Source organism: Podarcis tiliguerta (assembly GCF_965153285.1).
Source record: "Podarcis tiliguerta genome assembly, chromosome: 1".
Classification (NCBI taxonomy): Eukaryota; Metazoa; Chordata; class Lepidosauria; order Squamata; family Lacertidae; genus Podarcis; species Podarcis tiliguerta.
The window spans coordinates 23,250,573-23,538,930 of record NC_139534.1 but is presented as its reverse complement, the minus strand read 5'-3'; the positions used below and the strand labels follow the sequence as shown (position 1 = coordinate 23,538,930).

At 43.2% G+C, this 288,358-nt stretch overlaps 4 protein-coding genes and 3 long non-coding RNA genes across 27 annotated transcripts in view; 3 read left to right on the top strand and 4 right to left on the bottom strand.

Annotated features, from left to right (window-relative positions):
* IFT70B (intraflagellar transport 70B) overlaps nt 1–15 on the top strand; it is a 2,510-nt gene extending 2,495 nt beyond the window's left edge. The window contains exon 1 of the mRNA XM_083408955.1: nt 1–15. This exon is cut by the window's left edge and continues 2,495 nt beyond it. The gene's annotated coding sequence lies outside the window, so the exon portion shown is untranslated.
* Nucleotides 16–49,807: 49,792 nt separating this feature from the next.
* Nucleotides 49,808–118,100, bottom strand: AGPS (alkylglycerone phosphate synthase). 4 transcript variants are annotated; one of them, XM_083409258.1, is made up of 20 exons: nt 118,039–118,100; nt 86,935–87,024; nt 84,551–84,641; nt 82,312–82,432; nt 82,131–82,205; nt 79,346–79,417; nt 78,958–79,037; nt 77,737–77,817; nt 74,171–74,296; nt 73,776–73,884; nt 70,779–70,906; nt 69,488–69,539; nt 67,495–67,571; nt 66,113–66,225; nt 62,878–62,947; nt 61,882–61,943; nt 60,116–60,205; nt 58,776–58,875; nt 58,089–58,146; nt 49,808–52,004 (listed from the first exon to the last, which is right to left on the bottom strand). In XM_083409258.1, the coding sequence occupies exons 1-20, from the start codon at nt 118,083–118,085 to the stop codon at nt 51,883–51,885; spliced, it is 1,764 nt and encodes a 587-aa protein (XP_083265384.1). In that variant the 5' UTR covers nt 118,086–118,100; the 3' UTR covers nt 49,808–51,882. The 4 variants fall into 4 exon arrangements, 3 of the variants coding, with proteins under 3 accessions (XP_083265384.1, XP_083265383.1, XP_083265385.1); XM_083409257.1 differs by lacking the exon at nt 118,039–118,100 and adding an exon at nt 100,113–100,505; XM_083409259.1 differs by lacking the exon at nt 118,039–118,100 and adding an exon at nt 99,712–100,077.
* LOC310665021 lies at nt 56,339–57,815 on the bottom strand. The gene is made up of 2 exons (XR_014505147.1): nt 57,681–57,815; nt 56,339–57,629 (listed from the first exon to the last, which is right to left on the bottom strand). It is a non-coding gene; the product is annotated as an uncharacterized lncRNA (long non-coding RNA).
* A 20,011-nt stretch (nt 118,101–138,111) lies between the features above and the next one.
* Nucleotides 138,112–163,449, top strand: NFE2L2 (NFE2 like bZIP transcription factor 2). The gene is made up of 5 exons (XM_083409412.1): nt 138,112–138,547; nt 156,830–157,099; nt 157,672–157,764; nt 158,967–159,164; nt 161,566–163,449. The coding sequence occupies exons 1-5, from the start codon at nt 138,527–138,529 to the stop codon at nt 162,760–162,762; spliced, it is 1,779 nt and encodes a 592-aa protein (XP_083265538.1). The 5' UTR covers nt 138,112–138,526; the 3' UTR covers nt 162,763–163,449.
* On the bottom strand, nt 159,174–160,672 carry LOC310665037. Of its 2 annotated transcripts, XR_014505155.1 has the most exons (4): nt 160,490–160,672; nt 159,761–160,396; nt 159,484–159,549; nt 159,174–159,277 (listed from the first exon to the last, which is right to left on the bottom strand). It is a non-coding gene; the product is annotated as an uncharacterized lncRNA (long non-coding RNA). The 2 variants fall into 2 exon arrangements; XR_014505154.1 differs by having other exon boundaries at nt 159,484–160,396.
* A 1,548-nt stretch (nt 163,450–164,997) lies between the features above and the next one.
* On the bottom strand, nt 164,998–183,766 carry HNRNPA3 (heterogeneous nuclear ribonucleoprotein A3). 17 transcript variants are annotated; one of them, XM_083412389.1, is made up of 16 exons: nt 183,258–183,766; nt 179,430–179,529; nt 175,340–175,462; nt 175,024–175,170; nt 174,657–174,867; nt 173,330–173,419; nt 173,156–173,248; nt 172,977–173,060; nt 171,414–171,551; nt 169,906–170,031; nt 169,747–169,821; nt 166,906–169,660; nt 166,757–166,821; nt 165,946–166,009; nt 165,412–165,483; nt 164,998–165,139 (listed from the first exon to the last, which is right to left on the bottom strand). In XM_083412389.1, exons 2-11 carry the CDS (start codon nt 179,490–179,492, stop codon nt 169,766–169,768), a joined length of 1,131 nt encoding a protein of 376 aa, XP_083268515.1. In that variant the 5' UTR covers nt 179,493–179,529; nt 183,258–183,766; the 3' UTR covers nt 164,998–165,139; nt 165,412–165,483; nt 165,946–166,009; nt 166,757–166,821; nt 166,906–169,660; nt 169,747–169,765. The 17 variants fall into 17 exon arrangements, with proteins under 17 accessions (XP_083268515.1, XP_083268512.1, XP_083268513.1 ...); XM_083412386.1 differs by having other exon boundaries at nt 166,656–169,660; XM_083412387.1 differs by having other exon boundaries at nt 166,757–169,660.
* Nucleotides 183,767–183,861: 95 nt separating this feature from the next.
* Nucleotides 183,862–187,161, top strand: LOC310665147. Its single transcript, XR_014505200.1, has 2 exons — nt 183,862–183,993; nt 186,792–187,161. It is a non-coding gene; the product is annotated as an uncharacterized lncRNA (long non-coding RNA).
* The last annotated feature ends 101,197 nt before the right edge of the window (nt 187,162–288,358 follow it).

Genomic DNA, 288,358 nt, shown 5'->3' with positions numbered 1-288,358 from the left:
GTTGTGCTATCCAAATGTTGTCTTATTACTTTGGAATGAACAAGGGATGAGTTGGTAAGACCTATGTTCGCATATTTTATCCAACAGACCAAATAGTTTGGTGGCCAGTTTTCTTCAGGGAAATAAATGACAAAGGTAAAGATTTATTATACATATTATGTTTCTTCCTCGCCATTTGTTGTCATGAGACCTTATGAATCCCAGTACAGAAAGCTAGAATGCAGCAACACAAGAGCCTCCTTTATCTAGAAACTTTACAAGGGGGACCAATTCTTGGAACAAGCAGTCTGTGTGAAAGGGACCCTAGGTAACTGGTTATGTGGTGGAGAAGATGGAACCTGGGGGTTTCATGCTATAGTTTGCTGTGCTGGGAAACTGTTGTGGCCTCTGCAGGCTGGGCCCTAGTTGCTGATGCCTTGCCTATGCAGTTGTCTCTCTACCCAGGCTGACCTGATGATGCTACTTGTTTGTTATTGATGGCTTCTGCAGTGCAGTGTGTGTTGTCCAGTGCCTTAGCTTTCCTCACTTGCCTCTTAGAAACAGCCACCTAGTGGTACAATGTCACTACTGCTAACCACCCTTTTTCAGACAGGGAGTTTCAAGCAGGTGTGGAAGACCTTTGGCCTTCCAGATGTTGCATCAACCCCAGTAACTATGGCCAGGGATGATGGCAGTTGTAAGTTCAGCAACATCTGTAGAACCAAAGCACAGAATGACCAAATATTCCCCACATGTGAGTTTAAAGCCTTAGCTATGTTTTTGTCTCGGGATCTGTGTATAATTTAGGCCATGGTCATTGGCAGGGTGTTGGGATATTGAAATGGCATGGTGTGGGAGCAGTGTTGTTGCATGAAAACTCCTATTGTGATCCCCAGTTTTGAAGTGGATAAATTGCATGCTTGTGCATTTATGAGAGGCCTCAGGTATGCAGCAGAGGATATCCTATTTCCTCACCATGCCATTTTGGCACTGGCCCCTGGTTAATACAAGAAAAGGCCTCAAATTCATAAATGTGATGCACCACTGAACAATGGCAGGTTCTGGCAGAGAAGTGAACATGTGGGTATTTAAGTGTGGCAAATCCCTATGGTATACTAGAAAGACCCAATGGTGTATTAAAAATACATTTCAGTGAAGAGTTATTTGCTATATAACCAGAGTAGTGCAGATGGAAAATATGTCTTTAAAAAAGAAACCAAACTAGCAAGTAAATCCCTGGAGATTTGCATGGAACCCAGATTCATCATATTAAGAGTTGTATCCAATGTTTGTCATACTCAGAGTAGACTCGGAAATTAATGGACATGACTAACTGGCCCATTAATTTCAATAGGCCTATTCTGAGTTGAATTTAGTTGGCTACAACCTTCAGACTCTCCTTCCATGAGCATTAAACTGTTTATTATTTGTTAGTTTATTTAATTAATATCTACATCACCCTTGTACCTAAAGGAGCCCATGGCGGCAAACAACAAATAGCAAAACCATACAATTATTGTTCTGTAGTGAATTTCACTGGTGTCCAGTGACAGAATACAATGTATACCACCTTTCAGAAGTCAAAAGAGTAAAGTAACATTGCCTCTCTGCTAAAATTTACATGCAGGTAGAAAAAATACATATAAAAACACACACACAGAGAGCGTCAATGTAGAAGACCTGCTTTAAATTTACTGTGATTGGAGGTTTTTTTAATGCACATGCACTTGGGGCACATTTTAGAAATCTAATGATACAGAGGTTTGAAATCATAAAATATTTGAAGCAAAACCTCTCTGGGTTCTGGTACTGTACCAGCAGAGGCATGGAAGCAGATATAGCATGCCATCTCCTACATTGCTCCCTGCAACTTTGAACAGAAGCTGATGTATGGACAGGGCTAGCAAAGCAAGGATGTGAAGTAACTGCACTGTCAATCACACCCAAGGGATCACTTTCCCTCAAACGTTATTGGGAGTGATGGCATGATGATGACGCTCCCATTTTGCTGCTAGTAAAGTATGGAATGGCCTTCTGTAGCTCATGCCACGATGACTTAGGAGCAACAGCCGCTGAGCTCTATCTATATGGGTGAAAACCACTGACCCCATTGCCACACTGGAAAACATCCCCCAGGATGACTCCATAATCATGCAGAGAGAGTCAGCCCTTTGTTGATGTCAGTCATATGGTGGCATGGAGCATTATCAGCTACAACTGCTTGGGAAGTGTGCTAATTCTGGGCTCATCACATGATGGCAGCCTAGCAAGACTGGTGGTGATTCACGTGATTAGAGCCAACATGCGGTACTGGTTGCTGCCACCCTATATTAAATTGCTTCCCACAATTGCTTGCACTTCAGGAAGGGTCTACGATTTCAAACCTCGTTCACCTTCATGGAGCAGAGCAGCAAGCAGTAGAGCATGTTTCTAATTTACAGGGAGAATTGTACTATATATTGTTCGGTATAAACAGTGTGACCTTTACAAAAAGTTTTTAAAAGTCACCCCACATTATAGAGAACGGAGTAAAGGCTGTGGGCAACAATAGCAGGGCTTTGTTTAATATTCACCGTGCATTTTCTGTAAAAGTCAGTGGACATTTAAAACCAGATCCCCATGCATATTTGCGCGAGTTCAAATGTTGAGTGCCCTCTAAGCAATGCAAAGGAGGATGAAGAGTTCTTTATGATTTTATTCATGGCTGACTACGTGGCAGTGTTTATGTGCTCTGCCCATTTTCACCTTCAGAATTGGCCTTTACGATTCCACGGCCAGCATCACCTCTTGGAATGTCAAGCTCCTGTCCGTTACTTTAACATAAGGATCAACAAAGCCACAAACATTATTGTAAGCTGTGAAGGGGAACAGCCATCTGTCGGTTATGCATTTTCACACCGTGCCTCCATTGTGCCCTCTGAACTCTACTGTATATTAAAAAGAGTGGATAGCTGAATTTCCCCCTTCCCCACCAATTGAAACTTGGTGAATGTGGCTTTGGGATGATCGCAGGTTAAGGACAAACAAAGGAAAGTACTTAAACTATGGAATTTGCTGGCACAAGAAGCAGTAGCTTAGATTGCTTTATAAATGGATTAGGCAGATTTATGGCAGATGTTCTATCAATAGAGATTAGCCACAATAGCTTAAGGGCCAGAGGTAGTTTGCCTCTGAATCCCAGAAGGGAGAGACAAACAAAGGTATCTGACTAGATACTATTAGACCTGGGCTCACCAACCTGGATTTTTGAGTGTGAGCTGTGAGTAGGGCTGGGCAATATATCAATATATCGGCGAAAATCGGTTTGAAGTTCATACCGTGATACCGGTTTCATAATTTCTGACCTGGCAATAAATATATCACAAATCATGATGGGGGAGGGGGTGTGCTATGCAAAAAATCACACTGCAAAGCCAGCCAATGCCTCTACATAGCTCCATCCTTATTTCGAACATCACAATATATCACTATATCACAATGTTTAGCTGGTGATATACCGTGATGTTGAAAACCAGATGTCGCCCACCCATTGTGGTCAGGGAGGTTAGAGGTATGGTGGACATCTGAAGAAGACCAGAAGGACACCTTTGACCCCATGTATTCCTTAGAATGAGCGGGTGGCGCTGTGGTCTAAACCACAGAGCCTAGGGCTTGCTGATCAGAAGGTCAGCGGTTTGAATCCCCCCGGCAGGGTGAGTTCCCGTTGTTTGGTCCCTGCTCCTGCCAACCTAGCAGTTCGAAAGCACGTCAAGGTGCATGAAGATAAATAGGTACTGCTCTGGCGGGAAGGTTTCTGTTCGCTGCTCTGGTTTGCCAGAAGCGGCTTAGTCATGCTGGCCACATGACCTGGAAGCTGTCTGCAGACGGCTCCCTCTGCCTATAGAGCAAGAGGAGTGTCACAACCCCAGAGTCATCCGCGACTGGACCTAACGGTCAGGGGTACCTTTATCTATTCCTTAGAATAGCATACCATTCTAGGTGGAGACAAGTGACTTGCTCAAGGCCACAGACTGAATACAAGACCGAGTTTGGCCGGGGGGGGGGGCAGGTTTACACTCTTCCATTTTTAATAATTTCCTGCTTCCAAAATCAATTTCCCTCCCAATTTCTGCCCCCCAGCCATGTACCTCATGCCCTTCTCTACCTGTCTCTGTTGCAGCACCACAAGCACACATATACATACATACACAGGCGAACTAATGCCAGTGTACTGGAAGAAGCAAAGATCACCAGTGTCAAAGCAATGATTCTTCAACATCAACTTTGTTGGACTGGTCATGTTGTGCGGATGCCCGATTATCGTCTTCCAAAGTAACTACTTTATTCCAAACTTTAAACTGGTAAGCATAATGCTGGTGGTCAACAAAAGAGGTTCAAAGACTCTCAAGGCAAATCTAAAGAAAGGTAGAATAAACACTGACAACTGGGAAACACCGGCCTGTGAGCACTCCAATCGGAGAACAGCTTTTACCAAAGGTGTCATGGGCTTTGAAGACGCTCAAACTAGGGACGAAAGGGAGAAATGCGGTAAGAGGAAGGCACTCTTGGCAAACCCTCACCATTATCAACTCCTTCCCAGAAACCTATATCCCCACTGTGGAAGGATATATGGATCTAGAATAGGGTTTCCTGCATTAGTTCAACTGACTGTAAGGCTGGTGCTTCTGTCCCATTTGCTAACATTCCTTTCATACTTTACAAGCCTGTTCCATTGCATCTTGACCACTACGCCGGCATGTTGTGGGTACCTGTCAGTCACACATGCCATTCCTCTCCCTCTACATTCCACATTTCTTCTACGCTTTACCTTTTGGGCATGACTTTCTGTGTGGAATACCAGCATGCTTTCTTGTCAGGCAAAAGAAAGGAAGGAAGGAAGGAAAGAAAGAAGGCACAAGCCTTGAAATAGGCAGGGAGATGCCGCCTCACAGCTGTGGCATGAACCTGCGAAAAAGGCGGGAAAATTGCCATGCAAACCTCCTGCAATTTTCAAGGTGGAGGGGGATAAAATAACACAGAAATGAGCGCTAAGCATGCGCTGTATTGCATTAGTTTCCCAGAAGAGGCTTTTTACATCGCGTGACAGCTCACAAATATTATGTGTCAAAACAACAGTTGGGGAAACATCCAGAAAACAGGATAAACTGCAGCGCGAATGCAGCCAGCGTACATTGGGTAAGAAGCTGTGAGTAACTATAATATCTGTTTTTATAGATGGGCCGGCTCCTTCAAAATACCAGAGGAGGGCATAATGTATCTTTTCAAGTGGAAGTGGATTACATATAAATAACTAATCACCAGGTAGCCTCTTCTGACATGGGAAACCAGTGACAATTATGCCAGACTTCAAGCTGCCCTTCTGAACAGGAATTGGGCCTATGAACAGAAATGGTGACAGGTGGTTTGTTTGTTTTTGCAATGTCACAGTGTGTGCAGGAAGATAAGACATCAAAGATCTGTCTTCCCTCTCCTCCTCCTCCTCTTTTGCTTCCTTTGTTATCTTTTCTCCCTTCAGTCATTTACAATCCTTCCCCACCCAGCTGAAGAAGTGACAGCAGGCAGGAGGAGTTACTGCCAAGATCAGATGTGGATAGGTTTTCTGATGGCGCAATGCCTCCTTTCTCAGCTGCCTTTGAAAACCTTGGAGCTGGAAGATATATTGGTTATATCCATGTGAGGGAGGGTCAGCCCTACGGGGTTGAATGTATCAAAAACAAGGAATGGCTCTGGCCAAAAGTAACAACTTCCCTCCTGTGAAATCTTTACACTTAAAAGTCTTTATAGTACCAGCATATATACGAAGCATGGTTTCATCCCCAGTTTACGAAAGTATACACAAAACAACACATTCTTTCCCTCTTCCTATTTCCCCATCACAGCAGATAGTGGCCTTAATAATAATAATAATTTCATTTCTATACCGCTTTGTGTTTTAAGCAAAAAATCTCAAAGCAGATTTTAAAGCATCAAATAAAACAGTCCAGAACAAAACATTACTGGAGAAAGTCAAATATAAAGTATACACAGGGCTTTTTTTCAACCGGAACTCAGTCCTGGCACCTCTCAGGTGGGCACCATTGCCATCCTAAGAGAATGAGGGAGGTGTTCATTGCAAGTTCTGGCACCTCTTTTTCTAGAAAAATGGTACACATTCAAAGCAACATAATTAACAGGAAACTAAAACGTTGCCTTAAAGATTTCAAAATGAAACATTACAACAGAAGTCAGCTACAGAGTGCACATTTAACGCAGCCAGGAGATTACCTTAAACATTTCAAAAGAAAATGTTACTCAAGAAAGTCAAATATAAAATGCTTATTTAAAACAGCACAATTAATGAGAGAAAGAGCTATTATCAGTGTTAAGTTGTGGGTGAACATATCAGATGACACAGCAATCTTCAGACAGCTCTTATTTATTCACAGGCCAGGCCAGAACAGAACTGAGCTGAAGTGTTCAGCCAGCCTGCTCATATAGATCTCAACTACAACGCAACAGTAACAACTTTCTGTAATTATCCAATCACTGAACGTCACTTTCAATTCCTTATTTGCATATGTGGACCTGAGTGAAAACTATCTACAGTATCCCCCTGCTGGCCCAGGGTGAGAACTTCAGTACATAACAATCAGGAGCATAGGCCATATCTGCTGCTGTTCCTGCCAGTCCTGCCAATGGTGGTTCATGGCGGACAGCAGCCGTAAAAGCTCAGGCTCAGGGACAGCCAATATGGTCTCCGGCCTCCTCAGCAACCCTAGCTTTTGAAGCTGGAGTCAGTCAGGACCCCGTCCTCCCATGCTTTCTCTCCATGTGCTCTGCTCATGTCATGCCCATCCTAGGGAAGCCTGACTAACCTGCTGCTGTATCAGTCACTTTCACGGCATGTCTCTCCACTCAGAGAGTTGCAAGCACATGATGTTATTCCAATAAATACAGCTACCTGTAAGAAATAGAGTGGAAGGACATGTTCTCAGGGAACCCTGAGTTCTCCACTTTTAAGCAGACCTTGGCCACGTGAAAACGCAGACATTAGAGTATGGATGGCACAATTAGTACATAGTCCTGTAGCTCCTAGCAGCTGGTTTTCTAGCAAAGCATTCCATTAATGGAAGTCTGCTCAACTGTTCAATTTCAAGTATCAGCAATAGAAACCTTACTACAGTCATTGCAAAACAGACAGAAGATAATAAGGAATAAACCAGAGGTGGGATTCCTTTGGGTGTAATCTGCCAGAGGCCATAGACCGACGGTGGATATGTCTCCCTGCCCTTCCCTTTATTTCGGCCCCCTCCCCTGCCATTTATTTATGTATTATATAACGATATGAATATATCACTTGACTGCAGTAAAACTTCTAAGCAGCTCACGAGAAATATTAAAACCATCCCTAAACACGGTTGAAAACAATTTAAAACAATTAAAGCTAACTGAAATTAATAGCAATATAAATTAAAACACTTCAACATCTATGTGTCTGGAACAGGCTTGCCTAAACAGAAACATTTTAAGCAAATTTTAAAAAGAGCGCAGCCCACCAACAGACAGGTGCCACCACACTGAATAGCCAATTTCTTACAAGTGCAGAAAGGGTATTATGTGGCACCTGTAAGAATGTCAATGTCCAGAAATCCATGGCCTACCTGGCGGCAAGACAGAGATCTTGGAGCATCCAAGCTGAGGTCAATCAACATAGGGAGTTGAGCAGACAAAGCCCATCAGCTCTGCTTCCCTGTTGGACTTTGCAGGCTGATTGCAGCACCTGGGCCTGATGAGGCAGGTGCCCTCACCTGCTCCAAGGGAGGAATCACACCCCTCCTCCCAGAGCTAGCGAGCCCCACCTGGCCAGCTAGGGAGTTGGGCTGTGGGCCTTTGTCTGCCTCAGCCTCCTGGAGCACCCTGCCTGCTTCTCCCTACGCCTCAGAGCCCACTGTGTTCGTGGAGACAGGGGCCCCTCCGGCTCTGGTGATGGGGCCTGCTGCTCTGGTTCCTGTGCACTGACTTCCATCCCCTCGTCATCCTCCATCACCCTGTGAGTACTTCCTACACCAACCTCTTCTTCCCCATCCCCAGCTTGCCCCGGTGTGTCCCAGTCCTGCACACCCTCACTGGGATCCTCTTCCTCCTCTCCATAGTCCTGCCACTTCCTGACAGTCAGTCCCACAGATCAAAGCAGTTGAGTGGGCACATACGGGAGACGGTGGCCCAACGAGAAAACTGGTCCCAAGTCATTAAGGGCTTTATATACCAATAGTAACTCCTCAAACCAGATGCAGATTTAGGACAGCACAACTGGTTCCACCACACTGGGCACCAAGCGTAGTGGGCACTGCGGGGTGTCACAACTATGACGTAGTGAATTGAGCAGGGGAGAGGTGGCAAGCGGCTGAATTTTGGCCTCACACAGGGTACTACAGAAATTTTAAAGGTCAAAGTTTGCCCCTGCTAGAACTAGGGGTAGAAAACCCCCGCTATAAATAAGTCAGAAATTAAATCGCTACCACACACACAAAACAAACGCTATGGAAAACTGCATAGAATTTTTTTTTTACTCTCCAGCGCCATCTGGTGTTGCATGTTTATAACACATTCAAAACACTGTTTTTTTTTTACTAATGTAGCCGAGTCGTAGGTCTGGTAACAAACTGGCAACCAGTGCAAATGTTTGAGGAGAGATCTTACATGCTACCAGGGCCTCACTCCTGTCAGCAACCACATTGCAGCATTCTGCACTGGCTGCAGTCTCTTGGTCAAGCGAAATCCAAACATGGAGTGTGCTGCTGTCGCCAGCGCCTGAGCTGTGGTTGATCCGAGTTTTCTCATTCCAGGAATGGCCAAAATTGTTATACCAGGCGCAGCTGGTGAAAAGCGTTTCTACCCACTGAGGCTACCTGCACCTCCGATGACAAAGATGGATTCAGAAGCAACCCAAACGGCGAACATGCTCCATCACGAAGAGGCCAACCCCAACCAGGGTAAGCAACTGATCCATTGATCAAACCCTGGAACCACTCGCTCACAGTGCCTCTGACTTAACTTGGGAGGAAGTTCTATTGAACTCAAATGAACATGCATAAGATTGTTCTGCAACTGCCGAGTGTAGAGGAATTCACAGCTAATCACAAAAGACTTGCAAGTATATCTTCTAGGAAGCGTTACACAGTTGTGGTCTTGTCCACACTCCCACTTGTCCTGTGCCTAGAAAGCATGTTGTCATTGGCAATTTGGTGTGTGTTGGCTGCAGCAAGGGCTGCTTTGGATTGGCTGCTCCTGCGTTAAGTGGGTTGGTGATTCGTTAGTCTGGCAAGTGCTGGCATGGATTGGCTGTCACTGTGGCAATTGCCGTTCGATATTCAACTGCTGTTGTTGAGTGGATAGATGCTTCTTGTGTTCAGCAACGTGAGTGAATGTGAGCGTTTTCCATTCGGGTTATTTATTTTCTGCACTCCCCCACCCAAAAAAACTTAACAAATCTTTGTAGCCCCCCCCCCCAAAAAAAGCTCAACAACTCTAGACCATCTCCCCCTATTTTCTTAAATTTGATTCCCCCCAAATAGGGGGCGTGTTATACACAAAAAATACGGTAATTTTTATTTTGTTCCAGAAGTATAAAATTATAACAGTACAACCATACACATCCATATTTTCAGATTCCTCCGAATCTCTGGACCTCCCAATTCCCCTCCATAGGTCCTATTTTAAAACTTTTTCTACTGCATCTTCTCCAATGATCTATATTTTATATAACTCCATTGTCTCCATAATACTTGCTACATTACAAGTGTTATTGCAATCCCGCTAATGTTTCCATCTGCTTACAGTGCTCTCCAAGATAAATTATAAATTTTTCCCATTCTTTGTTAAAGTGTTGGTCTTCTTGGTTCCTGAGCTTTCTGGTCAGTTTTGCCATTAGTCCAGCAGTTTAATAATCCAGAGAAAACTCAAATTGCTGGTTTATCCATTTAAGTGTGAAAGAGCAGTTTGAAGCCATGGAACAAGAGGTGTGTGGATGATGATGATGATGATGATGATGATGATGATTTATTGAATTTATATATTGCCCTATACCCAGAGGTCTCAGGTCGGTTCACAGAAAAAATCAACATAAAAACTACAATATATATAATTAAAATGAAAACAACAATCCAATCACACACACACACACACACACACACACACACCTTGTGTTTGTTTAAGCCTTGTTTTAAGCCAGGGGTCAGCAAACTTTTTCAGCAGGGGGCCAGTCCACTGTCCCTTAGACCTTGTGGGGGGCCGGATTATATTTTTTTTGGGGGGGGGGAATGAATTCCTATGCCCCACAAATAAAACACAGATGCATTTTAAATAAAAGCACACATTCTGCTCATGTAAAAACACCAGGCAGGCTCCACAAATAACCCAGAGATGCATTTTAAATAAAAGGACACATTCTACTCATGTAAAAACATGCTGATTCCCGAACTGTCCGTGGGCCAGATTTAGAAGGTGATTGGGCCGGATCTGGCCCCTGGGCCTTAGTTTGCCTACCCATGTGTGTGTGTTTAGAATACTCAGTCTGTATGCAAGCAGGCTGTTTGGCTGCCTACCATTCTCCTGTGTTGCTCTAGAGGATGCTAGTGAGCTGCACATTGGCTTGCAGAATCATGAGCCTTGCTATCCCACAGGAGGTCAGCATTCTCATAACATTAAAGCTGAATACCACAGCCTGCTGAACTCTCCCTGAGTAAAAGAGGGAAGGCAAAGTGAATGAAACAAAGCCACTGTACAGTACTCATTCACACAGAAGGCACAGAAACCGCATCATGTGTGACTAGGAGCAGAAAAGCCTTCTGACTTAGAAGCACCCGTCTGCTTCAGCCATGATTTTACATGCAAGGCCTAACTTCCCTGTCTGAGCTCAGTGTGGCTTCCTTGTTATAGACAGAGAAAGCTAAAGGCTCACAGAGGTCAGCAGTTGGTAATTCCTCATTCTAGGCCTCTAGAAGGCATTCCTGGGAATTAAAATTATTGCCTTGCTGAAACGTAGAGTTCAGTGCACTAGAGAGCATGGCTTTGCAGGCTGCTTAAAAGCTGTTTGTAACCTCTTGGCGGCTTTTATAGTAAAGAAGACGAAACAGCAGCACCAATCTTATGTGCTGAATGGATTCGTAGCTCTGGTTGAGTATACAGTCGTACCTTGGTGTTTGAACAGCTTAGTTCTCGAACATTTTGGCTCCCAAATGCCGCAAACCTGGAAGTGAGTTTTCCAGTTTGCGAACTATTTTTGGGAGCTAAACGTCCAACGGGGCTTCTGCGGCTTCCGATTGGCTGTAGGAGCTTCCTGCAGCCAATCAGAAGCCGCAATTTAGAAGTCGAATGGACTTCCAGAACGGATACCATTCGACTTCCAAGGCACGACTGTACTGTGGACCGCAAGCCTATGTAGGGGAGGGAAGCCCCACATAGGGTGCATTGCAGTAATCCTGTCTTGATGTCACCAGTGCCTCAACTACTGTGGTTAACCTCCTCTGGTCCAAGAATGGTCAAAGCTGTTGTATCAAGTGCAGCTGGTAGAAGGTGCTTTTAGCCATTTGAGGCTACTTGGCCTCTGTTGACAAAGCTGGATCCAGAAGCACCTTCAGATTGAATGCCTGCTCCTTTGGGGGAATGCAGGCAATTGAGCAGTTTTCTCAGCATACTTGGTATACCAAGAGGAAAGTCAACAGAGTTTTATGTGACTTAAGGCCTAGCGAATGTGTTTAAGATCGCAGTTAGCGTCCTTATATTAAAAAGGGGAATGCTCTTAACATCTAAACATTAGGAAGAACTTCCTGACAGTAAGAGCTGTTCGACAGTGGAATTTGCTGCCAAGGAGTGTGGTGGAGTCTCCTTCTTTGGAGGTCTTTAAGCAGAGGCTTGACAACCATATGTCAGGAGTGCTCTGATGGTGTTTCCTGCTTGGCAGGGGGTTGGACTCGATGGCCCTTGTGGTCTCTTCCAACTCTATGGTTCTATGATTCTATGATTCTATCTGAAAAACGGTAGACTTTCATTCTATGTAATTAACAAAAGAAAACTGCCTTTCAGATTGCAAATCCCCTTCCTTCCAAGATGACCAACGGCTCCAAACACATTTTAATAGCCTTAAAGAGTTATCTACTAGCACTAAAGTTAATGGGACAGTGGCACTGGCCACCAGTCTGGGATAAAAGCCTAATGTTGTCCTTTGTGGAATGAATGGGAGCTCAGTTTTATTGAAAGAGGAATCGTCTTGCTCTGGGCCAATGTTTTTCATTAGTTCTTTAAGACTGCAATATATACACTTTCCCGGATACAAGTTCAACTGAACTGGACTTCCCCCCCCTCAGTGGACTTGCACTGTAAAGTGGTTGGGGGCGGGTGGGGGCAGGGACTGCATTGCCTAAAAACACAGAGGCTAGGGCATTGTTTTAACATTTTACCGTATATACTCGAGTATAAGCCGACCCGAATATAAGCCGAGGCACTTAAATGTAGCACAAAATAATTGGGAAAACTTATTGACTCGAGTATAAGCCGGTTCACCACACCACAAACCTGGTGATGGCGGCAGCGGCAGAGGAAGAACAAGCAGCCCAAATGGGCTGTTTTTGGGCTGCTCGTCCCTCCAGCACTGCCTGCCTCACTCGAGTATAAGCTGAGGGGAGCTTTTTCAGCATAAAAAATGTTCCTCCTCCTCCTAGTTCCGCTTAGTGCCTCCTCCTAGTTCCGCCTAGTGCCCCCTCCTAGGTCCTCTCCTAGTTCCTCCTAGTTCCTCCTAGTGCCTCCTCCTGGTCCCTCCTAGTTCCTCCTCCTAGTTCCTCCTCCTCCTAGTTCTTCCTCCTCCTCCTAGTTCTTCCTCCTCCTCCTAGTTCTTCCTCCTAGTTCTTCCTCCTAGTTCCGCCTAGTGCCGCCTCCTAGTTCTAGTTCCTCCTCCTAGTTCCTCCTAGTTCCTCCTCCTCCTAGTTTTCCCTCCTCCTCCTAGTTCTCCTAGGAGGAGGAGGAGGAACTACGAGGAGGAGGAGGAGGAGGAGGAGGAACAACTAGGAGGAGGAGGAACTAGGAGGATGCACTAGGAGGAACTAGGGGGAACTAGGAGACCTAGGAGGAGGAACTAGGAGAAGGAGGAAATACTAGAATGAGGAGGAGGAGGAACAACTAGGAGGAGGAGGAGGAGGAGGAACAACTAGGAGGAGAAGGAGGAGAAGAAACTAGGAGGCGGAGGAGGAGGAACTACGAGGAGGAGGAGGAACAACTAGGAAGAGAAGGAGAAGGAGGAGGAGGAACTAGGAGGCGGAGGAGGAGGAACTAGGAGGAGGAGGAGGAGGAACTAGGGGGAACTAGGAGGAGGAACTAGGGGAACTAGGAGGAGCCGTAGGAGGAGGGGCATAACTTGTTTGCATTCAATACCCCAGGTCTGTTTTATTCCTGGAAGCTTCCAAGATCAGAGGGCAGGAAGTGGCCTTAAGTCGCCTTACACCTTAAGTCAAGGAGGTCCAACTTTTCCTACCAAGTATACTTTGGCATGGAACCCGTAAGCCACACACTGCCTTGTTGGTGGTGGTGGTGGGGAGGCTAAAATTTGACACACACCTCAGCCCTCGTGCTGCCTTACCAAAGCTGACTGAGGTGCCAGGCATTGGGAAGGGTCCTAGAGCTCTCCCACCTCCTTCCCACAGCTGGAAAAGTGCTAACTAGGCTTTGGGAAGGAGTCAGGATGACTAAGACCCTGTCAGAGCCCTCATGCTTCCTTCCCAAAGCCCAGGGGGTCTCCTTACCCAGCTTTGGGAAGGCAGTGTGAGGGCTGCCTGTGTGGAGGGGTGTCAAATGTTGTCGAGGGCCACCAAAAAAGGCCTTAGGGGCCACATACAGTCCTTGGTATGTATGTTGGACCACCCTGCCTTAAGTGCAATGGAGGATACGTGATTTTGTTGGCGTGGTATGTGGCCAATCAGTCATAGAGTTGGAAAAGCAGGTAAATCTTCTTGTGTTCTCCAGAGGTGCTGAATGTGATGTATCTTGGACTTTTTCATTTTCTCCACCTAGCTGTGAAATCACGATAAACAAGCATAATGGGCACACTACGTACTACTTCTAACAGAGGAGATGAGCTTTCACCTGATGAATGATAGTAGCATTTGGTACAGACTAGGGCTCATTGTTTTTGCCTACTTTTTTGGCCTAAGAACAGGGCAAACAAAATCTGCCGGAGATGTATAAAAGAACTTACATTCAAATCCCTTGAATGTGATCTTTCGGGATTTTGCAAGGAATCTGCCTGGGTATATAGGAAAAGAAGCTGTGGTTTTCATAGCAGACCAAGGTGAGCTTGGCTTATTGACAGGAATTTTGATTCCTTGCTCTCCAGCTGTTTCCTCCATCTCTTCACACAATGCAACCCCCAGGCTCCTGCAGAGGTTATATAAAACACGCTGCTTATTTTAATCACATCACAGAAATTCCTCGTTCTTCTTGCTAAGTTTTACATATTTTCTTCCCGCAAGCCTGCCAACTCTCACACTTAGCAAATAAATATATCTTCCACTGAACTCTCCTCCTTTTATTGAATTACTTTTCTTAGCAACTGGAGGTGCCGAAAGTATGTTTTGGACAAAACTGTTCTCCAAACTAGGAAATGGTGTCTTGACTTGATATATACCATAGATAAAAGAAAACAATAACATCCGTATATTCCTTCAAGCCTCTGCACTCAGGCTCTAGGCTCCCATTCAGTCATTGACTCATATTTCTTTTTTCAGTTTATGCTTTGGCAATCTACTGGCACTAATGTAAATGTCCTAAACTTTTGCAAGGGCTTGTGCGAGAGTGTAAAATATCTTTACCTGCATTGAGCCCCTTCACTGCAGACACACAGTTCACTGATCTGCTAAACACTCCAGCGATCATGGACTGTGTAAAAGAATCTTACACGCTTGTAAATGTCAAGAGAAGTTACTGGTATTTATAGAAAAGTAACTGTTTTACTGTCTCCAATTCCACAGAGCATATGCACTGTGTACCTCAGAGTTCAGCTTATTCTACTGAGTTTGAGGTATCTGAGGCCATAAATAGACTGAGGTGTCTTGTCCTTTCAGAGATGTCAGTGTCTCAGGAGTGGAAAAAGGGTAAATGGCTTTATGAAGAATGGGGGCAGGGGGTGGGTCGGGAAGAAGGCCGCAAACTGAGATTTCAGCCTCAAAGCCTTGTTCTCAGGCCACCGCTAGTCTCAAGTCCAGTTAGAAAGAAAACCAGGGACCTTCAAGTTCTCCACCAACAGTTAGCATCTGGACAGTAATTATTCCTAAATTTGCATTATAAATTCATATATTCTAATTTTATGACAGTCTGCATCCTCTTTTATGGCAATGCACAAGTAGATAGCCTAGGCCAGTTGATCCTCATCACATAATGGATCAAAAGTTATTCTTTTCCTTTATTCTTGATTATCTGGAGACTTTAGGCTTGTTCCTACATGCGTGTTCATTATTTTGTTTCTCATCAGCTTGTCACTCAACATAGGTGACTCACAAGCAAACATATGAACTGACTCTATTTAAAAGCATTGGCCACAGTCCAAGTTAACTTAAGGACACTTAAACCCACTGAACTGTAATGTCATCTGTGATGTTTCACCTCTGCTAGCTCATGTATGCTCGCAAGCCATTGCTTAATCAATGCGCATGTGTAAAAAGCAGCCGCCTAATTGGGGAAGGGAGTGTGGAATACTGACTTTCTTTGCATCATCTCACAATTTTGCTTGCCTCAGTTTAAGGATGATACAGCCACTTGACTGTACACGGAGGAACTTTATAGCCCAGTTGTAGAGCACCGCACCCTCCAACATTTCTCTGATGAAAATAGGGATGTCCATGGCTGCTGGATCAGACCAGAGGTCTATCCTAGCTCTGCATTTTGTTCTCATAGTGGACGATCAAATGCCTCTGGAAAGTCCATAAGCAGGATATAAGGACCTTGGCACACAACTGGTATTCAGAAGCATACTACGTCTGATACTGGAGACACTAGTACAGGAGAGCCTTCATGACTCATAGCCATAAATTTGTTTAAGCCCCTGTGCTTTGCTTGTAGAATGAACCATGTCCCCATCCAGTTAAAAAGGATCAGGCAGCATTGATGGGAAAGTTCCTTGTCCAGGACTGTGGATAATCGCTGCCAGTCAGAACAGGCAATGCTGGGTTACAGGACAAATAGTCTGACTTAGTACAGTGGTACCTCAGGTTAAGTACTTAATTCGTTCCGGAGGTCTGTACTTAATCTGAAACTGTTCTTAACCTGAAGCACCACTTTAGCTAATGGGGCCTCCTGCTGCTGCCGCTCTGCCAGAGCCCAATTTCTGTTCTTATCCTGAAGCAAAGTTCTGAACCTGAAGCACTATTTCTGGGTTAGCGGAGTCTGTAACCTGAAGCGTATGTAACCTGAGGTACCACTGTATAAGGCAGGCCCATAGTTCAGTGGTTGTGTATGGGATTGTACTATAAACATGTAAGCCAGGTCTGACGATACAATGCACCACTTGTAAATCAGAATCACCTAATTTAAAAGCATCCCGCTAGAGGCTTTTGCATTTTAATGCACCTTTTCCTTTGCAACTTGACCAGATTAATTATTTCCACCTTGCCACTTGGCAGTTGGGTCACATTTTCTTTCCACCGCCTTAATGAACTAATTCAATTTTCCCCCCTCTCTCTCTCCTTGTAATTAAGATTGTGAGTTACAGATCATAATTATACGCCGGCTTAGTGTCCGCGTCACTCTCTATTAAAGGCGATATATGCTACCGTCCTATTTCTCGTTTGAAAAGACATACCGCTCGTTTTTCATACAACAGGAGAAGAAACTACCATATTGCAAGCAGGGGGGAATTTAAAGGTGCCCTGACACGGGGAGCAGTGCAGTAGCTGCAACCTACAGAAAGGGAGCCTCAGCCAAGAGACACTGTCGGCTCTAGAGATAGCCAGCTACCCTGTACTGATGACATAAGCCTCATTCACAGGAAATTGGAAAAGGCGCCCTGAAATTCTAGCTGCTTGGAAAAGGGGCTACATAGACACCACCCTACAGTATAACACAGTAAACACTATAGACGTGCTGTAGAGAGTGTGCTCCTTCTTGTGAGGCCATTTTTATTCACATTTCATCTTCTAAAGTATTATTACAGCGGTACCTCGGGTTAAGTACTTAATTCATTCCGGAGGTCTGTTCTTAACCTGGAACTGTTCTTAACCTGAAGCACCACTTTAGCTAATGGGGCCTCCTGCTGCTGCCATGCCGCCGGAGCACGATTTCTGTTCTCATCCTGAAGCAAAGTTCTTAACCCGAGGTACTATTTCTGGGTTAGCGGAGTCTGCAGCCTGAAGCGTCCGTAACCTGAAGCATATGTAACCCGAGGTACCACTGTACAGGTGTTATTAAACCTCAAATCAGAAGTGGATGTACTGACTGTGTACAGCTGAGGAACTGGACTGATGCTGAACCTGAGACTAGTGAGACTTGCACCATGCAGGGAACTCCATGATTACATTTCTACTTGCTTTTGGAGTGGGGAGGTCAGGTACTCTGAGTTGTATCCAGCGAATGCCAACTCGGAGAAGACCATGTGAAATTAGTGGTTCTGGGTTAGCCATTTACTTCAATGGTTCTACACTGGGTATGACTAACATTGGCTAAAACCCTCTGTGTGGGTCCCAAAGGCTTCCTTCATGACCATGTATATCTTTTCTTTTGGCAAGGCACTCTGAGTAGACTGACTGCAGTGTCTGCTTTATTGGAAGGCATTGAAGGAAGTGATATGCTTAGAGTCTTCCTGACCCTTCAAGCATCAGGCAGGCAGCATCGTACAGTTTGATTTACTGAATGAAGACTGGGGGGGGGGAGGCACTTCAGGCTTCTGATATATCTGCTCCCTGATATATCCATTAGTTCCACTGGAGCCATTGTGGTTTCTGAAAGGGCAACACACATCTACGTTTTATTAAAGGGCAACACACACAAAATGGACACACTTCAAATCTGTCGAACTGCCATTATGAGCAGTCAGATAATATAGATCACGGTGAAAAGGTTTATAGTGATTGCAGCATGAAGTTGATCAAAGTTTCTGGGCAGATTACTTTTTTTTTTTTTTTTTAAAGAGAGGTATGGGGGAAGCCAGCCCCTTTCCACAGAGTTGCCATTTTTCAAAAAGTAAAACTAACACCCCCAAAGTTGTTGAGTGTGTTTTTTAAGGAAACCACCAAAATTGTTGAGCATACATATGGGTTTTCCCTGACATTTTGCCGATCTGGCAAAATCCCCCGCGATGCCATTTTTACACCCGAAAACAACCAGGACATGCCAGGAATTTTCCTAACGTATGGCAAGCCTAGCAAAACATTAGTGAAATCTATGAGACTCCCCAAAGACTCAAATATTGATATATACATAGCATATACACTGTTATGTACTGAGTTGAATAGAATCCAAAAGGCAGCAGTCTGATTGGTCCTAGAGCAATAAGATCCAGAATGGAGCAGTCTGGTTGGTCCACAGGAGCCACCCAATCCAGCTCCAGGTGGAAGGGAATCCGCACCCTGATTGGCCTACACGAGAATCCCAGAATTAGCCAATCACATGGGGCCCATTGTGTAAATAATGTATATGAGGCAGACATTCGGGGGGAACTTCCATTCCTCCTCACCACTATGAGCTGAATAAAGAGCATGAAATCCACTCTCGACTCTGAGTATATTTCATATACACAACCTAGAATCATAGAATTGCAGTGTTGGAAGGGACCCTGAGGATCATCTAGTCCAGCCCCCTGCAATGCAGGGATATGGTTATCTTCAGGGTACAAAATGGCTCAGGTGTATCTCAGGATAATCTCTGTGGAAATGTGGAGTAGTGTCTACTAACTGAATTAACCATTATGTTAAGCATGCTGCCAAGATCATCAAACCAGTCTTTGTGTGGAAAATGCTCTGGTAAACAACAATGGCGGGCTTGCGGAATTCAAAGATACAGACACAAGTATTAGTAACATAGGCTGCCCTCTTCCCTTTCCAAAACACTATTGTGCCTCATCTCAGGCTCATTTTTCTTAACCGCAAAAGCTTTAACATTACAAAAAAAAAAAAGCATTTCATAACAGTTTAGCTTCAGCAGGATTGTGAATAATAATAAAGCAACAAGTGAAACGTTATCAATTCTAATTCCATTTCTCAGTGGAAAGCTTCTAGTAACAGCTAATAACTAAAGTCAGACCAATCAACTCAGTGACAACATCGCTGAAATATGCAATGCAGCATACTTTCAGATTCCCCCCCCCCCGCCCCTTTTTTCTTAATGGAATCTACATGTTGCAATCCCCTCACTTCATGGTTGTAAAATTTTACAGCCCACTGTGCCTGTTGAGAATTCAGGTGTTTAACCATTGCAGTCTGCCTCAGCTGAAATCTAAAGTAACAGCTAATGCTATCCATGTGCTAAAATATATGAATATTTCAATCAGGCAAGCCAGTAACTTTTTCATAAATGCAGGCATACATAATGCACACAGTGCCTCACCGCTGCTATCAATGTCACGATGTAATTTTGGCGCGTGTGTTCCCTTGGTTCACATCACAACATCAGGCCCATCTGGATGAATGGACAGGGATGGAAATACATTAGCAACAAGAAGGAAAGAGCTCTTCTGTTTCTACAATGCATAAGAAAGAGGGTGGGGGAAAGAGCAAGAGCAGTGTTGGTGAAGAAAAGCATACAAGCATTATTGTGCAAGCTGCCAGGGAGGGGGGCTGCTACAGTATACTAAACTCATATGCCTTTTAAAAGGCTCTGGAGCTTTCGTACTCTGCCCAGCGACTAAAAGACGGAGACATTTTACAGCGTTTACACATAAATTACTTTCCAGTCCAATTTAAACCCACACATACCTCTTTAAAAGGCACGGACAGAATGGAAAGGGATAAGAGTATTTAAAGTATTCGCTTAAATAACACGTTTATTTATTTGCTTACTGCGCTGGGTTTTCCTGCAAAGCACATTTTTGAGAATGGAAGTAATAAGAAACATGGCTCTCTGACAACCTGACCCACTCTATACTGTTAAGCTGTGAAAGTGCGGGGGTAACGTTCCTGGTCTGTTCAGCGTCACACGAATTCAACCATGTTTCAAGTTTCTCTTGAATTTGGGACCAAAGGTATTGAAAGCAATGGGGATAAAATAGCTGGAACTGCGGGTAACTTGGTTCATACGCTTGGTGGGTCTGTGTGCTTTTTAACACCCAGCTGCGCTTGAATTGGCTCCGACACATGGCCACTCAGAAGTTCAATGGTCAGAAGTACTCCGAGGCAAGTGTGTATAGATTTGCAACCTTAAAGCACCAAAGTAGACTTGGGGGGTACATCAGCCTTAAACTGGCTGCTTAGATGTAACTGAGTGATGCCTCAGTAACACAGGGAAGCAAGTAATGTGTCCGACCATCACTCTTCTGTTACAAAGTTGACATACATTCAAATTCATACTCCTCCCCATCTTTGCAGCTTCATAAATACACAAACCTATTGTATTTCCATGTTTAGAACATAGCATTCTTCGTGGGTGACAAAATTGGAGTTCTGGAAAACACCATCACATGAGCCACTGTCCCCCCACTTCATTCCCCCCTATTTTTATTTATTTATTTTGACAATGCAATGATCATAAATAAATAAGAATAAAAATGTGCACCCCACCACAGAGACCATTCGATTGTAACTACCCAACCTCCCAAAATTTCAACACCTCTTGCGACGGTTTGACCCCTTTCCATTTTACCAGTACAAATTCTAGAAACACCTTCCATATCTCCTCAAAATCATTTCACCTGCTTATTCCCCGTCTTACCTTAATGACACATGTTAATTTATAATTAATAGCTATATCCCACACCTCTTTATACCATTCTTCCATTTTATATTCTGCTTGCTCCTTCCACTTCCTAGCTATCATAATTCATGCAGCTGTCAATCAATTTGTGAGCAAGTCCTTCATAGCCCGCAAACCTTCCACCCCATTGTAAATTGATAATAATGCTACCTCTGGACTTTCGGTCAGCTTTAACCCAGTGATTTCTGTGTTCCACCCTCCTTCAAATCCAGGAATTCCACCTTTGCTGATTGGTTGGTCCAAGGCGGGAAAACTTGCATTGTGTTGACTTGCTATTGGGTAGCCCCTCATAGTGAGTAACTGTAGTGCAGTGTCCAGGTGTTTGGGGATGCCAACCAGTGCCAAACTGGAAAAAGTCACTCCATGTCACTAATACTACTGAAATCTAGAAGAAACCTTAGACTGTGCACCCGCTCTTTCAGAGGAAGGGCAACCCCCGTCTAGAACAGCCCACCTTCCTATTTTCTGGATGTGGGAACCACCAATTCACAGTACCTCCATCTTCCCAGTACCAATGCAAAGAGGAGGATAAGTCTGTTTTCCAGTTGACTCAACACAGCAGTTTCATTTAGCCCCCTGCAGAAATCTGGCAGCATTGAGTTTTCTATACAAATGTACATGCATGCCTCTTGCCTGGACACCAAATGGAGTTGATGGCATTGTCCAAGTCTTAATGTGCCTCTTGTTTCCTTTAAACAGCCCAGAAATAAAGCTATCTGTTATCAACTATATTAAAAAAGCAATATGGATTCATAGATGAACTAAATATTACCAGGCACATGAGGTCAGGCATGCCTTACATCTGCTGCCACACTAGTTTAAAACATTTATGAAATGAAATGAGTGATGGAGAAGGGGAGGGGAGGTGAAGCAGACAGAGAACATTTGGCCTGTGTATTCAGAGCCAATAAGCGTTTCTGCATCTTGCCTGCTTCGTCCTCATTGCCGTATTCAGAAAGTGCTGTGGTGGCCAGAAGGTGTGATTCAATTTGTTTTTAAATTCAGTTTTGGCACCCTGTAAATGCTGTCATTGCTGTATGTTCCATAAAATATAAGCAACGAGTCGGCAGGCATGTGCAGAGGTTCCCCCCTGGGATCAGTAAATATGAGATTGACCCCCACTTCCCTTCCCCACACTCACGCATGTACTTCCCCTTCGAAGTGCATGTAATGTTTAGAGAAATTTCTGTGTATCTAGCTGTATAAACCTCTTAAAATTATTGCAGAAATATTAACATCTATGTAAGGGACGCAGGTGGCGCTGTAGGTTAAACCACAGAGCCTAGGACTTGCTGATCAGAAGGTCAGCGATTCGAATCCCCATGACGGGGTGAGCTCCCGTTGCTCGGTCCCTGCTCCTGCCAACCTAGCAGTTCGAAAGCAAGTCAAAGTGCAAGTAGATAAATAGGTACTGCTCTGGCGGGAAGGTAAACGGCGTTTCCGTGCGCTGCTCTGGTTCGCCAGAAGCGGCTTAGTCATGCTGGCCACATGACCCAGAAGCTGTCTGCGGACAAATGCCGGCTCCCTCGGCCTATAGAGCGAGATGAGCGCTGCAACCCCAGAGTCGGTCACAACTGGACCTAATGGTCAGGGGTCCCTTTACCTTATTAACATCTAAGAACCCTCACTTGTGGTGTGTATGTTTGTACGTGTATAATATGTGTATAATACAGTGGTACCTCAGGTTAAGAACTTAATTAGTTCCGGAGGTCCGTTCTTAACCTGAAACTGTTCTTAACCTGAGGTACCACTTTAGCTAATGGGGCCTCCCGCTGCCGCCGCGTGATTTCTGTTCTCATCCTGAAGCAAAGTTCTTAACCTGAGGTACTATTTCTGGGTTAGCGGAGTCTGTAACCTGAAGTGTCTGTAACCCGAGGTACCACTGTACAGGTGTTATTAAACCTCAAATCAGAAGTGGATGTACTGACTGTGTACAGGTGAGGAACTAGACTGATGCTGTACCTGAGACTAGTGGTCAGGGGAGACTGCATCTTGCCCTGAGCCTGATTTGCCCAAGAAGTCAGTTATCTTCTGCTCTGCTGTGCCTGTCCAGTGGCACAGAGCGGTGTGCCAGTTGGGAAGCCATAGATGTTGGTTTTGGTTGTTTATTTAGTAAAAATAAAATAAGAATTCCCTAGATGCCTCGATCCAGGTTTGGGGTAAATGTTGTCTTGGTGAGAGAAGCCCAAGAGAAATTTAAAATCACAAAACATACAGCAAAGTTAAGCATGGAAATATAGGCTGTTAGACTTTTAAAATACTCCTTTTTAAGTCACTCCTAAAGCTTCCCCTTTAGCATAGAAATAGACCATACACAGTTCGGCAAGTTAAAAATAGTTCATTTACAAACTGTTCAAAGGTTAGATTCATGTGCTTTTCCATACAGCAGCAAGAAAACACAAGCAGTAAAATGTAGCTTTCAACACATAGATGACTTGCTAAAACCACATGGTCTAGATTTAGAGCGATAAGCCTAGATGTCCTTTCCGGTCAGATTCACATGGTGGAAAAGAGGGAGAGCAAAGGCTTTGCTAACCCTTCCTCTCAAGGTGAGGAGGCACCACCTAATTAAATCTGGCAAAACAGCTTACTCTATTGTCTGAACAAACCCCTTCATGCATAAACTAGAGCTAAGAATGCTGGTTGTATGAGGCTGATTCATCCCACAACAGAAAGGAGAAGAAACACTCCTCCTCAGGTCAGAGGGTTGGGCTTTTAAAGATTCAGACTCTTCAGACAGGGAGGTGGATCACAGACATGGTCTCAGGCCATGTCTTCGTTGGGGCAACTTGCTTTCTTGGAGCTTTCCATGGTGCTTTCCTTGATCAGTAGACAGAACCTTTTTGACAGTCAGTCAATGAAGTAAGAGGTTCTCCAGTTGAGAGTTTGCTGAATGATGGAGAGCACAAACCAACCAGATCCGCTTACGACCAAGCTTGACCTCTACCCAATGCACAGTACCACCCTGACAGCCAGTGTTAACATTTGTAGAATCGCCTCCAATGGCCTGCAGGCTTTTATCAATGCCTTTCTCCTCCACGAAATCTACAAGATTAATAGCAATAACTTCAGCTGGTTTTTCCTCTCTTTGAGTCTTTCTCTGGAGTGAAGGAGTAGAGATAAACTCCCACCTGGCTCACTGTACACAGAATAATGCTGTTCTGTAATGATGCTGCGGAACTGCTGATCCGAATTATCTGCTTTCAGGCTAACTTTAGTTCTGTCTTCATTGCCATCAAAGAAGATGCAGTCCATTTCACCCTTCTAACAAAGCTCATCAAATTCCTGATCCAGGGATTTAATAACTTTTTATTGAGCCCTCTTGACTTCATTGTGATCAACTACAAATCTCTTGTCGTCTTCAGTGATCACGAAAGAATGCATAAAGGCGGCAGTGGTAAGGGCAGCTGTGGCATGCAGGCCAGCTCTGTATCTGTTGCTCTGCATAGCCATATTATGTATTTCTAGTTTGCTGTACTCTGTCTTTTTTTAATTGAAGTTGTACTTGGTTTTCCTAATGCCAATTCGTAACTTCTATCATTTCTGTCCTGGGCATCAGCTATTTGTTCTTCATTTTCATCAGCAGAGAAAACTATTCCATTTGAGGGTATTGAAGCATCCTGCTAACCTGGCGCGACGAACCACTAAGACCAATGGGAAAGACAGCTCTGGGTTCGTTCCCACTTTTCAAGCACTTTGGGGTAAATGTCCTTTGCAAGACTGACTGCTGGGTAGTTTCTGACATCCTTACCACTTTGTTCTCATAGCAATAGCCCACACCTCATAATGTCTCACAGAGCCGGGAATTCAGAAGGCAACAACTCTCTGCCAGTTCCAATTAGGTTGCTCATATGCGTGAATGTCTCCAGTCTTGTTGTCTGTTTAGAAGCCACTGTAAGTGAATTCCCACTGGTCAGGGTGGTAGTAGCAGTAGTAATTTTTAACACAAGGATGAAGATTCTTCAACCTGTGAAAGAAGCAAATGCAGCTACAGCACAACATTAGTGAACTCTGTGAGTGTGCGCGCAATTGTAATATACAATTTAATATGAAATATGTATAATATATAAATAAAAAATAATATTAATGTACTGCAGATACATGGCAATCATTTTTCATGATTTTTATGCAACTTTACAAATATCCACAAAACATTCACAAAAACATAATAATAAGACAAGTTTAAAATTATTGGAATTTCCACAAAGGTGTAAACAAGTCAATATTTTTTATGTAGTTACTTACCAAGCAAAACCTAATTATATTAGTTTAACCCAAATGTTTTTTGAATGCCTGAGTCATATTCCGACTTTTTAACAACCCTCATTTGGGGAATTTGAAAGCTGAAAAGTTCAACACGCTCTCTTGCCTCGTGGGGAACTGCTGCAAATGGGGCAGAGCAGGTGTGATGGTTGAGTCATTTGCCACTTCAGCACAATTTGAGACTTGCATTACAATGTCATAGGCAACTTTTCAAGGCATTTTGGGGCATACCTCCTGCATTTTTCAGTGAAGCTGCTTGGGACATCCCGGGCTTTGATGGAGCATGCCATCTTATTACCGTTTTAACATATGACCTAGCTTTGAGGCTTGGGTTAAGCAACCTGTTTGCCAAAGCTTAATCCTGCTGGGAAATAATTTCCCTAATTGTGATTTGAATTAATTCAACAAGGGTGGTTCCTGTGTGTGTGTGTGTGTGTGTGTGTGTGAAATATATATCACAGATATGGCCTCAATGGAACATGGGATAAAAAGTTATCACTGTGAGCTGGGATCCAAAAAAGCAACTTTAGGACCAAACTAGATGTTACATGCAGTTGTATCCTCTTATTCCTCTCTTCTGTTATAAGAATTTTAAAGTCTCAAATATAGAATAAATATTCATAAATGCACACATATCTAAATATATGAACCACGTGTCTGAAATAGTATGGGAGAGCAATCCTTAAACCATTTTGACTTTCCCAGTGACCTCAAATACTCCTCTGCAGTAAGGGAAGGCAAATGGGGAAAACCTTCCCATTGTCTTTTCGCTTACAAATCCTGTCTTAAGGGCGTATTTGTGTATTAGTAGGGTGAGCCTGTGACCTGGATTCAGGAACTAAAGTATTAACCATCACAAAAGAATGGCCAGACTGCCCAGGTAATGCAATCAGTGACCATTAACAGGTATCCTGGCAGACAGGATTTCTGCTGTAGACCACCTCCTTCTGTGATGCATGTATGATGGGTTTTTTTTGGGGGGGGGGTCTTGGACTACAGGGTGGGCAATTTCAAAAGCCTATATTAGGGTTTGCGCACCATTGTTCAGGCCTCTCCTCCCTCCTGCGTGTGGTGAGTGGGGACCCTGTGGCAACAGTTCCTTGAATAAAGGTCAGGCTTACTAGCCGCTTTGCTTCTCAATTTATTCTGATTGGCCTCTGTTTTCTACTACCAATAGGGAAACCACTTAAGGACTCTATACAGGCTCCATACCCCATAAGGGAAAGGGAGCAGTTTTTCTTATAACACTTCCTTTTAAATGAAAAGCAGCCACAGGAGGCTCAGAGTGGGCTAGGAGGAGTTGGGGTCAGGAAAGGCTTACACTAACTCTGGGGAGTTATCAAAAATATTGACGTACTCAAGACCACTATTATATTCTATTTTCTTTCTTCCTTCTTCTCTCCCTGCCTCTTTAAGAATTTGTATGAATCGTGTTCGGCACAGATTATTTTTTTGGGTCTCATTTTTTAGAGTGTTCAAACTACAGCTCTGGCAGTCAGGTAGAGCAAGCAACACCCTCTGGCACCAATAGATACTTCATCACAGTGCTTTGGGTGTTGATGGCAAATGGTATTCGGAATATTCTTTCTCATCCAAGTACCTCATTCTCTCCTCCACCTGCACCTGGGTTTCTCGGAAGCTGTTTTAAGCATGCACAGAAAGACAAGGCATGACTAAGACAAACTCATAATATGATATGAGCAACAGAGATTGCCTATGGTTGTTCCTTGTCAAGTATATTTGTGGTAGTAAATCTGGGCATGGCAAAACAAAGGAATGTGAAATGCCCCACAGAACCACATAGAAGAGGCACAAAGTGCACCCACCAAACCTTTATTCATCTAGTATTGACAAAATCCTCTTCTTTTAAACCTTGAGAATCCATATGACTTTATCTCAAATTCTTGCGTTCTTGTGCTTTCTCACTGCTACTGCTTTCTGAGGAAAAAGAAGCTTTCGGCAGTGCAAAGGCTGCATAATAATAGCCATGGAACTATTGCCTTGCTTGGTGTGACGGAGTGGTTGGTGACTTTAGTGTCGTCTTAAACACTGCACACCTCTCTGCTCATATCATCACCCCTGCCACCAATTCCCCAGTGACGCTGACAAGGGAAAATATAAGGGGCGAGATGAGTGAAACAGGCCTGTCTTGTCTTAAGCACTGTCTTACCAACTTCACGGGTGGCATGTCTGTTTCTTTTCTCTTTTGGTAAGGCGTAACACTAACTTTATGAACCATTTTTTTTTTAAGGAAAGCAAAACCCCTTTATTAAGGAGCTGAAAACCACAAACCACCGACCCTCATGTGAAATTCACAGAAAAGAAGGTTTTCAGGCTCTAAAAGGTCAGAAAGATGCAATGCAGAGAAGACGGCAGCCAACCCTTCTACTTTAGTTAGAAATCATTCATTGGATGCCTGCATGAGGCTATGATGTAAACTCAGTTGAACTGCCTCAGGGGCAGGCAAAAACAATGGGAGAAAACAGGTGAGAGAAGACAGGCCTGGCTTAGAATAACAAGCTCTATCTCCCTGCTGCTTATTTTGTTTTACTTACTTTTTTTAAAATCTCAGGCAACTCCTCTGCGCAGGCAGGAAGAGATTCACTTGGCTCCTAACTTTCTTTTCAACAACTCGACAGAATTTCTTCCATGGAAATGGAAGACTCTTCCATTTCTCCCTTCCCTCTACAACCACTTGTGTCCCCTTCAGCTCCTGGGGTTGAAGGACCCTTTGAAATAGTGATGTTGTTTATGAAAAGGAGGGAGAATGAGTAATTTACCTTCCAAGGCAATATGTTTCCCAGTGCCTCAAGGACAGGTAAAAATGGTTAAAAGAGAAACAACTTGAGCCTGTACCTACTTTCTTCTCATCCCTGCCACCTAGCTTTGCCCTAGGGGGTTTCTATTTGGGTAAATAGTTTCTCCTTGCACAGTATAATGGGATAGTGGTTGTTGCTGCCTCCCAACTGTGCCCTGCTTACCTGGTGTGGGCAGATAACTGAGCAACAAGTACTTATGGATGGCAACAAAAAGCTCTGTGTGGTTTTCTGGCACCAACACAAGTATGTGATGTGCAACAACAACAACCCACACCTCCATTATGTCGAAGCAACCAAACACAAGTGCCATGCCCCACAGGCAAGCTGCCTAGTGAAATCAGAGATGCAAAGAGCTTCTTCCAGTTCTTTTATTTAAATCAACAGAATACAAACAGAGAGAATTATGCTCTCTCAATTTCAAGACACTGCTCAGAGTGCCTGCTCCACACTCCCTGCTTGCGTTACGTCCTAGCTTCCCAACCCCTTCTTACTACCTATGGTGGCCGGCAATGGAATCTTTCTGTTTCTGTTTGGCTCTCTGCTCTAAGATAGGAAGGAATTGCCTGGTCCTCAGAGAAAGGAGGTTCTATCAGGCTTTCAAGTGATGTAGTGTCCACTGTCTGCTGTACTGTTTCTGCCACTTCAGAGTCCTGTCTCTGTTCAGGACCAGAGCCTTTGCTAGCTTGCTCCTGTTCCCAACTCTTTGCTGCTGCTTCTTCTGAGGAGTGTCCTCTTCACCACCATCACCATAACATCATCATCTTCCACCTGCCCAGAAGCCTCTTGAGATGGAGGTCTCCACCAGTCCTCCTGCTCATCAAGCCAGTCAGTCCCTGACAACAAGTGGCTCTAGCTCTGCTCATGCTCACTACAGTTCTAACATCTGCTACTGCTGCTAATTGCCAATTGGAAGGTTGGCGTTTCGAATCCCAGCTCCTGCCCACCCAGCAGTTCAAAAGCACGGCAGTGCAAGAAGATAAATAGGTACCACTGTAGCGGGAAATTAAACGCCATTTCTGTGCGCTCTGGTTTCCATCGTGGTGTTCCGTTGAGCCAGAAGTGGTTTAGTCATGCTGGCCACATTGACCCGGAAAGCTGTCTGTGGACAAACACCAGCTCCCTCGGTCTGAAAGCAATATGACCGCCGCATTCCATATTCACCTTTGACTGGACTTAACCATCCAGGGGTCCTTTACCCCCCCTTTTTTACCTTGTGTGCAGGCTACAAATATTTCCCGTGCCATGTGATAAGGGAAGTGCTGTCGTACGCTGAAACATGAGGAATTCTGCACGAAATGTAGGCATGCCTCATTTTATTGCGCTTTGCTTTATCACGCTTTGCAGACATTGCTCCTGGTGAGGATGTGGGCATAGCTGCAGGTAGCCCAGCTGCTTCCAGAGGAAGGAAGACCCAGCCCACCCTCTTCTGTCCATGGGAGTGGAGCTGGTTAGAGATGGAGCCAGGTTAAGACACCCGAGGACACCAAAACCTGCATTCCTGTACCCGTGAAAATCTACGAAAGCAAATATCTCACCTCTACGGGGAGGAAACCTTCCAGACACCCCAACTTTTACACGGGAAGACACCCGAGGACACCAAAACCTGCATTCCTGTACCCGTGAAAATCTACGAAAGCAAATATATATATATATATATATATGAGAGAGAGACATTGCAGACACCATTGGTGTAATGGTTCTAGGGATTGCTTGTGCGTAAGTTGCCTTTACTCATGGCTAGGTTGCATGGTTGAACCCTTTCTGACAGGACAGCCTCTATTCCGTGGCTGCCTCAGTCGCTGGCAGAATCTGTCAGTGGGCGTTTCTTAAACCGCTTCCAACATAAAAGCTGTTTGACGCCCAGTCTCCTCCCCCGTTGCCTGCGCGAAAGCTTTCTGCACAAGGTGGGTGTGGGCAACGGAGCACTTGTCCCCTCTCCGCTGGTCTCCTGCGAAGAGTCCTGGAGCCACCTCTCCGCTTCCTCTATCTCCTCCCCTTCTCCACTGGTGTTACGCTGATTACCTTCCCCAGCGGATGGGCTATCCCTCCTCCTACTGGGGCCCTCTCCTCCATCGTCTGGGAGCCTCCTCTCCGCCTCCCGCTCCGATGGCAGTTCCCTGACAATTGGATTCATTAATGAACCCAAAGAAGGTTCCTATGACTTTAACAGCTACAGAACTTCAGCAAGCACAGTGTCTCTCCTTACAGTGTATGGAGTGGCTGCAGAAATCCCACAGCTAAGCCTCCCCACAAAGAACAATAAATACTAGTGGATGCCTTGTCTAGTTTCAGTTCCAGATGACTAGGTTTACAAAGAGCAACCAAGGAGCTGGCCAGTGGCGGAGCTTCATGCTCCAGCACCGGGGGGCGGAGAGCAGGCAGGGGCAGGGTGGCAGCCGCAATGGCACCCTGCCGGGATTGCACTGCCGGGGGCGGTGTGCTCCCCTCGCACTCCTCTTCCTCCGCCAGTGCACGTCGCATCTTAAAAATGGCTGCCACAGACTCACTAAAGAGACACCAAACTCTCTCATAATGGATTGAGTATGAGTTTACCTCAGCAACCAGCCTCGCTGCAGAAATTGCAGCTGGAATAAAAACGAAGCAAATGGCCTAGCAGAACGCATGTGATAAATCTCCCATAAAATACAACTTTCTGGCGAACACCGACGAGCCTGTTCCCTGAACTGCAGGAAGCTTGTGGATTGCTATTCCAGATGAAACACTGTTTCACCCATCCGTTGTTTCTCAGGGGAATTTAGCAGACTGATGTCAGCCAAGGAGGTTTAGCATAAAAGGCCACATTGAAAGTGCTGAAAAGGAATTTTGGGTGTTACAGAATTGACATTTATAGGAGACATTCTTTCTGCTAAAGGTGTAAAACCACACAGAACAGGGGAAAAAATGTCTGCAAACATGATGCCACGTCCACAGTCAAAGAAGTCTGTTTGGAATTTTTTTTTGGGGGGGGGGGTGAATTATCTTGGAAAATTTATCCCTAATTTGTCCACAGCAGCAATTTGTCTTCGGCAGCTTCTGGAACAGAAAAATGAATGGTACAGGAATCAGAAACAGGTTGTTTCCCAGAATGCTTTGAAGCAGCACCTTGTAAGTCAGTCAGCGTTAAAGTTCTATTACCCAACTAGATGTGTCAGGATTTCAGCAGGTGCTTTATAGTGTGGTTTGGGTGTTGTGCTCTTTCGAAAATATTGATGTCCGGGTGCCAGCGGCTCACTGATGCTGAATCTAGATATGCACAGATTGAGAAAGGGCTAATTGCTATATTATTTTCTTGTGAAAGATTTACTCAATGTATTTATGGACAAACAGTGCCTGTGGAAACAGATCCTGAGCCTCTCATAGCTTTATTCTGCAATCCTTTGAATGACAGTGCTTTACAGGAGCAACAAACAATGCTCAAATGGCAGAAGTAGCATTTGGAGGCGACATAGACAGCAGGAAACATTTTGCTCGTTGTCGATGCACTTTCAAGAGCTGTTCCCCCACATTGCAGTGGGGGACCTTAGGGACAGAAATACAAGTTGGGAGTTGCAGCTGGGAAGTCCTGGGCAGATGGCCATCAAACTACTGCTTGGGGATATCCAGTGAGGGACAGTCAACCACCTTCTGAGCTTGTTTGTTCCACCTCCAGGCAGCTCTTGCCATCAGAGGGTTTTCCCTCCATGTTTCGTCAGAATCTCTACCACAAACGGGCTATGAGATTCTGTGCATCACTTTTTCACTGAGCCTAGCCCAGGGGTTTGCACTAGACTAGACCAAACTTCCCAGCATGTTGCTCAAGGGGTGGTATTGCCTATGCCAAATTACACCATGTGAACCAGGTTTCTACCCTCCAATCATGTGGTATATTCTTTATTTAGATTTTTAGCTGCCATAAGCTTTGCTGCTGTTATAAGGTTGACTAGTATTTCTTGATCGCTTTCCGAGATCGCATCCTTCAAATAACCGCGGTTAGAACTGAGTAGGGGATGTATGGAGTATCCTAACCTAACTGAGATGTTGGTCTATACCAAGTTCCAAAATGTTTGTATTTGAAGGCAGTTCCAGAAGACGTGTATATAGTCTGCTTTACTTAATCCCTATCTCCAACATTTGCCTGACTCCAGTCCATATATGACGTTAAATTTACGAGTTGTCAATACCATTGGCCTAAGTTCCTAAAGTAAGTCTCCTTTAAATCTGCTGAAATTATGTAGGTTGAGAAATTGTCCCCAATCCAGTCCCTTTGTTTCCTAGTCATTCTTTGACTCATTGCTGTTTGTCGTGTATGTATCCTCATTCTGTTAACACATCTCCTATATTCCATAGCTCCATAGCAGCAAAGTTGTTGACTATGATAATTATAACACAAAGCCAGTAATGGTCTTTTGCAGATCCAATATCTTGCTCTCTCCTTGCCTGCAGGTGCAGCTTTAGTACTTCAGAGATCTGTAGTGGACACCACTCCAGTGTGCTAACATTTTATGTATAGTGGCTGAGAGCCCAACTCTAAAATGAGATACCCAGCTGTCTGGAATCCTCACATGCCTAACTTTTTTTGACCCACTCTTTAAAGCTCTGTGTCCAAGCACTCTTTTGGGGGGGATGGGGGGGGGGACTCCAGAGCTTTCCTCGCAAAAACCTGCTCTTTTGAGCTGAAGCACAACAAACGGAAATTTGAGTTTTCCACAGGGTTGCTGTTTGCTCCAATTCAGCTTTAAAGAGCTGAACTGTTTTTGTGGGGAAAGCTCTGGAGGTGAAAAGGAAAAGGAAAGTGTTTGGACACAGAGCTTTTAGACTACGCTTGGAAAGCACAGAGGAAAGTTCAGGGTGGATACGCCCTAAGTTCTTCTTCACTTAAAATCAGGACTGTTTTTTGCACCTTAATCAAGGCTGCAAAATCACAGACATGCCCATTCAGATAAGTGGTTATTTGAGTCATATACATAGTACTCCCTTCCTGAAACTGATTGTCTCAGGCCTGCTTCTCCTTGCTTCAAGCAGACTTACGCATGAAGACGGACAGGAGAGAGAATGCATTGCATGGCTGCATAATACATATAAGTGAAAGTGTGTGTGTGTGTGTGTGTGTTGTGAGGTGAGGTGAGGTGTGAAGCAATACATTGACTTTCACATCACCTGTATTTGACAAGTGAGATCAAACAGACCCCTCAAGCCAATAATAATCCCTAATTTAGCATGCAAACTGCTTCCTGAGCAGCCTGGCAGCATGCCCTGCCGTATTTTCCTATGACCTAAATGCCTGTTGGGTAAGTGATGAATTTCCAAAACTACTTGGGTAGGGAGTGAGGTGGGGGGGGGGGCACGCTCACAACCTTGAGCAGTGCAACCGCAAAATCACAATTGCCAATACTGTGATAACTGTGACCTTTTGTTTGCCTCTTCCAGAGACCGATATCGTTGGCAAAATAGCCAGGAGAGCCATTTGCATGCCTGCACTAGTGGATCTGTTTATCAGTGGTCTATGCGCAGAGAGTACATTTAAAAGGGCTGCCCATGAGCGGCCACCATAGAGACTGCGACAGGACTATTTGATTAAACCTTTATCTTGCTATCCAGACAAATGTTGTCTTTTAAAAGCTGCTCACATCAATTAAAAAGAAAAAGAAAAGAAAGGCCCTGTCCTCAGACTTACATACTAAAAAGACAAGACACAGAGAGGCAGGGTTTGGTGAGGAGACAGTGGACAGTGTTAGAATAAAATCCTGATTTGTATGCCATTCGTCGCCTTTGAGTCAATTTGTGTAATTCTTCTCTCCATATCCGAATGAAAAGCAGCTGCCAACTCCCTTTCAACTTGCTCTAACTCGGAAAAGGTGTTTGTTGCAGAGTTAAAAGACTTATCTCAGGTTGTGACATATTCCATCTTTCAACATTCCTCTTCAAATTCCACAAGGCTCGGTGTAGTGTATTATGGACTATGTAATGTGCATGCTCCTCCCTAAAGTCTTTCAACATCCCTGTTAAGTTTTCATCCCTGTAAGCAGTCAAACGACACCAGTGCTGACAGTCTGCTTTGGGAGCAAAGCTGCGAGAAAGCTGCTTTCTAAAAGTGGAATAAATGGAAAAATGGAGTGAAAACACAGGCCTCCTGTAAGTACTGTACAGCCCCAGTCACAATCTTAATCTCCCATTTGCTCTGCATCTAGTGTGCTCCCATTGCTGGTTTGGGAAGTTGTGTATACACACACACACACATAGAGAGAGAGTGTGTTAGCCACAATCCATATTTATCCTGGATCTATCCTGCCATTTTTTAAAAAGGAAATACTACTGCATTTCAGATCCCCCGCAATACCAGCTTTGATCCAAATCGAGAAAAAGATTGGCCTAGCAGCCTTTGAAGCTGGTCATGTGTATGTAGCCTTAAAGGTAAAGGAAACCCTGCTTCCGGAGCCGAGCGCCGGCGGTGATGGCGGCTTCCCTTTGATCCTCGGAGGGAAGAGCTCCAGAGAAACTGGGGTCTCACCGCTTCGGCGACGCGGTGGACCCTTGAAACCGTAGGCGGAGGAAGCCTACGGCCGTGGGACTCGGTGGGTGCCATTTGCGCCCCCCCCAAACGTAAAAGGAGTCTGGTAAAGGCTCCTGAGCGGGGCGGGGGTGGCGAGGCACTGAGAGTCGATCGCTACTTCTCTGGAGTGACGTCGCGCAGCTGTTGCCGAGAGAGCGCCGGCTTTTTCCTGAGACAATTTGGATTACAAAAGAAAAGAAGTACCCGTGAGTAGGGGAAGTTAAAACTTCAAAGAAAAGCAAGATTTTGAATGTTGGATTAGAATTGGGACTTGAAGTAAAAGAGAGAAGTAATTTGAACCCGAAGCGGTAAGGTCTAAACAGGAAGCCAGCCTTCCGCTGTGTAAATAGTTTAAAGCAAAGACTCTGTGGACTAAAACCTTTAAAGACGTCTTTGAAAGGATAAAAAATCCGAAAATCTTAAGACAAGACCCCCTCTCCGGAAGCAGGAGAGGAGAGGGGAAAAGATAGGAAAGATATTTTTGCCTGCATGAAAGGTCTCTGTGATTGAGAAATATCGTCCTGAGCCGTCAAAGGACGTTAAAAGTCCCCCCCCCCACTGTTATTAGAAGGGGAGGGGGAAAATGGAGGGACATTCTGTCTGATCAAAGAGACTTATAAGACTAAGATATACTGCCTAGACGTTTGATTGTGAATAGATTTGGATTTGGCTAAAGGACAATAGAAAATCCCCCCCCAGGCAGCAGGGAAGCTGTCCGGACTGCCGTTTTGGTTTGCCAAAAGTGAAAGTGAAGTCTTAAAAGACTGTGAAAGACTGTGAAGCATTCAAAAGAATATTTAAGTGTTTGAAGGAGCCAGCCCACCAGGACAAGAGAATTCTACTTGAAACTTGGTATTGTGGACATTACTGTTTCGAATCGGTTGTGAAAAGAGAGAAGGTGATACATTGTATTTTTTTAATAGTAATATTTCCGAGGTCCCCCTGGTGGCTACTGAAATTACTGCAGGGATACAAAGTAAATAGAGGAAAATTCCACTCTCTTCCCTTGAACTGGTAAATAAGTTGCAGCTGCAGAGTAACCTTGAAACTGGTGGCTTATGGCAGAGGGAAAAGGAAAATTACAGCAATTTCAAGACAAAACAACAAGATCTGGTAAATCTTTTCACACGGGAAGGAGGGGATCCTTCCCTGAACCTACAGGAAGTGCCTCTGTTATACCCAAAGTAAAAGAAATGTCTGGGACAGAAGACCTTATTACTGCAGGATTTGCAAGGGTACAGGGATCCCTAGACAAACTGACACAAGAAGTGTCAGAAACTAAAAAACAAGTTGTGGAAGTAAAAAGTCAAGTTGAAGAAACAAACAAAGGGGTAACAGAGGCCTTCCAAAAGATAGAACAGAACTCTGCCAGTATAAAACAGAATACAGCCTCAATTAAGGAATTATTTGAGGCGTCGGTTGAGACAAGAAAAATTGCTGAGGAGGCAAGGGGGGTTGCAGCTGCTACAGAGGAGAAATTGCCACCGATGAGCAAGCAATTGGAGGAGTATAGAGCAAAATTTTCTATGCTGGAATTAAAAGATAAACAAACTAATCTGAGAATTAGAAACGTTCCAGAGATCGAGGAAGGAAGCCTGCGGGACCTTCTGACACAAGAATTTCAGAAATTTTGGACTTTGGAGCCTGAGAAGGAGGAATTTAAGATCCTGAGTGCCTTTCGTCTGGGAAGAACAAGCAAGAAGATCAAAATTAGAGACTGTTTGGTTACATTTAGAACCAAAGAAGAAAGAGACAAGATTTTGGGACTACATTTTCAAAAATCATTGATAATTAATCAATCCAAAGTCGAGATCTTCAAGGATATTCCAAAGCATCTTCTGGACCTTAGATCGAATTATAAAGATCTAGTTATTCAATTAAGAAAAAACAACATCATTTTCAGGTGGGAATTTCCGGAAGGACTCTCCTTCAGTATCAAGGGAAGAAAGACAAAAGTAAGATCAGTGGAAGACAAGAACGCCTTTTTAGAAGTTTATGGAGAGGACCTACAGAAAGGAACATTAAAAGTAGCAGATTCCTTGGAGTCATCAGAGGAGGGAGAGGAAGACAAGACAGGAGCAAGGCCGAAACGAAACAGAAAGAAGAGGACAACGCCGGACTTGACAGATAAAGACAAGACAGAGGGAGCATCTGGAGGAATATAACAGAATAAATTCATCATGTCTCTGCAACTTCTAAGCTGGAATTGTAATGGCCTCAACTCAGTTCGAAAGAGGAAATCGATATTCCATATTTTAAAGAAAGAACAATTGGACTTGATCTGCTTACAAGAAACACATGTGACCAGGCTCCATAGGAAAATTTTAATTAACAAAAGATTGGGTCAAGAATTTATCTCATCTGACAAAGTCAAAAAAAGAGGAGTAGTAATATATGCCAAAGAGAGCCTTACACCAAAATTTATGTTTAAGGATGAACATGGAAGATATTTGGCAATTGAAATACAGTACCATGGACAGAAGTATCTGATAGTAGGAGTGTATGCACCAAACGAGGGAAAATCCGAGTTTTTTAAGAAGCTGCATGAGACACTGAATGAATATTTGGAATACAGTGTGATTTTGATGGGAGATATGAATGGAGTTGTTTCAACAAATATGGACAAGGCGCAACGACAGGTGGTCACCAAGGATGGTAGACTACCGAAAACCTTTTTTGATTTGACTGATAACCTGGACTTGATTGACATCTGGAGAACCAAAAACCCGTTAGGAAGAGAGGGAACCTTCTATTCTGAAGCTAAAATGACTTGGACACGAATCGACCAAATATGGATCACCCGAGGACTGGCACCAAATATAAAAAAGGTGGAAATCTGCCCAAAAACTTGCTCCGACCATAATGCAGTAAAGATGGGAATGAACTTACTACCAACTGGTTCTTTCAGATGGAGAATGAACGACTCTCTCTTCAGGGATGAGGAAGTGAACAAAAAGGCCCAGAAAACTTTGAAAGACTATTTCGAGATAAATTTGAACACGACGGTGGAGAAAAGAATCGTATGGGATGCAAGTAAAGCTGTTATGAGAGGGTTCTTGATACAACAAAATACGCTTAAAAAGAGATTACAAAAGGAAAGAAGGGAAAAGATCTTGGAAAAGATCAATGAAGGAGAAAAGAGATTGAGATTAAAGCCAAATTCAAAGGAAACTCTAAGAGAGATTAAATTATATCAAGTGGAATATATGCAAATGGTAAATCAAGAGATTGAGTGGAAGATCAGACAAATGAGACAGAGAACTTTTGAATCTGCAAACAAGTGTGGGAAATTATTGGCTTGGCAAATTAAGAAGAGACAAAAGTTGAATACAATAACAAATCTAGAAGTGGAAGGAAAAACTATTCAGAACCCTACAGAAATAAGGACCGCTTTTCAAAAATATTTTAAACAGCTTTATTCTCAACAACCCCAGAAGGAAGTAGACATAGAGAAATTCTTGAAAGCGAATGGGCTACCGAAAATATCTCAAGAGAATAGATTGAAATTGAATTATAGCATAACAGACCAAGAGGTCGAGAGTGCCATTCAGAATATGCAACTGGGCAAGTCTCCAGGACCCGATGGACTGACTGCTAGATATTATAAAGCACTGAAAGACTGGCTAATTCAGCCATTGAAAGAAGTTTGTAACAAAATACTTCAGGGGGAGAAGGCACCAGATACGTGGAAAGAAGCTTTTGTTACACTTATACCAAAGGTAGAGACTCAGAAACACCAACTCAAAGACTACCGCCCAATATCATTACTTAATGTGGATTACAAAATTTTTGCAGATATTCTGGCTAGAAGATTCAAGAAGGTTTTAATAGAGGAGATTCATAAGGACCAAGCAGGCTTTCTCCCAGGAAGACATTTATCAGATAATGTAAGGAATATAATAGACATTCTGGAATTTTTACAAGAAAAAATAAATACTAAGGCGGTTCTAATATTTGTGGATGCGGAGAAGGCCTTCGATAATATTTCTTGGAGTTTTATGAAGAAAAATCTCCAAAGTATGGGGGTAGGTCAGGAATTTGAAAATGGTATAGGTGCAATCTATTCTGAACAAAAAGCTAAGTTAATTGTAAACAGTGTAATCACTGAGGAGTTCAGAATAGAGAAAGGTACGCGACAAGGTTGCCCAATTTCTCCTTTGCTGTTTATATCAGTCCTGGAGGTGTTGCTGAATATGATTAGAAAGGACCAATTGGTCAGAGGGATTCAGGTCGGAGCTAAACAATATAAATTAAGAGCATTTGCAGATGACCTAGTTCTGACATTACAGGAGCCAGAATCCAGTGTGAAAAGAGCCTTAGAACTGATCCAAGAGTTTGGTCGACTGGCAGGGTTTAAATTGAACAAAACAAAAACCAAAGTTTTGACAAAGAATCTAACAGAAATTGAGAAAGAAAGATTTCAGAATGAGACAGGATTGGCAGTAGTGAAAAAAGTGAAATATTTGGGTATTACTATGACTGCGAAAAATGGAAATTTATATAAAGACAATTATGAGAAAAGTTGGTCGGAGATAAAGAAAGATCTAGATATATGGTCTAATTTGAAACTCTCCTTAATGGGTCGTATTGCTGTGATAAAGATGAATGTATTGCCAAGAATGTTGTTTTTGTTTCAGACACTGCAAATTATAGATAAGATTGATTGTTTCAAGAGGTGGCAAAGAGATATATCCAGATTTGTCTGGCAGGGCAAAAAGCCAAGGATAAAATTTAAAATATTGACCGACGCAAAAGAAAGAGGGGGCTTTGCCCTGCCAGACCTGAAACTTTATTATGAGGCGGCAGCCTTTTGTTGGTTAAAAGAATGGCTACTTCTTGAAAACACTGACATGTTGGATCTAGAAGGATTTAACAATGTTTTTGGTTGGCATGCATATCTATGGTATGACAAGGTTAAAGTGCATAGAATGTTTAAAATCCACATTGTTAGGAATGCATTGTTTAAAGTTTGGATGAGGTATAAAGACTTGCTTGAAACCAAGACCCCAAGGTGGTTGTCCCCAATGGAAGCAAAAGCACTAAAAAAGCTCAATATGGAGGCAAACTGGCCAAAATATTGGGAGATTTTAGAACAAGATGGAGACAAATTGAAACTACAGAGTTTTGATAAATTAAAAAGTAAAGTCCGAGATTGGCTCCATTATCATCAAATAATGGAAGCATTTAAAATGGATAGAAAAATTGGCTTCCAGGTGGAAAAATCAAAATTGGAGACAGAATTGTTAGAACCCAAAACTAAGATTTTGTCAAGAATGTATAACTTGCTACTAAAATGGAATACACAGGATGAGGAAGTGAAATCAGTGATGATTAAATGGGCACAAGACTTGGGCCATAATATAATGTTTGCTGACTGGGAACGGTTATGGACCACCGGTATAAAATTTACGGCATCTAATGCCCTAAGAGAGAATGTAATGAAAATGATATATAGGTGGTACATGACACCAGTCAAGCTTGCGAAAATTTACCATTTGCCCGATAATAAGTGTTGGAAATGTAAAGAAGTTGAAGGCACATTCTTTCACCTTTGGTGGACGTGCCCTAAGATTAAGGCATTCTGGGAGATGATTTATAATGAGCTGAAAAAAGTGTTTAAATACACATTTTCGAAGAAGCCAGAAGCCTTTCTCCTGGGCATGGTTGGCCAACAGGTGCACAAGAAAGATAGGATTTTCTTTATGTATGCTACAGCAGCAGCAAGAATACTTATTGCACAGTATTGGAAGACAGAAGAATTACCCACTCTGGAAGAATGGCAGATGAAAGTCATCGACTACATGGAATCAGCAGAAATGACCGGCAGGATTAGAGACCAGGGAGAAGAGACGGTGAGGGAAGATTGGAGGAAATTTAAAGACTATTTACAGAAATACTGCAAGATAACGAACATTTGAAGATATCGGACTGAAGGTGACTGGTTTTTAGCAAGAAAGGTGAACAGAAAAAGATCTAAAATCTAGACTGAAGGAAATATAATTATGGGATATGGATTTAAGATGATGAGAAATTTAAATTATGATAGAGGGAAAGAATTTGCAGACAGAACATTTGATTTGGAATACAGAGTAGGGAGGTTGGGGGAAGTCGCAGAAACAAGTAAATGCAAGGTCATTATGAAGATAAAAAGGGTATTTTTTTTTAATTTTCTCTATTTTTATTGTTTATTACTGTTGTTTTTGTGTTTTATGTTTGTGTATTTTTTCTATGTTATGTGTTGTTTATGTTGTTCTTTATTGTTTATGTAAAACTTAATAAATATTTATAAAAAAAAAAAAGAAAAAAAAAAAAATAAAGGTAAAGGAAACCCTAACCATTAGGTCCAGTCACGGACGACTCTGGGGTTGCGACGCTCATCTTGCTTTACTGGCCGAGGGAGCCGGCGTACAGCTTCCGGGTCATGTGGCCAGCATGACTAAGCCGCTTCTGGCGGACCAGAGCAGCACATGGAAACACCATTTTCCTTCCCACCGGAGCGGTACCTATTTATCTACTTGCACTTTGACGTGCTTTCGAACTGCTAGGTTGGCAGGAGCAGGGACCAAGCAACGGGAGCTCACCCCGTCACGGGGATTCGAACTGCCGACCTTCTGATCGGCAAGCTCTAGGCTCTGTGGTTTAACCCACAGCGCCAACCACATAGCCTTACTGAGCATTTAATAAGACTCTGGGTGAAGATGTTGTTGTAGTTAGTGCAGCTTCAAGCACCGTGAGAATTTCGCCGACAGACTCTTCGTGGTTAACTGGAGGTATCTGAGGCATGCAAAAACTAATTTGAGGTAAGCTGAAGGATCAAAGCACTTAGAATTAGTTGACTCCAAAAACCACTCCCAGGCAGCTAATCCCTTTCCACGCTCTTTGTTGTTGTTGTTTAGTCATGTCCGACTCTTCGTGACCCCATGGACAAGAGCACGCCAGGCACTCCTGTCTTCCACTGCCTCCCGCAGTTTGGTCAAACTCATGCTGGTAGCTTTGAGAACACTGTCTAACCATCTCGTCCTCTGTTGTCCCCTTCTCCTTGTGCCCTCAATCTTTCCCAACATCAGGGTCTTTTCCAGGGAGTCTTCTCTTCTCACAAGGCGGCCAAAGTATTGGAACCTCAGCTTCAGGGTCTGTCTTTCCAGTGAGCACTCAGGGCTGATTTCCTTAAGAATAGACAGGTTTGATCTTCTTGCAGTCCATGGGACTCTCAAGAGTCTCCTCCAGCACCATAATTCAAAAGCACGCTCTACCACCTCCCAACTGTGAACCATCAGCCAACCCGGCCAGCTTTCATTCCTTGCAGTTCTCATTTTCTGCTTGCTTTTAACATTCCACACAGGATTTCCTGCCCCAACACCTCCAAACCCAAACTGCGTACGTGGCACATTGCACTCCTTCTAGAAAACAAATGCATCAAAATGGCTCGAAAAATCACATTTAAGCAAAATATGAGAAAACACATACTCTATCTGCAAAACCAATGCTTTAAGAAACACTCGCTTTTTTTAAAGGCAGGCCTGCAAGTCCCACTGCCCCACTAGGGGAAAATATGAAAAGCCTTTATCTAAAAAACAACAACCCAGGCTTAACAGTTCACGCGACTAAGTAAGTACAGTACTAGGAAAAAAGTATGTCTCTAATGTCTTCATACTAAAAGGCTAACCGTCAAACTCCTACTGTCATTGTTGCTTAATATGAAAAGCCATTCTACATATTGTAGACAAAAAGGCAGATCTGCATCAACACACAATTTCATAAAAAGGACTAATCTTTGTCACTCTTATTGAAATAATTAAGGCATAGAATCTCTACTGTAAAGCAGTTGTAGGGGCATATGACAAAGAATTTAAAATGACTGCCATTGGTTGTGATAGCATACCTGTCAACTGCTCCAATAAAACTGGGGTACCTCAGTTTGGGGCAGCATGCTCTCAGCATGGAGCCCCAAAACGCACAATCACAGAGCCAAAAAATGTGTGATATTGTGTGACCTTGTGTGATATCACGGAGCCCCAAAACACATGTTTGAGGCTCCATGATATCGCATGGGAGAGGGGCCATGTCCCAGATCTAAAGGTAAACATGTTGAAGGGTATGTAACAGTTTAGACCCTTTCCAGTTTACCATACAAAGCTAACACTGAATTTAGGGCGCTCTGGGTGGTTTCGCTGCACAAGACACCAAGCCATGGGGAAGCAAGACTGAGAAGATCCATAATTGAGAAGATCCATTTGGTGGTGCCAAATTTTGGCCTGGTGCTGTATCACGAAAGATTACCACCCCTGACACAGCTGGACACTTATGCCCAGAAAACCATTACCCCTCACCCAGTGGCGTAGCGTGGGTTGTCAGCACCCGGGGCAAGGCAAGTAATTTGCACCCCCTAACCCGTGGATTTGCGCCCCCTAACCCTAACCCCCAGATGTTGCGCCCGGTGCGGCCGGCCCCCCCTGCACCCCCTACGCTACGCCACTGCCCTCACCTAAAGCTGATATGTCTCCTACTGGCCTTTTTAAAAATAGTCCTCATTGCTGGTACCGTCAAAAGAACACACACACATTTGTATAACAAATTTAATAAAAAGTGAAGCATACAGTTTTAAAAACACATACGTTTATTTTCTGCAGTTGGCCCACTAGAAAAAGCCAAGCCACCACAGACTGGATCCCAAATCACTTTTATTAATAAATCTTTTAGTATGCTGTTCCTCTTAATTTATTCTATAGTCAGCCAGCTTGCCTGCCTTCCTAAAGTGGAAGCAAAGGAGGAACAAAGGAAGGGGATGAGTCCCCTGTTACAGCTGGAAATGTTTACTGCCAGTTCATGCTCAGACTGATGTGATACAGTGGTCTGAAAATAAATTAAATTCTAATGTCCGTTTTCAGGAAGCATAGAGAAAGAGAAGAAAAACAAAAAAGAATTACTGCTTCCAGAAAAGTAGGTGAAGGTAAAATATAGACCAGGCTAGGCAGGCCCCCACACTTGGGATGTGAAGTCCACAGCTGTTAAAGAGTCAGCATGAATAGAGAAAAACTATTGAAGTGCAGAGAATGAAATAAATGGAAAAAACACTGTAAGTGAAAGGGTTTTGGAAAACCACCAGCTATTTTCAAAAACAGAGATTTCCAAAGCTTTCAGACACCACTATCTTAAGCTTCTAAAAAGAAGGAAGCAGGCTTGCAGTTCTTTTGTTGACAGGACCTTCAACCAAGGATTCCACATATATAGTGATGGTGCTCAATCAGTAATTTAGTGCTAGTCAAATTTTAAAGACTTGAAAAGCACACGAGAAGGCCCAGCATTTCCAATATATATCAGTAAAAACTTTTGTTCTTTTATTTCAATTTCTTATGCCTCACCAAAAAAAGTGCGAATGTATCATCAAAACAAAATGGATGTACACACATACACACAAAAAATGTGCATAAGCTACATGATTTGGAAATAGCTACTATAATTTAAATAGAAAACTGGAACCAGGTGACCTGTGAGTCAGCTGTTGATGGGGAACTTCAAAGCCCGTGCTACTCTTTTTTCAGGGGGTTCTTTGGTTTGCACATCAAAATAAGCCAAACTATGGCATACTGCAGGGTTGGGTAGCCTCAGGCCCAGGGCTAAATGCAGCCCTCCAAGCCTCCCTACTTGGCCCTTAGGCCACACCCCTTCCACAACCACACCCATTTCCCCAGGCCATACCCCTCACTAGCTCTGGTTTACACCCTTGTTTTTGCCTGGCTGGAATCTGTCCTTGGACCCTGGCAATGCCTCTTGCTGGTCTTAATGGAGGACAGATATGTAAGCGTAGCATAAAAGATATGTTCATTTTTCTGGTTTTATATTATAAACTGCCCCATGATCCTCGGACGAAGGGCGGTGTGAAAATTTACATAACAACAACAATACAAAATTGATTCATTCCTCTGTCTATTTTCCCCTCTGACCCACCCAGCCATAGGTGCCAACTCCCCGGAATTCCCCATAAAGTAAGGTTACCAGATTTTTTTCAATGAATCTGGGGACACTTTTCAACTTCCTACTAAATAGATGGATTTTGTCAGGGGACTGATTTGTAAATCCGGGGACTGTCCCTGGGAAACGGGGACGTCTGGTAACCTTACCATAAAGAGCACGGGCACCCACAAATTTTGTTGCCAGGGCCATGCACACTGCATGGTACCCATGGTCACGGGGCCAGGCTGGCACTCCTGCCACCCAGCACCTGGGAAGTTGCTCAGAAGAGAATGTGGCCCATGGGCTGAAAGAAAGGTTTTCCACCCCTGGCATACAGGGACCTACATGAATGTGCAGGCTCCCCGAGAGATGCCAACAGCCACTTTTATCCTCCCTGGTCTTTTACTCCTGTGTTAATCACAGGCTGTGGTCAAAAATAAAGCAATAATAATAATAAAGATTTTATTAAAGCTTTTTCATAATACAGCAAGATAAAAAACTATCTAAACAAAAACAAGAACAGAGAAAGTGCAGAGTCCTCTCTCAAAGGTAGCTCTTAATGGTGGACACCCCCCCCCAGCTCTCATCTGTTGGCTGCTATAGCCCTGTTTAGAGAACCTTTTAATGTTTAATAGGTTATTGTATTTTAGTGTTTTGTTGGAAGCCGCCCAGAGTGGCTGGGGAAACCCAGCCAGATGGGTGGGGTATAAATAATAAATTTATTATTATTGTTGTTGTTGTTATTGTTTATTATGTTGTAATTATACTTTACAGAGTTGTGTGGAAGTTGCCCCATGTCGTTTGACTCTTTTTAATAGTTATAGTTCTCTTTTCTCCCAGAAAAAAGCAACCATTCAATACTTGCTTTCAAAGTTTAAAAGGAACATATGACTTTTGCTTGCTGTACTTGCTCTCGTCAGGTTGAATGTAGAAGAGAGGCAGGTGATACTTACCTTACTGAAACATATTTACAAGAATTTGTATCTGGGACGGACTGATATTTACGGATTGGCTCTGAGGCAGGCAGCAGCAGAGCACAAAACGCTGCTCTCACAGTTAAAACTCACACAGCTGATAACTGAACTGAAAAAAATGCCTGTGTGTGCATGTGCGTGTGTGATCACAAAATTCTATACTACAGTATTAACCCTTTGCATAGTATTTTGGATGCACCGTTCCAACATATACCGTATTTTTCGCTGTATAAGACGCAGCGGACCAGGAGGAGGAGGAAAACAAGAAAAAAAATATTCTGGATCTCAAGCCAGAACAGCAAGAGGGATCGCTGCGCAGTGAAAGCAACAATCCCTCTTGCTGTTCTGGCTTCTGTGATAGCTGCGCAGCCTGCATTCGCTCCATAAGACGCACACACATTTCCCCTTACTTTTTAGGAGGGAAAAAGTGAGTCTTATAGAGCAAAAAATACGGTAGGTCCCCTATCCCTGACCTACGCAGTCACTAGAGTTCCCTCTCCTGCTCTTTTTGGTTCTCCTTTCCCCTTGTTTTTTGTAGGCACCCCCTCCTTTCAGTCTCTCATAAACATGCATCAGTTATACCAGCGGCACTGTTGTCGGAAGATAGCAGAAGACAAATGGCCTGATCAGAGAGACACGGTTTATGGACTTTTTACATTTGCAAGTGTTGTAATTGAAAGGTTGCCATACTTATTGTGTCCTCTTTGGGTCTTTTCTGTATCAAAACTCAATAAAAAACAATTAAGAGGGGGGAAATGTACTAATCACATTTTGAAAGCTATTGCTGCTGGGGGAGTCGGGGTTCCCTGGATCTCTCTGTCCTAATGAAGTTTGCGACATGAAACCCTCGTCATTCTTGCCTTTGGGATAAAGGTCAATTGCTGTGTTTGGCCCAGGTTGTTGCCTCTGGCTCCCTAGGGCTCCATCTGTTCAGGATTGATGAATTGCACTCGCACCGTGTTCCGTGTCAACATCAAGTGTCTGTTTTCCTTCACCCATTCCTGTGTTGCTCCTTCCAGACAAACACATTACAATTATCCAACTGTCTGTTCTGGATCTCGCCAGTCATTTCCCAGTGTAGTTATTTGGTGAGATTTGAAGCTTAAACTGATATATTCAGTAGTTTAGGCACAACTAATAGGCACAACCGGAGCGGGACAGCACTCATACTTATTGGGATGGATTGATCCTGAACATCTTAGCAGCTTCAGTAATATAGTACTGAGCAGTGTTGCCTCCAGGATCTTGCCACCTGCCCTCCAAAAAAAAAATTAAAAAAAATCAGGAAGAGGTAGGCCATGTATACTCTTAAAGGTAAAGGGTAAAGGGACCCTGGCCATTAGGTCCAGTCGTGGCCGACTCTGGGCTTGCGGCGCACATCTCGTTTTATTGGCCGAGGGAGCCGGCGTACAGCTTCCGGGTCATGTGGCCAGCATGACTAAGCCGCTTCTGGCGAACCAGAGCAGCGCATGGAAACGCCGTTTACCTTCCTGCCGGAGTGGTACCTATTTATCTAGTTGCACTTTGACATGCTTTTGAACTGCTAGGTTGGCAGGAGCAGGGACCGAGCAACGGGAGCTCACCCCGTCACGGGGATTCGAACCGCCGACCTTCTGATGAGCAAGTCCTAGGTTCTGTGGTTTAACCCACAGCGCCACCCGTGTCCCTTGTATACTCTTAGGCTGCATCTAATCCTCTAGGATATTCTGTGTGAAATGGGAATGTTAGTGGGATGGGCCTTCTGCTGGTTTTGAGGCCCTTGTCCACTACACAACAACCTCCATTGCCTGTCCTGCTACTGAGTAGCAAAGATAAAAAAAGTGCAGGGGCATAATAATCACACAGGCTGCATGTAAGTGCTGGCCTGCCTGAACTAGGAGAAAGATATTAGAGAGGCTGATACAGTCAAACCTTGGCTCCTGAATGCCTCCGTTACCATACGTTTCGGCTCCCACACGCCGAAAACCCAGAAGTGTTCTTGTTTTCGAACCTTTTTCAGAAGCCGAACGTCCAATGCGGCTTCCACTTGAGTGCAGGAAGCTCCTGCAGCCAATCAGAAGCCGTGCTTCAGTTGTCGAACATTTCAGAAGCCAAACGGGCTTCGGGAAAGGATTAAGTTTGACAACCGAGGTTTGACTGCACAGGTCACACACTATTCCCCTTTTTGTGTCCACCCCAAACAACTGCAGGTTTGCTTGGCGAGCCTACACTGCTAAGCCAAACCACCCCAGATCGTATGTGCCCATCCATCTCACACACAAAAATCAAGTTTAATGCCAAAAACAGCATAGTTCATAGGATGTATTCCATTGTTGCACCAAAACGTACCAGGCTAATATAGATCCCTGGGGCTGCTATAGGGTAGGCAAAAAAGAAAATCTGAGAAATCCAACCACTCTTGAGGCTGCCTCATCAACCAAGATATTTAGTGACCACCAGTTGCTGGTCACTCTTAAAACCTGAAAACAGCTGTCTTCTTCCATGCTTACGCCTGGTCTAACCTCCTCCTTTCCTCCCCCAAAACTGAGCTTATATCTACCCAGTTAATGTTACAGAACCACGTCCTTAAGCTTTTTTATTTCTGTAAGATGCCCAAAGCTTCAGGTGCTGCTGTAGCCTCTCTGGTTACTTGGCAATGAATCAAAAACAACCAGCCATTTGAAAAAGTATTAATTTAATCGGCTTAAGGAGAAATTTCAGGAACATTTTGTTTGATTAATAAGCTTTTATAATATCAACATTATAACTGTGGTTGTACAATTACCTGTTCAGTATATGATAAACATGGTTTCCCTCTATGAGCCAAAAGCTCAATTGTCTTTTTTTAGTTGGTTAGTATTCTAGTGGACAAGACTGGTGAATTTCATCTAGGGCCCCAAAGTTGTTATGTTACATAAGTCTTCGCGTGTGCAATAATAACAACAAAAATGCAGCTGTGGCAGACTCTGATTTGGACTGAGATTGCAGCGGAAGCAGAAGGGGTTAGCTCTCTACTGTGCTGCAGCTCAGACCCACATTGCCCACTCCACTGCCATTAAAAACTATTACTATGATTCTCGTGCATAGACACACTTAACGTAACCTGGTTTGGTCCTTAGAATAAGAGGCACCCTCAGTGTAAAACAATTCCTAAGAAGGAAACCCAACTTTCCCACAGATTTCTGAACCAAAAAACCTATGGACTGGCAAGAACCTTGCATCTAACCTTCTAACCCCATTGCAAAAAGATGTAACAGTCAGTAACATGTTTTACAGGTGTGAACTCTGCCAAAATAGAAAATGGGTTTTAGCCAGGACCTAAAGAGCTTTTTAAAAGCACACAACACAGCTCACGTATCACCCGTGGGATTCTAGATTCTCTTCCCCTTCACAACACCACACACTGCTATTGAAACTCCTAACAGATTTAAACAGATTGCAATTCTCCATGCATGCAAACACCACTCAAGGCCTCAGGTGTGTGGAGTAAGTTTCCTGGTTTTTTGGATCCTGCCCATTACTGTGGCATTGGAGTAAAACAGTAAATGAAAATATGGCCAACTATGCCATATTTCAAACGGAATTATGCTCTGCCCAGATATCACACTGACAGTTCAGCTACAACGCTCAAATTTTAAACAGAAGATTAAAAAATCCTAGGAATCCAAAGAGTTACACTATGTACGTCCTGTGGGATTTGAGTCGCCCCTTATTTGAAGACACTCACAGCATTGCGCTGGGAATTCAGATTTGCCAATCAGCATGCAGTGGTGTGTTGTTGTTTTTACACATCCCCTACTTAAAGCAACCAAGAAAGGTTCTGCTTCACCAGCTTAGCATTCAATGAGAGGTTCCAATGGTTTTAGCAAGAACACAGAATCTCTAGGTCACCCCTCTCGTTTGCTTCTGGTCAGATGGAAAGGCGGGCATGGAAAGCAGTGCTGCATTTTGCATGCCAGATCCTCTCTACCATGAGGCACTGCAATACTGCAGATATCTTGAACCTTCAGCAAAATGAATGGTCAGGAGGGTTCAGATTATGGCCAGGCATCCCAAAGCCAAGTGTGTTCCTCTAAAATAGCTTTATACCTGTCTTCATTTTTGGTCAACCTTTAGCACCACACTGTATGCTGATCTGGAGGGTTCTCTGCCATCTCTTCCTAGATGTCACTCCTGAAGGCCAGAAGAATGCTGGCGTTGTGCATGGTTGCACATATATGGTCCTTTGGAAGCCTAGCCAAGAGTGAGTGGTTCAAGTCTTACAACGTCAGTCAAAAGATGCTAGGATGTTGCAACTCACCATTAGAGAAAGCTAAATGGATGTTCTTGCGCATCCTTCACCAATACTTTTGGCCCTGTTGGTGCGTCATGAATACACTGTAAATAGCTTTCCATTTGAAAATTTTCACTTTTTAATGAGCATCTCAGTCTTCTGAATTAGCACTCACACACTTGCATATGTTTTACAGGTGCTCTTGCTAACGCTCCAAACAATTTAACCATTTCAACAAGGAAGAAAACGAAATAAGGTCTAGCAAAATAGACGTAAGTAAAGCAATTTACAATATGTTCACAGTAATCTGCATTGTATCTCTCCCCCCCCCGAAACCTATCCACTTCTTGCAGCTCCCCCCAGTTACTTCATTAGATAGGACAGTGTGAACAAGACACAAGTTTATACTTCATGATTTGAACACTCCTTGTCATCTATTTATCTATAAACTTATGAAAAATATCCCCATAGGGCATTTCCCTGTGCAATTTTCAGTAACAAAGGGTTAGGAAACCTATAATAATTAAGTAAATCAATTAAGCACCATAAGTGAAACTACACATTTGGAAATTGAATAAACTTGGTCAGAGCAAGCAAAAATAATCAGGAAATTAAACTTTTGCTATCAAAAAGGCAATTTTATTCCCTGAAACAAACATCTGATCCTAGATATGGTGCTCATTAGGCACATGAAAACACTCTTTTTCCTATCAAAAACAAAACTGAGTACCCTGGTGTAACCAGACTGATGCCAATGAGGATACCTTGTACATGGTTAAGAAACAAAAATCTTAATGTTGTGCTCAGTCTTAATGTTTACTATAGGTACAGACTTTAGTACAGGGTAATTGTTCAGGCCTATCACGCTGCAATTTAAAAAAAAAACAAAACTCTTGTGGATTAATTTTTTAAAAGGACTATCTGGATTGCTTTCATGAGTTCTGGTAAGACAAATATCAAACTGACAATCGTCATGATGAGATATTATGCATTGGGTCTGTTTTGAAGGTGCTTTAGGGCATGAATGCAGTAGCTATGATTTGACCATACACTGCTTTGAGTTGACATGCTGGGTTAAGATTAAATAGCAAAAATTTAGTGGTCAGATTAGAGCAGGATGTTTAACAGATGTATTCAGACTTCACATTTGTTACCAATTGCTAGCAGACATTAACATAAACGTTATTTTGGGGGGTGAGTGTCACAATTTCAGATATTTTTGTTTAAAGTTTTTTTCAGATGTATATATAGAATAAGAACTGGTGCCTAAAAATGTAGGTATTTATAGACAGAATTAATTTTAACAATTCTAAGGTAGGTTTCATTCTAATGCTTTCTGATACTGTTTAGAAAAGCATGGCATTTTATTTTTGTGGACTAAATGATTACACTCATAGCTAGCAGTCAAAATTTAAAACAGACTGTTTCAGAAATGAAATGGCCAAAACGCCAAATTACACTTTTGGAGAAACAGAATTAACAGGACCATTTGTCTACTTGGGAAATTTTGCCCTGTAAAAGAATCAGCAGGGCAAAATTATGAAAGCACTACACTTTGTTTAACAAAGATAAAGTGTGTTTTTCTGTATTTAAAAATAAATGTTTGCTTTTTGGAGTCAGTAAGTATTGTTCAGAACATTAAGTTACAAATGCTATTGAGACTACACTTTGTGAACTAATGCTTTCAGTAATACCAGATAGGAGGGAACTAGGAATCCAAAATTATTTTCGGGTTTTGTTTTTTAAAAAAATTGCAGCATGGCATAAATTTCATTGCCTGTTTGTTTAAAATTTCAATAGAAAAGCTGTTTTATAGAAATATAAACCCGTTTTTCATCTGCTTCTCAGGAGTGCTGCTTTGTCAAGAACGTCTCCTATGACAGAAACATTTAGTATCCGCCTTGGCTATTCTTGCACTATAGCAGGGGGAAGCCATCCAAACAGGTTATCACTTAGATTGACATTAGTATACTTTGGGCTGGTTGTGTGTGAGAAACATTTTGGAGTACTCTGTGGGGAGTGTGCTATGAGTAAATTGTATGATCACATTTAACTGAAGAAAATTAAAGATGTAAGGAGTAAACCGCTTTCAAATTGGGTCCACGCTATATCTGGATACTGGGATAGCCATGAGACTCATAAACGATCGCTTTTTTTTTTTTGTAATTTCACTTTGGATAGTAACCAGGCTTATAAAAGGTTCCTGTTTCCAAAGATGTTATTGGGGTCCACAAATTGTTTGACAGATTTCAGCATCCCATAGCCAACATCTGAGATGCTCTCTTTCAGCCACTGCTTCCGTAACTTGCCCACTGGAAAGAAAAAGGGAAGGGGGAAAAAAAAAAGTCTTTAATATTCACCATAATAGCAGGAGCCAATCAATCTTGTGACCATGAATGAACAAACACTGGGTGATAAATGCTTTTATTCAAAAATGAGAAATGTTTTGCTTTATTTGATTTATTGAGCCCACCAGACTATCAAGCTCATTAAGCTCGATGTACTCCCAGAGGAAGCCTGTGTTCCACACTGCCTACTCTCTTTACAAAGTATGAAATTTAGATAAAGTTTAGGCCAAGATGGTGCGTCACATTAAAAATTAAATTAAAGCTGCATATATTTTGAACGCTGTGAGCAGGATATATTGAGATACGGCAAAGGAAACACCAATCCTAAGGCTTACTCTTTTTTATGTATACAAAAATATGTAGGCTTTCATACAAAGAGGCTTTTTAAATGTTGAGCACTTAAACATGCACAAAGTGGATGCAGCTGCAGGAAGTTACTAAAAAATAATAATAATAAAAATCTGGCTAACAAGCCAGGAAGCACGTTTCTCACAAAAGTGGGTGGTTGAACTTAAGGCTGCAATCCTATAGCCACATACCTGGAAGGATGTCCCCACTGAGCTCAATGGAACTTACGCCTGAGTAAACATATATACGATTGTGCTGTTAACTATGTGTACAACGAAGATCACCATGACAGTTGCCAGGACTTTTGTGCGACTTAGTACTCATATTGCCTAGGATATCATAACTCAGTTTTCTGACTTCAATGATAATCTATTTATTTTATTAATTAAAATTATACCCCACCCTTTCTCCCCAAAGAGCCCAAGGGCGACCAATAGCAAGTGATGAAACAATAAAAACAATTCAAATACAGTTGTGGATCTACAACATTCGAACATAAAAGTACAGATTTTTTTTATTATTAACCATCAGTTGTGTCTTTTAATGGCTGTTAATTACTTAAGTATTTTAATTATTGACTGAGTAAGTCAAGGCAGACACCCGTTTGTATTTGCTAGCTTCAACCAGGGCTCCTTTGGGAGGAAGGCTGCGATATAAATGTAACAAACAAACAAAGGGCACGATCCATTTGTATAAGGCAATATGCCACAGCCCCTGTCTCTTCCACGTATTTGCAACTAAATTCAACCCATCTTGCATGGCCCATTCTACCTAAAGTGTCGTTCAAATAATTAATGATGGGGATTACCAAAGGAGAGCAGAGCATTTTTGTTTCTTTTCTCTGAGGAATACAAACCGTGTTGCAGAGCTGACTGAACAGCGTAGGCTAGGAGGGAAAAAAAGCCTGATCTGGTTTCTAAGTATTTGGCAAAAGCACAAGCCAATTATTGGCATCAAATTGATGTGGCAACCTTAAACGGATAAGCAGCGTGGTTTGGAGAGAGTATGGAAAATGCACGTTTCGTGAGAAAAAGATGGGCCTTTTCCTGTGACCATATTCCTGTTCTTGATTTGGCAAGGCTGACATTCCAAGGACGGCAGAGATCTCTCATGTCCAACCACCCACATTCCAGTCAGAGCTAAAGAGACAATGAATAGTCTATGCTATTATCCGCTATTATCCGTAATATTGTTTCGGCGAACGTATCCTGTGGTTATGGATGTAATTGTCTCAAGAAGACCGAAAACAACTGGTCCAACAAGATGGAGCACATTAAAGCCACAGCAGGATGTCCGACAGCTAGCATGCCTGTCTTCCCCCCACCTCCAGTAATAATGCAATTCCACCAGGGACTGAACCGATCTCTCAGCCGCTGCACCAAACAGCCATTGCATATTTAATGAAGTCGCTCACCAAGTGCTTGAAAACAGAAGGTGCTCGGAGTGCATCATTAGTTCTGTCAGAGTGATAATTTACACATCTATCTTGTCACATTTTCTATGCTTTATACTTTTGCAATAATAAATCTAACATACATTTGATTAGCGAACCGGAAAGCGGGGGGGGGGGGGGGAGGAGGAGAAGCCGTACAGCGGACACTGGTGGTCCTTTATGAACGCATTTGATGATAAAAAAAAAATTTAACCCCTCTGTTCCATAAAGTTACAAAAGCTGCATGTCCTCAGCGCTTACCGCAACGATGGCTAACCAAGGTTTCGTTTAGAAAAGGAGCAACACCATTTTGTCTTCCTTGAGGAACAAAGGAAGAATATTTGAATCAGATGGCTCGCCGGTGTTTCCGGCCTGCACGGAGACTTTCTCATTCCTACCTGAACATGCCAAGGATTCTTGCATGCACAGCAATTGCTCTACCACTGAGCTAGAGATATACAAACTTCCTGTCCACCTGGCTGCATAAATCCATGACTTCTCAGTGAATACGTTCTACTAGCAAACTCCCTTGGACCATTCTGGGATAGCTGATATGTGATGGCTATTTCACTGGGTGCTTGACATACACAAGTGTCAACCAGCATGAAGGATTCATGCTCTGTGCCTTTAATCTAGATCTGCTTCTGTCTTGTAGGCTTTTCGCCTGAAAGTCAACCTGTAGCATAGTATTTTTTTGCAATAATTAGTGTAGAGCCTATCATGACTGACAGGCTGCATTTAGGCTTATTTGCAGTCCTGACTAGTTATCCATTGCAATACTTGCTTTCACCTGCCTTCCCTGCCTGTTAATATCATTAGCTGGTCTGCTCTGATGTCATAGTTAAGTGACTTGAGACTCGAAACTACAATTGCAGGTTGAAAATGCACAACCACCATTTGTTCAATTAACCCATAAATATCACCTAAATGGGGGGCAATGGCTTTTAACCACAACCTTGTGTGCACAAATCAGCTGAGCAATCTGTTCAGTGGGAACAGGCACAAAATGATGAAGCCTAAGACATTTTAATCCAGGCATGTCCAAAGTCCTCTTTGGGGACCAAATTCGGCCTGCCAGTCTGTTTAATCCAGCCCCTGTGGCAGTTTATTTCCTGGGGTAAAATCCTTAAAAAAAACCCCTCAACAACTTCAATCCTTAAAAAAGGTCAACAACTTTGGCTGGCCCTCATGGCCCATCACTTCATCAAATCTGGCCCTCTTTGAAAAAAGTTTGGACACCACTGTTAATCACTAACAGTATTTAAGAACCTTGAACTTTTGGTAGATTTTTGAGAGTCTTTTCACCACACATGGTGTTTTCCTTCTGGGCCTTATACTCGTAATACTCCAGGATCATCAATTGGAAATTGTGCTATAACATTCTGCTATGCTTAGCATAATCTGAGGGGTGCAATTCAACACCAAACTCTTCCAGCTTGCCAGATGTTACAACGCACACACACTGTTCTAGGCATTGTCCCAATCCCTTCCCCAAGCCAATTTTGGGAAGGGGCAGGGAGGAGAGGACTATTGCAGAAGCAGAAGTCCTTGCTCAGGGATTCCACCGATGGGACTGCTTAGGTGAATCCCCAGCACATATCTGTAGACTGGTACCAGCGACTGGCAACACTGAGTAGCCTGTGGTTTGAAATAAGACTTGCTAATGCAAGCCTTAGACATAGAAAGGTCCGCAATCCACACTCCCCTATTTTTCTGGCATTTTGGAGAATAGTGATGAGGGCATGGAAGGGAAGAAGAAAAAGTCCAGACTGGCTCTACATGGGACAGTGGAAAGTAATATGAAAATATTCTCCCACTGGATGGAGAGGAGAACATATCAGTGCCTGGACCATTGGATGGAAAAAGGGAAGGAGAATTTCGCTGAACATTTTGATTCAAGCCCTTAGTTGACACTGCATATCCATTATGCCATGTTCTCTCTATCATTAGCTCTTGTTGAAGGTTGGCATTCAATGAGTTTTAGGTTAAACGAGCTACCTATATACTTAACCTTTTTATTGTTCTTCATTAGTTTATTTGTGAGGGGTTTTTTTGAAGCGACTTCTCTTAAGTGTCTCAAGTTTTGTTTCCACAGCAGGTGGCTGCTCCTCAGGAACATGTCCCTTAGAGTGAACAGTTGCAGCATGCGGAAATGGTAACTATTTAAGTTTCTAGAATAAACTCTGCTGTATAAACTATTCAGTCCCTTCCTTAAAACAACAAACACCATGAAGATTGAATTAAACAGGCTTTATATTCCTTATAGCCCCAAGTCTCAGACTACATCTGTTTTCTTTGATACACAAAACCGGAGTTAAAATAGCTCCATTTATCACAACATGATTGTAGGCAGACTAACCATGCTGTCTGTTTCCAGATAGTGAAAGCAACTGTTATTAATCACAATTATAGGGCAAACACTGAAGAGGAATTGCATCAATATTCTTCCTCACAGAGGAACTAAAAAGCAATGCTGGGAATGTCATGGGAAGGCCTGAAGGTCAGTAAATAATAATAATTTTTTAAAAAAGGATACAACCAGTTTAATCCTGAACAGTAAACTCCAGGAACATTAAGATACACAGGAGGAATTTAGCACACAATATTAGATCAGATCACCACAGAAACGCCATTGGCAAAGCGGGGAAATGGGAGTTTCAAGCTTTTTTCGTCATGTGATCTACGCCATAGAAGACGATTGCCACCATTGATTTATTAATTGCCTTCTAAACAACCATCTCAAGGCGATTTACAAGATGGAGGGGGAAAGCACCCAATGTGCCGGGATTATAGCCATTGACTTCATAATTCCTTGTACAGTGGTATCTCAGTTTTCGAACATAATCCCTTCTGGAAGACCGTTCGACTTCCGAAACATTTGAAAACCGAGGTGCAAAGGGCAGTCTGCCAAGTCAACAGAGAAAGATGTGAAAAACAACAGATACACAGCGGAAGCATTTACTTCCGGGTTTTCGGCGTTCGAAAACCAAAACGTTCGGCAACGGAGATGTCCGAAAACCGAGGTACCACTATACACCATTCTAGCAAATTCTCCCACGCTCAGTTTTTGCAACAGTATTGCATGCCATATTTCTATCTCTGGGATCAGGACAGGCAACCGTAAGACATTTTGAATATACTTATATATTTATCCTGATGCATAGAATCATAGGATTGTTGAGTTGGAAGGGATCACATGGATCATCTAGTCCAACCCCCTGCAATGCAGGAATCTTTCACCCAACATGGGGCTTGAACCCATGACCCTGAGATTAAGAGTCTCACGCTCTACCGACTGAGCTATACTGTTCTCAAACACATGTACAGAAATTCTCTAGGCTCAGCCCGTTGGGTCTCATCATGTTTCTGGTGTGTGATGCTCTCTGCTGCAGTGTCGGGCTGTACCCTTGAAGGTCCAGAGGAACCAATGAGACAGCAGGGGCAAGACACCCACATGGCCTAACCCCAAACTGAATACTGCAGCCTTGGAACAGTCAGTGACGGCTTAGGCAGCTCAGGGTATACTACTACCTTCCTTCCAAGACACTTCCTTCCCACTACACCCTCGCCAGTCATACGGACAGCACAGGGTTGATAAAGAACTGTCAGACCACTGGTTTTAGCATACTGCAGTTATAATGATGGCATATAGGAAAGGAGGGAGACTAGTGCCAACTAGCTAACGATGCAACCATATCAACTTGTGCTCAGAAACCATTAGGGAGTCTGTGCAGATCCAGAAGCACTGGCTTAATGTCCTCCTGAGCCACCTTCCTGATGCAAAAAGGTTTTCATCGGCAGCCCCTTGACTGGCGCGCAGGAGACTATTTCTTCTGACAACCACTTAAAATAGGCGTTACCTAGAGTTGGAAGTATCGGTCTATTTCTAATCACTTAGTTTCACAGATTTGTTCAGTCATATGTCCGCTCCATCCCGTTTTCTACTACTTAACTGTGTCGCAACATTTGGAGAAGTGTGCAATCTGAAGGATAGCTATGTGTTATGGCTCTGGGTATTAGGGCATGAAATGCAAATCAGATCAGTTCGCTTTAAAACATGGACTGAACCAAGCTCAGCATCATCGCAGAAGATAACCACGTCAAAACCTTGAAAGTCGTGTTCATGATAAGTCTCCCCAAGCTCTCCTGCATAACACGAGTAGCACCACAATGCTAGGTTTAACCGCACAATGCTAGGTTAACCACAATGCTAGGTTTAACAAAAACAGGTATCAAACACTGCTTATGTAAGCAAGTGGAAACATTACCTCCATGATGATGTGACAGGCTTCCTCCATTAGCAAGGATTTCATCTCTAGCTGACATCTAAAGAATGCAAATAACTTAGTCACTAAGCTCAAAGTTGATGTAGCCATCTGGACAATCACACACCTTTCATTCGTTTTAAATACTAGCAAACAAACAACACAATGCAATCGAGATTATTTAGGCATTCTGCCAAGTTTAGAATCGGCGTGCATATTGCAAAATAGTTGTATTCCACCCTCCTATTGGGGGAGAGGTTTCCACCACACGTTACTGGAAGTCCACATAAATGAAGGAGGTACAACTCCTCTCAAAGGCTGGCAAAGATAAGGAAGCATCTCAGCTTGGAGTATTGACATATACAGGGTTGGAGCCATCTACAAAAAGGGCTCCTTCTGCTCGTGGAATTGAGGAAGGGGGTGGGGTGGGGGACAACAATTCCACACTTCTCCCTGCTGACCTTGTTCTGTAGGTCTCCCCAGCCCTCTGGAGCAGCTTCTCGGGGGCGGGGTGGGGGTGGGAGCAATCGGCAGAAACTGTTCCCCACTTTTCCCCGGTGGGAGGATCTCATGAGCGGAACCTCTGACCACAAAGTGTCTGCCTCTAACTTGCAGTTTTACTTGTTATAGTGAATGAGTTACTACAGCCAAGTATTACGTAACATGAAAGCGACAAAGAGTTACAATTACCTCTATTTCTTCATAAACGTGAACAGGGTTGCTTAATCCTCTGTAGTTAAAGCCCAAATAGAAATAGACACAGGCGCCAGCATCGTAGGTCTGCGTCACCCTGTGAGTTGTTTTTTTAATATATAAAAATGGTATTTGTTAGATCAAGTACCACACTGTTCTATACATAATAAGGTAAGCCGACCCTCCTGGATTAGGCCCATTGAGTTCAGCATCCTGTTCTCATCGTGGCTGACAAGATGGCGGGGAGGGGATAGCTTGCAAGGTGGACATCAGCACAAGGGCACCTCGTCCATCTGCGATTCCCAGCAACTGGTATTCAGAGGCCCATCGCCTCCTACTATGGAGGCACAACATAGCCATTGGGACTAGCAGCTGCTGATAACCTTTGCTTGATGCTCTTTCCAAGATATCTAATTGGGTGCCCATCACCTGTAGGCGCAAGCTCCATGATTTAACGATGCACTTGCTTTTATCTTCCAACATTCAGCTTCACAACATGCCCAAGAGTTCTAGTGTAATGAGGGAGAAAAACCTTTCTAGATCTGCTTTCTCCGTGCCACGTATCATGTTATGATCTCCAATCCCCAGGACTGTTTTGCCCTTGTCTGAACCTTTTCCAACTCTACAATATACTTTTTGAGGTGCAATGACCAGAAAGGCACAAAAGCTGCCTCTTAAAAAACGGAACCCACAATTTCGTTTTAACACATTAAAATACTTGAGGTGCAATTACAGGGGGGTGGGGGGAGTATAGCACAAGAAGAAGAAGGTGAAGAAGAAGAAGAGGAGGAAGAAGGACTATACTTGAAGTTTAATTGTACACTCCTGAAGACCACTATGGACCATAGCTGTCAACTTTTCCCTTTTCTTGCGAGGAATCCTATTCGGAATAAGGGAATTTCCCTTTAAAAAAGGGAAACGTTGACAGCTATGCTATGGACAATGGGAAATAAATACAAGATAGATTTACTAGGTAAAAATGGCCATCAGTACTCACTAATAGGGCCAAAAGGGGGAAAGTAGCAACGCTATGAGAAATACAATTCTGATTTTTTTGACCTAGGTACACTTCTGCTTCACCAATGCCATAATGTACACACTGTTACACTTTGGTATTAGCATAGGTACAGAAAAAAAATGATAAGCCACCAATCCTGGCATTGGGTAGCAGGAGAGGGTGGATCTATCAGACAATATGGTCGTGGTGTCCCAAAACAAGATCTGGCCCTTTCACCCCCCAACCACCTCAAATCAAAAGAATATCAAGACTGCTACTGCCCTTAATTTAGACTGATTTCATTCAATTTCATAGGCAGCTGAAATTTAATGTCTCTTACCGACAGGAAACGAAAGGTGGGAACTGAACGCCTCTTTCTTTGCATTCTCTTACTATTCTTTCCTTCACATTTCGGCAAAGGTCTAGAACTCTGAAACAAAATATAGCAGAGAAGTCAAAAGAAATGTCCACTTATTTTGTGTACATATTTATCAGAGATTTATGTGAGATTTATATTGCATTCCAGTAAGGGTTTTTTTTTTTTTAACAATTTATGTTAAATTGAAGCACATTTTGTTTCGTTAAAAGAAATGATTCTAAGTTTAAGTCTGTTGTGCAATTTTATCTGTCAGCACTGTAAGTTTATAAGTGTTAGGGAGCCAAGGTTAAATTCAGCTTGTTTGCTTTAAAACACAGGTTGCCAGAAAAGAATGAAGTTTAGTAGGATTCTAAATGCAATGTTTAGACATACTAACGTTTGCAATGCAAAAAGAAAATGGCTGAGTTTACAGAGGAAAAGAAATGTAAAAAGTCACATAGCTCTCCAGGACTAATGGGCTGCTCCTGGTGGAGGAAGAGTTTTGAACACAGCGCTGATTTTTGTGTGTGTGTGCGGGCGCGCGCTGTATTTCCTTGTTTCTCAAAAACATTTCCTTCTTTGTTACAGCTGTGGCATCTATTGCAATATTTTGTCCAACAGCTCACCACCTAGGAATCCTCTTCTAGTTAGGTGTATCTACTGCATAATCTGACAAAGCAGATACTGTATATTTCTGCCAAGCTCCTCCTAACGTTAATCCTGCAACAGATAACATGGCCTACACTTACTTTGTAAATGCTCCTATATAAGATGTCGATATAGGGACATGGGTGGCGCTGTGGGTTAAACCACAGAGCCTAGGACTTGCCGATCAGGTCGGCGGTTCGAATCCCCGCGACGGAGTGAGCTCCTGTTGTTCGGTCCCTGCTCCTGCCAACCTAGCAGTTCGAAAGCACGTCAAAGTGCAAGTAGATAAATAGGGACCGCTCCGGCGGGAAGGTAAACGGTGTTTCCGTGTGCTGCTCTGGTTCGCCAGAAGCGGCTTTGTCATGCTGGCCACATGACCCAGAAGCTGTACGCTGGCTCCCTTGGCCAATAAAGCGAGATGATAAAAAATAAAGCCTCACAACCCCAGTCAGTCACGACTGGACCTAATGGTCAGGGGTCCCTTTACCTTTAAGATGTCGATGGGCATGGCTTGCAAACTGTTTGCATGGGATGCAAGTATTTCACGTGAACTAAATCTACATTTGTTGTTTCAAAACTGCCATGATCCTGAAGGAAGTCAAAGTTATGTAATGTACGGTATAGATACAGAGAAGCTTCTCACAAAGGGAAGGCCCAATCCAGAAAATTGTGTTTATGCATGTTGTAGGACATGAAAATTGTATTTGGAAATTGATAACCGTTAAGAATAATTATGCATGTGGAACATGAAGAAGCTCTAGATACTATCTGAGCCCAAAGACCTCCTAGAATTGTAGAACAATAGGACTAGATTTGGATAGTCTACGGAAAACAGTTATGTATACAGGAAGCCATTCAATTGCTTATCAGCCGAGAGAAATCAGCTGTTTTCTCAACATATTCTTGGATAAAAATCAGTGGCTTGTGTAATTCAACAAGAACCCTCATTAGAAATTCTACTGCTAAAGTTGGTCACACATGGCCTGAAAAATGTATAATCTCACCTTACTAATTTTGGAAAACCTTAGTGACCCTTTTCATATGGTGCACAGCTTTTACAACATCAGACAATGCAAAAACAGAAAATGCACTGATTTTACCTGTCCCAGGGAACAGACGTTTCAAACGATTCTCCTATTATATAATGATCCATGCCCAGGTCCTATAGAGGAGATCATTTGCAGATTAGAACTCCTAAAGTTATGTATCTATAGGCCTCTAACCTGCTGTTTTGTATAATTACAGAACCCAAAACATTCAAGTATATTAATATTCTGAGAATATTAATTTGTCAAAGAGACCTAGCATACTCCCAGGACCTACTGCATAAATTTGTTTATTCTACCAACTACTTCAAATTGCTATAGTCTTTTCAGCCTTTAGACATCAGGAACACAGCTGACATGTTATCAGGTCAAGTCGTGTGTTTTTTAATCAGGAAGAGATTTGCCACTGAGTATTTAGTAGGCAGTACCACAGTCCCCAAAGCAGACTGGGCTTTGAGAAGGAGGCGTAAGGCTCTGCCAGGATCCTAGAGCCCCCCTATCTCCTTCCTCAACCTGGAAAAGCACTAATTGGGCTTTGGGAAGCAGGAGGGACGACTCTAGGACCCTGTCTTCCACTCACCTCTCCTCGATAACAGCGCAATGGTGGGGTCAGATCTGCTGCCGGAAGCAAATGGCCTCACCTCATTGCTGGCCTGTTCCTGAACAGTGGCTATTGACCTTCATATATCTACCTAATGAGATGATCAGGGCTAGGTAGCTGAGAGATCTTTGGTAGCTTTGGGGTGGGGTGGGGGGAGAGAATGTGGATAGACCTGGATTCAAACTTCCTCCCCATCTAATCCTTCCCAAACAACTAAAGCTGACCGATTCATTTGTCATGGGGTCGGTGTGCATCCTGTAGGCAAAACTCTAACTGCACAAATTTTTAGGAAGTGTAACAAGAAAGCAGAGTAGCCCAATATGCATGTTGTTGTTTTGTATGTGAACCATTAAAATATGCAACACCTCCCCCCACCTTGTTTCATATACACAACAGCACAGTACATAATGGGAAACTGAGTTTTTTAAAAAATAAAGTAAGAGACCTACCCGAAGGTAAGCAATGACAAATGTTAGCATGTATCCTCTCTGTCCATTGTCTTCTCCAGCTGCCAGACCACTATAATTTAAGGACAGTAAAATATCAAATTACATCAGTTAATCCTATGGCATGAAATGGTTTACAGCAAGGTTGTTTCCAATCAAGAATTTAGGCAGGTAAATTAAGTTTGTTTAAAATGCCCCGTTTTAATTGATTTTTATGGAAGCTGCTCTGGGAGCCATTTTGGCTGAAGACTGGGGTACAAATGCTCTAAATAAATACATATTAAGTTTAAATGTGTGTGTATTTGAGAAGCTGACCCAAAAAAATAACAGAGTGGCAGGACAGCCTAAACTCATTTTCTCTGAAGAAAAAATAAAATGCAAGGCATGTAGGAACAAAATATCAAAGTGACAGGCAATCATATCTCATTTACTTTTATTATTTTAAAATTCAAGTAGCAACAGTCACCTCTACCCTTCTGATTCTTGCTAGTTTGGTAGGTTGAAAGAACAGGCACATCTAATTTAGATTTTGTCCAGCTTCCATTCATAATCCTCATTTAGTTTTAAAAATAGAGCTGAGGCCTCCTAGAGATCCGAAAGCGACAAGAGGGAGAGATTTTTGCTACCTGGCAGTATGAAATAAGACTACCTAACTTCTTTCTTTCTTTCTTTGGCGATCACTCATAGCCAAGATTGTCTTTCCATACACACGGTTTTAACAATAAGTCCGTAAGTGACTGTGGAGGCTAATTCTGGATCCACATGTCCTTCCACAGTGGGGACATTGGTTTCCAGGCGGAAGTTGACTGCGGTGTGGATTTGCCAAGCATGCCTTCCTTTTATAACGTTTCTCCCTTGCGTCCTGAGTTCGAGCGTCTTCAAAGCCCAAGGCACCTTTGGTAAAGGCTGTTCTCCAATTGGAGCGCTTGCAGGCAAGTATTTCCCAATTGTTGGTGTTTATACTACATTTTTTAAGATTTGCCTTGAGACAGTCTTTAAACCTCTTTTGTTGACCACCAGCACTACGCTTTCCATTTTTAAGTTCGGAATAGAGTAGTTGCTTTGGAAGACGATTATCAGGTATCTGCACAACATGACCAGTCCAATGAAGTTAATGTTGAAGAATCATTGCTTCAACACTGGTGATCTTTGCTTCTTCCAGCATAAGGAGGTTATAAGTGGTCCATGTTTCACAAGCATACAGTAAGGTTGGTAGTGTAATAGCTTTGTAAACAAACATTTTGGTTACCCTGCAAATGTCCCGGTCCTCAAACACTCTGCACTTCAGTCAGGAGAAAGCCGCACTCACAGAGCTCAGGCGATGCTGGATTTCAGCATCAATGTTGGCCCTTGTGGAAAGATAACTGCCCAGGTAGGAGATGTGATTGACATTTTCCAACGTTACATCACTGAGTTGGATTTGTGGTGCTGCAGAGGGGTTATTTTGTACTTGTTGGTGCAGCACATTGGTTTTTTTGGATGCTGAGTGATAGGCCAAGATTTTCATAAGCTTCTGCAGATATTTAGGATGGTTTGGAGGTCATCCTCTGAGCGTGCGAACGCCATGTTATCAACAGCATACTGAAGCTCTATGACGGAAGTTACGGTAACCTTACTCTTTGTTTTCAGCCTGCTCAGATATAGCAGCGTGTGATAGAAATTGTGAGAGAAATGTCCGCTATTTTCAGCAGCATTTTCTTTTATTTAAGAGCTTTTCTCAAATACCAAATGGTAATGAATGAAAAACAGCGTGCAGCTTCAACTCAGAGACCTCAGGGGCCAAGGAGAACACTTCTATGCAAACAGGATGTAAGCATGGTGTTTGTTACATGCCTGTTTCCCTCAAGTGAGGGGCCCCCCCAGTGAAAATCGAAATGGCAGCTTAGCCTGGCTGTGCTGCTGGCTATATAGACACTTCACCTGTAAGCTGACTTTTGCGTTTTCAGTTTCACTGGCACATTTGAGGCAGAGAAAACTCTGAAACCCAACCAGGCATGTGCAGCCCGGCAGTGTTCTAGCTAGCCATGGGCAACAGCTGACAGCTGGGGCAACATGGTGGGATATTCTTGGAAAAGCTGACGACACTTTATCCCCTTGTTCTTCTGGCAGAAGAGCAAGGAGGCAGCAAGTATGAGGAAAACACCCAAGCTGAGTTTTGGGGTTAGTAGCCAAAACAGCTAACAGTGGCTGTCTGCTCCAGTTCTCCTCGTCTTCTAGCTTCAAGGCTAGCAAACAGAAGAAAAGAATGATGGGACAGAGATGTTTGACCAAGAATGCAGGACAGCTCCTATTTTTTAAGCTGCCAGGCTATCCTGTAATTGCTTAATGTTCACAAAGTATCTGTATTTCAGAAGGTGTTTTACTTCTGTCCCCCTATCAGCCTGCCCCTTAAATCTCAATTCACTGCTTCTTGAAAGGACATTTTGGTGAGAATGGGAGGTTGAGCGTTGTAACATGTCATTCAGATATTAGGTTAGTGAACCTGTAACGCAGAACATTTGCAAAGTGTCTGTTTTTCCCCATTAAACACAGTGATCTAAGTAATAATTTGCTTAAATGGGAAATAAAGTTGTGGCCCAGACAAATATCTTCACCGTGGTTTCATTGATTAGTCCTGTAATCAATCAAACCAGATGGACACAAACCACCCTATCATTACTCAGCTTGTTATTAAAGTGAAATGTTTTCTGTTCCTTTGTAACAGCACAGAGCAATCAGTGACAGGAGGTGGAATACATATAATTAATCAAGTTCTGTTGATTAAATACAATTTCCTTTTTAAAACAGGCTGGCCTGAGTCACAGCTTTAGTCAATAATGCACAGTATTAAAGTACAATGCTCAAAACAATGCTCTCCTTCAGTGCGTTAAGATTTGTTTGTTTAGTGTCACAAAAGTCCCTTTCGTGTGCTACACAGAAAAGGAAATAGCCCTGACCTCAACTGGACTATGGCAAAATGTATTCAATTTCGTATCACAGTTAAGTCCCAACAAACATTTGTGCTCAAGCAAATTCAAATGACTCTCTCGTGTTTTCAGGTACATTTTTATGCACTAACCTCTTAGTTAATGTCTACAATTTCATTCTCACTTTCCAAAACGGTTTTGTATTATAGAAAAAATGCATGATACCTCATGTTTTCCATAAATTTTCATAAAAGGCCTCTGGTTTTCAGCTCTACAAAGATTTTGGACTTTTCAAAACATTGCTTAACTGTTAAGATATGAAGGTTTCATACCCAAATTTTGCAGCAATATCGTAAACTTGCTTTTCATGCTGAAGAACCTTCTCTCTGTCTCCCTCAAAAAGCAAGGTGGTGACACATAGCACATTGGGATCAAATCCTTTGAACTGTGGAAAGACAGGCATCTCCATTATATGAAGGTAGTACAGCAAGATACCATTATTCATGTTGACCCACCATTTTAAGTCATTTACAATATATTCATGTTCCTAACTTATTTTGAACACAATACAACTCTTCTAAAGCTGATTCACAAGCATTTTAGCATAAACAAGAGGCATATTTCAAGGTAACATGGCACATATTTGAAAGTGCGATACTTAAGAGAAACGCTCAAGAGGAGGCCGTCAAGAGAGCCAATCTGAAAATTACTTTTACAAATGCAAGCAGGGGGGAAAAGAACAACCAAAGTGTTGTAAAGCATCCATTATTTTCTATTCTGTAACCAATTACAACTACTGCCATGTGGATGTTTCTGATAATAATCTTTATTCTCTGAACATGAAATGTCATTTTGAAACTTTCCAAGTTCAACAAACTTCTGCTGCTAAAATAATGGAGGATACAGAATTAATATGCTGGCATCAAGATTAGCAGGAACAGCCTATTGGCGTGTATGGTTTCGCTATTTTCCTCCCCCAACCCTAATGGTAGAGGCCAACAAGTCAATGAAGAGATGTCTTGCACACGCAAAAATATTTCTCATTCAGATAAATGCAGGAACTCTGACACCAGAAGTTCCCACCTCTCTTCCCCACCTGTGTTGTGCTACTAGGTAAAGGTAAAGGTAAAGGGACCCCTGACCATTAGGTCCAGTCGCGGACGACTCTGGGCTTGCAGTGCTCATCTGGCTTTATTGGCCGAGGGAGCCGGTGTATAGCTTCCGGGTCATGTGGCCAGCATGACTAAGCCGCTTCTGGTGAACCAGAGCAGCGCACGAAAACACCGTTTACCTTCCTGCCGGAGCGGTACCTATTTATCTACTTGCACTTTGACGTGCTTTCGAACTGCTAGGTTGGCAGGAGCAGGGACTGAGCAACGGGAGCTCACCCCGTCACTGGGATTTGAACTGCCGACATTCTGATCGGCAAGCCCTAGGCTCTGTGGATTAACCCACAGCGCCACCCGCGTCCCGTTGTGCTACTACTCTCAACTAAAACAGCTGGCAGATGCTGTTCTGCCATTTGCACCCTTAGACTCTGCACTAGTGTAGACATTCAGCATACTTCTTTTTTTAAAAATCCAGGTTAAGATTTGGTGTGGGGGAAGAAGAGAAGACCTAACATGCAATTTTATACAGTGTGCTTTTGCAGGCATGTGTGTCCAAAGCTTTTAGAATCTGAATTAATTAGAGGCCGAGGATAAAAATTAAATACCTTTGTGATGTAGAATTTTTTCAACCCATCCAGAAGCGATGTAAAAATTGAAGAAACCTGTGGTTTAAGAGCATGTCCTTGGCAAGAGTTAGGAAAAAGGAAAAAAAAATGTAAGACAACTATATTAATGGAGTTCAGAATTTTACTTGGAAACGCAACTGAAAAGCTGGAGCTTAAAGTTTTTTATTAGTAAGTGCTCCATTTCTTAGCAAAATAAACTTACCACTAACACTGTTGCAAGGGATTTATGGGAACCCTGCACGTTTAGGCATAAATGCAAGAAATCTGAAAACTCGGTGAAATCTGTCAAGTCTAATTCTTTGCCTGCTTTCAAAAGTACATCAAAATAGGAGTCTGTGATTCTCTTTCCTACAGAATGACTACCTCTGCACCACAGAGAAGAGATGTATTTGCTACTCCCCAGTCCCGTCCATAAAGTCAGGTAGATTCCCTATTTTTGTTTGTTTAGAAGCCACTTGTATATTCATGCATTCAAAGGTTAATCTGGCTGTTTATTTTACAGATTACAAACACACACACACACACCGATGGGAGAAACCTAGTGCTGAAGTTCTGTTTGTGGATCAGCTTTTCATCTAGTGGAGACATTCACGTAAGACATTTTTCACAACTACTTCTGTAACAATCTTACACTTTGACTCAATGCTATCTATAGTAGAAGTGCTAGGAGATGTTTACCTAGTCTCAGATTATTTTCGGCTACATTATCTAGCTTTTGCTGACAAGTCAGAATGGGGTGGGAGGTGGTATTTCACGCCCCCAATGCAACAAAGAACACTTGTTCACTAAGGCTGCTCCCACAACTCTAGAACAATCAAATGCTCTTCATTAACTGCAGCCCTAAGTCAACTTCCTCAGTCAAGCTCTGTCTGCCCAAAAATGTTCTAATTTTCTTAAAGAGAATAAACCAACAAAGTAGTGGTAGAAGGAAAGAGATGTAAGAATCACAAGACGGTTCTTTTTATTATTTCAACAAGCTTTAGGGGGAGACTGCTAGTACAATGACTGCTGCCGCACTTTATGGGGGTCTATTTTTTGTCTTGTTTTTAAGCTTTCTCTCTTTAGGGACACCATCCAATCAAAGAAACTGAAAAATAATGTGAGTTTTAATTGATTAAACCTACGAAAGTATGCATACTAATAAACAGAATGGAAAAACTAAGTATGCTCTGTTTTCAGATGATGCGTGTGTGGAGAAACCTTTCTTCTTGTGCGAGAGAAGGTAGGAATGCCTCTAAGATAAATGAGACTATATATGTTTTAAATCACTTAAAAATGTGTTGTCTAATTAAGGTGCCCCTGATCAGTTGATCAAGAGGTTTTTAATTAAAGGGGGGGAATCAATAAATTAAGACACTACAATCTTAATTTTGAAGAATGGTTTTGACTGCATTTGGATTTTATGTGAGCCACTGAGAGCCCAGTGCAGTCAGCAGAAAGGTAGAAAATAATCAAAGTATCCATACTGCATAATCAACTCCATCTGACGTCAGTGATGAATGGCACAAAGGAATGAACTGGTAAAACATTGGGATTAGTAACCAACTGCAGATCGTGCCCTCATCCCTTTAAATTCTGATTTCAAATGTTGGGTTAGAATTAACCAAGTCTAGATTCAAAGAGGTCAAGCTCTTTGACTTTTTTCCTTGACAGCTGACAAACCAACTTATTTGCAAAAGCTGTTTGCCAGGCAGCAGGGGATGCTCAAGAACCACAAGTCCAAAACTGCCTTAGCCATGCAGAACTAGCTGAGCAGTTCTCTAGATATTGGTCACTGCAATGAACCATGGTTACTGGCACCAAAGCTGGGAGAGGCAAAAATTGGAGAATGACAAGGGAGTATGGGAAAGAGGGGGCACATTTTTTATTTTCAATCCCCTATCGCCAAGGTCACAGAATACCCGCTATCAGACCACAAGGTTTGGCGCAAGTTTACAAAAGCAAATCATGAGCAAAATTAGTAAAAACTTACCAAATTGAAATTGATTATTGTCCATAAGGCGAATGGATGCAGGAGCACAGCGCTATAAAGAGACAAGTTGTGTGTGAATAAAGAACACCGATAGAAAGTAAAGCAACTGTGTAATTTTTTTAAGAAAAATCTGGCATGGGATGAAATACAGTCAAATACTGAACCTCTATAAAGGAGTTACATCAAGCTGTAAAAAAACACATTCGGTAATCTTAACACAGAGGCCCAGACTGATTAAGATTCATGTGGTTTGCAAAATTTGCATTGTATTACATTAGGTCAACATCTGGCCTTTGATAGCATACCCCTGTTTGTAGTCTGTCCAGCCTCAAATACATACATTTAAGATATAGAACCAGCTCTCTATGGATCAATGCTATGTAAGGTTTTAGAAACTACTTGGAACAATGGGGGAAATATTCAAGTTTAGTGGGGGGAGAGTTGGCGCACCTTCTAGGACCTACTAATAATGCCCTGTCATTGTTAAAAAGAGTGTGTTCCCCATGTCAATAATAAAATAGAAGAAATGGTAAGCAAATGGTTTTATATATATATATGTTGGGTTGTTGACAATGTTAGTCATACTAAGAGGATACCCACTGAAATTAATGGAAACGACTGCACTCTGAGTAGAACTTAGCTGGATACAACCATTAACTGAGAAAGACGGAACAGAACTTATATGCAGTGCAAAAGATAATTGTGTGCAGACAGATGCACACACATTTTGTGTATACCCAAGAAACTAGGTATTCTAACAAAGGGGGTGGGGGGAAACAAACAAAGACTGACCTATGGAAAAGGTACAGAATAAGGGAATTACTTATTTATTGGACTGACTGGGGAATATAATAAAGAAGAGGGAGAAGGATGTAAAGGCCAACATTTTTCCAATGAGTCATTTGTTAAATAAGGACACTGAATACTTTAACTGGCCCAGATCTCACCCTGAACTCAGTATGCTAGCAATACAGTTTCCCAAGCCCTTTTATGCTAATTTGTAAATGTTTTCAAGTTTGAAGCAATAGCTGCTGCCTAATTACAGCGGGGGGGGGGGGGGGATACTAAATCCAGGAAAGCAAACCAGAGAAATATAAAATCTTAACATTCGATTTAGCAATCTCCCAGAAGCTTAGTGGGAGATTTCCCCTTTAAGCATATTGCCCAGCCTCAAGAAAAAGACAGCAGAGCAGAGCATTAGCATGCCATCTAGTGAAAGCATTTTGATACTACTCTTTTTCATATAAAAAAAAGTGCAATAAAACACAACTTGAAGATAAGGTTACCTTACCTGCTTTGCTACTTCTCTTAAACAGGCCACCCCTTTCTCAAAGTTTGGAAATACTATGGACCCATACTTTTGGTATTCAGGGATTGGTCGAATTTTTATTGTAACTTCTGTTACCACTCCAAGGGTTCCTTTATAAAAAGAGGGAAATGGTCATTTTGCTATCGTCGAAAGATTTACAAGAATCATTTTGTGATTTAATAGGCAAAATTAAGGATCCCATCTTTGTTTATTTTGAAAACCATGCCCAATTCTTTAACAAATATTTCATATTCCAGAACCTCCAAACGGCAGTGTTCAGTTAGCGCAGTAATGTTCAGTTAATGCAGTATTTATCAAACTGTGAGGATTAGCTTTCTAATTGTAGAAATAAAATTCGTAAGATTAAATATTGATGTAATTTCAAAGTTCCATCATAATGTGAAGAAAGCTTTGCTCTTTCAACGTAGTGTAGTTAAAACTATGATATAAGCAGTGCTTTTTTCTGGGGGGACGCATACCCCTAAACATTTTGTGAATCTATGTTTGGCCTCATTGAGGGGCAGTATTTCAATATGAGTAGGAAAATGAGAGTACCCCCTAAACATTTTTTTTTTAGAAAAAAAAAGCACTGGAAATAAGCACCAAGGGCAAGTTATAACTAGCGTGCTAGGTGTTCTTCTTCCAAAAAGACCAATATAGAAAGAATTTTTTGCACTTAGTATCAAGCAGAACATCAAAAGAGGCTTTCTCATATTTTGACAGCACCTGCCAATCATTTAAACAGAACAGAAAAAAAGGACTGGGAAACAAGGCAGCGTGTGCCCAGCCAACCAGTGGAAGCGTGCTGAAACAGAAAGAAACTGCAAGCAAACCAGCAGCTCTATAACTATGGCTGCCTTGTACAGTGGTGCCCCGCAAGACGAATGCCTCGCAAGATGGAAAACCCGCAAGACGAAAGGGTTTTCCGTCTGCAGAGGCGCTTCGCAAGACGAATTTCCCTATGGGCTTGCTTCGCAAGACGAAAAATGACGGAAAAAATCGATATTTTTTTTTTGCTCCAAAACCCCTTATTCTGAATCGCTAAGCTGCTAAAAGCATTTTAGCAGCAAAACCGCTAATCCCCCCCCCAAAAGCCGTTTTTAGCCCTTTTTTAGCCAATAGCGCTAATAGCGCTACTCCGTCAATGGGCTTGCTTCGCAAGACGAAAAAACCGCAAGACGAAAAGACTCCCGGAACGGATTCTTTTCGTCTTGCGAGGCACCACTGTATGTTTGGTAGTCAAAATAGTCTGGGTTCTAATCTATAACTAAGTCAATCCATGGTTGGCACCATGCCCGAGCTACTGCATGTAGTAAATAAAATGGGTCAATGCACTACAACACAGAGTGCCTCAGAATTTCTTCATAGAAATGTATTGTGCATCATTGTGTATCAGCATCAATTGAAGCCCAGTGCAATGGCTTCTGGGGAGGTCAGGAGAAGGGGCTGGGAGAGAGGGAATTGTTCTGTCCAGCAAGCTGATACGCTTGCACAGACGGGATAGGCTTGCACAGATTTTGTAAAATGACAATGTAGACTAAAAAAAGGGCAATTTCACATTATCTGTCACGTGTCCATCACTTTTCCCTTATTCCAAATGAGAACTCTAAAACGGTTTTAATAAATTAGTTTAACACTTCAGCAAACACAGCGCACCAGAGTTATACTGTCCCTACTTAATCCCGACAGAGAATTTTCATCTCTGTACTCTTGTAATCCAGCATTTAGCTGGATGTCCACTGCAAATGAAGCACCTCTAGGAAACTAGGAACTCTGTACTGTAATGCCCTATTGAGTAACAGGGACGTGATGGCGCTGTGGTCTAAGCCACTGTGCCTCTTGGGTTTGCTGATCGGAAGGTTGGCAGTTCGAATCCCTGCGATGGGATGAGCCCCCGTTGCTCTGTCCCAGCTCCTGCCAACCTAGCAGTTCAAAAGCAAACCAGCACAAGGAGATAAAGAGGTACTGCTGTGGCGGGAAGGTAAATGGTGTTTCCATGTGCTCTAGCTTTAGTCACGGAGTCCCGTTGCGCGAAAAGGGGTTGAGTCATGCTGGCCACATGACCCAGAAAAGCTGTCTGTGGACAAATGCTAGCTCCATTGGCCCGAAAGCAGAGATCACCACCGGACACCACGGTCGAATTTGGCTGGAATTAACCATCCAGGGGTGTTTCACCTTTTACCTATTGCATACTCAGGGCTACCTTGTTACAAAATGCTGTGATGTTCCATTTGTTTTAGTTTTTTCACCTTGCATAGAACACAGAGTTTCTATGATCAGAAAATCCAAGCTATAATGACTTTTAAGAGGAGTGGCTAAAGCAAAAAGCACCCTAGATATGCTTACTCAAAGTTCCACTGTGCTTAGTGGGGCTTACTCAATACAGTAGTACCTCGGGTTAAGTACTTAATTCGTTCCAGAGGCCCATTCTTAACCTGAAACTGTTCTTAACCTGAAGCACCACTTTAGCTAATGGGGCCTCCCACTGCCACCGTGTGATTTCTGTTCTCATCCTGAGGTAAAGTTCTTAACCTGAGGTACTGTTTCTGGGTTACCGGAGTCTGTAACCTGAAACGTATGTAACCTGAAGTGTATGTAACCTGAGGTACCACTGTAGTGTGTTTAGAAATGCAGTCTAAGATGCAGGAGAGTTAGCGTTAAGCAAGAGGCATTACTAATCTGGCACTGCTCCAAGAAAAAGGCACCAGCCTCTTCCTTAGCAGTACAAATTATTACATCACACCAAAATAGGTCTACAGCTATATGTACTGTGTTAAAATTGCACTGCATCTAACGGCATCAACCGTAGAAATCTTATTCTTTATGGCAAAAGGAATAAGCCCTTTCAAATCCAATGTCTTCCAGTTGTTTTGGACTCCTTCCATTAGCTGCAGCCTGCATAGCCAATGGTCAGGGATGAGAGGAGTTGTGGCTCAAAACAACTGCACACATAAACTGCAATTCAATTTTGATGCATACCTTCAGATCCTAAAATGAAATGATGGATGTCAGGTCCTGTTGACATACGCGGTCCTTGACAGCTTTTCTGTATCACACCTCTTGGGGTTACCATTTTTATATGAACCACCTGTATAATAAAATATATTTGTCTAAAAATTATATACGAATTGAAACATACAAAAGCATGTGAGCATACCAAAGCCATCATTAGCCTAAACCCAAATATACCACTATTGATCAAAACATTTAATATTCAACTTTGCCTCTCTATGACTAGACTGGGGTTTTTTTTTTTAAAAAAAACCTATCTTTGGAATTTCAGAACAACCTAAGTTTCCACTAACTGACAAAAAGATTAGAACTAGAACAAGCATCAAACACCAATGATTTGCTGGGGGGGGGGGGATTATTACCAGGTCTTCAATGTTTCCGTAAATGTTTTTCTTCATGCCTGATGCTCGCGTTGCCACCCAGCCTCCAAGTGTACTGAATTCTATTGAATCTGGTTCGTGGCCCATACAGTAACCGCTTTCACCCAGCTAAACACGTGAAAAAGAAGACAGCATTTGTGTAACGGACAGCTTTCTAAGGATATGAAACTTGAACTCCAGAATTTGGTTTTGTAGATGCGTGTCTTTCCAGAGACGGGCAGGAAAGCCCGCTGTTTTGCACCAATAAAATAAAATCTGCTTTCATTAACATGATTACTCCAAACAGAACCGTACTTTTTGCTACCAAATTTTCTCCACATTATCACCCTCTGGTATACAACCACCCAGAAGTACACAGACGATTCACCAATGAGACAATTCGTTTGCATTAGCTGTGATTGCTGCATCGTTTGCGCGCGCGCGGGGGGGGGGGGGCGGCTGGACTAGATTACTGTTCCAAGTCCCTTCCAACTCTATGATTCTATCATGGCAGTACTTTTAACACCACCCTTATTGCAAAAACAGTTGCAAAGCCACATATCTCAAGCTGATGTTGTACCTTGCCCATGAATACACAATCAGAAGAGGGTGAAAAATAGCCAAAGATTATTGTATGAACTGGACCCAGGTCTCAGTAGCATGTATTAAACGTAGCTGTTAGCTTTGCCTTATTTATCCCCACAGTTCAAAAAACCTAAATCTGATTCCTTATTAAGAACATTCGACATGACACAATTTTAGCTTGAAGACTACAGCTCAAAAGATTTCACTTAAAAGACAATACAGCAAGCACTTAGTTATGGTTCTGGTAATATGCAGCTGGGTCTGTAGAAATCCTGAGCAACCAATTATATTCCATTCGTTCAAGAAGAGGCAACTTAATATACAACCATCTGGCTGGGATTTCTATGTGCAATGCTACAGTATATTTGCTATGCAGATGAGGAATTTCTACACATTTGTCACTGGTTTCATTTTTCTTTATTAGTTGGGCTTTGCCATCTGCACTGCCTCAAAAATGGAATGAAACGCCTTTATACATTGACCCCCCAAAGCTCTCCCAATGAAACTGCTCAGCAGAGCAGTCTTTTATGTCAACTGGCACAGGATCTGGTCACATGGGCTTGCGTTTGAAACCACATTATGTGCTGAAAACATTTGAGAGATGGATTATTCAAGAATGCCCTACGGGGTGGAATAGCTCCCAAGTGTTTTCTGGTACAACTTCTATTGGTAAAATAATAATAAGGGTAAAATGCAACAGTGTCCATCCACCAGAACACACCACTGGTTAAATTGCATCACACACTGTACCCCCAAAATCTGCTCTGGAGTATTGTGGGGACAGTATGGAGTAGATTTTCAGGGTGCAGGAGTGAGGAGAGGAACAGCAAGACCATGGATGCAGTGTTGCTGCTCTGCGTCTGGAATTGCTTAAACGCAATATATATATCTGCCCATTTCTTCTGCTTTATTACATGCTACAGCATGGTCACCATGACATTTCAACGATGCAGGGATTGGCATTCCCTAGCTTAAAGATCTGATAATACAGCAAGTCTTGAGCTCTTAAAATGTAAACCACAAGACTGTGTGCTAGCACAGTTTTACTTATAATGTATACTATATACTGCCCTCTCATAAAACATCAAGAAAGAAGCATCCCCTCCAAACAGCCACATTATATGAGGGTTATGTTTAAATCACTAGCAGGGCATATTAATTTATTATTAGAAATATGAAACGTAAGCTTTAAAAAATAAAATAAAAACCACCCCAACCCCCTAGCATCCTCCGGACAGATTGCAAGCATAGGCACTGCTGGAGCTTCTGTGGATTAACACAGTCAAATGTCAAATTCCCTTGCTATGCAAATTCTTTTGAACAAAGACCACATATTTCTGCAGAGGAACACCTACAGGACCACATGACCCACTCACAATACTTGAGTATGTGCTCTTGAACATGCTTCATATGTTGACCAAAGTGCTGTGAATATGTTCTGATTATATAAAAATATACAGCGAGTAACAATCTTTCTGATCCAGAAGAAGCCCCCCAACAAAGAGAAATGGCAGGAATTGCTTTGGTTTTAAAGAAAAGAAGCTGCAGCAAAAAAAGCTATTATGCCTTATTCTAGCGGGACAAGAGTCTGTGGCATTTCAAGAATGGAACAGTTAGTGAAACATCCAAAGTTACTAGCCTGGAAAAATGTCATTTAAATTAAGAGAATATGCTCTGTGCATTTTAATTCTAACCTTTTTTTAAAAAAGCTACAGCTCTGGAAAGGTTAAAATACTACATCAAACAGTAAGAGGATATAAAAATAAAAAGTATGAAAGGCCATCTCATCAGAAAGTGCTGTGTTCGTAGTTTCCAACAAAATCATTTCTTTGGAAAAAGCTACAGAACCCTTTTAAAGGAGGACCACTCATCTACAGAAAGTCTATTACTAAGTATCACAAGTAGTTAACGATTCAAACATATTTTAAAGTATGTAGGACTTGAGAATGCTTTTAGAAAAGTTCCACAGCAGTGCTCCCCAAATGTGTTTCTGGACTACAATTCCCATCATCCCTGACCACTGGTCCTGCTAGCTGGGGATGATGGGAGTTGTAGTCCAAAATACGCTGGAGAACCAAGTTTGGGAAACCCTGATCTACAGCAATCCTTTGACACCTTCCCTTTAAGAGCGATGTGAAACAGGGCTGTATTCTTGCCCCAACTTTCTTTGACATATTCTTCTCCCCGTAGCTCTCATATGCCTTCAGCTCAACTGAAGACAGTGTGTACATCCATTCATGGAGCGACAGGGCTCTATTCAACCTGGCATGCCTCCACACCAAAACGAAAGCGTGGCGGGTCCTTATCTATGAGGGGGTTTTTTGTAACAGCCTTGACAACACACTCTCAGGAAGCTCCACGGAGTCTCACCAACCATTTTGTCCCAGCCTGAATGGAGTTCAACCTTACCACCAGCCTGGTGACGGCCAACATCCTGGGTCAGGATGTCGCCTGCACTCCACTGGTGACCACATGCTTGAGGTGGTAGGCGGTTTTGTCTACCTGGGCTCCACCACAACCAGCAACCTCTCCATCAACACCAAGCTGGATAGGTGTACTGGCAAGGCAGCTATAGCAGTGGCTCACCTGTCCAAAAGCATCTGGGAGAATGTGATGCTAACCACCAATCCCAAGATGAAGTCCCATCAGGCTTGTGTGCTGGGCATGCTGCTTTCTGGAAGTGAGCCAGGGGAAACTTACACCTGTCAGGAGCGATGCCTCAATGCCTTCCATGTGCGCCACATCAGGAAGATTTGAGGCATCACGTGGCAGGACCAAGTCTCAAACAAAGACGTGCTCTCCCAAGCTCATTTTCCCAGCATGTTCACACTACTATCTCAGCAACATCTACCCTGGCGCGGTCGTGTCTGCAGGACACAAACTGGTATAATGATTAAGACAGAGCTGACTCAATAACCTGGAAAATACACACAGTACATTTGGCAATGTAAAAACTGAAAGTAATTTTCAAAGGAGTAAGATACCTGTCTTTCCAAGTCTTGTCCAACAATGCCAGCTTCAACATGAGCGGTTAAATTTTTCTCATCTATCCAGTGAATCCTGTTCTATTACAAAGAAACCAAAGTAAGACTTGTGAAACAATCTGACAGTTGACAAAATCAACAGCGTTTAGCCAATTCCACACACTTACCTGAAAGTAAGCCCCATTAAACACAACAGGGCTTACTTCCAAGCAGACGTGTATAGGATTGTGCCTTCAGGGCTGGAGATGGGAAGGTGTAAACATACATATTTTTTGCCTGTCTGAACTATTACTGTTTCACACAGGAACTAAAATTGTAATGATGTAGGCCCAATAGTCTAAAGCAAAAATATCCGCAGGGAACTGATGCATAAGAACTATGCATCAATTTACCAATGCAATCAATACGGTCTTAGCAAATTATTTGCAGATGAAGTACTCAGAGTAGTAAAGGATACAAAAAGATTAACAGGTGATTTTTTTTCTTACTCAATCCTGCTAGAGGCTAGATTTCTAAAAAGGAACAAGATATGCTTGTGCCTACTTTGGATATTAATGGCTGAACTTTATCCTGTTTTCTCCTGGGGCACCTCGCCCTAGTTACATGAGTGTTGCACTATGAACTGGATTGGGCAAGTATGGCAAGCACCACGCCACGCAGTGCTCCACCCTATGCGCAAACCAGAAGGGGATTTTATACAGAAGTTTTAAGACAAAGGATTCTGGACAAACTGATGTTCAGTAATGACATCTTTATGCTGCACATATTCACTGAAATAAAGATTGACCTTGCATTGTATACAGAAGGACCACAGTGCTTCTTCCCACCCCCTCTAAACTTACCTGTTAAGTTATTCGAAAGCTGAAAGCCCTAGTTCATGCTTTATGAAATCAATTAGCTATCTAACCCAGTGGCAGTCTTTATGCTCCCAACAGACAGCCAATGTAACATAATGGTTAAGAGTGCTGGGCTTGGGACTTGAGAAAGCCAGGCTCAAAATCTTCACTCTGCTACCAAGCATGCTGATCCTACAAAATACTTAACTTTTTGGATAGGAACCAAAAATAGTCAAGGCCTTATAAAGATGTCCATTGTCACCTTCCCCACAGTCTTTGTTACCATGTAAGGGAAGTCAGCTTAAGTTATGTTTTTGGTATTTGAAATACTTTTTACAATCTGACATTCTACACAGTTTTGCCTGAAAATGCTTTTTCCACATACCATTTGTGAGGTGTCCAATGAAACAATCGTTCTTTTCTCCTCAACAGGACACTGAAGAGCATTAGAAACATTTGTTCCACCTGCAGATACAAGAAACGCATTTCCGTTATTTTTCGCTCACATGCCTTCATGTTAGTTCCCTGATACTTAACTATGGGGCTCAAATCATTTTTAAAATAATAAACAGTGCTACATTTGAACTTGGGAGGAGGCTTCCTCAAGCAAAAGGCAACATAGCAAGGGAGTCTGCTCTTCAAAATAAAAATAAAAATAAATCCCACTGGGCATACAAAAGCCGTTAGCTATGTCTGAAGCAGCACTTTGGATTCTGGCCACTGAAAACAAGACAATTATTCTCCTTAAGGCATAAAATTGCTATATAACTTACCACCATATGGTATAATACAAACGTTATGCTTGCAAGCTATTTCCACAATTTTAACCACATCATCATGGCAGTCTATAAACAGAAGTATAAATAGAGAATTAACAACATATAGAAAGACAGTGATTTCTGTTAAAATGTAAATGTATTAAAGTATTTCACAGCGGCTTGCTGTTACAGTGATGTCAGAGGCCACAACTATACTAGAGTTAAGGAAGTGAAGTCTCAGTGTTTTGGACACTTTCACTATGAGATGAAAAGGAGTCTCTGCACCACCAATATTGGGACTCAAGGAAGACCTATATGCAATACTGGCTGGCAAAAATGGATTGAGCCCAGATCATCTATTTGTTTCTGAATTTTTCATGTGTTCCTCTTAAACATTGAACCCAAGTTCCTTACACTTTTCCTTTTTTAAAATCAAAACAAAACACAAAAAGCTAAAATTATCAAAAAGAACCTCACAACAAAATTACAATTCAAGTAATAGCAAATTACAGATTTAGCAGATGCTCAAAAAAGCAAGGCCGTGAAAATAGAAGTAAGACAGGAGGAAACTAAAACCAACAGTCAGCCAAAAGCCTTTCTACAAAGTCAGGCTTCAACTTGGCACCTGAAGGTCCAAGATGATGGTGCATAATGGGTTCTTCTGGAAAGGTCATTCCGTAAGGTTGATGCCACAACTGAAAAACGCCTGCTTCTAGCAAAAACTGAATGAACTTTGGTGAGGGATTGCAAGGCAGGATCTCAGACACTGAACAGAGTGCACAAAGGAAAGGCATTCTATAAGATTTTCCAGTCCCAAACAGGGCATTCAAGCAGCAAGAACCAGCATTCAAGCCCAAAAATCAATAGGCAACTGGTCTGGTCCCTCTCTGTAATACGCTCTGATTGTTGGTGGGTGTTAGTCCATCTGGTGGCAGGAGTCTGCACTAGCTGAAGCTTCCAAAAGCTTTTCAAGGCCAGCCTGGTGTTAAGTGCTTTATAGTACTCAGGTCTGGAGGTTACTGAAAAGCAACCCTGGCCAGATTCAGCTTCTGGAGGAAGGGACATTGTTGGTGCACCAGCCCAAGCTGGTAAAAACTCTAGTGCTTGAAGTAGTTATGGATGCACCAAGTGTTATGAGATGGAGGTGCAAATAAGTACTGTACTTTTTCGTCTATAAGACGCCCCCATGTATAAGACACCCCCCCCATTTTGGGGGGCTCAATTTTAGGAAAATGAGGGGAGATGGCTCAAAGTTATTGAGCCTCTCCCCCCACGCAGCTGCGGGCAGGAAACACTCCCTAGATCATTTCCTGCGCACAGCAGCATTGGGGGAAATTGCGCTCCCGCCAAGGAGCTGGTTGACAGCGCACAGCTTCTCTCCCACCCCCAGCCATGCCACTATCCGTGTATTGGACGACCCCAGTTTTTTGAAGTGATTTTTGAGTCAAAAAATTTTGTCCAATACACGGAAAAATACGGTATATCCTACAGACAACAAAGTATGGGCTAGATTCAACCAATGAATCCCAGGAGCAGGAGCTTGCAGAAGGACTCCACTGGCTCTGCAGAGGCCATGAGAACCCCCAGAAGGAGGGGGCAAGGAGAGAGGGGATTATTTTGCCTGGAAATCTGAAAAGCTTACCTAGTGTTACATTCCTCCCTATATACCGTATTTTTTGCTCTATAAGACTCACTTTTTCACTCCTAAAAAGTAAGGGGAAATGTGTGTGCGTCTTGTGGAGCGAATGCAGGCTGCGCAACTATCCCAGAAGCCAGAACAGCAAGAGGGATTGCTGCTTTCACTGCACAGCGATCCCTCTTGCTGTTCTGGCTTCTGAGATTCAGAAATTTTTTTTTTCTTGTTTTCCTCCTCCAAAAACTAGGTGCGTCTTATGGTCTGGTGCGTCTTATAGAGCAAAAAATATGGTATTTCTGCTAGCTTGAAAAAAGCTGAAAATGAACCAGCAAGGACAGTCAATAGGAAAGGTGTCCATATCTTGATTTAGAACAGCGGCCTGAATCCATCTAAAGTGGGTTGTGAAACTCCCCAGTTGGTTTCGACTAACTTGCTAGGTTGGTTTCAATAGAGCATAAATGAAGAAGCTTTGGTTTCTCTGGAAAATGCTCAGAAAGCACCCCAGCAAGTGTTCTGGTATTAACAACTAGAAATCAAAATAAAGGATACTGAGCCAAGTTTCCCCAGCATCTAAGTTGCACAGCTGGAAGGAGCCAGCTGGGTAAAGGCCAGTAAATCACAGAAACTGTAAACAAGAACCCATGCAATGCATTCTGAACAGCAAATGACGTGTTCTTGAAATTGCTAGCATGGCTCAGGTTCCTTTCTTTAGCAAGAATCCGTTGCCCGTGAAAATCTGGTTGAAAGCTTACCATATCAGAACTTCATTTCATCTTCAGAAAATTAAAGGTTTGCACACACTGAAAAAAGCTTCCAAGTCTTTCACGTGTTTGTATGTTTCGATCCTGTGCCCACGTTGCATCTACCTTTCAAATTTTGACCCTGTTTTCTTCCACTTTGGAGGAAAGTGACCAAACGAGTAAAGCAGAGCCTGTGTTTTGCAAAGGCTTTTTCACCAGGCTGCATAAGCAGCATTCTTGGCAGACTTCCAAACAACATTCCTGGACCGAGTACTGGATGAGATTCTGTGCTCTGCCAACATCTGCAAGTGCTTTCCAATATCAAGTTCATCCCCCGCCCCCAGATTTGTATTTTGCTATATTGGACTTCAGGGTTGGGGAAAGAAGCCTTTGAAGAATGAGAAAAACATTCTAAGGAGCTTACCTGGCCATACAACTACATCAGGAACTCGTTGAAACATTCCTTCCCTGAGCTTATATAGTTCATCTAAGCAATGACCTAAAGTACAAAGGGGGGGGGGGGGCGATGTTTACAAAGATGTCAAGTTAAAAAATAAACATACAGTTAAAATGCACTCTGTGTGTGTGTGTGTGTTTTTTCTTACCATGAGCTCTGAATATCCTAGCTTCTGCTTCTTGGGTATATGATATTTTAGCAGCTTGGAGGTCTTTGATAAATTCTTCATTTGCAATAGAAGGAGGCACATCGCTAAGATTCAAGGATGCCTTCAATGTAAAAGAAAAACACAGCTATGCTCAGTGCACCTATTCAGAAGAAGAAGAAACTCCCGCAGAGAGGCAAGGTACTTCTACAAGAAGAGAAATGCCAAGCTCTTGGGAAACCAATTCATTTTTGTATTGTCCCCTTTCAAACTATTTATTTCTCTGTATTATTGCAAATATATAGCACCTTTCTAACAAGGCAGCCGGGGCGATGCACAATTTTGAAATACTAACACCAAAAAGTGCTAGAGAATGCAGTCTTCTTACGCTGACTGGAAGCTGATGGCAATAGCTTCCTGGCCTGGCCTTCCTTGTTTCAGCCTTTCCTCGGGTCACAAAGGTTTTAAATAGTCCTAGGGAAGGTGCAAGAAGGACAAACCATTGATAGTTCTTCCCAGAAGCCAAAGGTAAAGTATGACTCAAACCCATTTACTGGTGTTGAAATTGGGTAAAACCCTTTACCTTTCTTGTGGTCAACGCTCAGCTCATTCAACATCACTGTTATATTTCAAAGGACTTTTATTTTCTGCTACCTGTGTCAACATCTGGATTGCACGAATCAATGGTGTTAAAGGAAAAGGAGGGTACCATGTCTATCTCACTTGCTTTCTCCCTGCTTCATTTCTGCCTGCCTGAGCTACAGCCAGCTGAGAGGCACAAGCATCAGACAGATTTCTACTGGAAAAGGGATATTCTACTGCATGGTGCTTCTACTCTAGCCATCAAGTATCACTGACTTCTAAAATATTGGTCTGAAGTAGATTACACTTAATGAATGGAAGGTAAAGGCTCTAAGAACTGAAAGTTTTAATTGTATTTATCCAGCCCACTTCCATTTAACTCTAGTAGAAATGCAAGTCCTTTTTAGGAGATCCTGAGCTCAGGCTGTACTTCATTACATTCTCCTCCTTGGGAAAGACATCTACTTCTCCATTTAGGTCTGCCCCAAACGCTTTAACAATTGCACTGCAAAGCAATTGTTCTAGACAAGTTCTACTGCAATACTTGGAAATGCAGCTTAGCGTTAAGAATGCAGGCAAAGCAGTGGGGCAGGATTATACCTCAACAGCAACCAAGTTGTATCATGCCAGCTTGCTTCCCAAACTTCCAACTGACAACCAGGACACACTTTCCCCTGGATTTAAAAGCATGCTTTACAATCCAATCTCTTGTAGGAGATTTAATATACATTTAAATTTGTGCCAATGTTACTAGCTAAAAATAAATACGTCCTCACCTTCGGTAATCAAATTGCTAACCTGTTGCATGAGTGGTTTGCGGCACTTGTGGACAAGAGTAGGTGGTGCTTATATCCCAGCTATGGCATGGAGGGGACTTCTCTGCCTCCCCTCATGCTAGTTGAGTCAAACTGTCCCAAAGTAAAAGGACCTTGGCACATTCATTTTGGACTTGACTTGTGGCACACTTGCTAAAAACAATGGCAACCAGTGGTACAGGGAACAATTTCAATGCTTCACGGCTAACTAGGGCATCTGGAATTAGCAGGTACCTGTGCTGGAATTTAATTAACTTAGAAGTGTACCTGCCCATCTATATTTGATCACTTAATTGGCCAAGTATCTGGAGGGCAGGTGTAAAGGTACTGATAAAATGACTAAACAATTAGTGACCAAGAAACCTTCCAGAAACATAGTATTAGTATGTTAGCTATTCAATATTTATCCCAGCTTTTTTATCCACAGAGCAACTGAGAACTAGTAAATCGTAACATTATAAAAAAATAGATTAAAAAAATAAATATATAAAATACAGAAGCAAAACACTAAAAGTCTGTTGAAAGAAAAGGATTTTCAACCTGTGTTAAAAAGGAAGCAATGTAACATTACTAAGAAAGGTTACAGAGGAAAGAAACCTAATCAAATCAGATTAAATAAGGTACTTCATTTTTAGACACAGTTTCACACTGAACCATATAGTAAGGAACTACAGGGCACTGGTAGCAAGCTTGGGAAAGGCCTCTGCCCAAGTTCTCGGATATCAGATAGTACAAAAAGGACAATGGCGATGGATCAGAGGTTAAACCTTATTCCAACTGCATGCAAAGGAATCTTAGAAGTCACACTGAGTTAAACCAAATTAGATGTTCATTTATATACTTACTCTAGAAGTACTTTTATGCTCCAGACTTCCGCTCATATATTTCTCCATCCAGTCTATTAAAAAAGGCAACACCGTACCACCTAGCCGATACCTGAATTCGAAAGTATTTTAGTCAGTTCTTTCTAGCCTGAAGCTAGTACAAATCTAGCATTTTATTTGTTCAAATATACACAAAGAGTATGTAATTTCTGGAAGGATGGGACTGAGGATCCAGGAAATTATAGATGTGTCAGTCTCGCCTATCCAGCTAAGTTGCAAAGAGTTTTAATATGATCCATTCTTAAGCAGAAAGAAGAATCAGCCTTGTGGGTGAAGTGCCAGAACGGCTTCTGCAAAGGAAAGTATCGCTCAACAGCCTTTCATAATCCCGAGTCAAATAAACACCCAATTTTGTACAGTTATATACTTCTGAATTGTCCAAGTGCTTTTTGAGAGCCCATCAAAGATGAAGAAAACGTAGTAGGTGACAAGAACCCTATTACAGATAGCAGTTAATTAAAATCTTGAGCAGAGAGTAGGGTTGCTGTTTTTGGTAGTAACACAAAGTTTGGTATTAGGAACAGTGCTATTTAACTTATTCATAAATTATCTGGTGATTTGCGACAAACTACTTGTTGCCTGAGAAGGTGGTTAACAGAGCAAAGTCTGAAGCATATTAAAGAGTTCCCACATACTTCTCTGGTCTGGGTAAATAAACAACAAAATGGCTGAATGGGACTGAAATAAAAAGCCACAATTGCATTCGTTCATGGCATGCTCACGTTCAGAATATTGTGTACAGTTCAGGATGCCCCAAAGACTGCATCCAAAGAGAATTAGTGCAGAGCTGCCAATGGTATATACACGACAAATCAGAAGTTGAAACCTATTTCTTTCAAGTTTTCAGGGATTAATCTGCAGGGGAAGACACCTAAATTAGATTGAAAAATTAAACAGTAGCTGAAGAGAAGTTATTCCTTCAAAAACTAGAAGTCATCATATTAACTGACATCAAGTTTACTACAGGAGGAATTACAAATACTGTATTTCCAGAAAAGAAGAATCCAAGCGCTGAGGTACTTTAATAAAAGTGGTGTGGCTAAATTTTGAATACGGCATGAGGTTCTTTTGAAGAAAAGATGACTAGGAGACTACAGCTGGGGAAGAGAAGCCAAGGCGAACAAGGGTTAGAACATCTTTCCTATACGGAAGAGCTGCAGCATTTGTGGCTTTTTAGTTCAGAAAAAAAGACATGGGTGTAGTTTTTAAAGATAAAAGTTATGCAAACTGTGAAGCAAGTGAATAGAAATAAGTTTGGCTGTCTCTAATACTAGACCTTTGGTTTACCCAATGAAATTAATTGGGCGATACCCTCAGGATTCACAAAATGTGCAGTACACCTTTTACGTGCTCATGAAAGTCACCATCGCATGATCTGGCAACAGCCAGTGGATTAAATGGTTTTAGCAAAGTATTAGACAAATGAATTCAGGGTTAGCAAACCGAAAAAGCTGATGAAAGTCACCATCCTACGATGTAGCAACAGCCAGTGGCTTAAGTAGTTTTATAGAGGATGATTAGACAAATTCATGGAGAAGTCTCCTCTCATAAAAAAAGGTATGAGAACTGATGCCAAAAAAGCATCTCCATGTTCAATGATCATCCTTGCCAAGTAGGGCAACCAGTATGGCAAAGTTATTGCCTTCTTGCCTTTCTTACAGGGTTTTTGGAAGCATCTATACAGCTGTTATAGGAAATGGGATGTTGGATGAGATGAGCTCTTGGTTTGATTCAGTAGGGTCCCTCTTACGTTCACATAAAGAATAATTAACTCATCTGTATTCGTAATAAGGGTAGGATTCCGACAAATCCTCTGGTGCTTGTAGTTAAGTAACCTGTGGCTCTACAGACATGACTGAAGCACAGCTCTCATCATCCATGACTTTTGGCCATGGTGGCCGGGGTTGATGGGAGCTGGGAGTCCAGCAGCAACTTGCATCTTGCCTCATGTAGGATGAAGCAACAGATGTGCATAAAGGGAATGGATCACCTATGGGATTGGAGTTATGCTGGGACGGGGGTCAGACAGCGTCCCGAGTATCTGAGTCTGGGTGACAAAGCCAAGCCTCAAAAAACTACAGACTAGTAGAAGTGACCACTCCAAAACCCGCCCCCCCCCCCCATTTCTACAAATCTACGCAACAATCAGGGTTACAGCTTTGGCTTTAGTCTGCCACCGATGAACTATTCACATAAATGTAACCAACAGACCACATACCTGACAGGGGCAACCCACCCCAAAGCCAATGATATTACTTCACCTACTATTTAATATCCATTTCGTGCTTTTAAATCCCTCCTGCCCCCCATCCCTTAGAAATATTATGTATCTGCAAGGATGTTACCTTTTCCCTGTGAATTCTGCTTGTCCCTTCTTATTGATGATGAATTTTGAGTCATTGTAACCCCATCCGTTCCACTTAAAAACTTCTTGCCTAAAAGGGAAAGGAGGATAAAAAGAAAACGACTTGTTAGTTCACTATGTTGTTTGCTCATTTTTGTCAACGTTATAATTCTAAGATACTGTCCATTCTGACGAAACATTACATCAGCTTGCATTATTATATAACTGATGTACAAAGCTGTTATGTAGCCCCTTAGCTGCTTATAAACACTCATTTTTGTTACATTAATGCTTCTGTATACCAAAAATGACAGCAATGCTTCTGAACACCAGTTGCTGGAAGCTGACGGGGAGAGACAGCGCTCTTGCGCTTAAAGGTTTCCCACAGGTCTGGATGCCATTCTTGAGAATAGAATGCTTAATGTTCTTTATGTTCTTATGTTAATGACATTCTGAAGGAGGACATTATCCAGAACCTGATCTACTTAACGAAATACCCAGAGTTACGACATAGGTGTGTAGGTATGTTGACAAGTGACAGCTGAAACTGTGAAGCACCACATGCCATTGTTGTAAATGAAGGGAAGATTTTTGTTTGTCAGCAACTTGCTCCCACAATTTAGAAGAGTCTTAAGAAGGGGACAGGTGAAGCTAGAATGAAATTTGTAGATGCAACATCTGCATCCTGAAGCGAGGCTAACTTTGCAACAGAGTGCTGGGTATATGCCAGGGATGAGGAACCTTTCAGTTTGAAGACTACATTTCCTTCTGGGCAGGCAAAACCGCAGGCACACGTGGGTGGAGCAATGAATATAAACTTTACCTATGTACAGTAGACTAGCTTATGCACAAATTCACACAACCCTCTCTCACCCGCCATCCAGGAAACCAAAATGCATTATCGAAGTGCACAGACTCATCCCAGCCAGGGGAAAATCACTCTAGGAGGGTGTGAAGCAAGGATGATGAAAAATATGGCTAGAAAAGTCTCAAGGGGCAGACCAAGGCCCCGAGGGCCACATGTGCCCCCAGAGCCTGAGTTTCCCACCCTTTAGGTGTGCAGAAAGACCTGTTGTGAGAATTTGCTAGAGCAAATGTTCAATAAAGGCAATCCTAACCTAGCTAAAATAAACTAGAATTGCAACTGTGCCTGGCGGTTTAACTTTGATAAGAATAAAACAAAAACTCAAGTGCACTACACATCTGGTGTGACAGTGACAGCTTGCTCCTTCGATGTACTCCTCTACAGTGTTAAGAAAATCACCCCCAAAATGTTTCCACAGAACCATGCTTAGAAAAATTCAAACTGTGAGAACAGCATGTTAAAACAGGATGTTAAGTAATTCTAAAACACTCCTCCATCCAAAACATACAGCTTTATGATTCGCGCTGCCAATTTTAAAAGAGCACTACTCATATTTCTTTACAAAGCAACAAAATTTACAACATATGCATTCCCCCCCCCCCATTTGAGAGAGGAGACATTCAGGGAAGAATGATCAAAGGGTCTGGGAAGATTATTTGTTCACAATCCAACAACAGATGTTATCAGGAAATGTTATAAAGAGGGAGCGGAGCGATGGCACACAAAGCACCACCCACAAGGTGGCAATATTTCCATTTATTTGAATGAGACAGGCAATCCTTTTGTAAGATCTTCATATCAAAGCAAGCAGATATTACAAAAAAGCCATGTAACTAGTGTTCAACTCATTCATCATCAAAAGGTTAGAAAGTGTCTTTCAGCCACATTAAATGTGTGTTTCTTACATGCCAATTGTCATGTGGATTTCATTTCTGGACCCTACCACTTCATACAGATTAAGTCAGGGAGTAGTGTTAGAAACTCATATATAAACTAGGTGCCAAATGGCTCCTTAAACCAAAGTTGCAATCGCCAAAACAGAATTTCTAGTTGCCATTTTTGGGCACGACGGCTTTAAATATTATTTTTCAAATGATGGACTGACTGGGATTGATTCTCAGTTAAAAATCTAGCTAGTTCAGATGACAACTGTGAGCTACGTTAAGAGCTTTGAGAACTTATAGAAGAGAAGTCACTTGATTCAGGGACAGTCCACATATATATTGGCCTATTCAGACCTCTTTTCCTTCATGGCGACGTCTGCTGAGGCCAAACAGAAAAAGCAAATTGATTCCAGAAATTCATTCTGATCGCGCAGATAAAATATAACTGATCCATTGATCCCCAGATAGTGGAAATGTCAGGCACCATCCTTGCATGATGGGCGCCATTCATTCTGACATCAAGAATGCCCCCCCCCCTTGTCAAAATTTGCAGTGAAATTTGGGTCACCACAAATACATCTCAGTCTGATGAAGTGGTTAGAATGTGGGACTGGAACCAGGCAGACAAAGCATTTGAAAGTCACTCAGCTAGGACACTCACTGAATGAACAGTCTCTCAGCCTAAGCTTCCTCACATGGTGGTTGTGAGGATAAAAATGGAGAGGGAGAAATATGTATTTGCCACCTGGAGCTCCTTGGAAGAAAGGTAGTCTATAAAGGTAATGCTGAAAGGAATACTACAAGAAAATAAATAAATGAATACTGCTCCAAGAAGCCATCCTATCTAAAAACATCTTCTTATCATATCCTTTTCAGAGATTTTCCCCACTCTATTAATCGTGCCATTGAAGCTCACATTCCTAAATTAAAATATGTGACCGATGTCCCCTAAGGTTTAAGGTACACATTGACAATTGACTTCAACTCTGGTGAAGTTAGTGGGAAGCTGTCTGTTTGGGGAAAAAATGTGCATGGTTGAATTAGTAATCTAGCCAATGGAAATAATACAAAACAAATATGGAAATTGGAACAGATTGTTGTTTAGTCGTTTAGTCGTGTCCAACTCTTCGTGACCCTGTGGACAAGAGCATGCCAGGCACTCCTGTCTTCCACCGCCTCCCGCAGTTTGGTCAGACTCATGTTTCAAGAACAATACTAGTTAACTACCACAACTGTAATTTTAGATACATATACCGTATTTTTCGCTCTATAAGACGCACCAGACCACAAGACGCACCTGGTTTTCGGAGGAGGAAAACAAGGGAAAAAATATTCTGAATCTCAGAAGCCAGAACAGCAAGAGGGATCGCTGCACAGTTAAAGCAGCAATCCCTCTTGCTGTTCTGGCTTCTGTGATGGCTAAACAGCCTGCATTCGCTCCATAAGACGCACACACATTTCCCCTTACTTTTTAGGAGGGAAAAAGTGAGTCTTATAGAGCAAAAAATATGGTATTTTTAGATAATTATTCCCAAGAAAAAGCACATATTTATGCCCCAGGCTCTTCAGGTTTGCTAAAATGAGCAGGTTAATAGTTTTCAGTACCTTCATATCCCCCCCCCCAAATCTTTAAAATCTAAATCATAGGTAAAATTGAGTTTCATGTAGAACTTCCCTCTACTCTCTGCAGCTGACTGGGCAGGCACACAAGGGAACTGCAAGGGGAAGGAGATGAAGGGGAAGCCCCATTGTTCAAGCAGAAGTGCATCCCGCTGGCAGACAGATGTGTACACTATGGAATTGTTTGATTTTAATATATAAATACAAGAATAAAATAAGGAGAGCTTTTAAAAGTTTCCACCCCTCAAATTGAATATGTGTGGTATAGTTCCAGCTAAATCGAAAACAATCACGGATTGCCTTCTGGACAGAGAAATACTGATTCCCATTAATTAATCTGAGAATTTCTAACCTATCCATGCAGTGCATACACCACAGTGGTGGTAGCTTAAAATAATTAACACCTCAATTCTCAAAAACACATTTAAAAGCACATAGAAACAAATTAATTTAAATGACATCCATTCCAAACATCCACACCAGTAGACTGAATGAACTTCCTTCCTCCATGCTAATCCAAGTCATTTTCATTACTATCTTATTTATCGTATTTATATCCCTTCATCCTTCCAAATGAGCCCAGGTTGGGAAACATGTCACTGATAAATTAACACACCGTTAAAATATCTAAGCACATCTACCTATAAAAACAATTCCAAATCTGATGCCACCTTTACTTAAAAAGACACACAATTTCATGGTGTGTCTACCACCCACATCACTAATTACTTGAATCTGATAACTATCATAAATACAGGTGTTACACCATAGCTTAACAGACAACTTCACACCGTGGTTCTCAAAAGGTGTGGTGAGTCCCACTGGAGTAGCAGGAGATGATGGCATGTGCAGGAGGAAGATTAAAGAATAATAAAAAAACATTTGAACACTCCAGTGTACTGTATAGTATCAAAATCACTTTTTTTATTTGCAGAATATGGATAGATATCTTTTTGAAATGAGAGCATGAGCATCAAGTGATACTGAAAGCACTCCTAGTTGTGATCCAGAGTCACCATTCAAACAGAGTACTGGAGAAGACTAGTTTAATTCAACGCCAGTAGCAGGTCTAAGCAGACCTCCAAAAAAGAAAGTTAGTCAACAATATGTGGATAGCTATCCAAGTCTCAGATTCACATGGACTGAAGATGAAAATGTCCCTCAATCTATGTGTCTGATCTGCGGTGAGAAGCTTTCCAATTCCAATATGGCCCCCAAACATTCAAAAATGCAATGTTTCAGTATTTTGAAAGGCAGTTGGAACAGTGGAAATGCCAACGATCATATTTCGAAAAATGAGTAAAGTCTCAGGTAAAATGCAAATTATATCTTACCAACTGGCTGAATTGATTGCTCAACAGACAAAGCACACACAGCAGCTGAAAAACTGATTAAGCCTGTCTGTGGCTTGATTGTGAAAAATTTGTTTGATGAAGATGCTGAATAACAAGTTATGGAAATTCCTTTGTCTGGTGATAAAATTCACGGAAGAATAGTTAATGTCAACAAATATTGAGGCACTTTTGTGAATTGCAGCTATACAGGACTGACACTGAATGAGGAGGAGGAAATGGCCTACATTTTGAGCGATCACAATTTGAAAATGAAACACAGAAAGATGTCCCTGAACTCTTTTTGGATATTCAACCAGAAACAATATCCGCAACTCTCTTGAAGAGCATTGGCTATTCTTCTACAGCTCTCCATAACATACTGCCGTGAACATTTACAACTCTAACGAATATGGAAGATCAGAAAAGAGAAAGGCTTCATCGTGTTGAAAAGGAGATGACAGTTCATTCGTCTCAAATTAGACCTGATAAAACTGAGATTACCTGGGAAAAGAAAGCTCACACCTCTCACGGAGTACTTAAGATACGTATGCAAAAGGCACTATCTCTCAAAGTTTTAGCAAAAAAACAGTGCTGGAGGCTCAGGCCAAAGGCTGAAATATAATTAGTAGTAGTAGAAGAAGAATCAAGAGTTGCAGAGCTGCAAGAGTCCTCAAGGGTCACCTAGGCGAAGCCCTGCAAGGCAGGAATCTGAACTAAAGCAACCATGACAGATGGCCATCCAACCTCTGTTTAAAAACCTCCAAGGAAGGGGATTCACAACCTTCCAAGGGAGCCCATTCCGCTGTTCAACAGCCCTTACTATCAGAAAGTCATTCCTGATGTTTAGTTGGAAGCTCCTCCCTTGCAACTTGCAGCCATTGGTTCAGGTCCTACCCTCTGGAGCAGGAGAAAACAAGCTTGCTCCATCTTCCATGTGACAGTCCTTTAGATACTTGAAGATGGCTGTTTAATTTCTTCTCTTCCAGGCTAAACATCCCCAATTCCCTCAACCATTCCCCATAAGCAGCATTTGAAATTCGCCGGAGGCATTTTGCACCCGGCTATCAGCCACTTGCGACCAAGTGAAGATGCCCGGGTGCCAGAATGGCACCTGATGTCTCCACCATATGGAGGTGCATGCCTGGGTATCCTTGGAACTTGCCTGTTTTCACATGCTAACAACACATCCTGTAGAATTCTATTTGTGATATTTTATCTGCACAATCAGAGCAAATTTCAAGAATTAAGAAGTCGTGTTGAAAAATATAACTTTCAAGCCACCCGGCCCCAAAATGGCAACTAGACATTCCATTTTGGCGACTTCCAAATGGTTTAAGGAGCCGTTTGCCACCTAACTGATATAGCAGAGTTTATACTGTTCATAGGTCTTGGTTTGAAGAGTCTTGATCATCTTGGTCACTCTCCTCTGCACACATTCCAGCTTGTCAGTGTCCTTAAATTGTGGTGTCCAGAACTAGACACAGTACTCCAGGTGTGGTCTGACCAAGGCAGAATTTGTTGTTTAGTTGTGTCTGACTCTTTGTGACCTCATGGACCAGAGCCCGCCAGGCAGAATAGAGTGCTGTTATTACTTCCCTTGATCTGAACATTAGATTTCTGCTGATGCAGCTTAGCATCAACTTTTTTTGTTTTGCTGCTGCATCATACTTTTGACTCATGTTAAGCTTGTGTCTACTAAGACCCCTAGATCCTTTTCACATGTACTGCTAGTAAGCCAGGTGTCCCCCATCTTATATTTGTGCAGCTGGTTCTTCCTGTCTAAGTGAAGAGCCTTACATTTGTCCCTATTGAATTTCATTTTGTTAATTTGGGCCCAGTTCTCCAATCTGTTATGGTCATATTGAATCCCGATTCTGTCTGCAGCTCCAGTTTGGTGTCATCTGCAAATGTGATGAGTATCCCCTCAATTCCTTTGTCCAAGTTCTTTATAAAGATGCTGAACAACAACAGGCCCAGGACAGAATCTTGTGGCACTCCGCTTGTCACTTTTTTCCAGGATAAAAGGTAAAGGTAAAGGTACCCCTGCCCGTACGGGCTAGTCTTGACAGACTCTAGGGTTGTGCACCCATCTCACTCAAGAGGCCGGGGGCCAGCGCTGTCCGGAGACACTTCCAGGTCACGTGGCCAGCGTGACAAGCTGCATCTGGTGAGCCAGCGCAGCACACGGAACGCCGTTTACCTTCCCGCTAGTAAGCGGTCCCTATTTATCTACTTGCACCCGGGAGTGCTTTCGAACTGCTAGGTTGGCAGGCGCTGGGACTGAACAACGGGAGCGCACCCCGCCGCGGGGATTCGAACCGCCGACCTTTCGATTGGCAAGCCCTAGGCGCTGAGGCTTTTACCCACAGCGCCACCCACGTCCCACTTTTCCAGGATAAGGAACAGTTATTGAGCACTCTTTGGGATTGGTCAGTCAACCAGCTATAAATCCACCTAAGAGTTACCTCATCCAACCCACATTTTACCAGCTTCTCTACAAGAATATGATGGGGAACTTTGTCAAAAGCCTTACTGAAAGCAAGGTGCACAACATCCATAACATTCCCATGATCCACCAGGCTTGTAGCTTTATCCAGAGAGCGAAGGAAAGAGATTCGTCTTGCATGACTTGTTTTTGAGAAACCATGCTGGTTCTTAGTTATCACAGCATCCGTGAATCTCAATTCTTTTAAAGTAGCTAGGTGTGCCCTTTTATCTTGGGTTGCAGCTTATAATAATAATTTTGCCGCCATCTCACACTTTTCCCCAATGTCCCAGGGCAGGTTACAACAATTAAGACAGTATCAAAAACTTAAACTGTAAACAACTTACAACCACAGAAATCTAGTGGGTTTCAGGACTTCCGGGGAGACCTCATGGCTGGTTAGTCATCTCTGTCAAGACCCTTGGCAGAGATAATTAAGTGGTGATTAGTGATGGCTACTGTATCTTATTATATCCGAGGGACAAAGATAACAGGAATTAACTTCCAAATGTTCTGGAAGGATTACTCCCTGCCATGCGCCCAAGAAATCTTTGAGGAACATGGATGAGTGATGGGGGAATGGAAAAAACATAACCTTGCCCAAATCCCACAATAACCCTGGAGTTCAGTCCCTAGGGCAAAGACCAGCAAATCCTCCTTTCTTCAATTATTTTTGAAACTCCTATAAATCACTACTGAGACTTTCTCTTGTTGGTTAAAATGTTCATTTGAAATATGATCTGACAGCTGGCTTAAGAGGAGATGCCATTAAGTAGCTGATAATGATTGAAGTAAGGGACGCGGGTGGCGCTGTGGGTTAAAGCCTCAGCGCCTAGGGCTTGCCAATCGAAAGGTCGGCGGTTCGAATCCCCGTGGCGGGGTGCACTCCCGTTGTTCGGTCCCAGCGCCTGCCAACCTAGCAGTTCGAAAGCACTCTCGGGTGCAAGTAGATAAATAGGGACCGCTTACTAGCGGGAAGGTAAACAGCGTTTCCGTGTGCGGCTCTGGCTCGCCAGAGCAGCGATGTCACGCTGGCCACGTGACCCGGAAGTGTCTTCGGACAGCGCTGGCCCCCGGCCTCTTGAGTGAGATGGGCGCACAACCCTAGAGTCTGTCAAGACTGGCCCGTACGGGCAGGGGTACCTTTACCTTTTAATGATTGAAGTAAGAAATGTGCTCTTGATACATACTGAAGAAAGTTTTTCAAACAGCTAAGAGATTCTCCAACTCTGAAAAAAAATCATCTTATTGTTTTCTATTTTTAGTCCTCTGATGAATGTGTTGCTTGAAATGTGAAACTACATGGCTAAGACAATATGTACTTTGCTTCCATACAGCATCAAAAATTTGGCTAGTAGAAACAATAACCGAGTACCAAGCCCATCCAAACTTAGTGGACCTCCAATATCACCCAAACAAAATATATGCAGCAGAACATTTTTCTTCTTTAAAGATCTGCAACAGAATCTACAGCCATTTTTTAAAAAAGTCTTTAAGGGAGACTTTGAAAGTAAGGGACTTTCAAAAATACCAAACACTAAGTCTGAAGTTTCACTTGTACAGTGGTGCCTCGCAAGACGAAAAGAATCCGTTCCGGGAGTCTTTTCGTCTTGCGGTTTTTTCGTCTTGCGAAGCAAGCCCATTGACGGATTAGCGCTATTAGCGCTATTGGCACTTTAAGGGCTAAAAACGGCTTTTTTAGGGGTGGGGGATTAGCAGTTTTGCTGCTAAAAAGCTTTTAGCAGCTTAGCGATTCAGAATAAGGGGTTTTGGAGCAAAAAAACCCTCAAAATTTTCCGTCAATTTTCGTCTTGCAAAGCAAGCCCATAGGGAAATTCGTCTTGCGAAGCGCCTCTGCAGACGGAAAACCCTTTCGTCTTGCGGGTTTTCCATCTTGCGAGGCATTCGTCTTGCGGGGCACCACTGTAGTATAAATTAAGGGAGTCAATGAATGGATCTTGCCAACAATGTGATAATCTGAGTAGATGCACTGAAATCAGTGGACTTAAAACTGTCATGACTATCTTAGGACCATTTCTTCCAATGGGTTTGAGTATGACTTAGCATGACAACTCATTTGCCTAACGTGTAATGGGGGACCAAAAACACATTTCTTGCCAGCAGCTATGGAGTCTCAGTGTACTTTCTTGGGGTACTTTCTTGGTCTCAGTAGTTAAAGCAAGCAGGACCCCTGACAGAGGCATGTGAATGTAGAAACACAGTAATAGAAGACACCAGTCCTCTTGCATGCCATGCCTGGTGCTGCTGAAATTTCCTGCTTTATGTCCCTGTTGGAAGTAAGCAGAAGAAAAGCAAATCACACACACCTGTTGCCTGTCATCGTAAGACATAAGGCATGGCGATCTGGTTTTCCTGAACTAAGAACAGACATATTGATCTTAGTGCTATGAACCACAGCACTAAGAGATACGCCTCTGCTTCCTCTTTGATGGTAAAAGGAACCAGTATAGGCTTGTCAACTGCGGAGGTATAGTCTAATGGCCCACAGAGGTTGGCTTGGTTCTGGAACTGATCCACCAGCTGGGAATTTCCCTCCACCCCTTTGGAATGCCAATGGTTTCTCCTTCTCCACCAGCTGCAGAAAAAAGAGATGTGTGTGTGTTTAAGAACGTTATTGTTCTTATTTCTCACTTTCACATATGCCCAAGGTGATGTCCCAAATACATTAAAAACAGTAACAGAACAGCACAAAACTAACGAAAGATGAATTTACAAGAAATACAGAATGGACACCTACGCAGAAACCTATTAATCTAGCTGGAATTACTTATCGGAACAAGAGTGCCTTTGTTTCCAAAAAAAGTGCATAAGGAAGGCACATGCCACATTTCAACTGGAGTGCCACTCCACAGAAGAGGCATAGCTCTCTGTTACTGTAGAGCAAGCTTTTGAGATCTTCAGAACTTGAAAGAGAAACGCTCCTGCAAGATGAAGTAACCTACTGGGTATATAAAGGTTAAGACAGGGCAAGAAAGCTGGTCTTGCGCTGCATAGGGCCACCACATTCTGCACTACCTGCGGCCTTGGGAACAACCTGAGCCCATCAATGCTGTCACGCAGAAGCTTACTTAATCATAGGAACAAGTAGGAGTCAAAAACTGCTAATGACCTCCATGCCTATGGGCTGATCTCTCTTGGGCAACTGGCTTCTCATGACTGAAGATACAGTCAGTAGGACTTTAGACAGCAAGTCTGCTCCTGCCAGGGGCAAAGCGGGGGTTAAAGAGATCATGTGATAATATGTTAGCAGGACACAATACTTATCGATATTGCACATCGTTGTATACTGGGCTTTGCTGTCATTTAAGGTATGATATTTCTGTTCACTTAATCCCAGTCCTTTCACAATGCACCCACCCTACTCCTACTGCCCACCAGGAAACTCCCTTAACAAGCAAAGTAATTCACATTTTGTTTTGTAACCATTTGCCTCACAGTCTGAATATCCTTACCTAAATAAAAGGTTGATTTCTTAAGAAAAGGTATCGGGGGAGAGGGAGCTGTTGGCACTATGCACTGAGAGTAAATCTAGATAAAGTCAAGTTTCTTAAAGCCAAACAAGACAAGATGCTTGAGATTCATAAGTGGACGTTCCACTGCTTAGAATTTCAGCAAATAGCAGCTGAAGGAGAATCCAATCCAGATCTGGGCCATGGCACTGTGGGAAGGAGGTTAAACCACTCTCCTTGCAACGCTTTCCCAATGAACTCTCCACAAAAACGCACTATTTCCTTGCGGGAAAATCTTATGCATACTGTATGCAATTTTAATTAAGAAAATTGTGCAGGAGAAAGAGTTACCACCCAACCTGGTAAGTGTTTCAGTCACATTGCCCTGCTTGTTCACCAAAATTTAAACAGACAGGAGATTTGACTACCTGGCTGTTCTACCCCATCCTGTTCATGTTCTAATGTGGTCTGTCAAGTATTAATTAGGAATACAGTCATACCTCGAGTTGAATGCGCTTCGGGTTGAGCGCGTTCGAGTTGCGCTCTGCGGCAACCCGGAAGTAATGGAGCACGTTACTTCCAGGTTTCACCGCTCGCACATGCGCAGACACTCAAAATGACGTCACGCGCATGCGCGGAAGCGGCGAAACGCAGCATGAGCTCGCTCAGATGCTCTGTCACATCTTGTGTTCCGTTCAGGATGTGAACGGGACTCCGAAATGGATCCCGTTTGCATCCCGAGGTACCACTGTACTAAATTTCAAGCATTCCAACAAGGAACTCAAAGTCTAACCAAGCAGCAGCTACTAATCAAGATGTCACTCCTGTAGTGGCATATTAGTATAATCTTCAATAATGGAAATATGAAATACCAAATGCACTGTTAAGTTAAATAAATGCTATCATAAATGGGTTTATTCTCTACAGGTACATAGATATATACACTGCAAACACACACACCCCACCGCACCCCCACCTAACTCCTATTTAACTAACTTGGTGTTCAAGACTTGCATGTAACAGAAATGGGGGAAACTGAATCTGAGCTACTTTGGACATTGCCATCAACTGACTTGCGCTCTCAACTTTTGTGCTTCTTGTCCAACACAGGAAGGTGGGTGGGTGTGTCTTCCCTGCAGTATAATGCACAAGCTGTATCCTTATACAGTGGTACCTCGGGTTACAGACACTTCAGGTTACAGACTCTGCTAACCCAGAAATAGTACCTCGGGTTAAGAATTTTGCTTCAGGATGAGAACAGAAATCATGCAGCAGCAGCGGGAGGCCCCATTAGCTAAAGTGGTACCTCAGGTTACAAACAGTTTCAGGTTAAGAACGGACCTCCAAAACGAATTAAGTTCTTAACCCGAGGTACCACTGTATAGAGTTCATACCATAGTGGGGACAGATGTACAAGTTCTTTATTTGGACATGGCACCTGAAGCTCATAGCAACTTCTCAGGCACAGGAACCACTTGCCCACAGTGCCTCTATCCTACCCGGATTCAAATGCAGCTTATATTTCCTTATCCATCTCGCCACTGCTTTCATGCAGATTCCAATGCTCTCTCCCATGTCAAATGTTATGGAGAAATAGAACTGTCTGTCATCAGCATGCTGCTGGTACCTTGTTTCCAAACTCCTAATGATTATTCATTGCAGCTTCATATAGGTGTTGAACAACAATGGAATTAAGATAGTGCCTTGCAGCACCTCATGAAGTAACCTCCAGAAGCCTGAAAAGTACTTTCCCAGTCCCACTCTCCTTAGTCCCAGAAGCAGCACCACAATCATTGTAACACAGTGCTCCAAATTCCAATTCTTGAGCCAGTCAGGGAAGATACCATGGTCGATGGTCTCAAAAGCCAGAGATCAAGAAGCAGGATCAAGCTCACCCCCCCTCCCACCCACTGAAAATATCATCCATTAGGAAGACCAAGGGCAACTCAGTCCCATGGCCAGACCTGAACCCAGATTAGAACAGATCTAAATAACCAGCTACCAAAACATGCTTGTAGCTGCCCCATCATCCTCCAAAAGGGTGTATTTGTTACTGGTCAACAGTTGTTCCAGTCTAAGGTGTTCAAAGTCGGTTTCTTTAGGAGAAGCCACACACCTACCTTTTTCAAGACATCAGAGACCATTCCCCCGCCCCGCAAGTAATGAAGCATTAAACATGCTCTGGACCCAACCAATCAGACCCTGTCGGCTAGATTTAATAGCCCAGGGCCTACATATGATCTCCTAATTCAGATGTTATGGAGAAATGAGACTTGAGTCTGCCCCCAAACTCTCTTTTCGAATTAAATGAGGCCAAAGGGAGGAATAGCGGAAAGCGGCAACGGCTTTTTCCTGCCTCTCCGTCCCCTTCTTGCAAGGAAAGCACCGGCTTCGGGCCCTTTCCGCGAGGGGCGGCGGGGCGAGGCCTTGCCCCGTGTCTCGGGAAGCCCCCGTCCAGCTGGCGTCCCACCGGGGTGGAAGCGCCCTCGCCCAGGCTTCCCCCGCCGCCCCACCCGCTTACCGCCTCTTGGGGAAGGTGCTCGGCTGAGGGCGAGCCGGCGCCGGCGCCGCCCGCCCTCCGCACTGGGCAGCGGACAGGTGCGCCTCCGGCGGCCCGCTCCTCAGGTGGCCCGAGAGGATCCGCAGCCTCCGGTGCGCAGCCGAGGGGGAAGCGCCGCTCTTGCCGCCTGCCGGCCCTTCTGCCGCCGCCATCGCGCTTCCGCGTTGAGCCGTCAGCGTCAGGGTGAAAGGTCGAACGCGGCGGCCCGCGGCAGTTATAGGCTGTCACGCCGCGCGGCGCGCGTGCGCGACCCCGCCCCCTCCCCCCGCCCAAATTATCCACTGTATTATCCGTTGAGCCTGTTTAGGAGAGCGGGAAAACGATAGGAACCGGCAAGCGGTGGCTCCGCCCACCTCCCCTTCTGGCTCCTCCCCCTGCTTAACGTTGGGGTTTTGGCCCTGGGCCTGGCCCATCAGCGACCCAGGCAGGTCAAACCGTCCTGCAAAACTTTACCTGTGCGAAAACTTTACCTGATTGGGCAGCCTTGGTGGAATTATAGAACTGTCAAGTTGGAAGGGATCCTGTGGGTCATCTAGTAACCCCCTGCAATGCAGGAATATGCAGCTGGCACACATAGGCATTGAACCTGCCAACTTGGTGTTAAATCAAAAGATAACCAAAGAGCTATCCAGGAATGTTTAGGGCCGGCACAATTTATTAGGCGCAGGGCCGGCTCACCCATGAGGCAAAGTGAGTTGGCCACCTCAGGCGGCAGGATCCATGGAGCGGTGCAGATCCCAATGTATATCACATAGAATCATAGAGTTGTAGAGCTGGGGGAGCCCAGGGTCATCTAGTCCAACCCCACAGGAATCTCGACATCCAGTTTGAAACCCCATCTGCTGTGCTTTGGCAAGTTGTGATAGCAGTTTTATCGCTGCAGTCGACAATCAACAAAAACGATTTGTGAAGCAACCTCTTGATTTAACTGTCTTTTGTTTCCACAGCCAGAGGCTGCCCCTCAGGGACACAGCCGTTTGCAGTGAACAGTTGCTGCACACAAAAATGTTTTAAGTTTCTAGAATAAACTTTTTTGTATAAACTATCCAACCCCTTCCTTATAACAATAAACACTTATGTCAATTGAATTTAAAAAAGATTAATATTCCTTATAGCCCCAAATCTCAGATTACGTCTGTTTTGTTTGATATGCAAAAGCAGAGAAGAAATAGCTAAATTTATCACAAAATGATTTTAGGCAGACCAACCAGATATTATTCCCCCTTTGCTCCTGTTTCACCCAGCCCTTCTTCACTGCCAGGGAGGGTGGGCGGAGGCTGCAATTTTGTAGTTTGCCTCAGGCACCAAAATATCTGGGCCGACCTTGTTAAGTAAGACGTTGGTTTTTGGTGGACATGGGTCTTAGTTTGTCAGGTGCTCTCTATGGTGGTGCTGTGGGTTAAACCACAGAGCCTAGGGCTTGCCGACCAGTACCGCTCCGGCGGGAAGGTAAACAGCATTTCCATGCTCTGCTTTGGTTCGCCAGAAGCGGCTTAGTCATGGTGGCCACATGACCCGGAAGCTGTACGCCGGATCCCTTGGCCAATAAAGCGAGATGAGCGCCGCAACCATAGTCGTCCGCGACTGGACCTAACGGTCAGGGGTACCTTTACCTTTATGGTTTGGGGAATTTTTATTTGTATTTTTAAAATGCTTTTGCAGTGGGGTTCACATTTCCTCTCAAATTAATTTTATTTCCTCTCAAACATCATTTTCAATAAAACAAAATAAGGTGGTTTTCAGAAGTTTAGAGTAAAAAACAGCATGTGACAGTACGTAATGAAAATCATCACTGAAATCATTCAAAACTGACTTCATAAAAATGGTGGCAGCTAACATCTATAAAATCCTAGGTTAATCGAAAAACGTTTTAAGGTCAGTTTAAAGGTAAGCACAAAGGACATGGTTCCAAAGATGTGCAAGCACTACTGAAAAGGCCCGTTGCTCTGGCCAAGATGAAAAATCCTGAGGGCAGGCCACAGAGTAGATGCTCCCAAGCCCATTTCAGGGCCCGGCTCATAAGGGTGCACATGGTCTTTTAAATAACCTGGCATCCAAAGCAGGGGAGGAACAGTCAAAAGCAACACTTTAAATTGAGCTGGGAAAGTAATAGGTAGTTGCCTATGCAACTGGAACAATATGGATGTAATATAGTCATTATACTTGACTTCCAAAAGCATTTGGCTGCCAGCGTTCTGTGTTGCAATTGCAGTATCTTTAAATTAAAGAAAATAAGCTCTGGATAACTGCAGAGTTGGCTCACTTTCAAGCAGTGATAGTTTATTCCAGCAGTAAATTCAAGATAAACTCATCTCCATTAATGTCTGCATTGCTAACTCTGATGCTCCGCTCTGTACTGACAAGTGAAGACAGTACAGTGCTTTAAAACCACTGCTTTTTTTAAGAAGATGGGGATGTATTTGCACTTGTTTCTTCGAACTCTTTTGAGCAGTGCATCCAAATCAGGTTATGCCCTCCAAAGTAGGGCACTATGGGGAACAGCTGTCGTACCAGTCAGGAAGTGATGCTCCCACTGATAATGTTTCCTTAGGTTCCACTCCCAAACAGGAACCCAGCAGCAGACTTAATGACTATAAAGAATAGCCCCAAACATTCTCACGGGTAAAACTAGCATGGACCCCATCCACAAGGTCAGCCCAGGAAATGGGCTACAAAAAAACGTTGGAATAACAGCTTGTTAAACAACTTGAGAGCTTACGGCGTCTTTAACCTGTAAATGAACAACGGCCCAGATTTGGGAGGGAGACAGCGCTGAGAATTCTTATTGATGGACAACAACATGTCTTAAACTGTGTTCCGGCAGGCGAATGGACATAATGATTTCTTTAATATGAGAGGATATATGCACCGGCGACTGAAGATATTTTGAGAGGTTAAGATCGGAATTTGGAAACGGGCATAACAACAGCGAAGAAAGCGAGGGGGGGGGGAAATGTGTGAGACAATTTCTCCAGACATCCAGAATGTGGGAAGCCCCTCTTAAATGTTCTTTAATTTGAAATGTAATTTGGTCTTATCTGTTTGTATTGTGATTGGATTGGATTGGATTTGTTATCAATTTGGGATGTATATATTTATTTATTTAGAGAGAGTGGAGAAGACGGTACCCTTGGTGGAGGGCGGCAGACCACCACCTGATGCTGAGAGTGCCCCCTCAAGTAGCAGTAGTGTTGGCAGAAAGACTAGATCAATTGTTGGTGTTGGCACAACTCGTGAGATGTGGGGGTTGGGGTGAAGCAGTTGGTGGGCAATGTGTCCGGTGGCATTAGAGATGCTGCAAATATTTGGTCCTCCGCTGAGCTCAGGCACTTTCTGCTGGCTGTTGTCAGTATCAGTCAACACTGAGCTGGGTTTGGATCCAGCGTATTGTAAGCTATGGTTTTCCCAGTAGTGATGTATGGAAGTGAAAGCTGGACCATAAAGAAGGCTGATCGCCAAAGAATTGATGCTTTTGAATTATGGTGCTGGAGGAGACTCTTGAGAGTCCCATGGACTGCAAGAAGATCAAACCTCTCCATTCTGAAGGAAATCAGCCCTGAGTGCTCACTGAAAGGACAGATCCTGAAGCTGAGGCTCCAATACTTTGGCCACCTCTTGAGAAGAGAAGATTCCCTGGAAAAGACCCTGATGTTGGGAAAGATGGAGGGCACAAGGAGAAGGGGACGAAAGTGGACGAGATGGTTGGACAGTGTTCTCGAAGCTACCAGCATGAATTTGACCAAACTGCGGGAGGCAGTGGAAGACAGGAGTGCCTGGCGTGCTCTGGTCCATGGGGTCACGAAGAGTCAGACACGACTAAACGACTAAACAACAACAATATTGTTGGCAGCCACTAAGCATACTGGATTGATTTAGTTTGGATTGCTGTGCCTGTATCACCCTCGTTGTTTGCTCTGGTTCGACCTGTGTGCCTAGCTCTCTTGAGAAATTAAAGCGCGTGCACACACACACAATTATTATTAAAAGATTTCATTTCCACTTCTAACTACCTTGCTAAACAAAGTGTTATGAAATTTTCATGTAGTAATCCTTAATTAAAACCATTGCCCTCTCCCTGAATGAAAACATTCTTAAACCCACAGAAGGATTGTCAGAATGGACATGAAAGTACAATACACAATACCCACAAACTGTATTTACATGGTGATGCAATGACTTGATGTAAATATAATCCTTATGGTGAAATTAGGCGGAGAGTTCGTTTGAATGAGGATTGCAAGAAATTGTACAGCCAACACCTTGGGATGAAGATAAAGCTTGTATTTTCATCCAGACAGACACATACTACCTTGAATAACTACTTGGTCTCATAATGGTTGGCTGGTTATGTAGGCTGCAATCCTTCACTCATCAGTATTTACCAGTAGGATATATTTCTGAGTACGTGTAGTTGGATTTCACTGTTAGTTTATTAACTTTTTCTAAAAAGGACTCCAGGGCTATCCATTCTCTCAAGCCTTTCACTTATTTATTTACTTGGGGATTTTCTTTTGTTGTCTTGAATTCATTGGTCTTCTGCCGATTTCCTCAAAATATAAACTTCTCACAAAGCTATTAGAAGCCTCTTGTTTTTTTTAAAAAAAATGTTTATCAGAGTTTCAAAGCAGAAGTGTCCTTTTTGAAATATGATGTTGCAAATAAGAGTTCAGAATGCTACCAGGAATCCATCCTGAATTCTAATAAGTTATAATCTAAGTGTTATGTTTCCAAGGGGTTGCTCGTGAGCAAGCAGGCAAATATCTCCCTGGCTGGCTGCGAATACCTGGCTGGGCTGCCAGAGTAAACTTTATCTGTCCGGAGCCCCACTCACCCGTGGCTGACTCAGTCGCTGGCAGAATCCGTGAGTGGGCGTTTCTTAAACTTCCCCCAACAGAGAAGCTCCTTTACGCCCAGTCTGCGCCTGCCCTCTGTTACCGGAAAAATCCGAGGGCTCCCTTGGACAAAAAGTAAAGACACCAACCAGAGTAAATTGGAGCAAATCAGCAGCCTGTAGGCTTGGCCTTTATTGTACTGCTGCAGCAGGGTGTTCCCCTCACTCACAGGAGAGAGGAAAGACACAGAAAATGGTGTGCAAGACCTTATAAAAACTTTTGAAATTCCCCTCCTCTAGGTCAAGCCCACCCCCAGAAACATCATGCATACATTACAGAAAGGAGGGGTTGAGGGAGGAGTTGTGGTGGTAACCTGAGTGTCCTGTCACCTGGCTTGTTCCCCTCTTTCCCCCCTCCCATGAGTCATTTTCTGAAGACAAAGGTAGTCGGTAGTTTCCTGCCCCCTGAGGGGAAATCCAATCACTGTTCTTTTGTTATAGTCCGTGTTGAATCCACTCGTGTATGCAGTCTGTAGTGTAGTTGATGGTCTTTTGTCTAGGACCATCAGGGTTGGCATAGCAACTGGGCAGGGCTCCTGTGGATGTGCTGCTATGCTCAAGGGATTATGGTGGCCTGTATCAAACCTTCCCCATTTTGTAGTCCTTCCTTCATGGAGTAAAATAAAAGTGGAACAGTGCAAATCTGATGTATGGTTGATTTTCTATGAATTTATAACAGAAGTGTAGCGTATGTAGTGTGTGAGTGTGTGTGAAGTCTGTACAAACTGAATGATGGGGGGGGGGTTCCTGTTACACCTCTCTGCGCGAATGCCTTCTGCGCAACGAGGGCGTGGGCAGCGGAGGACCCCTTCCCTCCTCGCTTCTCCCAGGCAAGGAGTCCTGGGACCGACTCGCCACTTCCGACTCCTACACCTCCTCTTCACTGGGCTGCGTTTATTCTCTTCCCCAGAAGATGAGCTGCTTCTTCCGATCCCTGGAGGCTCTCTATAATCCATCTGGCTTTTGCTCTCTCCCTCAGGCACTGATGGCAGTTCCCTGACACTAAGTTTGTTCGCCAACTTCACCTTTCGCCTTGGGGAACATTTTGAGAAGAACAGAAATCAGCAATCTAGGTCACCAACAACATTTGTTTTCACTGGATGTAGTGAGGACGCAAAGGCCATAAAATCTTGGCTCAAGGGTGGGGTCACGATGAAACAGTATTACAGTGGTGCCTCGCAAGACGAAATTAATTCGTTCCGCGAGTCTCTTCATCTAGCGGTTTTTTCGTCTTGCGAAGCAACCCTATTAGCGGATTAGCGGATTATCGCTATTAGTGGTTTAGCGGCTATTAGCGGCTGTTAAAGGTTTAAGGGATTAGCGGATTAGCTGCTAAAAGGCTATTAGCGGTTTAGCGGCTTAGAAAAAGGGGGTGGGGAGCAAAAAAAAATCTCAAGACTCGCAAGACATTTTCGTCCTGCGAAGCAAGCCCATAGGGAAATTCGTCCTGCGAAGCGCATAGAAAAACGGAAAACCCTTTCATCTAGCGGGTTTTCCGTCTTGCGAGGCATTCGTCTTGCGGGGTACCACTGTATCTAAAAATGATTCTAGTAAGTAGACAACCCTAATAAAGCAAAAGCATGAAAGACAAACTTCTGTATTTTACAACCTAGTAAGTCAATGCTTGTTTACGCTTATTTGTTACTTATTACGTATAATGATTTTAAAGAATCATAGAATTGGAAAGGACCACAAGGACCATCTAGTCCAACCCCTTGCAATGCAGGAAGCTTTTGCCCAACATGGGGCTCAAACCCACAACCCTGAGATTAAGAGTTTTATGCTCTACCAAGTGAGCTATGCATCACTGTATTTTTCCCTTACCATGTTCTGTCCTTCCATTTTGAAATGTTTTATTTTAAAAACCTAAGCTGTTAGTATAATAAAGAAGCTTTAATGGTTTATTCCAACCTTGAAGATAACAGTTCCAAGTTAAGCCAGGAAAATATATTTGCGACTACACAGCAAAAATTATACCTTTGTGTGTGCCCGTGCAAGTTTATGTATGGTTTTTCCTTTCCGGAGGCTGAAAAATGGTAAGTCAAACTTTGCTAGGGGTTGTGAGGTGTGAAGAAATGTTGTGATGCAAGGAATCTGGGCTTTAATGCTTTCTCTATGTAATGGATTGTGTTCCCATGCATGTAAAGAGGAAAATCTAGAGATATTTTTGATACACAGAACCTGAATTTTGGGGGTGGATGCTACTGCTTTGGAACATTTTAGCATTCTGGATTCTGTGGAATAGGTCTTTGGATTCTGTGGAATAGGTCTCCACCCCGTATTTCTATAAAAGCTGTTCTCTCACACTTCTAATTTAGAGAAGGCTACATAGTAATATTTTGAGAGGAACAGAGATTAACAATCTGGATCACCAACGACATGCTTTCACTGGAACACAATGTAAAAGGTAAAAAAGGCAAAAGGAAAAGGATACTTGGACAGTTAAGTCCTGTCAAAGGCAACTATGGGGTTGTGGTGCTCATCTCGCTTTCAGGCCAAGGGAGCTGGCGTTTGTCCACAGACAGCTTTTCAGGTCATGTGGCCAGCATGACTAAGCCACTTCTGGTGCAACGGAACACTGTGACGTAAACCAGAGCGTACGGAAACGTCGTTTACCTTCCTGCCATGGCAGTACCTATTTATCTACTTGCACTGGTGTGCTTTGACCTTCCAAAAGAATGTGTAGCCTCCTTTTTCTTCTATCCGTTGTCCCTCACCTGCTCTTTGAGTCTCTTGAAGCGTAGCAATATCGCTGTTAAAACGTCACAGCTCTCTTGCAATGATGGCAATTCTGCATTCAGGACACTCGCTATCTGACAAAGTCCGTATATTCCGTGTTCCATAAGTTCAGTTGTCTTTTACGACCACTGGGTGGTGACCCCGCTGAGCGCGGTAATCCAGTCAGGGAAAAAGGGAGGCAGACTATGTTTAGGGCACCTTTTCTAGCCCCTCCCCTTTTCAGAGTTAGCAGAGTGGATCCTAAAAAGGGCTGCTCAGCTGTATCAGCTGGATACAGCTGCCAAGCTGCTCAACTGCCTCGTTCCTTGAGTCAGAACAACTGAATCTGTATCCGCTGCCCATGTGCCGGTTCATGACTAGGGGCTTCCAGATTTCACGATCCTGCCCCCATTGTCATTTGTTGATCACCATGGGACTTTTGGGGTTTGGGTTTGGGATGGGTTTTTGGAAGATGCCTGTGCGTGAATTTGTTTTATGTGTGTAGATCAGTGCACGCTGACCAACACAGAGTCTTCGCAGTAGGGCTCTGTTCCGATGGCATGAGAAGTCACGAGGACCGGTAGATTCTTATCTGTTGCAGCCTTCATCTGCCTTCACATCCATTGTAACATACCGCTTGTTATCATCTGCCTGTTCTGCCGCTGAGGACTTATTGATCATTCTTTGTCTAGCTCCACCCCTTTGACCTTATTGCCTGGGAGTACGAGATTCCTTATGGCTTTGCTCACAAGGGTCATAGGAACGTGCAAGCCCACTCACCACGACAAGGTGATGATCCAGCGAGTGAGACACAATGTGTAGGGAGGAACCAAAGGCATCAAATCCTGGTTCAAAAACGGGATCTTCCACCCACCTATCATAAGCCACAAGCTGACCTAGTCACTCAAGTCACATCTAATTCAAGAAGAGCGCATGTGTGCTAAAGAATCATGTCTCAAGCAAATAGCTCTGGGTAACCAACCTAGTTTCACTGGTATTAATGAAACTGGAGCATTGATTCCAATCTACAGCAACCTGAAGGAACACCTAATTTCATCACAAAAACAGATTATATCAAGCCATTGCACCATTAGATGTTTCCAATAACATTTCACAGTATTAATTTTAATGATTTCAAGATAGTCACTCCTCATATACAATTCAAAGGGGTTGCCTTTGGCCTTCAAAGGCCATGTGAGAAATACTGCTGCCATAAATCACAAAATAGCGTTCGTTTGTTCTCCTTTGGTCATCCATCCTCAGCCTTTCTGAGATAAGCTTCTTCTCAGGTTTCTAGCCTGGCTGTTGCTGCTCAGGAAAACACAGCAGAGTCTTCCTCAAACTGTTTTGGTCATAAAAGAAAGAAGGCAGCAGCAGTTAAGTCGGTGGCCCCATTCCTGACTGCAACCCTTGCCCTCTCACACAATCTCTCTCTTTCTTTCTGTCCATCTCTAAAAGCCAGGATGCCTCTGGAAACTCCACTTGGTTTATTTGTGTCTGTTTTTCCTTCCTCAAAAGGACAACCCATTTACACTGAAGCAGAATTGTATAGGGAGCGTAGGCTCCCATGGAATCCCAATGCAACAAACTTCCGCTGGTTTTTTAAAAACAAAACAGTGAAGGCAGTCAGCAGTGACGGAAACAATGGAATGGCAGGAGTGCAGTCAATAATACTGGAGAATAGAAGAACATATTGTCTTTTAAGAATTCTAAGGTCTCAAATATAGAATAAATATTAATAAATGCTGACATATCTAAATATACTGTAAACCATGTGTCTGAAATTAGTACAGGAGAGCAACTCTCCCAATGACCTCAAATATTCCTCTGTGGTAAGGAAGGCAAATGGGGAAAACCTTCCCATTATCTTTTCGCCTACAAATCCTGTCTTAAGGGCGTATTTGTGTATTAGTAGGGTGCTGTGGGTTAAACCACAGAGCCTAGGACTTGCTGATCAGAAGGTTTGAATCCCCGTGACTTGGTTCCTGCCCCTGCCAACCTAGCAGTTCAAAAGCACGTCAAAGTGCAAGTAGATAAATAGGTACCGCTCTGGTGGGAAGGTAAACGGCATTTCCGTGCACTGCTCTGGTTCGCCAGAAGCGGCTTAGTCATGCTGGCCACATCACCCGGAAGCTGTACGCCGGCTCCCTCGGCCAATAAAGCGAGATGAGCGCCGCAACCCCAGAGTCGGTCACAACTGGACCTAATGGACAGGGGTCCCTTTACCTTTACCTTTAGGGTGAGCCTGTGACCTGGATGTTAGAATATTTCCGTACCACCTTAAAAGGGAGCAGGCTTTGTGAGTTACAGAGTCTGCGCATTTCCTGTTTTCACAGGATGTTTATGTTGTGTCTTTACTTTCGTTTCTCGCTCTCTGCCACAGACATCTGAAGCAGGCAGTCATGTTTTTCTTTGTTCTGGTCAACGCTGAATAAACTTGTAAATCATGCTCTCCTGGGTGCATCTTCCGCTGTGTGCTGATAGAGCATGCATTGGTTCTGGAATGTGGCAAGCTATTTCTAGAGCTCGTGTCGCTAATTGCTGATACTGCGTGTCTACGGGAGATCAATGGACGTCCGGAGACAACGTGGAGTCGAGATGGACTTTGTCTCCCTGGCAGTATCCCAACACTGGATTCAGGAACTAAAGTATTAACCATCACGAAAGAATGGCCAGACTGCCCAGGTAATGCAATCGGCAACCATTATCAGGTATACTGGCAGGCACGATTTCTGCTGTAGACTGCCTCCTATGATGTGTGTATGATGAATTTGAGGTGGTCTTTGGCTAAGGGGGTTGAGCAATGTCAAAAGTCTTTAAAAGGTTCCTGCACACTTTTGTTCAGGGTCTCTCTCTCCTTGGATGGAGGGGATGGGACTCTGCTGCAACAGAAAAAATAAATATCTGCCTTGCTTCCCACTGCATCCTGCCTCCATCCATTCTTCTCTGACCGATCGTGGACTTAGTCCCATGGGGAGTTGGGCAGCAAAAGCGAAACCCCAATTTTTTATATCACTTGCAAGGAGGAAGAGGAACAGATGGTCCAGAACGAAGCCCTTAGAAATGAACATTGAAGTCAAGCTCTTTGTTATTATATGCACTCACAATAAAAGTGCTGTCTGGAGGGGGCCTTGGAGAAGAAGCAGGAAGGAAGTAAAGCCTGAGAGAGGACAATCTACAGGCAGCTACTCAATAAGGTATCAGTAAGGGAAGAATAGCTTGCCTTTCTGTCTGTTGCCCCGAGCTGGTTCAGGTAAGTTATTACACTTGTTCACCTCAACAAAAGTCCCTTCAGCAGTTGGTCGCTTCAGGTGCTATAATGTATGAAGTTGCTTTCCCAAGGAAATTAAGGCCCATCCTACGCATGGAGTGTGCCAGACTGTAACCTTTTCTTAAATCTGGGCCTCCCGCAATAGGCTTGTGTATACCCTCCCTTGTGTGGCCATCTACATTAACACACCCACACATCATTAGTGTAGTGGCAAGTTCAGAAGTGAGGGGCCCTTTCATGAAAGTCATGCCCCTTCTTAGATTATACAATTTAGATTATACAACAAACATATAATTATACATCCTTAGATTATACAACTGTCTTACAATTGCACAATACTTCTAATTAGGGATCCATTGCAACAATCACTGCAAATCTCCACACGTTGCCCATCAGCTAGATCTGTTACGGTATTTTCCGTGTGCATCCATGGGCCAATGATTTAGAGCGCTCCATTGCTTCCATTCCGAGTGACTTGCGCTGTGTTCTCTACAAAGTTCCACAGTACACAAAACTTGCACAATCCTCTATTGAAGCACCTTGCGTTTTCCTAAAAGTCTAGCTTTGGAGAATGCAGTGGCTAAAAAAGCCCCCCCCCCTTCATGCCGACTGGGCATGAAATAGAACTGCTACAGAAATAGTTCCGGGTCTTTGATTGTCCATTACCCCACTGCCACACGCACACAGAGAGGTACGTGTAGTTCAACTCAATCAAATATTTTAAAAAAGCATTTCTACCCACTCTTCAGCCCAAAGTCTCAAAGAGCAGCTTACATACAAACAATTAGATGTCTTTTACAAAAAAAAAAAGGCACAAATGGGGGAGGGGGGAGGAGGGATAAGCAAACCTGGGTGTCAACCCTTAAAGAACAGTTTTTTTAAAAAAAAACTTATTATTGGGTTTTATACACAAGAATAATTTTATACAAATAAGTATACCAAGTTTTCTCATGTCATTTGTCTATCACAAAAAAGCCTAATAAATGTGGAATAATATCTACAACATATGGTTTATTATTAGTGTTCAGTGTATAAGTTCTTGGTTCATGAATTGGTTTAAACAAAGGGGGAACGGGATAGAACAGAGGGTTTTTTTAATTCATCAAGCATTTATTTTTATTTATTTTTTGTTAGGAAGAAAAGAGGGGGAGAGGGGAATGGTAAGTGGGATGGGTTCAGATGGTTATGCTTCTGTTCTTCTGAAAGAACAGTTCCTACAATGACCATCTCAAATGGAATCAGCTGAAGGAGAAGGTACCTGACGGAGCTGGTGTTGCTATAATGACTCCTTCCCAGGAGGCAGCCTGAATTGTAGCTACCAGACGACAATTAATCCTCTCCCAATGTGGGGCTCAGACCCACAAGCCTGAGATCAAGAGTCTCATGCTCTAGCAACAGAGTTATCCCATCGAGGAGGCTGGATGGAACTGGCCTTTCAGTGGAACTGATAGAATTAACCCAGCTTCCCAGTCCATCCACTGCATTTTAGTTGCATAATTTTGACTTTTTTCACCTATAGGAGGACAAGTTTACGCCCTTGTAAGAGTGTTTAGGATTGCAGCCTGAGTCATTCAACTAATTGCCCTTGGATCAATACAGTGCTAATTGGAGCATAATTACTTGGGTCCATCCTGCTAGCTAATTTCTTCCATACTGCATGATTAATGTCAGTAGACCAGATCCTTCCTAGGGAAGTTCTTCTGAGAACTCTTCAGTGCGAGATATACCGACTGAAAATGTTTCTTAGCGGGCGCCAATAAGTACCCTCCCTAATTACGCCTGGATCACAAAGTAGTTAATCATCATTATATGGCATTATGAATGCATTACTCTCCCTCTTTCCAAATGAGAACGGAAATATTTATCAAACACTCCTTCCTCTCCTCTACATCGCTATTTAAATATTCATATGCCTATCTAGTAATGACCCTATACATTATTATTAGGATTTCATTTGTTCTTGGGTACACTTTGAAAAACTCCAGTCCATTTTTGGTTTTCAATCTCATTTTAAACATAAGGGTGATTATTTCAAAATGAAAGGGTTTGGTTTGGCAGGGGGGGTTGAGATATTTGTACAGTGTACAACAGGGGTCCTCAAACTATGGTCCGCGGGCTGGATCCGGCCCGCCAGCCTCCTAAACGCGGCCCACCCAAAATGCACAAGTACTGGCAAGGAGAACGTCAAAAATATTTCTGATGGCACGACCGTGTTGTTACTGAGCTTGGGCAGCGCTTTAGTGCCCTTGCGCATGCATAAAACGAGGAAAAACCGCGAGGCAAAACAGGCACAGTGGGCAAAATTGGAGCTGAGCCTTTGCGGTGGGACGAGGAGGAGGAGGGGAATATGGTGGCCTGATTGGTCCTTTCGGTGCGTGCGCACTGCGGTGTTTGTGTATTCTGGCTGCATGGTGGCGACAGCGCCAGTGGCTCTGGGGGAGGAGGGGAAGATGGTGGCATCCTCGCTGGAGAAGAAACTGTCCCGCGGTGCCATGGAGAGAAAGGCCCCCCCAGAGAAGCGAAGGAGTCAGGAAACCTGGGGTGGTGAAACAAGGGGGCTCTTGTTTACCACGGAGCCTGGGGGAGGTGGAGGCCCAAGGCCAGGACACATCGGGGCAGGGAGAAAGGAGACCGAGGGAGAAATTGCTGATTCGATTCACCAAATGGAACTGGCCAAATTACAGGATTGTGATTCTCAGAAAGGCACATTCAAAATTGTCCAGAGGCTGTGCTTGGGGTCTGTGTGATGCTAGGCTGCCTTCAGCATGCAATGATGGCGACAGGGACTGCTTGCAGTAGGCAGAGCGCAGTGGGGTGGCTGGATTAAGTCAGAAACAGATGGAAGGCAGCAAAGGAGAGAAGCAAGCAAGGCTTTTTCACCAGGCCCCTTGTCTTTGGCTCTCCTTCAACTGGTTTTTGGAGATCTTTGGCTCTCCTTCTGCTGTCACTTAGTGACAACTGTGTATCATGACTTGGATCAGTGATTCTTGGAGGGTATGGCACCCCGCAGTGCTGTGGCAGTAGAGCAGGGGTCCTCAAACTATGGCCCGTCAAGGTCCTAAATCCAGCCCGCCTGGCCATTGCAGAACCCCGCCGCGCTGCGCCGGTCCCCAACAGTGTCTGAGGGACAGTGAACTGGCCCTGTTTTAAAAGTTTGAGGACCCCTGGTGTACACCAACCACATAGCCTATTTGGCTTACAAAACGAATAACTGAGTGTCACCTATTGGTAGAAGACGATAATTACACTATCCAGTGATGTCACCTTATACCAAGTCAAAACATTTGTCCATATACAGTGGTACCTTGGGTTACATACGCTTCAGGTTACATACGCTTCAGGTTACAGACTCCGCTAACCCAGAAATAGTGCTTCAGGTTAAGAACTTTGCTTCAGGATGAGAACAGAAATCATGCTCTGGCAGCGCGGTGGCAGCGGGAGGCCCCATTAGCTAAAGTGGTGCTTCAGATTAAGAACAGTTTCAGGTTAAGAACGGACCTCCAGAACGAATTAAGTACTTAACCCGAGGTACCACTGTATCTCAGTACTGTGTCCTCTGATTGGTAGCAGCAGCCATATTGCACATCACCTGTTACCTTACCGGTTTTTGAAAGGGGGGAGGGGAGAGGAGATGCCAGGAGTTGAACCTTACACATCCTACAGGCAAAGTGTGTGGTCTACCACTGAGTTATAGCCCCTACCTTCGAAAAAGTCTTTATGATCTATAAAGCCTTATGGCAGCTCAGAACCAGATTACCTCAAAGACCACCTATCCCCACATGAACCAACTCAGACCTTGCATTTGTCATCTGAGGCCCTACTTTGTATGCCTCCTCTGAGGGAAGTGCTGCAGCTGGTGACACAAGAATGGGCCTTCTCAGTGGTGGCTCCCTGTTTGTGGAACGCTCTGACCCGGGAGACACAGCTGTCACCATCCCTGTCTGTTTCTAAATGCTGGCCAAAACCATTTTAATCTACCCATTCTTTTGTCCCTTATTCTGCCAGGTTTATTAGTTATGTTTGTGGCCTCTTTTTGTGACCATATTTTTTAGCGTGTTGGGTTTGGATCTGTCTACTCTGCCCTTTTACATTTATGGATTTATGGATTTACATTTATGGATGAGCATAATCCCCAACATTGCAGAAAATGGCCACCCCCATCTTCTGAACCCTAGGGCCAGGTTTGGCAATGATGTCTCAAGAGGTGTCTCAACCTATTGCGAACAGGTGGATAGATGACTGGACAAACCACTTTTCAAAACATATAGCAGATTTTGCTAGCATTTTGTCAACACAAGCCTTTAAGCTTTCTAGATAGAACCATCGACCTTGCTCTCACATTTGCACTAGAGGAAACCCTTGTGCGCAACCCTTGTTGAATCTGGCACTGCATCAAAATATATATCTGAAGATAACACTTAAATCCCACTTTCTCAGATTCATTAAGTTCACACAAGTTTGCACCCAGGTTATTTTCTGAACAATTCATTGTTACCCCAGATACTGTTTTCATTGCTTTGGCAGTTGTCACAAGCAATGGGTTTGTGCAAATGCCAGAGACGTCATGAATGATGAACTGAGCAGCCCAGCCATCACCTGCATGCCAGTGCCCTTGTGCGTGTGTGTGTGTAAAATTGTTCTGACTTAATTTTCAGAACTTGTTTTTAAAAACAATTCTTTGTGCTTAGGAGCAAATCGTTTTGAAATCTCCACAGAAAGATGATCTACCCGTGATACGACTATTATGTGCAAGCAGATCACTGTAACTTAGGCGTGCCACTGTGCAATGTAACGCAACATCTGTGGGATAACTCAGTTGGTAGAGCATGAGGCTATTAATTTCAGGGTCACAGGTTTGAGCCCCATGTTGGGCAAAAAGATTCCTGCATTGCATGGGGGTTGGACTAGATGACCCTTGTGGTCCCTTCCAACTCTACAATTCTATGATCTAACAAGGGCTTTGAGTGTATTTTGAGCAACTGTGGAGGATGATACTAAAAGCTGAAGAGCAGAGCAAGCAAGTTTCTCATTCTCCTTTTTTCTCTCCAATTTTTTTATTGATTTTCCATACAAACAAACAAACAAACAAACATAAATCTTAAGTATAATAATTCCATTTTTCATTACATTGTTGGGTGACTTCCTCGACTCCCCCAGGCTGAATTTCAATGTGTATCATTGTAACAGTTTTCCAAAACTATTTTCACGTGTAATTTACTTAATCGATTAACATCTTTCTTTCTTTTAATTTTTACTTTAAACATATTATTCTGTAACATCACTTATTTAAATCCTAGGCCAATCTGGTACTTGCAAGTATTTCTATTTAAATTATCTTAGCATATTTAGCTAAATAGTCTTTAAATTTCTTCCAATCCTCCTGGTACTCCTCCTCCTTCTGGTCACGGACTCTTCCGGTCAGGTTGGCTAGCTCCGAAAAATCCACCATCTGCCATTCCTCCACTGTTGGTACTTCTTGTGATTTCCAATTTTAGGCCAGTAAAGTTCTAGCAGCAGTTGTGGCGTACAAAAACAAACTAACATCTTTCTTGGGCAATTCCAACCTATTATTCCAAGAAGAAAGTTTCTCATTCTCCTTATTGGGATCACATTTTGCATGAACCAATCCCACTTCTTAGACAACGGTAGCTCCTTTCTGACGAATGCAACAAGATTTATGGTAGCCCTGGTCCAGGGGTGGATAAACTTCCATCCTCCAGATGTTGTTGGACTCTTAACTCCCAATAGCTCTACCACCATGGACAGTGATCAAAGAAGATGGGAGCTGTAACCAAGATCAGGAGATGCAACAGGTTCCACACCCCAGGGGCCCTAAAAAGGGATGGTCAATGCCTTCTAGCACACTCCTCTGCCTGTTTATTCAGAAATAACACTCACTGCTTTCGTTGGACTTACTTAAAATGTACGCAGGACTGCAGAATAAAAGGCACGGTGGATGCAGATCACAAATGGGCAAACTGCATAGCTCATCAAAATGTGGGTCATCATCTCTGACAATCCCATCATTTTACTTGCAAGCTAATTTACAGTGCCTTGTTATGTAGCGCTATGGCTCCCTTGTGTGTTGATAGGGGGAAGGGTTAAAACAGAAGCCCTGACATTGGACAGCAGTACTATTGCTTTTGCGGGCTGCAGAGAAAAGGGGAAGACAGCTCCTTTTGTCTGCTGGGCACTGCAGTATCAGAAACACAGGCAGAACACTTGAAAATAAATGAATAGATAGAGGAAGGCTGTACCAGGCTTCAGATGCTACTGGGGAAAAGCCATTACAGCTCTGAAAAAGGAACATTCAAAAGGTTTGCAAGGCCATTGTCCATTAACTGCATCATAATGTTTCCAACCTAAAGGCTGTTTTCCACATAATGAAAACTGGAAGTGACTTCCCGGTGCAGATATATCCTTGCTGTGATTTATGCATGTTAATTCCAAGATAGAAGAGTTGTGTGTGTGTGTGTGTAGGGGTTGGGGGAATTCTGCAATATACAAAAACCACCTGAGGGCGCTTCCAGACATCATTTTTATTGTGCATTCATTATGATTTGTGTTCATGATGTTTTCTTTTTCTAATAGAGTCACAGAATTGTAGAGGAGGAGGAGGAGTTTGGATTTGATATCCCGCTTTATCACTACCCGAAGGAGTCTCAAAGCGGCTAACATTCTCCTTTCCCTTCCTCCCCTACAACAAACACTCTGTGAGGAGAGTGGGGCTGAGAGACTTCAGAGAAGTGTGACTGGCCCAAGGTCACCCAGCAGCTGCATGTGGAAGAGTGAAGACGCGAACCCGGTTCCCCAGATTACGAGACTACCGCTCTTAACCACTACACCACACTGGCAAGACCCAACCTTATGCTTCATCCCCAGTTCTCAGTCCAGCCAGACAGTTCAATATATAGAATCACAAAGGCTCATCTAGTCCAGCCTCCTCTTTGCCCAGTGTGGAGCTCAAACCCACAACCCTGAGATGAAGAGTCTCATGCTCTACCTACTGTTTCCATCCACAAAGGTTTTGGGGTGGGTGGACATCGTGCTTCATTTCCCATTACAGCATGTCCTGTTGCTTCCTGCTGAAATCCTGAAACAAAAAAAACCATCAGTTTGGAGGGGCTCTGAATGGGGGAAACGATCTGCTTCATCACAATGAGAAATTAGCATATGACAGACAAGAGTGTTTTGTGACATCACATACGGTAAAGGCACACAAGGTAAGACAAACAAACTGTTAAGTTGTGGGTGAACATATCAGATGACACAGTGATTCTTCAAACAGTTCTTGTTTATTCACAGGCCAGAACAGAACTGAACAGAACAGCAAACAGGTCAGCCGGCCTGCTTTTATAGGCAGCCGGCTGTCAACATTGTAGCAACAACAACCCAGGGTTTCCCGCCTAAAGTAACTGACGTGGACCTGAGTGAAAACTATATACATGATACTCCTAGTGGCCAGGGTGAGAACTTCAATACATAACACCCCTCCCCACTGAGATAAGGCATTAGTTACAATCATAGTGGTTCCATTACATACAGCAAAGTCTTTGATTAGGCCATCACCCTCTGCGTCAGAGATGCAGTTGATGCCGGTGCAGACAAGGCAGACCTGGTGTCAATCTCCATGTCACACAGAGCTCCTTCGATGAGTACGGTGACATGTAGCTTGTGATGCGTAGGCGAGTCAGTTTGGCCAATCATGGTTCCAGACGAGCAGTGGCAGTTGGTGAGGGCGAAGCAGCTTCCCTTGGCGGACCGGGGAAAGACTTGGACTTGCAATATAGCGAGGGGGGGGTGTTGGACGGAGCCTTAGCGACAGACCTTAGCGATGTGGCACCTCCTGGAACATCACCGACAGATGGCATCTCTGAACCGACACTTGGCACGGGAATGGTTCCCTAGCAAGACGCGGGCTACTGGCCATGCGGATTTCCTGGGCAGAGAGTTCAGCAGCTTCTGAGGCCATGGCCTCCTCAATGGCTTTCTGCAGCATGAGGTCTGGCTTGGCAAGGAGATGCCGTTGCAGACAGATTTGATCCATCAGGGCATCATCTACAGTGGATGGGGAACCAAATATTGAGCCATTATGGGCCATTGGCAATGCAAAACAACTGTCCCCGCAGGAGTTGGCAGGGACAGGAGAATTGGCAAGTTGCCAAGATGATGAAGACATAACGTCATGGGAAAATTTGTCTTTTTTGAAACCTTAAATGTTTGCTGGGAAGGAGTGGGGCAGAATTCCATGGGCTGCTGTGGAGGCAAAAATGAAGAACAAATACATGGTATGTAGGATGTCTCAGAGCGCAATGCTGGTTTGCAGAGGACAAGATGCTCCTGCGATAAGAAAGCTGCAACTGTGCACTCCCTTCATCTACACCCAGATTGCACATTTATGCTCATAAATCATATTTCAAAGATGCTGCAGATTCTGCCACACCTTATTTCTCCCCAAAGAGACATAGACCCTGGTTGAAGGCCAAGACCCCTGGAATCTTGTGCACTGCTCAGTGGAGATTAGGGCGGCTTGCAACAGTACTAATAGGTAATACAGCAAAGTACCCTAGTTCAGTTTTAGATATTGGCTCTTAAACTTCTTTCTCAACTGTTAGTGGCTTTGAAAAGTATAGTCTTCCAAGTCTGAAATGAAGTTAACACTTCCGCATATGCTAAAAGATTATATGCTTTAATGTTGCAAAGATATCATCATGCTCAGATTGCAAGCAACAAGAAATGAAGCTGCCCATTAATTTAGGCAAGTGCTTTCTGCACTGTGGGAGCTTTGGCGTGGGTTGCCTGTGCCCCGCGGCCGCACAGAGGAAGGGGGAATGTGCATGTACATTCAACTGCCTAATGGCGTCCATGTCACCCAGAAGATCACAGCTGCAGAGATAAGAAAACATGAGTGGCTGGGGCAGCCCAGCCAGATGGGCAAAGCGTAAATAATAACATTATTATTATATGAGTTATTCCATCGTCTGGAGACGTCACTTCCTGGTTCGCATGGAGAAGCTGCTTTCAATGTAGCCCAGTGACAGAAGCAGGCAGCTGTATCAAGGCAGCACTGGGGGTTGAAATTTTGTGCCCCCTAACAATTTTGCATCCGGAGCAACCGCCACTTTGCCCCGCCCCCCAACACTACGCCACTGTGTGGGAGAATTGCTCTGCCCTCTTTAGTCTCTGTCCTCACCCACCTTTTTATGTGGCCCCTGGAAGGTTGCGGAAAAGCAAATGTAGACCAAAAAGTTTTATAGATATTTCAGCTTGTTAAGAACAGTAATTAGCATTTCTCATCCAATAGTTTTCCAAGGGAGGGGGAGAACAATCACAGTGCTTTCATTTTAAATGTATTCAGAAGGCCAACTTAATTCTGATAACAAGACAATAAAATATAAGCAGAAGCTTGCTTGCTAACAGTTTATAGCCCCACAGATGGGAATACTAATAGGAAAGACAGCTTTGTTTACAAAACAGCACTAATTTGAATTTTAAAAACTAATTTCTTTGGTACTTCCCCCTCCCCAGGGGAAATTTCATTCTTGTTTTCCTAAAAGAGAGGGCTTGTTTAGATACAATGCATTGCAGACTGTGGTTGTAAGTGAAATGGGCTTTGGTTGTAGCCCAGTCTCCCTCTGGTTCTCCACACTTAAATTTTAAAATATAAAATAAACTTTTAGTAAGATTTTAGATCAGAGACTCTTCCCTGTACAATTACAGTGGTGCCCCGCAAGACGAATGCCTCGCAAGACGGAAAACCCGCTAGACGAAAGGGTTTTCCGTTTTGGAGGTGCTTCGCAAAACGAATTTCCTATGGGCTTGCTTTGCAAGACGAAAATGTCTTGCGAGTTGCTGCGATTTTTTTCCGCTCCCCACCCCCTTTTTCTAAGGCACTAAACTGCTAATAGCCTTTTAGCAGCTAATCCGCTAATCCCTTAAGCCTTTAATAGCCGCTAATAGCCGCTAAACCGCTAATAGTGCTAATCCGCTAATCGGGTTGCTTCGCAAGACGAAAAAACCGCTAGACGAAGAGACTCGCGGAACGGATTATTTTCGTCTTGCGAGGCACCACTGTACGTAGACTAACACACAGAGAGAGACAGAGAGAGAGAAAGAGCTATAAGAATGTCATTGCAAAGCCCCATAGGAGGATTTTGCATGAAGTAAAGATTAGGTTAGGGGAGCAAAAGGGAAGGCCAGTTGCACAACAGCAGTGGCCATGACATGGGAGCAAGAAGGGAAGGACACGGAAAGGCATTTTTTGTAGCACACAATGGCACTTTCCCAGCCAGAGAAGGAGGATTCAGTGAAGATCTACATCAGGAACAAGGAGGGAATAAAGATCTACATCGAGAACTTGGGGTGAGTGAAGATCTACATCAGGAACAAGGGTGGGGAAATCAAATAATAATAATTTATATTTATACCCCACCCATCTGGCTGGGTTGCCTCAACCACTCTGGGTGGCTTCCAACACACATTAGAATAATAATAAAACTTCAAACATTGATAGTAGCGATCAGATCCTATATAAAAAGCCACAATAATTCTAACATAAAGAACCTACATCAAACAAAGCAATACTCAACAATCCATTAGGATCCAATACTCAACAGCAAAACTAAACATCAACAAATAATAATCCAACATTCAGGTACCGGTAGGTAGCCGTGTTGGTCTGATGCAGTCAAAATAAAAAAAATAAAAAAATTGTCCAGTAGCACCTTAGAGACCAACTAAGTTTTTTCTGGGTATAAGCTTTTGTATGCTTGCACACTTCTTCAGATACACTGAAACAGAAGTCACCAGACCCTTATATATATTGGCAGGGTGGGGTGGGGTTTTTCTCAGAAGGGTAGGAGATCACCCATCGGAGAAATGGGTTTCTGAGGAAAACCCCACCCCACCCTGCCACTGAAGAAGTGGCCTTGCTAGCTAGGGGTGATGGGAGTTGTAGTCCAATCACAGGTTGAAAAGGGCTGCTTTAGAGGCCCTGAGCACTGGAAAGATTATGGTACCCTTCCAATGAAATTCAAAATAAATAACAAAAAGAGAACAGAACAGAAAGGGGCAAGAGTGTGTAGTGGAAGGCAAGTAAGTCTAATAAGGTTTTATTTTTCCCCATGTTGACTTATTCAATGCTTTTAAAAAAGTCAAAAGTAAATTCCTTTCAAAAAAAGAATTCTCAGTTTTTTGCACTCCTATTTTGCTAGTGCCCTAAGCATATGCCAAGTCTGCCTATTGGGTAATCCAGCACTGCCTAAGAGCATGGCTGAAAGAAGTTCAACACAGATCAAGGCAAGGAGGACAATCTAGGAAGCTTGGAGGTTCCTCTCACTATCTACCCTTTCTCATGCAGATACATCAGCCGAGTCACACCTTGGCACTTCCAACAGAAGCACAAGGTGGTAGAATTGTAGACTAAGCCACTTCAAAAATGCAGCATGCAAGTGCAGTATGTATATTTTTTAATGCACCAACATATAAAAGCCATTCTGCATAAGATGTGTTAAGGGTTGAGTTAAATCTTGCTCCCTGGTAAACTACATGCAGAGTTTCCTCCCTCCCTTTGTAAATGTGAAGGGTCATTCAAAATTATCACTCGCCCTCACAGACACAATATATTATATGTAATATATTGGAGAATGACCCAGGGATCATCCTTGGTGAGGCCAATACGTAGTTTGCTGGGCTGAGAAATGTATGGATAATGAGTGCACCTACGATTATGGGGCTCCATAAATTCAGGACAGACATGAACTCTCATGATGCAAACCAGTGGCTGATCATTAATGGTAAAGAAGAAGAACATCAAAGTACTGAGGCGTTTTTCTTAAATATTTTCATTGCTATTATTATTATTATTTTACTTTCTCCATAGCATATGTTTGACACTTACGTTGGGTCACAGGGCTGCTAGTGCAGTTTCATTTACCGTATTTTTCACTCTATAGGACGAACCCGACCATAGGATGCACCTTGTTTTAGAGGGGGAGAACAAGAAGAAAAAAATCTCCCCTTCTCTGCTCAGCGCCCCTTCAGCGAAGCGGCAGGAGAAACGGAGCCCCTTCCATTCCTCCTCCCGTTTCGCTGAAGGAGCGCTGCGCAGCTCCCCCTCTCTGCTGAAGCCAGGAGAGTCTTGCTCTCCCGGCTTCAGCAAAAGGAACCCGAAGCCTTCGGAGCGCAGCGCGAGTTCCCGCTGCGCTCCAAAGGCTTCAGGCGGCTATCCCTGAAGCCTGGAGAATGAGAGGGGTCGGTGCGCACTGACCCCTCTCGCTCTCCAGGTTTCAGTGAAAGCAATGCGAAGCCTCCGGAGCGCGGAGGGAGCGCTCCCTCTGCGCTTTGGAGGCTTCGCGTTGCTATTGCTGAAGCCAAGGAGCCTGCATTCGCTCCATAGGACGCACACGCATTTCCCCTTCATTTTTGGAGGGGAAAAAGTGCGTCCTATAGAGCGAAAAATACGGTAATTCAAGGCGCTGTTCCAGTTTCTGTAAGCCTTTGCTTTCCTTACCGCAACATTCCTGACCCCTTTTAATCAGAGCGAACTTAAGTTCAGTTTACTTTTTCTTCTTTTCCTCTCTCCGCACTCCCCTTACATCATAAACTTACTTGAACTTGGCACAATTTAGAGTTAAAATGTTCCCAAGAAATGCAAACAACATTCCTGTAAGCAGATTTTCAGAACAAACCTGGTTTTCTTTACTAAAGAGATGGGGGAGAGTAAAGAATCGGGTTGCCAGTGAATTCTCATCACTAAATGTGGCTTAAGCTGGTTGCATTTGAAAAGAAAAGAATGTAAAGTGGATCTGACAGAGGCCTGAGCAGTTCCGAATTCTAAAAGATCTATGGAAGTGCCTTGATCATAGGAACACAGCCTTCATACAATTCCATTACCATATTTTAGCCTGTACACAGACTCAGCCCTTAGCTGTTAAATCTGCTGTGTATTTCCTTCCAGACATGGAGCTCCATTCTAGCAAGGAGTACCATTTGTACAGAGAAATCTGTTAAAGATATTCCGGCAAATTCTATAGACTGTGGAATGTAGGTCCAGAGGGTTTTGCTCAGAGGCTAGCCATAGTCGCGCACTCATATATGCTCAGCGCAAAAAGAATTAGGATTCTAGTCAGCTCAGGACTGCAGACCAGGTCATATATTACCTACAGACACTAGGATATTAAAACACTCAAGCTATTTTCCCCCCACCAACCAGTGAAATGAAGTAATTCCTTAATACAATTACCTCTGTATAATTGAAAGTTAAATCAAGGATGACTGTATGATTTGAATATTAATTTTAAAAATTTCATCTTTATTGCGCTATTCCGTTTGTACATTGTACTGCCAGATGGGTTATTCATTTCCTAGTTGATTCTGATTTGCATGTGTATGGTTTAACAAAGGAATACATGAAGCCCTTTCAAATCGCCAAGGGGACTGGCTGAAATCCTGTTAATTATCTGGGCCACAGTTCACAAACCACTTATTTATACTTGTCCCTTGGCATTGCTAAGTACACAGCTTGTACAGTTGGTGAACTGCAGCCTTATTCAGAGCAGATATGGAAAGAACACATTTTTTGCAGTGCATACCGCATAACTGGAAGTCATATGGGAGAAAAAAATAATAATGCATGAACTAAAGCCCCCATATACACAGCAAAGATGGAATAACCATGACTAGCGTTTAGCTTCCTTAAAAGGACCCAGTGAGTGGTCTGGAAACAGGCTGTATGATTGCTGAAAAGATGCTGGGTGTGGACAGTGATATTTTTCCAGAAAAAGAGGTGCCAGAACCAGTGTTAAGTTGTGGGTGAACATATCAGACGACACAGCGATTCTCCAAAAAGCTCTTGTTTATTCACAGGTCAGAACAGAACTGAACTGAAGAGTTCAGCCAGCCTGCTTATATAGAGCTCCAGTACAACATAACTATAACAACTTTCTGTAACTATCCAATCACTGAACGTCATTTTCGATCCCTTATTTGCATATGTGGACCTGAACTATCTACAGTATCCCCCTGCTGGCCCAGGGTGAGAACTTCAGTACATAACACTCACCCTGGTTCTCCTATAGTTGTAATGGCGCCCACCTGAGAGGTGCTGCAACTCTGGCAAGTTCCGGCTGAAAAAAAATGCCCTGCGGTGGGCCTGATCAGTACATAAATGGAAAAGCTCAGAATGTAATTTGAAAAAGATCTCTAGATAGCAGGGCTTGATCTTTTAATCCTCACTGTAAGGAAGCCTTTGTAGCTTCTTTCCAACACCTGTCCTGAAATCAGCACATCTGGTTAAGGCTGGGTGTCGATGAAATAGGAGGAGAAGGAGAGAGTGGGCGCTTGCGTATCTCTTATTTTTGTGAACAATTCTGAATATGCAGGCATACACAGCATCTGATACAGAGAACATTGAAGTTCCACCTTTCAGAGATTGTCTGATAACCAACCATAAGCCCCAAAATAAAGGGATAGAATAATATAAATCTTAGGAACTTGAGAAAATTTCACACAACATCCAAATTCATTCCCAGTCAGATGGTATAGTACCCTGTTATGTACTGAAGTTCTCACCCTGGGCCAGCAGGGGGATACTGTAGATAGTTTTCACTCAGGTCCACATATACAAATAAGAGATTGAAAGTGACGTTCAGTGATTGGATAGTTACAGAAAATGGTTACTGTTGCGTTCTAGTGGAGCTCTATATAAGCAGGCTGGCTGAACCCTTCAGTTTAGTTCTGTTCTGGCCTGTGAATAAACAAGAGCTGTTTGAAGAATCGCTTTGTCGTCTGATATGTTCATCCACAACTTAACATACCTCATGCCGGTCATTTTGGCACCTAAGGCACTAAATCACACAAGTGCATCTCCCCACATCCCAGCAAGAAAAATACAACAGAGTAGCAATGTATTATATAATAATAATGAGGTTTCTGGAGTGGAAGCCTTTGGCCAGGCTTTTTCCACAATTTGAATTCCTGTCACTACTACTGATTATATTTGTAGCTGAAGTCTGTAATTTGTTTACAGGTGTTTTGATTTCCCTGTTTAATTTTTATTTAGATTGTGCATATTTTTGCCCTGGGGCCTTTGGGTGAAGAGATTAGAAATACTGTTAATGTATAAGGAATCAGCTGCTTGAGACCAGGCAGTGATGCTCATGAAACCTCAAGATTCCAGGAATCCTTAATAATAATAATAATAAAAATAAACAATAATAAAAAACCTGCTTTAACCCTTTCCCTGCTCACAATAACCCTCACGTTGATTCATATTCAGCCATCTAAGACTCCTCTGAAATGATCCATTTTTTGATGCAGTGAAGAGATCCACAAAGCCACCCCACCCTCTTGTTCTGATATCTTTGGGAGAAGAAATGGCTGAGGGGTAAACCCTACACAAATCCAGAGTGGAGTCCCTAAGGTGGCTGGGTGGTGTCTTTTACACATCTTTCCAGCAACTCCTACAGCCAAGCTGGTGCCAAACGTATTGCTCTGCTTTCCTTTGAACTACAGTTGTACCTTGGTTCTCGAATGCCTTGGTACGCATACATTTTAGCTCCTGAACGCCGCAAACCCAGAAGTGTTCTGGTATGCGAATGTTTTTTGGAAGCCGAACATCCGACATGGCTTCCGATTGAGTACAGGAAGCTCCTGCAGCCAATCAGAAGCTGTGCCTAGGTTTTCGAACATTTTTGGAAGTTGAGCGGACTTCCAGAATGGATTACGTTCGAGAACCAAGGTACAACTGTACTCTATCCAGTGAGCCATACTGCACCTCACCTGTTACCTTACCAGTTTTTGAAGGGGGGAAAAGGAGACGTGCCAGGAGTTGAACCTGACACCTTCTATTTATTTTTATTTACTTATTGCATTTATATACCGCCCTATACCTGGAGGTCTCAGGGCGGTTCACAGAAAAGATCACAATATATAAAATAAAAATAAAAACAATAACCCTATAACACCCCCCCCCCAAAAGAGCCGCATTTTAAAAGGGTACAGGGTGTCGATCAGGTCAACCAAAGGCCTGGTTAAAAAGGAACATTTTTGCCTGGCGCCTAAAGGTGTACAGTGATACCTCGAGTTACAAACGCTTCAGGTTACAAACTCCGCTAACCTGGAGGAGTTACCTCGAGTTGAGAACTTTGCCCCAGGATGAGAACGGAAATTGTGTGCTGGTGGCGCTGTGGCAACAAGAGGCCCCATTAGTGAAAGCATGCCTCTACAGTGGTACCTCGGGTTACCGACACTTCAGGTTACAGACTCCACTAACCCAGAAATAGTACCTCAGGTTAAGAACTTTGCTTCAGGATGAGAATAGAAATCACGCGGCGGCAGCGGGAGGCCCTATTAGCTAAAGTGGTACCTCAGGTTACGAACAGTTTCAGGTTAAGAGCAGACCTCTGGAACGAATTAAGTTTGTAACTAGAGGTACCACTGTATAATGAAGGTGCCAGGAAAGTGTGTGTTCTCAAAGTGTGTGTTCTACCACCCCGGGGAGTTCACTTTGGTGCAGCGGTTTGACCCCCAGAAGCACACTCCATTGTCTCTAGAGACAGACGGATGCCAACAACAAAGCTGGGGATGACATGCTCTTTGTTTACCACGAGGTGGCAATATCCATCAGAAATCCAATGGTGGGGCTCTGGAAAAGCAAAACTGTGATTACACAACAGTAGTCTCAAATTACGTTTGCCATACATCTGGAATTTCCCGGACATATGCAGAATAGAGCAGCCGGAAGCAGTGTGTGGGTGGAAACCGTCTAAATGTTCGGGAAATCTGGCAACCAATGATTTCCCTTAAAAAACGTCCCTTAAAAAAACAAAACAAAGCTCAACAACTTTTTTACTGTTTGAAATATGGCGATCGTACTTAAGTCTGCTTGGCAGCACAAGGAAGCCTTTATAGCAAGATACATGAAGCATGTATTAGAAGGGCAATGCACTGAAAACAAACTTGTTATAATGCAGAAGGGCCTTGTGGCACCTTACAGATGGTGGCTGCGTATACGCCATACATTTAAAGCACACAAACACCAAGTATAGTAGGAACCGTAGTATGTTACGAGTGCTGGTAAATGTAGTTCTGGGAGGAGTAAACTACAATTCCCATGATTCTTTGGGGTGGGGAAAATGTGCTTTAAATAGGTTGTGTGCATACATAAATTTATTGTGACATAACTTTCCTGGAGTACAGTCCACTTCAGTTTGGTGACCTCCAGTTCACCAATTGATTGAAGACCTACCCTGATTTGTTTGCACAAAGCTTACGCTAAGGTTAGATTATATCTAGTGTTTAATAAGCACTTGTTCTAATTTATTGCGGTTATATAATGGGCATTCATCCTGCATTCAATACAGTTTGTTTGCTGTTCACATATGTTTCCGTTATTTGTTCACACAATACTTTTTAATGCATTTTTCCATCATTTTCCAAAGCACACCCTATACCCTTTTGGTATTTTAAGACTAGAATTGTTGCACCAGGGCGACACAAGTGCTTTGATCCACTTTAAATGCTCAAACTAGTACCTAACTCCTGCAAAACCCTTGCTTCTGGAGCTGCTCTTTTCAGTTGCATGGAGTGATTCTCAGTTTTCAGGTATGTAAACATACAGTGGGAGGGTATAAACAGTCAGGTCAGGGGAAAACAAAGTGCACAAAAGTACAGTAATATTTACGTAATTAGCAGTGGTAGTTTCTGTGTTCAACTAAAAACACTACTTGGGTGGATTTTACCTCAGCCTTCCTCATTTTCAGGCTTCCCTGTTTCACAAGTTTTCACACTTCCTCTCAGTTTTGCAAGAGCCTGAACTTCCTTTATAGAAGTCCCTTGGTTTCCATGCTTAACGTTTTCTTAACCTAATGCCTTGGCGTTTGTTTCTCCCAACTAGTTTCTCTGTATGTTTTTCATATCAGATGAACGTAACGATAAAGTATTTTCATCTGATGCTAAATTATTCTGAAACTTATTGCCCATCATGTAGTGCCCCCTCACACATTCTCTCTCATTCTATCTTCCTTACAAAATGCCACCTCCATTTTGAAATAAATATTTGACTCCTTTTAAAACACACCTCAAAATCAACGCAAACGTGCTTTATGGCCTCAATACTTAATCTTCTATTTCTGTGAAATAACCTAGGCCAGGTTGTTTGCTTACATTGTACCTGAGTTTATTGTACTCAGTTGAACTCTGTTTGGGCAGAACAAACAACACATTCTGGGTAGTTTTACATTCTGTAATTGTTTTAATTTCTGTCGTTATTTTACCCATGCCTTTCTTTTAATATTGAAAAGCGGCTTCATGTGGCTTCATGTTGAGTATGGGAGACAGACAGACAGACAGACAGACAGACACACACACACACACACACACACACACAAAATTTTAATCTATCCTTTTTCATCCCAGCCACATCTTTTCTCTTCAGGCAACACAAGATGTGGGGGTTGACAGAGTTTAGGATTACAGAAAATAAAATGGCTTTGGTATAGCTAGAGGTATGAATATGGAAAAATATCATGAGACTTCTTTCATCATAAAGGGGACTAAAATATCAAGGAACAGAGCACCAGGGAACCAATTTCATTCCACTGTGCACCTAACGTAGGGGATATTTTCCTATAGACCAACCTGCCGTTTTTTATTCCTTTACCCGCCAAGTGGGAGCTATTTCTTTGCTGATAACATGCAGTGCCCAAAATGAAATACTTCTTGACAGATTTAATTGCTCTGGTATTCCAAGCTCTTACTAAAAAATTTAAAGAAATCAAACGATGCACCACTTATATTACTGCTTATCAAAGTAAGAGGCCAAAGACTGTCTTGCAGTGATATGTTCTGATTTGGGATCAATGGGGTCTGTTTGTTCACATGTAAGCAAAATCTTAAGCCTGTCAGGGCCAAACTCAGGATTTTCAAATTTCGGGTTGAAAACCACAGGCCCTCCTGAAGGCAATGGGAATGTTGTTAAAATAGCGTTTCATCCCATGATTTGCTTATTGCTCTAATCAATTTTGCACTGTATATGTAACTACAAACAAATAAAGGGAGCTATGTTGCCTATCTTAGTGTACAACCAATTCAGCTGATTTCAGTGTTCTATAAACTGCACAGCTGCGTCACGTAAGCACATGAAAAAGCATTTTTAGGCAGATGTTTGTATGCTGTTGTTAAGCAGGCAGCCTGGAGGTTGCAGTGGAACCGCTTGAAACTATACTAAAAGAACTGCACAGATCCCACCCACTTCATTTCCCTCTAACGTTAGCAATCAATTTGTTACCTACAAAAGTGCTGGTATTAGCAAAAGAGAATTCTGAACTTGTTGTTGTTTAGTCGTTTAGTCGTGTCCGACTCTTCATGACCCCATGGACCAGAGCACGCCAGGCTCTGTCTTCCACTGCCTCCCACAGTTTGGTCAAACTCATGTTGGTAGCTTCGAGAACACTATCCAACCATCTCGTCCTCTGTCGTCCCCTTCTCCTTGTGCCCAACATCAGGGTCTTTTCCAGGGAGTCTTCTCTTTTCATGAGGTGGCCAAAGTATTGGAGCCTCAGCTTCAGGATCTGTCCTTCCAGTGAGCACTCAAGGCTGATTTCCTTAAGAATAGATAGATTTAATCTTCTTGCAGTCCATGGAACTCTCAAGATTCTCCTCCAGCACCATAATTCTAAAGCATCAATTCTTCGGCGATCAGCCTTCTTTATGGTCCAGCTCTCACTTCCATACATCACTACTGGGAAAACCATAGCTTTAACTGCACGGACCTTTGTCGGCAAGGGGTAGATGGGGCCTATGCCTGGAATGCCAGCAAGCTGAGGAATTCCTCCAAAAAGCGCAGGGCACACAATTCTGCTCCCACGGATTACAAACATCACCCCATGGAGTAGTTTTGGCTGAGAGCTCCAGGGTTTGGCTGAGTAGGGATCTGATTGTGGCTGTCCTCCCTTCTGCCAATATTAATCTGATGCTTACCCTCCAACATTTCTCTGATGGAAATAGGGACATCCTATTCCATCTTCATCATCACCATCATTATTATTATTTTTTTTATACCTCACGCATCTGACTGGGTTGCTCCACCCACTCTGGGTGGCTTCCATCATATATAAAAACATAATAAAACCTTGAAGATTATAAAAAAGCTTCCCTATACAGGATTGCCTTCAGATGTCTTCTGAAGGTTGAATAGTTACTTATCATAGAATCATAGAGTTGGAATAGACCACAAGGGCCATCGAGTCCAACCCCCTGCCAAGCAGGAAACACCATCAGAGCACTCCTAACATATGGTTGTCAAGCCTCTGCTTAAAGACCTCCAAAGAAGAAGACTCCACCACACTCCTTGGCAGCAAATTCCACTGTAGAACAGCTCTTACTGTCAGGAAGTTCTTCCTAATGTTTAGGTGGAATCTTCTTTCTTGTAGTTTGGATCCATTGCTCCGCGTCCGCTTCTCTGGAGCAGCAGAAAACAACCTTTCTCCCTCCTCTATATGACATCCTTTTATATATTTGAACATGGCTATCATATCTCTTATCTCTTTTGTCCTGTGAACCTCCCTGAGACCTGCGAGTATAGGGCAGTATATAAAATTAAATTAAAAAAAATAAAAAATAAAAAACAAGCAGGCAGGCAAGCAAGCAAACAAACAAATCTGTCTCAGGGGTCACATAACTCCATACCTTCCAAAAAATTTCTGATGAAAATAGGGACGTCCTAAGGAAAAACGTGACATTTGGGGATCAAATCAGAAACTGGGACAGCTTCTTTAAATCCAGAACTATCACTGGCAAACAGGGACACTTGAAGGGTCTGCTCATGATCTTATGACTACTTCATGTGAAACAACTATTTTTATAAGAAACTCTCACTTTCAGAAAAACCCACGAGAATATGGGTTTTTCTATGACAATACTGTGCATTTCACCCAAGAATCGCAGGAACTGTAGTTTACTCCTCACACAGCTACAATTCTCAAAATACAGGGTGAGATTCAACAAAGCTGTTCAACAAAGTCAGCTTGTGCAGCAGGACTCCCCCCCCCTTCCTCCTGCACACCCCATAAATCTGCTCTGGATCTGTGCAGGGAGTGGGGGGGGGCGGGCGGGAATGGGGATTCCCATTCCATACTATGTTAAATTCAGCCTCCAGTCCCCAAAATTCTTTGAGGAAAGTCATATGCTGTAAATGTCTGGTGTGTGTGTGCAGCCTTAGTCTTTGCCACTCATCTCATGATCTCAGCCAAGTAGCAGAATTTCAGGATGAAGCATAGAACAGGAATATCTCACTATATTATATACACTATCTTAATATGCTAAAATACAGTGGTACCTCTGGTTACGTACTTAATTCGTTCTGGAGGTCTGTTCTTAACCTGAAACTGTTCTTAACCTGAGGTACCACATTAGCTAATGAGGCCTCCTGCTACTGCCGCCGTGCCACCATTTCTGTTCTTATCCTGAGGTAAAGTTCTCAACCTGAGGTACAACTTCTGGGTTAGCGGAGTCTGTAACCCAAAGTGTCTGTAACCCAAGGTGTTTGTAACCCAAGGTACCACTGTAACCAGCGAGGTACTAGACTATTATTTTCTACAACCAGAAACAAAAGTTCCAAAAGGAGCTGTCTGAAGCTCTATAGTCCATAGACAAATTGTTGTTGTTGTTGTTTAGTCATGTCCGACTCTTCGTGACCCCATGGACCAGAGCACGCCAGGCACTCCCGTCTTCCACTGCCTCCCACAGTTTGGTCAAACTCATGTTGGTAGCTTCGAGAACACTGTCCCACCATCTCGTCCTCTGTCGTCCCCTTCTCCTTGTGCCCTCCATCTTTCCCAACATCAGGGTCTTTTCCAGGGAGTCTTCTCTTCTCATGAGGTGGCCAAAGTATTGGAGCCTCAGCTTCAGGATCTGTCCTTCCAGTGAGCACTCAGGGCTGATTTCCTTCAGGATGGATCAGTTTGCAGTCCATGCAAAAAGTCCATAGACAAATAAAGCGTCTCAATTTTAGGCAGGTTTATGGAAGAAAGGTGTATCGGTGGCTATTAGTCGCAATAGCTATGTGGTACCTTCATTTTCAGGTGAGTTATGTCCTGTAATAGCAGTTGCGGGGGGAGGGGGAGTAGAAACAGGGGAGTGGTGTTATCTTCAAGCCCTACATGTAGGCTTCTTGGAAGCACCCTCGCTGGCTACTTCATTTCCTGCTTGGCAGGGGGTTGGACTCGATGGCCCTTTTGGTCTCTTCCAACTCTATGATTCTATGGAAACAGAATGACTCCTGGATGTGTCCAGACAAGGCATTTACTCCAGAAAAGCTATATAATGTATTCACTTGCTTCTTAGGGGGCATCCACATGACACTTGAGCCTTTTAATACTGCAAAAAATGAAGTGGCATTGGAATGATTTTACATAGCACCAGAGAGAATGCTGTTTTCCTTATGCACTGCAACATAGGCTTAAACCTGCTTTTACAGGGAATTAGAGCAGGGGCATTTCCTGAGGTGTTTTTTTTTTAATTAAATAATTAGTGCAATTTTGCTTTAACAACTGGGCAACAGACCAGGAAAGGAGACTTCCCAGAAAACAGGAAGTGCCATTATCTGTTGCCACACACCCAACTGCTCTAGCCCTCTGGGATAGTGTGAACTGCCTTACCTCCCCAAGGGGGCTCCCTTCAGCATCTCTGAAAAACTGCAAGATATCTGCGGAGGAGAGCGGGAACTCACAGGGACTTACCGAAGTCTCTCTACCTCTGGCTGGGCAATAAACCTTTTCTCTCTCTCTTGCCCAGCCTGAGGTTCTGAAGAACCAGAAAATCCAGGCAACCTGTACTGAGAGGTGAAGCTAGGGCAAGACTGGGGTCAAAAAAAGAGGAAGGCAATAACAGCTGCTTTTACAGCGCAAACTTGTACCTTTTCTCGGAAGCAAGTCCCACCACATTATAATAATAATAATAATATAATTTATTATTTATACCCCGCCCATCTGGCTGAGTTTCTCCAGCCACTCTGGGCGGCTCCCAATCAAATGTTAAAAACAAGACAGCATTAAATATTAAAAACTTCCCTGAATAGGGCTGCCTTCAGAAGTCTTTTGAAGATAGGATAGCTGCTTATTTCCTTCACATCTGAAGGGAGGGTGTTCCACAGGGTGGGCGCCGCTACTGAGAAGGCCCTCTGTCTGGTTCCCTAAGTGAGGTTTATTCTTATGCAACTTTGTGGGAGTAAAGAGACTCAGCTTGTTTATTAATACATGGTGGTGAGAGAAGCAACCCACTATTCCAATTATGCGTAAGCTACTGATAAGTTAGGGAATTAAGTCAGGAGCTATTTTTACTGCATGATTAGCAACCATGCCTGTTTTTGTTTTCTATAATGCACACTCAGTAGGGTTCTTCCATGTCTTATCAGGATCACAGCACACAGGTTTAACGCTGGGCTCCTTAGCTGTGATCCCAATGAAAATCCCCTCTGTGGCAAATAGCATTAGGGGAGAAGCAACTCTGTCATATTGGCATGTGTGATAGGGGGCTAAGTGCTTGCCAGCATCGTAGTAGGACCACGCCATACAGATGTCCATGCTGGTCAAGTGACGACATGTGGCAATATCAAAGAACAATTACCCAGTTTAAACGCTCTGTGGGATATGCTTTACTTGCATCGAATCTGGTGGTATGCCTCACTGAGGATGTTCCGGGCAGGATGAGACCAGGAACTGAAGGTGTTAAAAGTGATATAATAGTGCTATAAGCCTGTGTTTTACACCACCATGTATATAAAAAGAGCACATCGGTTCATGCATTTAATGGCAAATTAAAATCCCAGGTGTACATCCAGAGGATAAAACAGGCTGGCTGAAAGAGTACTAATTCATACTAAGAGTAATTTCAGGGACCTTGTAAGCCTCCCAGAAGTAACTCAGATTAACCAAAGATTAACTCCTTTTAACCAACCAGTCATAGATGTCAACAATCAAATTGGTGTTGTTGTTGTTGTTTTTAAACAAGCCCTTTCCCCAATCATCGAGCACACATCACATATGGTTGTTTCCTAAGTTTGTGTTGCAGTTGAGGTGGCACTAGGTTGCAGGTTCGATCCTCATATGGGACAGCTACATTTTCCTGCATTGCAGGGGGTTGGACTTCCAATCTACAATTCCTATGATCATGAGTTATACCAAAACTATACTAGCTGCCATAGAAATATTTCATATATTAAGTGGTGTGCAAATTGTGTTACTAAATACCGAAATTAAGGGACTTTGCCCTTCACAGAGATATAGAAAGTGCTCTTCACATTGACTTTTAAACTGCAAATCCAGTTCTTCTGGGTTAATGGGTCAAGCAGAATGAGGGTTGCTCAGCATTCTACAGATAAGTTTACAATGGTGAGAACTCCCTCGTAAACTGGGTGGAGAGCCTTTATCCAGACAGAGGACTGAATTTCCATCTGGGGTATATTCGGTGGGATTGGGGGGCAAATGCCACAGGTGGGCAGGGCCAAAGTGGGCAGAACAATGAATGTAAATGTTACCTTCTTTGGGTAGGTTAGTTTCCTGCACAGCCCTCTCTATCTTCTATCCCGGCAACCAACTGGCATTATCAAGAGTACAAGGGCACATTCCAGCTGGGCAAAGGTACTCAAGGGGGGGGGGGACAGGGCTGCTTAAGGGTGGGGCCTGGGGAAAGGGGTGTGGCTTGGAAGGTGGTGTATTGAGGGAAGTGGCTAGTCACAGCTACTGCCCCAACTCACTTGTTTCCGCTTGGGAAGCGCAGCAGGCTCAGTCCCAACAAGCCCCACACTGGCAAGTGAGAGAGAACAAGCTTGCCGAGGCAGGGCCGGTTGCTTCTTGCCACCTCTCCAGCTGTCCTGCAAGGAGTAGCTACTCATATTTAAGAAAATGGATATACCTTATGATTGAAAACAGGCTCTATAACATAGCTGCCAACCGTCCCTTATTTGGCGGGGAAAGTCCCTTATCCCAGTGCTGTGTCCCACTGCTGTCCCTTACTGATGATGTCCCTTAAATTTCCCGGGTTTCAAAGGAAGCAGCTCCTCTCCCTCCCTCCCTCCCGGTCAGGGAGGAGGGAGGCTCCAACTGTGTTGCTTGACTGCATTGCTCACCCAATAAGGAGTCTAAGAATGACTGGGGGGTGGAGCTTGCATGCCTTGTGCCAATCAAATCGGCCGCATTGCCTGGGAACTCCAGCGGAGAGGTGACAGTGGTTTTCCTTGCTGCATCCCCTTTGCCGGGTTGCTGCGCTGTGGGAAGCACTGCTTGAGGCTTTGTTTGGCTGCTGGCTGGGCTTTCTGCCTTTGGCTCAGAAGTTGAACATACCTGTGCTCTGAAAATCCCTTATTTTGGCTGCTGATCCCTTATTTTCGAGGCTGCTGGCCCCTCATTTTCAAATCTGTAAGTTGACAGCTATGCTCTATAAGCAGTTCACAAAAACAAAGCGCTCTCTCTCTATATATATATACCAACAGTCAAACTAAAAACTTATGTCGATGCCTACATTTCTGAATAGGCACGGTGGAAGAAAAATGTTTGCAGCCAGTGCTGAAAAAAGCACAGCAAAGGCTGATATCAATAGGCAGTGAGTTCCAAAGTGGGGTGCTGCCACACTAAAAGTTTGATTTCTTACAATTGCAGAACGAGTACTGCGCTTGTAACAGGGCCAGTTCAACAAATCAAAGCAGTTGAATAGGCACATACTGTACAGTGGTACCTCGGGTTACAGACGCTTCAGGTTACAGACTCCACTAATCCGGAAGTAGTACCTCGGGTTAAGAACTTTGCTTCAGGATGAGAACAGAAATTGGGCAGTGGTCCAGAAACAGTACCTCAGGTTAAGAACTTTACCTCAGGATGAGAACAGAAATCGCGCACTGGCGGCAGCAGGAGGCCCCACTAGCTAAAATGGTACCTCAGGTTAAGAACAGTTTCAGGTTAAGAACGGACCTCCGGAACAAATTAAGTTCTTAACCAGAGGTACCACTGTATTGGGTAATCCAATTCTCCAAGTAAACTAGTTCCAAATAAGTTAAGGGCTTTATACTGCTGAAGACAGGTTTTAAAATGTTTTTTTAAACAACAGTATGTTTGAATAAAGCAGGGATGGACACACAAAGAGGATCTATGGGGATATGGAGGGGTGGCGACAAGGGAAAAGGGGGGGCTGGCAAGCAGGGGTTGCAGACCCCAATACAAGTTACTGGATTTGTACCCCACCTTTTTTTTTTTGCAAGAAGCCCAAGGTGGCATGCACCCCCCCCCCCATTTAATCCTCACAACAACCCTGTGAAGTTGGGTTAGGCTGAGAGGCAGAGACTGGCCCAATGTCTCCCGGCTTTGAACCCTGGTCTCGCAAGTCTTAGTGGGATGTGAAAGCAGTAAATTTGTAAAGTGCCAAACTAATTGGATCCACGTCAAGAACGCTATTTGTGCCATGATGAAATAAAAAGGCATCCTAGATATTTTGCGCATGTCATCCTCTGGTTTGGCATTGCACCAATATACCAATTCACAATTATTTATCCATCTAATTTGTAGCGTTTCCTGCCCACCCCAGAACTTGCCAAGGCAAGAACATCCCCCTCCACGACTCTGAACGACGCAAAAGCAGGGAGGGACCAGGCAGCAGCCCAGCCGTTATGGACACAGCCAGATTTAGGTTTGACGAAGCCCTAAGCTACTGAAGGTAATGGGGCCCTTTCTATGTCCAGCTGTCCTTTGTCAACAACAAATAGTCGGTGTTTTTTGTGTTGAATATATGCTATATGATAATATATGGAACTAATAGGTATCTAAAGCCATTTGCACATGCAGAATGTAGGCACCCTATATAAAGAAATGAGCAAACCAGTGATATTTTAGGGAGCAGGCTAGCAGGCGGGGCCCATTGCTTACATCACAGGAGCCTGCACAACACAAATCACTGTTGCTGTATGTAGGTTCTATTTTATTTGTTTTTTATCTTATATTTTGGAAATTACATCCAGTTTTTTTCTTTCTTTAAATTTTTTTGGGGCCCCCAAGAGAGTGAGGCCCTAAGCTACAGTTTGTTTAGCTTATACGTCAATCCGGCACTGGAGACCTTTCCTCTCCTTGAAAGCGGCCGGACTGGGGTTTGTTTTCCTCCCGCCGCGCCTGCTGAGCTTATCTCGCCACCGGCGCGCCCGCCTGCCTTCCCCCAAGCCTGGCTGCGCTCCACGGAGCAGAAGGGGCCGTCCTCTCCGCCCTCCTTCCTCCTGCTCCTCCCGGGACCCGTGAGTGGCTCGGGAGAAGGCGGGGCGGAGCAGGACAGGCGGCGGAGACTTTCCCGGCAGCGCGGGGCGGGCAGAGAAGGGGACAGCGGGGAAGCGCGACGGAGCGGACGGCCGAGCCAGCAGAAGCTTCCCAGCGCGCCCGTCCGTCGGGGAAGAAGCCGAGCGCTGCCCAACCCAGCCGCCCCGGGAGCCTGGCCCGCTGCGCCAACCTCCTTCTCGGCACTATGGAGGTGGAGGCGCCGCAGGTGAGACCCGCAACGCCCCCCTCTCCCCGCGCGCGCCTTCCTTGCGACGGCACCGGGCTGAGCAAGGAGAGGGTCCCTAAGGGGCAGCCCCTTCCCCATCGCAGGTCCCTAAGGGGCGTGGGAGGGGCGAGCCAGGCCTCGTTGCGCGTTCTCCTCCCGTCGGCTCGGGGCGGGGCGAGGGCAGCCGGCGCCACCCACTTCCCCGCTTGCGAGGGCGGCTGCCAGCTGCCGGCTTCGCATCGGCGCCGGCCCGCCCCGTCCTCCGTGACGCAGCGCACACGAGCGCGCTGACTCACGGGCGGGCGCAGCCAGCCTCGACGGCGAGGCCGGGGCAGCTGCTGGCGGGCAGTCGGGTGCTTTGAGTTGGAAAGACCCACGGGACTCACCCGGGGGCTTGGTTTCTTCTCCCCCTGAGCCTGGGACGCGTCCAGAAATCAAAAACGAAACCAGGACCACCACCTGGGGCAGAGTGGAAATATGTAAAAAGAAAGGAGTGCTTTGGGCATGTGCAGAGTGCTGCTCTCGTCGGCGGTGGGTGTGTGCGCCACGGGCCCTGCGAATTTGGGATTAGGAGATAGCGCACCCCGGATGGGTTCCATAGCTGTCAAGGTTTCCTTTTTTTTAAAGAGAAATTCCCGTATTCCGAATAGGATTCCTCATAAGAAAAGGGGAAAGTTGACAGCTATGATGGGTTCTGAAACGGCTTGAGTCCTGAAATCTTGAAAACAAGAACACTTTTGGAGGCTTGGGCTGCAAGTTTTGATTCCTAGATTATTTGAAGGAGATCTATGGAGAAGAAGGGAGGAGAGCTAACACTTGAGTTGACTGTAGCCCCCCCCTCTGGTGTCCACGGTCATCTTGGTCCCCTTTAAAGGTAAAGGTCCATTAGGTCCAGTCGTGGACGACTCTGCGGTTGTGGCGCTCATCTCGCTTTACTGGCCTATTATTACAATTTTTAAATTATTATTAAAATTTCTATACCTACCTCCCTTCATCTGAGGATCGCAAGGCTGTTTACAGTATAAAACCCTCCAAAATATATACCATAGTAAAAAACGTTCCTGCCCCTCCTCCTTCCAGTTTAAAACACCATAGATTATTTAATGAGGCAAAGGCCTGTGAGAAGAGGAATGTTTTTGCCTGGCACCTAAAGATATATAGTGAAGGACCCAGGCGAGTTTCCCAGGGGCGAGCATTCCACAAGCAGGGAGCCAATGCAGAAAAGGCCTGTTCTTGTGTTGCTGCTTTTTTGATCTCATGGAGGGGGTACATGAAGAAGGGCCTCAGATGCTGATCACAGGGGATTCGAGTTGCGGGAGGCGGTCCTTGAGATACTGCAGTCATGAGCCATTTAAAAGTGGACTGTTGCTGATGGTATAACTAATTATAAGGATTTTTTCAATGTGTAAATTGTCACCTATGAATACAACTCACTTGTTTATTTTGCTGTGGTGACATGGGTCTGGAAGGAGGCGTGTGCTGTGGTGTTTTCAGATGTTTTCTATTAAAACATGGCTTCTCACCTTGGGATCTGGTTCTTTGTGTGGTGAAGTGTGCGTTTTTGGTAGTTTCTAGGAACATGCTTAGACTTAACATCATGCCACTAAAAAAAGGAAGCTGTAAGCTGCTTTTCAGTGGCAAATTAACTTAGCAGCACAATCCTATGCTTGTTTACTCAAAAGCAAGCCTCACTATGTTCCATGGGACTTGCACACTGGTTACGGGATTGTAGCCCATACCAGAGTTACCAGTGCTAGTACTCAAAATAACCGTTAGCAAATGCTTTGGGCATTTATTTAACGTACTTCAGTGCTACTTAACTGTTAAAATACCAAAATCGACTTGCAACAAATAAATTTGCATGTGCACACAAAAAATCACAGAAATATAAGTTAAGTTTGGAATTGTAAAGTTGGAAGGGACCACGAGGGTCATCTAGAAACATTTTTCAAAAAATCGCAACCACCTTATTGTAGAAAAAATATTTAAACAGCAGAGTTCCATGCAAGCAGCAATACAGTCTAACGGCATAAAGCCTTGGGGAATGAAAATGTCTTAATCTGCCATCGAAATGAGGAAAGTGTTGGCGACTCTTTCCTCTGGGATGCACGAGTATCATCTCTGAAAAGCTCCTCTCCCTAGTTAAAACCCACCATTTCACTTCTGATAATAGATTCCTGGATGAGGCCTCAGACTGGCTTCATATGCACCACAAATTCAAAGCACCCCCACTCCAATCATCACGGGAACTGTAGTTTACAGAACCACAATCCGCAGAGCCCCCAAGAAACTTCCGTTCCTGAGAATCGTGGGGAAGCAACATACTTTTAAGTGTAAGGGTGCGTATGCAACAAAACTTGCAGTTTTGCCAAGCACTGCACCACACCCAAAATAGTTGTTTCTTGGGGTTTTTTTACACACGTTCAAAGCTGTCCCGAGTCTTGGAAATTAATTTCTATTTTCGAGACTCTCCTGTTGACGGTAACAAAAGGAAAAGTGCATACATACCCCTCCCTGGTTTCCATGCACACAATGCATGATGTTACATAATTCTTCATTCATGGAGTGAAAGTTCTGGCAGGTTTGGACTTGTATAATATTACTAGGCCTTGGGAGTAAGCCTCACCGAACTCCGTAGGACTGGCTTCTGAGTAGATATGTATAGGTTTGCACTGTGTGTGTTTTTTACTAAGGCCACATGCACACCATACATTGAAAAGCACTCTTGCACCACTTTTTAACAGTTACGGATTCCTCCCAAAGAATCCTGGGAACCGTCAAGGGGGTTGATGGAGCTACAATTCCCATCACCCTCCACAAAATACAGTTCCAACGTTCTCCAGGACTGTGGAGCGGTGCAAGAAAGCTTGAAATGTATGGTTAGTGATGCAACTTAACTGTTTCCAGGAGCAGACAACTTCAGACTAACACCTGACGTTTGGGTAGCACCTCTTCTGTGTTTGCTTTTTAAAAACGGGAGCAGCGAAGAACTAACTGCCCTCTTGTTTCCCCAGGGTGGAAACAAATGGTGCCGTGGTATGAAAGTGTTTTGCTCTGTGTGGACTCCTGAAGCTCAGGGCATGTTATATTCGCGGCTCTGGGTGATGTACCTTCGATTGGCACTGCAGGCAGGAGAGGGCGAAAGACGAGAGCATTTAAAAAAAAAAAATTCCCTTGGCATCTCTCGACATCTCTTTCATAATCGCCCTCTTCCCCCACCTTCTTCTGGTCTGTCAGGGCTCGGCCTTACATTTTACAGGACTGTTAATTATCTGCATATCTACAAGTGCAAAGGTTGCAACGGCTTGTGTAGGGTTCTGTGGCTTTGGGGCACTGTACAGGCACAAATGGATCTATATCGCCATCTAAGTATTTTTAAGGCATTTTGAAAGTCAGCGCTCTAGGCAGAATGGAGGATCTGGCATGCAGATATCACAACTACAAGAAAACAAGCGTCCTTTTGAGGTTTTGGAAGGCTCCAGAAAGGGGTCTGTGGCAAAGGTGTGTGAGGCTTTCTGTGGGCACCTCCAGCCTTTAATCTCCATTAAGTTCAAACTTAAATGTCAGTACTGTACTGTACTTGCTCTCAAGTGCCTCTTGGAAAAAGATTAAAAAAAGATTAAGGGCCAGTGTACATGATTCCCTGCTGAAGGGGGCCACTTCGGAAAAGGTGTTTCTGCAGTGGCTGCACCAAGCAAACAACTTGTCAGGCTGCTTTGCTTTGAAGGCCCCCCTCCCCCTTTGCAATTTTGCATGCCGCTGCAACAAAAATATTGATGAAGGTTCTCCTTTGCTTCTGGTCGTTCTAGCTTTATCGAAATTAAGTGAAATCTGTTTTTCGTGTGTGTGTTTTATGTTTATGTCGTGTTTGCTACATCATCACCATCGCCAACACAACCTCTGTAAGCTTCGGATAACTACTACCGCACTAGTTTAACCTCGCAAAATCTGGTATTGGGCTGCTGGGGGCACAGTGCTGTTAGAAGTGGTTTCAAAGGGAGATACATAACAGAGGTTCGGGAAGCATGAAAGCATGCCAACTGCTGTGGAGGAGAGAAAAAGACAAGAACATTCAGTAGCAGCAGCAGCAGCACTGTCTCTGAGATTCAGCCTTACTTAAGCCTTACTATCGCAGGGTGATGTTGGGAAAGTTAGTACCTTGGCTCAGCACTCAAATTTGAAATGTTGTTGTAAGTCAGTGATGAGAGCTGCAACCTGATTAAAGTCGATTTAATTGATTAATCCTCCTGGTTTTTCCTCTCTCAATCAGTAGATGGGTAAATCAAGAAGTATATTTTCTGTATTTTTTTTGGTAATGCACTTGCTCAATGTAGTAGGAAAGCATTTCCCGTATGAGAGCAGGGAGAATGGCTCTTTGCAGATGGGAAGCAGCCATCTTAAGATTTTGTGAAAGTTTATATTAAAAAAAATATACTGTTAGTCAAAAAGAAAATCATTAAGTCTGCTCCCTGATTATTTGAGGCGTCTCTGAAAGTTCTGAAACTAACCAATTCACTGCTTAAGGGAGCAGTCGTATACAGTGGTACCTTGGGTTACATATGCTTCAGGTTACATATGCTTCAGGTTACAGACTTCGCTAACCCAGAAATAGTGCTTCAGGTTAAGAACTTTGCTTCAGGATGAGAACAGAAATTGTGCTCTGACGGCACGGTGGCAGCAGGAGGCCCCATTAGCTAAAGTGGTGCTTCAGGTTAAGAACAGTTTCAGGTTAAGAAAAGACCTCCAGAATGAATTAAATACTTAACCTGAGGTACCACTGTACCTATTTACCTGGGAGTAAGTCCCATTGAACTCACTGTGGCTTCCTCCTGAGTACAAACATAGGATGGCTGTGTTAATGTTGCAACCCTGTTTTGTTGGCGCAATAAGGAAAATGATTTCATCTTGAGGAACAAGTCCCATTTACTTTATCTTACCCCTTCGTTTCCCGTCCCCAACACTCATAAGGCAATCTGATATAACGCCCAAAGCAAACTTGGTAAGGCATGTCTAATTTCAAAACCAGTCTTAATTATTTTTCCTAAGCAGAAGTGCAGGTATCAGTGTTGGCCTAGAAACTTATTCCATTTTTTGGGGGGGGAGAGACAGAATCCAAAAGCAACTGTGGCATCATACCATTACTATTTTTGATCTATCTAAAAAATTCTGAAAGAAATGAGCATTCTTTCAGCAAAGCTCTTAATCAGGCTAGTAAAATATGGGGTGTAGGAAATAATGAGACGTTGCAGGGTATGATTGAAAGCTCAAACCTTTTGTTTGTAATAGTTTAAGGTGGTATATGGAGGAGGTGTAACACATTAAATTAGATCATTTGGTGCTCTGTGCAAAAAAAGAGAGAGTATATTATTTCCCCCCCGTTTCTAAGGCACATGTAGAAATGGCATGCCTACTGCAGCTTTGGAGATCTTGACCGAGGAAATGAAATACTTGAATAGATTTAGAAAAATTGTGTTCGTATTCATTACGGTTTTGACAACACCTGATCAAATTGCAAATGTGAGTAATTTGTTGGGTGTCTGTAACATGGAACTACTTATTTTTGAAGGATACTGTCTGCATTCTCCTTTTGGGCTTAATGAAATGTGGCAGTTGCCTGTCATAGTTTCCCTAAAAGGGCCCTTTCTGTTCTTTATAGCGTGCAAACTTTGGTGCTCTGAAAGCCAGAAAGAAGTTGGGAGTTGTGCAATCATTTATTTCCCCTCAAGGCAGCTGGTTTGGTTTTGGAATGAGACTTTTCTTGAAGTCAGGATCCACCGGGTACCAAGGGTAAAGGGACTGAGGGGTGTAACTGTTTAAAATTGACTTATTTCAAAAAATTGATTTTGCTGTTAATTTTTGCCTCTTCTAACAGCGTAACTGTAAATATTACCAGCAATTCTCCTCGTAGGAAGTTTCTCCCTCAAGACACAGAAATATACAGCTCTTTCAGCAGCTTGTGCAATGAGGAAATAAACTAATTTCTTTTCCTTTTCTTAAAAACAACAACCACATACTTTAAAATAATAACATAAAGTATTGCTGTTCACTTGTTAGGCAATATCCTATTTTGGATATTTCCCATATTCACCTTGTGGGGAAACTCTTTTGGCTTTTTTATATAGCATAAGGATTTCAATGGGGCACCTCAGTTACCAGGAAGAATAGTATGAGGGTTATTTTGTGTTACAGCTTTGTATTTTTATGCTGTGAACCGCTTTGAGATCTTTGGATGAGGGGTGGTATACAAATTTAATAAATAAATAAAATTAAATATATATATATGATTACAGCCTTCAGAACAAAGTTTGAAGTACTGTAGCAGACAATATCAACTTCCCCAAAGCAATATGGGGCAGAGAATGATTTGGGATGAAGATTACCTGTTTTTCAGCTTATTTCTCATCTGTTCTCAATTGCCCCTCTTATCCCCTGGGTTCCAGACATGAGTTTGCAATGTTTGTAGTCCTGCAGGAGAAGCAGGGGAGAGATAAAGGTTAAAGCAGCCATTGCTGTTTCTCTTTTTGAAATCTCTTCCTCTCCATACTGCTTTGCCATAAAGAAAATGGCCATGCAGTGTATCTGCAGGACCTTCGTGATATGCAGGCCTGAGCAACAGTCTGTTGGCACTGATTAGACATTAATCTTTTGTAGGCGTGTTTTGCACTTCGGCCAAAATGAAAAAGTAGACCACAGATTAACAGCCTAGTTAAACTTTGTTTTGGCCCCAGTTATCGCATTCCATCCCAAAGCAGCCTATTTCTTCGAGTTTAGAAGGCCCTTTGAAAACTTGGAATGACTGCATAATAATTTTTCATTTTTGCACGAGAAAGTATACTGAAATGTTTGAATTGTAGTTAGGAGCACTAAAAGTGCAGCAAGATTAACAGTCTCTTGGAAACATTTTCTGTACTGTTTATGCAACTGACCGGTTTTATAGCAGAGAATAATCAGGCAAGCGTTGCCTGCATGTAGAAAAAAATGCTAACAGGACCTAGAAAGCCAGAGTCCAGATAGCCGAGGAAACAGAACTGCACAGCTTAATAGTTTTGTTACATGCTTGTTTTAATAAGATAAGCAATTGAATTGGCTTACAAGAAAGAAAATAGAACCTTGTATAGTATAAGAATAGAGAAAAATCAATAATGTTTGAAATTTCATTCTGACACAGTTCATAGTTTCAAGGCAATTGTAGTGTACTTTGATCAGAGCTGTCTTTCCTATTGGGCTTACTGGCACGTCATGCCAGGGCGCTGGCCTCCCCAGGGTGCCCCAGCCTGCCAACTGCACGCCTACCAACTATGCCCCATCAACTATATGGCTGGCGGGCATGCAGCTTCCTTCCCAAGACTCCGTAGGAGGAGAGCGATCCCGGCAGAGGCTTGGGAAAAGGTCAACAACTCTGGGAAACGGGGGTTTGGGGGTTGGCGCCGGAGGAATCTTTGCACCACGGCGCCGGATATGCTTAAGACGGCCCTGACTTCAATCCTTGAGTATACAGAGTCCGATTACAGCATCTCAATTTTCTAAAATGGAAGAAAGTTTGAAAAGGTGCTAAAAATCAAGCCGGAAACCCAAAGGATGATCAGGCAACACCTGACGCAAATCACCACATTTGGACTATCATATCGCAGTCACCTCTGATATGGGTCTCTGTTTAGTTTAAACACAGACAGCTAATTCAAACACACTTTCCTTTGTTTCTGAAGATTGCTTTGTTGACTGAAACCAGGGTTTCTCAGTGTTGAACAGGCTTGTTCCGTATGCTTGACATTGACAAGCTACATGGGGTGCGTGTGTGTGCAAATAATAATAATAATAATAATAATAATAATAATAATATATTATTTGTACCCCGCCCATCTGGGCAGCTTCCAACAAAGATTAAAAATACATTAAAATGTCACACATTAAAAACTTCCCCGAACAGGGCTGCTTTCAGATATCTTCTAAATGTTAGGTAGTTGTTTTTCTCTTTGACATCTGATGGGAGGGCATTCCACAGGGCTGGCGCCACCACCGAGAAGTCCCTCTGCCTGGTTCCCTGTAGCTTTGCTTCTCGCAATGAGGGAACCGCTAGAAGGCCCTCGGCGCTGGACCTCAGCGCCTGGGCAAACCGATAGGTATTTGCTGCTGGTCCAAAGGAACTTGGGGTCTTGCAGGATCGCTGTCCCTAAATGTGGCTGTTGTGGAAGAACCTTGTGCAGCTCGATACTGCTTCCTTACTAACACTTCTTGCAGTAAATTGGTATATGGCAGAGCTTTCCAAACAGTGTGTCGTGACACGTTAGTGTGTTGTTTTGCAGTGTGTAGGTGTGTTCCTCCTGGGGCTGGAAAGGGGTTAGTGTAACTTCTGGTTTGCTAGTAAAACTGAATTACTGTGTTGTGAAACGATGCATGTCTAAAAAATGTGTCACGGACATAAAAAGTTTGGAATGCTCTGGTATATGGGAAGCTGCTGTCTGGACCCAGTCAGTAAATGCGGTTTTAAATACAGTTCAAGGCGAGATGATCGACCCCTTATTGCCTGTGAAGAAAGCACTTCCTTTGATTTATTGCCTCTGGCCAGGCTAGCTCTGCAGGTTTCAGAAGCGCATTTTAAGGCGTGCAGGAAGGAAATGGGTCATATATAAGGGCGTGTGGAAGACCATGGCTGAACAGCAAATACTGGGGTTGTCTGTGCCAAGGACAGACATTGCAAACATCTGAAATGAGAAAGAACATGGGGTTGTATCCAGTGGGGGCCTTGCATTTGCGTGTGGTGGAGCACCCAACTTTCAGCAAGTCCCCAATCTTTTGCAGTCCTCGGTAGCAATGTTCTGCAAGCCTGGGTCCCTCCGATGGACTACAACTCCCATCATCCAAGTGTGACCAAGCTTTGCCTTGGTCTCATTCATGTCACGCTAAACTACAGTGTAGTCATACCCAAATGTGATCACAAGCTTGTCAGAGTTTAGCATGACACCCAAGTACAGTCAGTCTAAATATCACACATATCATATGCTACTTTTCGAAAGGTAAACTGTATCACCATAAATAAATATTGCTGAATATTTTTTCCACATCCTGGAGATGTTACAGTAACCCAGAATGTATAGAATAGAATCATAGAGTTGGAAGAGACCACAAGGGCCATCGAGTCCAACCCCCTGCCAAGCAGGAAACGCCATCAGAGCACTCCTGACATATGGTTGTCAAGCCTCTGCTTAAAGACCTCCAAAGAAGGAGACTCCACCACACTCCTTGGCAGCAAATTCCACTGTCAAACAGCTCTTACTGTCAGGAAGTTCTTCCTAATGTTTAGGTGGAATCTTCTTTCTTGTAGTTTGGATCCATTGCTCCGTGTCCGCTTCTCTGGAGCAGCAGAAAACAACCTTTCTCCCTCCTCTATATGACATCCTTTTATATATTTGAACATGGCTATCATATCACCCCTTAACCTCCTCTTCTCCAGGCTAAACATGCCCAGTTCCCTTAGCCGTTCCTCATAAGGCATCGTTTCCAGGCCTTTGACCATTTTGGTTGCCCTCCTCTGGACACGTTCCAGTTTGTCAGTGTCTTGCTGGTATTGCTGGTTGAAGAGATGTATGCATGTAGACATTTGTTGAATTGTCCCACCGTTCCATTGGCATGCTCAAGTGTTTAAAGAAGTTATTGTTGCGTCAGACCGTTACGACAGTTTAGTACAAAATTGTGGCAAATAGAAGAATTGCCGTGCAAAACAATTCTTCATTGCAGCTCGAGAGATTTGACCTCTCCCTTTTGCTCCTGTAAGTTAAAGGTCTTTCAGGGAAAGAACAACAGTGATGGAAAATTTAGGAGCAAGTTTTGGGTTTCCTGCTACAGCTGATGGTTGTCTTCAGCAGCAGCAGTGATGATGGAGAAAATAAGGGTGCTTCAAAAACTCTGTTTTTATAAAACACACAGCAACTTGGAAAAATGCCAGTAGTTGCGTATTAAACCGATTCTCTTCCGATAAAATGTTTAGGTTTTCAAGCTTCCCATCCTGAATTGAGTGATAGCTTTTTAATGGAACACTTACACCAGGTACAGTTAAAAAATGGCATTTCAAAAAAGCTGGTGTTTCAGTGAGAAAAGGTTCTTCCATGAATGTTTTATGGAAGCATTCCCACCAGATGAAAATTATCTTAGCCACCTAGTTATAATTTTGTTATGTGCCTCTTGAATTCTCAGAAAATACTCGAGTTAAAACCATTGGAGCATGTGTCTTATGCTCCCCCCCTTTTTTAAAAAAAATAAATGGAAGCGCTCAAAATTGTTGTGTAATCCAGAGCTGGTCGTGATACATAACTTCCAATTGAGAACATTGCATATATAATTTGTAATGAGGCCTATTGGGCATTACGAGCTAAAAACCACTCAAGGAATATGATAGAGAGGGCCAAGCCAGACATGTAAACTTGTTTTGATGAATAAAATAACACGATCAAAATGACTTTTATTGAGGAGCAAAGCTGCTGCAAGTAGCTCTAGACTGCCCCTTCCTCATCCTTGTAGTTTTGAGCTTTTACTCACAACTGATGCAAGATTGGGTGGGAAGGTTTGCAGATCAGTCTCTTTAATTGTAGGGTGCGCTTAGAGAGAGGCAAGGACCGTGTACTATGTAAGGTAAACCGGAATACTTGCGTTTATATACTTGCATGCATGTACGCTTCTGACTCCCACAATGTTTAGATGTGAATGCTGGGATACTTCATTTCCATTTTTGCATATAAACAGAATGTTAGATATGCACGGACTCGCTGATTTTAAGCTCGAGGGCGTCGGTTTGCATCCAAAAATATGCCATTTGCTAGCAGATGTAGCAAAATAGTGTTCAAGTGCGGCAGAATGAAAACCGTAGGCAGTTTTTCAAAAATTTGTTTATTATAAGGAAAGTAGGTCACGTGGAATTTAAAATATTCAGGGGAGGGGGGTGGTATTCAGTCTGGTGAAAAGCAAACCTCATCCCACGATGGTATAAAAGCATATATTCTTCAGTTACCCCTTTTCCCTGAAGCCTTTTTTGTTTGGATAGTTTCAAAATGGCTGCGTGGGCAGATGCCTCTGGGTTCTGGCTAGCAAAGTGAGAAAGAATTAGAAAGAGAACAAGGGGGAAAGAAGCTATTGGCTTTACTCTTAAATAAAACTGAGGCATAATGACAGTCCAAATCATGGGTAGTGACAGCAACACATTGCCAGAACCATACAGCTCATCCAGTGCCACTAAAACAAGACCTGTTTATTTTTTATTTTTTAAAGTGAGGAACCCTTCTGACTTGGCTCAGTTACCTTCTTTCTGAGGTAAACGATGTGATCAGCTTTTGAGGCTGTTTTAAGACATACGATTCTGAGGGATTCTTCCACTCACCTCAAGATCTTACATGCCTTCCTTCATAGGCATGAGATAAATATATATGCTTACTTCATTTTTGTTTTAAATTTGAAGGAGCTGCTTCTGCCCCGCTTTGGTCAGCTGGGTTTCATTAGGGTCACAATGCACTAGAACGTGTATCATCATCACTATTAAGATAAACTCGTTCAAGCCAGAGAGTTGGTGGCACTCAGTTTGAAAAACCCTGTTTTCCTCCCCCCCCCCCCAATTTCATTGCAAGCTTTCCTGTAAAGATCTTTTATAATTAATTTATTTTTAAGGCCTCCTGGCAGGGATTTAAAACATATTTGGACCACAGAATGCTTTTGTTATATACACCTAATATAAAATTCTAAATATGGGGCCCTTGCCTTGCTCCTTTTGTTTATCCTGATGCAAATATGTTTGCTAAAGCGCAATAAGAGTTAATAGCCAAACTTTACAACGCACACGGAGAGTTTCACATAAAATCTATAACTGACTACCCAGATGGCAAATGCTGATATGTAAACCTAAAACATGAAATTTTCCGTTGGGGTCCAGATGGCTGCTTAATGTGAATTGTTTAACATTTATGTTTATCTTATTAAAACTGCCTTTTATAAGTCCAGACTAGGCTTAGCAATGTGGCTCGGAACAGGCTCTGGAAAAGCATATCAGTAAATGAGTAAAAACACCAAATGCCAGTCAGCATTTGATTTCGAAAAAGAGAGGGCTTCATCCCTAAGCCTGCTGGGAAGCCATATCATTTGCCTAGGTAGCTCTGGTCTTGTAAGCGTGAGTGTGGGGGGAGAGGTAGCGATTACTCAGTGGTGAGGCAAAGGCACTCTGTGCATGCCATGGGGCAATTTTATTTCTTGCTGTTTCAAAGATTCCTGGGCTCAGGCTGGTGCCGAGGACAGCTTCCAAGCCTGAGCGCTCAGACAAACTAACCCCTGATACTAGCACAAATGCCTGCGTTTCCTACCTGTACTTGAACGGACCTTATACAGTGGTACCTTGGTTTTCAAGCATCTCGGAAGCCAAACATTTTGGAAGCCGAACGCCGAAAACCCGGAAGTGAATGCTTCTGTTTTTGAACGTGCCTCAGAAGTCGAGCAGTTTCTGCTGCGTGTTTTTCAATGTTCTCAATTGAATTGAGGCTTCCAAAGTGAGTTTTCGGTTCTCAAACGTTTCAGAACACGAATTGTCTTCCAGAACGGATTATGTTCAAGAACTGAGGTTCCACTGTAGTTGTTTTAAGCACATTAATATCTGTGCTCTGAGAAATAAAGACCTGAGCCCACCATTTCCCAGTCCTGCACAGGCCATTATGGAGACTCGGGGTGGTATAATAGTTAGACCAGGCATCCCCAAACTCGGCCCTCCAGATGTTTTGCGACTACAATTCCCATCACCCCTGACCACTGGTCCTGCTAGCTAGGGATAGTGGGAGTTGTAGTCCCAAAACATCTGGAGGGCCGAGTTGGGGGATGCCTGAGTTAGACCAACGTTTCCTAGACTTTGGTCTCCGGTGTTGTTGGTTTTTTTTGGACTACAGTTCCCATCATCTTGCTAGCTAGGGATGATGGGATGATGGGAGTTGTAGTTCAAAAACTGGTGGGAACCCAAGTTTGGGAAACACTGAGTTAGACCGTTGGATGGCAGTTGTGGACACTCAAATCCCCAGTCAGTCATCAAGTTCACTGGGAAACCTTAGGCCAGTCTTTATCTCTAAACCTACCTCAATATGGTTGTTGTAAGTGCAAAAGAAGAAAGGGACCACGGGGTGGTATTCAACTGAATAACTGAGTTAGCAAACTGATTTCTGCATGCACAATGGGACTCCCCCCTTCCCCCTAAAAATAATTTTATACCCCACCCATCTGGCTAGGGCTCACCAGCCACCCTGGGCGGCTTCCAACAAAATATTAGAAATACATTTAAACATCAGTCATTAAAAACTTCCCTAAACAGGGCTGCCTTCAGATGTCTTCTAAATGTCAAATAGTTGTGCTTCCCCTCAGCATTTGGTGCAGATTTGGGGTGGCAGAGTAGGATGGGAGGAAAGACTCATTGTGCAAGCAGAAATTGTTTTGCTTGCACCATTGTTTAGGTGAATACCACCCGCGGTCACCACCCTGAGCTCCTTGGAACAAGGGCAGGATAAAAATGTAAAATAGTAATACTTATTACTTAATACTTATTAACTATCGTTAAACTACTTAATAACCAAATTATTGTTCACTGCAAGTGTTAGTTGGTTCCCATCACGATTAAAAACGACGTACATTTTGATTACCAGTGTTGGTTGGACGGTAGTGAACGTCTTGCATAAGGGGTGTTCCCGAGTTACGGGGGGAAAACAGGTTTTAGTTGAAAACCCTTCTTATCCAAAACACTTGCTTTCACAGGTGTTGAAAGCCTAGTCCTTTTCCTTGGGCATTCCCCTTTCTTGGATCTGCCCAAACAGCTATTTCCTCTGACATAATGTGGGAACTTGCACAACGAAAAAAGAGAACAAAAGTCTTCTTATGGAGCAAGTCACATGATAGACCATTGCGTTGTTTTTTTATCAGCAGTAAATTTTTCTGAAGGATGTGGTTAGCGAGACATGTGTTATGTGTTATGTACTCTTTATTAATCTTGTGTAGAATTATCAACACATTCAGCCACATTTTGACATTCATCTGAACTTGGCAGCCGATGCAAGCATTTACAGGAACCTTAAGAAATATTTACGAACATAAATTTGTAGAAATCAATCTAATCGGAACGTAGCCTTAAATACTTTTTTGATGGGGTGTGTGTGGAAGCTTTATTTAAAATTAATGAAACAGAGCGCCTGCAAATTATCATATTAAGCATATTCCAGTTAATGAAAAAGTCATTGCATCGTAAAATCGTAGAATCGTCCAGTTGGAAGGGACCCCGAGAGCCACCTAGTCCAACTCCCTGCCATGTAATGTAATGTAAGATATAAAGCATTTAAAAGGGAGTTGCTCTCATCTCATTTTGCATAGATTTGGCTTATTCCCCGCCCTCCCAACTACTCTAAACAGGCTGTGCAATAACTTTCATGCCAACAAGTCCCCTCTATTTCAAAAGCAGCTGTCGTCGTGGCTACGGCTTTAAAGCCACGCTGCTTTGTGAATGCTGTTTTCAGTACGATTGTTTTCTATTCATTTCTACTGTCGCAGTCAGGGCTGCCTTTAGCAGATGTGGCGCTGGGGTGCAAATATCTACCCAGCGCCCCCAAATTACCACGGATAGTGTTGGGGTGGCCATAGCTGCGCACCAGCCTTATGGCTGGCGGGGCGCAGCTGGCGGGTGTGCAGGGAAAGGGGAGGCCGCTGACTAAGCCGCGCAGCTCCCCCACTTGCTGGGGCACCCCTGAGAGGCTGGCGCCCTGGCGCGATGCACCACTAAGCCCTTTGGGAAAGATGGCTCTGGTCGCAGCTCAAAGCAAACTTGGGAAAGACATGTAGTTAATCTGACATGCTGAGGACCGCCGAGAGGCACTTGATCTGCGCATCTCGCTTTGGCAGAGGCAGCAGCCCAGACAATGGCACTCTGAAAACGACGAGCAACTTAGAAACGGAATCTCAAATCCAGATCCTGCCGTTTTTACCCAGAACATATTGCAAATGCTCAGAGATGAAGGAGCCGTTTTCAAATCTGCCATGAGAGAAGAGGGTGAGCAGCTGGTAAACTACTGGCCTTTAATGAAGCCCTGCCATATTGCAGCATCCTCCATTATTGCCAGACTTAATTAGTTCGTTCTACCATGGCAGTCTGGAGGGACCAAACCCTTACTGTGGACAGCCGTAATAACTCTTTGTTTTTACCCCTTTCCTAGTGAATTTGGCATCTCCGTGGAAGAGGTTTAAAATATACTTTAATTAGAAAGATAGACGTTAGAGAGAAAGCCTGGAATTTGGTGAATATAGCCATGGGCACGCAGGAATATTACAATCACCTTGTTGGAGCAGATCAATGGCCCATCTGGTCCAGAAGTCTGTTTCCTGTAGTGTCCGTCCAAATGCAGGACAGGAAAGCAATAACCCTTCCCTGTTTGTCCCCAGCGCCAGGTATCTAAAGGAATGCTGAATGTGACCGTCCCATCTAGCTCTTGTGGCTGTAGCCATCGTAAGCCAGCATTCATATTGTGTAATGGTGAATTGCAGAAGTTCATGCTGTGTTGTCCACAAGTCTTTCCTTTTGTGTCTCGAACCTTGCGGGGCTCCTGCTTTTCCTTGGGCAACCCTGAACTCTTATTCTTACTTGTGAGAAACTTTTCTCCACCCAATTTCTTCTTCGTGTGAATCCCAGTCCAGATGTTATTTAGCGAATACATTATCTGAAAACTTAAGATTCAATGGGTTAGGTCCAGACTTTCCCTTCTGCAGATGGAAAGGCTTTTGTTTGTGAAATGGACCAAGATGCAGTAGAGGTGATATTTGCCAATTCCCACTGCAGCCGCCAGTGCTACCTCCTGTGTTCAGCAAGAGGGTCCCCTGACTTTCTGGAACAGCTGTTTTTTTTTAGGCAGGGGGTGCACAGAGCAAACTGCAGAGGGAATAAGTTAAAACTGCTTATCTCTCTCTCCCCCCCCCACTCCATTGTTGCCTTGTGCCTACAACATGGACTTTGTGTTTGAAGCTTTAACTGCTAGTACGGAGAGCAATATATTGCTGCAGTTACTGCTTTGATCCTGCTGCTCTTAAGCACGTTAAGAGCGTTTTATGGCTTACTTTTATGACAAGGTAATTTGCCCTAAGCTCACCCTTATACCCTGTTAAAATGTTCTCCAAGTCACACAAGAAAAGTAAGTTGTGTCGGACCATTCACAAATCGGGGAAAATTCACAGTTTAACAAAGACTTTTGTTAGGGTCCACCAGTGTTACAGAATAGGGAGCAAGCTTCACTGGACTGGGGATAAAGCAATAAGAGTAGAACATTACACTGCAGGGCTGTTGTGCACTACTGTCTTTGCCCACCATGCAGTATGGAGGTAAAAGCAGTGAATAACAATGCACTTTCGTTGTTAGTTAATCTCAACTTCAGCCCAGCTTTCAACCTGCAACAGGGGGTCTAATTCACCCAGACAACATTGCAGAGTTGTTGTATCCCACTCAGAACCTGATCTGTGGTATGAAAACTGCAAGGCTTCTGCTTCCCGGCCATAGCCCTTTGCAACTTGCAGTATGGGGATAATGACTTGTCAGTGAAACTCTAGAGCAGGGGTAGGCAACCTAAGGCCCGGGGGCTGGATCCGGCCCAATCGTCTTCTAAATCCAGCCCGCAGACGGTCCAGGAATCAGCGTGTTTTTACATGAGTAGAATGTGTCCTTTTATTTAAAATGCATCTCTGGGTTATTTGTGGGGCATAGGAATTCATTCACCCCCCCCTCCAATATAGTCTGGCCCCCCACAAGGTCTGAGGGACACTGGACCGGTCCCCTGCTGAAAAAGTTTGCTGATTCCTGCTCTAGAGAGCCACTTGTCAGCATGACCAATACTGAGCTAGATGGACCAAATGGTATGATATAAAGGATCTTCCTGTTTTCGTGCTTTTTAAAAAACCTGTTAAGGCCAAGGGTGCTTCCAGATTGTTGCTATTTCTGGGTGGGTTTCAGTCGCTTACTGACCAATTCAGCTTGTGCCACTATAGTTGATTAAGAGGTCGTGTGCAATGAACATGCGTTCCCCAAAGACCAGACTTTTGCAGGACCACGCACTGGAATGTGCTTTGATGCAAGGACATGAGCGCCGCAACCCCATAGTCGCCTTTGACTGGACTTAACCGTCCAGGGGTCCTTTACCTTTTTACCTTTACCATCTAGGACTAGGTTCCCAACAAATCAGGATGAATGCTCATTTAAATAGCCGATGCTGTCTGTTGTTGTTTGGTCGTTTAGTTGTGTCCGACTCTTCGTGACTCCATGGACCAGAGCATGCCAGGCACTCTTGTCTTCTACTGCCTCCCGCAGTTTGGTCAAACTCATGTTGGTAGTTTTGAGATGTTTGTCTAACCCCCTGCAAACAAATCCCCTGATAAAAACTCAATAAACGGGTCCCTCTGGAAGCGCTCAAAAAATATCAGGTTTCAAAGACAACTTTCCCATTGCAGTTTTGAATAAACAGCACCTCTAAAAGAATGAGGTTTTTTTTTTGGGGGGGGGGAGAAGAAACGTGACACATTAAGATGTTTATGTTTTATTTAAAGCATTCTGTAATATTCTTTGTCTGTAACGGAATCCTGTAATTGCGTTTTGGAAACTGTATGTCAGTGCTAATTAATGCATGTCCCTGGTCCATTACGTCGAATTTGTAATGCATATTTACAACGCAGGCAACCTGGGTTTCACTTACAAGGAAGTCCCATTAGGTTTAATGGGACAATCGCTAGTGCTTACAGCCAAGAAGTTGCTACTGTGCGTGTTTACTCACAAATAAATCCTACCAGTGTGGGGACTGCCACATTAATCTGAAGCTAGTGCTCAGGACTGAAACTCTATTATGATGCCACTAAGTCACATCTTAACCTTTTTTGGGGGGCGGGGGCAGGGAGGAAGTAAAAATATATCACGAGTTTTGTATCAGCATGCAATGGAGAATACCCAGAGTGCAGTTAGAGGTCTCACACCACCAGTTTGCAGTCCTTTGATTCCATTTAAAGCAGAGTTTCCCAAACGTGGGTTTCTCCAGCTGTTTTTGGACTATATTTCCCTTCATCCCTGACCACTGGTCCTGCTAGCTAGGGATGATGGGATTTGTACTCCAAAAACAGCTGGAGACCCAAGATTGGAAAACCCTGATTTAAATCAACTTTAATGAGACGGCACCTGTTTTGAAAACTCTGTAAAAAAAACAAAGTTTGAAGATCCAGTATTATCATCTATACTGTTTTTGTTTTTTACACACACAGGATATGAACCTGATCGACATTCTCTGGAGGCAAGATATAGATCTTGGAGCAAGGCGTGAAGTTTTTGATTTTAGCCAAAGACGGAAGGAATACGAGTATGAAAAACAGAAGAAGCTTGAGAGGGAGAGACAAGAGCAGCTTCAAAAAGAGCAAGAAAAAGCCTTCCTAGACCAGCTGCAGCTGGATGAGGAAACGGGAGAATTTGTTCCTATTCAGCCTGCTCAAGCCATTGAATCAGGAAATACCATCACATCCAATAATTATTCACAGGTAAAAAAACCCTCCCCGACTTCTTGTCATGTGATCTACATTTTGCACACACACCCTTTCCTAAATAAGGTTACTGCAAGTCTCCAGAGCAACTATTTGAACAGCAGGGGATTGATACAATTTGTGAGACTATGGTTATATACAAACTTACTCAGGAAGTAAGGAATCCCATTTTGTTTTTATCATACTTCTCCGGTTTCCATTTATTGCTCCATGGGTTCTCTTGAAACTTCTGATGAAATTCCAGAAAGTACAGATGCCTGTATATTTTCTGATTACTATCTGTCCAGCATAGAACTTGTATAGCCAGTCTTTCAATACTTAATGAGAGTCTTCTTAGATTACATTGTCCTTTATTCTAATCCTCCCGCAAGCACACCCAGGAGATATTAATGATTGCAACCAGCGAGTTTGTTTCTTTAATGATCTTGTTGCATTGTGGTGTGCTTTTTTTATTTCAAAATAAAATTCCATGGAGAGATCTCTCTCTCTCTCTAAAGCTATAAAGAAACAGGTTGTCTGAACATAGTAGAAGTATTACATATTTGCTATTTTTTATCTTCAATCTACAGAGCGTTCACATCTCCAAACAAGATGCAGATGACCTGTTCTTTGATGACTGCATGCAGCTTTTGGCAGAAACTTTCTTGTTTGCCGATGACCAGGTAAATCTCCCAAGTCTGATGTTTTTAATCTGGCCTCTCCTTTACAAGAATTAAAATCCCTTTTCTGTCTCTTTATCGGGTGCTGGGATAGCTCAAAGGCCTGGAAACGATGCCTTATGAGGAACGGCTAAGGGAGCTGGGCATGTTTAGCCTGGAGAAGAGGAGGTTAAGGGGTGATATGATAGCCATGTTCAAATATATAAAAGGATGCCACATAGAGGAGGGAGAAAGGTTGTTTTCTGCTGCTCCAGAGAAGCGGACACGGAGCAATGGATCCAAACTACAAGAAAGAAGATTCCACCTAAACATTAGGAAGAACTTCCTGACAGTAAGAGCTGTTCGACAGTGGAATTTGCTGCCGAGGAGTGTGGTGGAGTCTCCTTCTTTGGAGGTCTTTAAGCAGAGGCTTGACAACCATATGTCAGGAGTGCTCTGATGGTGTTTCCTGCTTGGCAGGGGGTTGGACTCGATGGCCCTTGTGGTCTCTTCCAACTCTGTGATTCTATGAGTCTATGATTCAGATGGTGGAGCACGAGACTCTTAATCTCAGGGTTGTGGCTTCAGCCCCCACCCTGGGGGAAATGATTCCTGCATTGCAGGGGATTTGGGACTAGGTATCCTTGAGGGAGCTTCCACCTCTAAAATTCTGTGATTGCAGTGTCCTGACTAATGGCATGCATTATGCAACAAACACATTTGAATGTACAGATTGTCATACCAACATACTGCTTTGGAGGTACACGTCCAGGTTGGCCTAGGCAAATTGTGGTCTGAAACCCTGGAAAGTTGCTGCAAGCCTGTGTAGACAATACTGTGCTAGATGGACTTGCTATAAAGCAGCTGACTATGTCCCTACTCTCCTGCCAACCTAGCAGTTTGAAAGCAAGTAGATAAATAGGTACCGCTCCAGCGGGAAGGTAAACGGTGTTTCCGTGTGCTTCTCTGGTTCGCCAGAAGCGGCTTAGTCATGCTGGCTACATGACCTGGAAGCTGCACGCTGGCTCCCTCGGCCAGTAAAGCGAGATGAGCGCAGCAACCCCAGAGTCGGTCACAACTGGACCTAATGGTCAGGGGTCCCTTTACCTTTACTTTATATCCCTACTACGAAATACCTCTTTCATTGCCAACAGCCAACCCAAGAACCAGCGGGTTTCAAGCATAACTGACCAATAAATAAATAAATCTGTTGTCTGGTATTCCAGGTTCCCTCTGCTGAATTTCTGCCAGCGGCACCTTCTGAGATGGACAGCAACCAGGTCTTTGTTGAATCTGATCGGATGATCCCACTTGATCCGGCTCTCCTTCAGTCTACCATTCCAGAGTCAACAGCGGTAGATGCTGAGACCACACAAGACATAGAACAAGTTTGGGAAGAACTGCTGTCTATTCCAGAGCTGCAGGTAACAGCAGCAGTCAACACTTGAACGAAATACTAAATAATCAAATTTATTATTACTATTAAATAACACTTCAATAAGTAGCCAGATACTGGGGGCAAATATTTACAGTGGTACTTCGGGTTAAGTACTTAATTCGTTCCGGAGGTCCGTTCTTAACCTGAAACACCACTTTAGCTAATGGGGCCTCCCGCTGCCGCCACGCCGCTGAAGCATGATTTCTGTTCTCATCCTGAAGCAAAGTTCTTAACCTGAAGCACTATTTCTGGGTTAGCAGAGTCTGTAACCTGAAGTGTATGTAACCCAAGGTACCACTGTATACTAAAAAAGGCCACACTTTTGACATTTTTGCCCTTGGACGGTGGGTCCTCCTGTCGTCTTGCAACTACTGTATACAGTGGTACCTCAGGTTACAGACGCTTCAGGTTACACACTCCGCTAACCCAGAAATAGTGCTTCAGGTTAAGAACTTTGCTTCAGGATGGGAACAGAAATCGCACGGCAGTGGCGCAGTGGCAGCGGGAGGCCCCATTAGCTAAAGTGGTGCTTCAGGTTAAGAATGGACCTCCTGAACGAATTAAGTACTTAACCTGAGGTACCACTGTATTTACAAAATCTTAGGTTTATGAGGTTGAAGGTAACAGCTTGAAAGGTTCAATTACGTTTACTCATCAATCAGTATTTTTTAGAACATGAAAAGCAAAATGTTTGCCCGTATCGGCAGTTTCCCTTTCAGTCCAAACCTTTGCATGCTTTAAGCAACGCTTGCTCTGCTTGAGACGTTTGTGTTGAGTTTCTAGCCTTACAATACAAATCTTGAGTCTCAGGGCTGGCACCAGACTTGGGGTGGGATCTTTTCTCGGTATGCTGGTGCCCCCAACCCAACTAACCAGGACCAAGTAATACTTCTGGCAGGCCTCTGAAACATGCTTCCGTGGGGCTGCGCTACTTTTTTTGAATTGTGCCTAGGCTTGCTTCTGATCCATTCTAGCAGGCCACCATCTTGTGTTACCCAAAATGCAATGCCCTGGCCAACAGATCTAAATTTTATAGCTCAACGGGCTGGTGTCCTACATATTGTGTAACCAAGATGGTGGGCAGCCGCTGCCTGATGGAAAACTGGTGATTGATAAAAGCAGCACTGCTGCCCATTGCTGAAAAGCACCTGGGAGCTTGGCAGGGAGAACGGTGAAGAGTGGCATGGCTGGGTCTTCAAAGCACCTGACTTGAGATAGCTGTCAACGTTTCCCTTTTTTAAAGGGAAATTCCCTTATTCCGAATAGGATTCCTCGCAAGAAAAGGGAAATGTTGACAGCTGTGTTGTTGACTGGAGGTGCCGGGCCTAGTGAGTTCATGTAAATTTAGTTCCACTGAGCTTGGGGCTTACTCTCACCTAGTAAGGTTTGCTTTACTGGTTTTCCTAGGGTCTGTACAGCAAGGAGAGGAATAGCGTTTGTTTTTCACTTCCAAGAAGCTGAACAGAAACCCCAGATCAATATGTAGCACTTTTCTCTACGCTTCTGTTTCCATTTACCTCTTTGGATAAACAGCTGAAGACTTCTCTGAAGCCCTTTCTCAGCTTTATCCAGCCCATGGAATGTTAAAGACAGTAGACATGGAAGAGAAAGCATGCAGCTTTTAAAAAACTGTGTGTGTACTCCAAAGCAACAGTGACTTCCACAACTACCAAGGAAATTAAAGCAACTTTTTTAAAGGTGGGGGCAGGAATGTAAATGGCACAGAGGCTGGGGGATTATTGCTGCCCAGCAGGTCTTTTAACTGTCCAAGACACATGAACAGTTATATTTCATAGGTATCCCATGCACGGTAGCTTGGGGGGGGGGGATTGCAGCATTTTACCAAAGGCAAAAAACTTAGTGTGAATGCCAGGAAGATGCAACTTCCTAATACAGAAGTGTTTACTTGAGGGAAGATTGCCTGCAACAATTTATTTGTCGGACTCATCAGATATAAGTGCGTCCAAACCAGCCAAGGGACTAGGCACATCCTCCCCCTTTCTTTGTAGAACGCAACTTCTGTATAGTGAAAGGCAACAGGTGACTGAAAAAGCAAAATGCTGCATGCTATAGTTTCCGAAGTCTCAGGTGCCCCTCCCTTTCCCCTTATCCCAATTATTCACATTGTAGAAGTTTACACAGGCTAAAAGGGAGTGTTTGCAGTTGCCTCCATTTCTCCCCTAATTCCTGTTTTGTATTGCCAGCTCTTCTGGCCCCGTTTGGTATACAGAAGCAATAGAAAAAAGGGATGACAGCCAAATGTATCACTTCCAAAGCACAAGAAATGCATCGACTGGCTAGAGTTTGCTAGGTGTTAACTGTCACACGGTAAAACTTCACCATGTGTATGTATCATTGCTGAACTTCTCTCTCCTATTTCCTTATAGTGCCTTAACATTCAGAATGATAACCTGGTTGAAGTAACCCCAAATGCATGCTTGGAAAACGCATCAGCAGAGGCCGATATGAACTTTAGCTTTTACGATTCATTACCTGCTATGGAGAAAGAAGTTGCTAACTGCAGTCCAGAGTACCTGAGCCCTCTGGAAGCTTCCTTTTCCAGCATGCTACTGCCGGAAGATCTTAGCCAAAACAACACATCATGCACAAGCACTGATTTTTCTGAGGATTTCTACTCTTCCTTTGTTGGTGTGAATATGAACACGTCTCCCCCACCGCCAAATTTTGTGGACCAGGCAATTGCTGGCTTTTTAAACGAACCTATCGATCTTTCAGAGTTTGCTCAGTGCAAAGCTTTTAACCGTGACCTTTCAGGAAATGCCCCAGAATGCAACGAATCCGATTCTGGCATTTCGCTGAATGCGAGTCCCAGCACAACATCTCCCACTCATTCTGTTGGGTCATCTTCCATCTCTAGAGATACAGGATTTGGATACAGTGATTCTGAAATGGAAGAGATGGATAGTGCTCCTGGAAGCGTGCCACAGAGCAATGCTAAAATGCATTCATTTCAGTTTTATGCTCCGCTGTCTCCATCCCCAGGACAGGGTGTCTCAAATCCTGAATTGCAGTTCACAAGCGTACCCAAAAAAGAATTGCCTGAAAACCCTGGTCATGCTGAAGCTCCGTTTGTGAAGGACAAGTCCTCCAGCCAACTTGATGCTCATTTCAGCAGAGATGAGCTTAGGGCAAAGGCTCTGTGTATCCCTTTCCCCGTTGAAAAAATAATCAATCTCCCTGTGGATGACTTCAACGAAATGATGTCCAAGGAGCAGTTCAATGAGGCACAGCTGACTCTGATTCGTGACATACGAAGGCGAGGCAAGAACAAAGTGGCTGCTCAGAACTGCCGCAAAAGGAAACTGGAAAACATAACCGAGCTGGAGCATGACTTAGGTTATCTCAAGGATGAGAAAGAGAAGCTCCTCAAAGAGAAAGCAGAAAACGACAAGAGTTTGCAACTGCTGAAAAAGCAGCTGAGCACCCTGTACGTCGAAGTCTTCCGCATGCTTCGGGATGAAGATGGCAAGCCTTATTCACTTAATGATTACTCACTGCAGCAAACAAGAGATGGCACCATCTTTCTTATTCCTAAGAGCAAGAAGCCAGAGACTAAAATATGAAGATCAGGGAGATTAATGTTCTCTCAACAACTATTTTTTCAATTTGTATTTTCTACTCCTAGGACTTCCTAGGATGCAAAATATTTCCTTTCCTCCCCAAGTGACTTTACACAAATGTCTCTTTAGAGTAAACTATATGAATGCACTTAAAATCGGTGTAAGGCAAATGTATGCACAATGGGTAGTACTTTTATAAGACACTAGTTCCTTTTTTATATAGTAGCAACTCAACTAGTTCCTGTTCTAGTGTAAATATTTCAAAACTTCTTATTTATATACTGTTCCTATAATTTGTTTTACCTAACTGTATATCAAGGGTGATTTAAGACTTTTAATCCTAATTACTTACAAGACCAATCTTGTTTTCATGAACATTGTTTGATAAAATATCAATGAAATGTTTGCAGTTCCTTGAAAATTTTTACTTGCTTTGCTTTAATATGAGATTGAATGTAGTGTTAGTAAACACACATACTAAAGGAGTATTGTTAGGGCTCAGCCCAGCCAAAATAACTGAACACTCATTACAAGAACTAAAACTGTTCTTTCATTGAAAGGAATGGAGTATCAATATGCTTAATTTGGTGCTGAATTGTGTTGAAATTTTGCTTTGCATACAAATGTATGCTCCAAGTAATGCTAATTTTTAGATTTTGTACATTAAAAAATAAACAGCATATACTCTTGGCCTAGATTGTTTCATTAGAATGTGGCCTTACCACAAGGGTTTCAACTTGGGCTAATATACCTGTAGAGCAGGGGTGGCCAACTCCTTTCAGAAATCTGGCAATGATCTACCCCCTGGACTGGATGGAGGGGTTCAGTTGTTGAGCTTTTTTTAGGAAGGAGAAAAGCCCCGTTTTGTGGGGGTTTGGGTCAAAGTTGCTGAGCTTTTTTTTAGGGAGATCTACCGTAACCTGGCGGTGAATCTACCAGTAGATCACGATCAACCTGGACATCCCTGCTCAAAATCTAGTGGGTGAGACATCCAACTTGTCTCACCGCGCAACAGCTTTTTACTTAGTGGAATGTTTCCTTCTTGCCCTTATTGACTACTGCATGCCCCAAAAATCTGTTCCAGAGGGTCTGTCAACCCTTTGGAGCAGTTTTTAGGAAAGGGAAGCCTACTTACACGATCATAGAGTTGGAAGAGACCACTGCTACAATGAGTCTAACTGGTAAGAAGAAAATGTCAAACAGTTCTGTTGGTATGGCACAAGACTCTTAAATCTCAAAAGTCATGGGTTTGGCTATGTTGGGCAATATCCCTACACTGAAAGTTGGTCACCCATTATGAAATGGAGTACAGGATACAGATTTTATTAAGAAGAACAAACAGTGCAGCAGCTCAAACTATCATTGGAAATGGCAGTAGTAGTTAGTTAATCTCACCGGAAATAACATTCCTTACCTAATATCCAGCTATTACCTCTGGTTTGATACTGTATTAGAATAAAAAACACTAACTGTTTTGAAGTAGTTTTGAAGAAACCAAAGTAAGTACATATAGGATGACTGTATAGGCATCCAAACTTCAAATTACAGCTATAGCTACTCATGATTATTATTATTTAAATGCAAAGTGTATTTCAGTTTCATGGATTTCAAGCACCCTTTTAAACCTTTAAAAGTAGTGCTGTAATTTCTTTAGCTTTAGGGCCATTTTGTATTCAGGAACCTGTAACTAATTAGAAAACAGTATGTATGTAACATTAGTTATGAAGGCTGTTCATAGTATTGCCTACTCACCCTACACAAAGTCTTTCTCGGTTGCTACACACATTTTTGCAGGGGAAAGCATGAGTGACACAAATGCATGTCATTCATATTATTATAAACATGCAATATTGTATTCCAGAACATTTCCAACTACACAAAATACATGTAGATCTCTCTACAGCAACCCCCATCAGGACACTGCCTTGCTGAGCCCTGAATTAACTTTTTATTATGTGAAAAAAGATTTCATAAAATTTTGTCAGGGATTTCCCCCCCCCCTTTCTCTTTCAAAGGCTGAGATTTATTTAGAGTTAAATCAGGCTAGCCAAATCTGCTGTATCCAGGGATGTGTAGTCCATATAACTAAAGGAAGGTTACCAATATTCACTTGAGTAATTCAAAACTCTTCGATTTTAACATTGTGGAAGCTGAAAGGAAATATTCAATAAATGGACGGGCAGTGATGTAGAAATGAAGGTCTAATAGTCACATGCAATTGGAAAGATTGACCAACTCTCATAATTTATGACACTTTATTGTAAGTGTTTGAACAAGGTGAGTGGGAGATGACACACTTCAATCACTTTCACCTAACATAGGCTATCGGCATATTTCACATCATCTTTCAACTTGTGGAGATGGTTGTCTTTGTTCTACCCTGCAGAGTAGAAGAGAAAATGCAAGTTTAGCACATTAAGAATGTTAAGGCAAAGGAGTATCCCAGCTTCGCCAACTAGTTATTGAAGAACACTGCTCTGCTAGCACTTCCTCTCTCCCCAAATCTTCTAAACACCTCACCAAACATGCAGCTGAGACTGCTTTGGGACAGTACGTAAGCAAGTTCACCTAGGATTCAGGACTTCCTTTCCTAGGCACAGAGCTGGCACCCTCCTACTAGAGGAGGAAGGAAACAGAAGCACATACACTCACCCCAAATCTACGTTCTGTTGTGTGTTGGGCGGAAAGGTGCAAAATGAACACACAAGCAGCTTGGCTGAGTCCCTATTTTAGAAAAGAGAAAATGAGCAGAGCTGCTGTTTGCCACTCCGGTGCTGGGCAACGGCAGCAGCAAACTGCAATGTCTAGTGCAGCAGGAGAGGCAAATTAAGAGACATGGCCTTGTAGCACTGTGTGCTCTCCCATTAAACATTTGCACTACATTTGACACGTGTGTCTGAAGACGGGAGAAGTCAACAATTCTAAATGTTCCCTGCCAAAGTTCATGGTTGAATAGGAGTGAGAATGTGATGCTGACAAAAGCCTGGGTCCCCAACAGGGCAAGAAGATACGGAACCATGATCCTACATCCATTAGCATGCAGACCTAGCATAGATGGAGAATAAGGCAAAACAGAATTCTATGTATTTATCGAGATATGTCAAATTCAAGACTAATGGGACATTATGCAGGAAAAACCCAACCAAGATACAGTACTAAGAAGCCATTCTTAAAGATTTAGGTTACCTGAAAACCAATTATTTGGTAGGGACACCAGGTACTCAACTTCCAGAGGAAATTATTTTCTTGTCTGAAATTCAGTAATTAATAATATTACCAACAGAAAATCTGCAGTTCCAACAGGTGTGAAAAGGTGGACAGAATTCAGGTTGACTTTATGCATTGGATTTGCCCAAATCCAATTATAGGCAGTGATCATTTTAGGCACATCCAACTGACGCACAAGTCCTTTTGGACCTGGAAAAAGGAGGGCTGGGGCCGGCTTATACACACTCCACTGATGTGTGCTTTGACCCAGAATGCAACCCCTGCGGAAACGGGGAGTTACCTGTGTACTAATGAACATGAAATACAGTTTTTATTTTTAAAATCTACTTATCATTTAAGTGGGAAATTACTACCAAAAGATGTAATCTAGTAGAAACCATTTCACTATGTGCAAGGCTAAATCCCAGATAAAATCTTGCTTCAGCAAGCAGTTCATCAGACAAGCTACTACACTTCAGCCACTTTTAAGCAATCTGGATAACACTGACCTACCTTTTAGGATTCTTTTGTTACTAAAATAACATGAAACATTTTCTAAAGGTGTATCAGTGCTAAAAGTCACCATTTATAGCTTCCCTATACATCAGTCAGATGAGAATTTAAATTGTAATGCTGCACTGCTCACATTTCATAGTATGGAAGTACAATGATTAAGTACTGGCACTCACCTTGTTTTTGCATAATTCCTTCTTATCACAGAAGCTGGATTTTCAAAGCCAAGAATACAGTCATGGGCACATCAATGTTTTATATTGTACTAGAGTCTTACCAAGCCACAGGTTTTCCAGCAGGCAAGAAATCCACATCTGGTCAAGCAGAGGTTTCTTCAACAATCTGCAAGTCAAAGAGATTTTTCTTACCTTGTTCAGGAAAGAGTAGCTCTTTTAATTCGTTAAAAGTGTTAGAGACAAACCTTACCTATTCTCATTCCCCTTCCTTTCAGGTCTAAATGCTAGACCTATGACTGGGTGAACTCAAGTAGCTATGACTCAAGGAGGTTCCAACTGGTGAAGAACTCTTGCTAGACTTTCTTCGATATTTCAGCAGTGATAGGCAGTTTTAACTAGCTTTTGGAAAGCTGCTCACTATCAGCATAGTATTTTATGCTTTCACTTTTCTGGAAGTTGAAGCTGGTGCTGTCGCTGCCTTGTCATTCTTTAAATATGCTGACTGGTCCACATACACAATAGGCTGCAGGAAGTCCTGTCTGAGTCTCCTTTGATCCACACTTTGGCTAAGAGGTACATCCTAAAGTCTTTAGAGCTGGTTAATTGCTGTCCTCTGCTTACACTTCTCCACATCAGAGAACTAGGCCTAAGTCACTGGCACCAACAACTGGCAACTTACAGATTGCATGATTAGGAATAGCAGAACAGATTAACACACTATAAAATTGGTTCCCCCTCCCCCCACTGTGTGCCATCAAGGTCCCACCCTCTCCCGCAAGAACAGAAAAACTCATCCTCTAGGTTCTGCCCCTACAATCAACAGTAGGCCTGAAAGGGGTGGTTTACATCTACTCTACACTTCTAAGAAGAAATCTGCATATGCAGCTTAGTAATGGGAGGATTCCATTTCACAATACCAAAATGATGCCCTTCTACACGTTTTGCCTATTGGATTATAGAACACTTGTTTCCTGTTGGCCAACTACCCAATTCCCACCTTAATATATGCTATTATGATATTACAGTGGTACCTCGAGTTACAAACTTAATTCGTTCCGCGGTCTGTTCTTAACCTGAAAGTGTTCTTAACTAGAGGCGTGCTTTCGCTAATGGGGCCTCTTGCTGCCGCTGCGCAGCCGGCACACGATTTCCGTTCTCAACTCGAGGTAAATCTTCCAGGTAAGCAGAGTTTGTAACCTGAAGTGTTTGTAACTCGAGGTACCACTGTATAGCACTTCAGGGCTGTATCAGTGCTTGACCCTTGTTTAAGCACACTTGTACTTTTTGAGATTTAACCATAGAATTCTATACAACCACCACCACCACTGTATGCCTTGTACAAGCCCAACATACACATTTGGTTGAACCTACAACAATTTTAGAGCAAAGTTTTATAGTGTCTGATAATCCATTCCTATACTGGAATTGTTTACCTGATACTGTTCATTGGCCTAGAGAAGTAGTAACAGAAGAAAAAATCCAGCATCATACTGGCAAGTGTCTGAGTTTCTTCTACTCACTGTGCCCTACTCTTCTGGATGTGTACTGACAGAAAGCACTGCTCTGGCAATAGTTAAAAGAGAAGTCTGATCAGGTTGAGAAGGATAGCCTGGGAACATGGCTGTACACAAATTTGGATAAGTGAAGGAGTAGACCACACACCCCTGCTTATGAATTTTATCAAGTTTTGACCACACGATTCTGATGCATAAAAGTATGGATTTATAGCCCACAATACTCCTTTTAGTGACAAATACGTATCAAGTTCAGCCCAGATATTTCCTGCTGCTAGATTGTGAACCATTTGGTTTTCACACCACCTTCAAGGCCTACAATCAAGGCATTAGAAAGTGTGTGAAATGTGTTGGGTTTGTTCATAGGTCAGAATATTTATACTCAATTGCAAGGAACTTGAACGGATTGTGCCTGTGCTGTAAGTTTGTTTCAGATAAGAGAGCATGCAGAAATACACAAAGTAGGAAGTATTGACCATTACAGAAGAATCCATGTTTTGAGGGAAGAAATATATACAAATGAAGTTATACAATTAAGCTAAGTAACAGACCCAGGTCATTGGTTTCAAAGTTTTAATTCAAAAGAGTGTGTGCACACACACTTAAATCTGTTTGAGGTTGGGGGTGGGGTGTTAAGCCTCAACAGTAATAAACCTGTTCTGCCAATGCTTAATGTAGTTCCTGTATATACCAATGAAATGGGAGGCAAACTGAATAAAGCTTTAAAATATCTCTTTCAATGCTTATTTACTTATAAGTCTTAGGCTAAGAAACAAAGGCTACAAATTAAGATATGCACAAGCCAGAAGTATCTGGAATTTTCATTTGAAAGTAAAGCTTTTTATCATTCACAAGCACTAGTTTAAATGACTCACTCCTAGTTATACAGCTAAACAAGCTTTAATGCAAACATCTCTTCTCTCCCTTTGCATGTGCAACTCATTTCGTTCGGTTACATATGCAGAAAACTAAGGTTCTTAAACGATTCAGCATTTCTATAGTTTAAATTAATACAGATTATAATGCACTGATTTTTTTCCTAGCAAGAATATACCCTAAAACTACATTTCTTTATTTAAAGAAGTTTCAGTAAGAAAAAACTGAACTACACAAATATTGGAAAAAATTAAAAGTTCCTTAATTATTTTTAATTCCTGGTACCACTACCACCACTACCACAAATTTACAGGGCAATATACCTGATTTATGAAGAAAAGACAAAGCTACAAACAACAAATTAAAAAAAAAGTCAGGAATGTACATCTAAACACTACATTGCATTAAATCAATAGCTGCACTCTTTGCAAACTGTGGCTATGACAGTCCTTAAGAAGGGTTTCCTGTTTAAGCTGCAGTAACTTTTTCTGACTATGGTTCATCGCTCCTTCTGTGGCAGATTTTACAGTTCCTCTAATGCATTTGGGACGACTGTCTCAAAGTAACCTGCAGCTTTCCTGACAACTCCTCGCTCTCTCCTAAGAACTGTGTAGCCTGTTGAATATAGGATAAGAAAAGGATTACTCTCAGTGAAACGTTGTATAGTCTTCATATACAACAAGTATTTGTAGCATACCTACCCTTATTCTGTTACAATTTTTAGAATCTTCTTCCACCATAGCCACCACCACCTCCTCCTCCTGATCCATAGCCACCTAAAAATGGGAACATGGACTGTTGAAATAAATATTCTTTAGGAGCGTAAAAGACACATATGTACTTTAGTAAGTTGTACTTACCACCATAGGGACTGCCTGAGCTTCTGCCACTGAAACTGCTACCTCCTTTCATGGGTCCATAGCTTGAGGCCTGTTGTCCACTATAATTGCCAAAGTCATTATAGTTTCCACTTCCACCATAGTTGCCTGAGAATAATAACATGCAAGGTTTGTGTTTATCAGATCAAGAATTATTTGAGAAGTACATTTCAAGTGCACTACAATTCATTCACATTAACTCACCTACCCAGCACAAAATACACTTTAGTATACAACACGTGTTTCATAACTCCAGATTTACTGTATGCACATAATGGGATTTCAGCTAACTGGACATAATCATGGCTAGGCTGAGTAACTGCAATTGTTCCCAAGAACATTCAAAATACACACGCAAAAATTTATTTCCTGTTCAGTTCTTGCCAACCTCTGTTATATTGGAGAAATAAAAAATGCTCACTCCTTTGCTAAATCATTAAGGGTTCCTGTTCTTTTAATTAACCGCATTCATAACTCTAGATACTTAAAATTCTGCTGTGTTAACTTAACCAAGTTCAAAGTTTCTTGAGAGAAGTATGAACAAGATTATTATTCTTTTTCAAAAAATGATTATCGGACAGTAGTCCAGTCCCAGAAAATGAGACTAGTACAGTATTCCAATCCACACTGAAAGGCATTCACTAGCACAGATCCAAAGTTCCCCAGATCTGAGCACTGAACAGATGGATTGGACTCTTTCCTCTACACTCCAATGCCAGCACAAAATGCAGAGGCAGAAAGAAAACAACAACAGTAAATGATTCTCAAGGAGTTTCCGGTAATAGAGGGAAAGTTTGTAGATTACATTAACATAAAGATTCTTAAATAAATTCTGGGCAATGGAACTAGCTGGCTAGAAAGTTGTAGTTGTTCTCTTCTTAGGTTTTAAGGCTTAATGAATGTTTGTATGAAGCAATGGTGGGGAACTTCATACCTGGGCACAAAATACAGTCTTTCAGGCCTCTCTATCCAGCCCTTGGGACTCAGCCCAGGTCACACTGCTCACTAGCCCTCCTTTCTACCTTTCTAGAGGGTTCTGCCTGGCTGGAATGTGTCAATGAGCTCTTTGCCCCTGGCTGGGGGATAGAGAAGGGCATGTGCAGAAAACTACAGGGGTACTTTCCTTTGCACACTTTTGCCTTGGGCTCTGTCCACCACTGACATGTAGCCCCTGGAAGGTTGCTCAGGTGTGAAAGTAAGGCCTCTTTCTATAGATCCCCTGCTCTGGAGTCTTGTTACCAGTGCAACTCTATAGTTTAAAGAAGACATCCTATAAACCTGGCCTGGGGGGCGTGGAACCATGAAGCTTTCCCATATATCTTTCATACCACTGTGATTTCAAGGGTTTAGAACTTGGAAGTGTTTTTCATTTTTGGCTGAAGTTTACACTGCACAACATTTTAAAAACAGTGACAAGCTAAAGGCCTCAAGCTTGTCATCCAACATGAGCAGAACAGATGGATCAACACAATGTACTTCAGGATTCTTACCACCGAAGCTCCCCCCTTCATTGTAACCATCATAGCCTCCACCTCCTCCGCCATATCCACCACCTGGGGTTCCATAGGTCGGGCTGCCACCATAACCTCCTCTGCCGCCGTACCCAGGACTGCCTCCATAGTTCCCACCTTGGGAAAGATCAATAAAAGGGACAGGAATGTGAATATTTTGTTATGAAACGACATGATCTAAACACAAAAGTAACTGGGAACTGTAAAGCAGTATCCAAAAAATCACCAATACTGCATGGAGGCCAACTACTACGAAAGGCGTATTACGACTTGGTAATAGCTACCAATCAAGTCATCCCAATGGAGAAGTCCAAATAAAATCAATGACCTAGCCACGACTGTCTAAGGATTTGTAGCCACAATTTGCTGTTTACAATCAATGGAAACCATTTCATGTCCATAGATGAAGACTGGTTGCCACTGAGCATGATTTATCACTTGATTACTGGAAACTGCCAAGTGAGAGGACCAGAGGCTCTGTCATGGGTCATTCAAGCAGCTTGAAGATCACCCATATTTTGGTTATTTATCCAGCTCTGAGAAGGCTTTGTGCATACCCAACTATATTTTGGCAATTCCAAAGTCTCTTAATAGGTTACATACATTTCACAAATCTAAAAATAATGTTTAGATCCTGAGTTGCCTGTCCATTTACAGAAGAATATCTGATCCAGTGGAAGCTCTTACTAATAGAAAGAGCGAGCGGAAGGGGGAAGTGTTTGCCAATTTCACCAGTAGCCTTCTGTGCCACCTCTATGCAACTTTTATTGGAGATTCCCCAACTATCTGGAGCACTTTAGGGGACTTCCTTCCCTGCCCCCAGGGGTGGGGGCACTCCCATGAGCAGAATTTTGTTCACAGGAACTTAGGATTCATGACACTGGATTAGATCCAGACTGGGGCACAATCAACTGTCCTTCCAGATGGCAGGGCTTTGTGGAATGACAGGGAAAATGCATCTGCATCCCTGCCACTCTTTGTAGCCAAAGTGGAAAGTGGGGTGGGGAGACATTCCAGGCTGGAAAGGCAATTGGGCCTGACAGCATCACATGACAGCAGTTTGGGATCAGTGGATCCTGCCTTGTCTCAGTCCTATTGCCTTTATTGGAATGCTGCATTCCAAGACCTACCACTGGCTAATTAAATGATGTATCTGAAGAAGTGTACATGCACATGAAAGCTTATACTCAGAACAATCTTAGTTGGTCTCTAAGGTGCTACTGGACATTTTTTTTATTTATTTTGACTGTGTCAGACCAACATGGCTACCTACCTGAATCTAAATGATGGACAGCCTGCCATCAGCTGCCCTGGACAAGTTTGGTGATCACCCAGTCTGATATAAGGGTGGTTTTTTTTAGTCCCATGGGATACGTTAATCATGACTTAAGAGAACCCAATTTCTTGTAATACCTAGATTGTCCACAAGTTGTCAGCTTCCCTTTCACATTTCTCACATTAAGATACTTCAAGCAGATCTAAGGGACTGACGCCCCTCCCCCACAAGTATAATTGAACTGGTATTAGCAATGTTATTCTTACCATCACCAAAGCCATTGTATCCATCACCACTCCCGTAACTTCCTCTGCTGCCACCACCACCACCACTTCCGCCACCGTAACCACCTAAAATCAGAACAAAAAGTGTAAGATACAGTGATGCACTGTAATTCAGGGTAGTATTTTTGGAAGGGGGGGGAGAAGCAAGAACAGATGTTTACCTCTGCCACCAAAACTTCCTCCTCTGCCATAACTGCCACCACTGCCTCCAAAGTTCCCACGGCCCATGAAGTTGCCTGAACTGCTTCCACGACCTAAAGAATAAAGAGAGTGAATTATTAAAATGCTTGTAGGCAATTATCACCACAGGCTGTGCTATTATGTAACAAACTCACTTCTCTGTGCAGTTGCCGTCTGCATTTCTTGCTTGGAGAGAGCTTTCTTCACTTCACAGTTATGTCCATTTATAGTGTGGTATTTCTGAACTAAAAGAAGTTTTGAAATGATCCTTATTATAAAAATGCACACAATTGAATAAGCACTTATGCCATATTATTCAGAAGATATTTTCACAGGAGCAGCAGTATTATTTAGTTTCATTTCCTCCTTATAATAGGAAAGGAAACTCTAAAAATACCATAAAACAAAAGACACATAGCACAAAGAGCCAAAGAAAGGAAGTCAGGAAAACAGTGGGCAATGAAGTTTGTTTCCTAGATCTTTGTGGGCAGAATATATCATAAAATGGATGCTCAGCATCCCTCTCATCTCACCTCTTCATAAGGAAGGAACATCTCTGGAGCCTAGAAATTATTTGGGGGGAGTGGGAGAAGGAAAAATTCAAGGGGAAAAGAGCTCCTCAGAGAACAAATGACTCATGGAATCCAAGCAGTGCTTGAATGATAGGGAAACAGTAGGAAAGACCATAATGAAATAAAAAAGCTTCCCCTTTCCGATTTTAGCCGATCATGTCCTCCATAGACCTCCATTGTGTGGTACCTGATGGTCATTTGCGTTGGACTCTTCCCACTCAACCCAGGTGCGCTCATTTTCCTGCTGGATTTCCAAGAATGTGCTTGCTTTGGACCAAAGGTTCTTTAGGATCCTAGCATTGTCCAGGCTATATTTTAAAGCAGTTAGCAAGTCTGTTGTACCTGGCTCTTAAGTATACTCAATAAGTGTGAAGGATGCTTGAAACCTGGGGGTGTAGCATGAAATTCTTACTTGCAGGAGAGAGAGAGCATGTGACCAAACCAAGTGGGAGGGGGGAGGAATAGGGACAGGTAGACAGCCAGCTAGATCCTTACAAGGGTCCCAGCAAGGGAACTGGATTGATTGAGTAAAACAACAACAACAAACAACAGTACAGGCTGGAAACTGGACTGTCTTTCTCAGCTAGGCACGTAACTACAAAGACATGTTAGAAAGATTCAGGCAGGGGAGGGGGATTGAAGAGAGGTTAGGGGCAAATCATGCTGCTCATGGTTTAAAATTGTAGGAAAGCCATCACACAAAAAAGTTCAGGAGAGAAAAGCATCCACCCCCCCCAGCACTATATTGAGCTTTAAAAGGGTAATCTTTTAAAATATATTCAATTTAGTAAGAAAGCAAATAGGAAGTCTAGTTCTTACAGTACTTTTTTTGTTCACTAGGAGAAAGCTCCATCCATCAGTAGCTTGAAAGAAATATAAAAAAGCTGCACAAAAGGAAAGCATTACATACCAACAATTTTGTCGACTGTATCATGATCATCAAACGTTACAAAGGCAAACCCTCTTTTCTTTCCACTTTGTCTGTCTTCCATTACTTCTATGGTTTCAATTTTGCCGTATTTTTCAAAGTAATCTCTTAAATTATAGTCTTCTGTGTCTTCTTTAATTCCTCCCACAAATATTTTTTTCACTGTTAAATGAGCACCAGGTTTCACAGAATCCTACAAAGTAACAAGTTACATTTAGTATCTCAACCTTCCAAGATGGTGCCATGCCTAAATACTTACAATTGTCTTACAAAAAGATTTGCAAATGATTAAAAGTTCCTACAATTAAGGTTTGACAAATTCAGTATATATACTTAAATATTCACTTACTTCTCTAGAAACGGCTCTCTTTGGTTCCACCACACGCCCATCAACCTTATGTGGTCGGGCTGCCATAGCAGCATCTACTTCTTCCACACAAGAATAGGTCACAAAGCCAAAGCCTCGGGAACGTTTCGTCTGTGGGTCTCTCATCACCTTCAAGAAAGTTAAAGCATATAACAATAATTTAGGCACTGACTTTTGTGAATGCTGCAAACCTGTGCATACTTACCGAGGAGTAAGCCCCACTGGAAACAGTGAGACTTTCTTCCAAGTAAACACACATAACATTGTTAACAGTAAACTGATTGTTATGATCACTTACCACACAATCTGTAAGTGTGCCCCATTTTTCAAAATGTTCTCTTAAACTATCATCTGTAGTTTCAAAGCTCAGGCCACCAATAAACAGTTTTCTCAACTGTTCGGGTTCTTTAGGATCGTAGCCCTGAAAGAAGATAAGTTTCAATATGCTGTACGAGATTTGTGTTATTGCAGCAAAGTCCACCCACACAATTCACAGTAACTTACTGTCTTTATCACACTTCACTACAATTAGGTACTATTATACTGCTTTGCTGTATTTTTTAATGAAAAGTGAGGTCTGCAAATATTTAGATAAATAATAAACTCAATTGGCTCTCGGTACACTTACTTTACATAAACAAGTTTAAAGGGTGCAAAACAGATTGGGTGCAAATCCAGGATTTTGTTACATAGTGTATAAACAGTTCTTACAGCCTCATTCAGTGCATGTTTACTCAGTAAAGTAGCCATCCAATGCGTTCTAGGCAAGTTTATGGAAAAGGAATCCCATCATGTTCAACAGTGCTTACCCTCAAGTCTGTCTTAAGTACAACCCTCTACACATTTACATGAAATTAAGTCCCACTAGACTCAATGGGATTCTGGAGCATGCATGCAAAGGTCTGTGCTGTTAGTGTGCTAGAGGCAGCTAGGATAAAGACATAAACTTCAACTAAGAATCTAACTTTCATCAACTGATGTCTTTGGTCTGTGCATATAAAGAAATGTTGACTATTTCAAGTTAAGTTAAAAGGAGTAACAAACCAAAAACCTTTAATGCCATGTCGTGAACTTCAGGATAGACAACTCTAGCAAAAGTTGGCTAATCACTAAACACATCAACTAACGGTACTTATAATTTTCTACTTACCACGCCTAACATCTCAACCCCCAGATTTATTTATTTATTTATTTATTTATTGCAGGAAGAACAAAACTTTAGGCTACACAACACGAGAGAGCAGCATCCAGTCCTACTTAACTTTTTATAATCTGCACACAATGGAATAAGAATGTTGCTGCATTTTTTAAATAGCCAACTGCATTGCTTATGGCTCAGAAACACACCATTGCACTACAAAACAAAGGTGTCCTCTGTGCATGGCATAACTGAAAAAGTTTCAGGAGACACAGGATTTGTCCCCATATAGATGAGTCCTAATCATTCCAAAGAGTAGATGAAGTATTTCAATTCTAAGAAACGTAAGGAACAAGATGTTCTTACCCATTTTATGATATCACTTTCTCATTTACACTTCATGTACCAAGGCAGGGACCACCAATGTGGTACTCATGGAGCCTAGGGTGCCTTCCAGCATTTCCAATGGCACCCGCAAAAGGTCTTAAGAAACATCCTCTAAAAAATCCACAATGCCCGAGAGACTCTTTGTTCTTTCTGCTCAGTTCCTCTTTACACTGGCTCAGTCTCTCCTACATTGAACACCCCCCCCCACTGCCATTACACATTTCATTAGATGCCAGGGCTGGACACTCACCCCTCCCTTCCCTTTCAAACAGCAGAGACTGATGAGGAGCATGGCTGCCTCATTCTGTGGTCATCTTTTTCCTGCTCTTTTAGATGTGGCAACCATTTTGTGTGATGCTGCAAACTCCATTGTATCAGTTTTGCTATGTCACGCCCCCATGGGAACCGTTTTGTGACGAGCACCCAAGGAACTTCGCATTAAGGTTGCATAAATAATGTGTTGAGAGCTATTATTTATAAAATTATGTCCCTGCTGGGGGAAGGCTATAGCTCCAACAGTTCCATACCCTTCCCAGTTCCTCTACACACACACACACCCAAACCAGGGAGATGACTGACAGCTCTGCAACTGGTGTAATGAATTTTATGGGGCATGAAAATAAAACCTCAAGGAAGGATGAAGAAGCACAAGAATGCTGCTCTGCCCTCACGTCTCCCCTGCTCATACAATCCCAGCTGGGCACTGGTAATGGTGGTTCATTTGCCTATGGTTCCTCTTCTAAGCTGAAACCTCAGGTGCCTTAGTTTGCAGGTAGAAATTACATGTTTTATTACAGGTGATGCATATGAGAGACTAAATGAAAGCCTAATGTTAAATTCTTCAAACAGAAGAGCTATAATTCCAAGGAACAGAAAAATATAAATGTTTCCTTTTCTTTTTTATATACTACACCCTCACTTCACAATGTGTTTACTTTCTCCCTCAGAAGCAGGTTAGATGCTGCAGGAACTCCCCAATATCAACAGTATTTTTAACCATCACTCCTTGAAAGTAGTACATTTCTCTGAATTAAGCTACTGATTCTTCTGGGGAGACTCCAAACTAAGTAACAGATTTCCCTAAATTATATTTTATTTTGTCCCTACACAAGAGGCTTAACAGCCACATGTTTTCAGAGAAACAAAGACAATGTTCTGCAACAGCCTTCTTAACAGACACCCACAGCATTCCTAATTATTAGTGGAGAAATGTATGCCTAGCTAACACAGTTGAGCAGAAAAGCATAGCTCACATCACCAATTCTACAAGACTTTAATCTTTCCCATCATGGTTTTTATGGCAACTATTTTGGAATACTAGGGGGCTTCTAGGCAAAACCTGAATTATGGAAGCTGGTTGCCAAATGGACATGGTATAAATTGGTCCAAACCAGAAGACAGAAGGTCACAAATTTTGGTTGTCTTTGGTGGCCAAGCTGAAGCTTTGTGGTCATCCAGTCTCTCCTTTCCTGTGAAACATGCATGTTTACCAGGAAGCAAGTCCCAATGTTTTCAGTGGGGCTTAAATTGTGCAGGACTACAGCCTTAGTCTCTGATCTCCTGCTGGACCTCCAGATGCAAGATTTGACAAAATGGCCATCCTCAACCTCCTTACTTAGGTGGGGTCTTGAGGCTCTTTGAAGCTCTTGATTTCTACTACTGAAGTGTCCCATCCCAACATTTCTCTTCAGAGCTGCTTTGACAGCAAGCATCCAAGGTGTTCCTTACATCTAAGTCACCCACAACCAAACATTCATGCTTGGAGTTGGGAGAGCAAGGTTGGGATCTTCCTCCTTCTTATGTTCAGAACTCTTATGGGGATGATACCCACCCCAGATCCAAGCTAGAGAGCAAGGAACGGGCTCCACATCTCCCTTGCCAAAAGATGAGGGCAGCTAGAAAAAACCTAAACTTCTGGTAAGTTCCCATAAAGCAGGACCTTTGTCAGGATGGACTCATTGCAAAATGGCAGCTAGCTCTCCCTTGCTCCTCCTGCCTTCCACAAACAGGATGTCTTTAGATCTTATGCATTCCATTCATCTGTGTGCAGTCGGTGGATGGTGCTGCCTCACAGTAAGATCTTGTGGTTTCTTGGAACTCTACAATTATACAACACAAAACTAAAACCATAACCCCATACATTACAAGCCACCATTCAGAGTTTGTAAGAAGTCATGGGGGGGATTGGAGAAGGGAAATATATGGGTTCTCAAAAACAGCTTTATTGCTATCTCTAAAATATTGCCCACTACAACTGGTTCAGAAATTGATCATTCCCACTCCTGGCAGCATCTGGCCTTGTTCTCAGTCATATCGTAAACCTATGTTTGGTCTGACACACCTTAAGATTGCAGACATGACCTTATATGACGCAATGCTCCTCTGCTTTGAAGACTATTGAACACCTTACCCTCAACACATTAGTTTTCTATACTGAGTATCTTTTTATGAAGGCGTATCCAACAATGGATGCAGTCTGAAATTTCTAGATCCTAATCAACAGACAATACTCAGTCCTTGCTCATTTCTGTATATTGTATTTCTGGAGAACCATCAAAAGCTTAGTAAAATGCCTGTTCATAGAATCTGATCATTTTTATACCATTATAGACACAGCACTGCTGGTTTTCCAGTTCAAGACTTCATAGTAACATTCTCAATATGCATAAGTATTAAGTTAGAAGCCATTATAGAAATCACCAACTAGTGTGGTGAATGAAAAGCATAATACATGCGTAAGAGCCAAGCTGAAGAGAAGAATGCAATGTAGCGTCTGAGCAAACACAGTGTTACCAAAGCAGCAGAAAGCAAGAATTCTCTGTTTACCCATGTAACAGAACTAGGAAAAAATAAAGTATTCCACCTGTGAAGATCTTCTTCCCCTCCTCTTGTAATCTTCAGCCTCTCTCTCATCTTTACACGCCATTTTTGGAGAGCGTTCTGACTCAGTTGCTCCTTTTAACCTAGATAACAAGTAGCACGAGTAATTTACCCGTTCCTAAAAGTTTTTACTTTCTTACTCTCATACAAATAAATGGCTTATTTTAGTGAAGCAAGCATACGGGAGCCACTTTAAAGGGATGGTACTGTATGAGAGAATGAAACAATGTCTTTAATCTCAAGCAATTTATCCTGAAATATGGAACTCATCTGTTTGCACCCTGAATTGCAAAGCAGTAGCTAGCAAAAAAGGGGAACAAATGCCTGAATAGGTCAGCCAGGCATATAACCTGACAGTATCACTGGAAATATATTACTATTTTAAAAAGCGACAGTATCTTTCTTTATTGTGGAAGCCAATTCAATAGCAAGCCAATCAGACACTGTTCAGATGTGTGTAAACACGCTTTAGAGTACCCGAGATTAGTTTAAAGGCAGGTCTCTGTGCTTCAACCCCTATAGTCCACTGACTGAAGGAAGGCCTGATGGAGGAGCGGGAAGGAATCAGAGCCCAGTCTCCCTTTAACAGCCAGCCAGCGCCCTTTCTCTAACCCCTATGCCAGCGCCTCGGCTCTTCCGCCTCTCCCCCTCATTGTATTGTTTGAGTCCACCAAACCTGCCTCTCCATGCAAGGCTTACGTCACAGCTACTTTGCCTTCAAACCTGGCGCCTCTCGTTCCTGCGAGACATCCGGGTCCTTGAAGCAGAGGCGGCCTTTCTTACTAGGCCAGCGGCTTAAAGGGGTGGGAAGGACTGACGTCCTTGTTGCCCTGCTTACAGGGGGGTATCACTGAACCCGCAGTTCTGATCCTTGATATAGATTCAGATATCTATCTCACAGCGATGGCCATGTTGTTGCCTAGATGCGCCATTTCCTGCTTCCCACAGAGAAGCAATAATTTTAAAATCCCTCGGCAGGATAAAGGTGCCCATAACAATTCAACAGAGAAGCCCCCAGTTTCGGGCACTAGCATGTGCATTGCCTTACAAAGTGCCAGCAAACAGAGGCACTACTTATCTTTCTAGCCTCATATCTTATCTCCCGTGAAACACTACATTTAAATAAATAGCTCTGCCAATGCAATTCTCCCCATAATTTAGGTTGGAGAGGGGCTGGCTGGGAGAGTGATTTAGGACAACCCTCCAGTGTTTCCTCATAATTGCAGGCTGCATTGTTTTCAACAACCCTGCAGTGGGGTCTGGTGGTGTCGCAAAACAGGGTGGGTACGGGTGGTGCATACAGCCCAAGTTGGACAGAAGAAGTGGCTTACAACAACCCTGCAATGTAGTTCATTGCAATTACGCTACTATTGCAAGCTGAGGGGCTGTGCTATTAGGTCAAATCTAGCAATTATGCCCTAAAGATTCTTACTCCATTTATTTGTATGCAGAGCAGGTGTAGTTTTGGTCAAAAATATCAGCCCTCACCTGTTATGCTGAGCAGGGACATTTATCCTTCTAAATTTTGCTTTTTTGCAGGGGACAGCTGTTGCCAAACCAGAGTTACATTAAAATAATGGAAGAAAGAAATGGCCAATTAAAGCAAGAAATTCAAGAGGCCTTCTCTGAATCCTTTTATAACTCAAGACAGACAGTAGCTTCTACTGAAGAGGTTCAACACCTCGCACTTGGGGTCCCTTCCAACTCTACAATTCTATGACCCAGGTCCCTAACACTCAGCTTAGATAAGCAAAGCTATAGAGAGAATGCAAACCCTGAAACAGTGCAAAAAAGCAAGCCCCAATACACCCTGCATAGCTGGTTTCAGCAAGAAGGCCAAGGAGAACATTAGTATCATGAACAGCATATAGTTCTTGTTACAGGTACAATACAAAGCCCTTTTCCTGCTACAGGTAAACAGGATTAGGCAAGACTGCTAAGTCACATAAACAATACTTAGATGTTTCAGAAGGTTATTTCTAATTTTCATGTACAAAACAGCAAGTGTTATACCATCAAGAGCAGGTATCCCCAACCTGTGGCCCTCCAGATGTTTTGGAACACAACTCCCATGATCCCTAGCTAACAGGACCAGTGGTCAGGGATGATGGGAACTGTAGTCCAAAACATCTAGAGGGCCGAAGGTTGGGGGTGCCTGAGCAAGTGTTTCTGAAGCTTAACAGGATAACAGATAAAATCTGTATGTCAGCTAGAAATTAAAAAAAACAAAACCAGAATGCAATGTAGAGCACAACATTGTTACAGTTTTTTTGAAGCAACATGTGTTTGACATTTCAAGTCTACATGTGCACAGGTTTTAATCATGGATAGTTGTCTCCAGACTTGCAAAATATTATTTGGCATGTCATCATACAAAAATGCTTGTTATACTTTAGTTCAGCATTGGTTTAAGGAGGACTTTCATTGAAGCTACACAATCAGGTTCCGTTTTAATTAAATCTAATTTAAGATTTCAAGGTCTGGAAAGTTTTCTCACATCCAATCTTAAAAAGATATTTTATTCACATCCTTATGTTGATTTTTTTGGTTACAGAATGGATATAATAAAAATTAAATTGGGACCTTATGGAGCTTTCTCGCAAGTAATTCTATCAAAAAGCATAGGATAGAATGAATTTATAAAGGGGACTCATCTACAAAACTGTAATCACTCAATGGGGCGTTGAATCCATTACTTTCGTTCTGAATTCAGCTGCCAGGCTTTTGATCATACTGCCAGAGAAAGATAATTAGCTAGATAATGTTATTAAAGAGGCATTTGAAGGCCTGGTTGTTTGCCAGTGAACCAGAAAACTCCAGTCACTGGCTTTAGTGACAGCCACCAAAATACCCAGCAAGACAGACAGAATTAGGAACAGCTACAATTCAAAATCAACGTCAAACCACCAGTTATTCAGAACTATTGGGGTGGGGGAAGAGAACGTGTTTTCATCTCAAGCACCATTGGGCCACGTGGACAAGTGCAAGATATCCCATAATATTATTAGAACTGAAAGCACCCGAATAATTGATTTATGGGGGGCAGTTAGTCTTAGCTGTTCTGCTGCTGTGTAGGAGGAACTGGGTGCTTTTTTTTTGTTAACTATTTTATTTTCATTTTAAAAAACCCACACAGGTTATGCAGCTAAAAGATATAGCAAATTCTAATACATTTTTTTTTGGGGGGGGTTGTCCTCAGCCAGGTTCTCAGGATGTGTTTTGTCGTCGCGCTCACGTCTGTGGGATTTTACTCGAAATGTTATACCTTACTGCTTTTAAACTTTAAAAAGGCGAAAGCTGCACAAGTGGCTCGGGAAGTCGAATGAGAACCGGCGAGACCATCGAGTGATAGGCACTTGGATCAAGTCACGGGTTGTAATTTGCATATATATATATATATATATATTTTCAAGCCTACTATAGAGTTGAGGGAAGGATTTTGGTTCAACTTAGGAAAGGGCCTCCTGCGGCTGCTCTCGCTCAAACTCGAGCCTCTTTCTCCACAGGATTACAATGGCGCCCAACTGCCGCCGCCGCCCTCTCGCGCCATTTCGGATAATTAGCTGTTTGCAGCTGGATAAAGCAAGAACCGAGGTGGTTGGAAGGGGGGGGGAGGTGAATGGGGAGAAGGCCAGGAGCCGAGCCAGCCAATCGCTATCCCTCCCGCGAGCCCCTCATACGCCGCGCCACGCGCCCGCTCCCTCTGCAACCCCCACCCACCCACTCTCACGCCCGCTCCGCAACCGCCGTTGCAGGACCCTCTCCCTGCCTGCCTGCCTTCCCGCGCGGCGGCGGCGCCGACAAACGTTACCTCCATTTTGTGACTGGATTTAGCCTCCTTCAGCCTCAATATGGAGCCGAGAGGAAGAGGGTGGGCGGGGCGGGTCAGAGGAAAAGCGGGGCACGTGAGAGGAAGGCGGGCTCGCGGGGGCGGGAGGGAGAACAGCAAATAAACGGGCGTTTAGCGGGAGGGGGGAGGGGAGGCGGGCGCGCGTGCACGAGCGCGGAGCGTTTAATGAGGGCGCTCGAGACGCGGGGGGAGGGGGGTGTGAAAGCCGTGTTTCGTGCTCGTGCCTGACCACGAGTGAGGGCCGATTCCGGGTTGTGGGTGGGAGGGAAATGTCATCAGCCACCCCCCACCTTCCCTTTGCCTCAGCCCAGTCCTTCCCAACGGCGCCGCCGCGGCCAAGACAAAGAGCGCGCTGGCACGCGGGACGGGATCGCGCGCGCGGCGACTGCGGCGAGTGGAAAAGGGAGTGTGTGGCGGGTGGGGGGGGGGAGTGACCGCTGACGTGGCTGCGAGGGAAAGCGCGCGTAGGCGGGCCGGGGTGCGCGCGCGCACCCGCATAGCCTCTCTTGCCTCTTTACCTCAGGGATGCAGGAGCCTCGCGGTGGGGGCGCCAGTTGTTGTTGAACTCGCCCATTCCCGCCAGATTTGGCCCAGCGGCCAGGGACGATGGGAGTTGTAGTTCAACAACGTCTGAAGCGGGGACGGGGACGCTGCATTAAGACCATTCACTTCGAATATATAATTGATCTGTAGAAAGGTCTGGAAATATAGGCGATGGATGCGCTTTTGTAACACACAAAAAACCCACACACCTTTATTAATACAATTTAAAGAGAGGAGGAAGGTTGCTCAACCGAGCTGCTGCTTCGTTCGGCCCTGATGGCTCCCCACAAATAACATCATAATATAATGGTTGTAGTTGTTTAGTCGTGTCCGACTCGTCGTGACCCCATGGACCAGAGCACGCCATGCACTCCTGTCTTCCACTGCGTCCCGCAGTTTGGTCAAACTCATGCTGGTAGCTTCGAGAACACTATAATAACGTAATAAGCGCAGCTGAGCAAGAGGCCGCCGCTGCCGCTCCCATTCCCCCCCCCCCCCGCGCTGCTCTGGGAGACCCAGCCATGGCGCCTCCCAGAGTAACGATTCGAAGCAGCGGCAGCTGTTTACTTGCAAGTGTTTTGCAGCCGCTAACTTGCCTGTTTTTCGTGGGCACGCGAGCAGCAGCAGCAGCTGCTTTGTTGTGCCGCTTTTGCCCCGGAGTTGTCTTGAGGAGAAGGCATGCGGTTGCAGCGCGGAGGAGGATCTCCCAGCACCCAAGAGATGCTACCATCTCCTTGGGGTGCTTCAGCTGGCCGGGGGCCCTCCAGAGTTGCTGGGCCTGGCCAGTTCCTCTGCAATGCTAACCCCTGTCTGGACTAGAAACTTGTAAACTTTATACCAAAAAACACAATTTCGAGGTGTACAAAATTATGGGCGTAGCTGTGGGGGTGCAGCTGCCTCCCTTAAATCAATACAAATCTGAGGTTCTGTCTCCCCTTAACAATAGCCTGCCCCCCACAAACAGAATTCCTGGCTATGCCCATGTACAAAATTACATGGCGTTAAAATGTATCATCCAATTCATATTCTGTCAAAATAGATCAATCCCCCCCCCCCCATCTCCATGCTTAATACTTTGTAGCTTTGATCTAATTCTCCTAAGGGTTGTTAGAGTGGAGAGGTAGGAACACAAACACTTTGAATCCTATAGCTAAATAAGCATGGTTGTCCCAAAAGTGTTGTGACACCCAGGGCTGTCTTAAGCATATGCAGTGCTGGGGTGCAAAGATCTGCCTGGTGCGTCCCCATCCTGGTTGCCCAGTCCCAGGCATGCAGGAGGGTGGAGCTGGCCGGCCGCCTCAGCATCTCACTGGCTTGGTTGTCCCCGAACTCGCGGCGCAGAGCCGCCCGCAGCAGGAGAGCCCAACCAACAGGCAGGCTCTTCCCCGGACTCTCGGCCTAGCGCCCTGAGAGCCCGCACCTGGGTGCCCCGCACCCCTACTGCCTATGGGTAAGACGGCCCTGGTGACACCTTGTGAGTGGCACCTCCATCTAAATCTGCATTGGCTTTCATGCACATTAACATTTTCATTTGAATTCTCATCTGTACTGACGTTGCAAAAATGGCAAAAGCAAAAAAATAAAATAAAAAAGGGCTCAAATGTGTTTCATCTAGCCCAATTCAGCGTATTTTTATGTGGTGAACCACCCTGTAATCTTCAGATAAAGGACAGTATGCAAATATGATAATTTTAAAAAATGATTTGGGTGGAGCTTCCTTCTTTGCAAAAACGACAGCCTTTTGCGCACAAACTTTCATTGGCAGCAGTCTCTGAAAGCAGGAGACTAAAGATGTAGTTGGCATATAAAACACATGTATAAATATGGTAGGGGCTGCTGCCCCTACTTGGGTTGCTCACCAACCCTGTCAAAGTGAAGGTCCTGCATTAGTGCCTGGAAGTGGTATTGAACTGGATGTGGATCAAGAAATGGAACTTGAATCCAACCAAGATAGAAGCTCTGTGCTTTGGGGGTTACCATGTCTGGGATTTGGTCAGACAACATGTTCTGGATGGTATTGCACTTACTGAAGAGCAAGGGTGTGGTTTGGGAGTTCAGTCTAGAGCTATCATTGTCACTTGAAGCTAAGACGACCTCAGCAGCTACTTAAGTTGGTCCATCAGCTACAGCTTTTTCTGGGCAGGAATAGCCTGACTACAGTTATCCACACTCTGATAACCTCCAGGATGGACTTTTATAATACACTTTATATGGGTCTTCCAACTCTTGAAGGCTCTCCAGAATTTGCAACTAACATAGAATGCGATGGTGAGAATATTGATATGAGTAGCGGGGTTGTTGTGTATATAACACCCATTCTCAGACAGAAGCAACTGGTTGCCAGCTATCTTCTGGGCCTAACTGAAGGACTTAAGTTGATATCTAAAGCCCTGAACGGGCTGGACCCCAAATATATGAGAAAACGCTTTCTCCTATATCCATCCACCTGCCCACATACTAAAATCAGTGGAAGAGACTTTCCTAGTGATTCTTGTATTAAAGGACCTGTTGAGTGCAGCGACCTGTGGAAGATCTTTTTCAGTGGTGGTTTCGCATCTTTGGAATTACCTTCCCACAACTCTGTTCTTTCATATGCCTGTTGAAAACCCACCTTTTCCACCAGGTTTTTAGTGGCTAATAGGTTAAGCCATTTTAATGGTGTTTTTAAGTTATGCTGTTTATGTAACTTGTGAGAATGATGTTAATGCTTTTGTTTATTTTGTAGTTGTTTTTTTCTTGTTTGTAAATATAGTGAAGGGCAGTATGTAAATATCTTAAAAAGGAAACTAATAAATGATGGTTGCACATGCAGGTACATTGCAGTAATTTCACACATGATGTGTGCCTGCAAAAAACCTGACGTGGTTGCTTGTAATTCTTCAATAATATGCAAGATTAGCAAATATAAATGAGATTGCTTCTCTTTTCTCATAACTGTTTTTAAATTTTCAGATATATGTAAGTGAAGGCAAGGAGACAAGACATTAAATTCCAAATATTTGAGCTGTCAAAACATAACCACAACATCAGTATGCAAGATGGTGTGTTTATTTTGTTTTCTGTTTTGTTTGTTTTGCTGTTGTGATTTGGTTCAACCCATCCTGTGCACTCAGTTACAGACGGAAGAAATTTTAGGACTGGACCATAAAATATCCATCTCTGTTTGGCCAGAGGAAGCAGAGAATGGAAGTTGAGATGTTTCCATATTTTATTTAAGGATAACTAATTCAGTTTGTTGCTCTTTGTGATAATGACTTCTAATTCTACAGTCACTCTTTCTCTTTGAAGTCCCTTTGTTTGATGAATAAATCTGCAACGTGAATGTAAGGTTTCCTGTGATTATTAATTTGAGAATTTTAGTGAGACATAGCTGCATTATTTGATGCATATTTAATTTTTAAATTATTTGCTCTGAAGATCAAAACTAGAGAGATGTGAATGTGTCCTTTCTGACTTGCTTCTTAGAACCCCTGATGAGCAAGGTAGAAAAAAAAATAGATCGTTTTCCTTCCATGACTGCAATGCAGATCTGATTGTGGGAGTGGTTGCTAGCAAACACCATGGGGTCTGTGTTCAGCCAATAACAGCCAACTCTCAGGCTGAATTTAAATATATGTTGTTGGTCTGAGTTGCCATTTTCTGGCTTCTAAACAGAACAAATATCACTTTTTCTATTAGCCCCAGCAATTTCTTAAGCACACTGGCAGGCATTCATCGAACAACCAGCAATGATTACTTGTAAACACTGCTAATTCTTTGGTCTAATTATACAATTGCAAGCTATATAGCCCCTTTAAACCGGAGTCCTATGATTTATGCCAGTCCAGTAGGACTAGACAGGCAGCTTTCGAGTTCTGCCATGGTGATGGCTGGCTTTCACTGAGCAGGAAAACGGAGGAGAAGAAAACGACAGAAACACAAAACAAGAGAGCGTAGCAGCCCTAACAGCTGCTTCCCGAGTATCCATGGCAATACCACCGGCACACACAAATCACCAAGAAGACGATGCTTGCCCATGTTAACAATGTATAGATTGAGTTAATCTGCACATGGGGACAAGAAAACATCACATCACACCACCCCACTGCACATCCTACCAGATACTGACATCACAGCTCCCTGCACTATATAAGCTGCTGAAGTGTGCAAGCAGCGAGAGCCCTGTGAGAGCCTTCAGAAATTTTGGTCCATGACTACAAGGATGATAATCCCTACAGGGCAGGTTTGAGGGAGTCTCAGGCAAGCTGCTCTCTCCAACACAGTACCCTTCTCATAGGCAGCTCCCCACGTCCATGAGCTTGCTCTGTGATGGGGTGGCTGGCAGCAGAGGAAATGTGTGCTATAGCCTCCTAGCTTGGTGGGGGTCTCAGCTCTGCACCCTTTTTTTTGGGGGGGGGGGAATAAAAGGCAGCTCAGCTACCATAAACAAGCCAGCACTGGACCCTGATCTAGCAAGGCATTTCAGAGGAGGCAATGGTAGTTGCAGTGCTGGCCCTTAAAAACATGGACCCTTAAAATTAGAAGACCGCAATCCTGGCATCAACTTTGATTGATGCCTCCAAGGCATTTGCCCTACCATTCTGAGTGCTGGTGACACAAACTCTTCATCGCCCACGGAATGGGTTTATGTTTAGCACGCTATATCTCCCTTGAACACAAACTGGTATTCATGACAAAGTTGTGCATATTCAGTTCAAAAAGTAGCCCAGTTAATCCACCTATTTTTTTGAGGACACAGTGAGACGCATTGCAACCACTTCAAAATATACTTGCAGAAAAAGATTGGAAGAAGTTAAGAGATGTTCAGCCTGCCCTGCTGGAAAAGCGAACTGAAAATATAGAACTACATTATCCAGTACCTGGTCAATACTGTATATTATACACCTAGATGTTGAGGAAAAACCTGTTCATATCTATGTCCAGCACGACCTGCGTGATAGATATACAGTTCTAAATCAAATAAGAGAGTCAGTAAGCCTGTTAGATGTAGGGAGAATAACTGAAAAGTCATGTTCAGATATATTTCATGCACCATATCTTCCTCCATGATCACACACACACACACATTCCTCCAAAGAACTTCAGGTGATATCAGTGATTCTCTCTCCCATCCTCACAGCAACCTATGAAGTTAGCTAGGCTGAGATAGATGGTGACTGGTCTATGGACACCCAGTGGACTTCATGACTGTGTGGGGATTTGAACCCAGGTCTCTTCTGTCCAACACTCAGATCTAGCCTTCCTTTGTCTGGTGACCTCCAGGTGTTTTGGACTGAACTGTCATCCCTGACTATTGACCATGCTGGTTGGGGCAGATGGAAGATGTAGTCTTAAATATCTGGTGGGGACTAAGCTGGAGAAGACTGTTCTAACCACCACCCCATGCTGCCATAGGGTCTCAGCAATCACTGCTTGTTACTGGTGGGGCTGGAAGAGAATTAAGAGGACTTCCCGCTGTGCTGACAAACGATTTGTTCTCACCACTGTTTAACTGAAAGCATTGTGATTATTATTTACACGGATTAGTTTCCTGTTAACCTGGTCCTCTAAGGGATGCCCAACACAAATCAAATAATCAAATATTAAATCAGGTAAAATGAGGCACGATGGAAGAAAATTATAAATACATAAAAAAAGGCCTCAGTAATCCTCCAGGGGTAAAAATATAATACTCAAATTAATAGCCCATTTGCCACTAACGTGTGACATGCCTCACACAGTTGAGCTCTACTTGAGATTGTGTCAAATGAGAAGTGAGAATTTAAGCATAAAACATAATACCTTTGTAGGAGTAAATGAGCAGCACTTCAGTCAAGAGCTGAATTCATTAAATACAGACACTGACGGGAGTCTGATCAGTGATGTGCATGTTAAAAGGGATATTCACTGGTGTGTCATTGATACATTCATGTTTCTGCTCAGTAACGCACACCCGAGTGCTTAATATCGTAGGTCACATTGCAACAGGCACAGTTGGAAACTGCTGAGTACTACAAATATTTATGGCAATATATAACCTGATGACATTTCCTGCCTTCAGGACACACATGATTTGAGTTCTCCTGCTTTCATAGACCGTATGATTAATCATATTCTTACACTAATAAGGAGGATAGTAATATAAGCAGTTTACACAAACAAACATCTAAGTTAAGGTCAACTGTATCATACACAAAATGGAATAATACCTGAATGATTAATTTTGAGATGTGCTTTCATGGAGCTGAAATAGCCTTCAGATTGGTGCTGCCTTATAGAGGTAACATTCACCTTTCGTGGTAAACAAGTGCAGATCAACTTTAGCTAGAAGAAATAGATAAAACAGATCCTTTTGTTTGGGAAGGAAAAGGTTGAGCAACTGAAGCTGTGGAATAGTTTTCTACATGTTCTTAAATATATGAAGTTAAGCAAAACAATCAAAATACGCTTGTAATTTAGGTGCCATGCAGTGATGAGAGTTTTTAAGTGTAGAAAACACACTGAATATCAAATATGTATTTCAATATGGGTCATGATGACCCAGCCAACCTTGGACTCTCCCACTGAAATCAATGGGACCAAAAGCACTGGCTGTTTTAGATGGAATTGAATCCATGGCTGAATTGTGTCCTTTGACTGGCATGACAATCCTTGTTGAAGTGCTGTCAAACATAGTGGTCCCATACCAAATGAGACCTCTCAAAAGTGTCTGCCGAACATGGGGAAACCCAGAATAAAGAGTTCCATTGCAATCACATAGTGTTTGAGTTGGAAGGGATCTTGGAGAAAGTGAAAATACCCCTGAAAAGTTCAGGTTCAAGGTATGCTTTGCTTGATTCAAACTACAGATCTGTAATGAAGGTTAATCCTTTGTTGAAGGCTAGCCTTTGGGAGTCCGAGAGTCACTTTGGGGGTCAGACTGGGGCTGAAGCATACCAGCAAAAAGTCCACTTAGGTATACATGGGGACGTGGGTGGCACTGTGGTCTAAACCACTGAGTCTCTTGGGCTTGCTGATCAGAAGGTCAGCAGTTTGAATCTGCTCGATGGTGGTGAGCTTCCGTCGTTCTGTCTCAGCTCTTAGCAGTTCGAAATCACACCAGTGCAAGTAGATAAATAGGTATCGCTGCAGTGGGAAGGTAAATGGCGTTTCCATGCGCTCTGGTTTCCGTCACGGCGTCCTGTTGCAACAGAATCAGTTTAGTCATGCTGGCCACATGACCCGGAAAGCTGTCTGTGGACAAACGCCTGCACCCTCGGCCTGAAAGTGAGATGAGTGCCGCAACCCCATGGTCTCTCCTCCTTTCTCACCTTCATAGGTGCTTCTTCTGAATAAAAACCACTTCCACCTGTGGATCCAACCCATTTTCCCCTCACCCTGTGTCTTGAAAGTGGTTTGAATGAAGAAGAAGAAGAGTTTGGATTTGATATCCAGCTTTATCACTACCTGAAGGAGTCTCAAAGTGACCAACACTCTCCTTTCCCTTCCTCCCCCACAACAAACACTCTGTGAGGTGAGTGGGGCTGAGAGACTTCAGAGAAGTGTGACTAGCCCAAGGTCACCCAGCAGCTGCATGTGGAGGAGCGGGGAAGCAAACCCGGTTCCCCAGATTACGAGATTACCGCTCTTAACCACTACACCACACTGGAATGTCATGCGCAGTGTGTACATTCACCCTACGTTCCCTTCTGCTAAAATTTCTTGGATGTTTTTCTTGGTATTTCAGGAAAAGGCTAGAAGTAACAGTGGGGCAAAAGAAACCTGTGGGCTCCCCATGCAATATGAAGTCCCTCTCATACTTCCTCCAGCTCTCTTTAAAAGTATCGTCTTTCTCCAGCTACATCAGTTGGAGTAAAAGGGGACTGGTGCATTGGGACAAATGGGGCACTGCCCCCCAACCCCAGTCTGCCCTCTCTCAGCCCCACACCACCTGCCTGCTCCATTTCTTACAAACAGTTCATGGGACAGCACAGCCTGTCAGCTTCCTGCTCCTTAGTCTCAGTGTTGTCACACTGTAGGGAGTAGGTTGGAGACAAAGCTAGAGTTAGCTGGCGCTGCCTATCATTGGCTCTGGCGCCACCTACTGTTGGGCTCCCTGCCTCCCACCCTATCAGTTCCAATGAGCATCAGGCTGCTTGAGGACTCATCCACACTGCTGCTTTCCTCTGAGAAACTCCCCCCCCCCCACTATTGACTGCTGAATCAGAGCAAATGTCTGCCGAGTTTTCTCTGGATTGATGTTTTCCAGGAGAAAGCAGTAGAGGAGAGGCAAAACCACTTGGACACTTGCCAAGAAAGCATAGTTTAAGCAGAAAACCACTCAGCCCTGTGCTTTCTAGGCACAGAACAAGTGGAAGTGTGGACGAACCCTGAGTTGAGAGCAGAAGTCCAGGTCACTGATGCAATAATTCTGGTTTGGCAGAGTGGGAAGGCAGAAGCTCATTGTATCCTGCCCAGCAGGTCAATGCCTCTGATGGTTGCTGCCAGGCACAGGAAAATGGACTTGCCTTGCTTGTTTTAGAAGCAAACAGAGCTGTAACCCTTCATTAACAATGAGTTCAACCAATTGATCCTCAACTGTGTTTGCCAATTGCACCAGTGAATAAAGTTGAACTCTGACTGCTGGCATTGCTCCATCAACAACAGAGGTGGATTTAGGGGAGCGTGATTGGTTTGCCTGCACTAGGCGTCAAGCCAAGAGGGTGCTGCAGAGGGTGCTGTAACAATGAAGGTGAGAGGCTGGGTGGGGGTCTGAGTTTGAGTGTCACACAGGGCGCCACAGAAATTTTAAAGCCCAAAGTCCGACACTGCCAATGGGAGCCACAAAGCAGGAAGCAAAACAAAGGTGTTTTTTCCCCATTTTAAAAATTGTTTTCCATTTTGGGAAGTTCATTTTAATTTGCCTTTCTGTAGGAGAGCTGAACTGCAAGGTTAATGCAATTGATACACTGTGGTTTTAACTCTGAATATTGTGTGAACCTTATTGCTTAAGAGGAGACATTGACGCGGATGACACTGTGGTCTAAACCACTGAGCCTCTTGGGCTTGCTGATCCAAAGGTTGGCGGTTTGAATATGCGCACACGAGGGGTGAGCAACCGTTGCACTTTCCCAGCTTTTACCAACCTAGCAGTTTGAAAGCACACCATGCAAGTAGATAAATGGGCACTGCAGTGGTGGGAAGGTAAACGGCATTTCCGTGCGCTGTGGTTTCCGTCACGCCAGGAGCAGTTTAGTCCTGCTGGCCACATGACCCGGAATGCTGTCTGTGGACAAATGCTGGCTCCCTCGGCCTGAAAGCAAGATGAGCGCCACAACCCCACAGTCGCCTTTGACAGGACTTAACCACCCAGGCGTCCTTTACCTTTTACCTGACATGTAAAGGCTACTCGATGAAGAAAGGCAGCATCAAACAAGTAGCTAGTTAATGAATGAATGAGTTCTTATCTGTTGCCCTGAAAAGTTCAGCCCAGGTTCCTTGGCAGAAGAAACAACCCACAACTGTTCCATGCGCAGCCTTGCACAACCTTTGTTTGGAGCAAGCTAAGAACGCCAGAACAGGAGAAAGAGAAGGAGAAGGAGAAGAAGAAGAAGAAGAAGAAGAAGAAGAAGAAGAAGAAGAAGAAGAGTAGTAGTTTGGATTTGATATCCGGCTTTATCACTACCTGAAGGAGTCTCAAAGCGGCTAACATTCTCCTTTCCCTTCCTTCCCCACAACAAACACTCTGTGAGGTGAGTGGGGCTGAGAGACTTCAGAGAAGTGTGACTGGCCCAAGGTCACCCAGCAGCTGCATGCGGAGGAGAAGAGACGCTAACCTGGTTCACCAGATTACAAGTCCACCGCTCTTAACCACCACACCACACTGGATCTCTCCAGTGGCCCAGCTAGTCCAGCATCCTGTTCTCAGACAGTGGCCAATCAGATGCTCCCTTGGAGCTATTTGTGATGCTGCTGTGAGATGTGGCATCAGACCAGAACTTGTCACCATCCTCTCCTGTGTGCTCAGGAGTCTCCTGTTTTCTCACCCCTTTGTTGTGGTTTATGAGCATCACTGGAACTTTAGCACTGAATGAAGTCCAGTTGGAACACGCTCCTCCTACCTGGGATCTCCCTCAGTCCTTTAATTCAGATTAGGGAGACCTCTAGCACCACCAGTATTTCCTGATATTGAATCTACTCAAAGCCTCCCAAAGCCTCCTAGGCCTAAGAACACAGGCAGCTGCTTTAAACGGAGTCAGAGCCATGGCGGTTCATTTAACTAGGGCTGGCATGCTTCTGGAATTCCCTGGACATAGCCGGGATTCGTCCGCCGGAAATAGAATCCAGGCGGAATTTCCGGAAATTAGCAAAAATGTCTGGGAAAACCCAGGTGTATGGCAACCCATGTCAGAAGCGTAGATTTTTCTGGCAAATTGTAAAATGAAAAAGCTCAACAACCCCCTCCCCCCGAGAAGCTCAACAATTTTTGTGGCCAGATTTTCACTTTTTGAAATATGGCAACCCTAATTTAAGTGTTATTTAAATCCTGCTAAGGAGGCTCAACTGTTTATAGTGGTCTCCAAGGTAACTTATAGATTTCCCCCATTCTTTATTAGGAAATAGTGTGTTTCAATGCACGTCCTGCCCCACCATCCCCAGCTTCAATCCAAATTGAGTAGAAGAACGACCCACCAGCCTTTTAAGTTGGCACTGTGTACACATTTGTAGTACGAAAGGAGGGAAGGGGAACTCAAGGAGCCTAAAGGGGGGAAAACCCTGTGTTGACATTAGAACTGTAGGACTGTCGAGTTCGAAGGGACCCTGAGGATCATCTAGTCCAACCCCCTGCAATGCAGGAATATGCCGTTGTCCCATACGGGGATCAAACCTTCAATCTTGGTGTTTTCAGCGCCATGCTCTAACCAACCGAGTTACAGTGGTACCTCGGGTTACAGACGCTTCAGGTTACAAACGCTTCAGGTTACAGACTCTGCTAACCCAGAAGTAGTACCTCGGGTTAAGAACTTTACCTCAGGATGAGAACAGAAATCGCGCGCTGGCGCCAGCGGGAGGCCCCATTAGCTAAAGTGGTACCTCAGGTTAAGAACAGTTTCAGGTTAAGAACGGACCTCCGGAATGAATTAAGATCTTAACCCGAGGTACCACTGTATATTGATTTGATTGAAACAAAAAGACAACCACACCTCTGCTCCTCTGGCCTATCAGCATTTCTGAAATGATATAGCTGTGAAAAAACTTATTGCTCTTCAAGGAAGATTTTTCTGGCTTTGCTTTGTGTGAGCACACCCCGCATGTCTATATAAACATGGAGGCACTTCCTATAAAGAATGCTGCCTGGGGCACATATCGTAAAACTCACAGTGCAATTAAATGGGCAGTTTGTATTGGAAACGAAATGGGTACAGTGCCTGGAATCTGAACTGAAGCAAAGGAAAAACAGAGAGCCCCACACTTGTATTTCAAGCAACCTTTTTAGGGCTAGCTGTTCTCTATGCAGCTGACAGGTCAAAGCCAAACTGTGAAGAAAGCTAACTTGAAAAAAGAAGAAGAAAGAAGCAGCTTTTTCCAAATTTGAGTCGCGGGAAGTCTGGATCCAACTCAATATCTTCATGCACTAATTAGTGGCTGTAGACATAGGCAATATGAGAAGAAGCAAGTATTATTTAAATGTATGTTTTTTATATTGCATGATGACCAATATAAGTTTTAAATTCTGCTTTGGAACATTCTACCAAAAGTTTTTAGATTAATAAATAACTCCTAGGTACCAAAAGAGCATCTCAAGGTGTATTGCTGTCCTTACAACACAATGCGGAAATCTTGACGTTGCCACACGGGACAGAGTGATTTTGCCCTTAAATGCACGGCAATTTCGTTTCAGTGGAATTTTGGGCCAGTTGGTGTCATTTCTTGTGCTTTCATTGTCCCAACATGATCAACGTGCAATTTGTCACGATTTGGATCTATTTTGTCGATGACTCTTTTAAGGGAATGACTGAATGATGTCCTTGCTCTGGCTGATTTCTCTGAACCCTACATGGCTTGTGCTTTAGAGAAGGTTCTGGAACAAGCATTGGAAAGCACAGCTGTGCAATCCTACCGGAGCCGGTTGATGGCAACAAAATGTAGCCTGGGGAAAAGAGGAGCAACAGAATAGCCTCTTGGGGCAGCTGTCACCTGGGCTCCAGGGAACAAAGGTAGCCAGGTAGCAATTAGCAGAGCAAAATTTCTCTCTCTCTCTCTCTCTCTCTCTCTCTCTCTCACACACACACACACACACACAGAGAGAGAGAGAGAGAGAGAGAGAGAGAATGTTTGTTAAATCAGCTGGCACACTGGAGCACCCCCCCCACTTTCAGTAAATATAAAATATTCACTGTCTGTGTATAATTTGTGATAGTAATAATTTGATTCCATATCAGTATTGTCTACGTTCCCTGGTTGCTATATGCATGGCTTCCTGCTCCACCAAGGATTAAGTCCTAATATTTTCCAGAAGACTTGGATTCTGATTAATGAACACGGCCCATTAGACACCAGGCCCCTTTGCTTAACAGCCAACCCCACAAATATAAACTTTCAGCTTGTTTCACCCCAGATGTTTTCTTGACTGTCTGTTGCCTCCACAAAACACTGTCTCTTGCTTCCCAATTAGTAAAATCCAAATGCGAATTCAAGGAAGTGTATGACATTTTTAAAGCGAGGGTGCCAGCTAGTGGCGGAGAAATGATATACAGAGCTACAATCACAACCTTGACATTTATATAAGAATACAGTACGTTTTTATTTGCATCATGATAATGTGGCATTAAGTTTTATTTGTCAGTTATCACTACATTGTACCAGAGGGGTGGGGTGGGGGGAGAGCGGAGTGAAATCTGGTGCCTGCCATCCTTTTCCTTTTTCTCTTGTGATAGGATTTAATTGGGGATTATTTATTTGAAATCTTCATGCCGTTATTTGATGGAGAGATTGCCTCATACATCAGAGCATTTACTGGTGAGGTCTTTTCATTTCTGGTTTTATGTCTGTGGACATTGCTTGCTGTATATTCCAAACATGTAACTACTGTAGCACTTCACGAGATATATTGCATTTCCGGTGAAATGCAGTAAGTTTTAACATGGTGCTTTTTAAAAAGTCATTGAGAATATTTCCTCTTTGAGAGTGTATCTATCCCATCTCTCGAACTGATTCACTTGTGAACATAAGGAGAGCTATAAAGTAGCTAATAAAATGGAAATGTCTGCAGTGGCTATTTTTTTTTTTTTAAACAGATAGTACATTGAGTGGAAATAAAGATCTAATGCCTCAAAGGGGGAAAATACGCACTTTTCTCATCTACCTGATGTTTGTTTACACTTCAGTACTGTATTTGGGTCGTGCTTGAAAAATAAACATGCAGGAAAAACTGAAATTACACTGCTGGTATTTTGCGGAAAGAACAAAGAGTCATCGGCAGGTCATCTTTTCTAGTTTAATTAAGCAATAACTGATTTTAGAGGAGCTGTGGTGAGCTCTCGAATGCTAATAAATAAGGCCAGGGACTGAGGCATTACTTTCGTTAAATAGTGGGAGCTGTTTATAACTCTATTACTTACTGGCTGGAATCAATTATTATTACTGATACTCTACAAATAATTTATAACCAAAAGCACAGGGAAGGCTGTAAAGCAGAACTTTTCTTTAAATGTCACATGTACCTATGAAGGTCAGCTGTCGCGAATAAGGACACCCCAGATGAACGCACTTGCAATAACATTTTGTGAAGACAGATTGAGTGTTAGTGACAGCTACCAGCAGCAAGCAGAGCTGGCGCGGTCCTTTCGCTGGTTCAATGAGACGAAGAGAAAACACACGAGGATGCGCGGCATTATTCCGGGGTATTGAAAAAATAAAAATAAAACAATGGTTGCTGTTGAGGGTCCCCCCCCCCCCTTTGGTGGGGTAGATGAGGAGCAAAGCTTGGAACCTCTAGGGCCTTTAATGAGATTTCAGATACCAGGAGACAGATATTTGTAAGGGATAAAATTCTTTGCACTGAAGGAAGTCCGGTCGTTTACACTTCACGAAGCACATCGCATTGTTTGGAGTTTTCACGCAATATTTTTAAATCTTTAAAACATCTTGCTAGGGTTTGTAAAGCAAGATAAGACTATGTACAACCTGTTTGTTTGTTTGTTTTATTTACTGCCCTGCTGCCCTTCCTCATAAGATCTCAGAGCAGTTCACTGAATAAAATACAGGATAAAAGCAAGTAAATAAGTAAAACAAAACAGCAAAACAATACCCCCTCCCCTTCCCACAGACACATTTGAAAGGCTATAGAATATTAATCAGCCCAAGGCCTGGTTGAAGAGGAACTTTTTCTCCTGGTGCCTAAAAACAGAGAGTGAAGGCATCAGGCTGACCCTTCCTGGGGAGAGCCAGTGTGGTGTAGTGGTTAAGAGCTGTGGACTTGTAATCTGGGGAACCGGGTTCGCTTCCCCGCTCCTCCACATGCAGCTGCTGGGTGACCTTGGGCCAGTCACACTTCTTTGAAGTCTCTCAGCCCCACTCACCTCACAGAGTGTTTGTTGTGGGGGAGGAAGGGAAAGGAAATTGTTAGCCGCTTTGAGACTCCTTAGGGTAGTGATAAAGCAGGATATCAAATCCAAACTCTTCTTCTTCTTCATTCCACAAACAGGCAGCCACTACAGAGAAGGCCCTTGTGTTGCCACCCTCCGGACCGCACATGGAGGAGGCACACGACTTAAAATGCAGCAGTATCATTCCCCCCACTGTGTTTCAACTCATATTGTACACACTGGAGAAGGGGTGCGGATGTCTTCACCTAATGCACCTTGCCTGTTTGGTTTCCCTGCATCTGCAACCCTCTCAACTCCTATTCACAAAGCTGTCGTCCACGCATGTGCTGCCGTCTAAGCATGCGCAATGGCTGCCTCAAAGCCACACTCCTCAGTTTAACAGCAAAGTGAATGCATCTGATATTTCTCAAATGGATGGAAGCTGGTTGGAGAAACAGTGAACAGTGAACAGCGGTGTCTCTCAAGAAACTACAGGATAGATATGGATTGTAGCTCATGCCGTGTATTCAAACAATGGTCACACGAACACTGCCTAAGCAACGTTCCAGAAAGCATCACCTACTATAATTATAGTATGGCCATTGATTTCAGTGGGTCTGCTATGAGAATGACTGATGCTGGTTATCATTCATGATAGCCCCAACTCCTTGGGTGTGCAAAGCACTCATTTTGCAGCCATGAAAATCAGCATTTTCATTGGCTTCCATGAAGATGTGAACGGCAGCTTAAGCGCTTTTCAGGCGGTGTTGCTTTTATTTTCGTAAACAACAACGAAACCTGTGTTAGCCTGCATTATTCCCATTTCACAGACTGCGGATGGCAGGTAGCAATTTGCTCATCCAGATGCCAGCTAAGGAGGACTTCTGTTATGTACTAAGCTTGGATCCTAGAACAATAGGCAGGTAGGATCCTAGAATGCAACAACCTGATTGGCCTGCAGGAGCAGGAGGAAGTTAATCAGCCTATTAGGCCGGTAGGATACTAGGATTCAACAACTGGCAGCCCAATCAGGCTCCAGGAGGGAAACATAATCAACCAATCAGACGGTACTCATTGTGTAAATAATGTATATAAAGCCTAAGGTTCGGGGGAAAGTGTAATCACTGTTCCTATGAGCTGAAATAAAGAACATGAAATTACTACTCGACTCTGAGTATATTTCAGCTTCCCAGACCACTATGTTGTTGGTGAATGGTAGGTTTGGTGCCACACACAGGTAAAACACACATTCCGATCCTTTGATCCTTCTACCACTCGGTGGATGGCCTTCACAGTGATGGTACCAGGAATTCTGAGTGGGGAAGACTTTGTGACACACACAAAAAGCCTAATAAACTGTGCACTAGGGAAAACTGCTTCATCTGATGGTTAAATAGCCTGCCCTATAATCTGGAGGGAAGAGCTGGAGGTTTTTTTTGCGGCGTTCCCCATTAAGAGATGCAACTCGGTATGGTTTGCCACATCTGTCAGGAAATAGCTGCAGATGGCTTGACTCATTAGCTGACAGAACTCCCAGTGAACAGCATCAAAGAGTACTGGGACCTCACTTGACTAAATGTGAAGGCTGCCTCCTGTTTAGTATCATTACATTTTCTCTGGAGTCAGATCCTGAACGGCTTCTACGGAACCCAAGACGTACTTTGAAAAGGCAGTCATGAGGTAACACTGCTCCATCAAAAGTAGCAGACATGGCGAACTTAAACAGCACGTGTACGTTACCTTTATAAAAGCCCGAAATACAACTTGCCGCACTATCTTTTAATTCCCTTTTTAAAAGCGTCTATACTTTTTTCTCACAATAGTGCCATTAATAACTGTACGGTTGTTTCGGAGTAGCATTTTAGCTTCTTTTTTTAGAGGAAGACTTCAAGCTTTTTAATACAGCCAGAATTCAGCAGGTACTGGTTGCTTATCATCTTTACACTACACTTTTTGTTTGTGAGGAGCATGCAAGTGAAAATTGTTTTGTTGGGATTTTTGTTACTCAACTTCTCCTGGGAGTCCAGAAGAGGGAGCTCACATGTTGTTTTATAACGGAAGGTTTGGGTCAAATGTTCATGCACTGGGCTTTTGTTTGCGTTCAGACTTGGAATATATGACGGCTGCATTTTAAAAACAAGTCTTAAGATACCTGTCAGCAGCAACTTTACAACCCGTACCTAAAGGCAAGCCTTGAAATTTAGGCCCTGATTGCCTTATTAAGAATTACGAAGGTGATACTTTAATTAGTTTCAACGGGGCCATAGAAATAAATAGGCATTTATCTAAAAGAGCTGATCCAAACAAACAAAATGCGCTTTAAAAAATGTATCTCAGTTATAGGTACAAATGGCTTTGAAGAGATAGTAGTTATTGCTGCACACACACATCCCTTTGTATGTTTTTGCACCTGATAAATTTAAGAAACAGATTGAAGCCATTAAAAATGTAGAGCGTGATTCTTCTCTGCACAAGCACCATATGACAGGTGGAGAGATCTCTGCAGGGTATAAAGGAACCCCAATTCGCACACACGGACAGTCACTCAGCAGCCCCCAAGCCCATCCCAACTTATTTTAAATTTGTCCAGAATATTCCGACTGTGTGCATATTGTGAAAACGCTGAAGAAACCAATATACCACATATGTCCATAGAATTTCGGGCTTTGCCCAAAATTGGGGGGGTCTGGATTTTTACTTCTTGAAATATGGCAACCGTAATCATGGCCTATATCTCACGCCTAGGCAAACTGTTGCCAGCAACTTGCTTGCACTATCTAGAACATCCTGTTTGAAATATTAATTCCCAATCTCTGAAAGTGCCCAAATTAACTATGACATAAGAGTTTGTGGATCACAGCCAGGCTTCCTCAATCTCGGCCCACCAGATGTTTTGAGACTACAATTCCCATCATCCCTGACCACTGGTCATGCTACCTAGGGATCATGGGAGTTGTAGGCCAAAAACATCTGGAGAGCATAGTGCATTTCTTAGCAGTTAAGGTGCCACAAGACTTTTTGTTCTTCCTAGAACAGACTAAGGTGGCTACACATCTGGAAAACAGTTAAGGCACTCTAAAATCAGATTCAAGGAAATATTTACAATATATTTTGTGATTTTTATGATGGGCTATTTTTTTTTAGGTGGAACTCACCGGAACTTGGTTCCAGCACCTTTCAGGTGGGCACCTTTGACATTCTAATAGAACAAGGGAGGGCAGTCATGGCGAGTTCTGGCACCTCATTTCCTAGAAAAATAGCACTGGTTATACTGTCATTGAAATATCCTTTTCAGTGAATTAATTAGTTTTAATTAATTAATTAGTTTTAATGTGTATGTATTCTCCGCCCTGGGACCTTCAGATGAAGGGTGGATTATAAAAGTTCTAAATAAATAAATAAACAAACAAACCTCTGCAGATTAATAAAATCCCATAAAAGCAGCAGGTGCACTAAAACTGGGGAAAGAAGTGCTTCCACTTAGTGCGTAAACCTGGTGCCAGGTAAACATTCCTGAGGATGGCGTTCCATAGCTAAGATGCCGCTACAGGGAAAGGTATTTCCCTAGTCTCTCACCTGGTCTTGTTTTACTTCCAAAGGTGGAAAAATACGTAAAAGGGCCTTTGAAAAAGATCCATAAAGCACCATCCCAGGCAGGTCTATATAGGATGATGTTTTAAAAAACATATTTTGTGAGCTGCAGATGAAAAGTGGGATAGAGGTGCCTTAAGAAAGCCATGAGGAAATATTCCATGGTTGTTCTTTTATTTGTGGGAATAGCTCAGAATACTCCCGGTCAATTCTGTTATTGACCGGTAGTCATAGAAGGAAGACCTGCAATCTGAAGTACTATCGTACATGTTGCTCCTGAACATAGAGGGCATATTTTCTTTTATATGCCTCAGTGGTTCAATGTGAAATGATTCAAACCTTTTTCTGAACTTTGGATTTCATTCTTATTATTTTGTGTTTGTGTCATGGCTTTAAACTTCATTTTAAATGTGTATCAGTGGGTTGTTTTCAGCATTATTACACTCTACGCTTGGTTAGGCCAGGCTGCTTGATTATCATTAAAGTGTTATTTATTTCTCTTTTATTAAACCCCATTTTTACATTCATGTTACAGGTTAATTTATACTTTTATTTCATGCACTGCTTGGCTTTACTGATTAATATGCCCCATGGCATTCAATAAAGCCAGGCTGTGGTGGAAATAAGAGTGGTATTAATTTCTAACATTGCTATAAATTTGCCTTAATAAAACTAGCTCAATAACACTGCTGTAGTAATACAATGGATGCTTCCAAATTGGTAACAAAGTCTCAACTGAGAGAATACCACATGTTCCCTCCTAGAATTCCACATTGCCCTGGTACATTTTGTTTTTTAAGGAAATCCCAAATTTCTTGGACAATAGCGTTTCCTCCTCTCTGCCACCTAGTTGAGCTGAAAAAGAGCACTGAATGTTACGTTCAATAGGATTTGAAAAAGCACCCGTTCTCTGTAAAGATGGCACAGTATTTTTCAGCAAAACCTGCATTAAGAAGCAAGAAATGTTATGTAGAGCTAGAAAGCAAAGAAGGGAGAATGGAGTCTTCCTTCCTTTCCGAAAGCTGTAATAGAACTAGAATTAATTTACATGTGCCGTATAACTGATGTACATTGCCCCGTGCAGCAGAAGGGGGAGGCTTGACAGATTTCTTCTGATGCCTAATAAGTTTTCATTGTATGTGTGTGTGTGTGTATTCTTATGGAGTCCCATCAAATACAAAGCCTTATGGTTTTAGCTGCGTTTTTAATATGACAACCCTTCCTCTAACAGCCATCAAAAGAAAAGTGTTGAGGGCGAAAATAGGCAGCTATTCCTTAAAAACCCTGCTTTTAATTCCTTATGTGAGCAAAAGTGCTTCTTGACTTAAATTCAGCTTTCAGCATGTGGTGGTGCTGGCTTGAATGACTGGGAAATTTATCCTGCATCATTTCTCCGTGACCCATTCTGGTACCCACCTGCCGTATTTTCGCCATATCCTGCTTTCAGGCCATGAGACGGGGGTCCAAACCCAGAAGCAACCGCTTTTTCGACATTTCACAGGCCAGTGATGATATCACATCACTAGGAACACGCACGCCAAACAACTATCAGTCCAGTTCGCAACCCAATTAAGCTGAAGTACTTGGGTTTAAACCAGTCTAAGTCTCATTGACTTTAATAGAGCTCAATCAGCTATTATTCTGCTTTAGTGGGTTGGCTGACCCGCTGCACTATTTATTTCCAGCTTGCAACAAGCGGAAACGAAAATATTTCCATTTTGTATATCCTGAGTTCTGTCAGGGAGAACAAATGGCATATGCATGGGAAGGTCACTTGAGGAGGAGACTGGGGTTCAAAAGCTTCCCCAGCTATGGTAGGGTTTGGGAATATTTCCCTTTGCCTTTTGGTTTCTAATTTCTGGAGTGATCGGAACCAGTGTTTGCATTACTGAAAGGTGGCTGCATATAGGAAACTATAGACCAGGGGCTGGCCACCTAAGGTCCATGGGCCACACGTGGCCCACAGGGGTCGTTTAACCGGCCCATGAGCCACCCCAGAACTGAGCCGCACACTTGGTGAGTCCCTGTAAAGGTAAAGGTAAAGGTAAAGCTAAAGGTACCCCTGCCCGTACGGGCCAGTCTTGACAGACTCTAGGGTTGTGCGCCCATCTCACTCAAAGAGGCCAAGGGCCAGCGCTGTCCGAAGACACTTCCGGGTCACGTGGCCAGCGTGACATCGCTGCTCTGGCGAGCCAGAGCCACACACGGAAACGCCGTTTACCTTCCTGCTAGTAAACGGTCCCTATTTATCTACTTGCACCCGGGGGTGCTTTCGAACTGCTAGGTTGGCAGGCGCTGGGACCGAACAGCGGGAGCGCACCCCGCCGCGGGGATTCGAACCGCCGACCTTTCGATCAGCAAGCCCTAGGCACTGAGGCTTTAACCCACAGTGCCACCCGCTGTCCCTGGTGAGTCCCTGTGCGCTGCGCTAAACCAGCACAGCGCAGAAGCGTGGGGACTTGCTTCTGCGGTACCGGAAATTGTGCCTGCGCCTGCGCAGATGCCGAAAATCACAGGCGTGCACACGATCCAGCCTACAGAGGAATCTCCACTAGAGCGAACCGGCCCAGGCAAGGTAAACCTTGCCGACCCCTGCTATAGACCATGTCTGAAAATAAGGGAAGCTTTATTTTGTTTTCCACTCCAACAAGTCAGCTACGACATGTGACTAAACCAGCAGTGGATGGTGTGGGGGTTGCATTCCCCTGACCTCCCGTCAGTCAAGTCACTGCCGCTGTGTGCCGGGAGGTAGAAATGAGGTGGTGTCAGGGCTGGTTCAACAGCAGCTCAGGTTGGAGACTCAGAGAGGAGCAGTAAAGTTGATATTTTTATTCAAGGAAACAGAATACAGAGAAACCTATGGGCAAGACTGGCCCTGGTGACGTAGTGGCCAGAACTAATGATTTGGGCCTCCCCGGCCTGCTGTTTTCCCAGCAGTCTTAAACTCCATCCGGGAGGGGCTCTCTGTACTCTTTGCTCTGCTACATACTCTTTGCTCTGTGCCCTTGAAGACAAGAGAGGAGGGCAGCTGAATACAGTCGGACCAGCTGGCTCCTATGAACCTGTCGCAGCCTCAGCTCCCACCTCCTTTTCAACGGCCTGTCCTGCATCTGCAGTGCTTTCTGCCTCTTCTTCCTCTCTTTCACTCAAGCCTTGTTCAGCGTCCAACCAGTCTGCCCACCCTCATCATCCTCTGACGTGTCTTCTGTGTCCCACCACCACTCCCCTGGCCCTGAGCCTTCCTCTTCTGAAGCTTCCCTAGGGGGTTCTCTAGCTGGGACCTCCCACCACTCCTCATCGTCCAGCCAGTCCCTGACAGGTGGCAACAAATGTTGGCATGGTGAAAATGGGACAGCAGAGCCAACCTGCCGCTCCCATTGGTGCATTTGCACCATGCTGAACATAGCATCCTATAATGGCTGGGTGGGAGAATTTATATATTGCAGGATATCAGCACATGACATGAACACACATTTAAAAGGCAGCTCTTAATCTACTGGACAGGCTGGATTTCCGATAACAAACATGCCCTCCGATGCAAGTGACTAGGAATTTGGGAAGAAGAAGAAGAAGAAGAAGAAGAAGAAGAAGAAGAAGAAGAAGAATTACTATGATTACTACTACTATTTCTTAATTTCTAAACTGCTAAATGCTAAAAGAGATTTCTAAGTGGTTTACAAATGATTAGACAGACATTAAGATATGAACATCCATAATGAAAATACACAATAAAATATCACAGCAATTAAAACTGGGAACTTAGGTTGAGAGTTCAAAAGTGTGTCTGTGAGAGAGAAGGTTGGGGTAGTATCCTTTCATTTTTTACACAGGGTGTGTGCAAGGTTTCTGTATCAGCGTCACATGGTTAAGTTCTCTTTCTTTTCATTTATATGTTTTCATTGGTGGTGAGAGAGGTTGGCGAGTCCAGGTTGATTGGTTGGTTGATTTCCTTTGGCTGCAGTGAGTTTTGTAAGCATGTGTGTGAGAGCAGGGAGGGGCTCGTTGGGTCAAGATAGCAATATTGATTTGTATGCTGAGGGAGCCGGTGTTTGTCTACAGACAGCTTTCTAGGTCATGTGACCAGCATGACTAAACCACTGCTGGCACAACAGGACACTGTGACAGAAACCAGAGTGCACGGAAACGCCATTTACCTTCCCGCCACAGCAGTACATATTTATCTACTTGCACTGGCATGCTTTCGAACTGCAAGGTTGGCAGGAGCCGGGACAGAGCAATGGGAGCTCATTCCATTGCGGGGATTTGAACTGCTGACCTTCCCACTGGCAAGCCCAAGAGGCTCAGTGGTTTAGACAACAGCGCCACCCCCTGTGCAAACGGGTGCATTTTCAAAAGTTGATGGAAGGCCAATACAGATGGGGCACCTTGAAATTCAACAACATGTGGCGCTTTGCAGCTTTTATATTGCTTTGAGTGTGAAGGTCAGAAATAAGTCAGCCTCTTTGTTAGAAGACTGTACAACAGTTCATAGGTGGGAAACTTATGGCCTTCTAGAAGTTGTGGGTCTTCCTATCCCACCACACTTGACAAGTGGCCATGTTGGTTGGGGTGGATGGGAAAACTGGAATCCAACAATATTCTGTGGGCTGCAGAAAGGGGGTGAATGTTACAACGCAGGGCATTTCCATTTTAATTTCCCTTTTACGGGTTTGTGACTAAGGTGTTGTATTATGGGAGTGATTATAAAAATTAAACCATTAAAACATAATGGCTGAATTAGCTGTCAATGCCATTCATTTTTTTGCCAGAGGGGAAGTAATATGTAACTGGGCTCTTACATAGACTTGTACCAACATAGAAGTTTTTATTATAAAAGAAGTCACCAGCATTGCCGTCAAACGATGGGGGAGAAATACTTTGCATTTAAAGGCTAACCTACCTCAGTGGATTAGTTCTGTAGGTTCACAGAGCACTTTAAGGTAAAGGTAAAGGAACCCCTGACCATTAGGTCCAGTTGTGACCGACTCTGCGGTTGCGGTGCTCATCTTGCTTTATTGGCCGAGGGAGCCGGCATACAGCTTCTGGGTCATGTGGCCAGCATGACTAAGCCGCTTCTGGCCAACCAGAGCAGCACACGGAAATGCCATTTACCTTCCTGCTGGAGTGGTACCTCTTTATCTACTTGCACTTTGACATGCTTTTGAACTGCTAGGTGGGCAGAAGCAGGGACTGAGCAACGGAAGCTCACCCCATGGCAGGGATTCGAACCACCAACCTTCTGATCGGCAAGTCCTAGGCTCTGTGGTTTAACCCACAGCGCCACCCTCATCCCCACATAGCACTTTAACCCACATTAATTTCCTTAATTTCTGGTTTTTGCTTGAATCTCTCCCACGAAACGCTGACCTCCAGGAAGTGACTGTTGACTTCCAGAGATGCACTGTGGCTTGGCAACCCCTTGGTTTTGCAGTCCCAAGCAAGCAAAAGAAGCATGTTTACTGATCCCCTGCTGGGCCACCATATATGGCCAGTCAACCAGAGGGCCACAGGTTCCTCCCATCCCTGCTATAGATTATGGGGGTTATTCTGTATGTTAGAGCTGCCCTTGGAATATAAGAAATCTGGGTTCGAATCTCTGATTAGCTATGATACCCGTTCAGTGGCTGGTGGCCTTGTCACTCCCTCCCACCTCAAAGGATTGTGACGAGGATAAAATGGGATGATTCTCATCCATACTGCTGGAAGTCTTCAAAGGAGGGGCAGGATACATGTCAGGGATTCAACCTTGTGGATGCTCTGCCACTGACCTACAGCACTTTCCCTAAGCAGGGGTGGACTTTGGTAATCTTTTGTAATATGGCGTCCTGTGTGAGGCCAAAATTTGGCACCCCAAAATGGAACTTCTCAATTTTGTGCTATCTCAGCTTTGCGCCCTATGCAAGGGAACAGCCCACACCACCCTAAATCTGGCACTGTCCTAAGTCATATCTCTCCCTCCCACGCCCATAGATGAACTTTATTTCCTTGGATGAAAGAAGGAATGGATATTTACCATCCCTCCGCGCATTAAAACCTAGTTCTGAGCAGAAATTGCCTTTGTTCACTTGTTGGTCCCATGTCCAGAACAGAAATCAATCCAACAAATATGATTTGTTGTTGTTGTTATTGTTGTTCATTCTGCACATGATACACAAATGATGAGTCCTCCCCATTTGCATTGTGCTTCCTTTGCATTGTGATGAAGGGTGTGGAATAATTAACTATGTAATTATATAATTGTGTAAAACTCATCCACAGCCAACAGCGCGATCTAGAGTGCAGTTCTGTTGCAAGCTGAACCGCAGTGGAATGGAAACACTGCTGCATGCAGTGACCATAGGTCAGAATGGAAATTGATGCCTTCTTACAGCCCAAGGTCTCCCAGTGGTTGTTGAACTTGAACCAGCATCAGCCGCTGCTAGTGTGGCCAATGGGCTGCTGGGAAATAAGAGGAGCTGTATCCCAACAAATCTCTATGTGGGACAAGAAGCTACAGTTAGAATTGGATATGGAACAACAGATTGGTTCAAAATTGCGAAAGGAGTACAACAAGGCTGTATATTGTCTCCCTGATTATTTAACTTATATGCAGAATTCATCATGCGAAAGGCTGGGCTGGATGAATCCCAAGCCGGAATTAAGATTGCTGGAAGAAATATCAACAACCTCAGATATGATGGCAGAAAGTGAGGAGGAATTAAAGAACCTTTTAATGAGGGTGAAAGAGGACAGTGCAAAATATAGTCTGAAGTGCAACATCAAAAAAACGAAGATCATGGCCACTAGGCCCATCACCTCCTGGCAAATAAAAGGGGAAGATATGGAGGCAGTGAGAGATTTTACTTTCTTGGGCTCCATGATCACTGCAGATGGTGACAGCAGTCACGAAATTAAAAGACACCTGCTTCTTGGGATAAAAGCAATGACAAACCTAGACAGCATCTTAAAAAGCAGAGACATCACCTTGCCAACAAAGGTCTGTATAGTTAAAGCTATGGTTTTCCCAGTAGTGATGTATGGAAGTGAGAACTGGACCATAAAGAAGGCTGATTGCCGAAGAATTGATGCTTTTGAATTATGGTGCTGGAGGAGACTCTTGAGAGTCCCATAGACTACAAGAAGATCAAACCTATCCATTCTTAAGGAAATCAGCCCTGAGTGCTCACTGGAAGGACAGATCCTGAAGCTGATGCTCCAATACTTTGGCCACCTCATGAGAAGAGAAGACTCCCTGGAAAAGACCCTGATGTTGGGATAGATTGAGGGCACAAGGAGAAGGTGATGGCAGAGGACGAGATGGTTGGACAGTGTTCTCGAAGCTACCAACATGAATCTGACCAAACTGTGGGAGGCAGTGGAAGACAGGGGTGCCTAGCGTGCTCTGGTCCATGGGGTCATGAAGAGTCGGACACAACTAAATGACTAAACAACAACAACAACAAATCCCAACATCTTTAAAGATGGCTAGTTTCCTCTCCTGGATTTAATGCATATGAATATTATCTCACTTAAATGGATAATCATTCATTTAATCGTTCATCTCAATGTTCACACAGAGCCTTGTCCTTGTCTCAGAGTAAGCTGGCCTGTTGTCAGGTTTCGTGATAGCAGCTTTGCACAGATCTGCCTATCCGAGCCTCACCGGTTGATGCAGCAATTCTTGGAATCAGGTCACAAACTCTGTTCTCTCCTCCTACTGTGCACCTGAGGAACTTTTCCTTTCCAGAGGAGTAGATCACTGGAGCGATGACATTTTCTGGGAACCAAAGCCTCCCCCCTCTCCGCCACTCCCACTGTTAAAAACACACAGACAACTTGCCTTGCAACAACTTAAGCCCTTTGCCCAGCAATAAACAGCCATACACATTCATCAGTTGCAACAATATTTTATGGATGTGATAACATTAAAAAGAGAGATTGAAAACTGTTTAAGAGGCTTCATGGTTCATAACCAGGGATGCTCTGCTGATATTATTTCCATGTCTCCATCCTTTATGCGGCTTCCTTTGCTGGGCCCAGCAAAAGACGTTCTGCCGCGCCAATTAATTTATGAGCCACGTGGAAGCCTAATAGCTTCCGTCCTCTGATTTCTGCTGATTTTGGGGCTTATACCTCTGAGTATGATTAGATATTTTATTTTTCGGTTTACGCGCTCTGCAGTTTACAGTGCAATAACGACACGAGGCAGAGAAGAATTGGCCAGCCGGCGAGGCCATGTGCGTTTTCTAGCCACAGGGTGGCACCATTAGCTGTTGCTGCAGGTTGCCGTATTGACCTTTCTCCTCCTCTCGCCTATGAAAAAGTGGACAACGGAGAAGACCCTCCCCCCTCGGAAGCTGCGGAAACAGCTCAATAGATCAATGCTGCTGATGGGTAATATTCGCCCTTAAGACCTGTTAAAAACCTGCAATAAATTCGGTGTTGCCTGATACCCTATTCATAAGCAATACAATTGCAGGGAAAGGAAGATCATTAGAGCAATATTGCACCCGTAGCTGATCTCCTTGCCTTTCGGTGCAGGGCTGATAATGAGGCTGGCCGTTTATTTGCTGGCTTTGCGCATTGCTGCAGTGGAGCTTTGAATACCCCCATCATTGGGTAGGGAAGGGGCGGGGGAAGCCAGGCACATCCTGATCTCTTGCATAGAATCCCAGTGCCTTTATTGGCTTGTTTTTAGCCTGCTTTATGCGAGATCTTAGGGTGGGGTGGGGGGAACACCAGGAACCGGAGAAAGCGATATCCAAGGGGCAGAGACAGTGGAACTTCTGCTCCTATAGTTTTTCTGCCTGGTTGTCTGGAGCTGATGGGAAAGGTTTGCCTTCCACTTGAGCACAGATCAATATGGCTACTAGACACAATGTCTACCTAGTAGTAGTAATAATAATAATAATAATAATAATAATAATAATATAATATTTATACCCCACCCATCTGGCTGGGTTTCACCAGCCACTCTGGGCGGCTCCCAACCGAATAAAAAAGCAATAAAATATGAAACATTAAAAACTTCCCTAAACAGGGCTGCCTTCAGATGTCTTCTAGATGTCAGATAGTTGTCTATTTCCTTGACATCTGATGGGAGGGTGTTCCACAGGGCGGGCACCACCACCTAGAAGGCCCTCTGCCTGGTTCCCTGTAGGTTCACTTCTCGCAGTGAGGGAACTGTCAGAAGGCCCTCAGAGCTGGACCTCAGTCTCTGGGCTGAACGAGGCGGGTGGAGACGCTCTTTCAGGTATGGAGGGCCGAGGCTGTTTAGGGCTTTAAAGGTCAGCACCAACACTTTGAATAATCATAATCATAATCATAATACCCTCCAACATTTGTCCGAAGAAACTAGGGACACCCTATTCAACAACAACAACAATACCCTTCCCATCTGACTGGGTTGCCCCAGCCACTCTGGGCAGCTTCCAACATATATAAAAACATAATAAAACATAAAACAAATCCTTCTACAGGGCTGCCTTCAGATGTCTTCTAAAGGTTGTATAGTTATCTCCTTTGTTCGGAGGTCACATAATTCCATACCCACCAGCAATTCTCTGATGAAAATAGGAATATCCTAAGGGGAAGCAGGGCATTCCAGGGTCAAATCAGAAGCTGGGATGACTTCTGTGAATCTGGGACTGTCCCTAGAAAACAGGGACACTTGGAGGGTCTGATCTTCTGCCTCCACTGTTCGAGGAAATATGCCTCTAAATGCTGGTTGCTGGTGCTGGGAGGGTGCTGGTTGGCCACTGTGAGAGCAGGATGCTGGCCTAGATGGGCCTTTGGCCTGATCCTGAAGCCACACCGGCTTTCTTTCCATTCTTTCTTGTTTCTTGGGTGAGAGTAATTCCAGAGAACAAGTCTTGGTGCTATTGATCAGGACAATGAACTCAGGTTCAGTCTCGTATTCAAAGTGTGACGCTCTGGCAAGATTCCAATCCTTTCTGTTTTCGTTGATTTTCTGTTTAAAACACAGAAACAGTAAACAAAGCAAAACAAAGCAAACCCTGCAATGCAGGAATCCAAGCGGGCAAGATGATCTTTCAGCTATCCTAACACTGAGGCTGAGAAAGAAGTGATGTGATGACCAGGGAGATCTGAATTCAGATCCCTGCTCAGCCCTTGGGCCTGTCATTCTCTCTCAGCCTAGCCTACTACTTCACAGGGTTGTTGTGATGATTAAGCAGGGCGACCATGCATACTGGCTACTCCGAGCAGCTAGGGGGAAGGAGAGGATAAAGATCCAAAGGATGCAAATCCAAAGGAATACAACTGTGAAACAGTCTGCGAGGGAAACTGACCAAACCAGTTCCTTACCCTACAGTCTTGTTCCTGCCTGGAACTCCATTTAAGGCTTCCGCAGTGCTTTAAAGCGGAACCTCACCATGGATCCGGCCATCGTTTGGGTCTCCTGGAGGCCTGCACACTGCTGCCCCGGCCATTTTCTGCAGTTCAGCGCAGCCACGAAGCCCTACTTTGATTGCAGTGCAGGCACGCGCCTTGCTAATTGCAAAGGTATAGCCTTTTAATTAAAAATCAATGAGCCTGATTTTATTGTGCCTTTCCGAAATTGATGCAGGAGAGCCACACACTTTCTTTGGATTTAATTAAAGTTTTTGGTGAGATAAATAACTGGCGCTTATATCACCTCGTTGTTGCAGCTCTTTCTCTTCTTTCTTTCTTTCTTTCTTTCTTTCTTTCTTTCTTTCTTTTTGGTCAGAAAAAATAGTGGGATGATGAGCAAATCCCGGGCTGTCTTACAAGGAAGCCTCTGCAGTCTTTGGGCAATTTGCGGTCATCACAAATCTGCTCATTTCCTTTCCAGCTTCCTCTTAAAGCCACAAGAATGTATCCAGGATGGGATCATCAGGGTTGTTCTAATTATCCTGCCCTTTTAACATGATGGTTTGGGAGGAAATGGCAGCACACACTGCGGCATCCGCCACGCACGTGGAAACAGCCTGCAGGAGATTGCCTCTCCTTTATCTGGTGCTCAGTTTTCAGTGCTCAGTAGTGAGCAACATGACATAGTAACAGAGCTCCTCTCCTTCTCAGCAGGGCTCAGCCCCAGGGTATATCTTGAAATGGTAACTGCTAAGAGATCTCAGGCAAGGATTTAGCTGTTGCACCACTACTGGCCAAAAGCGAGAAGTGCTCATAGAAGGTAGGCTGGCTAAGATTTAAAAACAGACTCAGATACGTGTTGGAAGTGTAAAGAAATGGAAGGAACCTTTTTCACATGTGGTGGACATGTAAAAAGGTAAAAGTATATTGGGAAATGATTTATAATGAATTGAAAAAAATGTTTAAAACTACTTTCCAAAACAACAACAACAACCAGAGTCCTTTTTGTTGGGAATAAACCAGACAGAAATTCCTACGTGTCCAAAAAGGTTATTTATGTATGCCAACCTAGCAGTTGGAAAGCACACCAATGCAAGTAGATAAATAGGTACCACTGCGGCGGGAAGGTAAACAGTGTTTCCGTGTGCTCTGGCTTCTGTCACGATGTCTCGTTCTGCCAGAAGTGGTTTAGTCATGCTGGCCACATGACCCGGAAAGCTGTCTGTGGACAAGCACCAGCCCCCTCAGCCTGAGAAGTGGGATGAGTGCTGCGCCCCATGGTTGCCTTTGACTGGACTTAACTGTCCAGGGGTCCTTTACTTTTATGTTACCTATTTATGTATGCAACAACTGAAGCCCATGTTTTGTTAGTCCAAAAATGGAAAGTGAGCGATGTCTCAACTAAAGAGGATTGGCAACTTAAGTCGACAGAATATGCAGAACTTGCAGATTTAACACATAGAATAAGAGAGCAAGAAGAACATACATTTAAAGAGTGGAAAACATTTATTGAATATATGGCAAATAACTGTATTCAGCTGAAAACACTGGCAGCACTAAGATAAAATCAACAGAGTAAATAATTTTTGATGGCTGTAGAAGTAGAAAGGTGATTTGAATGGTTATAGTAAAATATGCAGGGATGTATGATATGTATAATGAACCATGGAAGGGGAAGAAGGGAAGTCACTGGGTATTTTAAAGTTTGTAAAATGTTTATTTGGAAATGTAAAATTAAAAGTTAATAAAAATTATTAACCCCCCCTCCGCAAAAAAACCAAGAGTGAGAAATGCAAGCTGATCAGCCAAAGTAGCCTTCCTTAAGATCAATAAACCACAACACGTCAAATGACCTGTATTGCTTTGGATTATACCATTTATATCACACCGTTCCATTGTAAAAACAAAACAAAACAAAAACAGCACCCAGGGAGATTTATATCACTGGAAACAAATGTAACACACTGTCACAACAGCTTCAATAACAGTAAGAGAGAGGCGCAATCACATATCCCCCAAGCGCCCCTATTTTCCAGGGACAGTCCCGGAACTACGAAAGCCATCCTGGCTTCTGATTTGATCCTGGAATGTGCCTATTTCCCTCTCCATGGCCGCTGCTGCCAGCTGCCTCCCTTGGGCAGCTCGTGGTGGCTGCTGGAGAGCAGGCGAGGAGGAGAGGTTGCCACCGGAAAGGCCTAACTCTGAGGTGCAGGCAGAGGGCAGGGCCCCCATGGCCGGGAGAAAAGGAGGAGCAGAGCACAAAGAGTCTGGATTTAAAAAGAAAATGCTTTGTGCATCTGTGTCTATTCTTGCCCCTGTCTTAAATTTATTTATGAAAAGCCCCCTATTTTTATCTGAGGAACGTTGGAGGCTATCAATCCATTAAATAATAGGACCAGTGGTTAAAGCTTTCATAACCAGGCAGGTTAAATTTTTTTTTTTAAGTCTTTACTAAGCAGTGGAAGACAGGGAGGGAGGAAGAAACCAAGCACACTTCCAGAGGCATAGCTGTCAACTTTTTCCTTTTTTGGTGAGGAATCCTATTCGGAATAAGGGAATTCCCCTTAAAAAAGGGGAAACGTTGACAGCTATGTCCAGAGGAAGAGAGTTTCATAATCCAGGGGAAACTATAAAAAGGATCTTTATGTGGGATGTGATCCATGAGAGGCAGACAAGTACAGCATTCCTTGTAATGCTAGAGAAGACATGCGAGGGAATGTTTGGTCCAGCCAGTTGAAACTTCCTGTTCCTCCTGGCTGGAGCATCCTTCCTTTTGCATGTGATAGAAGGTGGGCGTGACCTAACCTGCCCAGGTAACAAAAGGACAAGTCACGCAGCAAACCTCCCTCTTTTTGACTTCCTTCTTCGTTTGACCAGCTTCTAGCTAGGACAACTCTGCTAGCTCTCAGCTAGCAGAAGCACTGGGATTATTCCCCCATTTGGGGTAGATCCACATGTACATATTTGTAACTAAGTCTGCCTTCAGGGATCACACTGAAGTAAACATCTTTTATTGACTTTGAATGAGATTGTGGTGTCTTTATTTTTTAAAGAGGGAATCAAGGGAATTTACCAGGAACGTACAATTCAATCTGAAGACAGATTGAAATGTATAATAGTCAGAGGCTTACACAAGCCTGCAACCAGCTATCTGCTATGCATATAAAAGGGGAATGTACACTCTGCTAAGTAAAGGAACTTGCTGGCGCAAGTTAGGAAGGATATTAATAAACAATATATACTCTCCTGCCACCCTGAACATTCCCACCATCACATGTCTCAGCTAGTCTTTTGCCTTGGCCATAATCAGAACACAGAGAAGAGCTGCCCCTTCAGATCTTAGGGAACAGGCACGTTGGTATCGGATCAGGTTGTTAATATCAGGTGCTGCAAACTCAAGTCACTTGCGGCTTTCAAAGCAATCACCAGTACCTTGAATTGCACGCTCAGAAATTGCACACTCAGAAACGGGAACCGGCTGTTGAACAATGGGTGTAATATGCTCCCGCAAATGAACACCCCACTAGCATCCTAAATGCCTCATTCTGAACCGGTGGAAATTTCTGGAAACATCAACAGGCACTCCTGTGTAGCGTGTGCTATAAGACTCTAACTCAAAGGTGGTTGAAGTATTTGTCACCCTGACTGGGTTAGATCTTTCAAGGAAAGGGTGTTGTTGGTATGTCAATCAGAGCTGGTCAAATGTGCTTCCATCCATAGCCACTATTTGGGTATCCCAAACAGCATTTCCAGGGGGGGCCCTAAGCTGTTCTTTCTCTATAAAAAAAACCTTCCAGTTCAAGCACACTTATTCACTGGGCAATATTTCTTGATTTACAGCTTAACACCATAGTTTCTGTGTGGTGTACAAGGAGATTACAATAGGAAATAGCAAAACTGACTGGAAAGCTCAGGAACCAAGCAGACAAAAACTTCAAGAAAGAATGGGGGAAATTTATAATTTACTTAGGAGACCATTGTAAGCAGATGAAAACATTAGCAGGATTTTAATCTCACTTGTAATGTAAGAAATATTATGGACAGTATGGACAGATATAAAATATAGACTATGAAATAATATGCAGTTGAAAATGTTGACAGTAGGACCCGTGGAGGGCATGAGGGGAAATCTCGATATTCAGAGAAATCTCTCTAGATGGATATGTATTTGGTTTTGTTATAACATCAAAACCATTATAAAATTATATTTGATTTTTGTTGTAAAAAATGGTCCCCCTCCCCTTTTTAAAGGAGGTTACAATAGGGATAAAACCAGCCCATGTGTTTCAAATACTCTTACCACTTTAATAGTCATGGAGAAGCCTGGGAACTATATGGAGAAATTCAATGGAGCGCTAAGGAGATTGCTCTGTGAGTGCGTTTCTGCTTGGATGCAGCAGTGTAGCTAGCCGCTCGGGTGCGCAGTGTGGCTCGTGCGTCCTGCAGCTGGGGGTGGGGCAAGTCCCCCATGGTGGCAGGGTACACTGTGCAAAGCCTCTCTGCTGCCTCCCCCTCAGCTGTAGGGTGGCTGAGGGAGAGGCAGTGGGCAGATGCAAGTCCCACGCTGCCATTTCAGGCCACCATGTCACTCCCAGGAGAGATGCGTGGCTCGGGCATGCTGCAGGCCGTGTGGTAAGTGCCGGCCCCCGTGGTGTGGTGCCCAGTGCCAGCCACGTTTCGTTACATTTGTTGACTGAACTAAAAAGTTTAATGAGCCCAATTTTTTAAATGATTTTTAAAAACTCGTATTTTTGTCTTTTTGTCACTCCCCCTCACCGATGACACCCGGGGTGGCCCGCACCCCCCCCACCCCTTCCTCTCCACTGCTTGCATGTTGGAACACTCTCGTGTCTTCTGCCCCCCCCCTGTTATGGGTGTTTTCCTGACTCTTGTGAACCAATCTGGGGGGCTCATGGAGCTCATGGGGGCTGGGAGGAGATGGGGGAAAGCCCCAATGCTCTGACGAGAGTTCTTGTGTATAGAGGGACCCATCAGTTGAATCTGCCCCATAGTTTGTTATGGGTGCTGGGAATTGTAGCTGTGTGAGAGGTCAGCACCCTTAACAAACTGCACTGCCCAGGATTCCTTGGAGGGAAGCCAAGGCTGTTAAAATGAAATGATTGCTTCAAACCTGCGGCTGTCTCCTCAGTCAAAATTAACCATAGAATCAGAATAGCCAACTTAAAATGTCTGACAAATAATAAACAAGTCCTTCAACAGGGATTAGGAGGGCCGTTCTGAACCCTGCTGTCTCTACTATTTGTGTTTATTATGGGGGCAGCACAGGAGAGAGAATGTGACATAATCATTAATGCTGTTGATTTCAACTGTGATTAAAAATTCACCTCTGGGTGCCACTGTTTTACTGTCTCTTGCTCATTGACCATCTGGAAGTTTAGTTTGGGTTGAAGATTCCAACACACACAGTTTTTGCAGTATGTCCGTGTGAAATATGATGGACTTTGATCTAGAGCTAATCTATTACATAATGAACTGGCAAATGGAAGAAGATTCTCACCTGCCCTTTAATGGACAAAGGTCATATAGTCAAGCATCCTTAACCCCTGTTGATTTCAATAGTTTCAAATATTCTCTGTTGATTTCAATAGTTTCAAATATATGCTCTGTGTGGGATCGTGGCCCAAAGTATTTTTGTCTCTGTTGTGGCTCAAAATTGAAAGATGTAAGTCATATCCACCTGTGAATTAACGCGGGCACCTATTGAGTTGATCCTTCCATTGATTCTCATAACACAGTTGATTTAAGCAATGTTAAAATGCCAATCTTGATTTGCCTTATTGCTCATAAAGTAGTTAATCCAAGCATCTATTGACTGATATCTTCCTTCTTCGGCTGCTGTGGAATAGCTAATATCCTGATAAAAATTGATTGGCTTGAGTGTGTTTTCCTCATGACTTATTCTGATAACTCTTTCTTTCAGAGGAACAATTATAGCACTACTTATTTTTATTGGTAACCTTATATGTTAATCCCCAGATATACTCAAAACCCTTTACTGAGGCTGCAGTTCTAAGCACTCTAAAATGGGAGTAAGACTGCAATCCTATATGCAATTACTTGGGCGTAAGCCCCATTGAAATAAGTGGAATTTAATTCTGAGTAGACATTAGAAGATTGTGCTGGAAGTCCCACTGATCTCAGTAGGACTTGTTTCCAAGTATGTATGTAGAGGATTAAACTACAGAGGTGTTTTTCTATAGGACACTCACAGTGCAATCTTATACATGTGTATTTGGAAGGAAGTTCCACTGAGCTCAATTGTCTACTACCAAGTTATTATGCATAGGATTCTAGCCTAAGCCCCATTAGACAGGGCAGGGCTTACTTCCAAGTAAATATGCCTACAATTGTGCTATAAGGCTTCGATCCTGTGTACACTTACCTGAGAGTAAGTCCCACAGAACTATGTGTGAGTAAACATGCATAAGGGCACTTGTGGCATGATGGATGCTGTTAATATAGGAGAGATTTCAGCAGAAAATTGTATGCACATACAACCCAGGCTTCCATTCATATTAGATGAAAACAATTTGAAACAAAAGCTAATTTAAGTCTCATGTGTGACAACAGCCAGTCTTTTCACGAGGGTGGTTGAATCCTAGAGCTTCAACTTGATTGCCTTTAAAAAACATCTGAACATCTAATATAAAAAGCAATATAAAAAGCAGTGGAGTCTGTATTGTCCTTTTATGGGATGAAACTCTGAATCCAACATGCCTCTTATCTCAAACTCCTATAGCCCCCATTCTACCTGCTACACATACATTCTCTTCTGATTCAGAGGTGAATTCCTCTCCTCACAAATGAGACATCTGGTACAAATGTGCTTTAACTTAGTCCCAGATTTCCCCCACTTTTTTTTTTTAATCTGGCTTGCATTGGGGAAATTGCAGTGAAATAAATTATTTCAAGGAACAAGAAATTTAACTTCGCCTTGTTTGAGAATATGCACTGCAGCTTCTGGAAGGAGAAGCCTGCAACAAAAATTCCCTTCGGATGAAGCTGGTGAGGCAGTAAAAGACGTCAGTGGAAAGTCTGAGGAAATTGGCAAGGAGATGGTGGAATTCAAAAGTAATATTAGCCTCATTCAACCCTTTTCTGCATGTGTCAACTACAAAGCAGAGCCTGGGCACGGGGAATGACTCACAAGCCCCCCTCTCAGGAACCAAAAGGGGTACAGAGATTCCTACCATCTGTTTCCTCAACTGTCCCCTAGAGGACACCCCTGGTAAATATGACGGTGGAATTGGGACGCTAGAGTCAACCAAAACGTGTTGCTGCTGTGGAACAACTAAAATGGAAAAGGCTGCGTAATTGGCTCTCTGCATGTTGGTGGCTACCTCAAAGTGGGTTTGTACAGCCTGCTTTTGCACTTGCAGACAAGATAATATGTGGCCATATGTGGTATGAGATCAGTGGTGGAGAGGAAAGAGGACACACATTCTCTCATATATATATATTATTGAACGCCGCCCTAGTCTCTGAGTGGTTCAAAATTCCAGGGGTTCCAGGCTCTTACCTAGGATCTGGTTTTCGTGGAATGAGGAACAGCGGAGTCACATATATACAACCGGATCCTACGATGGAGGGGCTGACAGCATTAATACCACAAGAGGTCCCTCACACCACCCTGGCTATTGTGTTTCTCAGTACTAGTCAGATGAGGGAGGGGTCCCACCCCTTTGCCCTCTGGCACAGAGCAGCTTCCTTTTTTATATTACCGACCCATAATTAGGAGATCAGTGATGAATAACATCATTTTGGAGGGACGTGGGTGGCGCTGTGGTCTAAACCACCGAACCTCTTGGGCTTGCCAATCGTGAGGTCAGCAGTTCGAGTCCGTGTGACGGGGTGAGCTTCTGTCGCTTTGTCCTAGCCCCTGCCAATCTAGCAGTTTTAAAGCATACCAGCAAGAGTAGTTAAATAGATACCACTGCGGCAGGAAGCTAAATGGTGTTTCCATGCACTCTGGCACTCACCACGGTGTCCCGTTGCGCCAGAAGCGGTTTAGTCATGCTGGCCACATGAACTGACAAGTTGTCTGCAGACAAATGCCAGCTCCCTTGGCCTGAAAGCAGAGATGAGTGCCACACCCCATAGTTGAATTCAGGGGCCTTTACCTTTTACCTTTACCTTTGACGTCATTTTGGGAAGAAGAAGAAGAGTTTGGATTCGATATCCCGCTTTATCACTACCCGAAGGAGTCTCAAAGCGGCTAACATTCTCCTTTCCCTTCCTCCCCCACAACAAACACTCTGTGAGGTGAGTGGGGCTGAGAGACTTCAGAGAAGTGTGACTAGCCCAAGGTCACCCAGCAGCTGCATGTGGAGGAGCGGAGACGCGAACCCGGTTCCCCAGATTACGAGACTACCGCTCTTAACCACTACACCACACTGGCTCTTTCTCAGTACTAGGAAAGAAAATGAACTGTAGCAGAATGGAACTGATGCTGCATACAGTGAATGGTAATATAAAAAACAATGCCTTATTACAGCCTTAATCATCACCATCACAAAGCTTTTTATTAACCCTGTGGTGTGGGGAAAAAATACAGCATGATATACATACAGTATTTCCCCACCCCGGCATGAGTAATAGAAGCAAAGAAGGGATGGTTTAGATTAATGAAATGGCATGGCGGTAGCGAGGGATTCAATAAATACACCTCCCCCAGCACCACTGGTGCAATCAAAACCAGAGCCCATACAGCTGCTTTACAGTTAAGAAAGAAACTGGTTAGGCGATCTGATCATCAATCTCCTGCCTCACATGTGGTTTGGCCCTGACTTACAGTAGAAACCTCTCCAGTGCGAAAAAGACAGATCTATTGCCAGAGAGAAGAAAAAGAGCTGGTCTGACAAAAAAGGAGAGTATCTGGAGAGGCTTGCTCAATGCACTGAGAAGTTTTGTTTCTCCCCTTCCCAAAATAGGCTTTGCCTTCCTCCTTCCCAAAGAGGCCTCATTCTGGGAAGCTTTTGTGGACACTGAAGTGTGGCCATTTCTGGAAACCATGGGAACTAGAGGAAGGAAGGCACCAAGGGGGAAAGAAAAAGGAGGGAGATAAAATCTCAAGGGTGCACAAAAATAACAACACCATTGGCCCACACTCTTTAAAATACAGTGGTGCCCCGCAAGACGAATGCCTTGCAAGACGGAAAACCCGCAAGACGAAAGGGTTTTCCGTTTTCAGAGGCGCTTCGCAAGACGAATTTCCCTATGGGCTTGCTTCGCAAGACGAAAATGACGAAAATTTTTGAGGGTTTTTTCCGCTCCCCAACCCCTTTTTCTAAAGCGCTAAGCTGCTAATAGCCTTTTAGCAGCTAAACCGCTAATCCCTTAAGCCTTTAATAGCCGTTAATAGCCCTTAAACTGCCAATAGCGCTAATAGTGCTAATCCGCTAATGGGCTTGCTTCGCAAGACGAAAAAACCGCAAGACGAAAAGAGTCGCAGAACGGATTCTTTTCGTCTTGCGAGGCACCACTGTATATTTCTACTTCAGGGTCACTTAAAGAGCACACCACTGTGTTTTCCAGGGTGCACCCTTGAGTTTTCCTTTCCTTCCCCGCCCCCCCATTGTTGAATATGTGGGTAGCCAATGTGGTGCCATCCAGATTTTGTTGGGACTATAACAGCTATCACCATCCCTGATCATTGTCCATTCTGGCTGGGACCAGTGGAGTTCAATGATATCTGGAGAGGATATCATTGACTGCCTCCTTCTGACCATTGAGTTTCCTGATGGTGGACACCTGTCTGTTGAGGATATTGAATCTACAAGGAGAGCCTCACAGTCATCATTGTGGAGTCACAAAGCACAATCTGGGACATGTCCCTTCATAGGGCCTCTTTAGAACCTAAAGCCTTTGATTTTCCAACATCCCAGTCTGCTCGTCATGACCTTGTTGACACCATGTAGAGAAAGCGAAGAGGGAGAAGCCTTCCGCCCATAATACCAGAACTAGAGCTATCCTGTGGAGCTGGATGTTGGGAGATTTAGGGCAGACAAAAGAAAGTACTTCTTCACACTGCACAAAGTTAAACCATGGAACTCATCCCCACAAGATGTAATGAGTGCCACCAACATGGATGCCTTTAAAAAAGGATTAGATCAATTCCCGAAGGATAAGGCTTTCAAGACGGTTTAGTTTGTCTCACCCTTGGCTTGCGCAGAGCAATTCTCATCCTCCAGTAAGTATCCCTTGTTCCTTTACAGCGTAAACCCTACAACTCTCTGAGCCTTTTTTTGAAAAAGGGTCACGTATTTGTTATTGAACTCTAAAGATTATATTTATAAAAGGAGGATATGTGCCTAAAGTAAATAATAAGGCATTCACTTAGATGCAGTTGGATTTATAATATTATATTAAATTGGAGTTAGGGTATTTTCACAAATCAGATTTTGAACCAAAGCAGCAAACGTAATGGACGAGGTTGTCAAAGAAGCAAAAGTTAACAGCATGTAATGGAATAGATGTACTAAATTAGCATTGACATCTCTTAGTGGCTCTCTTAAATATACATTATTATCTGGAGAAAATGAATCCTATATACTTGTCGTGAGCTTGTTGCACATCCATATTTCAAGGGCACACATTTTAGATTATTATTTTTTTACTCATTGGAAAAAAGGCACTGTTAGGCTGTATTCATTTAGCTTGAATTTTCTGTTTGGGATTATTATTTTATTTTGTTTTTGTTTAAAGACACCTCCCCACTCCTTTCCCCCCTCTCTCTAACAGAAAGCCTGATACAATACTGGGAAACGGTTTTAAGCCTCAGTTGGTTTCAGTATCAGTTGATGAATGGGATTTGTCAGAACAGTCAAAATTCGCTGACAAAAACAAAATATTCAGTGATGAGAACAATGAAATGTTCAATAAATACATTGGGAAAATGAAGGATGGGCAAGAGCACCAGGGCAAAGAACAGATTTTTGCACAGAGAGGCAAATCAACAATCCTCTTAATTGGCACGGAGCCAGTAAATTAAATGGGTGCATTTCCTTCCTAGCCCCTTGCTTGGATGGTCGTAGCTAGGCTGCTGTTTTTCTGGGCCAAGTAGGCAAGCAGGCTGTGTGTGTGTACATGCACACACACATATTGGGGTGTGTCTCTTTTCTGCCCATTGAGGAGGTGGGGAGCTATTGGTTCCACCCTCCTCGGCTCTTGGCTGAATGTACGGATGGCTTGTGGGTAGGTGGGGCAAAGCAAGTGTCTCTTTAGGTCATTGCATTAAGGTTTAGTGTGGTGGAGGCTTCAAATGTTCATCTGACCAATTTCAGTATTTGGGGGCAGTATTTGTTTTTCAGGAAAAGAGCCTAGGGAATTCAACTCCATACTCCTATCCACCCTTGCCCCATCACTGGTGGTCAGATCAGTAGAGTCACTGCAATAAAGTAAATATTATCTACATCTCACAAGCTTCAAAGACCATTTTCTCACCATATAAAACACACACACAGAGTGTTGTAGAGCAGAGGCTGTGTCTGCAAAGTGCAAGTCAACAACACAGCAACATTCATGGTCATATGAGTCTGACGCCAGGGTCAGAATGATACCCTTCAGTAAATGGACTGATGATTTGACATCACTGGCAATTTATGAACTGTCTGCTTACAGACGCAGGCTCTGTACGGATAAATATGATGATATTTGGCATGTGTTTATACAAAATGTAGAAGCTATTAACATTTTCAAAAGCTCTAGGACGATAACACTATACCAATTGATACAAGAATGTATGGGAATATCGTATATTGCTTTTTGGGGGTTATATTTTTGCTTTTACATGTATCTCTGTTGTTGTTTTTCTCCCTCTCACTTTTCCTTCTTTTCCCCCTGTATCATTTTATTTCTTTTAACTAAAGTCACCTTGATAAAATATAAAATATTGTTTTTTAATGATTCTGGCGCCAAAGACCATACCCAAAAGGTGTTTCCAGACTGTCACTATTTTCCGGGGTGGGTGGGGAAATTCAATCACATACCAGCAAGCTCAGATTGTGAAATTATAGTTGAGTGAGAGCTCTTGTGCAAGAAAACCACTTCCTCAAAAGATCAGACTTTTTTTCTTAGCAAGAAGGAAAGCCACACTAGAACCTGCTCTGTTTGGCAGTGGGCTTGCATTTGGTGCTGCATTTAAACCGAGAACAGGACGCAAGCTTTCCAGCAGGCATGGAACATGATGTCAGGTGATGGGCAGGTAGGCAGTCCTGCCCATCTGTCAAAAGTGACCTATGGAAGGGTGGCTACTTTGGGATCCAGCCTACCATATCAAAGTGGTCCCCCACTTTTCCTGCCCTATTTTGACTGGCATTGGCTTGCCAGAGTTTCAGTCCAAAGTATTTCCAAGTCCAACTAGGGATCAAACCTGGGATCTTCTGTTTCCAGAGCATGTGCTCTCATCTCTATCTATCTATCTATCTATCTATCTATCTATCATCTATCTATCTACCTATCATCTATCATCTATCATCTATCATCTATCTATCTATCATCTATCTATATCTATCTATCTATCTATCTATCTATCTATCTATCTATCTATCATCTATCTATCATCTATCTATCTATCTATCATCTATCTATATCTATCTATTTATCTCTGTCATCTATCTATCACCTATCTATCTCTGTCTATATCTATCATCTATCTCAGCAGTAACATGAGGTCAAGTATATGGGTGTGTCTATGGGATTGGACCAGAACTTCTCAATAACCAAAGCAAAACTTTGAAATATTTTTGAAAAGGAAACAGAAAATAAGTTGGGTTTTTTTTAAATGGAACGCTTCACAAATTTGCGTGTCATCCTTGTGCAGGGGCCATGCTAATCTTCTCTGTATTGTTCCAATTTTAGTATATGTGCTGCCGAAGCGAGCACGAAACAGAAAATAAGTTCAGGCATAGAGAAGATGATAGTCAAACCAAAGTCATATGAAAAAATGAAAGAATTGTCCAGTAGCACCTTAGAGATCAACTAAGTTTGTTCTGGGTATAAGCTTTCATGTGCATGCACACTTCTTCAGATGCACACGAAAGCTTATACCCAGAACAAACTTAGTTGGTCTTTAAGGTGCTACTGGACTATTTTTTTATTTATTTCGACTGCGTCAGACCAACACGGCTACCTACCTGAATTCAATGTCAAATGAGTTTAGCTATGCATTGATTTAGTGTTAGAGATGGAAAATGTAAAATTCAGGCCAGGTACTCCCAAGCTTGAAAGGCTTGGTAGTTAGGAGGTGATCCTTGCAACTTGGAGGGCCTAGACCAAAATGAGTCTTAATGCACATATAGTCATGGAGAGTTTGAGGAAGTTAGAGGAATGGCAGGGACTTTGTGGCTCAAATGATGATGAAAGACCCAGTCAGCTGGGACAAGCTAGCAACATTTTCCTATGCACAGCCCCATGTGTGCCAGAACCTCCACAGGGAGACATCTGGCAAATCTGTTTTTGTTTTCATGTTGCGTCTCAGCATATCTGCAAGCTGACTCTGATCAATGAAATTGTGGAATCTTTACTTCTAATGATTGCTAACGGAAAGCTACAGAAGAACATCAGGATCAGTTTTGCTTTCGTTGCTTTATTTTGAAAATGCAAACCATCAACAGTTGAGAAGAAAATTGTCTGTTTCCTTGCAATTAACGCTCAATTATCCAGCAATAAGATTTTTTGATAGTAATTTAGAGCCTTGATAGCCAAGGATTAAATCTCTAAATTATCCCGATGAAATGTTGAGCTTTTAATTTTTAATTGTAGATGGTACGAAAAGGGGGGAAAGCCACACGAATGCAGACAATTTCAAGAGGAGACCTGTCGTTTTAAATAACTCCATTGACTCCTGGGAGCTGAGGCTGTTGTCAAAACATAATAACTTGGGGGTTGGGGAGAGAAAAGTCAGGCAATGCATATTTATAAACAGGGAAATCATTTTCAGCTGAAGGCTGGTCTCTAGAGATCACCACACTTTCACTGCAAAACAACTCTTCCTCAAATCCGATATGACCTCAGAGCTCTCTGCTGTCCTAGCATTGTACCCTTATCTGTTAAGATGCTAATTTCTTCCCCTTTGACCGCAGGAACTGATTCCAAAGACACTAAAGCAAGGCAAAGTGATTAAGCATATAATTATTGGACAACTGACATCATCCAGTGGCAGAGTTCATATTTACCTGAGCTTTTTCCAGTTGTCTTTGCTATTATTAACGGATTCCCAAAGCTCTTTTGTATCATGAGTGACCTGACTTGGGTGATCCACACAGGCAGTGCTTACTCCTCCAAGAAGCAAAGAGAAGAAGAAAATGCCAAATTTGGTGCTAATAGATCCTTTTTCTTTTTGAGGGAGGGGGCATGCCTGATTATTATTTGATGATACATGCTAGCACAGAAGTTTGTGATTAGATTAACAAAATAGTAAAAAAAAGTAGAAATTTAAAAAATCACTAGGTTGCTGTCTTATTTCGGGGAAGATAAACCGGTACCATATATTTAGGGGGATGCACTCATTAGCTTTAAATACAGACTTTTTAACAGAAGTGCTTTCTTGGTTTCTCTCTTTGTTTTCTCCGTTTGCATTTATTTATTTTACTTATTCCTTACCGTTCTCTCTTGCCTTTCTGCCTATGAATACGAGCCCCCATGGCAGCACACCATGGCTATAATACCAATAAAAGCAGCAGGTCTTAAACGATAAATATTTTAAAATGCAGCAACGAGAACAAAAGCTGACGGTAGGTAGCAGCATTAAGCACAGCAACCAGAAGCTGAACGTTTAGCAGAAGAATTTCTCAGCAAAATTTGCATTCGCTTTTCTGGTCCATGGAACTCTTTTTAGAAACAGAGGTGGGAGCGAATGTCCCAAAGGCCTACAAAGCATCCGTAGGACAGATTTCTACACGTGCAGCATTATTAACAGGATCAGGAACGATGTTGGACTCTCCCATCACTGCTTTGAACTAAAAGCTGTTTTTTATGTCTGATGAACTTCACCATGCGCTAATATTGATGACATCTTACATCTCTATCTTACTCCTTGCCCTAAATCTAAATGTCCCTTTTTTCCAGGGACAGTCCCAGAATCACCAAATCCATCCTGGCTTCTGATTTGATCCCTGAATGTCCCTATTTCCTCCTCCAGCCAGTGGCATAGCAAGGTCAGGTGGTACCCGGCGCAGAAACTTTCTTGTCATCCGTGCATTGAAATCTAGTTGGACTCCCAAGAGACTGCGATCTACTCGCAGTATAAAAATACTGGCTGTGATCTACCCATTGTCATTGCCAGGAGCTGTTAAGCATTTTTTCAGGGAAGGATATTGACCAAAGTTGTTGAGCTTTTTTTCAGGGGAGGGTTCACCAAAGTTTTTGAGCTTTGGGGGGTTACAGGGTTTGGGTCCTGACTTGAGGGAGCTTCTGCTTCTCTCCTTCCCTCCACCCTACGTTTGTTTGCTCACCAGCCTCCTTCCTGTCATCTCCCTGCCTGCCTGCCTGCCTCCTACAGCAGCCCAGGAGCGTGGGACTGTCAAAGCAATGGAGGAAGGGGGGAAGGCCACTGGCAAAGCAGCGCAACTCGCCCTCTTCCCCCGATGGCTTGGGGTAGGCGAGAGTCGTGGGTGGATGGCACGCCGAATGTCACCCCCCTGGGGGATGACACCCAGGGCGGCCGCCCCCACTGCATCCACCTTGCTCTGCCTCTGCCTCCAGCACCACTGCTGCCAAGTTTAGGGAGGAGGATGAGCAGGCAGCAGCAGTGGCAGCTGTGAGGGAGCATCCCGTTGCCTCTCCATGGCTGCTGCTTCAAGCCTCCTCCCTTGCGCAGCTCATAGTGGCTGCTGGAGAGTGGGCAAGGAGGAAGAGGAGGAGGAGGAGGAAGAAGAAGAGTTTGGATTTGATATCCCACTTTATTACTGTTAAGTTGTGGGTGAACATATCAGACGACACAGCGATTCTTCAAACAGCTCTTGTTTATTCACAGGCCAGAACTGAAGGGTTCATCCAGCCTGCTTATATACCGCTCCAGTACAACGTAACTGTAACAACTTTCTGTAACTATCCAATCACTGAACATCACTTTTGATCCCTTATTTGCATATGTGGACCTGAACTATCTACAGTACCCCTCTGCTGGCCCAGGGTGAGAACTTCAGTACATAACAATTACTACCCTAAGGAGTCTCAAAGCAGCTAACAATCTCCTTTTCCCTTCCTCCCCCACAACACACACTCTGTGAGGTGAGTGAGGCTGAGAGACTTCAGAGAAGTGTGACTAGCCTAAGGTCACCCAGCAGCTGCATGTGGAGGAGCGGGGAAGCGAACCCAGTTCACCAGATTACGAGTCTACTGTTCTTAACCACTACACCACACTGGCTGCCACTGCTAAGGTCCAGTCTCACATGACACACCAGCTCTGAGGTGCAGGGAGAGGACAGGGCTGCCCTAGGCAGAAAGGAGAAGCAGAGCAGAGTGCAAGGAGTCTTGATTTATCTATTTATTTTTTTGAAATGTTTCGTGCATCCGTGTCTAATCTTGCCCCTTTCTCAACTTTATTTATTGGTGTGTGTTTCTCTTTTTGTGAATCTACCAAAGAATGAAATAAAACTGGGATTAAGGGGTTTTCTCAGGACAGTGGAGGGTGTATGTGCTGTTTCCCATTGGTGTAGTGGCAGTGGAAATGCTCTGCAACAGTAGAGGAAGGGGGACCAAAAATGGGAGGGTCAGTTGCGGGAGAATGAGAAAAGTCTCTATTTTCATCTGACGAATATTGGAGGGTATGCGCTAGTCCAGGCATCCCCAACCTTCGGCCCTCCAGCTGTTTTGGACTACAATTCCCATCGTCCCTGACCACTGGTCCTGTTAGCTAGGAACCATGGGAGTTGTAGGCCGCATCTGGAGGGCTGCAGGTTGGGGATGCCTGCTCTACTCAGTAGGCTGCATGGAGGCTCCATTACTACATTACATATAGCAGCCTAAGTCCTCAGGAGCTTGGTTCTCTTAAGAACACTGACCCTGACTGACAACGAATTCTACCCCTTCACTGACTGGGGAGTAGAAGACAACGCACTCAACTCAATAACACAGAAGACAGTTCTAGAAAACCAAGGACTCAGTAGTAAGCAGCTCATTCCTGTTTACATCTAGGGATGGACCAATCTGTCAAATGTTGGTTTCTCATCTTTTTCTCATCTTTAAATTCAGCTCTCTACTTTTCTGCAGCAGTTTTCATATTCTAAAAAGTCCTCGTGAAAGCTTGTCAGGATTTTAGTGAGCGTTTCTTCTTCGTATACCTATAGCTGCAAGGTTTTCCCCCTATTGTGATGGTCGTTTAGTGCAAGTTTAGTGCTCATTTCCATGTTATTTGCTTCCAGAAAAAATTCGCTAGCAAATAATAATGGAAATGTGTGCCAAAGCTGCGCTCTGATCCTCTATACTTCCACTATAGTTCCAGAAATTGCTTTTACTTCCTGTGGAAGTTCAAATATAATGCGGAAATTAACAGTTAGGGAAATGACATGAAATGGAATAAATTGCCATGTGAATGCGGCCTTGGAAAGTTTTCCAAGGCTGGATCTACACTGACCTGTTTAACGTTATTTCCTCCTATTAGAATGATATTAGATATGTCATTCTAAAATGTCACAGGGCATATTTGTTAATGAAAACATTTTTTACCTTGGTTTTTTCCATCAATTGTAAGTAATACCCGGACATGCCATTTTCCGAAATACTGTTTCTTTCCTGCTGCTGATCGCTGGTTGCTTTGCTCCGCCCTCTGGTGTAACATTTTAATTCTTCCTCCCTGAACACCGTCCTTTGGATACCATTTGGGGGGGGGGTTGCAGTAAAAAAAGGTAAACACGACATAGGGATATAGGAGCAGTGCTTCACTGATATAGTCTCATAAAACAATTAAAAATGAAGCGATAAAAAAGACAAGGTAATAGTGCATTAGGAACGTAAAAAGCAGGACATCATGTGTCCGTCTGTGTTATCCAAACCATCCATTAACCCTTCCTTAACGTTAAAAACCATGCGTGTAGATCCATCTCAAGTATCAGACAACAGGCAGGATGCTGTTGGACCAGGGTTCCCGTTGTTCCTGACCGTTGTCTATGCTGGCTGATGCTGATGGGGAGTTGTAGTCCAATAGATATCTAGAAGGCACCTCACTGGCTATTCCTGATCTAAAGGATACCAGGAGTGGATATTGTTAGGTACAGAATTTACCGTGCATGCTTGGTTAGGCTGCCAGACATTATGTACACACCGAAGAAAAAGTGGCAAAAAAGAGAACACACACATACAGAAGAAGAGTCGGGCGGGAAGGGGGAGAGAATCCTTTTCAGGATTGTGAAGCAGATGTTTCCTTGACCCAGCATCAGAATCCTCTGGGGAAAAGCAAGACTCCTCTGGAGTCAGGGCTGCCGCACCTGCCGGCTGCCGTGTTTGTCATGATAGATAGATAAAGGAAAAACTGACTCAGCAATGATACTTACACTCAGTCTCCCTCCTCCCTGCCCGCCATTTCCTTTCCTTTAGTTAGAATTAGTAGATAGATACTCAGATTAAAAGCCCCTGTCTAGATATAAACAATAACACTGATTAAATGGGATCATTTGGCCAAGGGAGATTTGGCTGGGTGGGTTGCCCATTTTTCATTCAAATGCTCCAGCTTAGAGAAGTAGCTTCCAGCTCCGAATAGATTGAATCACCATTAACTCACTGAAGTAGTATATGGAAAGAAAGATGAACATAGAAATGCAGGCTTCCTCTTAAGGCAAGCTCGCTATTTGTCTCAGCGTGTAGACAATTAAATGGCATGGTTTATCTTGGATTGTCCATTGATGGCTCTATAATCTCACATGACAAGTCGCTCCTGACGAACGGCAGGCAGCAAAAGGCCAATGCTCTTTTCACTGAATTATTGGGATTATTAGTCCCAACGGCATGCCAATCTCAAATGTGTTACTCATACCCATTGGCACTGATGGGAGGTTTCCGTCTGCATGGGCATATATTTTTGCCAGGATCACAGCAGGGGGAATGGTCAAACTCCTCTACCCACCATGTCTGAGCTTCCGCAGCATCTGATATTTGGGTCTCCCGCTTCTAACACCCCTCCCCCAAATTATACTATATCCAATAATGCATCCAGTATAATGTGTAGTTTGGGACTTTGGTTTCAGTTTTATGCTAGGCATGTTTGTGGTGCCCCCATGTATCAAGTACACTGGACGACTGGATGAGAAATGTGTTGCTTTTAGCTGTAAAAAAGAATGGGGAAAAGCACAAACCCATTCTTGCAAATGAGTGAACAGAACAAAAGCTGAGTTAGATGTGCTCATTCACTTCAGTGGAAGGGGCTTTTATCAGGTTCATATCTAACTGACATGGCTGTATATTATTATTGTTACTTACACCTGTCAACTTAGCCTCAGAAGAGTGGCACTCAAAACTGAGCATAAAAACAAGGACAAGCAATCTAGAATTCACCATGCGCTTCAGTGTTTTTGTTTGGTTTTCGCACATACTCGATTCAGTTCAGATAGATTTAAATTCACTTGCGTCCCTTTGGGAAAAATAATGCAAAATTAAATTCACAATTCCCATTGATTTTGGTGGGCTTTGAAGCCCGCTGAACTTTCTTTGTTGCGCTTCACATTTTAAGAATGCGTAATGTCAGTCTCTGTCTCTACAACTGCAAACCTAATAAGCTTTTTAAAATATAAATTTGAAAGTTGAAATTGTTGTAATTTTCTATGGCAGGAGGGAGACAAGAAACCAAGTCAAGAAAAAAGAGAGGACATAGTTTTGTTTTGTTCCAAAACAGTAATTTTGTAGGATTCTGCAATACATATAAAAGCAATAAATAGGCAACCAGACCATAATTAAGTAGACTCCTGTGCTTATTTCTGATATTTTACACTTTAGTTTTATGGATTGTGACACAAGCTCAGTTACAGAACTCATGAGATTACAGAATGCACCCTGATAGAAAACTCCGTGGGTGCTCTGATGCAGGTGAGAATATACTCTATTTGCACACTGCTACTTTTGTATCTAAAGGATTTCATCTTTTGGCTCATCTTTTGGTCACAGTGCTCATGATTTCGTATTTTACATTTTACAGTAGATTGTGATGATGATGATGATGATGATGATTTTACAGTATTGACTGTATTGATTGTGAGAATCTCACAATGGAACTATTAAGGGCCAGCTCTGTGATCTGTGGAAATGATCCCAATGTTATTTACAAGAAGAGTTCTAATATTAATTTTCAGTTATGGCACAGGAGTCACTAATTGAACCCTGTTCTTTTCCACTTCAGAAAAATGACCCTAGCAGCAGAGTGAAGTTAAAACCTGTAACAAGGCGGTGGGGGGGGGATGCAAATATAATTTAAGAGTGCCAATTTGCTGTGTAATAAAGACGGGAGCATGAAGCACTTTCGAAACCAGATAAGGAATCTAACATTTGATGATCCCCCATATAATTTAACTCCCTATTAGTCTGAATTGGTCTTCATTTCAGTCCTTTATAACTATTACAGTTTTAAAAGAAACAGAAATAAAATCCGCACATTGTTTTTCTCCCTACAACATCGTTAGGCTATAATAGTTAAACTTTCCAAGTTGGTAATGGCTAGAAAAAAGGGCTCATAGATTTTTAAGACAGAAAGGACCCCAATAGTTATGTTCTGTGACCTCCTATATAGCACGGACCATCTGCGCCACAAATTTGTGGGTTATAGGAACGTCTTTCAAAGAGATGGGGCTTGAAATCTGCATTGTTTTATGGATGACAATTCTCAATTTCTCCAGTCCATTCAGTGGAGGCACTGAGCTAGATCAGGACTGGGGAACCAATGGCCCCCCAGATGTTATTGGACTCATCCCTGATCAATGGCCAAGCTGGCTGGGACTGACGGGAACTGGAATCCAGGTTCCCAACCCATGCATTAGATCATTGTTCTATGAAAAGCACAAGGGGCTCGTTCAACAGGAGACAGGGACCACTTAGATATTCTAGGACTGCTGAAAGGTCATGTCTCTTCTCCCCACATGCCTTGCACCAGGAGTAAGCCAAAAATGGATTAAATTCCCTCTTCTTCTATAGAGGAGCCACACTATGAGGGAAAGGGAAATGGCAGATTTTTGGAGACAGGAACCACTTAGATATTCTAGGACTGCTGAAAGGTCATGTCTCTTCTCCCCACATGCCTTGCACCAGGAGTAAGCCAAAAATGGATTAAATTCCCTCTTCTTCTATAGAGGAGCAACACTATGAGGGAAAGGGAAAGGGAAAGGGCAGATTTTTGGAGTGCAGAAAGTGGTCACCAAATTTGGAGCACAGTAAATTCTGTTATCATCATTTTCTGGATTAGCCACCACCAAATTGCTTAGTTTTTCTCTCTGTTCTGTTGCCACCTGTGCGGAGCACAAATCTTTATCACTGTAGAGGCCAGGATGCTGGCTTTATGAATATTTGTTTCTTCCAACCTGCACAAGTCCCTGAGTTTTACTGGGGCTGAACGTCTGCCTGTGAGCAGCTTGAAATCACCCTCATTACCCATTGGCATTTTATAAAACAGGGTTTCTATTATCTCCACTCTTTTCCTTAGGCAAACAGGTGGAAAGGGAGCAGTACCATTTTCCAGCCCTGGAAAGAAGAAATAGGAGCTGCCACCACTTCTGTATTTCTCTATCATCTGTCTATACAGCCCGCCTGGGCATGTCAGGTGGGTGGAATTTGGGAATCAGTTGCCATATTAGTTATCTACTTACTTAACAGAATGGTTCCTGCTTTTAGGCTGCATGCACACTTTGCAGTAAAGAACCTTTCCCAAGGAATCCTGGGAAATGTAGTTGGTTATGGGTTATTGGAATTGTGGGATGCGGGTGGTGCTGTGGTCTAAACCACAGAGCCCAGGGCTTGCAGATCAGAAGGTCGGCGGTTTGAATCCCCGCGATGGATGGAGTGAGCTCCCGTTGCTCGGTCCCTGCTCCTGCCAACCTAGCAGTTCGAAAGCATGTCAAAGTGCAAGTAGATAAATAGGGACCACTCCGGCGGGAAGGTAAACGGCATTTCTGTGTGCTGCTCTGGTTCGCCAGAAGCGGCTTAGTCATGCTGGCCACATGACCCGGAAGCTGTACGCCGGCTCCCTCGGCCAATAAAGCGAGATGAGCGCCGCAACCCCAGAGTCGTCCGCGACTAGACCTAACGCTCAGGGATCCCTTTACCTTTACCTAATCGGAATTGTAGCTCTATGATTGTGTGTGTGTGCTTAAAAACATATAGTGTGTGTGCGCATCTCTAAAGTAAAGCCTTGTTTTAAAGGGCCTTCTCGGTAGTGGCGCCCTCCCTGTGGAACACCCTTGCTTCAGATGTCAAGGAATAAAACAACTATATGACTTTTAGAAGACATCTGAAGGCAGCCCTGTTTAGGGAAATCTTTAAGGACTGATATTTTTATTATGTTTTTAGATATGTTATAAGCCGCCCAGAGTGGCTAGGTATAGATAATAAAATAAGAACAATAACAATCATAATAATTAAATGGAGGCTATTATGTCCCAAATGAAAAAAGCCAGTTTCATTCCTAAAACCTAAGTGGGAGAAAATCAATGCTTCCTTTGGGGCAGGTCTAACTGGCCTTACCTGCACATGGGTTACAATCCTAGTCTGAAGGACTAGTTAGCATGTAGGGCTCTTAAGCAGCCACCTTGACAGCCATGTGAGGGTTGGTAGGCAAGTACCTTAACTCTTAGTAATGTGGCCTGCCTCTCAGACACCACCAGTTGACCTCTCTCAAGTGGTCAGATTTGGCCCTGAGGACTCCAGTTGCAAGGCCCCATTTTTACATGAGTTTTGGTTGGTTACATTAGTATATTTTCCCCACAACATGTCCTTGGCATTTCCATCTGTGTAAAGAGAGATTTGTTCCTCACCACCATGGTGTATAGGTTCACCAAAAGAAACAAAAAAGTTGACTCAGTCTGGGAAACATTTAACTATTGCTGTGATGTATTTGCAGCCTATTTGAAGGTCCACATTGTTAGTACATAAAGCTGACTGGTAATGGATAGCTCACGGAGTCGAGTGCCTGGTTAAAGTCGCTAAATCCAGATCACACTTAAAGGCACCCATGCACCACCTAATCACCGTTTTTCCAATGGGGTTTAAAGATTTTGAAATGCACGAGAGATCAGGGCGACTCTGTTCTTTAAGACTCAAAACAGCTGCAGCAGCAAGAATTAAGACTGAGTTTTAGAAATGGCCAATGCTGATGGATAGTGCGTTGTAATTTATTAGCCTCCCTCCATCTTCAGACATAACCACATTAGGATAGATTTTGCATCTGATTTTAAGCTACGTAAGAGCCACAAACGGTATTTTTAAGGAGGCTAATTTCTCTTGCACAAATAAAATTTATTATTCTTGTTTTCTTTTTAAAATTTGAACTGTTGGAATAATTTGCTAAGGCTCACTTCCCCCTGGGAAAACCTGAGCAAGTGTCAGTCGAGTTTTCCAGAGATTGGCATTTGCTCTGATTTAGTGCTAAAAAGAGAGTTTTCTGGGGGAAAGCGGTATGCCAAAGACAAAACTGTGCAGATCCATGCATTCTAGGCACAGGGCTGGTGGAAGAGCCCCAGCCTTGTTTGCTATACATTTAATAAAAGAGAAATTACTACTACTACTACTACTACTACTATATTGCTACTATTTTCCCACTCTTCTAAAAATACCCAGAGCAGTGCATAATTTTATCACCCTCTGATCGCTCTTCTTTTGGCCCACTTTGTAGTTGTGCTGGGGCCCAACCACTGTTCCCACTTGCTTGAGATGTTGTTGGATTCCCACCAGCCCCGCCAGCATGGGTCATGGGCCACGAATAGAGCAGGAGTCCAACTACAATGGGAGGAGACCAGATTCCCCATCCCTGTTATAGTATATAACAGCAGCAGCAGCAGCAGCAGCAACAACAACAACAATTTCTACCCTGCCCATCTGGCTGGGTTTCCCCAGCCACTCTGGGCGGCTCCCAACAGAATATTAACAACAACAGCAGCAATATGCGACTGCGGCTGCGCAGATGTCATTGGCCCAGAAAAAAGACAAAGTTCTGACCCGAGAAGAATGGCAGATTAAGTTGATGGATTATGCTGAAATGGCAAAAATGACCGGAAGAATCAGAAATCAGGAAGACCAAAATTTTAATAATGAATGGGGGAAATTTATAAAACCGTTGTGAAAAATTGTTAGAAAAAATCATTGTAAAATCGTTAGTAGGATTGGAATAACACTTGTAGTTTAATGGTGAATTTTGGATATAATGGAGATGCAAAAGATTTGGATTCTTATAAAAGATGCAGGAGGAAATGACTAATAATAGGACGCACAAAGGGGAGGAGGAAGTCCAGGAGATTCTTTGGAGTCTTGTTTTTATGTTGTATATGTGATTGTAAAATTTTAACATGAAGAACCAAATGATATATATATTTTTTAAAGGAAGCTACCTCCCCCCCTTCGGAGTTCTACAAAGGCAACTAAACCAGAGGGAGCTACTCCCTAGACTGGTTGAAGGTAAGGAAGCAGGCAGGCAGGGCTGGCTGAGGGCAGAGTGAGGTTGGTGGGGCAGTGCCCCTTTCACCCAAAGAGATGAGCCTATACTGACTAGAATGGGGCTCTGGCCTGATGTTTCCTTCTTGCTAGGAAACATTTGGAAGTATGGATACGCCAAAGTGGCTGTATTCCCTTGAAGGTGAGAAGGTCAGTCACTCTGAGAACGGCAGGCAATTAGTCACTAGTGTAGTTTCAGCTGAAAAAGGTGCGCCATAATATGAGACTGAACCGAGAGCCTTCTTTGCTCCCGCATCCCTGGTCAAATTTGTTTTTGATGAGATGTTTGTTGGCCTGTCTGGTAAAAAAAAAAAAGGAAACAAATTACTTACGTTGTAGAAGTTTGCTGGGCTTGTGTATTTTTGGGATAGCAGCCTCATGGCCAGCCTTCCGTGGTCTGTTTGTAGAAAGTGAGATAAGAGTTGGGGAGCTGCAATGTGATGAAACAAGACTATAAATCATTGGTTCGGAAGACAAGTTAAGCTTATCGGTGCGAGTGGTGATGTAAAGGAAGGAGCCAGATGCCTCTTTCTTGCTGGACAGAGAACAAACAGGAACATTTTCAAATCAGAGGTAACTTTCTTCAGAAAAGTTGGGAATGCTCAAGAACACAGATGACGAACCAGCTTTTGGGTATACAGAACATGTTTTGGCAGAAGGGGGGACTTTATGACACCATGGCTAATTATTCCTGCTTAGTTATTTAGATTTAGAGTGAGGAGAATTCACAAATGATAAAGTGTATTGTGACCAGATTAAGCCTCTTGGTGTATATTTTGCTCTAGGACGCTTAGATCGGTCAGAACCACAATACCTCAGAACCACAGAACCACAATATGCCTCTCCCCATATGAACCAACCCAAACCTGTGATCATCATCTGAGGCCCTTTTTCACGTTCCCTCTCCACAAGGGGTCTAGAGGGGGACTGTTAAGTTGTGGGTGAACATATCAGACGACACAGCGATTCTTCAAACAGCTCTTGTTTATTCACAGGCCAGAACAGAACTGAACTGAAGGGCTCAGTCAGCCTGCTTATATAGAGCTCCAGTACCACGTTACTGTAACAACTTTCTAAAACTATCCAATCACTGAATGTCACTTTTGATCCTTCATTTGCATAACTATCTACAGTATCCCCCTGCTGGCCCAGGGTGAGAACTTCAGTACATACCAGGGACAACATGAGAATGGACCTTTCTGCAGTGACTCCCCAGGGAGGTGAAAATGTTTATATATAATCAGGCCTTTTAAAGGTTATTGTTTTTTGCTTGTTATGTATTTTGTGTTCTCCTTTTGTATTTTTATGTTGCAAACTGCCCTGTGAGCATCAGATGGAGTGTGGTATACAGTAGTACCTTGGGTTAAGAACTAAATTTGTTCTGGAGGTCTGTTCTTAACCTGAAACTGTTCTTAACCTGAAGCACCACTTTAGCTAATGGGACCTCCTGCTGCCGCTGCGCCACCGCTGCACAATTTCTGTTCTCATCCTGAAGTAAAGTTCTTAACCTGAGGTAATATTTCTGGGTTAGCGGAGTCTGTAACCTGAAGTGTATGTAACCCGAGGTACCACTGTACAAGTGATAATGGTGATTATAATAGTAATTATATAACTGGACTGCCACCCTCATCCCAAAATGCTGAGTTTGGTGACAATATCTTGAGAGGCAGCAGAGCTTCTGGTCAAAACCTGGCAAGTCACACCAAAGTGATATTTTGGTCCACCATCCTGATTCAAAATGGCAGTTGGTGTACCAACATCAATGAAAACAACTGCCCCCACATCAGGAACTCTGGAGTTGAGTTAGGCAATGATATCTCAAGAGGCATCCAAATGCATAGAGAGCAAACAACTGGACAATCCCCCCCCCAAAATATATAGTAGAAGAGGGTGACCTCTTTTGGCGGGGCATGCCGAAAGTTCAGTCCCTGATGGTCAGGTGGCAAATGAGGGCAAGATCTGAAACCTTGGAGGGCCACTCTCAGTCAAATAAGGCAATATTGAACCCTGTCTATGACACAAAGCCAAGCTGTAGCCACATTCCATCAATGCTGGAAAATTTTATTTGAGGGGTGGGATATAAATTTATAAATAAACAGATAAAAATAGATGGTCCAAGTTTCTGCCTGGTATGTTGCAGTTTCCCATATTCCAGATCTGAAATGCCACTGTTTTTTAATCCCAAAGGATTAAACAAATTTCCATAAATTAGCACTTGAAATTATATTGTGGATGTAAAGCAAGGACTCTGTTTAAATTACTCAATGGGAGCAGCTGAGTCTCTGATCCATTCAGGGGGATATACTGATCTAAGTAGGCACGCACAACATTCTCGTGCTCTGTTTGATTTCCTTTCACGGGTTTTGATAAACCGACAACCAGATACTTCTGAAGATTGCGGCTGGCGGACAGAGGAAGTTATGCTTTCACACAAAGAACTTCATAAATATTGCAGGCTCCTTGTCTCAATTTTGCCTGTCTGCTTTTTGGTTTAGGGAACCTGGGGACCAGATGCTGGGAGAGGGGAAAGAGACTTCCTGGCAGAAGCCCAGCTCTGCAAAAGAGAAAAACGCTTTGCAGAGAATGATGAAGCGTTAGCCTCCCAAAGTTTGGAATCATTACAAATTTACAACCAACGCGTACCCAGTGATAATTATAACATACATCTATTATGTTCTCAATGAAATAGGTTACCGGGGAGGTGACTGAAGGATTTTGTATCCCAAACAATGACTACTCAAAGGAATTGTGTACAACGAAGAGAATATGAAAAAAATAAGAATGTCCAGTTTAAGGAATGACTGAAACAGACCATAAATGGACATCTTCTGCTTTGGGCATTCATGAACTCGAGGTCCACCAGCTTACTGAAAAGCCAGAAAAAAAATGTTTTGTTGGACGATAATGTGCGGATGGAAGCCAGGAGGTGTCCGCGGTTTTCTTTTTTTATCGCTTCTGTCCCTGTTCATTGACAACACTACTTTATTCCTTCAAAAAGTGAGACCTGCCACACAGTTTTGTTTGGATTCAGTGTTGGGGAAGCAGAACTTACTTGACCTCCTGACAGCTGAGTTGGGGTTGCTTGCTGGGGGTGAGAGGGGCAAGGGGGCAGAGAGATCAGCATGGTGCAAGCAAACCAGCAGGAGTGCCGGATTGGACCAGGAGGTGCTGACCTCCTCACTGCCTCGCTCTTTGCCTTCTGTCTCCCAGTAAGCAGCAGTTTTCTTCCTCTCTGCATAATAGTAGTTCTTTTATCCATTTCCTGCTTTTTATTTTTTATTTTTTTCCAAGTGCAGAAAGCTGCACGTGCATAAGTTATGCTCATAAAACTTGCAAGTCTATTGTAATTTTTTAAAAAACTTATTTCTGGGAGAGGGGTGTCTCCTAAGTAGCTTCTCCTCTGGAACTGATGAGGTATTGGTCTCAGAAAGCGTTGAATGAAACAAAACAAAATCTAAGAAATAGCCGGGCATTGGAGATAGTCAGGTTGTTTTCTCCCAGTTGAACCTTCCCAGTTTTCATTCCATTCTTTGGACAATGGGCAGAAATAGCAGAGTATGGCGAAATCCCCATATCCATATTTTAGAAGGGATAAAGAGAGGAAAGACAACAGTCTAAAGGAGAAACCACAGTTAATTGTGCAAACCATTTCAAGATGATGGGAAACTTGCTAGCTGCCCATCTGGTGGAGGGCTGGTCCCAAGTCCTTCTCTCCAGGAACTTACAGGCATGTGGCACTTCCATTATTTTATTTATTTATTTAAGAGCATTTCTCGACTGCTTAATATTTAGAAGCAGGACTTTCCCCCCCAGCTGGAACTTTCTGGAACTCAGTTCCGGCACCTCTCAAGTGGCCGCCATTGCCATTATAAGAGAACAAGGGAGGTGTTTATGGTTTTCTAGAAAAAAAATGGCACTGTTTAGAAATCTCCAAGTGATATACAAAATGCTGCAGCAGCAGCAACAACAAAAGCAGCTGGCCTTCTGCAGCGCCATTGGCAGGAGGCAGGATCCTTAGACGTTCAACTGTGTGGGTGAACTTGCCAAGCATGGCCGAGGAACAAGCTCAGCATGAACAAATCCTTATTAAGGCATTCATAAATGTTAAGAAGCAGTTCTTTTATCACAATCTGCGTAATGGAACTGTCAATAGAAATACGCTGTGCAAATATAATGGAGAAATCTATAACGGTTGCCGTGTAGTAAGGAAATGTTAGAGTTAATCCATTGCCATCTGTCTCCATTTTCTAGCCCGCTTGGTTGAACACCACAAATATGAGCCAGACAGATGCTTAGTCAAAATTGGAGGGAATTCAAGCTGCAGCGGTTGATGAGGAGAGAAGGAGAAGCTTGAAAGTTTTGGCTGAAGCCTGCAAGACACTGGATATGGAGGCAGGGGCAGGCATAAGAATTTGAGGTAGCCCTTGCTGGATGCACAGCTGAAATGAAACTGATGAGCTGGAAAACCAGCTTGGCTCGAGACATATATGACTTGTAGAGGAAGTACCATGAACATGTCGGGTCTTCAGTCCCCAATTGTTTATTTATTTAGCAATTATGAAGATGTTGAAGGGTGGGCCATTCGTGGCAGGCTTTCCATGTCACCATTTTAAAAATTTGAATTGGCCTTCCCTTAGCACTTCAAATTGCCTTATTTTAAAATATCCTCCATTTTAGAAATAGTATCTTGGCTCTAGTTGTTGCAATTATCAGTGAGGTTTCTTTTTAGCAAATAAAGCTGACTGACTTTTTGTTCATTATCTTCATATGAGGCACTTGTGAAGTCAGCAACAATTAGAATAAATATAACCGCTTTGTAATGATGCTGGTAGTGATGTATGGAAGTGAGAGCTGGACCATAAAAAGGCTGATCGCCAAAGAATTGATGCTTTTGAATTATGGTGCTGGAGGAGACTCTTGAGAGTCCCATGGACTGCAAGAAGATCAAACCTATCCATTCTTAAGGAAATTAGCCCTGAGTGATCACTGGAAGGACAGATCCTGAAGCTGAGGCTCCAATACTTTGGCCACCTCATGAGAAGAGAAGACTCCCTGGAAAAGACCCTGATGTTGGGAAAGATGGAGGGCATAAGGAGAAGGGGATGACAGAGGACGAGATGGTTTGATAGTGTTCTCAAAGCTACCAGCATGAGTCTGACCAAACTGTGGGAGGCAGTGGAAGACAGGAGTGCCTGGCACACGAATTAGGGTTTTTGCTGGTTGTTTTTAGAAGTCTGCTTCCTCTATTGCACCACTGAATTTATTTTGGCCAGAAAATCATGAGTCTTAGGGATGGGTGACTCTATTAATTTCACTTTCTCATTTGACCAATCCTAAATTCACTTCTCTACATTTCCACATCAGTTTGAGATTTTCTTTTCTTTAAAATGTCCTCCTGAAAATTCATCAGCATTTGTGTGTGAATGCCTCCTGATATAGATATTTTTGTGTGCAGTTTATACTAAAAATAATGCATCCTTGAATGCCATTTTCACCAATGGATGCATGTTTATGTATTTTTTTTTGGTACACATTCCTTTGCTGGCGAACTGTACTGTAAAATTTAGAGAAGTGCACATTTCAAAAAATGGCTTTGTTTGGTCTCATGTATTTTTTTCAGGAAGTGCAAATCAGTAATCTGTGATGTTATTATATTATTTCCCCTCCAATATTCAACCCGTCCACGACAGTAATGGGTATGGTTTTATTTCATGCTTGCAACCATACTCAACCTTCCCGTTTTATTACACCAGTCCGATATTTTATTATTTTAATGGTATGTTACTTTAAGATACCCTTTTTGGTTATATTCCTTCATGCTTTTCTTCTCTTCTCTCTTTGTTGTTAAATATATGTTCAGTTGTATGTTCAGAAGTGAGAACTGTCGCTGTACTACTGTGTCTAAAACCCAATAAAAATCTATTCAAGAAAAGAAGGAAGCGCAAATCAGGTAGGTTTGCCTTTAAATGCTAACTGAACTGAATTTCTCCCCAGCTGGATCTGCAGTGTGGCGAATGCCCCCTTGCATAGAGCAACAATGCCTGCCGTGTTGAAAGAGGCAACGCATACCCGCCAATATATTGAGTCCCAAAACTAGGATGCAGGTCTAATTGGCCATGATCCCTCATGAGTCACATGACCCACGTGAGCTCACAAAAATACATTTTGGGGGGGGGGGCGTGCTCTGGTATGAGAGCAAAAAGTGTGTTTTAGGGCACTGTGTGAGGTTGCGGCCCCCCAAAAAGGGTTTTTCGGGGCAAAATCACAGCATCTAAAATGGTTGTCATACTGTCTCACAAAAAAGGAATGTTCCAGTTTTACTGGGACACTTGTGGCGTATGGGCAATGGCACGGCTGCTCTTGAAAAAAGCCTTGGACCCAAAGGTTCATGAGAATACTGCCTGGTTGCAAATACAGTGGTACCTTGGTTCTCAAACTTAATCCGTTCCGGAACCCCTTTTCAAAACCAAAGCGTTCCAAAACCAAGGCACACTTTCCCATAGAAAGTAATGGAAAACGGATTAATTCGTTCCAGTCTTTTGAAAACAACCCCTAAAACAGCAATTTAACATGAATTTTACTGTCTAACGAGACCATTGATCCATAAAATGAAAGCAGTAATCAATGTACTGTACTAGAAAATAAATAAGACTGTATTGTAGATGACAAAAATCAACACTATTTTTTTTCTTACCTGCACTGTTTGCAGGTAAGAAATTATTTGGATGGGGGGCTTTTATCTATTTTCTCAACCAACCAACCAACCAACCAACCAGTAGCTGAACTGGGTTCCACACAGTCACAGAAACAAATTAGCCAAAAAAGCCTGAAAAACAAAAATGCAAAATAAATAGCAAAAACGAAAGCACCAAACTTAATCCCTTCTGGAAGTCCGTTTGACTTCTGAAATTTTCGAAAATCAAGGTGCAGCTTCTGATTGCTGCAGGTGACCTGGAAACAATAGCCAACAAACGGACCGGACGTTTGGCTTCGAAAAAACGTTTGAAAACTGGAACACTTACTTCCAGGTTTTCAGCGTTTGGGAACCAAGGCATTTGAGTACCAAGGCGTTTGAGTACCAAGATGTTTGAGAAGCAAGGTACCACTGTAACCCTTTTCCAGGAAAGTAATGGGGGGGGGGTTGACACCGTTGATGGAAAGTGATAATCTGAAGCCATACCATAGCAATCTGCCTTCAGGACTAAATTCGGGACTTATTTGTCTGTGCTCACTCCAGAGGAGAGTGTGACCAATTCACCCACACTGGGTGCTGAGCCAAGAGGGCACCGCACAGACTGCCACAACAATTATGTAGAACAAAAGGTGAGAGGGGGCTTGTGCCTAATTTTGGCATCACTGAAATTTGAAAGTCTGCCATTGCTCAACCCAATGGATGACCTCTGCTGGGAGAGAAATGCTGTCTCTGTGTCTTTTCAGGAAGTTTTAGAATGTTATGTTTCTTTTATGCTTTTATTCCATGATTAGGTTTTACATAGCCTTATTCAGATTTGCCTATATTTAAGTTCATTTTAATACAGTGGTACCTCGGGTTACAGATGCTTCAGGTTATAGACACTTCAGGTTACAGACTGCGCTAACCTGAAAGTAGTACCTCGGGCTGAGAACTTTACCTCAGGATGAGGACAGCAGCAGCGGGAGGCCCCATTAGCTAAAGTGGTACCTCAGGTTAAGAACAGTTTCAGGTTAAGAATGGATGTCCAGAACAAATTAAGTTCTTAACACGAGGTACCACTGTATTTGTTAAGAGAGGGGCATTTAAAAAAAAAAGGTGGGGGGACATGTTGTGAACTGCCAGAGAACTCATTGGGGTTTGCTTGTGAGTAAATCCTTGTAGGATTGTGTCCTAAATTAAGGAAGCCATATACTCCCAAATAATTCTTGCAGAATGTACCTAATTTGTATTGTATTTTCTCATGTGAATTCAACCTAAGTGAGCGACATGCTCAGACTCTGCAAAGCCTGCCAAACGATGAAGCCAGCCAAAATAGCCAGCTGTCAGGCATTCATCAAATCTTGGACCATACCACATCTAAATCAGTAATGTCAGAAGAGTATTATTGCTGATCGATGAGTGGACAAAAGCAAAAGTAACTTAAAAAAAACCTTTGGGGTGAGAAAAAAATGTGATGCCAATTTTATACATTAGTAATCGAGCAATTTGTTATTCTTTGTGCCTCACTGTTCTATTTATAGGATGGCTTCACAACAGGAGAGTTATAAAAACAAAAAATGCCATATCCAAAAGTTTAAAACATATTAAAATGCTGCTACAAATAAACTAAAATCTAGAGTGTAATGCAAAAAGCAGCAGCAGCAGCAGCAAAGCTTTAAACATGAAGTCTGTGTTTGCCATTCATTTGGAACACACGGCAACAATTACATGGGGAAGACCTATATATGTCCAACCCAAATGTTCACGGCATTCACACATATACCTCAGCTATGTAGGTTGAAAAGCAAAATGAAAAGGCCCGCATCAAAGAATTTAGAAAATAATAAATTTTATTAACTGCACAGGGAATTCCCCATTTATGCATGGGTTACATTTTGAGGCTTGAAATGGATGCTCCTACAATGCTTCTTGCCACTACTTCCTCTGCTGCTTCATTTACCTGCAGGAAAACCATGGTGCAGTTGTATTGCAAATCCGCTCTACCTCACCGTGGGGAGGAGTTGCAGTGGACCGCATGGCCACCCACTCTCCTCCGGGGGGCGGGGATGAAGTCCCACATTGCCCGGGGGATCAAGGCCGCGTCAGTGACCAGCCAGCCAATCCGCTGGCTGGTGGGGGCGTGGCCGGGACCATTTAAGCCAAGGCGGGAGCTGGAAGGCTTCCTCTTGGCTCCCCTCTTCGATCTCCTTCCCTCCCTATTATGCAGGTTTTTCTTCTTGGCCTTGCTATGGACCGCGGTTGGTCGCCATTAAGGGGCCTGCTAGGAATTTTTCCACTTGGCAAAATTGGCTTGGGGCCATTTGGTTTTCGCCTACCTCGTAGCAATCGCCACAACTTTGAAAGGTTTTCGGTTAGGCATTGTTTGACCTTTTGATGGGGGAGGTAAGGTGTGGCCATCAACTGCCCCTCCAAGCTTAAAGGTCTTCCGTTAAAGGAATCTGCTGGTGTGGAACTTGCCCGAAGCCCGGGGCAGGGCTAGGGCCATGACACGACCCCGTCGGCAACCTAGGGGGAGCTTGAGTTGGTTTGCATCGGCGGGGCTCCCCCTTCTTGTGGTTTACCCTTACCGGACTCCCTGCATGATGGGTAGGAGTCAGATATAGTCAGGTCCATTCAATGCCTAAGCCAATACCACTCACATTCTGTAATTAATAAAGTTGTGGCCAAACTTTGCCCAATAACATTAACCTAATATTGTAGGTGCATATGTGCTGATGTGACAGAAAGGTCAGTCAGGCAGATCCTCGGCTCAGGACCCGAGCTTTGGCTTCTTCTGCCTGTCTCCCATCAACACTGGTCTGGTTATCAATAGCTTCACAAGATATATGGCCAGTATGAAATGTGACTGGGGATACTTTACTGTGATCAAATGAACAGGGCTGGTGCAGGGCAGCGTGTGGGGTGGGGAGAGCTGGGAGTTGCACCGCTCTATATCAGATGAGTTTTTGAAATAGAAGTGCAGTAAATCAAAGGCTTGCTTTATGTGTGTCATTTTGGCTGCCATCTGTAATATAGGCCATGATTATTAATTCAACAGGAGATAGACTGCCAAGGTCACATTGTGGAGGCTTTTAAATACGCCCCTGATGGACAGCCTGCCCCCGTCGAAATGAATAGGCTGGCACCGCAGGAATGTTTTGAATATTTTATATCCAAACAGTCGCACGAGGCCAAAGCCTACTTACAAGATGTGGAAACCAAGCCTTGTGAGGAATGGTTGAGGGGGCTGGGTATGTTTAGCCTGGGAAAGAGGAGACTGAGAGGAGATACGATAGCCTGCCATCTTGGAATATCTAGACGGCTGTCACATGGAGGATGACACAAACCTGTTTTCTCCTGCTCCAGAGGGCATAGGGTGCCATCTTGAATAAAATGTTGGGGGAGGGGGTTTTCCAGGTAAGCCCCACCCTGCGTAATCGATCACAAGATGCGGCACATGCACACCATTCAAATGGCATTGCCCATCAACTTTGGGGGGCCCTGGCCCCTTCAGATATTTTATTGGGGAAGCGTAGGGACCTCAGCCCCGAGGAGTTGGGTCCTACGGGAGGGTAGGACCTAAAACAATGACTTCAAGTTATAAGGAAATTCTGACTAAAATTCAAGAAGAACTTTTGGACAGTAAGAGCAGTTCAACAGTGGAAAAGACCCCCATGAGAAGTGGTGGACTCTCCTTCCTTGGAGGTTTTTAAGCAGAGGCTGGATGGCCATCTGTCATGGATGCTTTAGTTGATATTCTTGCATCGCAGGGGGTTGGACTAGGTGGCTTGTAGGGTCCCTTCCAACTCAACAATTCTATGATCCTATCTTGTTAAAACCTTTTAGCAGGGAATATTGGGCAGAAAAGCAATGGTTTCTCTCTGGTAGAAAACATCAGGTAGCTCAAGTCACTAAACTAGAGGTGGGGTTCACACCTTCTTTGATGCTGGCAACCCATCAATAAGGTCTCCTCAACCACAACCCACTTTTTGAGTATAAACTTTTCAATTTGGAAACCACAGAGCAGTGCCTTCCAATGAAGGGGAACCCAGGCAAATCGCCATCAAGCAGTATTTTAAGGCAAGTGTGGGAAACCTTAGGCCTGGGGTGAATGCAGACCTCCAGGCCTATCTGGTCCTCATAACTATCCCAAGTCCATTCTCTCTCCCCAGACCACTCACCAGCCATGCTCCATGACCTCCTCAAATGTTTTTGCCTATCTAGAATGTGTCCTTGAACTCTTGCTGGCCTGGTGGGAGAAATATCTCTGTGTGTAGAGTTTTGCTTGATGATGGGCTTGTAGCCTATTGTACAAAGGTAAGAGTTATATTCATTTTTCCTGCCCACTGTTACTTCCAGTCTCCACCCACTACACCTGGAATGTGGCCTCCAGGAGGGCAATATCTATTTCCTTTTGGGTTTTTCTATCTTGTATTGTTATCATTATTTAAAAAGCCTAATATGTGCATTGTGGCCGAGTCTCCACACGTTTATCATGTGAAGGTCTTGAATGACTATTTCCTCTGAAGTGGGCATGTAGCAATGTTATCGTATGATCATGATCGTCATAAGTTTCTTTCCTTTCCACTGGAAACAAAATACCTAGATTCTGCTCTGGTGGGGAGTACAGAAGCAGGGCTGCAGCAATTGAGACCACCCACTGAAATTTGTACTCGTCTCCTCCACAAGAAGATGCTATTTATGATCAGATTTTCCAGAGTCAGGAAAAAGCTGGATCAAATATTTTAAAAACTAAAAAGAATGGGATGGTATTTTGAGGATGAAAATGCCGGATGCAAAAAACAAAACAAAAAAACTTGACAATAATTGACACCAATTCCAGAATAAACTCCCATCTGGAAAAAATACATTATTTTATTGTTTTTATGGTATTTTACATTTTATTATACTATCGTATCTCATTACACGCTGCCTTGATATCTTCTATGTGGGGACGGTCCAGAAATATTTTTATAAATAAAAATAAAATGAATGCATATAGGGGTGTGTGTGTATGTGTGTGTGTGAAGGGAAATTAATGATACAGTTCTCTTTCAAAATACACCTATTAAATACTATGTGGATGGTGCTAACTTGGTGGATAACTAGAATTCCCATCCTGCTGTGGAGGGTTACAGTAATTTTAATTGTATATATTGGAAGCTTGCCAGTGTTAAACATTTTTAACTGCTGCCACAAACGCAGAAGTGTTTCTTCCTCCTCCCTCCCCTCCCTCTAAGCATTCTTAGAGGGCTTCCACGAAAAACAGGCCAATGGAAAGGTAATAAAGTAAGCTTGGCCTTTTGGAAAAAGGAAGGCCTGATTTATGTATGTTTGGTACATGGCTGATGCAAGGTTTAGTAATTCATGAACTCCACTCCCCCCTCCGCCAGCCCTTTCCTTGTCCATGTGGCCTCCTCGTGCCTCCAAAGAAAACAAAGGGTTCCCAGCTAGCAGATTCTGGCTGCACACAAAGTGTACATTTAAGGCACATTTAAAGCACAGGGTTCAACTCCCCCAGAGCTAGAATTCCCAGAACTTTTAACAAACTCCAGTTCCCAGGATTCTTTGTGGGTGGGTGGGAGATGTGCTTTAAATGGATGGGGCTGGGTACAACTGAATAGTTAGCCTAGTGGGAGCAAGCACAAAGAGTCAGACTAGTGTAACAAGGCTTCCCCCCACATTTATTCCCCTGAGAGGCACCACATACTCTGGGGTAGCTCTGGGTGGTAGTCTGGAGAATGTGATCTCTGCAACACCCTGCTAAGACAACTGAAAAGTGAACATGTTTCAGATGGACATAGGAAGCTGCCTTAAATCTTAACGGTAGAATATCTGCAGCTAGCGAAAGCGACAGGAAGAGTAAGAGGCCAACCAAAACAAAAAGTCTACAAGGATTGGAGAATCTTTAAAGAATCTTTAGAAAACTATGGAATAAAAGGAAACATATTGGCAGAATTAGACTGATCCCTGTATTGTATAAATATAGGTTTGTAGGGAGGTAAAAAGAAATTATCTAAGAAATATGTAACTGTGAGGTATAAAGTAATGGATAGACAAAGTACAGTGAGATTAATTGGAAGTCAGTTTTAAATTTCTTTTCTATAAATTTTATAATGGTGTTCAATACCAGGAGTATATATGATGATAATTATATTAATCTTCTTATATCTTATAGTGTGGTGGTTTGTTTGATTTTTCTATTTGTTTGTTTGATTGTATGTTTGTTTACTTGTATGCACATCTATTTTTCGTAAATGTATTTATTTTAAATTAATAAAGATATAAAACAGGAAGCTGCCTTATACCAAATCAGACCTATTGGGACAGTGGTGGACCTTGGAGTCTCAAATTTCAGCAGTGCCCCGTACAACACCAAAATTGGGTGCTCCCCCACTTTTCACCTACCATTCTGCATCATAGTTGTGACATCCCCTGTGACGCTGCTGAGGTTCTGTGCCCAGTGTGACTGAACCAGTTGTGCCCCCCCATATCTGCCTCTGATTGGGTCCATCTAGGTCACTCTTGTCTCTGCAGACAGGAGTGATGTCTTGCTGCCAGGGTTTGAACCTGTGGACTTCTGTCTATAATTCATGTATTCCATCCCTGACTAATGGCTCTTTCCCTGTGTCTGTCATTAAGCGCATGGCAAACTACTGTACATGTCCAGCTCCATCAACTTCAACTGCCTGAAGGCCTCCTGTTCCCTGAAACAATTTCATTCTTTCTCCCTTGCAGTCCCTTATGCCTGGAACTCCTGCCAACATATCTCTCTGAAGCCACTTATTTCCTTTAAACACCTCCTCAAAACCTACCTTAGGGACTATGGGAACGATAGTGGAGGAAAATCAACTGTAGGTGATCTCCAGCAAAAGTCACCCTTGGAATAGATCCACTGAGACCAATGGACCTACTCTGAGCCTGAGAAACATTGGCTATCACCCATATTCTTCGTCATCTACCCCTGCCTCTATTTCCTCTGTCTATTTTGGACTTGTTCACAACTTGGGGCAGGGAATCCAAGTCTTATGAGGAACAGTTGAAGGAGCTGGGTAAGTTACAAGAAAGGAGATTCCGACTTAACACCAGGAAGAACTTTCTGACAGCAAGAGCTTTTTTTGACAGTGGAATGGTCCCCCTCAGGAGGTTGTGGACTCTTCTTCTTTGGAGCTTTTTACAGCATAGGTTGGATGGCCACCTGTCATGGATGCTTTAGCTGAGATTCCTGCATTGCAGGGCATTGGATTAGATTACCTTTGGGCATCCCTTCCAACTCTACAATTCTACAATTCTATGATAATCTGTCAAAACCACTCTTTTCTGTGTCTAGGGCAGCTGTCTACCAGCTCCATCTGGAACACAGGCTGAGACCCTATCTGCCCGCAGACTGTCTCATTAGAGTGGTGCATGCTTGGACTACCGCTTGGACTACTGCAATGCGCTCTACGTGGGGCTACAACTAATCCAGAATGCGGCTGCTAGACTGGTGACTGGGAGTGGCCACCGAGACCATATAACACCGGTCCTGAAAGACGTACATTGGCTCCCAGGACTTTTCCGAGCACAATTCAAAGTGTTGGTGCTGACCTTTAAAGCCCTAAACGGCCTCGGCCCAGTATACCTGAAGGAGTGTCTCCAACCCCATCATTCAGCCCAGACAGGAAGTCCAGCTCTGAGGGCCTTCTGGTGGTTCCCTCACTGTGAGAAGTGAGGTTACAGGGAACCAGGCAGAGGGCTTTCTCGGTAGTGGTGCCCGCCCTGTGGAATGCCCTCCCACCAGATGTCAAGGAAATAAACAACTACCTGACTTTTAGAAGACATATGAAGGCAGCACTGTTTAGGGAAGTTTTTTTATGTTTGATGTTTTATCACATTTTCAATAATCTGCTGGGAGCTCCCCGGAGTGGCTGGGGAAATCCAGCCAGATGGGCGGGGTATTATTTATTTATTTATTTATTTATTTATTTATTTATTTATTTTCTAAAGATTCAAGCAAGCTAGTTTCATCCGTAATCTGGAGGTTGTGTGCGTAGCTGAGATGATGATGATGATGCCACCATGTTGCCTTTAGGAGATAATATTAAACGTAGAATAAAGTTCCAGAATAAGGGACGCGGGTGGCGCTGTGGGTAAAACCTCAGTGCCTAGGACTCGCCGATCGCATGGTCGGCGGGTCGAATCCCCACGGCGGGGTGAGCTCTCATCCTTCGGTCCCAGCTCCTGCCCACCTAGCAGTTTGAAAGCACCCCTAAGTGCAAGTAGATAAATAGGGACCGCTTTATAGCGGGAAGGTAAACGGCGTTTCCGTGTGCTGCGCTGGTGCTGGCTCGCCAGAGCAGCTTCGTCACGCTGGCCACGTGACCCGGAAGTGTCTCCGGACAGCGCTGGCCCCCGGCCTCTTGAGTGAGATGGGCGCACAACCCTGGAGTCGGACACGACTGGCCCGTACGGGCAGGGGTACCTTTACCTTTACCTTTTTAAAGTTCCAGAATACCTTCCGCTGTGGACTCATGGTGTGGTTGTAAAAAGGTGTGCTCATGCAGTGCTCTTGATCCAGGTTCTTTGCACAGACACTATCATGTTCAGAGCTCCTCAACCTCCAAATTATGGCTGAAACTTATCTGGAGGAGTCTTGACTGGATTCAGTGGAAACTTTTGCCAAACTGCATCATAAAGGAGAGGTTGCATAATGGCTCCTGAGGCATCCCCTGGGGTCACAACATGCTTTGATATAGGAAACTTCCAGCTGTTTGCTCTTTAAGCTTAATTAGGACTGGATTTTTGTGGTGGAAAAGGACATATAATGATAAAGTGTTTGTTGTAACTTACTTTTGGGTCGCTATATAGAAACCAATAAAAACTCCCTTTCTTTCAATGAAAACAGAAATGTTGTTGAAAGCAACATCCCAACACTTTTTATAAAATTGGTTTGGAACCCCACATACTTGATTCTTTCTTGTAAATATTTGTGGTTCTGAATTTTTGGCAGATGTAGCTCGACTTATGTGTCCCATTCCAAGAAACACAAAGTTTTGGGTGCAAGGAATCTTAGAGAGTGCATTAAATGTAATTGCACAGCAGCCAGCAAAAATGATCGTCGAAGAACATATTGAATTTGTTTTAAGCTCTACTGGAATGTTAAAGGTTTGCCTGGTGAAGATTCCCAGAAATTAACATGATTTACCATCGGGGCTTCCTTTGGTTTTGATCCTGCTGGAGGATGATGTGTTTTCCCTAATAGCGCAGAATCTCTCGTTAAGTTCAGGAAACAGGATATAAGGGTAAGTCAGTTGAGCCAATTTATGGGCATAATAAAACAACCCCTATTACCTTTGGCAGTCAAGGCAAGACAAGGTGAAACACAGTGTTGTAAAGTTATTATGACAAAAGAATTTAGTATTTACCTGACAAAATCGAGTAAAAATACTGCATGTATTTCTGAAGCAGCATTTCAGGCATTATGAGGTAAAATTAATAGCAGTAGTCTATCATTTGTCCTGTTGTACAGGGATATTTCAGAGTTCACTCAAAGCCAGAAATGTCTGCTATTAAATCATTACAAACTACAAGGCTTTTTTTTTTTTTTTAAAGTGTTTCCTAATGTCTGCTCAATGTCTGCTTTTGGCTGAACCAAGCCAGGGGTGTTAACAGCTGGGGCACCCTCTCTATCCTCTCCCCCCATCTATTCTGCTTCTAAATTAAAAACAAATTTAGAAGCAGAATAGATGTTTTGTCTATTGAAAACTTGTTCATTGTAGGGAAGGCAACTGGCAGCGTACACAGCTGCTCTCGACAGTAATTAGGCTTCAGAAGTTAGGGGCAGAGGGAACAAGGAAACAGAATCTGAACTGACCAAATATGGTTCATTTTGTGTGCTGGTGGGACGGTTTGAATTCTACACACACCAGTCAAAGCCTTTTGTGCACATAGCATTGGAAGAATCACAAAAGAAGCAGTGCAGTATAGCAGTTAGGGTGCTGGACTAGGACACAGAAGACCGGGCTTCAAATCTCCATGGAGGCCTGAAGCTCACTGGACGTAGTTGGGCGAGTCATCTTCTCTCTGCAAAGCCTACCTCACAGGGCTGTTGTGGGCTAAAACAGGGGTGGGGGCAAGCATGTGTGCTAACTTGCGCTTCTCATACGGAAAGGCAGGAAGTCAATGTAATAAATGCATGCCGCTATGCTAAGTCTTGCAATAGCCCATTATTTTCAAAAGCTTCTCCTCCGTCTCTTCTTTCCATTTCTGTGCATATAATATTCCAACTGCTGTTGTCACATACATAGTTTAATCATCTTCTTAGGAAGCTAATTGTTTAGCTTTCTTAGAAGGCCTGTGATCCTGCTGTTATGCGGAATGTGATGGCCAACTCAGGAAGCTGATTTTAGTTGCCACAAAAGGCAGATAATTGTTACTCGTTTAATTGATTGTTGTATTTGTACTGCCAGGGAGGTGGTCAGAATTAGGGGTGGGGGAGAAATCGGATTCATTCCAAATTTAGAGGCGAACCTTACTCAGTTCCCATTTTCCAAAGCAGTTTGTGAATCAGAACACCTCCGTCCTTAGAAATTTGCTTCTCTGAATTTTGCTGTGCCATTTTCCGATCAAGAAATGCATACACTAGGCTATAGTGTGCCCCGAAATGCACGTGTCTGTGAAAATGGCATGCCAAAATGCATTGTATTAGGACAAACTGCTGTGCGAAAATGTGTACATTATGCAAAATTGTTGGACTAGATGTTAGACTCGATCATCCAGCAGGCTCTTTTGATGTTCTTAGGTTGGTCCTGGGTGAATATCCCTGGGGAGAGTGTTCCCCCAAGATAGTCTTTCTCTGGTCTCCACCTGCCTTGCCTCAGACAGCATGGGCACCTAGAGTAGGCTCTTCACTTTTGCCACTTTGAAGCCTTCTAGAAAGCAGCAGGGAGAAAGGGGATACAACAGAGTGAAGAAAGAGGAGTCAAAAACTCTTATGAGTTACGAAAATAAGAAAACAACCTCCTTAGGGAACAACCTCCTCAGTTTCCCCTGACCTCCTTACAAGGAACAAAATACAAAATGTGCTAAGGATCAAAGCCTTAGCTTTTGTTCAAATGCTCAAATTCAAATGCAGGTTTGTTTCAAAAGGTAAATCAACCCACACGCCTTACCTATCAAATTTCACAATTCCTTTGCCTATTGCTTACCAGCTGTCGACCCTTGTGCCAGAGCGCGATAATTGCATCATGGACCAGTTTAGCGAAGGGTTGAGAAACCAAGGAAGAACTGCAGGGACCGTACATCTGTTGCAGAAGCTAAATGGAATGATAATATGGATGGCCTTAGTAATTTATTTAGCAGACCAGAATTTAGCATGGGAATGGAGATTTAGTTTGTTTTTTGGATGTCCTCAATGCTGCCTTCATTAGCAACACATTGTAGCTGAGGGCGGTTGGCATGTTCCTTGCCATTTCAAAACACATTCTCTATCCTGTTTCCTTTTGCGGACTTCATGCGCTACGTTCACATGGGTCACACAGGGCTTGAGATGGTTTTGAAGCTTACGTAGGTGTCCCCTTTTCAGATGTCAGCACAACATGTGCACATTGTGGGGCGAATCTGACAAAGTCATTTTACAAGTAGGATGACTTCTGCTCATGCAGTGATGGGACTTTCCTTCCTGTGTTTACCTCCAAATCTGCCATGATGGATTCAGTGAAGTAGATTTTAAAAGGTGAATTGAATCCCTGTGGCATTAGGGCAAGTTATAGCTCTGCATCTGCTGCCCTTCAGTGAAGATGAGGGTTCTTAGTTTCTTGTCAATTTTAGCTTTGGCTCCAGTTCCTTCTTCTTGCACGGGGTCTGTCTCGGATGGATCCCATCTTTTGCTTCCCTAAAATGGGCAGGGAACCTGAGGCCCTCCAGATGTTGTTAGACTGCAGCTCCCACCAGCCCTAAACAGCCTGGCCAGTTGTCAGGCATGAAGAAGAAGAAGAAGAAGAAGAAGAAGAAGAAGAAGAAGAAGAAGAAGAGGAGTTTGGATTTGATATCCCACTTTATCACTACCCGAAGGAGTCTCAAAGCGGCTAACATTCTCCTTTCCCTTCCTCCCCCACAGCAAACACTCTGTGAGGTGAGTGGGGCTGAGAGACTTCAGAGAAGTGTGACTGGCCCAAGGTCACCCAGCAGCTGCATGTGGAGGAGCAGAGACGTGAACCTGGTCCCCCAGATTACGAGTCTACCGCTCCTAACCACTACACCACACTGATGGGAGTTGTAGTCCAGCGACAACTAGAGACCTACAGGCAAGCCACCCAGATAAATAAAACAAGATGAACGGGGTTTGTTGTTGTTGTTGTTGTTGTTGTTGTTGTTGTTGTGATTTATCGCCATTCTCAACTGCTTGGTGATCCTAGCCATGCAAACGGTAGAAACCCCACAAAAATATACATTTGTTTTACTTTAAAGAGCTGGCAAACCAAATTCTGCAAAGCCACAGAAACCTTTTAACAGATGCATTTGTGGTTGTTTTGCAGAACTGGAAGGTTTGGCAGAGGATTTCGTTTCCCTTGCCAGGCTTCTGTTGTAAAACTAGGCAGAGGGAACATGCTGAAAGGATTAATCTGGACGCTACTTATTGGCAGACCAGTTCCGTGGATTTCATCGGGGTACTCTCGGTGGTTTGAAATTTGCATTTTAAATTAATGCGACTTGTCTGGTTTAATTCTATAATTGCCATTAAGGAAAAAAACAAAAAACCCTTCATTTTTCTAGGCGCTAAATACAGTTCTAGGAGAACTGGTTTTGCCCAGTGGTCAGTTTGCCAAATTTTATTTGCCTTGGCACAAAAATCCCCACAGACTTTTGCACTGCATAATTGCTCATCATGCATTCAAGGCGGGTGGGCAGAGAGAGAGCACTTTGCACTTCATATGTTACTGTAATACCTTTTCTGACAATGTAAGGGCCAAACTTTAATTGCATAGCAAACAGCTACATCTGTGTTTTGTCTTTCTTTCCCTCTCTGGGGGAGTAGTGACTATTATCTGGGGGGCTGCAGCATCCAGGGAAGAGTGGCTATGCCATACCCTCCGACATCTCTTCGATGAAAATAGGGACATCCTATGCCATAATAAAAATAAAAGTAATACTTTCATTATTTATACCCCATCCATCTGACTGCGTTGCCCCAGCCACTCTGGGTACCTTCCAACATATATATAAAAACGTAACAAAACATTAAACATTAAAAAACCCTTCCCTATACAGGACTGCCTTCAGATGTCTTTTAAAGGTTGTGTAGTTACTGATCTCCTTGGCTCGGGTCCACATAACTCTATACCCTCCAACATATCTCTGATGAAATAAGGGACATCCTAAAGAAAAGCGGGACATTTTGTGATCAAATCAGAAACTGGGACAGCTTCTGTAAATCTGGGACTGTTGCTGGAAAATTGGAGGGTCTGCTTTCCCTCCTTGCACACAATCTCATGCAAAAAATTTCCTGTTAAGTTGTGGGTGAACATATCAGATGACACAGCGATTCTTCAAACAGCTCTTGTTTATTCACAGGCCAGGACAGAACTGAACTGAAGGGTTCAGTCAGCCTGCTTATATAGAGCTCCAATACAATGTAACTGTAACAATTTTCTAAAACTATCCAATCACTGAACGTCACTTTCAATCCCTTATTTGCATAACTATCTACAGTATCCCCCTGCTGGCCCAGGGTGAGAACTTCAGTACATAACATTTCCCACTGAATAGCTATGAGGCCTCAGAGCCTCACAGGGTGGGATTTTGCTTGGGAACAGATGCATTCATACAAGGTATGCAATATATGCCTAAGCGTAGTTAGGTGTATTCTACTCTCACTGTCTTGGGCTAGTATCCAACCAAATAACTGCAGGGGCAGAACAACTTCCCTTTACCCAATGGGACTTTCTTCTCTCTCCTCCCCTCTGTGCTCCCAAAACTTCTCTGGAGGGTTGGGGTTACCAACAAATTTAGATGGCAGAATCATTGGCTTTAAACTCAAAGTAACACGAGCCTGCCCCACAACACTAGAGAGGTTTTCCTACATTTTATTGATTCTCCACATACGAGTTGGCCAACCACCACAACACATTTTAGGCATTGGTTGGTTGGTTTCTTCTGGCTTCTGTGGTACGCATGTGTTCGTTTCATTTTGTTGCACCAGCTCTCGGTTCCTGCGACTGTCAGCGTGGCTTTGTGAAATGATCCTTTTAAAGAGAGTGTTCCCGTGACAATCTGGAACTTGGCTAAGAACTGCTGGGGAACGCCAGTAGTGTGAATGTATGCTGTATGCTGTATGCATGATCCAGCCTTCAGTCACCCCCTGACAATTCTCCAAAACGGATTCTTGTAGTGGGTTGGGGAACGCTTTTCTCTACAGGGGATGTCACAACTATGATGCAGGATTTGTGATGGATTGAGAACTGCCACACAAACACATAGCTTCTGGAGCTATGCCTGAGCTTCCGATTGCTGGATTGAGGACTAGGAGTGTATTTCTGGTTATGGTGGTCAGAGACAATATATGTGCTCAGGTCTTCTCTCCATAGCGGGGAATTTCAAGCCAATGAGAATTGTCCTCACATGGAGAGATATATGTAGGTTCATCCCTACCTGCATAGGGCCGCTTCATATCGTCACCAGACATATAACACATGAGGGGATGGTGGGCATCATCATTAGGATGGGGCAGGCTGGTGCAATGCCAGAAACACCTCACATCTGCATTCAGATGAACCCCTGTAGCATCAGCCATCTTGACATTTTGGCAGGCGTACATGCAGGACTGAGATCCTAATAAAATGCTGTATGAGCTAGTTGTGGTTCAAGAGCATTTCATAATAAAAAGTTGGCTGATTTATCTGTCACAGTTGAATCTCACACTCCCTGCAGGGTGCTCCAACATGCTAGGTTACATTAGTAAGGATGGTTGAATCTTTTCGATTTTATTTTCTCTCAGTTCAGTTCACAATTCCCCATTAAAAAAAAAAATCTTCATTGAAAATGACATTTAGTATACATTTCTCCAAATTAACACAGTTTCGCAAGCCATTTCCCCTCACATGCAGCATTTTTACAAACGTATGCATTTTTAAGGCACACTTTTGTATAATACACACATATCTATACACATTTGTTGGTTGGAGAACTGCATTACAGTCATACCTTGGGTTACAGCCGCTTCAGGTTGCGTTTTTTTGGGTTACGGACCGCTGAAACCCGGAAGTACAGGAATGGGTTACTTCCGGGTTTTGGGGGTCGCGCATAGAATCATAGAGTTGGAATAGACCACAAGGGCCATCGAGTCCAACCCCCTGCCAAGCAGGAAACACCATCAGAGCACTCCTGACATATGGTTGTCAAGCCTCTGCTTAAAGACCTCCAAAGAAGGAGACTCCACCACACTCCTTGGCAGCAAATTCCACTGTCGAACAGCTCTTACTGAGCAGAAGCACTAAATTGTGCTTTGCGCATGCGCAGAAGCACCGAATCACAACCTGCACGCGCACAGACGTGGGTTGGAAACACTGCGGGTTGCGAATGTGCATCCCGCATGGATCACATTCGCAACCTGAGCGTCCACTGTACACAACATTTGGAGAAGCATGAATTTCAACCGGTAGCTGCATTTTGCTTCATGTAATGGTTCAGGAAATGTGAACCACTTTGTCCCAACATGCGAACAAATCCCCCCCACCATCCTAACTTAGAGATGGTGAGTTGTAGCCATTGTTACTTCTAACTGGAGCAGACACATTGAAATAAGTGGGCCTAAGTTAGTCATGAACTTCAATGGGGTTTAATGTTGGATGCAGTCTAGTGACTCCAGTATGTTGTGTGGATGAATGAAGATTTGAATTTGGGGAGCCCGTGTACAAACTCAGAGGTCTAGTCAGCAGATGTGTGTATCAGAAAGAGAAAGAATGGGAAACCTTGTAATAAGGAGCACCTGCTTTTCACAGAAGGCTTTACTGCTTCTTTCCCCAACCAGCTCTAAACCATTTCAACATTGTTTTCTTAATACTTCATATAGGAAAGCTTGGCAGCTCATAAACAGATCTTGGTTTACTGAAAACTGCTTACCTGCTTCACCTCCAGCCCCTCCTCCCAGTTACCCATACATAACTTTTGTTGGAATCATTTGGGATTGAAATTTACCCTACACAAGAAAGCATCAGGGAAGGCTGGTATTTTTCCATTTCAGTGAGACAAGCTACCGAAGACTCACCGTGCGGAACCACAAGCTACAGAAGCTGAAACATGAGAAGTCAGTGTGTGTTTTGTTGGAGATGACTAGCAGCAGCAGTGGTTGCAAAGGAAGTCTGCAATAATGAAGGCGCTTTGGATCATCCCGGGGCCGGCCCACCCATAAGACAACTTAAGGCGACTGCCTCAGGTGGCAAGATCCACTGGGGCAGCAAATCCCAGTGTCCGCCATTCTTTCCCTGTTTGTTCTTGATATAGATCTTCCCTCACCCCTTCTTCCCTGGCAGGGAACGGGGGGCGGGGGCATTGGGGGGGGGGTCGTCTGCCTCAGGTGCCAAAATGTTTTCGGCCAACCCTTGATCTCCCTCTGAAACCAGAGGGAGGAAATTTTACTGAATTGCCTAAAGGACTGAACCCCATTGCTTGTTTGTAGTGTGTTACTTCGTCATTTTGTAATGTTTATCTTAATGCAACTCAGGGGTCAGCAAACGGCCACTCCAATGTCCCTCAGACCTTGTGGGGGGCCAGACTAGATTTTTTTTGGTACAGTTCCCTACCAGAGAGGAATGGCAAACTAAGCTGTTGGACTATGCCAAAATGGCAAAGCTGACTGGAAAGTTCAGGAACCAAGAAGACAAAAACTTCAATAAAGAATGGGGGAAAAAATATAATTTATTTAGGAGACCACTGTAAGCAGATGAAAACATTAGCAGGATTTTAATCTCACTTGTAATGTAACAAACACTATGGATGATATAGATGGATGCAAAATACAGATTATGAAATAATATGCAGTTGAAAATGTTGACAATAGAACCCAGGGAGGGGATGGGGGGAAGTCTTGAGATTCAGAGAAATCTCTTTTTTCGATATGTATTTGGTATTGTTACAAACTTATATTTGTAAAACCAAATAAAAAATATTATTATTATTTTTTTAAAAGATGTTCTGCAGTAAAGCATCAAGCTCATTCTTGTGGTGGAAAGAATTCATTTATACATAAGGTCCAGATCCGGGATTCCGCTGAACGACAGTGCATGCAAAGCTTTGCATGAGCAGAAGATATTTTTACTCACTTGAATGTACCTTGTTGCTCCCAGAGGTGCCATCTCCTAGGGCCGAGCCCTTGTGGCCCCCACAATGTCCAGAAGTGGAGGAGGAAGCCAAGAGTGGAGCTGAGTGTGGCCCCAGGCTGGCTCCTCCTCCTCCTCCTACTCCAGTGTGGTGTAGTGGTTAAGAGCGGTGGACTCGTAATCTGGTGAACCGGGTTCGCTTCCCTGCTCCTCCACATGCAGCTGCTGGGTGACCTTGGGCCTGTCACACTTCGCTGAAGTCTCCCAGCCTCACTCACCTCACAGAGTGTTTGTTGTGGGGGAGGAAAGTAAAGGAGAATGTGAGCCGCTTTGAGACTCCTTCGGGTAGTGATAAAGCGGGATATCAAATCCAAACTCTTCTTCTCCTCCTCCTTCTCCTGCAGTGAAGGGAAAGGAGGCAAGAAGCAGGCCCAGCCCAGTGGCAATGGCAGGAAGAGGAAGAGGAGGAGCCACAGTTATTGAAGCCGTGCTGCCACCATGCTGCTGCCATGTTCAGCTCCGCCCCTGGCTCCTCCGACATCCTGATGTAATGTGCAGCACCATGTGCTGCACACACCCCGTTCTTCTTCAGAAGCTGGTGCCTCTGGTTGCTGCTGCTTGCTTTGAGGTGTCTGTGTTTAGAGTCCTGCTGAATTTTCCGTTGTGGAGAATTTGTCTTCCATTTGCAGTAATTCAAAGGGACTGGGGGAGGGGAGTTCTCTTCCAATTGAAATATGGCGTGCATGAAATCAAAGAAACCCAACCATAGAGTTACTCACTGCCCAAATGTAATATGGAAGACTCAGTAATACAAAACAAAAGGAAGTCTCGATCCAGCTCCCATTAAAAGCCTAATTTGATTTCTGTGGGAGCAGACTTATGTCCTAGCCAAAAATGATGGAAAACAGGAGGGCTGAGTCTATAGGGACCTACAGCTGAAAAACATTATGAGCATGTGGGCAGCTACACAGGTGTTATAAAACTGCTGGTGTTGAGGGACGATTTGATTAGCTAATTACCCTTGTAAAGGAGCAACTGAATCTGCGCGAAAACTCCCTCGGATGAAACCTCATCATGTCATTCTAGCTTAAAATTATCTCTCCAGAAATTGCAGTTAAAAATAATTGGAGATTTTGAAAGAAAATCCACTTCATTAATACTACCAAAAAAGAAAGAGAGAGAGAGGGGAAAAAAGTCAACTTTTTGAATTCCTCCCTGGTGGTCTAATATTATTAAATTCCTCCTTTGTTTTTTGGTTCTCCGCCTCCGCCCCCCCTTACCTTAGTTTATTGGAGAGAGAAAAAACAATTATCTGTAAACGTAATTTTAAATGCATGGTAATAAAAATAAATGGCACAGCTCTGCTGCTGCTCACCTAAATCTTCTTCCCTGGTGGTCTGGTGGTATTAAATAATCTCTACCACATGTATTCATCATTTGCTGACAGGCAAAGAAAAAGTCCTCCTTTACCTTTTATTGTCCACCAGATGAATACAATGTAAAGTAAAATAAGTGGGATGGATGTTAGGGAGGGATACTTCAAGTCAAGAAAACCTCAGAGACCCTCCCTCCCTTCTACGGCATTTTTCCTTTTGATAATTGAATGGCTGTCGTAAATATAGAATAGCATTCACAGTTTATAGGCTACGGGGCGTTTTTTGTGTGCGCGCATTGTGTGCGCACCACGTCGCAAGGCTTGCTACCTCCACTCCCGGAAACAAATTAAATGGAGCAATGAGCATTTTCCAAAATGCTACTGGATGGTTTTTCAACACCCTGCTGCTGTTTTTGCAGGGCTGCCTTTTCACAAGCCTCCATTCCGCAGCCTCAGTATCTGCACAGCACCGGGGATAGGATTGCCAGGCTGCAAACTAGAGAATGTGTTTATGCCGCTATATACCCTGATGCATTGGAAGCGGAGGCAGCTGTAGCTTCTCCCATCTGTTTCTTTCTCAGTTCTGTTATTTCACACACACACCCCTCCAATGTGTGACACACCTGGACTGCTTTTTTGCTTGTGCAGATGGGGAAGAGGACATGTGGCAAGGCTGAGGAAGGAACAGGATGGTGAACTGGAGAATTTAAAAGCATTTTCTCCAGGTTGCGAGCTGGTCATCCTACTGGGATGACTCAAAGCACACTCTCCTCCAGATGAGTGGAACAGGCTATGGCTGCAATGCGTAGAGCAGCTTGCTATGTGAATCACAGCCATTGCCTGCACATTTCCTACTGGGCATTTGTGGCAGCCGTTGGTGGGACATAGAGGAACTTCATGAGAAAGTGGCAATTCACTTAGCAAGATGTATAAGACTGAATCAGATAAGTGCTGGAGATACAATGAGGTTGAGGGAATGCTCTTTCATATGTGGTGGACCTGTAAAAGGGTGAAAAAGTACAGTGGTACCTCTGGTTATGAACTTAATTTGTTCCGGAGGTCCGTTCTCAACCTGAAACCATTCTTAACCTGAGGTACCATTTTAGCTAGTGGGGCCTCCTGCTGCCGCCAGTGCGCGATTTCTGTTCTCATCCTGAGATAAAGTTCTTAACCCGAGGTACTACTTTTGGGTTAGCGGAGTCTGTAACCCGAAGTGTTTGTAACCTGAAGTACCACTGTATTGGGAAATAATTCATAATGAATTGAAAAAAATGTTTAAAAGTAATTCAGACGGAAATTCCCAGGTGTCAAAAAAATTATCTATGTATGCCACTACTGCAGCACATGCTTTGTTAGCCCCAAAATGGAAAACAAGCGAGGTCCCAACTAAAGAAGAATGGCAACTTAAGCTGATGGAATATGCACAGCTTGCGGACCTAACATATAGAATAAGAGAGCAAGAAGAACTTACATTTAGAGAAGATTGGAAAATGTTTATTGAATATATGGGGGGAAATTGCATACACTTGAAAACGGTGGCAGCATTAAGATAAATTCAACAGTGTAAGTAAGTTTGATGGCTGTAATAATGGAGTACTGAATGGTTTAGTTTATGTAAAATATGCAGGGATTTATGATATGCAAAATGAACCATGGAAAGAGAAGAAGAGAAGTCATTGGTATTTTAAGGATGTTTAAATGAGTATTCTAAATTGTAAAACAGAAAATTAAATAAAAATTATATACATATAAAAGAGAAAGTGGTAATTCACATAGCAAGCAAACTGTCAAACTGGGCACATGGAGTGCAGAAGCTCAAAGTCTCGTTATTCAAGGACCGTGCAAGGTGCATGGTCAGATAACTGAATATAAGAAGCTGCCTTATGAGAAGTCAAATCACTGGTCCATCTAGCACAGTATTGTTTACACCCGGTGTGGGGAACCTTTGGTTGCTGAACTGCAACTCCCATCAGTCAATAGCCAACAACCCGGGAAGATGCAAGTTTAAGTTCAGCATCAACTGGAAGGTCAAAGGCTCTCCACACCTTATGCACTGACAGCAGATCTTCAGAGTCCAACACAAACACTTCCTAGCTTAAACTAAAAAAGCTGGAGATTGAATTTCTTCAAGCAATGGACATCTATTTCAAAAAGTGAAAGCCTGGACACAAGTTGTCCAGCTTTTTAAAGGAAATCTGCCCAGATATAAACTTCTGACAAGGGTTGTCATAGGTCCAGATTCTCCTGGACACTTAAGCGATTTCTGCCCAGGCACTGTTACAGACGGCTGAATCTCAGCTATGTCCAGGAAATTCCAGACATATGGCAACCCTAAGATATTGTAAATCATCACAAGCAATTTATTATCCATGAAAATTCCTCGGAGGTAAACAATAGGTTTGCAAGTGCCCACAATATATTTGCATATAGCTATTCCTGATTTATGTTCTGGATCCATCTCAGAACCACGTCAGGACCTGTGCAAGCACAGAGAGCGAAAAGAGAGAGAGAGAGGCAGTTACGGGATATACTTTTGATTCCACGATTCTGCAAAATCCTGGTCACTCAAAAAGATAATAATACAAGAGACTGTTAATCTCAAGAGTTGTGGGCTGGAGCTCCATATTGGGCAACAAGATTCCTGCATTGCAGGGGGTTGGACGAGATGAGCCCCCCCCCCCGGGTCCCTTCCAACTCTACAATTCTATGATTCTATGAAATGCATAAAATAGCGTGATATGCTGTGTTCCAGCCAAGCTCTTTGGTGATGCCATGGTTGTTGCTCTTGTCAGTGCTTGCCCGCCCCACTAAAACAGGTACTGGTACTGACCATGAAGTTGTTACAGTAAGTGTCACAATTTTTAACCCCAAATAAGAGAGGTGCTGGTACTCTGCACCCTTGAGAACCCCCTAAAAAAAAAGCACTGGCTCTTGTTACCATGAATACATTTCATCCAAACAGAATAAATGAAAAAGTCTGACAATATAAACAGCTTGCGATTGGAAACATGTGCTTTAGGCTGCTAATAGAATGATTTTGTCATGCAGCCTGTGTGTGGCAGAAAGAGAACTCAAAGGTCCCCCCCTTCCCTTTTCTCACTCCCAATTGAATTTTTATTAATAGTTTCTATTTATATGGCATTTATTTTAGAGATCTATCGAGGAACAAAAACCAGGTGAAAACATTTTGGAGGTGTAGTTAAGAACCCTTGAGGGAATAAGATGCAATTTAGGAGAAAGATCTATTAGGAATCACATTCAGCTACCTGGTTTTAAAAACATGTCTCCTTTCTTCCTTTTATGCTGATGCTGTCAAAGTGACTCTTAAGGGAACTCCTGGGCAATAAATGATTTACGAGCAAGTGATAACAAAGTGTTTTATTATGCTCATAACATTTGCACATGGTAAATACTGTAAAAGTATAATAAAACCAGCCTTTGCGCAATTCTAATTGACAAATATTTTCTGTTGACTTCTGAAGGAAGCCTGATATAACGCAAGGGATTTGTGTCAGACTTTGCCTGGTAATACAAAAGTTCCAAATCAGGCTGGTGGACAGGATTGGACCTGTGTCACATGGGGATACAGGCTTACAGTGCAAACCTATGCACCTTTACTCAGAAGTAAGCCCCACTCTCTTCAATGGGGCTCACCCCCATATACGTTTGCATAAGCTTGCAGCCTTAGGACCAAATTAAGCCTTATGTTAATAGCATTTTTATAGGATCCTTACAGCAGCTTGTGTCTCTTTCTTAATAAAAAGTTTAACCTTTCCTTGCCGTGTGGGTCTGTCCTTCCACAGCTGCATTTCGTTCAGAAAGAGTTAGGGCCAGTCCCTAATGCCCAGCCCAAGACATTTTGGCACCTGAAGCGAACCACAAAATGGCACGCACACTCTGCGAGGGAAGAAGGGATGAGTGATGATCTACATCGGGATCAAGGCAGGGGGAATATTCCCTTTGAGCAGGCTGGACCCCTCATTTTCTACATTCTATTCATGAGTCTCATCCCACCAGATTTCAGTAATGCCTATTCGGTCATATTTGCCATCCTGTATTAAGAGCTCAAGATCTCTTTGCTTCTTTCTCATACCCTGTGCATTAGTGTAGAGACAACTGAAACCATGAGTCCTTTCTCGGCACAATGCAGCCTCTGCCCCCCTCCAAAGGCAGTCACCTGCACCACCACACGTCTCTTCCTTCTCTGAGGAACAGCAGGAATCATTCTGTGTACTGTACCTGCACTTCCACCTTGATGTCTTCTGAGTTCTGCAACTGCTGTTCTTGCCTCTGTCCGAGAATCAGTGTCCAAGATGAGGGCATGGAATCAATTTTGCAGCTCCAGAGGCACAGCATGATTCCTGACAGTCCTGCTTTTTTGTGTCACGTTCCCCCAGGAGTTCGTCTCCTGCACTGGGTGATCTTCCTCACCCCTAGGGGCAACCCGCCTACATCTTTATTCCAGGACAGTGCACTCTTGTCTAGCGAAAGCTTTCTCATCTTGTCTGCTAGCATGAAATGTGGATTGGTGGGCCTCAAGTTCCTGAAGGTGTAGTTTTGCACGTTCTCCGACAGGAGGACAAACATGGCACAGGTTTGCAGCTCCCTCACCATCCATGTCTCTTGGTCCTACATACACTGTGAGACAGCACCCTGGGTTCCCTCTCAAACTCCTCCACTAAATGTGTCCTGGTCACGAGAGCTTCACCTGCTGGTTTTATTGCTGCAGAGAATTCAGCCTTCACTGAATGAGGGGTCCAGGATCCAGCAGGTGGTGCTGCTGCCTCCATTCCTATGGCTAACCTGTGGCGAGGTCAAATCCAGGTATCTCAGGCATACACTGCTTCAGTGGCCTTATAGTCTATAAATAGAGTGCTCTATAAATTTGTTAAATGCATCAATAAATCTGACCAGCTAACGTTTTCAACTGGCACTGCCAGTAATCAAAGTGCATAGAGAAAGGGTAGGTGTGTGTGGAGGAGAAGAAGAGAGAGGACACAAACACTGTTTCTGCCTTCCACAGTTTGTTTGACATTTTCTTGTTTCAGGAATACATATATGCTGTTTTTAATAACGTGAATGTAATGTTCTGCTTCTTTCATGGTAGTTGTGGTTGCAGGAGAAGTAGGACGTATATATAAAGCAACGTGAGCTATTTCAAACAATGTGTATTTTGCACAATGCTTGTGATTCTAAGTTGTTGTAAACGAGTTTTTAACATCGTGTTATCATTGTTGCAACCTGCCCTGGGATCTTAGGGTGAAGGGTGGGTAAGAAATACAACAACAACAACAACAACAACAACAACACATGCTCAGTGTGGGTCTTCAACGTTCAGGGTGAAGGATAATGAAGGCAGAAAAGACCAGAGTTATAGGGAGGGAGGGACAGCTCTCCTTGACAGATGTGGGAGTGTCACATGGCCTTCGGCTACAGAAATAACATGGGACACCTACAAACTGCTGACTCACTAATTCCAATGACATTTCATTCTCCTTCCTCTCCATTTTTCCATTTTGGAAAAAAATCTGTTAGCCCGAAGAGTACAGAGCCCGTGTATGCTACCTTGTACTGACCAGCTTATTTTTCAATCCATCATTTAATTCCCTCATTCCCAATGTGCATCTCTACATACTTTATTGCTCAAAATGACCTTCTGCTTGCATATTCATAGCTATTAGAGTAAGCTAGGAAACCACTGCAGGTATCTGGCACTCAGCGGATAGGAATGAACCCCTGGTACACACCACATCACATGCAGGTGTGTGTGTGTGTTTGTGATTATATATATATATATATATATATATATATATATATATATATGATTGTTGAACATTTGGCTTTTGGCATATTTGGAGTGGTTCCTTTGGGGGCAAACATAACATGGCGTAAAGGCAGAGAGTGCATGTATGAACTTAACAGTGCTTCGTTTATCTTTCGGTTGCTATTTTTGTTAATGTTCTTAATGTTGTTTTATAGATTATAAATGCTGTATTGATTTTGTCATCATACAATATGACCTTTGCTTTAATTGTGACATCTAGCATGTTTTTCAGCTGTTGCTTTGTTAATGGTGCTTTATAGATTGCAATTGTTTCACCCATGATTTGCGAATTATTCCATAGGAATCATGCTGTGTTTGTGATGTTCTAGTATGTTCTATCGTGTTATTGTTATTTGTTGCTTGTAAGCCGCTTTGGGATTCATCTGAATGAAAAGCGGCATACAGATATAATAAAACAAATCAAAAATAAAAATAAAATAAATTGCCAATGGCATCCTCTGGGTCCTGTGAGCCCCAGCACTTGCCTCACCATGTCAGGTCTGTTTGTGAGGTCTGAGATGTCTGGAGATGTGATGAGAGAGTCAAGCTACAGAATAAGATATAGGAAAATAGAGAAGACAGAAAGAGCATGCTGCTAAATAAAGCATCTAGCTAGAGAAGGGGCTTTTCAGCTGACAACAGGAAAAAGTAGTAAACAAACAAGCCAACTCATCACAGACAAGCAGGTGTTTGAGTCCCTTAACAGGAGATAAAGGCTCAAAAGCTCAAAAAACAAGGGCAGAATGAGGAAGAATTTTTAAAAGTTTGTTAACTCTCTTTGATTTCCTCTGCTCCAAGGCCAAACGGAGCCTGTGGAATGCTACCTATTCACTAGCCCCTTTCATGTGCTACTCATGTAAAGGGGGTATCATGGGAGTAATATGGGGAGTGGCCTCACCCACAGCACCAGAGACATTGGCTGACCCCATCCTGAGGCACCTACAATGTTATAGCATGGTTGGTTGCAGGAAAAACATTTCCAAGGGAACAGATGTGCATTTTTCTCTACCTAAATATACATTGCAATCTACTTGCATGCAAAAATGTCAGCAGGTCCTAGATGTTTTATGGGAGGAAAAGGGAGGTGATTGGTTTCCCCTGGCCACCTGATTTCATGGCTTGGAGATTCCTGGCTTGGGGTTTATTCTCGTGCCTTCCATTCTCTGACCAAGATGGTACAACAGAGAGCGAGAGATTTGTGACTGTCTGTCAGAACTCCAGTGCTGAACCCTGACAGAGAAGTGGTTATTCAGTGTGGTTGTGGTGGTGGAAGAGGAGACCACACACCCCAACAATCTTAATAAGTCACAATTGGTGCACACAGAGCCTCTTTGCAGTCCCAAATGTAGGATTCCAACTAAGATTCAGTTATTTCAGCTTGTTTGTCGCTTATGTGTCTCTTCAAGTTTCACCTTATAAAAATTTACTTTGGAGCTGTCCACACAACCCACCCACCGATATTTCTTTCACACACTGCCCCCTGGAAACTTGGGATGGGAAGAAAAATAAAAAGAAAGAATTGTGTGGCAAAAGCAGAAAGAGCTCTGAATGGATAATAAAACATTTAGTGCTTTTCAATTAACTGTTCTGATGATTAGTACACTAGTATATTATAGCATAAAAACCATGTCTATTAATTTTTTTGCAGCCATTATCTTGACTGTGATTTACTCACCTCAAATAATTAACATTGCTATTAAAAAGGCGGATGCCCTGAATAGAGTACTGAGAGCTTTCTTCTTCGTCTTCTGAGGGTCATGGGCAAGGCTTGAAGAACCACAGGTGGTGGGCTGAGTATGCAGGGAAGCCCTGAGGGTGTGTGACAAATTGAGCATACTGGAAAGAACAGGAAAGGTTCTTTTTTTTAAAAAAGAAGACACTAAGTCTAGTTTTGGAACTAGTTGTGAGGGAATCATTTCCCCTTCCTTCTGGTTTAATCTCAATACTGGGAAAATTCTATTTCCCTATAAACATTAAACGTTGGGGATACCATGCTTTTCTTCATGGTGCTGTAGATGATAAATACATGTACGAATAGATGTTCCCTGGAGTCTTCTTTTCCCCTTCCTGAGGCAGCAAAGCATCCTTATTTCAGGTTGCAATGGCAGCTTGAGGGCAGCATTTCCATCTTGAAGAACAGGTCTGTGGCTTCTCATAAAAATACGCATCTTAAAAGCCTCGAGGAAGTTGCAGAAATGCACACGCCATAATCAAGGGGAGAAGAGACACCGAAGTAAAGCAAAGAACCAAAGAGCTGCTTGAGAACCAGGCTGGAAAAGTTACAGAATTTAGGGGAAAATAAGGCGAGCCATCATCAAATCTTTGCATTGACTATGTATTCCCTTATTTTTATTTTTCTATTCTATGGCTGAATGCACGCCATACATCAAAAGAACATGTAAAGCACATATCTCTCCCCACCACAAAGAATCTTGGGAACTGTAGACTAAGTGTGTTGGGAACTGTAGTTCTGTGAGAGGTACAGTTTTCTGGGATCTTTGTGGAAAGTCATGCACTTTAAATGTATGGCATGTGCCGTGCTGTATCCTCAGACTGTATGCTCACCTACCACAATGGGAGCAAGACCCGGGAATTACTACTGAATAAACACAGGAGTTAGAGCCACATTGTCTATTGGCACCCTTTATTCTGGAGTGGGGGGGATCCTTTTCCACCTTGAATGCCATATTTCTTTCTGGGCAACCTCCAGAGCTCACACTGAAGTTCTACTTACTATGAAGGTCTCCACCATCACTACAGACATCTCCAGATTAAAAGTACATGTGCGCAAACACAAAATAAACCAGGAAGCAGATGATAGGAAAGATCTCTGCTGGAACCCTGAACAGCTGTTTCCAGACCAAATATGATGCCTGACATTGCATAATAATGCTTCTATGTTCCTAATCTTTCTGTGGGGCCAACACTATGAATGGGTGGTGCTGTGATCTAAACCACTGAGCCTCTTGGACCTGCCAATCAGAAGGTTGGCGGTTCAAATCCCCATGATGGGGTGAGCTCCCATTGATCTGACCCAGTTCCTGCCAACCTAGCAGTTCGAAAGCACACCAGTGCAAGTAGATAAATAGGTACCGCTGTGGCGGGAAGGTAAATGGCATTTCCATGTGCTCTGGTTTCCGTCACCGTGTTCTGTTGCACCAGCAGTGGTTTAGTCATGCTGGACACATGACCCAGAAACCCGTCTGTAGACAAATGCCGGCTCCCTCGGCCTGAAAGCGAAATGAGAGCCACAACCCCATTGTCGCCTTTGACCGGACTTAACTATCCAGGGGTCCTTTACCTTTACCTTTTTACCTTATGAACAGTCTCTATCTCTGACTGCACAAAATGGGGAGTCTGTAGCTCTCCTGATTGCATTGAACTGTTGGTGATCTTGGATTCTAGCTCCTGCAATCCTTTGACCTCTCTAAGCAGGATAACAGCTGGAGTCCAATAGTATCTGGAGAGCCACAGGTTCCCCATTCCTGTGGCATCACCTGAATAGCTCAGTTGGTGGTGCTGATAATGCCAAGGTTGCAGGTTCGGTCCTCATAAGGGACAGCTGAATATTCCTGCATTGCAGGGGGTTGGGCCCGATGATCTTCAGGATCCCTTCCAACAGTGATTGTATGATTCAAGATAATGTAGTTGTTTGTATACCATATTTTAAAAGTGTAAACTTGGCACCAGTCCCTCAGTTCCTGAATTCTTCTGCATACTGGTACTTGGGGGTGGGGGGAGATTAATGCTAATCAATTAGTGACTTCCCAATTTTAATTAAATCCTTATGGTACACAGGGTACGGATCCTGATGTAAGTCTTTTCACAAAGCTGAACAATCAGTGCAGTGGAGGGCTGGAGAAAGGTATTGGTTCTCATTTTATTTTTATTTCCAGGACTGCCGGCAGGAATATTAATGAGAAAGTACAGTAGGATTTATTGTACCTGGGGATTAAGATAAGCAGCTTTAAGCCAGGTTGTGTTCCTGAATGTACTGAGAGCCGTTTAGTCAATGGATGCCTGCTTGGTATTGAAACAGCCAGCAACAGAACAACTAGGAAGGAATAGAGCCACGGGGGGGGGGGGGGAGTAGGGGAAGGAAATGAACTCCTAGATTGTAGAATTTTCAAAACCTTGCCAGCATGATCTATACTAAAAGACAGCATATGCTAAGGTTTAATGATTCAAAATGCTTTTGCACAGTTATACAAGCAGATTTAACATCAAAAGAACCAAACAGTAACACTGTTACATTATTGGACCCAAAAAATACAATACTTTTTTTTTTTTTAAAACCTTCCTAGGTTGTAAAAACAACAAAGATTCTAGTGGTACCCCAAATACTAATAAATATATTGTGTCACAACCTTTTACAGGCCCTTCACCCAATATGTCAGACGCTGAAATTAGTGTCATTAAAATGTCATTTTATTTATTTAAAACAAATAATTATGAGCTATTGAAAAGTTTTCTACTCTTCTTAAAAGGTGTCTTGATGCCATATTTTTGCACGGGGTGGGTGGGGGAGGCGGAGGGGGGGGGGGAAACAGGAAAAAAGCAATCTCTAAAAACACTTAGTAAAGCCTTTAATACATATTTGGCTGTGCAAGTTTCACACTTGGGTTCGATTATGTGATGAAAATAGCTTAAGGTGAAAATAATGAAGTACTAGGACCCTAATGAAACCATTAAAGATCTAATAGTCTTTTTACAGACTCATTTTTTAAATACCACAGCCCTTTTTAGTATGACACACAAAACTTTAAACAGTTCCCCTCAACATTAGAGTAATCTAGGCGGCGGCTAATTAGCAGTAGCTGACTGCAGTAAGCCAAACCGTGAGGTTAACGCCAGTGCATTTTTATCAATGTATTGGAAAAGGATAAGCATTTTCTTTCTTTTTCTTTTTTTACTCAATGCTACTTAGGCTTGCCAACCCTTTTCCCTTGATGGTGGATGAGACCTTAGAGCTGCGACTAGCAGAAAATTATGCAATGCTGCTTAGCTCTTCAAGTGAACTGAGCTCCCATCCCCAATAATTCACAAAATGGAATGAGTTTGCTGTATGGGCGGAACAGGGCCAACCGAAGACATTTTGGCACCTGAAGTGAACCACAAGATATCACCCACCAGGGAAGAAGGAGTGAGTGGAGATCTACATCCAGGAACAAGATGGCAGGTGAAGATTTCCATCGGGAACAAGGGGCCAAATCAAATCCACCTTACCTGACAGGTGAAATGGGAATCAAAGCAGGGAGTGGGCCCGCCGTTCTGAATCATACTAGGTGGGTGTGGAGACCAGGAGACCCCAGAGGGCAGCCCCCATCATTTTCTCCCTAGGGGTGGGAGGAGACCACCTCCTATTTGCGGACTGTCTCACCAGAGTGGTGCATGCTCTAGTTATCTCTCATTTGGATTACTGCAATGCGCTCTGCGTAGGGCTACCTTTGAAGGTGAGCCGGAAACTACAACTAATCCAGAACGCGACAGCTAGACTGGTGACGGAGTGGCCGCCAGGAACACATAATACCGGTCCTGAGAGATCTGCATTGGCTTCCAGTACGTTTCCGAGCACAATGCAAAGTGTTGGTGCTGACCTTTAAAGCCCTAAACGGCCTCGGTCCTGTATACCTGAAGGAGCGTCTGCACTCCAATCGTTCAGCCTGGACACAGATCCAGCACTGAGGACCTTCTGGTGGTTCCCTCATTGCGAGAAGTGAGGTTACAGGGAACCAGACAGAGGGCCTTCTTGGTGGTGGCGCCCGCCCTGTGGAACACCCTCCCATCAGATGTCAAGGAAATAAACAACTATCTGACTTTTAGAAGACATCTGAAGGCAGCCCTGTTTAGGGAAGTTTTTAATGTTTGTTGTTTTGTCGTATTTTTAATATTCTGTTGTGAGCCACCCAGAGTGGCTGGGGAAAGCCAGCAATATGGGCAGGCTATAAATAATAAATTATTATTATTCACCAAAAATATTCAGAGATGGTGGGGTCTACTGAGGTGGCAGCAGATGTGGCCTCCAAACAATGTACCACAGCTATTGCTGTCATTGTGACAACAGCATTAGGAGTGGATGATTCATTCCTTGGAGGCCATATCTGCTGCCCCTGGATCTTGTTACCTGAGGTAGTCGCCTCGCCTTGCTTCATGGGTGGGCTGGCCTGGGGAAGATGCTGTCTTGGAGATTTTTATCAAATCTGCCCCTACCCTGCAAACTAAAAAGCTAAACGATTTGCTTAGTAATGGTTGTAAGTAAGAGCAACAATTTGAGGCAATTCAATTACTAATGGGATTGATTTATTAATTATTGGAAACCGAAGTTTTCCCTTGCAACTAAATGAGATCAGTGTGGGGACAAGCAAATGCCATTTGGAAGGGAATTCCATAATTGTGCGGGCCACCACCAAGAATGCCCTGCTTTGAATTCCTGCTTGGTCAAGACATGCTGGAACTACAAGAGGGCATCTTCAGCAGACTCTGGAACACTGCAAGGGAGGGAAGTAAATGTTCTGCTCCCCTTTACTCATGATTTTGAAGTGAACATAAACTTTATCTACTTAGTCATTCATTATAAATCAAAATATTATATATTTCTGTAATGTGAGTGGTATGGCAAATCACACAGTCAAAACTGAGGCCCAGAATTTCCTAATAGAGCTCAGGTGACTAGTGAGAAAATTGTGGGGTGTTTTTTAATTAAAAAAACCCTCTCATAAGTGTGTGTGTGTGATATACATAAACAAACACACATTCACCTTAAAAAAATTGCACTCCTCTGAATTTTGCAATGCATTCCTCTAAGCAAGTAACAAGTACAAAAATGCATATACCAAAGCAAAATATGTGTAAAAATCCCTACATTCAGAAAATTGACATGCAACAATGCATTATATTAGGGCTTGGGCAGAATTGCATACAACAATGTGCAGAAATGTGAGGTAAAATGTTGATGAATTTTCACGGGGACTTTCCAAAAATTTACAAATTGCTCTGGAAGCAGAACTGGACTTTAGACTGGAAAAATGAGAAACAGAGAGATCACACACCCTAACATTCCGGACTGGAAGATAATGATTTGGGTTGCCTGACAATTTTTTCCAGCAATTTTTCCTCCATTTTTTATCTTTATCAACAATGTCTGGAATACTGCCTGGGAATTAATGTTCCTCCAGGTGGTGAACAAGACTGGTGCATGTTTCCTTGAACTACTAAGCTTGTCTAGATAGGCTATGAGGTGGTTATTGAGAGGAGAAGTTGCTTCTTGCATGACAGGCACCGAATGGGCTGCTCCAAGTGCATGGAAGACACATCAAAACATCGTAAAAGTGGCTAGACTGAAATTTTAGAACCTTCGGCTTATGCAGCTCCTTATTTTCATGCGATGCTTTATTGCCTCTTTCTTTCTTTCTATCCAGAGCCCTTAACTGGATCTCGCCATGCTTTGCCCTAGGCATTTATCACATTTCCCTTTGACAGAAGAACAGAAAACAGCAATTGTAGTTTACCCCTAAATTGATTATCCTTTTTTAGAAAGTCTTAAAGTTCTGTGACAGATCAACAAAAAGAGCCGCAGAAAACCAATTCCTTAAAAAAAAATATGAAAAGAGGAAGTTGTGCAAAATGGGGGCAATTAATCTTGCAATAAAATAATTGTTTACAGTTAAAATTAATGTAACATGCATTCCTCAGCAGATAATAAATTATGGGTTTTCTCATTAGCATTTGAATTGATTTCCTCTAATTTCTGAGGAACACATGAGCATGTGACTAGATTAAGTTTAATTGGGCTACAGCTGGTACTGATTGGGAGTGGATAAAGGTGGGAGGTTTTCTGACTCATTGGCTGCTTCCGCATTGCTTTCCATTGTCTGCATCCCCCTTCTCATTTCGGCTCCCCTGCTCAGGGACGATAAGAAAGGGTGAACCAAAGTAACAAGAGTATAAAAAGTAAAAAAGAATCCTGAGATTTCTAAACGAGGGGAAATGTGACAAAGGGCGTTTACGGGAGTTGCTTGGTTTCAAGGGTTGAGCAAGATTCAGAAGAATAATCCTTCCGCTTGCCTTTCAGAACGCCATATGGCACAGGGCAGCGTGCAGAAATGAACATTTGTAAACAATTGCCTTACTCCAGACTCAAACCTCACTTAGGCAGTGAAATGTACAGATGCGTTGATTTCTCCGGGAGCTAGCTGAGGAAGGTTGACTCCCTGAATCCCAGTTTCTTTCAGTTTCTCTCCATTTTTCACTTCTCCAGTCATGCGTTGTTAAAAGTCTTCATGAAAATTCAGTAGCATTGCAGTGCACGTTTCTCTTAATATAGACACGCTTGTATGCAGATTTGTCCATAACGTACATTTTTGCAAAGCCATTTATCCCAAATAAATACCTTTTGTATGTTATTTTCACCAATACTTCCATTTTTACTTTAAATATATGCATTTTTTGTATACATTACTTGGCTGGATAGCAAAATCTGGAAATGTGCGAATTTTGAAGGGTGTGTGTAGATTAGATAAGTATGCCCTACTGCTTGCCTTGTGAAGTCAGTTCTCCAAATGGGCTGATTTAAAACAGGAATGTAGAACTTTTGCCTCTTTCGGTGTTGTTAGACTCCAACTCCCATCAGTGGTTGAGACCAATATTGTCTCCAGGATCTTGATTATGAATTTCAGACCCAGATTCATTCCTGCTCTACTGCATGCATTTCCAGGATTCATTCTGAACCAAAATTGTGAGTTTTTCCTCTTTTAATTTTTCTTTCTTTCTTAGCAGCACTGAGTTGGGTGAATACTTTCTAAAAGGTATATGTGCCCCTCATGAATTAATCACCCTTTAGATTAGAGAAATAGTTTGTTTTTATTTTTTTTAAAAAAGGTCAATTAATTGCTGATGCAAAACATAATGTGTAATGTAAAATAATGCTGATGTATTACTAGTGCTCTTTAACCTCAGGTTTCCAGATGTTGTTGGACTACAACTCCTATCATCCCTGACCATGGGGATAATGGAAGTTGTAGTCCAACAATATTTGGGGACCCAAGGTTGAAGTACACTGCATTGGAGTCAGGGTAACCAGAATGAGATCTAAAGAAACCTTGGTATATGTGCTCAAGGATTTCTGCACTCACATAAAAGAAAAGCTCTCTCTCTCTGTGTGTAGCTCTGAAAATCAAAATGTGTATGCTGTTTTCCACAGTAGTTATTTCCGTTTCACAGTGTATTTTAAGTATGTATTCTATTTCATCACAGCCACTCAGCATTTAGGCCAGCATTTCTGCCTGTCTGATCTTTATCAGGGGAGATTTCAACAACTGTGAACTTAGAAGTGTCAACATCTTCTACCCTGTCTTTGAGTTTCTGTCAAACTGTGATTTTAAAAGAATGTAAAATTAAAATACAGAGTGCAAGGTTTAAAGCAGACCCACCCAGTAAGAGGAATGCTGTATCTCTAAACGCTTCCTTCCTTTCAGCTGATGGTTATCTCGTGGTTATATATGGCCTACTCATTTGTAATCCATGGTTGACAAACCCTGATAGGAAGAATGGAGCATCTCTTGCTTTTCCATCTCTCTCTCTCCATTGTTGTTATATCTAACCTTCATTGCTAATTAACATGAATTCCCAAATGAGTCTTGGGGGAAAGTGTCATGCTTTGTTCAAAGTCATATGTGCTTGCTGGATATGGCAACCTTCAGTCAGAAGCTTTTAATTTATGTAAAAAGACAGGGTTCATCTCTGCTGAAATGCCATTCACTTGCTGTTTTAAAAAAGCCACATTCAGCCTGCAAACTCATGCAGTTACTTGGGAGTGAGCCCCATTGAACTTGATGGGACTTACTTAAATACACCCACCCACAGGACAGTGCTATTGTGGGTGACCTTTAATTCACTGAGGCAAAGTTGGAGTTCGCTTACAACTTCTTATCTGACATTCTGCCATGGTAGCAGAAATTAGGTCAGTGCTTAGGCAGAATATAATTTCTACCCACTTCAAGTCTGCTGGCCCCTGTCCATTTCATTCCAGCCTCCAAGTAATTTTCTGCCCCTTCCCATGACTGGGAGAAACAATAACAAAAGTTCAAATGAATAAATACGAAAAAAAATGTCGAATTAGAGTCTATGATTTATAGATTCTTCTTCTTAGGCGATCACTTGTAGCCAAGTAAGATTGTCTTCCATAAACACAGTTTTAACAGTGAGTCCGTAAGAGACTGAGGAGGCCAATTCTGGATCCACACGTCCTTCCACAGTGGGGACATAAGTTTCCGAGTGCGAGTTGATCATGGTGAAGGTTTGCCAAACATGCCTTCCTCTTAGCACGTTTCTCCCTTTCGTCCTGAGTTCGAGCGTCTTCAAAGTCCATGACACCTTTGGTAAAGGCTATTCTAAAATTGAAGCGCTCACAGGCCTGTTTTTCCCAGTTGTCGGTGTTTATACTCCATTTTTTAAGATTTGCCTTGAGAGAGTCTTTAAACCTCTTTTGTTGACCACCAGCATTACGCTTTCCATGTTTAAGCTTGCATTTTTAAGTTTACCTGCAACACAACAAACGATTGCACGACTTTTTCCTAACCGGCTGGGCTGCCACGACAGGGTTTTCCTCTCAGCAGGAGAAATCTCCCACCAGGGCCCGCCTATTAAATCTTTCGCCAGCCAAAAAGAGGCCTTAGCCCTCAACTCTTTCTTGCTTTGCTCTGCAGGAGAGCTATAATCCACAGTATTTGTTTGACGGTGGGAAGTGGTGGGGTTATCATAAATTGAAATACAAGCACACTTAAAATATCCTAATAAATAAAGTGCTATGTTGTTTCAAAGCTGCCTTTTCACCTCATTACAGGCTCAGCAGAGTGGAGAATGATGTCATGGTTGACCTAGCACCAGTCCGCCCATAAATGTTACAGTATGCGCCCCTCTTTACTTCCTGGCTAAAGCACCGGGAAGCAGCTTAATATGAAATTCATGTTGTGCTGACAGATTTAAAAGTTGCCACAATCTGGAACAGACAGCAGCCTCAGGTTTACAGACACATCTCGGGCACTCTCTCGTATACCTAAGTGATGACATTTTCCCTTAAAAGAGTTGTGTTTCTATCATATAGAATTCCTGTCCATCTAAAGAAATTTGGCAGGAAAAGGAGGAAAGGGAGGGGGGGGGAAGTCTCTGAATTTGATCGAGAGCTTTTACTAGGATAGTTTGCTACATGTCAATGACCGGGCTTGAGAGACCGCACACCGCGGAGTTCAAATATACAGCCTCTGTTGTCGGCCTTATGTGAAGGGAGAAGTGAGGGGAAGGAGATTGGATGTAGGGGGGAGATGGCCCCAGCTGTTGCACTTCATGTGGTTGAAATGCGTCCCTTATTCTTCGGACACTTAAAACCCGGAAAGTTCAAATGTTGCTAAACTGTAAATCTAGAGGCAGGAAATGAACAAGCTGGCAAACTCGAGACACCCCTGTTTGGCTGGGTTTTTCCAAGCAATTAAGTAAATAGCTGTCACCCAATATCTCCTGAGTGATAAAGCATGTCACTGAAGTGGATTTATAGAAGAGGCCCAATAAGGCTTTCCCTCACAACCAAGCTCCGAAATTAGACCTTCCAAGTGTCCCTATTTTCCAGGGACAGTCCCGTATTTAAAGAAGCCGTTTCGGTTTTTGATTTGATCCTGGAATGTTGTGCTTTTCCTTAGGATGTCTCTATTTTCATGGGAGAAATGTTGGAGGGTATGGATTTATGCAACCCCTGAGCCAAGGCGATAAGTAATTTAGAAGATATCCGAAGGCAGCCCTGTATAAGGAAGTTTTTTTAAAAAAAGTTTAATGTTTTATTATGTTTTTATATATGTTGGAAGCCACGCAGAGCGACTGGGGCAACCCAGTCAGATGAATGAGGTATAAATAATAGCATTATTAATAATAATATTATGGAACAGGACGTCCCTATTTTCATCAGAGAAATGTTGAGAGTATGTGAAATACTTCTGTGGCCCTGGCTATTCCCCTATGGTGAAGGGACTTTCATATTGAAAGAAAGCCGGACTGTAAAATGTAAGCTTCTGTATCTGCCTGTAACCTTGGTGCGTTCATTTACCCTCTGTTAGCTACTTCCTTTCACTTTTATTTACTGTTGCACCACATGTGAGATAAAGCCCTCTCAGATTTATAGGTACCATGCAAAGTTATGCAAATAAATAAGTATTAATTATTAAACATTGGCCTAGATGAAAAGAAAAGACATTGACTTCTTCCCAGAAGGTATATTGCACCCTGCTCTCTCCGAATACATATAAACAGCTGGTGAAATTATGTTCTGTATCATCCATCAAACAGTTCCACACTAAAGGTGCTCTAAAACAGCATTCCTCTAAAACAGTGGTTTTCATGCCGAGGCTCTGAGGCAGGATCTCCTATGAAAAAGACCACGGGGGCAAGCATTGAGCAAGCGTTGAGCTCTCAATTAAGTTTTAATCTGTCTTTTTTCTGGTGCACAAACATCACCTGACTTACCTATAGCCTCCAACATTTTTCTGATGAAAATAGGAATGGCCTTTTCAATAGTAGTAGTAGTAGTAGTAGTAGTAATAATAGTAGTAGTAGTAATAATAATAAATTTATTATTTATCCTCCACCCACCTGACTGGGTTGCTTCAACCACTCTGGGAAGCTTCCAAAGTATATTAGTAAAGGTAAAGGTACCCCTGCCCGTACGGGCCAGTCTTGACAGACTCTAGGGTTGTGCGCCCATCTCACTCAAGAGGCCGGGGGCCAGCGCTGTCCGGAGACACTTCCGGGTCACGTGGCCAGCATGACAAAGCTGCATCTGGCGAGCCAGCGCAGCACACGGAAACGCTGCTTACCTTCCCGCCAGTAAGCGGTCCCTATTTATCTATTTGCACCCGGGAGTGCCTTCGAACTGCTAGGTTGGCAGGTGCTGGGACCGAGCAACGGGAGCACACACCGCTGCGGGGATTCGAACCACCGACCTTTCGATCGGCAAGCCCTAGGCGCTGAGGCTTTTACCCATAGCGCCACCTGCGTCCCCCCAAAGTATATTAAAACATAATAAAGCATTAAACATTAAAAAAACTTCCCTATACAGGGCTGCCTTCAGATGTCTTCTGAAGGCTATATAGTTAGTTATCTCCTTGACTTGGGGGTCACATAACTCCATTACCTTCCAATATTTCTCCAATGAAAATAGGGACGTCCTAAGGAAAAGCAGGACATTCCAGGATCAAATCAGAAACCAGAATGGCTTCTGTAAATCTGGGACTGGTCCCTGGAAAATAGGGACACTTGGAGTGTCCAATCCTACATAGAATTATATGTTGTCGAAGGGGCTATTTCAATTTCAAATGGAGGGTGAGTAATAATAATAATAATAATAGTAGTTTTTTTACTCACAAAAGCTGTCATGTGTGCATGGTGAGTAAAATTCACTGCAAAATTCAAATGCCTTCTTTTGGATCTGCTGAAGATTAAATTGTGGAAAAAAAGAAAAAGAGAACGAAGTTTCTGAGCTTGTTCCATTTTAATAACTTCTAATATCCAGAGGGGCATGGATTGATCATAAAGATGTACAAGGCACATTGTGGACATCACCAGGCCCCACCAAGTGAAGGTAATCCACAATAATAGGCCCAGTTAGTGCACTGGAGATCTCCACTGACTGATCTACCACAATTGTAGCATGTGAGACAAGACGGACGTGAGCAACTTTATCTTCGCATGCCTGGCAAACACCCCACAGCATGACATGGAAGGTTCTGTGCTAGATTTGAAAAGCACATGCACTGCCCCCAAATACTCAGCTGGACATTGTTGAGAAGACACAAAAGTTATGGAGAAATTGCATCTTTGTCCCTATCACAGCCATCAAGTGGGCTTGATGCTGAGCTATTACTTGTGTTTTTTGGGGGCTTCCTGCATGGTTTCCATTGCTTCCATTCAAGCCACCGTCCATCCTGATTCATTCCCCTCTGCTCTGGTGTATATCAAAGAGCTGAACAGCCTCAGAAGAACGTGATTGGTAGCATGGAAAAGAAGAGAAAGGCTCAAACTCCTCTGTGGTAGCATGATTTTGGGGGAGATGTCTGATTTCTAAGCAGGCTTCTGCCAATTCCCTTTACTCTAGAAGGCGGTTTGTTGACTTTTCAAGCAGAGTGTGGAAGTGGTCAATGCCTTCTCACCAGTTTGTATCTATGGAAAGGCTGCCAGGTAGAATCAAGGGTCACCATGTTTTACGGTTTGACCTTCACAGAACACAACTTGAAGTCCACATCTGAATATTGCCCTCACCTATCTCCCCAGCCCAAACTATTGCACCCACCACACACTTCACCCCACAGGAGCCAACTCCTAGTGGCCAAGGTCCCTTCAGGTCCATCAATAAAATATTTGAGTGAGCCACCCCCCCAAAAAATCATTGGGCATTGCCATTTAAATGGGGGGGGGGTGCGCTGCATCTTGTAATTGATTATACAGGGCGGGCCCCCTCCAAAATTTTATTCAAGTTGGCACCCCTGCTTCACCCTCATCCCAGCCCTGCCCTCTTCTTAAAAAAGAAATTAGGCTGGACCATGAGGTGCTTAGGAAATACAGCCGTTGTGAGTTTTCCAGTCCGATAGCATAGCTGAGAAGGGAACATACACAAAAACGTCAGGCGGGGTCAACCCATTGAAATGAATGGCCGTGACTAGGTTAGGTCCATTAATTCCAGTGGTTCTACTCTGAGTAAAACCTAGCTGAGTGCCCACCCATCCAATGGAGCTACTCTTCTTCAACCTCTCTGCTCTTCCTTTCTAGCTCTGGCCTCTCCACCCACAAGGGACCAGCCGCAGGATTTGGCCCTCCGATTGAAGAAGCGGTATGACGACACTCTATTTTCCTGACATTTCCAATTAACGTGTGTAAATAAGACCTGGCATCTTAAGGTAGGGCATGCCACCGTGTGTCCTCTGTCACACCGCTGTCAGGCGAAGAGGACATCTTTTTAATCCTCTCTTCGGCCCAGCTTCCCCAGATCCATATTAATTTATCTTTGTCTCTGGCAAGGCCTCCCTCAGATAATTGTCTCTCATTTGTACTGTGACCTTTGCTAGCCCACTGGTTATCTTGTAACGAGTGAAGGGAAACTCCTCTCACACGGATGGTTCTCCTTCCTTGCTCAGCTCTGCGCTAGAGAGAGCCCTGCTGTTTACAGAAGGTCTATGTGAGGATTTCCTATCCTTGGAAAGGGCTCCAGCACCGACTGCAATAGGACAGCAACAAAATGTATTTAAAAACGGGCATGAATGAAAAGCTACAGAAATCTCCTTGGAAGGTTAGATGAGGAGATCCATTGCATAGTTCCTTAGCATGGTGGGTTTCTTTTTTAAAACAGTTCTTTCACACTCGTATGGTTGGCTGGATTTCCCTTTCCCTTTTACATTATTGATTTAAAGCAGCATATATTACATTACCAGCAATCTGCTCAGTTTCATTATTTTTATAGCCCACGGAGGATAGTATTATTCTTCCAGAATTAAGATATTTTTAAGGGGAAGTGTGTCTGATGCTGTAAAACTGAGGGAGTGAAAGAAACTCTGCGGCCTGTTTGCCAGACTAGGAGCATGGATTAGCAGTGTGTAAAGAAGAAGAAGAAGAAAGAAAAGAAGAGAAATCCCCAGGGATGAACTATTGACCCAACGAGCAAGTCCTCATCAACAGAGAGTCTAACAAAGTAGAGTGTTATTAATCACTACTTCCCATGTGTATTTTGATTTTTATTCTTTATTTGGCTAAGCAATATTGTTAATAAGAAGTCCTTTACTGAATATTGTTACTGTAAACATACAGTAGATACACAGAGATATATAGCTACCGCTTCTCTTTCAAGTGACAAATTTAGTGGGGTACCTATTAAAGGAATGGAGGCATTATATTGTCTACAATGGTATAGTCCCACTGGCTTCAGCAGAAGGTTACTGGAATTGAAAGGCCTTAAAATAACACCGTGCTGCTAAACATACTTCTTGGATGTAAATTCCATTAACTTTGGCAACGTGTTTAGGATTTTGAAACCTGGCTATGAACCAGAAAGTTAATCCAAAATGCTGTGTCACTGAAAAATATATGACTAGAGACTCAACTATACAGCTGCAAATAAAATGTTTTAAGTGTGTTTTAAGTGCAATATACAATGTGAAAATAGATGGTGATAGTGAGCCTTATGGAAAATTCAATGTAATTTTGAAAACGCTTAAAAAAACCAAATATTTCAGAATGGTTTTTATATGTGTGTAGATTCCACCTATGACAGGCCAGCTCCAGACATGGAAAAAGTGTGCTGGGGACTGCTACCCCTCCTCTGAATGCCTGAACTGAGGTTCAGGGTATGGTCTGGAGACACGGGAGGCTTCCAGAAGCTAAGCCGATCTGGATGTGGTAGCTGTTGAGATGGGAGACCTCTCGGGAACTGCATGTGTTGGGGTCCATGGTGGAAGAAAGAATATAAATATAAGAAGTAAATCAACCAATCAAGTAAATCTTGCAAATGCTTTTAAGAAAAAGTGGCGAGGCCCTTTGCACATGTATTTGCCATGCATGTTTCCAAAAAGTTAACCTGTGCAACATGGTAAGCAGAAAAATGAGTTGCATGTGTGATTTGTCAGTGCATTTCTGCACATCCTGTCCGCTACCCAGCCTGTTGCTTCATGCAAGCTGTTAAACTTTATAACCCCAGGAGTAATTGACTGCTGGAAGTTGGTGATCATACTGCCTCCAGAGTGTTAGTATTTTGTGGGAGGGTTTTTAAGCACATACTATAAATTCTTAAGGAAATCAGTCCTGAGTGCTCACTGGAAGGACAGATCGTGAAGCTGAGTCTCCAATACTTTGGCCACCTCATGAGAAGAGAAGAACTCCCTGGAAAAGACCCTGATGCTGGGAAAGATGGAGGGCACAAGGAGAAGGGGACAACAGAGGACGAGATGGTTGGACAGTGTTCTCGAAGCTACAAACATGAGTCTGACCAAACTGCGGGAGGCAGTGGAAGACAGGAGTGCCTGGCGTGCTCTGGTCCATGGGGTCACGAAGAGTCGGACACGACTAAACGACTAAACAACAACAACAACAACAATAAATTTAGGTTTGCACCATTAAAGTGGATTAAAGCACCTTGTTGCCCTGCTGCAATAAACCCGCTTAACCCCCCCCCCCAAAAAAAAACCCCTGAAGGCTTTGGTACAAAAGTAACACGGGAACACATTAAAAAGTGTAGGATAAATGAAACACCAATGGGAAGACATATAAACACCACACAAGGAAATTAGGATGAATTCAGGTAGAATGCTCCTATTTGTATAACCTCCCCATAAACAAAACAGGATGAACACTCAGTAAAGGGCTTTCTGGCAGTTCCCTCATTGCGAGAAGTGAGGTTACAGGGAACCAGACAGAGGACCTTCTTGGTAGTGGCGCCTGCCCTGTGGAACGCCCTCCGTTCAGATGTGAAGGAAATAAGCAGCTATCTTATCTTTAAAAGACATCTGAAAGCAGCCCTGTTTAGGGAAGCTTTTAATATGAGCTGGACCTCAGTGTCTGGGCTGAACGATGGGGGTGGAGACACTCCTTTAGGTATACTGGGCCAAGGCCGTTTAGGGCTTTAAAGGTCAGCACCAACACTTTGAATTGTGCTCGGAAACGTGCATAAGAAATGGTTTTTAATAGAGGGTGAATTGAACGGGTGGAAGGGTTGGGGGTTAGAGGAGAGGCGGAAAGAAGAGCTGTTGTCCGTGGCTAGGGGGCGCAATCTGAACGGTTCTGCCAGGGGCACAAGATCACCTCACTACAGCTCTGTTTTTTCCATGACCCCAAAAGGGCTTTAGACTTGTGTCTCTTGAAAAGTAACCCCCCATCCTACCCATCCACGCAAATCTGCATGGCAAACTGCTTTTGAAATTGGTGTGGCCTTTTCTTTCCCTCGAAGGGAAGAAAAGAGGAAAACTCCATAGGTGTGCCCAAGCCTTGGGATGTGACTGAGAAGCAGTTTGGATCCCAGCCCTCGAAAACGGAACTCTTCCAACTATTTCAATTAAGCCGTGTTGTTAAAATGTTTTAATGTATGACTTCACCCTTCATTTTTATGGCATTCCTGGAATACTGTTACAAATACAATAAATGCTCTTTTAATCTTGAACGCTCTACTAGTTGTCATTTGTGAGACAGTGCAATAAAATGATCACAAGTACTAAATGGCCTATTTTATATAGAATACAATATCCGTTGCTATAACTGTGAGGTATGTTTCAAGTTAGGATTTACTTTAGGATTTAAAGTTAAAACGTCTGAAAAAGAGCTGTTCGTATTTCATTTGGCACATGACTTCCAGTAGAAGTTAATCAATCTCTGAATGTTCTGGGCCTTCCAGTTGTGTAACATATTTATAGGTGAAGGTAATTGATTCTATGCCACTGTTTGCTTTAATTCTGCAAAGTATATATTCAAAATCTGCTTCTTATTATCAGCTAATATGGATATCCCCATCAGAACTATTACTTTATGGTTCCACAGAAGGCATTGCTTATGCATGCACTTTGTATAGTTGTGAGTGACAGTCACCATTTGGTGCATGATATTTACACCCGTTCATCAAACTGTCTCCCTGTTGCAAGTTCTCACAAGCTCTCTCTGCTATATACACAATTATGGTAATTTGGAAACGAAACATAGAGTAGAAAAAAGTGCATGATAAATGCATATCATCTTAGTTTTTATGGTTCTAGTAAATTTCACACCCTAGGCTAGATCAAATTCACTTTGAGTTGCTCATGCAGCAATCATTTTTGAAATGAGTCAATCAACAGGCTTTTCCTTACTCATTACTCCTTTGCCTAAAAATCTTAGAAATCTGTTTTCATTCCTTTATCAGTTTATTTCCAAGTAATATTGTTGCCTTTACCTAGCACTGAAACCATTATTTCCTGTTTATAACAGTTGCAAAAGTAAAAGATTTCCCTCTAATGTCAGAGACATCTACTTTTGTGGCTGAATATTTCAATTTCTCCAAGATGCTTGGCTAATAATAAAAAAAAAGCAATTTTCTCTCAGCAGTAGGCGAATGTTAGAAAAGAAGGGGTTAAATCCCCCCCAACACTGTTGATATACAACTGTGAATTCATCTGAAGAATTTGGATTTAGAATGATTTAATCCCATCAAAGTCCATGACATCAGATTGGTTCAGATGGATCACAGCACTTCAGTTTTACACGATTGTGGATAGATTCTTCAGCTATTAGATTATTTTATATTACTACCCTAAAGACAGTTATATTCCGTCTCCCTGGGCATTACAGAAGACTACATTCTACACTGTCCAGCAAATAGATTGTAGGAGGGAAATAAAGATTGCCTGAAAATGGCTTGTATTTGTAAACAGTTCTGCGAGAACATTGTACACACTGTATATCAGCTTGTCAGTGTAGTATATTTTGGGAGTTTATATGCATCATCCCCCGCTTCTTCAGCATTTTCAAGTAAACAGCTCTTGGAATAGAAATATTAAATATTAAGATCTGAGAACCTTGGAGAAAAAGAAGGGAAGACAAACTGTCACTTAAAAGACAATTCTGGTTGTGAGGCTTATAGCTGGAAGGTGTGTGTGTGTGTGTGTGTGTCTTCTACACTCAATGTCACCTCAGGATCATTAATAAAGAGCATTTACAAAGAGGTATATGTGGAAACACCTCTGCCATCTTTATTAGATATTAGAATGTGTAACAGAAAACACACGCCACAGTTTAATTAATACTGATGATTAAGAAGAAACCATGGTGGACCATTTGAATCCTCTACAGGTATTCTTGTTCCCTTGTTTGTTGACACAGGAGTAAGAATGAATGAATAAAACTTTATTTGCGTTAGCCGTCAGCCATAGCAACAAAAGAACATTGCGATATACACAGAACAAAATAAAAGTCGATTATATAAAACACAGTTTATATAACTGTCAATCAGCAGTCAAATAGTGGACCATATTCTGATTGCCCCAGCTAGAAACCTTGCAACCTTTGCAGTCATCTGCTCCTCTTGATCTGCAAGGAGAAAAGACACTGTGGCGGTGGTTGGGTGACCTAGAACGGACAATGAAAGCAGTGGCGTAGCATGGGTTGTCAGCACCCGGGGCAAGGCAAGTAATTTGCGCCCCCCCGCTGCACTGTCCCTCCCCCAGATAGTCCCTCGCTCTCTCTCCGCACCGCACCGCAC

Bases quoted from the DNA above. Each gene is read 5' to 3' on its own strand.
- HNRNPA3 (XM_083412375.1), bottom strand. From the start codon at position 179,492: ATGGCGTGTAAAGATGAGAGAGAGGCTGAAGATTACAAGAGGAGGGGA. The intron at 173,249-173,329 runs GTGAGTTTGTTA...TTTATTCTTTAG, and splicing joins GACGGCAACTGCACAGAGAA to GTCGTGGAAGCAGTTCAGGC. The intron at 173,061-173,155 runs GTAAACATCTGT...TTCTGATTTTAG, and splicing joins AGGAAGTTTTGGTGGCAGAG to GTGGTTACGGTGGCGGAAGT.
- AGPS (XM_083409257.1), bottom strand. From the start codon at position 100,303: ATGGCGGCGGCAGAAGGGCCGGCAGGCGGCAAGAGCGGCGCTTCCCCC. The intron at 82,206-82,311 runs GTAAGAAAAAAC...TTTGTACTTTAG, and splicing joins TAGGATATTCAGAGCTCATG to GTCATTGCTTAGATGAACTA. The intron at 60,206-61,881 runs GTAAAATCAGTG...ATTTTGTTTCAG, and splicing joins ACGTCTGTTCCCTGGGACAG to AGTTCTAGACCTTTGCCGAA.
- NFE2L2 (XM_083409412.1), top strand. From the start codon at position 138,527: ATGGAGGTGGAGGCGCCGCAG. The intron at 138,548-156,829 runs GTGAGACCCGCA...TTACACACACAG, and splicing joins TGGAGGTGGAGGCGCCGCAG to GATATGAACCTGATCGACAT. The intron at 157,765-158,966 runs GTAAATCTCCCA...CTGGTATTCCAG, and splicing joins TCTTGTTTGCCGATGACCAG to GTTCCCTCTGCTGAATTTCT.